At 38.3% G+C, this 257,270-nt stretch overlaps 5 protein-coding genes across 10 annotated transcripts; 4 read left to right on the top strand and 1 right to left on the bottom strand.

The window, feature by feature from the left end:
- Positions 1-12,620: 12,620 nt before the first annotated feature.
- SLAIN2 (SLAIN motif family member 2) lies at positions 12,621-46,958 on the top strand. 5 transcript variants are annotated; one of them, XM_036382102.1, is made up of 10 exons: positions 12,621-13,036; positions 22,427-22,575; positions 27,440-27,604; positions 29,004-29,165; positions 30,354-30,713; positions 32,067-32,117; positions 32,809-32,946; positions 37,862-37,939; positions 42,308-42,617; positions 44,320-46,958. In XM_036382102.1, exons 1-10 carry the CDS (start codon positions 12,678-12,680, stop codon positions 44,384-44,386), a joined length of 1,839 nt encoding a protein of 612 aa, XP_036237995.1. In that variant the 5' UTR covers positions 12,621-12,677; the 3' UTR covers positions 44,387-46,958. The 5 variants fall into 5 exon arrangements, with proteins under 5 accessions (XP_036237995.1, XP_036237996.1, XP_036237997.1 ...); XM_036382103.1 differs by lacking the exon at positions 32,067-32,117; XM_036382104.1 differs by lacking the exon at positions 37,862-37,939.
- A 15,820-nt stretch (positions 46,959-62,778) lies between these two features.
- On the top strand, positions 62,779-65,593 carry SLC10A4 (solute carrier family 10 member 4). Its single transcript, XM_036381469.1, has 3 exons — positions 62,779-63,330; positions 63,744-63,954; positions 64,622-65,593. Exons 1-3 carry the CDS (start codon positions 62,945-62,947, stop codon positions 65,135-65,137), a joined length of 1,113 nt encoding a protein of 370 aa, XP_036237362.1. The 5' UTR covers positions 62,779-62,944; the 3' UTR covers positions 65,138-65,593.
- Positions 65,594-65,813: 220 nt separating this feature from the next.
- ZAR1 (zygote arrest 1) lies at positions 65,814-67,437 on the top strand. The gene is made up of 5 exons (XM_054514685.1): positions 65,814-66,529; positions 66,629-66,731; positions 66,816-66,908; positions 66,983-67,057; positions 67,141-67,437. Exons 1-5 carry the CDS (start codon positions 65,814-65,816, stop codon positions 67,282-67,284), a joined length of 1,131 nt encoding a protein of 376 aa, XP_054370660.1. The 3' UTR covers positions 67,285-67,437.
- Positions 67,438-70,370: 2,933 nt separating this feature from the next.
- Positions 70,371-234,255, bottom strand: FRYL (FRY like transcription coactivator). 2 transcript variants are annotated; one of them, XM_054514559.1, is made up of 63 exons: positions 234,139-234,255; positions 220,437-220,637; positions 166,350-166,549; positions 159,322-159,375; positions 155,397-155,536; positions 154,895-154,991; positions 154,265-154,344; positions 153,690-153,770; positions 153,057-153,225; positions 152,122-152,214; positions 148,485-148,583; positions 146,987-147,088; positions 140,918-141,021; positions 140,186-140,294; positions 139,101-139,187; positions 138,295-138,466; positions 137,486-137,618; positions 137,124-137,231; positions 135,686-135,923; positions 134,889-135,074; positions 134,713-134,799; positions 133,688-133,956; positions 133,088-133,283; positions 132,022-132,146; positions 129,797-129,854; positions 128,334-128,425; positions 127,093-127,265; positions 126,490-126,650; positions 125,859-125,969; positions 124,798-124,952; positions 124,455-124,554; positions 123,185-123,353; positions 122,097-122,356; positions 120,763-120,903; positions 119,574-119,742; positions 118,193-118,277; positions 116,322-116,434; positions 113,811-113,961; positions 113,384-113,487; positions 112,636-112,821; positions 110,704-110,908; positions 109,707-109,828; positions 109,037-109,227; positions 108,257-108,351; positions 106,563-107,170; positions 105,878-105,975; positions 104,734-104,904; positions 103,665-103,805; positions 101,387-101,584; positions 100,017-100,178; positions 99,653-99,727; positions 98,347-98,523; positions 95,508-95,711; positions 94,486-94,656; positions 90,321-90,574; positions 87,998-88,205; positions 85,916-86,065; positions 83,515-83,613; positions 78,894-78,962; positions 75,590-75,607; positions 74,530-74,640; positions 72,992-73,188; positions 70,371-72,537 (listed from the first exon to the last, which is right to left on the bottom strand). In XM_054514559.1, exons 3-63 carry the CDS (start codon positions 166,467-166,469, stop codon positions 72,279-72,281), a joined length of 9,060 nt encoding a protein of 3,019 aa, XP_054370534.1. In that variant the 5' UTR covers positions 166,470-166,549; positions 220,437-220,637; positions 234,139-234,255; the 3' UTR covers positions 70,371-72,278. The 2 variants fall into 2 exon arrangements, with proteins under 2 accessions (XP_054370534.1, XP_054370535.1); XM_054514560.1 differs by lacking the exons at positions 146,987-147,088; positions 148,485-148,583; positions 152,122-152,214; ... (7 more) ...; positions 220,437-220,637; positions 234,139-234,255 and adding an exon at positions 143,630-143,691.
- Positions 234,256-239,072: 4,817 nt separating this feature from the next.
- Positions 239,073-255,962, top strand: OCIAD1 (OCIA domain containing 1). The gene is made up of 8 exons (XM_036382234.1): positions 239,073-239,163; positions 240,487-240,571; positions 244,006-244,059; positions 244,552-244,599; positions 247,487-247,616; positions 249,781-249,989; positions 251,344-251,493; positions 254,317-255,962. Exons 1-8 carry the CDS (start codon positions 239,107-239,109, stop codon positions 254,352-254,354), a joined length of 771 nt encoding a protein of 256 aa, XP_036238127.1. The 5' UTR covers positions 239,073-239,106; the 3' UTR covers positions 254,355-255,962.
- The last annotated feature ends 1,308 nt before the right edge of the window (positions 255,963-257,270 follow it).

The raw sequence follows: 257,270 nt of genomic DNA, 5'->3' as shown, positions 1-257,270 counted from the left end.
TTTAATGAACAAAAGGTAAAAGAAGCATGTATCAGGCTAAATTAGCCTTCAAAAATCCATAGACCTCTCTAAAGCTACCAGACCCATAAACTTGCAAAAGAGTTTGAGAAATTTCTTTAGTAAGTGGTGGGCCTGCTTGACCACAATGTTTGGTAAAATCATATAACCACACACATTTGTCAAACCTTTCTTTCCTCTTTCTCTGTGCTATGGTGTACTGCTGCAGTGCAACTTGCCACAAACAAAGGAGTTAGTTATTAAAAACAGGGCCCTGTTCAGCACAGTGCAGCCCGATTTGAGTGGTGGCTTGATGTGCTAACATGACAGGAAAGTAACGTGAATATATAACATGGAAGAGAACATAAAGAGTCTTCATTTAGTTGCACATTTTACCTGACATCCAGGGTCAGAACAGTAGTGCTAAGGAGTACATTGAAATTCTCTGCCAGTCCTGGTACAAAGAACAACTGTCTAAAAAGACAAGGATGTGGATTAGTATGCTGGGTTGTTCAGCTCTGGTGATTGTCAGCTTGTGCTCTCTGAGTCTCTAGATACTTCTCAGAGGACCCCTAGGAGGTAACCAAGAAGGACCACAGTAGGATTCACTCTCTAAGGATCTTTAGATCTGAAAACTACTGCCCTGCCAGCTAATGTGGTCAGTGTGGACTGTCTGAAGTATGCAGCTACCAGGAGCTGTGGGCAAAGACTGTCTAGGTGACACTGCAGGGCAGCCTCAGACACTGTGATAGCATCATATGTGGCTTAGCACATGCTGCTGCTAAGGAAACAGTAAGTCTGCTTGAAGAGGCAACTCTTAGATTTCAAAAGCAAGTTTAGCCTTTAGATACGGGTGGCAAAGAAAAATTTAACCAATTAATATGTGTGCTCAGTGAACAGAATCTGAGCTCAGCAAAACTGGGATTTCACATCTGACTTTAATGGAGTTACACCAAATTTACAGGGAAAATGCTGAAAGGAAATTTTGTGTCAAGATGTGATCTGTTGAACTGGAATATACTATGGAAAAGTAGGTGTCAATGCATAATTTTAACTGGTATATAAAGTATTATGTAAGACTGAGTAAGGTTAGAAAGCAAAGCAAAAATGCAAACAACTTTCCTCTCTCAAGAGAAAAGAATATTTTATCTCCATTTCTGAGAGGTTTGTATCACTGTATATATAAGCATGTTATACTGATTTAATTATAAGAAGCAGCTGAACCACATTGATTAGAAGCCTATCACACCAAATCCCCAAGAGAAGGTCAGATTCTGATTGTGATATTATTATAGCTGTGTTCCTTGTTAAATTATTCTGAATTCACATGTAGGTCAGACTATGGCTTTGCGTACGGAGCTTAGTGTATTTGGCATTCCCTAACAAACAAATTTACCATGCATCCAGTTGACAATAAAAGTTCACTTCAACAAATGGAATCAGTAGTATGGCAGCAGCCTTCAGTCCAAGCATTTTGCCACATGGCCTAATTTCTGCCCTTATCAGGCTGGCATTCCAGTAATGACAATTCAGAGTAAATCCACTGTGATAATCACATACATGCCCTTACTATTATTTTAGAGTGAATTTGACATTCTACACTCCCGCTAAAACCCATTTTCCAGCCTTCATTGACAGACACTACTAATGTTACAACTTTCAAAACAGTTGCAGCAAGTAACATTTGTTTTGTTATTAAAGAATTTGCAACTTCATGTTAGAAAGTTTTATTTAACTGATGATCACTTTTCAAGTTATATTTACTGATTAAATGAAGTAGGGACATAAAATGTAATTTTTTTTTCCTAATTCAACTCCTGTGAATGTGCATTGCTGTGAACAAAGCTGAATGAAGATGAATGTTGCATCCCTCGCAACATCATGTCTAAAGCTATGGTCTTGCTGAAAAAATTGCCTTCATTGTTCCTAAAAGCTCTTAATATTGAAGTATAGGAAGAGTTAGGGACCCTCAAGTGTCATAAAGAGGGAATTTCCACTTCATACTTCATTGCTGTTTCCTTGCAACCTCCTGAAGCTGCGGTCCAGCATTCTAGCAATTTTTCAAGTCCAACATGGGCTGCAAATATGGTGTTTAACAGGTGTATGTGCATGTATAAGCATAGAGATACACACGCGTGCGTGGTTGCACACACACTATTTGCTATACAGACAAGTTAAAACAACACAATATGGTTCATCACTTTGAAATATGGCAAAATGAACAGATCATAACCCTAGTCTTCCCAAATCAATACCCCTCTCTGCTTCATTGGACTTTGTCATAAATCCAACATTTTCAGAGAACTATTTAGCTGTCACTTATTTCTTTGGAAAAAAAAAATTAATTGTCAAGAGCACTAAAAGCTTTGTTTTTTTTCAATAATAATTATATTCCTTGGACAAACCTTAATGTTTTTCTCAAAATTTTCTTGCCAAAATGCTTATGAGAAAGGAAGAAGTCTTTAAGTCTCTTGCCTCATGTGTTTCTTTGTTCTAATAGCCAGGCCTGTCACTAGTAGGAGATGCCTGTGCCATGACTGCGAGTGGGCTGACACTTTGCTATCTACCCTCACATTTGGCTTGCAAACAATACCAGGAACTGAGCCCATAGAAAATATCTCACTCTCACCAGCCTGCCACATTGTTTGAGCTGGGAAATTGAGACAAACTGCTACATTCTGTTAAAAATAAGAGCCCTTTGAATTTTCCCTCTACTCTGAACTTTCCACTAAGGGTTGACTTCTGTCATTTTGGCACATCTTCTGAGGTCTGAAAATAGCATAGCTTTTATGTACTTTTTCTGTACTTAAAGAATTGTGCAGCAGTGGAACAGGTTCAGACCTGTTAACAGAGGAATTGCAAAATGTGTCTTATTGAACCAGACACCAGCATCCTACTGTGCCCTGATGTGCAGGTTTGGTTGTGATGGGGGCAAGATGCCTCAGCCCAAGACAGTTCCCTTCTCCTGGAGAAAGCCTAAATGTGGCTCATATTTAGCCCTAGAGCACCACTGACTTCAGCCACACTTAGGCTGAATCCATCCCATATATTCTTTTGATTTTGCATCCTCCATCAATCCCTCATGACGAGTGACTCAGCCTTTCCACCAAGGTACAAAGGCATTTAGAAGGTTACAGCTCATTCCAAAGATTGTTTCAAGATGAAAATGATAAGTTAAACTGCATGTGTACAAAGTACACTACTGCAAAGAGCCAGGATTTTTACAGAGAAGGATACAGAAGGTAACTTCTAATAAAATGCACATGTTCTGCTGTGCTTATTATTGTCAAGCCCTCAATAAACAGATTTTCTGTGATGGTAACTACATGTTCAGATATTATTTCTCCTTTTTAATTTTGGGAGAGAAATATAAATGTTTAAAAGTATTAAAAATTTTATATTCTACCTGGCAGCAAGGTAGAATATTTCTATTGCTATTTTACTTATCATATTCCAATACCTCAGCTTAGCATTTTGATTGAAGTTAAATACATATATATACACAGAGAAATACATCAGTGAACACTTGCAACATGGTATGTGTACTGACACTCATAATTATTACATGCATTAACAAAACCCAACACTAAATCTTGCATTTTTGCAACTTACTTGAATTACAAAGGCACCTAAGGGATCCTGATGCTACAAGCTTTTAATTCCCACTGATAATAGGAATAAATAGGGAGTATAAGATCAGGTTTTGGTTATAGTAAACCATCAATGCATGACTTATTAATCTATTGTTTGCACTGGGAATGTTCAGACTGTGTAGAACTGCAACTTGAATGTGGAGGAAGCTGGAAAACCTGCTCATGGGGCACTGTTCTTTGGCTTGCATAGTTCTTCCTCCCCAGTGTTTACCCTTGTTGCTGTCTAAAACCACATCTGGTTTCATCTGGTTGAGCCAAACAAGACACCTCCTGACCTATACTTAAGGTATCACCATTTCAAGGTTCTGTCACCTAAACTTCTCTGAGTGTATTTTAATGTTTCTTCACTGTGACATGTTCTGAGTAATCTCCATAAGGTCTCAGCTTAAACAGTTTCAAAACTATTTCGAGCCAGGCTTTTCTCTTCAGCAGCTGATAAACCTGTAGTTACTGAAGAAATTCCTCCTACTCTTTTAAGTACCTTGCCTTTGTTGCCTTAGACTTCTGTTAATTAAGACTTTGTTTTATGGCAGTTCAGTCCAGATATTTTATTTTGGTCACAAGTGTATTTCATTAATTAGTTCTTGTCTTTGGACATAACCATTAACAGAAATAATAAATGCACCAGTCCCTAATCCAGTTACATAAACCATCCCCTATAGCCAAGGCAGTTTCCTTGAAGTACAGTAATTGCTGTTGCTCTTTGGCTGGTTTCTTTCCTCTGATTTTCCTGCATCATCAAACTAACTTCCATGTAACACCATGTCAGTCACTTTACTGAATTCTATATGGATTTGCTTTATTGCAATTGTCTAAAAACATTGTGTATTTTAGCAAATAAAAATACAAGCTGATCCTTGGCAACTGTCTCCAATTTTTATCTGCTTTCATAGCTGTTTCTTTCACAAAAACATTGAGTCCTTACAGACAACTGAAATCATCACAATCTACTTTTGTGCAACACTTTTTTCCCTAAATATTGCTACTTCACTTTTTAGTATTTTAATCACATGGTATTGTTGTCTGTTTTCGTAAAAAACCTTACTGCTGGATTTATTATCTCTGCTACTGGGCCTCCTTGACAGGCAAGCTCTCTGTCCTTCATTTTCACCTCACACATAATTTCTTTCCACACCCATTCTCATGAACAACTTTGGGCTTAGCTCTGTGTACTTCAGCATTATCATTACTCATGCTGAGCCAAATAATCAGGTAGTTTGGGGTGGGACCTTAATTATCTTTAATTATAACCTCATCCATGATTTATATGGCATCCACTCCTTTTTTGTTGGTTATTTGGCCAAGGTACCTTTTACTATTTGCTTAAGCTTCTTTTGCAGCCTTTTCCTAAGCTTGACTTTTGACATTTTCACATGCCTTTTGTCTAGCAAGACACTTTTTCATTTTCTGTTCCTTGTAGACTCACTCATTACTTTATAAAGTTCAGGGTTTCCCAGTTAATTGTGAATGGAGCTATTTCCATATTTTTTTCCCTTTGGGATACATGCTGAAGATAATTTCTGGAGCACTTAGGCTTAAAGGAATTCTAGTTGCCTTCCACAGTTATCTGACTGAGCTATTCTGGCTTCAAATCAGCTGAGTAGCACAAATATTTTAAAATTAATATTTCAGCTAGTTATATTCTGCAGAGCTTGACTTATGCTTGAGTAGTTCTATTAGGTGCACTAGAGAAAAACAAAGCACTGAAAAAACAGAAGTTGGAGCAAAACTGCTCCAAAGATCTTAAAATATAAATGGGATAATTGTTGTTGTTATAGCACAAGAGTTCTATTGTCATTACATTGCAAGGGTTCCATATTACTAGCTTATTGTACCTCCTTGATGTTTCTTGTAGGCAGCTCCTCTAAGCACTGACTCTTCCTTGTCCTCACAGCAGCCAACTGACTCCAGTTCCTACCAATCCACTTTTTTATAACACTCTTCGCATTGGCTGCAGCTGTGGCCTGTTAACATCAGGCCTGCTCCTAATCTTTAGTAATTGGTTCAGCTGCAACTCTTTAGGGGATAAGATTACATTCTATACCACCTTCATTTACCCATACTGTATCCTCCTACAGATAATAACAGAAACAGAAGAAATACAAATACATTATACATGCAGGAGCATGGATAATGACACAGACCATTTTATCAGCCTAGTTTTTCTAATTTTTAGTAGTCTCTAAAATGTCTGTAAAATAAAGCAAAACTAGAGGAAAATGAATAAGATTTGTGATACTGTATACCTTAAAGGACGATCTTGCTGTTGCAGTCATTACTGAAAAAGAAAAAAATCCTAGTCTGCTTGGTGAATGTTGTGATAATATTAGAAGGGAAGCAAATAATTCAGTAGGGAAATAATGGAATACATTTGTCCTGATTTTTTTACATCAAATTGTTTATCAAGATCTACCTGCAGCTGGGCAGCTGAATCTCTGTATCAAGCCTACTGACTTATGGTGAGTGACCTGTCATATCAAGACCAGACTATTTTCCTTTGACTTTGCTGAGAGACACAATGAGACGGCCATTTGCCTGCAAGCCCTTCCAAGGGGTCTCCTGCTCCCCTTCCTGGACAGCCTGCTCTTGTATTCCAGTGTGATTTCTAAAGAATATTTTCCCAATTTGCTTCTCATTTACAAACCCTATAATATTCTTGCAGTGGGAAATATAATGATAGTTCTTCTCGTGGACTTCAGCAAAAAGGTATGCATTTAATTAGGCCCTGGAAAACATGCTTTGGGAAACAAATTAATTTTAATTTTCTTTTCGTTTCCCTGCAGAGCCTTTCCTTTCACTTGTCCTTGCTGATAGAGGGCACACTGACTAAGTGAGCTCCTCATCGAGGTTAGCTCATTTATTTGAGCAGCAGGGACCACAGAGGGAATGTTTTAGCCAGTCCTATGAATTATTTGTTATTTTATCCCTGCTGAGTAAAATCAGTCCTCATTTGATATATTAAAAAATTACCATACAAGAATCCAAAAGAAAAACATATGACACTGCATTAAATAATACTGGTCTTGAAGAAAAGAAGATCAGTAAGTGTTGGGACTGACTACACGGTAGGATTTCCTTCATGGCATCCTCCAAATACAGGGAACTCCTTCCACTGTGGAATGTGCAGGGTGTCCTCTCCAAGTGCCCCCAAAATGTGGGCAGGAAAATGTCAGTGCAGAGGCCAGGGCACACACACACACCTGTGCTACCTCCCCACTGCACAGGCATGGCAAGAGCTGTCCCACGAGAAACTCTCCACACGCATTTGTCCCCTCTCTGAGCCACCTCCTCAGGAGTGAGCCCTGGGCCACCAAAGCCATGACCGAGGTCTCTTGCCCTCAAGACCTCTGAACGAGGGTGGCAGGAGTCCTGGGGCACCAGCTTCTCCCTGGGAACGCTCCGGTTACAAGCTCAGACTCAGGCACAACGTGGTGTCACTAGATGGCGATGGATACCTTCGATACTGTGCAAAATAGCCAAAAGCTTTCTCAAAAGAGAACAGGGAAGAGGAAAAAAAAAAGAACAGAAGTTGCATTATACAGTGATATGCCACATCTCAAATAACATATTCTTGTTTTTTCTCCAGACTCAAGTACCAACGTAGTATCTCAGGCTTCTTTGGTAATTCTTTTGTTTGCATACAGTATTTTGGTTACTCATGGTCACACATTTTCCTTTCTTGATTGCCAATCTCAATTACTTTTGTCAGCATTAGCATACTGTCTTCAGACAGAGGCAGAGCCTTGTTAAATACAAGCCATCAATAAATCGAGCATAAACCTAATTTAATTGCAAAGTTTTGTCTATGCAATGTGAATACCCTCTCTCACCTATTCAATAACAAATCTTTTCTGTAAATCTGAGCAAAAAGACATTTAAAACATACTAGCTTTTCCAGTATGCAGCATTTCAAACTTTCAACACATTTGAAAGTTCCTGTTACTTTGCATTCTGAAGATTTGGTGCTTTATCATGCATTTTAAAGTTTCCAATTAGTTTGCATTCTGAAGATTTGGTGCTTTATCATGCTCAAAAAAAATGCAGAGGGAAAACTGTTTTTAAAAACTTCTTGAGTGCAATGAAGTCTTCTTCCTTCCAGCCTTGGCCTGGTAATAAAGCCATGTTGGGAGAGCAAATTTAGGAACTTTTTTTTGAATGATAGAACAGAAGATTGCTTCATACGGGTGGAGACATGTAAGGTTTCACTCACTGTTACCCAAGTGATTAAAATCACTGCACTCGCAACTGAACATCAATCATGAATCTTCTTGACAACAAAAAAATCCTTTCCCAATGTTCTGAGTCACCACAATGTCAATTCAATGTCCATGTCACCACAGCATTTTAAGTGTGTTGAACTCAGCAGTTTTTTAAAGAGCAACTAAGCTATTTCCAAGTGATTGATAAATATGAAATACTGGTAGCTAACGCCATGATAAAACTGAATTTGCTTCTCCTTTCCTTTCCTTTCCTTTCCTTTCCTTTCCTTTCCTTTCCTTTCCTTTCCTTTCCTTTCCTTTCCTTTCCTTTCCTTTCCTTTCCTTTCCTTTCCTTTCCTTTCCTTTCCTTTCCTTTCCTTTCCTTTCCTTTCCTTTCCTTTCCTTTCCTTTCCTTTCCTATCCTTTCCTTTCCTTTCCTTTCCTTTCCTTTCCTTTCCTTTCCTTTCCTTTCCTTTCCTTTCCTTTCCTTTCCTTTCCTTTCCTTTCCTTTCCTTTCCTTTCCTTTCCCTTTCCTTTCCTTTCCTTTCCTCTCTTCTTATCAAAATATATTGTAAGCCAGACTAAAAAATTCTAATCAATGCCTTAGAAAGTACCTTGTTCTGTCTGAATAATTTAAATTTGGCTAAGTTTAAGCTTGCTCAACTAAATTTTGTTAAGTGCCTTGTAACTTGGTAAGGAGACCAATGTACTGATCATGGGTCCATCATCCACAACACTGTCAGCAGAAAACACTTTTTAAAAATTATTTATAAAGACTTTTAAAGTGTATTTATGCACAGCTCACTGCCGTTTAAAGATTTCAGGGGATGGGTATGGGTACTGAAGATGTGTGCAGAGTGACTACATTTTTAAGTTTCCAAACCCCAATCTAAAGGGCTAAACATTGTTGGTGCTGTCTCACCACTGATGAGCCTGATGTACTCAGAGGTATCTCTTATAAATAACTTAAGTTACAATGTTGGTTCTTTTAGTAGAACTAGAGTAACAGTTCTGCCTTTAATTCTGAAAGGAACATATAATGACAGGAACATGCTTCACTCCACTCTGTATTCAATTTTTGCATGTGCCATATATTGTAATGATAAACAATACTTTATATTTTGTCAAAGGTTTAGCTAAACACTGCCTAACACAAACATGTGTGGGCCTGCTGAACACCTCCTTTGACAAGTCTGGCAGGCAACAACCCTTCTGCAGGAGAATAAACAAAGCTGCTTAAAAACCAGTCCAGTTTTCCAGACATCAAGTTAAATATTTACAACAAATGTTAACTTCCCACCATGCATCTGCCCGTCTTCATGTACTATTCTCCCTGAGGGATTGTCCTCCCAGGTGACAAATGAAATCAAGGTTTCAAAGTCAGATTCTAACAGTTTTGACAGATGTAAAGGCAAAGATTCAGCAAATCACCACTTTGAGAAACTAACCATAGGGCTGTCCATGCTAGAGAGCTCAAAGGTCAGCAAAACAAGGCTCCTGGTGGCCTTTTTCTAGGATCCACTTGTCAGAAGGATGTGTATTGAATTATTTGAGTGACATGAGAACCTTGTTCAGACTTCCTTTCCTTTGGAGAGACTGCTCCTCATTTTCTCTCATCTGGTGAGTTTAGAACCTGCCCCAAGTCAGACAAGAGAAGCATCCAAGCATGTCCTGAGATCTGGAAACAGTGCTGTGGAAAGGCCGCTTTTCTCCTCCCTCTCTGTGAAAAGGGAAAACACAGCGTGGGTGCAATCACAGCTGTTCACAAAAAACTCTGCAACAGATCTAATTTCACACAGAGAAGAATTTCTCTTGCTCTTGTGACACAGTGGAAAGGTTTCATTTTTGTAGCATTACTATCAATTAATACTATTTCTGTATATTCACCCAAGGGCCTCTGCTTGGGTGTGGTCTCACATCTGGCCAGAGCAAGCTTGGAATCTGAGGAACAAGAAGGTCGTGGAAGCTTATTATTGACCTGATATTTCATAGGAAGCTTATGGACCAAGCCCTGCTGCTCTTCAGTTCCCAGCACATGAGACGGGCACTCACAACACAGGAATGAATGAGAAAGCAGAATCATGGCTCTTGCTATTCAAAGCACAGACTATGGTGACTATTAAGCAGTGACTCCCTTTGTTCATTTCATTTATGCCCTTACTCTTTGTAAAAATAGCAGGTGACTCAGCAGTTCTAAAGCTTTTTTCTGAGACTTTTTTCTCACTTTCCTCCCTCTTTGTCCACACACACCTGCAGGGAGTGTATCTTGTGGGGAGAAAAAATTGCTTCAGCTGCTGGCAGCAAGTAATGGTGTCAGCAGGGGACAGAAAGTTGGAGTAGGAAATCTGGGGGACAGACAGACCATAAAATGAACTAGGGGGAGAGGAAGGGAGAAGGAAGAGGAAGCAGAGGAGAGGCAGGATGCAGGCAGTGTACTGACCACTAAAGAGCTCTCAGAGGTGCCCCATTAGCTATCAGAGCAGGCCCCTAAACATGACAGATTGACCAGGAACAGCTGCAGTTTTGGCAGCAGCTCCCAGGAGCCTGGGTCTCTCTGTGGTCCTGGTCCTCCGCTGCACTGCCTGTCTGCATCTCCTGGCAGAGCCCTTTGTCACAGCCCCACTTCACACTGCCACACTCCCAGTTCCAGCCACCAGTCCCATCCTGATCCCAGCAGTTGCACTATAGAAAGGATTAAAGTCCTCCTGTTGCTACCATAGAAGCATGATTAATTCAAGTGACAGGGTTTCTCATGCCACTGATGTTTGGCCTGAGGATAGTTATAGAAGAAGAAAGAAGTTCTATTGTGTGGTCCTGCTATAAATGCTCTAATTTGGAATAAAGTTCCCTGCATAGTTTAAGACCCACCAACTACTGAATCATCAGCAGTGTCACTCTAAGTATGGGGGTCATGGAAGATCCTTAATGTAAAAAACCTTTATATAATAGTTTTCTTGGCCTTTTGGTAGGACTGTAAATTCTGTTGATAAGTAACAGTTCTCACAGAATATATCTGGATTCCCTTAAGGCATTTGACTTTGTACCATATCATACAGACACAGAGAATGAGCTGGATTTACAAACTGGTTTACAGACCAGTCTCTAAGGAGTTATGATAGTCATTAACGTGGTGCCAGTGAGCAGAGTGCCAAAGGTCTCAGCTCATGGGCCAAAACTGTTTAGTAGTTCTATAGCTGTGAGAATTATACAAAATCTGTGGCAAAATCTGCTGCTGCTAAGAAGTTTGCTTCATTTGCAGATAATGAAGACATTACCATAGGAGTAATTAAATTGCTTTGTTGAAAGATACCAGCCCTGATGTATTTTAATGCAGTTAAACACTTAAGGTGATAATTGTTTTGGGAAAATAATGACATAAATTGCATGTATGGATCAAAGGCCTGGATTCTGGTGAGAAGCTAACAGTAACAATGCAAAACCACCCCAGAACAAACCCTCAAAAAATGCTGTACATACAGGGAACGTATTCTTTGAATATATAAGGGGAGAGTGTTGTGTAAGGCAAGGAAGTGACCCAGTCTTGTAAGGATGTGGTAAACTCATGCCTGGCAGTCTCAACACACCAGCAGTCCATGCACCATACCTAACACAACCAGATTGTGTAGCATTAAATGCCCTTAAACTTTGCAACTTCTCAGCACATCCCGCAGGTCTGAGCACCCCAGTCTTATTTTCCTTCTTCCCTTCCTGAGCCTGGTAAAAACTGCTCACAGCAGTGCCATCCCCTGCAGACTCCAGCCATCCTCTGGCCCACTTGCCGGTGTTCCTCCTCTCCCCTGCCAAACCAGGCTCCAAAATGAAGCTGGTGAGTAGATGGAACTTGGGAAGAGGAAAAAATTGTGAAGGGGTGGGACTAAGGACAGTGTCACTCAGTGGCTCAGGGAAGGGGGACACAGAGCATCCCCACAATGCCATCTGACAAAATTTGGAGACAATCAGTCACAAGATACAAAACATCCCAAGAAATAGGGCAGGGGGCAATGGGCAGAAAGCAATGCACAGAAAGTTCCACCTGAATATTAAAAACTTCTTGACTGGAACACATTGCCCAGTAAACACAATCCTGTGCCCTGAGCTCTAGGATAACTGCTTGAGCAGGGAGGTTGGACCAGATCAACGACTGTGGTCCCTTCCCACATTATCCATTCTGTGATTCTGTGACAAATCCCAAAGCCCCACTAATTCCTTAAACCTAAAGGTGTAAGTTTTGCTATGGAAGGCAAAATCACCACAACCTTTAAAAGAATATGCATCTATTTATACAAAATGTACACTCGAAGGTTGTTCAGTTCACACGTCCGTCACACACAATAGGCCCAACACTTTCACCTAGGCCTCGGACCATGGGCAGCCTTGTATTCTCCAGAGGTTTTGAACGGTTTTGGAAGGTATTCCGGGGCTTCCCATACAACTCCTGTCCGGGACCTGCGGTGCCCAAGACACGGGAGGCCAGGCCAGGCCAAGCCAGGCCGCTCCCTCAGGAGCGAGCCCACCGCACGAGCCCCTCGGACGGCCCCGAGCGGGGCTGAGTCACAGCCTCCCGCTGCCGGGGCCGGGGCCGCGAGCCGCCGCCACGCTCGGGCATGGCACGCGTTCCGTGCCGTTCCGTGCCGTTCCGTTCCGGCCCGCCCAGAGAGAAGGCGGCGCGAGGGCCGGCGGTTCCGGCGGCAGAGGCGGTGACATGGCGGCGGCGGATGTGCGTCCTGAGCCCCGCCCCGGCCCTGCCCCGGCACCGGCCGCCGGGCCGCGTAGACGGGGCGGCACGGCCGCCTCTCCCCGCGCAGCCGCCGCTCTGCCGGCGGCCGCCATGGAGGATGTGGGCTCGGGCGTGAACGCGGACGCGGAGGTGCGGAAGCTGCAGGAGCTGGTGAAGAAGCTAGAGAAGCAGAATGAACAGCTTCGCAGCCGCCACGGTGCTCTGCCCGCCGCCCCCGCCAGCCCCAAGCGCCTGCCGAGCGCCGGACCCTCCTCGCCGCCCTCCGCCGTCTCCCCGTCGCCCGACGGCCGCTGTCTCAGCCCCAGGGCCGTCGCCCGGCGCTCGCTCCCCGAGGAGCCCGGCGGTGGCGATGGGGGCAGCGGCGGCAATGGCCTCCTGGACGACGCGGCGGTGCTCAGGCCGGAGGAGCTGGAGCGGCTGGCCGGCTGCGATGAGGACGAGACCGGCTGGTGAGGAGGCGGCCGGGGTGGGGATGGGGCGGGGGCGGGTAGGTGAGGAGGCGGGCAAGGCTCCGCCGTGCCTGGGGGAAGGGGCAGTTTCCAGGCGTGTGCCTGATGTCGGAGGGGGTCTCGGGGCTTTGTGTGCGGAGGCAGCCTCGCCCTCTGGGCTGGGTGAAGGGCTTAGTGAGCTGGACTAGACGCCTGCCGGGGAAGGGTGTTCGCTTTCTGCAAACGGCGGTGAAGCTCCCTGGAGGCCGCGGCTCTGCCCTGCTCGCTGCTCGGCCGCGAGGGGAGCGTTACTTGGGGGTACTCGGACACCGAGCGGGCTCCGGTGCTGCCGCAGAATGAGCCATCAGTGTTTTCGGGAGTGCAGGCGGTGGAGAGGCATTGAGAAACTTGTGGGAAATTTCTGCGTATTAGAATTGGCCCACAGGTACTGTTAGGCTTCAGACATGCATCGGGCACCTTTAATGCCTCGTTTTCTTTCAGCTGTAAAGGCAGCAAATGTAGCACTTTTTCATCTCATAAACGTGTTGCCCTTAGGCGTTCTAATTTATTGCTAATGATGTAGGATCACGGTTTCCCTTAGGTGGTTCCTCGTTATAAATGGACTGCTTACCCTGCTGCTCCAGCAGAAACAACTGCAGGTGGCTGTGTGCCTTGTCATTATTAACACTTGATTGAGCTTCCACTGAGAATCAAGACTTGGCTCTCTCCAAACATGACACTGTCCCAGCTGTCGGTTTGAAGTTTCCTGTGACAGTTGTTGAGGGGCAGCCTCAGAGCTGCAGGAGAAATAGTGGGGAGGAGCACCGTGTCAGCAGCATGTCAACAGAGAAATGCAAGGGAAGCATGCACAGGGACAAAAAGTGTAAACTTTTGTTTAAACAGGTATGCAAACTGTCTTGCAACAGAACTGATTGTGGGTCCATCTACGAAGGTCTCTGGAAGCAAACATGCAGACAAATTTACAAAACAAACAAAAATGTCTTGCAGAGTTAGGAACGCCTTTAAAAATGCTGGAATGACTCCATGCATGAGCAATGTTTTAGTTGCTCAGGGAGGAGACAGCGTGTGCGCTTCCTTGGAGAAATCATTTGCCTGACATTCAGCCCGATCCACTGGAGAAGTATGAGAGCATAAGCTTATTCTCATCCAACACTAAATTAACACAAGGCATCATCTCTCAGAAGATGAGTCTGTGCAAGGCAGCTACTCTTATTTCTCACTGTATGCCTGGTAACCTACAAGGGCCTACAGCCCTTGATGGAAATAGAATCTGGTAAATTTGCCCTGCAAGTTTGGAGTGGCATGGCCGAATCTGTAAATGTCGTGAATTCTAGTGACAATAGATCTTACTGTTTTATACATTAATTCTAACTCGTGGGTAACATAATGAGTCTCTTAAGTGAAAGTGAATGTCGCGACAGAGTGTATGGTGACAGTGGTGGCATTAGTGCTGTGTTTTTGTTGACACAGTTCTGGGCACTCACGGGGCAGCCACATGGTTCACTGAGCACTGCCCTTGCTGGTGTCAGGTGTTTGGCTGCCAATTATTGTGGCACCGTCATGTTGCTGTGCAAGTTCTGGTGCTCAAAAGGCAGCAAAACTTATAGGCAGTCTTTTGCACATCTTGATTCCTTTACTAATATTTTGGCAACTATAATGCTAAAGTGTTTTAGCTACTAATTTTCAGTCTCAGGCATAGGACACTGAGTGAGACACAAATGCATGAAACAAAAGAAGCAATTGTAAAAATTTACGAATTGTCACACATATCACAAAATATGGATATGTGGTTGTTTAAAAAAAGTGTTTTCCTGCTGTTGTTTAATATGCAATTAATGATAAACATAGTTTGGCTAGAATGATGATTTTTTTTGTTCCAAAGTGCTTAATAAAAATGGAAATCAAGCTCTTGGAATTTCTAAACACCTTCTAATTCAACTGTTGAAACACTAAATAGTCCAACCCCTTTTATTTTCCTATGAAGGTAAGATGCCTTTGTATTTATGCATTTGATTAATGGAGGTTTTTGCTCTTAATGAAGTTTGACATTTTCAGAGGGCTAATGGAGTAATCTAAAAGAAACAAGCCTGTTTCTTTTAGGAGGGGTTGCTGTGAATAAGTGGATTTCCCTTAAACTGTTTCATAAAGATCCTCCTCCTAAGGCCTTGGCTATGGAAGGTCATTCATAAAATAATTGAATCAACTGTAAGGGTGAATGTATTCAATGAAATTTAAGTATCATATGAACTCTTTGAGGTTCAAATGGATTGGATCACTAATGCTTAACCCAAAGTCCTGTTTAAAGTATGGGATTATACACTGTCAAAATCAAATACTTCTTAGCAGCTGAGGACACCTCTTGTGGAAACAAACTAAATTTAAATCATCGTTTGTTCATAAAAAATTGATTCATCTTGCCTGTTTTGCTTGTCTACACATAGAAGTTAAGATTTGTCTTCACTTTTGATTTCAAAAGGACCTTGCTGTGGGCAGTAATAGGTGTTCAAGGGTGCTGGTTATCACTGTTCTTTTCTGTTTTGTGTAATACAGACATTTTCATACCCTATTATGAAATTGTATACAGTTTTGTCATGGCAGAATAAATGTTTTTCTTAATTGTTAAAATTGTTTTACATTTAATGCCTACGTGAGATTAGTGGCTGTGAATTTAAGACAGAACACCTGATACTGTGATTGAAATTGATACTAGAATGTGACATGTTTCTTTAAATCTACATTGTAGAGTTGATCAACTTATTTTTAGCTTTTAAAATGCATTTAGGTAAGTGCACCTTCTCCTTACTTTTTCACTTTACACTTCTCTGCTGTAACTATCAAATAAGCAAAGGAACTTTGACACTGCTGTTTTAATAGCAGCATTAGCTATTAAAACATCCATACAGTATTAGTGACTTTTGGGATTGTTTATATTTTTGCTTGATTGTTTTTCTTCTCTGTGGTTACTTAAATCCAGATTCACTTCATGTTTTAAACATTTTGCATCAGACAATCTTCAAATTATGTGGTACATTATTAAAAATATTTTAGTGCATTTAGATTGAGTTTCTTGTCTATATGCTTCTGAAAGTTGTTTAATGTGCTGAAACTTTCTTCCTGATAAGGTCTTGAAGGTTGCAGTTTGGCACATCTGTACTTGCACACTGTACTGAGCTCTACACAGACCCTTGGAGACTTTGCTTTAGGCCTGCTGATTATTTCCTCCAGTTATCAGCAACTTTCATAATCTACTCTATGGGTGTTCCTATTTAGCTGTTCTTGAACCAGATTGCATCAAATTTAATTTTTTTCAAGTTCAGTCTGAACAGGTCTTTTCTTACTAATTAATTGAAAAGACAATAGGGCGGAAGAGGTGACCAGAGTGGAGAAATCTTGAGAGAAGTGGTGTGCACCTCCTTGCCTGACTTGCTGGGTAAGGTTGGGTGTGGATGTGTTATCTGGATAACAATGTGCAGGTGGCTTGCCATGCTGCTTTTAAAAAGAGTTTATTGGGTCTTGAGTTTATTGCAGGATAAGTGCGCACGTGTGGGCAATTACTCTAGATGAGTTACTGTGCTGGGAACCCACTGTAACTTCCTTTGTGGTAACTTGTTGCACGGTCCCAAACTGAGCTCTCTGAAAAGCTTTGTTTTAAATGTGAGCAAAGCATGCTGTACTTTTCTTCAAAATTTACTTGCAGCATGTGCATAAGAGTATAGAGCTTGCTGTGTATCTATTTTGTACATGTAATTGCTCAGCAAACTTCAGAACAGTTGTTCTCTTTAAATGACAGTGCTATAAAAACTAGCACCCATGCTTTCATATCAGCATCAAGTCTCCTTGGTAGGGTTAAAATAGCTTACAGTTGACTGACCTCATTTACAAACAAAAGGCAGTTATTATGTATTTAAAATTAAATTATTGGTGGTTTTTTTTTTACTTACTGAATAGCTAAAAGTAATAGTTTCAGTGTTTTTTAAGAGCTCAGACTGGTTGTGTATCCTGACTAGTTAAAATGGAAGGCACATACTTGTACTATTATACTCACACTCGTTCAGCAGCTATTTCTAATTTGCACCTGTTGATAACAGTGCAAGTTTCCATTCTAGCCATCCATTAGCGGTAGTTGGCCAAGGGCCTGTGTGAGATACACGATTGTCGTCTGTAATGATTCTTCTGTCTCATATTGCTGGATGTCCCTTGAGCACCAGCATTGTTTTGGAATCCTGGTTTGCCATAGTGAGCTGGTAAAGTATACTTTGACTATTTTAGGCTAGAGCTCCACCTGAATGAAACCCCATTGCTGAAATTGCATTGCAGCATTTCCTGTTTAACTGTTAAATTTTATTGTATTAATGTGGTTTAGGCCCTTTGGAAGCAGGACAGATTCTGATCAATTTCTGTTCCATGGTGTAAGTAAAAGAGAAATTGCGGTTTTTCATTTTGTGACACATAAAAAGTCAATTTGATTTAAAGTTGTTGGGGTTTAACCAAATTCAGATAACATCTTCACAAACTAGGAAGATAATATGAAAAGAAGCATGTAGGAAAAGCAAGAGTTACAGAAGTCATCAGTGTTATAATGAAAAACAACTGGTAACATTAAATAATATTCAGTTTGATTATTGTCTTTGAGATATCCATATTTGTTGTGAAACAGATATTTGAGGACTGGAGGAAGAATCCTGAGAAAGAACTATTTCAATTTCTGACCATTTTTGTGATAATTACTGCTTTTAAACATGCTTGATATTTAGATATAATTAAATCTTTGATATGGGTTTCCTTTACTGTCCTAGTGATATTTCTGAAATTTACTACATAATCATGTCTTGTTTAGGCATGGTTCACATTTCTATTACTTGTAGTTGTTGATAGAGCTCTCAGGCATAGTCATTAAATGGAGTTTTATTTTGGAACACATTTATTAGGACACAGAACTTCTCAACTTTTTTCTCTTCAGTGTAAATATGAACAATGCTATGTTTAAGCACAGATGCACTAACAAATTTCTTATGAAAAGCTTCTCAAATAGCGGACAGTTGTACAATTTGTGTGATAGTTCTAGAGAAGGTACATGATGGTGGTTTTGATGGCCCATTTCCCATTTTACAAGATCCTTTTCTGACACAAACATGTTCTTCTAGATGAGGAAATGAATAGTGGCAGTAATTTCCAGCAACTAGCCAGGGCACAGCTAACTAGCTTTAATTGTTGGGCACAGAAAGGTAGTTGTGTTCCAAATTGCACTTTGCAACCTCTTGGATATTCTTAATTCTACTTAAAAATTTCATTATGTAACTGAGATGTACCACTGTAATGTGAAGGTTTAATGAGACTGTCAAAGGCTTTTTGTAGTATTCATATTCTGCAGTTTATATTCATAGACTGGAGTTTGCTGTAGTTTGTGCAATCTCTCGGAACTAGAAGTATTCTGTGAAGTAGAGCTGAAAACGAATAATTGCAGGCTAAGCAATGTGCATCTTAGTCAGCCACAGCTGTGGCACAGGAATTTTGTGGGGGAGAAGGAAAGGAGATCTGTGGGCCACATAAGTGCAGGGATGTCACTTAATTTTTTGATTTTTCTTTCAACCAGAGATGCTTTTCAGATCTCTACCTGTCCATTCAAAATCTGTCTTAAATTTTAATGTGCTTAAGCCACTTCAGATAGGATTTCCTAAAACTTTTAAATTGTCTTAAAATAGCTTAGATTGACACTGTTGTGTTCTAAATTATCTGTTTCCATGACTGTTCAGTATTATTGTCTCCTGATTTATATGTTTTCATTAGCTTTTCACTGTGAAGTTTCTTTCTTGTATTTTAGGGGCATTTCTTATTGATTTATCCTTGGATTTCAGTTTTTTCTCCTCATCATGTCTTCAGGTTTTTAATCTTGCTTTTGCACGCATCGTGTTTTGCGTGCTCCCATTTAATTTCCTTTATTGTAACTTCCAGTTTTTGCTTAAACCTAATGTAACTAAAATAAATGAGCTCTAACTTCAGATTCCTTCCACTTGCCATCTTCTTTCTAATTCAGATTTGTGACTTCATGTTCATCTGCATGTTTTTTCTCACTCTTATACTGAGCAGTGTAAGGATTTTGATACAAAAGGACGCTTCCTTTTTTTCCCAGTGAGAATGTTGGCTTCTTGTTTCATGCCTGTGACAACTAGCCTCTTGTATTTTAATGCACTGGGAGGTGTTCCTCAGGTGAGGTAATCTGTACACAGATATTCCACTCCTGCTGCAGTGGTGTGTCCTCTTTCTTCAAAGCCTTTTCTGACTCATCTGTGTCCCAGTGCAACATGCTGCATCTTGTTCCATTTGGCTGACATCATATTTGCTTGTAGTCACAGCAGTCTTCCTGCAAAAGCTCTGCCCTTTTCTGTGCTGCATCTTCCTGGAACTAATCAGTAGAGCCCCTGGCTGCTTTCAGCCTTGGGTTCGTGCTGCTCTGGTGTGGTTGACTTGTAAGAGCCAAAGGAAGGAAATATTAATGGCTGCAGCAGAGTCTTAGTGTCTGGTCTCCTTAGTGTTGTTTCAAAGTAGATCAAAGCTCCTGAGCTCCTCTTAATATACCATTTTGTTCTGCTTTACCTTATGTCACTGAGTTGTGGAGTCTTTACTCTGTTGAGGAGAGATTGGAGTATATATTTCTGGTGTGTTAACGTTTGTAGTATGGATGGCAACTGTAAGTTGTCAGCTTCCTCAATAATTTTTAACTTCCTGTTTTGAGAGAGTTGATTTACAGTGGGTAAAGATGTATGAAGTCATTCTGATAATCTTCTGTCTTGAAGTTGCTGTACTGCCAGTCAGTGCTGTTGTGTTGCTGTAGAATGCATTGACAGGTACAAATGGGATCTCTTCTGGAAGGTTCTTCAGCTAAAGAGGACCTATATTATTTGGATCAAACAGTTTGACCAGGAAGACCACTTAGCTGTGTGAAGTTACTTGTATGTGCTTGATGTATCCGTTCTTTTTCTGACGTTGGGCAAAGAGGAAGAAGTAATAGAGGCATCACTCTGATTCTTAGCCTTGCCCTTGGTCCTTTTGGTTTTTGTAAAATCCAAGTTAGGCAAAGCAAGTAGAATTAAGTCAGTCTCAAGACTTGAGATTGGCTGTTCTTTGTCAGGTGGAATATTAAGATCACTTCTTTATAGAGACTTGAGACTTGATAATTGCATGATGTGCAAGAAACTGCCCTGAAAGAGCTGTTTTGTCACTGCATCAGTGTACGTGTGTGTGTTGGAGTTGCATGCAATATGTATGTTGTCAAGTTCTGTCTTTCCTTGAAGTCCAAGTTATGAAACAAAGGTTGATAAAGGAGTCAGAAGAGGTGGGGGGAATATGCAATATATACTGGTTAGAAAGGGAGGTGGAAAAGAGGGAGGGAGCTGTGTGAGCCTGGATTGCTTCAGTTAATAAAGTACTTATGGAACAACTGGGAATTCCTGAAAAGAATGTGTTGAAGCTTAAAATATCAGGTAGAGTTTTGATTAGACCAGTCCTCAAAGAGGACATGCATTTTAATTTCTTGCCTTTTATACTGGCTGCTACTGTAAACTGAATGTGCATGGAACTTCTCAAACACAGCAAGGCATGCCAGCTATCCAGAGCACCAGGAGTGAGTCTGGCCTGTACTGGGCAAAAGCTGGCCTTGTTGCCTTTGACACTTCTTTGTATTGTATAAACATACCTTAGGACAGAAAGGAGTACAGGTAAGTATTAAAAAGACACTAAATTCAAAATGCTAAAGAGATAGTAAATGTTAAACATTACTTTTAATGGTATGGAGATGTCCTAAAAATTACAGAAAGTGGTGTAATTGTTTACACAACTGTGAAAATTGAGTGACTCTTGTGATCCTTTTCAAGGATCTTCAGGGCTATAAATACATGAAGAGCTTTTAGCTTTTCTTTTGGGCTGAGTGCCCAATTGCAGGCATTTCTACAAAAGCAGTTATGACAGACAGCATGATATTGGCCAAAGCATAAACCCCTTGAACTACAGTAAGTGGCAGTGACTTATTTGGATTGTTACAAACAGCTTCATTTTTATTTTAAAACCTGGCAGCTGATAAATATTTTCTTGCCTGGATCTGCAAGCATAGCTTGCTAATTTCAGTGTTAGAGGGTAGAGTGTTTTGGAGCTCACTCTTAAAGATCAGTGAGTGGTGGTTTTATAAACATAAGCTTTTGTAAGAAGTGAACTTAATGGTATTAATTACAAAACATCTCTAAAAGCTATTATAACACAAACAGTTCAAGTTCTAGAATTACAGAGGAGAGATGAGATAATCTTGTAGAGAGAAAGTTGTAGGAAATAACCTGTGTTGCTAATGTCATTGGCATAAAGAGAACAACTTTTGCTGTGTATTTTGTACAGAAACATGTCTGATTAGACTGTCAGATGTTCCTAAGTGACGCTGTGTGGCATACAATCATATTCACTTGGAATATGAAGTCTGTCATTACCCTAAAAGAAACACTTGTTTAGCTGATTCTACACATGCATAATCTCTAGTTAAGAGTTATGTCTTGCAATTCACTTTTGTCTTTTGCTGAACCACATTTCCAAGTTTGGTTCTAATTCAAAGTAAGGCCTAAAGTTCCCTGTTGTGAGTGTGTGATTGGTTATGACTTTTCCTTTGATCTGTTTCTTGAGGGAGGAGACGTTTTCAGCTATATTTCTAGAGTTTTTAAACTGGACTACTACTTTCTTCAGTCATGGAATGTTGATGTTAAAATAAGTGAGTGGAGATGCAGACAGACAAAGGTTTCAGTATATCTGGCAAAACAATACGATCTCGTTGTTTCTCTCCACTCTCCTGTGTGCATTATCTCTTTTTCCTTGTTGCTAGTGCTTGACTGTATACCTCCTTAGGACAGAGATAGTTTCTTTGTTCTGTGTTCAAAGAGAGTGAAAAGATCAGGTGCTAGGATAGAAATAATAAACAAAAATAAATTGTTTATTGTTCAAGGCTACTGAAACAGTAGTTGTGTTTTGTCTACTTTAGCACTGCTCCTTGGCTATTAAGATGCTTATTGCTTCCTTTGCTTCTGAAAACAAGAGTTTTCTATTGCATAGTGTTTTATTTCTTTCAGGTGAATCTGAAAAGATTAATCCTCATTTGTATGTTTATGTATATTATGGACAGTGAAATTGTCCATAATGTGTCTGAAATCCTTGGTAGCCATATGTTATCGCTGTTATACTCTATCCAAAATAGTTAATTTTAGGGTCAAATCTGTGCTTTCTTTATCTTTTGGGATTGTACTATAGTGCAGATAGAGTATAGAAACAGAAATAGCATACTCTGTGGTGTTCTGTTGCATGTCTGATCTTATGCTCAATTTTGTCTGTCCTTATAATTTTTTTTTCTCTCTTTTCCAGGTTATATACATCTCCAAAGAAGAAAAAAAATCCACTGCAAAAAAGTGTCAGTCCATTAGTTTGGTGCAGACAGGTATTGGATTACCCAAGTCCTGATGTTGAATGTGCTAAGAAGTCACTGATCCACAAGCTGGAGCAAACAATGTCAGGTGAGTTTGTGCACACTGAAACCACTGGGTTGTATGTATTTATTCTGAAACAGCATCAAAATTAGCTAATGGTTGTGAGATAAAACATCTATCAATTACTTGTGTCTAAAGCTTTCATTTTGGTTTATAAAGTAATTAATTCTACTCATTTTACTCATATGAATGAAATGAAAAAAGGCATTAGATCATGAGTCATGATTTCAGAGTTTTTTAATACCTGCATAGTTTGGTCTGATGTTTTCAGGAAAAGCCAGTGGTTTTAACTCAAAAAGTTTTCTCATCTTTTTTTTTTTTTTTAAATAGAAGCCTGTATTAAGATATCATAATTGTTAGGTGTTTGTCAGTATGTTAGCATGAAACTTGATTTTCTGCTAGATTATCTATTTTACTTCATCTAAAGAAATGGAGGCTTATGTTTTTGAATACTTTGGGAGATGATAATGATTTCTTCTCCTCACATCCCCAGTAACTTGAGATCTAGTTACAGTCAAATTTTAAAAAAATCCAGAGTTTGATTCTTCCTTAATACTAATTAGTTGCTTATATTCAAAACTGGAGAGTGTTTGACCCTGTGAGAATGAAAGTCTGCATTCTCCATCCTTCTATTACCAGACTTTTTTATGTCAAACCAGCAGCAAAATGCTGAAGGTCTGATTAGAATTCTCTGTCCACTGGTTTCTTGCTTTGTTTTGTTTCTTTGTTGGAACCTATTTTTTTAAATTATGCTGAGAAAACTTACTTTCTTGTTATTAATAGCTATTCTCCTCCTGTTGCCTCTTTTTGTAGTCTGCTGCTGCTACATGTTAAACTTTTATCTTCAGGAATTAGCAGAATAGTTGGACTTGAGCTAAGAGTGTATGAACACACAGTTCCAGGAGTGGTTCCAGCAGCCACCTCCTTTCCATGGTTATATGTAAACTTCGTGCTGAATTTATTTGGCTGTAACTTCTTTCCTGTCCTTGTATTGTTTTTTGGAGCAATTCAGTCTTTATTCGGGTTTGTACTAAAACTGTTCTTAATAAAATTTGAATCCATTCTTTATTCTTAGGAAAATCATGGGCATAGTGGTGGAAGTGTCTTCAGTACGAGTCACCCTAAATATTTCCCTATTTCTTGTGCTTTTTTATGCTGCCTGGACAATTGTCTATTAAAAATTTACCTCAACAGTTAACATGATATATGACTTAGATACAGGCAAAGACTGAGATTGTGAACAACAAAAAGCACTCACATCACAGGGATTTATGAAGATGATACAGGTTTGGGAATCTGAATACTACTGAGTATTTATGAATGGATAGCAGTTGATTGACATAATTCTGTTTGTGGTTTAACTTCTTTCAGAATTAAGTAGAAGTCTTCCGGAAATACCACTAATTCTGCTACCCACAGGGTATCTTTAAAAATTCACAGCTGAAGCAGAATGGCAGGAAACTTCTCTGTGAAATAGATAGATTTGAAAGTTTTAACATTCCAATGATGTGTTTTCTTTTTTTTGTTTTCCCCTAGATCTGTGAATCTGCCTCTGGCAGTGATACTTGTAAGAATAACACAATTTGTAGTAATAATTGGTGGAAATACTAATGGGGCACATGCTGCTTGGAGCAGATTGCATGTAAAAATGAATTTTCAACAAAACAGAAAATTATCTTTCAGAGCAACCAGCCTCCTTTAAGAATAAGGGTAGCAGGGAGTTCCACTGGAGAAGACAAGTAGCGTTTCTTGTAACTTTGTGTGTATTTCCTATTCTAAACTTCAGGAGTGTAGTGTAACTTGCATTTTGCATAGTACTTGTATCTCATGGACCCATCACTTAACCTGTTACTAGCTTCTCGTTCAGTTCATAGATTCTGGTTCCAGTCTCCATGGAAAAGGCTTTTCAACATCTGTAACTTTCTTCCCTGAATCTTTGCTGATTCTTCTTTTGCATTTACTCTTTTTACTTTGTTAGTTCCTGTTGGTAGGTCTTTCTAATCTTAATATCTTTTTCCTCTTTTTCAGTCTCAAATGCCCTCTTGTGTATCTTATTTTCTTCTTCCATCGTATTTTTCATTGCATGACAATCAAGGAGGGAAGAATAGCATGGAGCTCTCAGCTCCATGCTACTGCTAGCAGTTACTGATGCACAATGCCTTGTCAGCAGTCAGGTTTACCATTGCAGAGCAAGTCATGCTCAGTGTTGGAACTGTGTTCAGACTAGAGGGAACTTTAGATATATTCTGTACTCAATTTTTCCTATTTTCTATAGCAAAAGAGAAATTCATTACCATTTCAGCAGAAACATAACTAAAAGGAATTATATGCTGCATACTGTTTCTGTATTTTATAAAAGAAAATTTATGTTAAAATAAACTTGCTGATTATCAGCCCTCCCTTCTGGTGTTTTGAAAGCTAATGTGTAATCTTTTGTAAGCTAGTGTTTAATATTGGGATCATTTTAATTATAAAATGATTATCTGTCTTGCTAGTTTTGTCTGACACTCCTAATAAAGACCATATCTCTATTTGTAAAAATAGCAATGTCTTCCTGAGTCACAAAAATCCCTGTTGGAAAACCTTTAGGACTTCTGGTCCAGAAAATGGATTTGAATCCAGATTTTCTTTGTCTTGGAAAATCTACTGTGCTGATGAAGGTTCACATTAGCTACCTTGAGAACTACTGTGCGTATGAGTCTCACCACATACAGGAGCAAACTTTTTACATGTAGCACAGTCCTGCTAAGTTTCATCCAAAAAAAAAAAACCTGTGTATGATCAAATACTTTGTATCATTATGGATGTATACAAAGAGCCTGTTTTGAAGACTATACAGTAGTAGAATTGTTTTCTAATGTGTGGTTAATATTTTAAATTACTTGTCTGTGTAATAATTACAAAAGAAAGAACTGTTGTGCAGACTTACATCTTAGGGATTTTTAATGACTTTTTCGGCAAGAGATGAAAAGTAGATTTTTTTTTTTTTGGTATGAGAACAAAGATTCAATTGGAATAGATGCTTTGGGGTTCCTTTGTGAATGCTAGAAGTTGATATCAAAGGCCTCATCATAATCATCCAGATCAGAGTGAGTTGTAATTACTGGCTTTGTTTACTGAGCTTTGTAATCAAATGGAGGTTTTCCCTTCTGACACTCAAATAACTGAAAATACCTCATGAATACTTGCTAGAATTTAGTGGAGTCACAACTTGCTGAAATTAACACATATTGTTTAAGACTTGCAGTGAAAGCTGAAATATAAACCTTTCATCCTTCATCTCTGTCTTTTCATTCTGACTAAAACACTGGTAATATTAACTGGTTTAGAAAGGATCTTTACATGAGATGTGATTTTAGGAATTTGCTGCAAAGTCAGCTTTAATTTCTGCTGCTTTTGCCTCTGTATTCTGCCATTGGCTAGGTTGGATGTTATGTTTTTTTGGGGGCACTCTTAAAAACTGATTAAGTGATGCAATACAGTTAAAATCAGTTAAAATAATATATTTTTAAACTTAAATCTACTTTAGTAGGTCAGATAATAGTGCGGCCTCACCAGTGTTTGCACTGGACAACTGAGGATGTAGTGACCAAGAGCAAAGGGGAGAAACTGAAGCTTTGCTGGGCTTGGCTGCTGAAAGCAGCATTTCATGCAACTGTAGTCTGTTTTGGCATCTAATGTCAAATTAACAATGATTATTAGTGAGGAAATTTGGGTTCCTTTCCTTTTTTTTTTCCTGTCCACTGCTATCAGTAGCCTAATACTTACTGCACTCATCGAAGTCCCTTTTCACTAAGAGAAATGTCACACAATATTTTTTAATTGCTACTTTCAGCAACGGGGTGAGCTGCAACTAAATCTAATCTGGATTTACATAACATCAAGTTGGCTTTTCTAGCTTTTTCTTCTTAACATTTTGCAGTTTAATTTGTCCTTATATACATTTCTGCATTAATATACTTCCAGCAGTGAAGGAACTGATTTGTAGCAAAAGTGTCTAAATATCTTTTGGATCCCACTATCTCTGTAGCTGAAATTCCATTTTCTGTTACATTTAAAATGTAAACTTTTGAACAAAATAGTCAAGTAACTAAACAAATAATATACCCGACAACCAGCGGAATTTCAGTATCATACTGTTCACCACTGTTAATGTTCACCAGTGTTTAAAATTAATCTGAAAATTCTTCAACATTGAAACATTTAGAACAAATGGCAGAGGAAAGTACCAAATTTAGATCTTATATTGCATATGAGATTGAAGCCTATGGTCAAAAAATCCTAAGTTATTAGAACAGAAGTTTAACAGTAGGAGATAGTCAATTGATAGTCAATTAGTCTGGTACTTTCTGGTACCCGCAAATCTATACAGAAGCATTTGCCTTACTTAGTGGCTTTTGATTTTAGCATATGCTTAGGGAAGTTTTGTAGGTGATACTGCTTAGTTGTGTGATGCCAATCTTGGAGTTGCTGTTGAAGTATTGTGTGATTCAGACAGGTCTGAGAGTTCTGAGAACATGACTTCCTCGTGTGCTCTGCTTTTTATGTAGTTGTGTATGGGGTGTGTGTTAGTCGTAACTGAGCTACTACTGCCTTCCTGCTTCCCAGCACCTACACTGGACATCTCAAAGACATCAGCTGTAGTGATCTTAGATCTGACTTCTGAAAAGAAAACACTTGTCGCTATCTTGTCTTGACCTCTTCTGCCACTCCTTTCACATTATGGTTATACCTAGGGGTGAAGAAAGCAGTGGAAAAACTTTCTGGTGACTGAAGTTTTCTACTTGAATTGCATACTAATTAAATCACACTGAAGACACAATATAGTATTGTATTTGTTTTTCATTGATTCATTCAGTATAATTCATCACTTCTCCCCTCCTTCCTGCAGCTCTCAAGAGACAGAGTTTGTACAGCAGCCCTTTCAGTGCGGTCAGTTACGCGAGCTCCTACAGTCCAAATACCGGCAGCCCCTACAGCAGTGGCTTCAACTCTCCCTCCTCAACACCAGTGAAATCTGCTTTAGTGAAACAGCTCATACCTCCTGGTACCTCAGGTAGGGCACTGTGTGTCTGCTCTTTTCCTTTCTTCCTCCTCTTCCTTCACAAATATGCTCAGATAGACAACATTTGCATCTAACTAGAGTAAGAAAGACTCCAGAACTTTCCAGCATTTTGTAGGATGTGTGCATCACACAAGCTTTTGAGGAAGGGATTTTTGCGTACTCTCTGGCATGAGAAACATGTAAAATGTTTTCTTTGGGTGTCTGTGACCCAAAAATTACTGATATATGTGATTAGCAGTTAGACCAAAACACCTGAGATCATTCTGTAGAGTTCCAAGTGGCTTCTGGAACTGACCCTGTAATTGACAGGGGTGTAAGTTCCATAGCAGCTGTTCAAAGGTTAGTTGTGAAGTTTTTTCAACTATCCTCTTGTTTACTAATTGAAACAGTTGGTATGCAGTGTATCCAGCAATACCTCTGTGATGTGAACAATATAATATAAGGAAGAAGCATACATTCCAATTAAGCATTCCATGAGCCTTTGTAGCCATCAGTGTAAGCATTAACTTCTGGCAATGTTTTCTGCTTTTATTCTGCTCTGTAGACACTTTCTTTGCATGAAAAAAATTGGTGCCTGGAACGTATCTCTACTCTGAAGTCAGGCTGTTGTCTTATTGTATATAATTTAAGTTAGCTTACAGGAAAGATGAAAAAACGTTGCATTGACAATCCAGCTATCACTAGTTCACTGGACTTTTACAGAAGCCTGCACTGCATGAGAGCCATTACCCAGTTTTTATCTTGGTAGCTCTGCTCTGCATTGTGTGCTAAAATGACATGTCTGCCTGAGGGACAGAGATGTAACAGGCAATGGGAAGGCAGAAGGCAGTGAACAGGGAGACTTTCTCCTTGTTATACTTTCCATGTTACAGTTTAGCAAAGGTGTGTTTGTGAAACAGGTAGTATTTTCAGATAAAGTCTATTTTAAGCATTCTAAACTGAATCAATATTCATTGGATCAGCAAAAATGTTATTGTTAAGAAAGATCCAAACTGACATTTTACAAGGTATATACAGAGGTGAGAATGAAAGCAGAGATGGAACCAGGTATGCAGTTGCTTTTTTTGTAGAGCTGTGCAAACTTCATAGCAGTTGTAACATGCTATGATAGACCAAATTATTTGCCACTAGTCTGTTCTGAGATTATCGCAATGATTTTATAAATTTGCCCATTTTTAGAAGGTAATGGCTATGACCTGCTTTTGTAAGTTACATTTTCAGCCTAGGTTGGCAATAAAATAATCAAATGTGTCAAATGGTTTGTCAGATCAATGTCTCAGTAGCAATTTCTTCAGACTGGTGGTTTTTACTAGGAAAGAAATGCAGCTTGCCTTTTTTTTATTTTTTTTTTTAGTAACAGCAATTCCTGTTACTTATTTTCCTTCCATAGGTCATCTTAAAATTTCAGGAGATAGAAATCCTCCGCTAAGTCCACAGTCTTCTCTGGACAGTGAATTAAGTGCGTCGGAGATGGATGAAGACTCTATCGGGTCTAATTACAAGTTAAATGATGTTACAGATGTGCAAATTTTAGCACGAATGCAGGAAGAAAGTAAGTGGGGTTTTTTTCCTGAAACCAAATAGCGCTGTTGCCTTTTGGTTTTTTTTAATAACTGCAGTAGTAGTTGTTTAGTAAGCATGGAAAAGCAGTATAACTTCTACTATGGATGTACAAATGTAGTTTGCCCAAGAAAGCTGGTTAAGGACTTCAGCCTCCAGGCTAAACAAAGGAAGTTGCTGTGCAGAAGTTTTCTTTAGGAACAATGGACAAGACTTTTGTAAGGTACAGTATTTGCTAAAAGGATGATTGTTTGAATGGACTACTGCTTGCCACCATTCTTCTAAGGAGATTGGTGCCTTCCTGATGTAATCCAGTCTTGTTCACATCAATGCTTAAATCATAATTTAAATAATTGAAATATAAAGTCAATATGGCAAAGAATTATTAAGAAAAGTGCCTATATAGATGTCTGTCTTTAATTATAGCTTTAGTTGAGATTTTTGTCCCTCCGAATTTGCAGTGGTAATAATTTCAGATGTCTAACTAGGTGGTCTCCAGACTATTTTATTGTGTGTCCTTACCAGTGAAAAAAGCTAAAACCAAATGCCTAATATATGTACTTTTTAATAAACGATAGACGTGTATTACTCTAATGTATAACATACAGAAATATACACAAAAATACAATTTATAAAAGTATGAGATAAAGACAAGATAAATGCTGTTTTAAAAATATCAGTTGTTCAGAATTTTCTTGCTTTATGCCAGTGGATTGGTTTGTATATCCCCAGAGGTGTGGGCACCACACTTCAGAGATCACTGATCTAACACCTCCAGTTTCTCTAGTGTTGCTTTTATGGTTAGATTCACCGACACATTGCAAGAGACATTTCACTGTGTCTGCTGTAATTGTTGTAGGATGTTACTTGATACCAAAATTATGATGTAGCCTGCGTTGCTAGTTGCAGCCTGAGAGAGGATATGAACATGTACATACACAATACACCTATACTGGTGATTGCTTTACTAGGAAAAGGAATGAGCTCACCTGATTCAAGTCATTATTAGCTGGTCAATAACTTTTTGGTACTGATTGGAATTTATTTAATGCCTCCAATAAAAGGAGTTAAGGTGAGCCAAATCTGAGTTTGAGAACTGTGCAGATATCTGTGTGCAGAGTCTCTAGTTGGAACCATTTGTGGGCTGGAAGCAAGTAAACAATGCTCTTGTTGTTGCCAGGCCTGCGGCAAGAGTACGCAGCCACGGCATCTCGGCGTAGTTCTGGCTCCTCCTGCAATTCCACGCGGCGAGGCACGTTCAGCGACCAGGAGCTTGATGCACAGAGCTTAGAAGATGAGGAGGATGGCACACATCACACAGTGCACCCTGCTGTCAGCAGGTTCTCACCATCACCTCGCAGTTCTCCCTGGCCTTCACCAAAACAATCCCCAAGAAACTCGCCTCGCTCCCGATCACCTGCTCGAAGCATAGAGTACAGCAGAGTGTCACCGCAGCCCATGATCAGCCGCTTGCAGCAGCCTCGTCTTTCCCTTCAAGGCCATCCTACAGACTTGCAGACTAGTAATGTCAAAAGTGAAGGTAAAAAACTGTTTGAAGTTCATTACACGAGTAGTTGCGTAGTTTCTGTATAAAGGAGTTTTGTCAGTGTGCAGTCCTAAAATTATGTGCCTGTGTAACATTGTGGTTTGATCTCTGAATTGCTGAAGAAAACGCAGCGCAAGCAAAGCTTAAGTTCTGCTGGGGCACCCTTACAGTCAGATGAGTTGATAGGCTTATATTTATTTTAGATGTTATCCAGTCAATGAGTATAATTGAGTTTCATAGTGACCAAGGTCTATATTTGGCAGGCAAATGCACTAAAATGAAGCAGGGAAGCTCATTTACTAGTAGAGTTAGGCCTTGCAGATGACAGAACAAAATGCAGAGGAAAGTAACTGTGGTCAGATAAGAGTAACATGGCGATTTATGCACGCCTGTAGCCTGTGAGCCAGCTGAATGCTTTCTTCTGGTTGCACGGGACTCTGAAACTTTTCAATCATGAACATAGTCTTAAAAATATTAGTACTTAACTCATGCATTTGTTGGATATTTTAGATATCTCAAAGCTGTGAAAACTGCTGCGTAATAAATAAAGTTTGGAGTAAATTCAATAGAGTTATACTATATTGGCATAGAACAAAATAATACAATCCTGATACAACTTTTCTTCTTGAATGTACTTTTTCCTAGTAGCCATCTAGCAGAAACTCCTTCTACTGGGATGAAATTTTGCAAGCAGGTTCCCATTTCAACAAATGTATTTTTTATCCAGCAAGTAAGATTTTAAATTTAGAAAGAATGTACATTTAAATATTAAGAATTCCCCTTACTAGTAATAGTGGTTTGAGGAAATTTTAGGTATCTAGGAAAATGTGCAACACAAAAGCTAATCAATTATATTGTAACTTAATCGAGAATTCCTTTCCCATTAATTTCTTAAAATGAAAGTCTTAATATGTGCTAGATGAGCTGCAGTAAAAATATCCTATGAGAGGAATGGTACCAAAAGCTAGTATCCCACATACCAGAGGGATCAAAATAGAGTATGTGATCATGTGTTTCTGAAACACTTCGAAGGAGTTATCTTGCAGTGGTTTTTGTGCAGTTGAGTGTTGCTTGGATATTCAGAGTCGATACAGCAGCAGCCAAAAAAAGTTGTTCAGGCTTGCTCTTTTGTTTCGTTTTTCTTTTTAATATTATTTGTCTAGAATGATTGGAGGGACATTTGGTTGATATGGTTCAACAGTGTACCAAGTGCAGTACAAAGGAATGCAAACTGCTAAGTGAAGAAAGTACATTTTTTGGAATAATTCAGCCAATGAAGACTTAGTTTTGTTTTCACCTTTAGTGCTTGTGCATTGTAACCTACTTCTTCCCTGCATCCCTCTGCAGAATCAGGTTGGCCACTCATCCTGTCAAGGCCTCTTCAGTCTTCTGTCCAAAGTATGTCATCAACCCAGCTCTGCGTGGGTTGGAGATACACAGAATGTCATTAGACTTGAGAAGTACTTAATGACATCTTTTCATATTCTGTGAACAGTGGTACAAATATTAGAAGGCTCCTGACGTATCAGCATTAGCTGAGTAGATAAGTCAAGTCATATGTGAAAGATGAAGCATAACTGGACACTTTAATAATACTGTGTATGAAGAGGTCCTTACCAAGTGGGACTCTGTTATTTGTTGTATAATGGACTGATACGGGACAGGGCAGTCTCAAAAATTCACTCAAACATCTATGTTGTTTTTACTCTTCAGGCAAGCATTTTGTTACAAATAACCTTGTAGGTAAATAATTTGAAAACTGTGCAAAACTGCAAATTAGGTTTGTCTGTTCAGCTTTGATAATACTACCATAAAACCCAGAGAATCACAATCCAGATATGTTTCAATTTCAAAACACAATATGCTTGACTTTTTTCACCATAGGTGAGAAATAGACATTCTTACTCTTTAGATACATAAATATTTTGTATGTGATAGAAGAAGTAATGTAGCAAAATACACTTTTAAATTGTAGTTTTATATGGCTAACACTTTGTTTCACTTACATTTGGGGCTCAGCTACAGGTTCACAATCTGACCTTCGTCCAGCATCAGACTACATGTTGTATCTTTGTATTATTTCATACAGAAAAGCTAAGGCGTAGTCTTCCAAACTTGTCCAGGACATCCAACATCCAAGCAGAGTCTGTGAAAAACAGCAGAAGTGACTCAAATTTCCAAGTGCCAAATGGAGGAATACCTCGCATTCAACCTCAAGCCTCAGCCAGTAAGTACCTTCAGTAGTAGTTCAGTGTGAATTTCAGAGTTAAGTGATGGTATTGAGCTGTCTTTGCCCAGTCTCAGGGCAAAGCAGAACATTGCATGCCACACTAGAGATGCTAATCTTGATTTGTAATCAGACTTTGGTGAATCTGTTTTTATGGTTCGCAAAATAGTCGAAGTCTGGTTTCTTATTAAGGTGTCATTCATAGTTTCCCAGAAGTATATGTAGAAGTAATATGAAGAATTATAAGTACAGTATTTGGGCATGTCCAAAGCTTTTCTTTCTAGGCTAGATGATGTTTATTGCTTTTTTTAACTAGTGAAACATGACCTGAAAGTGTTAATTTCAGTTTAGCCCTTTAAGTTAACCCATGTCTGCAGTTTCTTTCTTTCTTTTTTTTTTTCCTGGGCATATGGATTATATATCCAGTTGGCAATTTTATTTACTTTAAGTGTTAGTTACTTCCTAAAAAAGGTTTGGATGAACCTGTGTCTCATAAAACATATTAGCCCATTGCTGGACTCCCATTGCTTTCCTAGTTTCTACAAAAGTTAACTGCTGATATGAAAATACTGCTATTATCAGAAATCTCTTGAAAATGGTGACCTTAAAGAAGCCAAAGCAAATGAAAATTAAATATTCAGTGTTTCTTTATATGTCAATATTGCCAGTTCCTGTTGTTTAAATGTTTCCTGACCATTTCTTTTAAAACAAGTTTCTGAATTTAATAACCTTGTGTGACATTTTCAAGGAAAGAACACATTATGAATATTTTTATGTGAAGAGCTTTGAACTGTAAAAATTCTGTGAAAAGGTTCATCAGTAATCTAAATATTTGGAAATGTAAAAATAATGTTTGTGAATTTAACTAGGGGTATTTTACCTATAGAACAGTGAAGCCATAGTGGCATACCTAGTTGGTTGTCTTAAAACTTTCAAAACAATGTGTTAAAGCTACCAAGTACAGTTAAATACAGCATAAGGAATAGAGACCAAGCCAAAGACTCCAAGGTTTCCATCTTTGTACCGACTCAGAGCAGATGTAAGGATTCTGTGGACAGTCAGTCCCAGGTGTGTGATACTGCAGTAGACAGAAGTTAGTGTGACTTTACCATTATTCATATAAGTTACTCCAGCATCCTTCCACCTTGGCCCTCTTCTTCCACCTTTGGCAGACACTCAGAAGGTGGGATTTCAAGCTAAAAGGACATTTGTGTAGTTCAAATGCACAACTGTTACCTGTTTGGCAGCCTTATCAAAGTATAAAGCACTCAGAGCAGTTGGGCAGCTGGTCTACAGCTGTGTTATTTCAGTGATAGGAAGAATTATCAAAATGAGCTTAAATAAATTTAATGAAAAAATATTTTTAGTAAAAATCTCTACCGATTTCATTTGGTGCTTTAGAAGTGAGTGAACTGGAAAGGGAAGAGCATAGAGAGCAACTTAGCTAGAAGGCTATTTCCAGAATTAAAAGTATATTCATGGTTAAACTTTCTGGAAAGATCAGACAACAAAAGACTCAGTATTCAATATTTAGTCAGTTACTTCATTGCAGGAACCAAAGTGGTCTGATTGTGTTTATATTTCATTTTTTCAACTTGTGGATGCATTAAGAATTACTTAGGTAAATTTGCTTTTCTTTCATAGACAATTTCCCCAAATGTGAACCACTCTAGACCAACTTACATTTAAATGTAAGTTAAATATCATTAATAAAGGCCAGATTTCTAGCTTTTACAGTTTCCCTGCTCTTACAGATGTTTGTCAGAGTCTTGCTATTGACAATCGTAAAACGGTTTGTGTGTGAAGTCGATGAGTAAGTATCTTTGTTTAGTCCGGATTAAAAAATTTTCTGCAAAACTGTACATTGTATAAAGATTTCCAGAATTGTGTCCTTTTATTGTATACTTTTTGTTTTATTAGTTTTATATTTTGTCACTTTGCACAAAGCACTGTTAAATTGCAGCAATTTTTGTTTTCCCTTGGCAATGATTTCTGGGTCTTGGGATTTGAAGCTTCCTCATACAGCTGCTAGTCTTGCATGAGCTTACCTTTGCGAGGATGCTGGCTTGCCACCCGAGGTCACTACTTTGCTCCTTGTCAAAGATTTGCGGTTCATAATTTACTTGCACATTTGCTGTGGCTGCAATACTGAACTTGCTATGGTTGCTGGCATTCAAAAAATGAGCTAGGAATCCAGTAAGTTTCTGAAATGACAATTCCTCTTACAGTTTTATAGCCAAATTGTATTTGCTTGCTTACAGAAGAGAGGGAAGACACATGTGATGTGTTTAGAGGTACAACTGTAAACATGAAAACATAGGCCTTTTAACTTTTAGCTGCAGTGTGGTGAACAATCCAAATTGGTTTTGAAGAGAGACTGAATTAAATAGCAATTTTAACAATTTGATTCTTCATTTACATCTGATTCTCCGTGCCATTCTGCAGAAAGTACTTTTTTTAAAATATGAAAGCTAGTAAATAGTTCACCTTAAAGCACTAGAAGATATGGTAATATGTGTGTTCCCCAAGGAATAGGTATTGTCTAAAGTGTTAGTGATGGGAAATCTTTGTGTTTGGGTCCTGTACCACATAGATTGTACAAAGCTCTAGAAATGGTAGGGTGACTTCCACATGGGAGCTACCTGCTTTTGAATTCTGTGTGATGTTTTTGTACTTAGTGGCACTATGAGCACATGGATGCTTTTAAAAAGAGCTAAATACAAAACTTTCTCAAGCTGTAGATTCAAACTATCAGTAAAGTGACTGGTCTGCTTGCCAAGATCCAACTGCTTGGCATGTTTAGAGTAAAAGGAGGAAGAGTAAGTTTTGAAGAGACCAAGTAGTCCAGTTAGTTGATCAGAAGTAAATGTAACTACATGAGTTCAGCACGCAGCAGCTGTGACAGGGAATGTCACAGCACACAGAGAGCACTTCTAGAGCAGCGAGTGGTGTGGATAAACATGCATTGGGCGCTTATCTCAAACTGCATGTTTGCTCAGCATTGCTCAGATTGTACTGCCTAAGCTCTGTTCAGTGTTTCAGTGCACAGAAATGTTTTGCTATTGAGTGTCTATTTCCTAGAGTCTCCATTGAGAAGGAAGGAATTTGATATATGCGTATTTAAAATCCTTTCCATATCATCCCATCTCTCTGACTTGCAAGAAGTGTGAATAATGATGGGGGAAGAAAGTGCCATGTGCAGTAACATATTGAAATCTGAGTGGATTAGGACAAAATAAATTCAAAATATGAAGAAAGAAGCTTTTCTTCATTTTCTGTGGTATAACAAAAACAGTGATTCTGTAGAAAATAATAAAGGGGAATACTTGAGGACTGAAGCAGTCTGCCTAGTGGTCTGCCTCAGTAAATTTCTAGGAATTGTTCTCATATTTAGAGACCATACTGTACTTAATTGGCTGTTCACATGTATGCTTTAAAAAAAGTTTCTAGGAAGACCATGTGCCAGTTGAGTAAGAATTACATATTGCCACAGGTTATTTTGCATTAGATTCTAGTTGGTAGAAGGAATAATGTTTTTATTAGTAGTAGGCACAGGCAGAATTTTACTGTTTATGAACAATCTAATTCCTTTTTGCTGTTTGTTGAACATGACAGTTTTAGTTAGTTATTAAGACTAAATTGAGTAGCCTGCCTAGTCATAATTTCAGCATGATGTTAAAACATATGATGAATTTTTTATAGTTCATAAAAAAACTGTGTATTTTGCACTGACTGAAGCATAGGAAAGGTGATAGTAATCATTATATGCTATCAAAATGATTAACTAATATTAGGATTCAAATTATTCCCCCCCACCTTCTTTATAGTGATATTCAGTAATTGGTGATGGGATATTATTCCTTACTCAGGGTCAGGATCTTTTTGCACAGCTGTTCCCCCATCTTTCTTCCTTCTCACTATGGAAATAAGCCTTGCTAGTGCAATCAGTTTTATGCTGCTATAAAACTTCATACACTGAGATAAGCAGAGATGTTTATTCATACATTATCATTTTATGAAGTCTCTGTGTAGTCAAAGCTTTATTTCATTGACTACTTTCCTCCTTCTCCCCCTTAAATGTGCTGTGATGGAAATAGGCTGAGTCAGTGCATTCCTTCTGGCAATAAGTAATTCTCTCCATGCCAAGATTCTGCAGCTCTCGGAATATTGGCTTCTCTCTTGGTAACTGGTAGGTAGTGAGGTCATTTCAAGGCAGCACCAGCCCTTGAGTGTTACTAGACAAAAGGCAGGATGAGGGAGAAAAGGAGCAATAAAAACCAATTTCCATCATGCTGGGTACATGCTGGCAGTTGATAAATCTTAGTGTTAAGTCTTCATTTTAAGCTTAAGTCCTCTTGTGTACCTTTTGAAGAGGAGAGAAAAAAGACATCTCTCAAGAAGGCTTAAGTCTCCATAACTGAAGAATACAAGTTGTTTATATGATGATCATATTAGACAAAGATTTATGCTTCTGTATAGTATTAGAATATTTTTTTGAAAACACTTCTAAAATTAAAAATTTAGTCTTGCTAGGTCAAATACAACAGTTTAATTTTCATCTGTATCTAATCTTGCTCTCATACTGCTGTAGCATGTTTGCTAGGTGGCTTGTTCTCCCTTTGGTGTTTTAATTTTTGTTTTGCATTTCTGGGCTTTTTGCCCTGCAAGAAGCTTTACTCTTACCAAATCTGCGCATTTTGCACTGCAAAATTTCTGACACACTCCTCTGCAACTCTTTGCCATTAAGAGCAAGCACCATTCACAAAACTCCATCACTTCCAGAGTCATAACAGCTTTTTGAGTGTTTTACTCACAGTTTCTTGATGCTTCACAAGTGGATACAATTCTGAAATTCCCAGTGAATTTAGTTTTCTTATCTTCTTAGACAAATATAACACTTCTTGTCTTTCAACAGCTCTGCAAAGGCAGAAAAATTTGCCTCGTGCTGCCTTCAAAACCAAACAGTTTCTTCAAACTCCATCTACAAAAGGAGGTAATTAACTTACAACCTCTTATCAAGCTCCAGCAAATCTCAGATAATGGTTCGCCTGCATTAAATCTCACATGTTCTAGATTAATAAACTTGCTCTTGCAATTACTGTAGAGATTAACCAAGTGGTCCTTGCTGTATGAAAGTTAACTTCTTGGTCTAAATATTGAAAATAAACTCTGTGTTATATAGGAGATTGAATTTTGAGATAAAAGTCCAAGGAACAGTGACATTCTAACATTAGTCAGGAAATAGGGATTAGAAAAGTGGACTCCTAAATACATATTCACTAGGGCTGCATTTGTATAGGAATTCTTTAAATGGCAAAATACAGTTTTTAAAACAGAAGTTGTAAAAATACTCATACAATCCTTTGTGCTAGGAACAAAAGCTAACAAATTTATCTTTGAGAAGATGAGTGTAGACTGTCAACTTATTTTGCATGTACTTATGCTTTCTCTTTTCCTCTCAAAACCAGAAGGTTAATCCCAACACAGATGAATTAAGGTTTGTTGACTCAAGGAATTAGAGACTCTTGTATATAATATTCCAGTTTGCTAATGGTTGAACTTGACTTTTTTTTTAATACAATGAAATATCGAGTCTCTAATACAATTAGACAGTTTTATCTGATTTTTAATCAGCTCTGGCAGCCTTGTATGTGACACTGCCTCAATTTCACAGTTAAGGTAAACAATGATTTTGGTTTTAAGCATAGTTGGTCTGTTGTCTATTACAATCAAGAAAATCTCAATTTAAAATTCATACTACACTTGAGACTAATTCATAAGCTTGTAGATGCTAGAATCCTTTGAGTGTTGTGAGAGTCACTGGTGCAGACACGAGGGGCTGACAGAATGTACGTGTTTCTCTTGGGGCTTCAACAATGCCAACTCCTTAGAGTCATCTTCATACCATGCAGAAAGTTTTAGCAGAGTATGAGGCCTGTGAAACAGATTCACATGTCTTAAGAGGAAGTCTTTTAACAGTTTTCATACTTTGTACCAGATAAAGTTCTCACAGTGTTCTGCATTGCTATTCCTCTGCAGAGCTTTCTTTGCTTTCTTTCCAGTTGGCCATGCCCTCCTCTGGCTGTCTGGAACACTTATTAGGTCAGTGGCCTGGTCTGAGCCTGTAGGAATGTACAGAAAATCAGCTTTTCTTTGAGTTTATATAATTTGTAAAAATTTATTAAACCTTAGAGAATGAGGAACAGAGCACATTGCGCTGCCAGTTATATATTCCAGTTTATAGCTGTTGTCATTCCTTACTGCAAATGAGGACCCTTTCAGTTACTTGCTTTGTCTTTTTCAGTTATTTGCTATTTTATAGTCCTTAATGTGTTGGTTTTCTTTCTTCTGATCTGAGATCCTCATGAGTATAGAAGTATTTAATAGTAATGAAGCAGAGAAATTAACAGCTGAGCAACAATTGATTTTACCTTCTTAAAATACTGTTCATTACATAGCTTGACACCTTTCACACACATGTTGGCTTTTTTTTACCACTTTGTGGTAACATCTCCCCAGCACCTTCTCTTCTCCAGGCTGAAGACCTCCACCTCTCTCCAGATAGAGGAGAGATACTCATCCATGCTCTGTACCTGCTCCAACAGGTCCACATCTTTCCTGTACTGAGATGACAGATCAGTTTATTGATTCCAATAGTTATACCTCATCTGTTCTTTCATATTGGGGTGATTCATCTCATCATAATGGTTGTGCTTTAACAACTGCATTAGAATTTAATCTGTTTTCAAGTTGGTGTGCAGCAGCTGGCCTTGGAGTGCAAGCCAAATAAGTTTGCAGCTTCACAGCACCCTACTTTGCCACATGGAGATCTCGTGCTCCCTGCCCACAATCCAGGACAGAGTCCAGAGAGGGTAGGACATCTAAATATCATAACTGCACCATGCCTTTTAATTTTTTTCTTTTTTTTCTTTTTCTTTTTTTTTTTTTGGCTGCCAGATGTTTTAATTGTAGCTGTTTCTAGTTTACTTTATAAGGAGAGACTGAGTTGTGTAAAGTTATTAAGCACTACACTTATATGTTTACACGTTTTTGTTGAACATGGATCAGCTAAATACTATACATGGTTACGCAGTTACCAAATAGTCTGTGAGGCAGTACCTCAGTCTTTGTGATCCTGTCTTACAGATAGACCAAACTGACTATAATGAATATCAAAAACTGCTCTGAGACCAAATTCTTTATCTGTAGAACAGAACTAGTAGGCAGTTTGCCAGACTGCATCATGTGGGCTGCTCTGGAAGACAATTCATTACATTATGCACAAGAATGAATATAGCTCTCAGCAATGTCTGCAATGCTGTGCTGACAGGAAATGTTTTATGAATTGACAGCTCAAGTTTGCAGCATGGTAAAATATGGCCAGCAGAAGGTTAAAGAGGATGGAGAAGACTAATTTACTGGATCCTTACTTCTTCTGGGAATGCTGGAAGCTTACTTCTGTTGCAACTTTTTGTTGCTTGTATTCTTTACCTAAAAACCTTTTCCCTGTTGTGCCTGTAAGAGGCCTGAAGCTGTATTCAGTTTTTATAGACTGGCATTGCTTTGCTGGTAGTTGCTAACATGGTGCTGTGTTTGTGTTCCAAGCATTATAATGAGGAGTTCAGTGATAAAAGCTCCCACTATTTACACTGTAGAGTCACTTGGAAATTCTGCAGATTTGATTGCATTGATGTTAACAGGCGATGTCACGTTTTAAAAACTTACATATAATCTATCTTAGTCCTAGGAGCACTCGGATGCTCTTCTTGTCCAGTCATTCCGTTGGTAATGCTTTCCTTAATCCATACTCTGGCTTCATGCCAGCTTTTATTTTAAGGTTTTTTACTTAATCTCCCTGCCACTTAGCAACTGTCATGTGGTTTTGACCTCTCTGTCACCTTTTCTTGTCAGCTTTTCCCATGAGCGGCTTCATGCTGTGTTTGATATTGCTGTCAGGGGAAAGGTCCCCTTGGGTAATCCAGAAAGAAATCAAATCCAATTCACATCTCTAATGAGGTACATATTAATCTTCCTAGACATTCCCTATAAGAAACAGCTTTAGAATACAATCTCAAAATTACCAGTTCTTCTGTACCCCATTTGGGATGCTGCATTCCTGCATTACCTGTCTCCTTTCTCACTCCTCGTGTTCTTACTGGATCTACCTTGAAAATTACAATAAAAGCTGTGTTAAGGACCAGCTTCTTTATGCACAACATCCGTCAAAAACGATGCAACTTTGGTCTCAGTATAAAACAATTCTTTAGTAGAGGAAAGTATAGTTAATGCAGATTTACTAGATGTAAACATGCTTTTGTTACGTGATTGATTTGATCATCCTGTGTTGACTCTTACTGACTCACCCTAATCATTTCGAAAAGCTGGTGAAATTTCATTCCATTACTAAGATGATGAGTTTATTTAAGTATTCTATTCAGTGATAAGTTATGCATAATTTGTAAATATTCCTCATACTTGTGAAGAATTATGCTTAAGGTTTGGCATTATCAAAGGACTGTTGAATATTCTGTCTTATTAACATATCCCAGAAAGGACTGATAACAAAACCTTGCATACTAACTCAGGTACAAAGTACTAGAAACAGGTATTAGTTATACTGATCATTTAGGTAATGTTTGTAAGAAGAGGAAGGCTATAAATTGTTAAGAGTTGTCTGGTTTAAGTTTCATTAAGCAGCACCTTAACCTCTTTGGTGTTGGGGGTTGGCTGATGTCATCCTTAATCCAAACTACAGCATTATACCAGTTACTAGGAAGAAAATTAACTCTATCCCAGCTGAAATCAGGACAGATAACCCCATCTTTTTTTTTTTCATCTGCCAGAAAATGTGGGATGTAACTATATCTTTAGATGAATTCTAACTCAGTGGTTAAACAGAACAGCATTAAAGAATCACCAAGATGCTCTGTGCTCAAAATTTCATCATTGAAGACTAAAATAGCCTTTGAATCTGTTTAAAGCCTGTGTCACACTAGAATACTGTTCTTCAACGTGTTCTTTCACAGACGGGAATTAAGTTCACATGTTTCTGAAGCAGTTACATTTCTTCTTAAGCCTTTTTCTCTATTTCTTTTGACTTAACTGATACAACAGTTATAGCCTGATTAGGATCACTTACAAATCCAAATAAATATTTGTAGTCAGCAAAGAGGGCATTAGAGTTATGATATCAAAAACACATGACAAAGAGGACATCTGAATTCCTGTTTCTCATTGCTGCTTGATTGGCTGTATTCCATTATACATTCCATATTGTTTGTACAATCACATAAAGTAATTTCCAGTTGTTCATTTCAGTAATATTGTAGCACAAGCTGAAAGTGACTTCTGTATTTTGCAGTACCTTCTTCAAGTAAATTCCGCTCGCCCGCGGCACCGTCTCCCTTGGCCCTGCGGCAGCCGGTGAAAGCATTCAGCACCCACGGGCCGGGCTTGGCTGCCTCTCCAGAAGCCGCTCAGCTGACGCACAGCAGTTCTTCACCAGGGCCCCTCGCAGCCCAGAGCTCAGGCTTGCCCAGTCCTGCCAGCAGTATTAACAGTACTACTCTTACCAGACCAGCAGGGATGAGGAGTGGCTTGCCCAGACCCAGTGCCCCTTCCACAGGGGGCATCCCAGTGCCTCGTAGCAAACTTGCACAGCCTGTTCGCAGGTGAGTCTCTGACAGGCAGTCTGAGGTTGAAGTTTTTAAAACTAATTTTGTTCACTGTGTATTTGTGCTGCTGCTTCTTGCAATTGTTATTTTGATCTTAAGGTTTTCAGAACAGAAATGGAGACCTCCATGTGAAGTATTTCCAAAACAGTTTTGAATCCAAACTGAGAGATAAAGGTTCTTTAATGAGAGAGTGAAAGTAAACGAGTGAAAGTGAAATCAGTAATGGAAGATACTGAACTAAGTAAACAAAATCTTAGTCTGGGCTGATAAGGCAGCAAGAATTTGTCTGCATGTGGTAAAAAGTTACCAAAATACAGCTGGCAAGAGAAAATTCACTTGTGTGAGTCACACATTCTGAAGTCAGAACTGCTTGCCTCCATAACTCAAGCAACAGTACCATGTTGAGAGTAGTTTCCCTCCTTGGGCAGCTGAAAACTTCCAGAAGGAAGATGCACTGAGACATCTATAGCATTTGCTAAACTTAAAATAAAAAGCACTGCAGTTAACCCCCAGGATGAAACAGAATTTTTAGCTTAAACATAACTGTGCTAACACCCAACTACAGACGTTGCTTGATGTGTCTTTTTGAAAACTACTGCAAGAGAGACCGAGTATTAACTGTAAATGTCAGTTTTCACTGAAGGTGTTAAGTAGAAGCTCACATAAGGAAGCAGTCATCCATGAGAAATAAGAATCTCTTTAAACAGAAGGGAAAAACAGTTAGTCTGTAGTACTGTAAAAAAGACAAAATGGTGGTAAATAGCACAGTGGAAAAGTTCTGCTCTGCAGTGAGTGCTAGGCAGGGGAATGACAAGTGACTGTCACAGCACTGACTTTTGTGGTTAAAGCCTGCACTGATCAGCAGTACAGAACTGTGTGTAATAAAAAGCAATTGTTTTGCTAGGAGTTTGCTAATAGTAGTGAAGTGTGGTTGTCCAAATCACAGCTTATAGAAAAGTGTTTCCCTTACTAAACTTTTTTAAAACTGACTTCATAAATTTTTTTTTAAAGTTTGCATGTATAGGGCAAAGGGAAATAGACCCAGCTTGCACCAGAGGAGGTTTAGATTGGGTATCAGGGGAGATCTCTTCACCAAAAGGGTTTTCAAACATTGGAACAGCTGGCCAGGGAAGTGGTGGAGTTGTCATCCCTGGAGATATGTAAAAGATGTGTAGATGTGGCATTTTGAGACATGGTCTTGTGGTGGCTTTGGCAGTGCTGAGTTAATGGTAGGACTTGATGATCTTACAGGTCATTTCCAGCCTAAACAATTCCATGGCTCTATAATGCAGACTCTGTACACAATGCAATAATCAAGTTTCTAGGAATGTCAGATTTTGATGTAAGCAAAATGCTATATTCTAAACAAGGATTTGCCTGTTTATATACATCACTGAAAAATCAGCCCATTTTAGGTGGAAGCAGATTAAGTTTGCATTTTCACAGAGTATAATAGCAATAAGTTTTCTGTCTGTTTATTTATTTAGCGTTTTTCCTGGCGTGGTAGTTGCGAAGATACAACACATGAAACCTAAAACGGAAAATACTCTCAAGATTATCTTAAGTAAACTGTATTGCAGAGAAGTAAATGAAGGAAGTGTATATTTCAGTTATTTATAAAAAGTTTAAATTCTTATGTATTGTAGATAGAGACTTGAACAGTTATATATGAAACTGAAAAAATCTCATTTCATTTTAGATCATTACCCACTCCCAAGACATATGGCAACGTGAAAGATGAGAGTTGGAAAGATGGCTGCTACTGATCTGCACAGCTTAATGCAGAGTTCCAGTGCTCATGGATACTTCCTCACCAGGCAAAAAGACAGCTTGATTAAACAAACTGTTCAGATATGACTCTTGGAATTTGTAAAAATTCCAAACCTCTCTGTCTCTAATTAGCACAAACTGGCAGAGATTATTATAAAGCAGCACTTTAATGACATCTAACATCAGATGTTTGGTGGTCATACAATCACTTCTACATTAAATTGCTATCAGTTCTGGGGGCTTTTTTATTGCTTGCTAAAAATGTTATCAATATGAGCATTTATGAGAGTGGCCAATGTCGGGGCAAAAATGAATGAATGCCAAAGAAATGCCCATCTTGAAAAACAGCAAGGATAACTATCAACACACATCATCCAAAACTTCATTTTCAACCTGCTTTAACTCAGCAAGAAAGATTGCTGAATATGTACTATTGAAACAAGGCTACATGAATCAGAGCGCATGTTCTGATTGCAGACTGCTACAGTGCTAGGGAAATGTTGCTTTTAACAATTGTATGAGATCCCACCTGGGGCTGGATCTGTCCTTCAGTAGTGCAGGAAGAATCAGCAGCTACTCTGGAGGATTGGGCAGGACAGGGAGTTGTAGCCATGACTTCTGTCACATTAAAAGGTTTGAATGTAGCAGACACACACAATGCAATAGTATAGATTGCATCTTTCCTATGTTGATTTATTGGCTTTACCTACTCCTACATTTGATTGCCAGAAGGGCTTAGTATCAGTTGTACAATCTTTCTAATTTTAAATTCCTGGCTCAGGAAAGATGGCCTTCATTATTGTAGCCACATTTTTAACACATGGCTTGCTATTTGGGGAAAAATTTTTTATAGCAGGTTTCCTTGCAGAAGAAAGAGCAAGTGATAATTTTGATTTATTCTAATACCATACCACTATACATGCAGCCTGCAGCAACTATAAATGCTGATAGTTAAGGAGAAGGAAACACAACTATGCACTTGTAACATACAAATTTTAAGGAAATGAGTTGACTCTGATGCCAAATGATATTCATTTAGGTGATGTTCCATGGTATGAGGGAGTTTTCTGTATCCTATTTTTTTACTTTCATCCATTTCTTAAATTGGTTTATTTTAAATTGTAAATATTTTTACAGAAGATATTGCCCATGTAAGTGTGTTTAAATATGTACTTTGCCTTACATATGTGTATCTTACATTACTGGTAACAGAGTATGAAACCTGCTATGTCTGTTTACAAGCTATTAAACTCCTCTGGTGGCTCTGACTTACTCTAATACATTTTGCTCAGAACAACTGATATATTTAGCATTGAACCATTGTTTTCTGTTTTGGAAGACATCATACAAAAATCTGTACCTGAAGTTGTATTGAGTGGGACTAGTTAAGCGGAAGGGATTTTGTTTGAAGGTTTTTCAATATTTTGGATGTACAGTTGATGAAGTAAGAGAATGTGAATCCTTTGTGCAATGATTGACAAACACTACAAGTCAGCTTGGACGGTAGGTAGCCTTCAACCCCATTAGTAACTGAGTTTGGGACTGCTGGTGTATTTTGCTCCCACCACTAAGAGGATAACTAATCCTGAAATTCTAGCACTTGAATTTTAGGCCAACATTAACATATTCCTGGATGAAAAGCCATTCAATACTACTTGACTTGGAAGAAACCAAATAGGAAGGAGTGGAGACTAACTTGCAACTTAAACTACTCAAGCAAGCTCTGGGTTGATGGGTGATTTCACACACCAGACCAAGATCTGTGCTAAGACTTCAAAGTCAAGGTGTCAAATATACTGTAATTGTCAGATTGCAGCAGAAACCACCTTTCACCAGTACAGAGCAGTGCATACCACTAATGCAGCCTTGAGTCACCTGCAGGTACAGGGAATGGATGTATCTCACAGCACTGTTCAGCAGAAAACAGGACTAGATCAAATGTGCATATTCTCAGTAAAGCCTGAATTTTAATATTTCAGCATTGTACAAATCAGTGCTGCAGTCTTCACTGAAGAAAGGGGAATTTAACTTGATGGATTTGATCAAACTTCACTTGACTTACAAATTTTGAAAGTCAGTTTAGGTGACAATATTGGGGGTTTTGCCATGGCTGCATCGAACTTGTGTACGTTTCCTTAAGTTAAGTAATTCATCGCTTGGGTAAATTCAGCTTGAGTTTTATAGGATTTTTTTCTCTGCTGTTCTCCCCGAAATACAGCAAATGACTTCCTGAGAAGACAGGCTGTCTGTCTGCTAGAAAGCCTTTGTGCATTACCAGTTCATTGATATCAGGAAATCATGGGGCTCTGTGTTTAGAGATTTACTGCAGAATTGTGGAAATATGGATTTGATAAAATAGTGCCTATGATTTACTTAACTTATGTTTGATATAGTAGTAAGGGTTTTATGAATGTGGATTACTTTTTGTGCCAACAGCTTGGAATTGATGTATGTGTGTAGGCAGAAGGATTTATTCTGCTCCCAAAGTAATTTAATTTTTTTTTTGTGTTTGAATGTTTTTGTAAGTGTTAAAAGTGTAAAAAAATATAAAATATTCTTACCACAAAATACTTACTGGATCATTATTTTTACAACAAAGTGTTTTCAAAATCTTTTAGAAATTTAGAGGATATTTTATGGGGTTTTTTTTTGTCTGGTTGGTTGGGTTGTTTTTCAGGAACTGTATTCTCTTTTTAGAGGTTACCAGTATTGGTTTCTGCCTACTGTAATTCATGAACTGAGTACAACACTGTATTTGGGTAAAATCTGTGATTTCACTGACAGACAGAGGTGGACTTGTGCCTCTGTTCCAGAAAGACCCTGCATAGTTCAGATTTACATGAAAAACTGTATTCTAAGTGTTCATCCAGAGAGATTTGTACAGGCAGTTTGAAGTATACAAGCCTTCCTTTCCATTTTCCAGGACTTCAGACCACCACATGAAAAAAAATTTAATTTTGAAAATTCTGGCATTTAGCAGAAAATTGACCCATGTAAAAGTGTACCTACTAAGCCCTCTTGGAACTGATAAGTCCACATTTTATCTACCTTCTACATGAATGCCTCCATCTTTGGCTCACCTACAAGCAAGAAGTTAGTTTTGAACTTCGTATTTTTCTGTAATCTGCATTTTATTATAAAGCAATGGATTCAATAGTAATGTGAATACCATCTTTGTCTTGGTATTAATAAGGGCAGGTTTAATTCTATATGGTAGCACTTAAATTTAACAGAATTTAAGCTATAAAACTTCTAACTAATCCTTTATCCCAGTATAGTCCCCTATTTTGTAATTAAGCCAGTAGGTTAAGATGTTTCCCCCTAGTTAACTGACGTATTTATGGAGAACTGGCTTCTGACCTGCTGCTTCTAAAAGGTATTGTCACTTTTAGTCTGCAGTCAAGTACCATTTGCCCCATTCCTTCAGGAAAGTAGAGCAGTGTCAAAATCTGGTAATTATTAGCCTTTTGCACTTCTCTTTTAGTAGGTTTCTGTAACAAACTCTTCTGTTTTAAACTGTTGTTTATAATTAGTATCATCACCATATTGCAAGACTGAGGATTAGAAATAGTATTTTTCTCAGTTCTCATTCTGAGGGAAGGTGTGACAGCTCCTTTGGGTCCTCTTACATTTCATGTGTGTTCCCCTCTGGCAGCCCAATTGCAGTGGTGAAGGAAAAAAAGTTATGAACATATAAGGAGGCAGAAGGCTGAAAATGCATATGCTGCTGGTCTTGAGATGGCTGCAGAATGCACAATTCAGTAATTTAGAACTTACCTTTTTTGTTTCTCAGAATTATTTGCATTAGAACAGTAGTATTGTCTGCAGTTCTCCCTCTTTTGATTGGTCTCCCTCTTTTGATTGGAACAGAACAAACTTTAGATTTAATGTTTATTTTTTAACTAAAACAGGCAACATGTGAGGTTGCTTTGATTTAAGAAACAAACCAGAAGGCCCACCTGCTCCTGACTGGCATTTATGCCATGTGCAGTCCGAGTCTGACACCTACAGGCAGCCTGTCTGTACTCACTGTACGCCTCAGGAAGGTGGGGCTGGCATTCGGCTGCTCTCGGGAGCACCCGTGATTTACACGCAACTGCCCCGTGAAGAAGGGGCTTTTGGCTCTAAGAGTTAAAGGAGCAAACTCCACCTGACTCACTCTCCACAAGATTTTTTTACAACTGTTTTCAGCTATGATACCACAGAGTTGTGTCATTGTCCTTTTTGCACTAAATGATAAATTCTGCTGGGACCACGTTAAGCACTTAGAAGGACACAAAATGCAACTCTAGTGATAAAGCTGATTTGTAGCTTTTCAACATTTATTTAAAGGATTTAAAGGAATAGGTAGCAAAAATTACTTTTTACCAGCAAAGTCATTTTTTAACTTGGTGCATCATCAACCTGTTACAATCTGAATTTTAAAAAACCTACTAGATTTGAAAACTGGAATGCCTGAGATCTCTATGCAATGTGGCACTCTCGGGACAAAAGTATACTGTATAAAGATACATCAGACTAAACAAAAGAAGATACATTGTAACCTGAGCTTCCGTCAGCAGCAGCATAAGCAGAGAATCACATGGTTGGAAAAGCCCTCTGAAATCATCGAATCCAACCAACCAAGTGCCGTGTCCAGTCTTTCCTTCAACACCTTCAGGGATGGTGACTCCACCACCTCCCTGGGCAGTGCATTCCAATGTCTAATCACCCTTTCTGTGTAGAAAATTCTATGTCCAAATGCAACCTCCCCTGGTGCAGCTGGGCCATGTCCTCTTGTCAATAACTGACTGAGAGAAGAGGCCAATCCCCACCTGACTACAACCTCCTCTCAGGCAGTTGTAGACAGGGATAAGGTCTCTCCTGAGCCTCCTTTTCTCCAGGCTAAACACCCCAGCTCCCTCAGCTGCTCCTTGTGCTAAAACTAGAACACAACAACTTGAACTTGTGCTCCAGACTCTTCACTAGCTTTGTTGCCCTGAAAGCAATAAGAATAATGTAAATCCATTTTCTTTTGAAAATTGCTTTAGTAACTTAATCAGTAAATACAGTAAATAATAGTTTTAATAACTAGCAACAGTAAAGTTTAAAAGCCAGTGGCATGTGATGCCTTCTCCCCCAGCATGTTCTCCCCTCCTTGCTGTTTTTAGTTTACCCCTGAAAGCTTGCTTCCCTTGGCACTACAGTATGGGAGACTCAAGTCAAAACACCTTTTGGGGTGAGTGGGATCTGCCTTACTGAGAAGGTGACCTTGTGGTTCCCAGTGCCACTCAGATGCTGGTTATCATGCACAATGCACAGAATACAGACTATATATTATTTTCCATTCTCTTTGCTATTATTTTCTTGGGACTTGGAAAATTGCAACCTTTCACAGCCCTGCTATGACAGGCTGATTAAAAACCTCACTAGTGCAAACAGCTTGGACTAATGTCAGACAAAGGACAGGCCCCCCACCCAGCACATGATCTCTGGAAGCCTCATACCAGCTACCTCCACTCTCTTCCAGTAGCAAGGTAGGATTTTTTTCATGGAAACTCTCTACATAGTAACAGGAAGGTGAATAAAGACATTTCTGTTCTGCATTGTTTCCCACCTCTGCCCTGCCCAAGAGAAAAAGGTCCTTATTAAATGTGGGAGTAGGTCATCAGTGACTTGACCTGGGACTGTGTGGCCTTGGCTGCTTAAAGCAACAAATGTGATCAGGAAATAGCTGGGGTGTGATGGAAGAGTGGTCAGGGTACAGGGCCAGCATGCTGGGCCTTCCCCAGTCTCCTGCTCTTCCCAGGCACCTGACTTGGGCACTGACACATCAGCTGCTGGGTTGGACAGGGGGCCCTGCTCTAACACCAGTATCACTGCACTGTAACCCCCAGCAGTCTCCTGCATTTCTCTTACAGCACTCTTCCTAAGCTGCTCCCTTTAGAGGTCATCAGCAAACAAAACTGCACAACCCATTCCAAAGCTTAGTTATGCCACTGATCCTTACCTGCCTTTCACTCAGCAGGGTTAACACTGCTGTGCAAATTGTACAGCTGCTGCTGGTCTGTGCTGCACATGAGTGCCAAAATGCTACCAGGAGAAAGTCATGCTGGACCAAGCTCTGGGCTACAACGAGTTTGGTTCCTGTTCAGAGCAGAGGGTAAGGCCAATGTGCTCCTGGCTTACTGAACCCAATACATGCCAAATTAAAAGCAGAGTAAGTGTTCTTGTTCAAAGCTGTTTGTCTTAATGATGGACAGGACAGAGTATTGTGCCACATTAATTGGATCTGTGTTACTCTCCTCCTTTAAAAATAAAAACTTCATTGAAGCACTTGCTACCATTTTGAGTCCCTTCTCAAAGAAAAAGAAAAGAGGGAGATCAGGCAAACCCTCTCCTTTTCATGCTCTGCCTCAGCTCCTGCCTTAGCCTTGTATTTCTGAGCTCCACAGTGATCCATTTACCCCTACATTAATTCACCCAACTACTGAGCCCAGGGCAGGCTTGTATTGTTTCTGTTCATCTGTTCCCCACCAGGCTAATGCAGACACAGAAAACCACTGTTAATGCCGCTTCAAGGGACCGGTCTTCAAAGGAGCCATGAAAACCTCGTCCTGATTCTCATCCCTTTAAAACCATGCCTGCACGTCAGAGACAGCAGTGTGATGCTACCACCATCACACAGCCTCAGGAAAGAGCCCGGAGCATCCCCCTCCATGCGGGGCCAGCCTTGCTGGCAGAACGTGCAGCTCCCGAGCCACAGGACGCCCCTGCCTGCACAGGCAGCACCTGCAGCAGGGTCACGGCACCGCCCGAAATTCCCCCGAGGGAGCGGCTGCGCTGCCATAGCAGCCATCGATAACACCCGGCACAGGCTGCTGCCTGGCCAGCACTGCTGAGTCAGTGCACACAGACCTCCTGAATGCCTGTGGACTCAAGGAAATAACTTGTTATGGTGCAAGAGTGGGCTATAGAATACCCTCACGCAGTTCCCTGCTCTGCTCATTTATTTCCTTGAGGCTCAGTCCATCATCACTGAATCGACTCCCAGGCTTCCTGACTCACGTGCTGGGAGCAAGGGGCAGGTGGCTGCTCTTTTGAGGAAGGGACAGCCAGTCAGTTCATATCTGGTCTGATACAGCAGGGTAAGTTAAGAACAGAAATTTGGTTGACCTCAGTTTATGAGCTCAAATGTCAGAGAGCAGATAATTCCTATTGTAAATGTCAGAGTCAAGGGATTTTTATTCTCCCTTTAAAAGAACATCAACAAAGATTTAGTGACTATTGATGCTGCCATTCACACAGGCTCAGCATGAATGGTGGGGCCCACATACACAAACATACTGGAGAAAAATTAAAGGGACTTGCTTAAAATCATGGAGCTGGTAAAGCACCCAAGCGCAGCTCAGTCTTCCTCAGCAATAAAGCAACTTTTGGCAACACAAGGCTCTGATAAAATCTGGCAAATTCAGGCTACCTTTACCAGAGCAGAACAGAGGGATTTGATATATGGTGGACTTCTCACCTTTGCAATTTATACCCACGTGAAAATTTACCCAGGGGACCGAAATACAATTCTCTGCAGGTCCCTGCATCCAGCCACCAGTGCCAGCTCTCCTGCCCAGAGGCCCACTGTCAGTGGAAGAAATGGAAAATATCATTAACTGTTGCAGCACATGCCGCCACACACGTCGCAGTTGAGATGGCCACGATACACAGAGCACATCATACAATGTCAGAAAGCTTCTACCCATACACAGCAACACCCAACCAAAGCAGAAGGCTTCAAGTGTCTGCCCATACAGAGTAACATCAACCCACATCAGAAGGCTGCAAGCATGTGCTCTTCTTATTCTTTAGCCCAACCTTTCATCCCCCTCATTGTTCACACATTGCACTGTGTGTCCTCTGTTCCCTTTGGTGGTTGGTCAGTAACCTCAGCACTCCATGGCTCATTGCTGCCAATGCTGCTCACCTGCTCCTCACAGCTGTACCCACTGGGGATGAGGCTCAGCCACAGCCCCACTCCCAAGTACCACAAACTCTGTTCCTACAATTTACAACGCCACTTCACAACTTACTGCTCAAGACTTGCTACAGTGTAGTAGGCTCTACTGATTTGTACCCTATTTCCCCACCTTCACAAAGGTACAACATCAGTTTAAGACTCCTTTCCCTGGCCCAAGTGCCTCAATGGCAGAACTGAAGTACAAAAATAGGTGTTTCTTGTTAAGGAGCTCCAACCATGTACCCTATTCAGGGCCTCAGCCCATCTCCCCTGCTCCTTGCTCAGGCCATTTCTCTGTGCTGCTCTCCACACTGAAGTCTCTCAGCTGTTTTCATTACCAGATTCTATCTCTGTGCTCTCACTTTCTGCATCCTTCTCATTATCAAGATAATTAAATAACATTAATTACCCAAACAAGTCACTTGAAATCTGCCTACCAATCTGCCTACCAGAAACCTTCTTTCAAAATTTGAAATGTCACCTACCATTGGTAGGTTACATTTATAACCCATTTAAGGATTTTTTTAGCCCTTCTATTTTCCTGTAATTTTTGCCTTTTATTACTCTATTAAGTATTGCAGGGTTTTCTTTTTGCTCTCTGCTTCCTACCCAGGACTCTTCAGACACTAGAGGATGATTTTGCCCTCACTGTGCTTTTTCATGCCAAGTTTGGTCTAGTTCAGCTTCAATTCAACACATTGTCCGGAGCTTTCACTGAATTGTCCATAAGGTCCTGAATGTAATTAACAGCTGCATTTATGCCAGGAAAGCCCTAGTCTGAGGGAGGATGAAGCAGGCCATAAAAAACACCTCTTGAGGAGTCTGAAACACCCCCATTAGACTTTTTACTCAGTGTCACTGGACTTAAACTTCCTTAAATTGTTTAGGATTTCAGAAATATTTTCCTACTGGTCTGGGTTTTTCCAGCTAAATGTGTGGTGACACAGCAACATCTCAAGACTGTGGAAAGCACAAAGACTTTCATTGAGACACTCAATACAGAGTTTGGGATTGCATGCATTGCACAAGACATACACCCCTCCTCTTCTTGCTGTGGCAGTTAGCACAGCACTCAAGTAGAGCCAACCTCCAGAGCAGCCCCTCTGAGCAACCCAAGTGCAGTGCTGAGCCACCAATTCCCACTGGCATGGCTGTGAAATCCCTGGAGGGATTGGGAGTCTGAGTTGCACCAGGACTGCTTCTGCTTTGGGGCAACAGCAGTGACTGCAAACTGATGCTGTTACTACTCTGCAACAGGGAGCAAGAGTCAGTCTCCTTTTCTGCAGAGCTCAGCTTCTCAGGGCTTCCAGATTTGGGCATCTGATCCAAGAAATCTCCTGGGAAAAGCTCAGCTGTGATATGCCTTTTTGCACAAGCAACAGTGAAATTTGCACTCATATATTAGTGCTTCCTATGCTGGCTGGCCAAGGGCTCTTACTGTTTGTTATCCCTCAAAATTAAATTTTTGGTTACTTAAGGTCTTTCTAAAATCTCCTTCTGAGTTCTCAGATAATATCTTTCATTATCTAATGAAGGCTAAGATCACTGCCAAAAATGTCTTGAATGTCAAAAGGCCTGGGATGCTAATGGTGAGTGCTAGCATGCTGCAGGGACAGGGAGCAGCCACGAGCTGTGAGACAGCCTCTCCACTTGAAGGGAAAATATGCTTGGACATCTTTCCTTTGCTACTGAATCAAAGGGTTTAATGAAGCCCTTACAATGAATTGATGCTTCCTGGAGGAGCCCAGCAGCCATCCTCCCTGTAGAGTCTCTCTGGGACCAGGACTCATGTGTCTGTAGGGACTGGAGGCGATTGCTCACTGCTTATGGCAGGTCCTAAGGAGGGTCTCAGCAATACCACTCAAACACTCCAAGAAGGTACAAGTGAAAATTGATTCTGTAGTTGTTTGGCAGTGGTAGAGAAACAGAATTGCTTTGTCCTTGAGGGATCACACTGTACATGCTGCCTCCTCAGGAGTATGGTACCTGCTGGAGCTTAGTGCACTTGTCACCAGTGTGCAGCTTTGCTGCTATTTCCAGCATGATCTCACGCAAATTAATCACTCCCATGTATAACTTCTCCCTCTGTACATAACCATGATAATGTAATGACCCTGCATCTTTGCACTTGATAATAAACTCTCTGGGGACAGGGAAGGTCCCTTCACTAGCTGGCTTTGCATTAGCACCTTGCATATGGGACCTGGATTTGTTTAGACTTCTTGGTGTTAGCTTGAAGCACCTCGTTTTGTAAGGATGAGTTTCTGGATTTCCATGGGAAGTGGTGACTCTGTCATCTCCTGCCCATCCCCAGCTTCTATCCTGCACAGGGCTCCCTTGCCTGGAGGGGTTTGGGCTGGGTTTGTTTGGGTGGAATTTCCCCCATGGGCCTGGGGTTACTGCACGGTACCACTCATAGCTGGGTGCAAACACTGAGCACTGACACCTTACAGATGTCTGTGGGCAGCTACTCCTTTGGTCCCAGTCAGCTTTGATTTCAGCAGCAAGAATCTCCTACTGAAACTTCCTCAGCATTTAGATTACCTATGTACATATGGGTAAAATATGTTTCAAATATTTTATTTAGAAATTATATGCTTTAAACAGTGTGTATGAAATAAATGTTATATGTTTATTTATATTATTTTAGTAATTTATATATTTTAATATCCTAAAATTAATTTAATAATATCGCTAATATTTTGCTTTCTTATAATGGACTGAGCAGAGGAAAGGAGCTCTTATGGTGGCCCTTTCGTGTATGTTTATTCCAATCTTTTGTCTTTCTTTAATTCTTTCACCCTGAAACAAGGGACTAACCACTTTTTATTCCTTCCGCTGACTATCCAATCCGAAAGAGCTCTGTCTGAGGCTCGTTCTCTGGCAGGCAGGATGCAAGATGCTGCCAGCTTAATAAAATTTGCAAGCAGTTCAGAACACAGACTTCATTTCTGGGCTGTGAACTGCACCTGATGTCTCCAGCTTGGGCAGACGCCTGCGATCCCGAAGGCGCTGCCGGCAGCTCCAGCTGCAGTTACGCCCCAGAGAGATGCGAGGTTCTATTGGTACCGGCAGTGACTGCGCTGGATAAAGGGCATTAAAGGGCACATTAAAGGGCACAAGGTACAGGCAGCCAGGTAAGCAGGGCCAGGAGGAGCCTGTACCACCCCAAAGCCAAGTCAGCAGCAGCAGCAGCTCGCGCTGCCGCAGAGATGCTCGCCTGACCTTTCCCAGGAGATCGCTGCTGCCTGCCTGGACCATCCGGCCTTCAGCACCACGGCTTTTATTGGCCCCAGCAGTATCTAATCCCAATCTCTCTTACAGCAGCTTAAACCCACTGTGTTTCTGAGGAGTTGTGAGCTTATAAAGAGAGATTAGTCTCAGCTACTGGTAGAATGGACAGCCCAGGCAGGAACAACACATTCCCCTAGCTTCATACCCAGCATTTCTCCTTAGGTACTGCAGAAAGGAAATAAAACAGCTTGTTGATCAAGACATTCATGCTTTCATCTCTCTGGAAAATCAACAAATATACAAAGCCCAGAGTACCTCTGCCTCAGCTGCAGTGACATACAGGCTCTACCGATACCATGGTTTATTCAAAAATGTTCTGCTTCATCACGGTTTTAAAAGTGCACATAACACTGTGTCAAGGCTATTTTCATAGGCTTAATATACAACATTAGCTAAGACAAGTATTAAGAGATGTCTATTACATTTGAGATTTATTTCTCTCCATTTCCCTGACATTTTTTTCTAGACAGCTCAGAGTTAATTTAGGTAATGGTGCACCTATTTTGAAGGGCTTCCTTATTTGCTGATCAGCATTACTGATACTCATTTTTAATATCCGGTAAAAATTTGGCAGCAGGACAAGAAGCATTTTTATTCTATGGTTATGCTAGCACAAAACAGCTTTAGTCCACATCCAGGCACCTTCAATGGCATCATACAAATGGCTGGTAACTGAGTGCAAAGATATTTTTTGTGTGCAACCTGAGATACAGAATATTGATGCTATTAATTCTTGCTATTCCCACGGGGCTCACCATTAACATTCCTTTTAATATGGGGAAAGCTTTGGCAGGTGAGTGATGGAATTTTTCTTTTGGGTGTCTTTCTTCAATTAAATGAATACTCTATGAAGCAACTGCTGCTATAGGTGGTATTAAATGTATTTATTTATACATTTTTGACAACTAAATTAATCTGTGGGACAATATCTTGGTGTCATTTACTCTGGTTTTTTATTTTTGCAAAACCCAAATTATAGGTTATATAGGCACAAAACCACATCTGTGTGATCTACTTCCACAGTACCTCTCTTGATTTATGCCTTTAACCCCAGGTTCAAACATAGAAAATTAAAAGGGGGCTGGGACTCTCAGCAGGTGATGGATGCCAAGTAAACCCAGCTGGACTCGGAGCTGCAACTGCACATCCATCCTGAAGCCCCAATACTTATCAGGCTGTGCACATCCCACTGTCACCGTGCTCTCTGGCCTTGATGTCCTCCACAGCCATCAGGGTCCCCCACACCATCAGGGAAGGTGCTGAGCAGGCTGTTGTGACGCTCTTGGGGAGGTCAATCAGAGCTCTGACATCCAAGACATGCCTGTTTCTAAAGTCCTATGAACACCTGCCTGTAAGAGCCTGTGCCTGCAGTGCAAAATACCACTGAATTTTAAATCTGAATCCAGTGCTTTCAGTCATCCTCATCTCACCTCCTTGTCCCTATCTGATGGGGCAGGATGATAATTTTGGCTCTTCTGGACCAACATATGCATTAGTCATCAGGTCATTTATTATGACTTTTCATTTTAATTCTGATAATACTCCAACTCCAGAAAAAGATCAAATGACAACAAAAGGGAATAGTGAATGAGGCAGAATCCTTTCTTATCTGAATCTGGGTAAAGGTACCTCACACAAAGGCATTTACATGCTTAAAGAAAAACTTGCTGCGAGTAATTGTTTTACAGTTGTAGGGATACAACTGCCTAAACAACTCACTGTCAGCAGTCAATTTACAAAATTATCCTTCAACGATTCCCTGATTTCATCTCTTTTCATGGACCAGACGACCTTTTCTAATGGGATGGCTGGCAAAAGGCCTCTTCATTTAGAAGGCAGATCACGCAGCCTTATACACTTAGCTGGAATTATGAAGTACAGGAACACTGCAACCTGAGGCATCATGCACTTACTTGTTGATTAATGTTTCAGACATCTTAAAAATAAATGTGAGGAAACACCAAGTGCAACAGGAGGATTTTAATAATTTCTGCCCTTTATTGCTAACCCAGAGCTTCAGTGAAAGGCTCTGTTCCCATATGGTCAGAGACTGAATGTATAGGGGGGACATAAAGGAGACTGCCCAGCCAGGTAACAAGGCTTATACTTGTTTCCCTTCCACACCACTTCAATTTAATAAAATCTCAGAGGCTCTAAGTTGCTTGGTAGAGGGCACTGCTCCCAAGGCAGGCATAAATACAGAGCAGGACTGGACTGAAACAGGCATCATTAGGAAGAAGAGCCCATGAGAAAAGGGGGATGGCACTCCCATGAACAGAAAAATTACAAAGACAGCAGAGAAGAGGAGAAGAAGACACAGCACAGCAGAAGAGGGTGCCTGGATGCCTTTGCCACCTCGGCCAGGAGAAGGCAAGGATGATTTGATGGGATCTCATCTCTGAGAGGAGACAACAGGGACGCAGCAATGACTGCTGCTGAAGAGGAGAGGAAGGGACATTTATCTAATTTTCTGCACCCTGAAATTCAGACCCTGGGACTGGTTGAGGATGCTGGCCATGGAATAAAAGATGCTGATTATTGTGGAGATTTACCAAGCAGGATTGAGCAGCAGCACCTTGCTAAGGACAGGACAGAGGAGACTTGAAGATAAACAAGCTCAGGATGAGATGTAACAGTGCTGCAATGGGGCCAGGTGCCATGTTGAACAGTAGCAGAAAAGCCTGGGAGGCAGGAAAGGCAGGTCTATCCTAGTGCTTCTGCACTACAGACATTTGCAATGAACTAGCAGGAAACCCACGACTCTTGTGTTTTCTCCACCTCCATGGTACAACTGCACTCTGCCTCTGTGTGACCCACAAGCAGCCTGGGGCAGGAGCAACATTGATCAAAGGGCACATCCTCACCAAAGCAGTTTCTGCCCGTGTCTGGCTGGGGAGGTTTCTTGGGAAAAACTTGATTGCACAGATCTCAGTGCTTCATCTTATTCCCAAAATGTATTTTCTCACCTGTTTAGTGACCAGACAACATAACAACAACATCCCAAACAACATAAAATTTTTAAAAAGGATAAAGTCACTTGTCTGCTAAGATCTGACAGTTTCTGGCTCCGTGAAGGTGGGCTATGGGTAGGAGTGACAAAAGGTGCCAAGTCCCCTGTGTGCTGCTACTCTTGAGAGACAGAGTGGGAGACAGGTCCTAGTTCAGCAAGGGAACAGGTGACACATCCTTCCCAGCACAAAAATAACCATGGAAGAACAAGCAAAAGCACCAATATCTCTGCACAATTAGGCTACAACTCCTAATTCTCCAAAGCCAAAAAAATCAGTGCTCTGGATTTACATTATAAATAAAGATCAAGCTTATGCATTTCATGGAGTTTACCACAAAATTACCTTTAACTGCATATAGAGGATCACACAATACACGACAAAGGAATATTTTAATTCAAGGCAACAGCAAAGACTTTTCTTTTTCCCATGGTAAATTATTAATTCCCTATTGAGTCTTTAATTTTATTTCTATCCATAGCCTAGCTGCATAGCAAGTAAGGTAGAAATGAAGGGATTGTACATCCCCTGGAAATCAGAAACTGCACCTGCTAGGTCTCACCTGAACATCACTTTCACAGCAGTATTTTGTCCCAGCATCTTTAGTAGTACACTGCCTTAAGGTGCTGACTGAAAGCTTTCCATCCTCCAGGACTATCCTTCAGAGGCCTCCCCTCTGCAAACACCCAGCACAGCTCCACAAATCAGCTGGCACGGACTGCAGAGAGGCAGAGCATGACTTACGGGAGGGTGACGCCACTTCCACAGACCCAGGCACAGCGCGCGGGAGCCAGGGCGGGAGGAGCTGAAATGGATATTGAGCTCAAATGGGAAGCGTGAGAAAAGCAGGGGTGACCACGCTTTGCTTTCTTACCCAGCCCCACTGGCCGCTTTTATGGAGTGCTCATAACAACAGCATGCGCACACCTGAAGCGCACGTTTGGGATTTAGGCTTTCAAGTTCAAGACCCTGATTTATCCTTAACTCACTTGGGATTTGAAAACCAACCCTTGTTGCTTGAGGCTCTAGAGCCTGCAGAGCGACAGGCACACACCAAACCTCCTCTTGCTGCCCCAAATTCAGCTCAGAGGACAGCACCCACAGTGACTTCCCTTGGGGGTCACCAAGAGGAAGCACAGATACAATGATTGCAATTTTGCAGCAGTCCTGAGCTATGCAAGATGCTTTTAATCTCTGTCAGGAGAAGCAACATTATACAGTATGCTGAAGCAGTCACTGAGTAAACAGCAAGGTTGCTTTGCTCATTCCTTACAGTACTATCAGAATTCCTTACAAATTTATCCTCTCTTTTTCACCTTTGATTCTAGTTAAATAAAGGGAAGGCACAAAAAGCCTGTTACAAAGGAGCAAACAAAATTCCTTAGTTTTGAGAGACTTCTCCCTCTCCAGACTGGCTTATAGCACAAGTGCTCTTCTGTGGAAATCAACCCTCTTCTAAGATTATTGTAAGGCAATATTTTAATATAAGTTACAAACTACAACAAGTTCGTATTTCAGCGGTCCTTTCTCTCCCTCTTCTTTGTTCTTGCTAACTCTTATCCTTTTACCCATTTTTCAACAGAAGGACTAACAAGGAATAATTGAAAATGATGTATGATCAGGTTTACTTGCCAAGTCTTTTTATACTCAAATATTCAATTTGCAGCTTCCAGTAATAGTAGTGTAGGCAGTATCCTTTCTCCTGCCCTCCCCAAAAGAAAGCAGAAAGGAATTATCCATGGGTGTAGATACATTGAGGTGTTCACTATGTGTGAGCTGGCTGCCTCTCAGCCAGATCCGGCAAAACTACTCAGCATCACTCCAGACTCCAGACTGTGCCTTCATTATGGCATATCAGAAAAGCCTGCAGCAAGTTAGAGACAAGAACCATGCTCAGCAGCAGGTACAACGTTTCTTTCATTCTAAATGCTCCATGTGAAAATATTCCGGGTGCCCACTTGGAGTGGAGGTACTTTGTGGATGGACAATTTACAAAACCAATTGGCTGGGTTGACACTTGGCTTTCCCTGAAGGCAGCTTCACTGCTCATGTTTAAACCAAGAGTTTAACTTAAATTTTAGCTGCTAAGTTATAACAAAAATCTCAAGAGGTCTTGTTTTGTTGCAATGCATTCATGACATTTTCCCACTATAGTTCAGTGTCCCTCGAAACTGAAGTTTATGCTGACTGGGTGGGCCCTGAAAGAGCTTGCATCTGCTTCCAGGGATACTGGACTCCTCCTGTAACTGCCTGCACCATAGGTGCCACATTATGATATAAAAATATCTTCCTGTGGCCAGCCCTGCTGCAGTGGGGAGTTTGGAGAGTGGCAGTCAGAGATAAAACAGGAGGGCTGGCCGTGCCCTTCCCACCTGCTCAATAAGGAGCCCCCTTGTGCTCACATAGTGGATCCATCCTGGGTCTGCCCACAGTGATCCCTGGTCAGCCACACCACAGGGAACACCCAGGCACTTCTTACAAACCAAGGAGGGTATGATAAGCAAATGACCTGCATGTTGCAAAGCCAATAATTGGCTACATGACAGATAGAATAAGATATAACAGGGGTAAGACTTTTATGAACCACAATAAATACACTGCAAGCACTCTTCTGTGTATGCAAACCAGAAAATTAAATCCAGAGGATGCTGTTGGCTCAAAAAGCCAACCAGATCCTGAGCTCCCCTCCTCTGGAGGCCAAAAATATGAATGAACTAAAGCAATCTGGATCCTATTTGGTTGTTCAGCTCTGATGACTCATCTTCCCTGAGCTCTCATCTGAGCTCTTCTTAGGCTAATGACAAGGAAACAAACACAGGCAGAACAGTATTGAACTTGGCATCATTTTGGCAAAGTTGCTTTTCCAGGATTTTGTCACCAGGTACTGCTTGCCCTTCTTGTAACACCTGTGCCCCAAGAAACAACCAAAGGTTTAATAAGCAAACCGTCCAGTTTTCTTTCAAGCCACCAATAATTTCTACTCGAGTCCCAGGACAACCTAAACTCTTACCCAAACTTGCTGTTTGATGGAGCTTAAGGCAAGCAGCCAGTCAGGGCAGCTCCCACAGGCTGTCTCCTTACATCCACTGTGCTCTCCTTCAGCTGTGACCCGAAATGTTCCATGCAGAAATAGAGCCACAGAGTGCAGAAGCCAAGGGGGAGGCCCTGGGTATGCTCTGTCCTGAATCAGCTACCCTCACCCAGCAGTGGCAATATGAAGTGGTGGCTGTGACCCCTCTAAACCCCGTGGGTGAAGGAGGGAAAGAGTTACATTCCTAAGCAGGCCAAGAGTGAGAATCACGATGTATCTCCTGCCCTGGGAAGCTGCCCTCCTCTCTCAGGAACTCCTGCCCTTGTGAGTCTATTTGGGCATTCTATACAGCACTTTACTCCTGAAGGAACAGAGTGACACACAATTATTAAATGAAAAGCAAATGTTGTAAGCACAATTTTATGACTGAAAGCAATTTAATCGCCCTTGAATGTGATTTTTTTGGGTGACAGACTATGAGTCTTACCCTGCTTTGAATATTTGTGTGCCTCTGAGCTTGCCTGCTTCCTTCACGTGTACTGACTACCCTTTAAAAGGTATCACCTCTCCTGACAAGTTTCTGGGTCCCCACCAGCAGAAAGTGGTGCCTTCTCGACTTCATGAAGGGGCTTTTCATCCTTCCTCACACATTCCAAAACCCTCATATCAATAGCAACTTGCCTGGAGGGGGAACGAGCTTGGGAATCTCTCGGCAGAGGGGTCTAGTGCTGCCCACCCCCATCGCGTGACATTGCGACGCTAATTGACCTTTTTGTAATGCCGACGCCAAAGTAAACCCTGTGATACCTCAGGTCCTCCGCTGGAAGGGTCGGGCCCTGCTGGCTCCAGAAGAGGCTGCCGGGGGTCGCACCGGGGAGGGGGATGCGGCCGCGAACCCGCCGCCGCCTGCGCTTCCCTCCGCCGGGCCCGGGCGGCGCTGGCGGTCGGCGATGACCGCCGTCGAGGCGGCAGCGAGACACCGCCCACGCCGGGGGTGGCCCCGCGTGGGTCCGGGGACGCGCGGGCGGCGCCCGCAGCAGACAGGCAGCCGGGGACCGCGGCCGCTGCGCATCGGCAGCGCCCGGAGCTCCCGGCGGAGCCGGGGAGGGATGCGGGCACCGCCGCCCGCCGGGGCGACACCTCCCCGCGTCCCGCACTGACGGCCGCCCCGCCGCCGGCACTCTCCTCGGGGCTCGGCGGGGAGCCGGCGGCTCCCGGGGCCGCGCAGCCCATGGCCAGCTCCGCGCAGCCCCCGGCGGCGGCGGGGGGCGGCGGCCCCGACGGCGGGTCCCTGGCGGGGGGCGGCGAGACCTTCGGCGACCGCTCCCTCAGCCAGGGCCTGAGCGTGCTGGTGGGGCTGGGGCTCTGCGTGACCATGCTGGGGCTGGGCTGCGCCGTGGAGCTGGGGCAACTGGGGCAGCAGCTCCGGCGGCCCGTGGGGCTGCTGCTGGCACTGCTAGGACAATTCGTGGCCATGCCGCTGCTGGCCTTCCTCCTCGCCCTCATCTTCGCCCTGGACGAGGTGGCGGCCGTGGCTGTACTGCTGTGCGGCTGCTGCCCCGGGGGCAACCTCTCCAACCTCATGTCCGTGCTCGTCGACGGGGATATGAATCTGAGGTAGGTGCCCCGCTGCCCCTCGCCCCCAGCCGGCCGGGGGCTGCGGCGGCCCCAGGAAGCGGGGAGGGCTCGCTGGGCATCTGCCGCCGGTGGAGTCGGGACGGAGGGGCGGGTGACCACCGCGCGCTGGGAATCGCCAGCACTGCTCTCCTGCCTCTCCCGTGGAGGATCTTACAAGAGCCCGACACACGCCTCCTGCCTCCTTCCCTAAAAAGCTTGCGTGCCCGCGCCCTGGCCGGAGCAGTTAACGGGGTGGAGGATGGAGAGGGGAGCGAGGGGAGCGAGCGGGCTCTTGCCGTGAGAAGTGCCCGGCCGGCTGCAGAAGCCGCTTCCAGCGGGGGTTGGAGCTTCCCAGGGTTGCCCCCCGGCCGGGCGCGCGGTGATGGAGCATTTCTTTGGTTCCCCCGGCGCAGCATTATCATGACGGCCTCCTCCACGCTGCTGGCCCTCTTCCTGATGCCACTCTGCCTCTGGATCTACAGCCGCCACTGGATCAACACGGCCGTGGTGCAGCTGCTGCCCCTGGGGGCGGTGAGCCTGACGCTGGGCAGCACCCTGCTGCCCATCGGCCTGGGGGTGCTCATCCGCTACCGGCACCCCCGCGCCGCCGACCTCCTGGTCAAGGTAGGCACGGCATCCGGAGGGGAGGAGGGCGGCCACGCCGCGGGGAAGGAGCGGGGCGACACCGGGAACCGGGAGCCGATGGCAGTGAGCATTGTGGTCTCTCCAAACCGGTGTTAGTGTCACACAAGCATATTCAACTACTTAGGTGAAATACAAAGACTTATAGTCTTGAAATAAAACGGTGGGACAGAGAAAGCGAGAGAAAGGGCGGGTTACCCCCTATCGCAGCACACAGGAGGCAGGGCAGCGTGGTGCTCTACCCCGGCAGGCATCCTGGACCCTGTAGCAGAGGCATTCCGTGACATCCTACTTTCTCCCCACTCTTGCTGCACCCAGGTCAGGCAAAACCAACCTGCAGGCACAGCCACACTTCCTTAAAATGTGCAACTAAATTACCTTAATTGAGAAAGGAAGAATGAGGCACAAGTCCCGACTCTTGTTTCCCAGCAAGTCATCCCAAAGCAAAATGATGGAGGATGACCTCAGCCCATTTCTTTCCTGGGATATGATCAAACACTACCAAAATCCCAGGCCAGGAGCAAACCTGGGAAGGGCAGTGCAACCACGTTTTGCCACTTAGATTCTTTAGCAAGCCTCTAACTGCTATGCTTATCCTTTCAAAATAATAGCCCTCATGTTGTTTATCAACGTCTCTATCTGTTGCCAGATTTCCCTGTGGTCCCTCTTGGTGACTCTGGTGGTCCTGTTCATCCTGACTGGGACCATGCTGGGCCCAGATCTGTTGGCACAGATTCCTGCGTCTGTCTACGCCATTGCAGTGCTGATGCCTCTGGCAGGGTATGCCCTGGGATACGGCTTAGCCACAGTCTTTAAAATGCCCCCACACTGCAGGAGAACAGTATCTTTGGAAACAGGGTGCCAAAACGTCCAGCTCTGCACCGCCATCCTAAAACTCACCTTCTCCCCGGAGCTCATAGGGAGCATGTACATGTTTCCGTTGCTTTATGCGCTTTTTCAGTCAGCAGAAGCGGGACTGTTTGTGCTGGCATACAAGATGTACGGAAAAGACAGCTACAAGCAAGATGCACTTGGTGAAGAGGAAGACACAGATATTTCCTACAAGAAGCTGAAGGAAGAGGAGGTAGCTGATACTTCATATGGCACAGTGACCACAGAGGAGCACAACTCCATTCAGATGGAGCCGACTCAGACGGCGCTTTAGGCAGGACAAAGAGGTAACTCCCAGAGACGCGAATGTGTGTTGTGCTTGCAACCAGGCTGGGGCTGTGCTCGCTGCTGTGCAAGTGGAGCTGCCCGGCCTCTATCGTTTCTCCAGCTACTCCCATTGTACAAGGTGATATGTGTTTATTACCATGACAGTTCTACTTCCTCAAAAGTAAACGTGAAAAAAAAAAAAAAAAAGAAAAAAAAAGGAAAAAGCATCACTGCGACACAAACCAGTAACTGTAAAACTTCATGCAAGGAGGCTGCTGCCTGGCTGAGTGCAGCAGGAATGGGTAGAAGGAAGAAACAGTGTTCTACAGAGTCAACATCAACTCAGTGTCAGTTCAGATGACAGGAAAAACCACGTAGCATGTGTATCTCTGTGCCTCCCACCTGCTGTAAAAGCATTGTTCTCATTGTTGTCACCACAAATACATGGCAAAGCCGAACCAAACCCGTGTTCTCTGCTGTTTACTCCCTCGGAGGCAATTAATAGCCGCTCTACCTGGTTCAGCTGGGGAGCTGTGAGGGGGGTGGGGGATGGCCCAAGGCCGCGCACCAGGTGGGGATGGTAAGGGGCCGCAAGGCCGGCGCCCGTCGGGGGCGCGGGAAGCCGGGCCCCGCCCCGGGGGTATTTAAGGCCATTGCCCGGAGGTTGCCCTGGGTCCGGTACGATGGCCGAGGAGGCGATGGCGAGCTATCTGTACACCACCTACCACCCCTACTCCTACCGCTACCCACCGCCCAAGGGCAAAGGAGGGGCGGCGGGCGGCTGGCGCCCGCGGGGCAGCAGCAGCACCTACTTCTCGGGCTACGGGGAGGCGGCCGCCGAGTACTTCGACAACTACCAGCGGGCGCAGCTGAAGGCCATCCTGTCCCAGGTCAACCCCAACCTGACGCCGCGGCTCCGCAAGGCCAATACCAAGGAGGTGGGTGTGCAGGTGAACCCGCGGCAGGACGCCTCGGTGCAGTGCTCGCTCGGGCCCCGCACGCTGCTGCGCCGCCGCCCCGGCCCCGCAGCGCCGCGGCCCCGTGAGGCGGAGCGAGAGCAGGAGCTGGGCAGCCCCGCCACCACCAACACCCGCGCCGTGCGCTTCCCCCGCACCATCGCCGTCTACTCGCCCGTGGCGTCCCGCAGACTCACCGCCTTCCTGGAGGAGTCGAGCCCAGAGCCGGAGCGGCGGCCGCAGCAACAGGACAAGGCGCCGGCCGTCGAGGAGGAGCCGGCAGCGCTGCGGGAGCAGCGGGCGGCGGAGGCGGCTGCCGTGAGGGCGAGCTGGGAGAAGCCCCCCGAGGCTGGCGCCGAGCCGCTGGAGCAGCGCTCGGCCGAGCCACTCGGGCAGCGCTCGGCCGCCCCCCCGGAGCCGGCGACGGAGGCAAGCCAGGAGGAGCCGTCACCTCAGGCAGAGCCTTCAGCCCAGGCAGGGGCGGCAGAGCCGGCAGAGCCTTCAGCCCAGGCAGGGGCGGTAGAGCCTTCAGCCCAGGCAGGGGCGGCAGAGGCGGCAGAGCCGGCAGCCCAGCCGGCAGAGCCGCCGGCCTCACCCCAGAAGGAGCAGCAGTCGTCGGCGGGCAAGACCCGCCTGCGTTTCCAGGTGAGTGTCGGCCGCGGGGGAGCAGAGCGGGGCCGGGCAGGCCCGGGAGGAGCCCGCACCGTCGAATAACATTGTCCCCGTCAGTTCCTGGAGCAGAAGTACGGGTACTACCACTGCAAGGCCTGCAACATCCGCTGGGAGAGCGCCTACGTCTGGTGCGTCCAGGGCACCAACAAGGTAGGGCCGGCTCGGATTGCCCCGGCGAGCGCTCCTCGCCGCCACCCTCCTGCTGACCCTGGCCTTCCCCACAGGTCTATTTCCGTCAGTTCTGCCGGACCTGCCAGAAGTCCTACAACCCGTACCGCGTGGAGGACATCACCTGCCAGGTAAGGGACCCCGCCCTGCCCTGAGCCCGGCCTCTCCCGGGCCCGGCTGCCCGCGCCGACCGCCGCCTTCTCCCCTCCCTCAGAGCTGCAAGCAGACGCGGTGCACCTGCCCCGTGAAGATGCGCCACGTGGATCCCAAGAGGCCCCACCGCCAGGACCTCTGTGGGAGATGCAAAGGGAAACGCCTCTCCTGCGATAGCACATTCAGTTTCAAATACATCATCTGAGTGGGATGGGGTTCTTTGTTTTTGTTTAGGGCTCTTCAAGAAAACTGCAAGTTGAGCAGATTTTTTTGTTGTTGTTGTTTTTGTTGGTATTGTTGAAGGTACTTGGTGAGATGTAGCTAGGAAAGCATGAAAATAAAAGCATTGCAAAGCATACTCCAATGATCAGGTGGGTTTGTGCCCAGCTCAGAGGGTGCATATTGTAAATTCTGTAACTTGCATGGGCAACAAGCCTAGAGGTGTATTGTAAATCAGTGATGGTCTTGGAAGCAACTGACTCAGGATTTTGTAGACTCTCAGGTGGAAAGGGTTTCTGTTACTGCTCCTGCTCTTGAACTAATCAAATGCTTGAAGCTAACATCAAATTGACATCTGCAGTAGGTAGTAGTCCATCCTTCATGATGAACAAAACACCAGTAGTACTCACTTGTTTTGTCACTCCTCTATTCAATGTATAAAGCATCCTGCACCTGTTTTTCATCACTAGAAAATGATTGAGAAATGCTGTGTAAGTACTGAATCATTCTACTGGTACTGGCCTGCATTTAGCTAAGTTGGTGGTTTTGTCTGTAGGTAAAAGTGAAAGCTTTTCAGGGATGGTTCTCACAAAATACTGAGGAATGGAGTCACTGATGTTATGGTAAGGTCTCTTGGTAAATGTATTGCTCATCTTACTTGCACAAGAGTTATGGAGAGAAGTGACACTTCAGAGGAGCAAGATGCAATAATACTGCATCTGCTTGGCTTCCTTTTCAACCTGCAGGTGAAGTGCAAGAGTGGTGCACTTGGTGGATTATACTTGAGGAGTTTGACCTAATTACAGTTTAGATGCCTGCCATCAGAAGGATTGACACTGCCACACTCCTCTGGGGTTGGGTTTGCAGCTAGGAATTGTACTTACTGTGTTTGGTAGTAATGGCAGAACCAGCACTGGTTACTTGCAGATGATGCTCTCTGTGGGCTGCTGGTGCTCTCAGTGGTGGTGCTGTCTATAGGAACACCATGCTTCAGCCAAGTGTTACAAGCTGGCTCTGTGACCAATGTACAGCCTCACCATCTGAGCAGGTTCACAAGCTAGCAAAACCTACACCATTGCCCCAGTCTACCTTTTAGCTATGAAGCTGGAAAAACTCAGATGAAAACCTACTTTTCTGAGAATGCTACCGGCACTGTTAATTTTTAAATTGGGCATAGAGTCACCAAGCCTTTTGCAGAACTCTCAAGATAACTTCTCTTTCAAAAGGGTGATTTTTTTTTTAATATTTGCTATAGCAAACCTTTCTTCATCTATACCCAGCTTACTTGAGAGACCATTCTGTTAAATGCTAAAGAGAAAATCAGTCTGAGCCCATGTGTAGAACAGCTTCGGTGCCAGTTTCTGTAAATGGCAGCGAGTGTTATTTCTATATGCTTCACTCATCTTGCTGTAAATTCCTGCCTTATTTCAATATGCCCCTTGAACCTGCTGCAGTAGGCTTAATGCCTCAGTGTCAATTTATTGTAAAGTAATTTTATTTATTCTTGCTGCATTCATTATTATAGCAGTGAGGCATTCTGGGAAGAAGTAGACCTACTCCCTCTGGAGCAGAGCATGGTTCTATTTCAGGCTTCTACCTGAAGTGTTTTTCCATGTATCACAGTGAAAGGAAATATCTATGTTTTTTTTCCTTTACCAGCTCACTCAGACTTTCACAGCAAATTCCATCCTTGCCCAATTCAATTTGAAAAGCTGCTCTGCAGCTGGGCAGTGTTCTGTTGTAGATGCACATGCCTTGTAGTCACCTGTAGTTACTGTGGTGAGCAGTGGTAAGCCTCCAGCTTGAGGAATGCACCTGGGGCCCTCTGCAGCCACCTGGCCCTACTGCCTCAGTTTGCAGTGGCAGCTGTGATCTGGGATTTCTTTATTTTTGAACATATTCCCCTCCAAGGATGTTCTTCAATGTTTTCCTCTTTGCCTTCCCCATTCTTGTGGCTGTAGTCTGTTCCTGATGCATGCATTGAGAAACTGACTGTGATGAGTCTGTGCACCTTGGTAATGAGTGAGAGAACTGAAACTCTGTGCCATGTCAGTGTGAAGTCATGGCAATGTCAGCAGCTGAATGCTTCCTATTTATATAACATGGCTTTGAGGATTACTTGCTGTGAATATGGTGACTCTTACATGATTATCAGCACTAGCCCGAAGTGAAATCTAGCACAACTTAAGGGCTGTCATCCCCACTAACTACAGTCAAAGCAGCACTTGGTTCTGCATGATAAGATGTAGAACAGGCTTAGCTGATGTGAACTGAGTAGCAGCAAGGAGGCCACCCCTGCTTTCATCAGCTACTGCAAGGCTCTGTGGCTTGGAGGAGTCCAGTGCAGTGGGCAGCCATATTAAACAAGCTTTCCTTAATCCTGTAGCATTCTTCAGTTCCAGAGTAGCTCTACATGTCATCCCTCTTACATAAATATGTTCCATGCTTTCACTGCTTGATGCCCAAGTACAATTCTGTACTCTCTAGCTGTTTTTCAGCTTTACTGCCATGCCATGTCCATGACAGCACACACTGATGGTGGGCACTGGTTCCTGGACTCAGCAGGAAGGAAAGCTACTCCTGACCTACTGTAATTATGCAAAGTGGAAGGGTGCCAGTTATTCAAAGCTATCCTGAACTTGCTCTGTACAGCTTTTTCACAGAAATTCTTTTGCAAGTGTTAGCTCAGTCAGTGCTGTATTTGCTGCATCTTACAGGAGCTGTCTCATGTTTTGCTTGTTTCTACACAGCTTTACCACAGCTTTGGATTCAGCACAGGCCTGGCACCATGTAATGCAGGGTGACAGCTCATGCAGTAGATAAGTAATTTTTGAAAAGCTGAATGAAATTTAAGCAATATCAAAAGACAGTCATCTAACATGATTCTGCTCAATAGTGCAGGTTCCACTAGCGATTATAAATGGAGGAAGATGTGTAACATAAGGAATTACATATATGAATTCAGGTTTGAGTTTCATGAGAAATCCAGTAACAGCTTCAGATGATGCCTAGAAAAATGCTGCTGCAATGACAGGACATAAAAGGGAAAAAATTATTTCAGGGCACCCAGGCCTCTGTTGTCAGTCTTTAATCTGTTTAGCTAAAGTATTTAAACTCTAGCTTGTAAAAATACACAAAATGAGAGATACAATGTCTTTTATTTTTACAAAAAAAGCTGGTAAAAGATGATGTAAATAAAAGTGTAATGCGCCCCTAAATAAAACTATCTCTCCCCTGTAAATACTTGTTAAATAATTAAGAACACCATCTACAGTACCACAAAACCATCAAAATAATTAAATTTTATCAGGGACAGGGAAAAAAAATACAGTGAATATGAATGTGCCTTGACCAGTTACAGAACTTGTTAGGATAACATAACTACTGTCAGCAGTCCAACAGCGTGCACAGTGCCTTCAATTAATGCATTTCAGCATAATTACATTTCTAGTGGGGCCTAATTCCCCCAAAAAGGCAGAGCTAAGAATTTCAATTCTACATTCTAAACTCTGGAATTAGAGCCCATTAAAAAAAATCACAGTGGGTAAGAGATGTATATAAAAATACTGGGTGTTCCTTTCAAATCACAGGAGTTGTGGGACTACATTCTTTTTTTCTGGGGTTTTTTTTTCTGTTTTTTTTTTTTTTTTTTTCGTACAAAATGCTATTGGTTTCAACAGAATCCAGTTTGTTTTATGCTACAGACTTGACACTGAACTATGAGTATATTGCCTGTTTGCATGTTTTGGTAGTTGGGTTTTTTTTGTCTTTTTTTTTTTTTTTTTTCCTGTAGTCCCAATTCCTTAGGCTTCAGTTGAGTCATGAAGATGCATATACATGCCTTCAAACTATTCAAACCCTGCAGGCTACTCAGACTGCAAGTACTGCATGTGACTACCAAGAGGGATTGCCCCCTTCGCCTCATAGCTTTATACACCTACTGTTTTAACAGTGCATTGCACAAATTTACATGAAAAATACTGGTTTTGCACTATACAGTTTCTAGAATATATACAGAATAAAATAAGTTAACTTCTAATGAGAATTGCTGATGGGCAGCATATATCTTTAATATACATTTTAAAGTCTCTGCAGGCAGCTACTTTTTGGTTAGTTGTTATCAGTATTTTAACATAAGCACTGGTCAGAGAACTGAGCAGCATTCCAATAAAGTTAACAGATATATTATTTCTTTTAGAAACACTGGGAAATCCCAGTTTAAAATATTATTAAATGTCCTAACATTTACACACTATGAGGATTAGATCTAATAAAATAAAATTTCTTCAAAAATAATCTTGCAGCTCTTTTAAGCATGCTCTGAGACCTTATTTAACAATCACCCATACCTTCAAAAAAACAACTGTCACATAGCCATACATTCTAACTCACACACGTTATTTCCTTATAACAGACAACAAAAGCAAATAAAACACTGAGCAGTCAATGGTTTTTGCAGTCTATATCATTCTACTCATGTTTTTGACTGCACATTCTTCATGACATTGCAAAGTGTCTCATTAGGTGTTAAGCTGATGGTTTTACTGCTGGAAAGCCAGGAAGCCTTGCAGGTCTTCAGCCAAAATAAACCAGCCTTGATTTTAGCCTCATCGCACCTGCGATATTGATCCAACCTCTAGAGGCTGTTTTTGCAAACATCCTTTATGGTTCTGTTACAACAGAAAATAATGCATATGTATGCGTTGTGTTTAAGCCCTTTTCCTTTCATGTAGTTTTTATACGTAAATTTAATAAAAAAATACTACTGCCACACAGGCTGCTGTGTAGAAAGAGCAGTCAAGTAGGATGTTCACTTCAATTTTCAGGGTTTTACTTGTGATGAAACAGTTTCTTGCTGTGATAAAAGTGTGTTGCTTGTCAGGATTGCTGGAGGTTTGTTGGTTTTTTTTTTTTTGTGAAAGGTGCTCAATAATAGTCTGAAGTATTTTCATGATCAGTTCTTTTCTAAATGACAGCTGTTCAGAATCCAGTGGTCACAGGATTTATTCGTGTTTTGATCTTCCCTAGAAGCTGACAGGATTGCACCATGCGGAGAGACTCTCGGATTTCTAGATTAAGTTCCATCAGCTTTGAGCTGGCCTCAGACATGTCTTGGTTGGAGCCTACTACTGCAAAGCTGCCAGTCTGGCCAAGGGTCTGATGACGGAAATAGATGTGCAGCAATGTTTGAACTGGGTCATCTTCAGAACTGCCAAAGATGTCATGGGGCCAAATAGATCTGTAAACACACAGTTTGGATTTAAACATTTAAAATAAAAAAAGTTTAAATGTTCTTTTAAAAGATATTTGAACAGAAGACAGGAAAATGCAAGGGAAAATAACATGCAATTTAGATTTAAAAATCAAAAGTTTAAATACTTTTAAGCAGATATTTGAACAAAAGACAGAAAAATGCTAGAGGAAAGTTTCTTCCACAGAGCCCTGGTAAATAACAGTATAATTTCTCAGATATAAATTCTAAATAAGTACTACTAAAATTGCTTTTCACTTTTCTTAAATTACTGAAAAGAAAACCCCAAAACTTGTAATGAAGCAACAGCGCTTGTCCTTTTCAACAAAGGCATCTGACAAGAACTGAAACTAAAAAAAAAGGAATAGTACTTATCCCTGTTTTTAATTTAAAAATGTCTATTAAGAAACTCAAGATCTGAAAGCAATCCTTAAAAACTTACCTGAAAGCCTTGACCTGTGCCACAGCTGACACAAAATCCTTGTTTCTCAGGGTTTCAATGAGGGAGTGAATAGCTGTTTCTGTGCTAGCTTGGGCAGCCTCTGCAATTTCAATTTCTTCAATACCACTGTCAGACACTGCCTCGGCCTCTTTCAGGCAGCTCTCCAAATGAGCAAGTTCTTCAGACATGTTTATTACCTTAAACAAGTATAATTTATCTCTTTTAGTTTAAATGTATTTCAAACCAAAATAATTTTCAGAAAATCAGGTTTTTATTTTTGTCCTCTGTGCAATAAAGAGAATTAGAAAAATATTTTCTGCAGATGCTTAAGTATACAGTTAATGGCCCAAGTCAATTATTTGGGCTTTCCGTGATGAAATTTCCCTCTTAGTTCTTTTAAAATTTATTTTTAAAAAATTAATTTCTTCTTATATTACTTAATAAGAAACTTAGAAGAATAAAACATTTCAGAAAGGTATTAATTACCTTTCAGAAAGGTATGAGAGCAATGGTGCCATTACAAGGACATCTTAAATTATGAAGGAAAAAATCTGGAAGATGGTAACCCAGCACAGTAACAGTAGTGCAGCCAGTGTATATAATAATGTGTTTGGCTTTAGCTGCAATGCATGAGTAAAACACAAGGCCATTTCTCAGAACATGCTTCTGCATCTGACTAACTTAGGCAAGAAGTGGGACTGATGTGATGCCAACCTTCCACAGTGTTCTTCAAACCCAAACTTATTTACAGCCTCTAGAAAAATCTGGAAATACAAGTGAGGAACATGCACAGTTTTTTTTTTCTGAAGCTACTCATAAACCAAACACTTTCAGTCAGGATTGTCATGTTCCTCCCTAGTATATCAAGCAAGACCAAGCCTACTTTTTTTTTCCTGCTACCCCTGTTTATTGCATTCCAGACCCAGGGGAGAACTTATAGAAGGCATTATTAATAGCATAATGCACACAACTCAATTAACATCACATATGTACCACATGTGCACAGCTGAAAAACACTTCTTACTTCTGAAGTTACTACAACTAAAAATCAGGCAGGTGCTTATGTACTACTAACTGTGCTTAGGATGGGGACTAAGGTTGCAGAGTAATTGAATGGTGGCTGAAATGACAGAGTTAAATGAATCAGTTGGTAGAAAGTGGTGGTGTTTGCTATAGGAAACACCAGGGCTATGGAAAACTCTTCTGAGCGGACTTGATGTGCCTTGATTGTAGCTTGATTAGGATACACCAGGAGTGTTACTGAAATCCTTAAAATCCTCATCACTGGACTCCCTACGTTCCTGTCTTTTTTTAAAGAGCTCTCAAGCTGTACAAAAATCAACACAGATAATTGAACATCTCAGAAAATTATTGTAAGCTCTACTTAAATATTTTATTAATTGGCTATAAAACAGCTGGAACACTCTTCCAGTTTCTAAAAGGATGTCCCACTGATGAAAATGTTATCAAAATGTGTTTTAAATTGTCTGCTTTTAAAATGTCAACAATTACTAGCTGAATGGCATGGTTTTCATTACCTCTGCTTCTTTTTTGATTGTTTTTACTTGACTGATGAGTTTGCAATAGGCTTGGAACAGAAGCAGCAACTGGAAATGCAACTTGTATAGCCTCCGACACAACTCCAGCTCCTACAAATGTAAACAACACTGTTACATTCAGGAAGTGCAAACCTCCTGCTATCCAGTGCAAGAGACAATAAATCACAACTTCTTCAGTAGAGTGTGCAAAATTAGAAGTAGTTAATTTGGCTACTAAAGAAAATGCCAAAATATTTAGAAGCTAACATACAGTAAGCTAATGAAAAGCAGGTGAAAGCTTCATTCAGTTCTAGATTAACAAGTAGCCTCTCACAAAAATTTGAAGTTCACTTTATAATAAGTTAGATTTCCAAGAAAGGGGGTGGAGTGGGATGTGAAGTGATTCAAAAAGCATTTTGAAATGTCTGGAACATTTCAAGATTTCATGACTTAAAACCAAGAGTTTCAATTGTTGATATTTTACTGTTTTAAATTCAAGATCTAATATCCAAAAGAAGCAGTTGTGGTCCATAAGTATAGGATCTTTCATAACCATTAATATTTATATTGTAAGCACAGTATATAACCTGGCCCTTAGCTTACACTGCCTGACAGAGTAGGAAGAGAATAATTCCATTCCTGGAGGCAAGAATAATGTTTTCTTTATAAAAGGTAGCTCTTATTCTGCTTTAGAAAATAACACATGATATATTCTTAAGGAAATGAAATCGCAGTTTTAATTTATGCACTGTCTTGCTTCCACTTTTATGCCTCTAAAACACTCGTCAGAAATGCAGACAGTGTTAATACTGCTTCACATACAGACATAAAAGCTAGTGCTAATGGAATAATCTTTATAACCATTCTACTAACTACAGGATCCTATTATCTACAAAGGACCAACAGTCTAATGGGTTAGATGATGCAAAACTGAAGCACACAGCATTTCTGTAATAGTCTAGGACAAGACATCATTATTTCACAAATGGACAAGACAGATGGAGACCAGTTTGGTGACTGGCATGGTTAAGTATTTGATAAATCAAGAACTGTCACTTACTGCTAGAATTTCCATTTGCTAAGCAAGAAGATGAGCAGGTCACAAAAATACAAAGAAAGAAAAAAGAGCAAGAATTAGTGTAGGAAATAATTTTAATTAGGGTAAAAGATGTCCCAGGTAAAATGGAGGAAGAAATACAAGTAACATGCTCCAAACATATCCTGAATGTAAAAAATTACCAGGCTGAATTTGATCTAAAATTACTTGCTGCTGCTATAACTAAAAATAAAAAGTACTGGCTTTGTTATCCCGCAGCATGAATAACACTCTTACAACCCTGTCTGGTCTTTATACATTGTGTAGTCTGAAAGGTGCACAAATTTAAGGTAATCAAAATCAAGGACACTTAGACCTGAACATCTGTACTAAGCTTCTTGTTCTGTATCACAATAGTTTAAGCAAAAAGAATGCGTTTTAAAATTGGAGATGCAAGGTTAATTTGGATTCTGAATCAGTTTAGAAATTCTTGGGTTTGCTAAACTCAATTCTAAACCCCTCTGAGAGATTTCTGTACTGTAATTGCACTTGGTTTTTACAAGCCATTTCAGAAAAAAATTTTGGGGAGGAGGGATAGGGAGAGAAGAGGTCAGAAAATGCATGTGTCAGATTAGGGATGTGAACTTCCCCACTCCTGTGCTTTGTAATGCACTGAGCGTACTGATGGCACTTAGGCATGTACAGTGGGTCATGGCAAACCGAATCACAGAATCACAGAATATCCTGAGCTGAAGAGACCCACAAGGATCACTGAAGTCCAGCTCCTGACCCTGCACAGGACAACCCCATTGGAATCATGGGGTTGTCATCATCATCATCATCATCAACCCTACACACCACATGCCTGAGAGCCAAAAAAAGGAAAGTCAGTGGATATCTGGCTCCCAAGAGACAGAAGCAGCTGAGCTTTACTAAGCACACATTTGTACACAGTGGTATGGTAAGTTATAAACTATGTGCTTCTCAGGTTATAAACACTGCATGATTTTGTTACACTCCATGTTTTTGTTCTGCACTCTGTGCTATTATATACTCAGCACAATTACCATATTTCTGATGCACAGAACACTGAAGACATAAAATCTTGAACTGCAGAAGTTAACATGACTTTGATTAATCACTTTAATGAAGCACAGAGAATCAGACTTTGAGAAATGGCAGGATTGACTATTTAATAATTTTAGTCATTAAGTTCCAGTGTTCTTAAAGCCAAGTCTCATTAATACTGTAAGCCATAATTAATCCCTTTTCCCCAAAACACACCTTGAAAGCTACCTTTTAAAAATTCAGGAGAGGTTTTCCTTTAAAAATGGCTTTGTACTGCTTCAGTGTCTTTCACATGCATGCTTACTTGAGAAATAATCTGATTTTTCTACCTGCCTGTCCTGTAGGAACAGTCAAGCCAGAGTCCAGATGCATTCTTTCAGGCTTAGATGTACTAATAGCAAGAACTGAATAATTAGATTTACTTGCAAGTCTGCTGGCAATGCACAAGCTGGAACAGAATTACTCTCACTATTCCTTAGCTGTATGGACCACAGTGCCAAAAATTAGTAAGAAAATCTTATTTGTGTTAGTGAATGAAAAATATCTGTTTTTCTGAGCAAGACAACACTTACACATTTTTAGCATTAACTGGTTGACTGCTCAGACTTAGCAGCCCCACACTCCATTTACAAGGACTTTTGAAGAATTACCAGCATGCCGCCCTTGCAGGGTGGATTAAAAATCAAAATCAAAACACGTCCCCACAAATAATAATCAGTGTGATTCAGAGGCCATCTTCAAACCCTACAGAAATGGGGAAGAATAGGCCAAACTGCCTTGCCAAGGAATCATGAATTTTCTCTGTACAAGCTATCTGAAAGCCTGCATGTTATTTGTCTTCCATTTCTTGGTTTCTCCAACTACACAGGAGGAACAGTAACATTTACCTTCACAGTCAGAATGGTTCTGTTCTAACAACTAAATGTTAGAACAATTTCTTGGTGTATGTAAACAAAATTACAAGTATGGAGTGAAATACATAAATTTTTAATTAATATATATACAGCATTTACTGTATTGTAATAGTAAATGTTATCCATTTCTAAAAATATACCAGTCAGTATGCAAAGATGTATATTTAGTGTAAAATATACTAAAGCATGTGTTCATAGACAAGATAAAAAGTCCTTGCAAATAGTAGCAAATTATTTTGCCAGTTTTGTATTACCTAAGCTTATTCACTTGATTATTTTTTTTAATGTGCAACTTCAATGCAGTATAAAAATTAACATATAGTATCACATTTTACTACTGTAAAAATGCAGGTACATTTTGTGATTGCATTAAAAAGCCCCAAACACATATGTGTATATATATGAAGAACAACAAAAGAAAACTCTATAAAAGAAGAAATAGTCCAAAGATACAGTAAACATTTCTGTTGGTGAAGACTACATCTTCAGCAGCAGAAACCTGACCAAGTGCATCAATGAATGGTTCAATTGAATAAAAGAAATAAAATTCCTCCTTTTTCAGCCTGGATTTGAGATTTTTGTCAAACTGTGATTGTGAAAAGGTTAAGTTCATCTGCTACCTGCAGTTTTTTCTTACATCTTTCACTGTCCTTACCACAGTACTTCAGATGGCAGACCTCTTGTACCTACTAATGTTGGGTTTTGGATTTGCTTTTTTTACTGTATCAATATTATGTAGCTATTCTATTAAAAAAAACCAAAACCTCAGTCCTAGTCCATTTTGGGAAAAGCTATCACTTATTATAGCAATTAGTAATATTAAACATGGATGAGTGCCATGCAAATATATACAAAATATTCATCTAATATTAATGGTTACTTAACCTATTGTTAGATGATATTTTGACAGAAGTGTTTAATGAGCTTTTTGCTATACTGCTACTTTACTCCCTGTTACTTCTCACTCAAATACTGGCTCTAGAAAGGTCTTACGTAGTTCTAAGTTTTTGAGTAGACAATATATCTGAGCATATAGCCAGAATTTTAATCTTTTTTCCTTCTAGAAACAGCAGGAGAAAAGCAGACTTGCGGGTACACAGATGGTATCTAGTCTGCTTATCTACTCAGCGTTATTAAATCTAGAACCTAAAACGGATTGCCAGCTTTTATTAAAAAGACCCATTTTTATTGCCACTTCATGAGACTCTGAGTTTCCAAAAGATAGGATGATAACTGAAATGAAAAGCTTTTTATACATTTTTAATATCTCTACAAATATTGAATTTTTTGTGCAACAAAGATGATTTTTAGTCTCATATCCTGAGACTCACAAATGACATACTTACCTGGGCATCTGTGTTAGTCCCATGAATACCATCATCAGTACCAAATGTCCTTTTGCAGTCTTCTAGCCACTGCAAAATAAATATAAACAAGATTGATCATCTTCTGACACAGCAAACTGAAGACTGTGCTAAAACTGTTTAAGACACTTTGTCTTGTACATTCTTGGATAACGTAAGAAATTGTGCTATGAAATTAATTGGTTACCAATGTTGTTTGCAGTGATGACATCCACTCTGATAGATCACTTTGTAACTTTTATTTCCTGTGGCCTTCATTACCCAAGATGGAGATAGTACACTTCAGCATAAATACTAACCCATCACTGAATTGATACCGTTACAGGAAAATGTATGAGAGGGTGGAAGCAGAAATATCCCTTTCTTTACTTTCTGCACAAGTTTTACACTAATGTGATTTATCAGCCTTAAAAATATAGAACCAATTCATATTAATTCTCATTCCCCTTAAGAGAATAATCCTGTTACATTTCTTGGGACTACTTAAGAAACAAAAGGAAATAGAGCTCTCCTGTGTAAGTGCAGGTTTACAGGATGGAATGAAAAAACCCAAATTCTCCAGTGGGAGTTTAGCATCACCTCCAGTTCATACAAGCCAAGGAGATAAAGTATTCTTGCATTACACAATGCAAACCTGCAGGTTCCACTCGGGGCTGCACTTAACTTCACTTCCTATATCAGACAATAAGTTTATTAATTTCACTGGGCAGTCTCTTTTTCTACCCTTAACCAGCCATGCAAATTTCTCAAAAAATAACCTCCATGTGTACTGGCATTCCCATGAATTTCTGTGTTACTATAAAGCATTTATAAAATAAAATGTGTTCTTTTTGGACAATACAACCTGATCACCCCATTGATAAATTTTTCTGTACAGTGCCAACAACTGCAACCATGGTTATTACTGAAATGGGAATGCATCTTGTTGAGATAAAGTGTATAATATAATCTGAAATGAAGAATAGCCTCTATACATCCAAGGAAGAATAATTTAGCATACTGCTTGTGTTTGGTATCTTGAGTCTCAGAGGGAATCTTGGTGACCTTTTTCTAACCTTTGTCTGATGCAAGAAAAAGAAAAATGTGATTTCCCATCCGCTCAATTTAATAAAGGTTACTTAGTGAATTAACTAGGCCAGTGTGCTCATCAAGAGGAGAAATGGAATTCTCTGAACATCACAGTGTCAGTTTCAATTAGTGACATGGATACCAACATCCACAGCAAATCTCATTTTTCTTTTTATCAGCCAGCCTCCATCAGGAACAATGGAATAGGTTTGCACTGCAACAAACAGCAGCAATTGGGAAGCTAGCATTTCTTTTCACACACCACCCTTTTAAGATCTTTTTTTAAATCTTAGAACCAGTCTGAATAAAGGGTGTGCCTAGAATGCTGTGTGTATAAACTTGCATTTTCCATTACATTTATCTGATTCAGTATCTTTGTCCCTAATACACACATGAAGTCTAAGCAGTTGTCTTGCAAGAAAATAGAACAATAGCTCCAAAAAGGTGACAAAATTAATTTGTTAAGAATTTTTACAGAATATATGTTCAGCATGAAAGATTTTTTTTCTTTAGGAACAGTGTGAAGAATAACCTTCTTTATGTGTTTGCTTTGTGTCAATTCATGTTTTCTCCATACATCTCCTACAAAGTGTGGATGAAAGCATAAGGCAGGGAAGTCTGGGGTTAGTCTTGGTCATAAGCACAGGTTGGTCTGCCAGATTACACCCTAAACAGACATGCTGAACAGCCTATACTATGGGTACCTTTCTGTCTTATCTTGCTGGATAGGGAAGTGTTTCAAGCAACTGCAGCCCAAGCCTTTTACTTTTTCAGTTTGATTCATGTGAATGCCAGCACTGAGAGTGACAAACATCGTCTTTTAGGATAAAGTTTAAACAACAGTTTTTCATTAAAGAAATTCACATACAGATTCTCCCAGTGGTTGATTCTAGAGGATACCAGATTAACATGCAAAAATCTGTTAATTTTTATTTACTTTATTATACAGTAACCCAACCATTTACTGGTCATTTTTCTGTGTGTTTCTATGAAAAAACCAAGGGTCTGCATAAAGTTGATTAAGGATTTTGCCTTAATACTTTCAAATTTAATAGGATACATAGCACAGCTGTGTGTAACAACAGAAATTCAGATTTTACTTGAGGAAGTCTTGTTCAATCTTTCCCTATACGCTGTTTAAGAGGACAGAGTAAGAAGACAGTAAAACATATATCTAAGATGTAGCTTAGAAGATTCTTAGTTTACATTTAATATAAAATACACCTTAGAAAAAAAAAAGGGCCAACAGCTAAAGGAATATTTCTAAAATGTTTTAGAAAAGTAAAGTATTTGAGTAGTCACTACTTCCAAATTAACATGCTCAACAACCACTTACATAATGCCCTAAATTGTCTAAATGATGTACTATCAAGAGTCAGAGATGACTGGTCAAAGCTGAAAGTTTCCTCCTTCTCAGTACTCCATTTTATTTATAAATGATTAAATAAAAATAAAACCCTGACAAAATGCTCTCAGTTGTTTCAGAACAATTCCTTTAACCCTGTGAACCTTCTTCCTGCTCCAGTCACTCACAGATCTGTGGCATAAGACAGGCTGACCATAGAAACATGTCACTGGACTTCCTTTTTTTTGACAGAAAAATTGGTTTTTTGACAGAAAAAACAATTCTTCACTATGATATAATGACAGAGGCCATCAAATTGATGTATTTGTATTTGTTTACCTAGTAAAATAAAATACAAAGAAGTTCCTAATATCCAGCATGGGTTTATATCAATATGAAATGTGGCAGTGCAAAATTAAATAACAATACCTTTAGTGAATTAGTTGCCATCTGAAAGGGATGTAATTTTAATTTGTTATATTTTGACAAATCAACAAAACAATACCATTGGTTATTGCTGTGATAAACTAGGCTAAATGGAGAGTTGATGTAAAATTCCTTCATGTTTGGATAGTCATCATTCTAATCACACCCACACACATCAGTCCCTTTTTACCCTGTCACAAATCTTTCTGTCTGACCGTGGGGCAAATCAGTTACACCCTCTGTGCCTCAGGGCTGCTCTCTAAAAGGAGGAATGAAATACATTATGCTCTCATAGCAGTGCTGATAGCATTCTGCACTGAAGACTGCCAGACAAGAAATATTACATTGAGTAAAATTATCTTAGTCATTAGATGAGCACTTGTTTCTGATTAAGCCTACATGGCAAAATGTAGCTCATTATATTCGATCAAATAAATTGTTATTACCACAGAGCAGGGCAAATAAATGCAGCAACTCCTTAACAGAAATGCTGGCCTGGATCCTGCCAAGAGTTTATCTTCATTAACAGTGCTGTGTGGCATACTTTAGCATTGGTTTCAAGGAAACCACATTTCTTGTGAGATCCTTTCCACAAAAAAGTGCATGTCTGGTCTATTCAACAGATGAGCTGTCAGCAATCTTTGAAAGGCAAAGGCCATAATTTCCTAATAAATTCAGCATGATCAAGAGACACAGAGCCACTTGTGCTGCAAAATATCTGCCAAAGCATCATGGCTTGAATTCTGGTTCTGTTTTGTATTACTCAAACTTGCCTATACTGCCATTGTCACAGCCTCAGAGGCTGCTGAGATCAGTAAAATTCAGCATGTTCAATCTTCCTAGGAATCATCATCTCTACAACAAAAACCCCATATATTCCCCCTTTCCCTCTATTTGCAAAACTCATTGTAGATCCATGTTTTCTTTTAGCTCTTGAAATACAAATCTTACCGGTGTCAGTTTTCTCAAGTTAGTATCTTACTTTCTGGAATTCACACATAGGTTCACAAAACCAAACATACAGACCCTTGCTACAGAAATTTTCTAAATTTCTTCTAAACTGCATTTCTTTGGAAAAAAGATATAACCACTAACATACACCTTGAAAACTAAACTGCATTATTCTAAGTAACACAGAAACATCATCCTCAATGAGATCCAGCTGTAAGATGAGCCCTAAATTTGTCTCTGTGTGACACAGCTGTAAAATCCTCATTGCTTGTCAGTGGAGATTCAGTCACCAAAAAAGTATACAGAATTATTCAAGTCAGTATCTCTATTATAATAAATGCATTGCTTTCTTGATTCCTTTTAATATATTGATCTGATCCTTGAATATTATGGGTGTTAATGCACTTGGCATTCCAGAAAGATAGTTATCTGTAAATGTCTTAATCTGGAGGTGAATCTCTAGTCTAATAAAATAAGTAGAACATAAATTTAAAAAACCCATTATTTGTTGATATTCATGTTAGAAATACTTGAATATTTTTAAATTAGGAATGGGCTTTTCCCACTGTCAGTGGATTTGTGCCGTGTTATAATTAAAAATCAATTTCAGAAATACATGCAACAAAAATGAATTACACTTAATAAAAAACCCCTCAGGTTCCAATTATAGTAGTAAGAAAAGGAAACAGGATTTTATTTCAGAAGTGTTTTCCCACAGTTTACCTTTAGATGCCTTTGATGGGAGATCAGGACCTGCAACATTTTTTGATGAGTAGGTTCTAATACTGTTGTCTTGAGATATAAGAGACTCACCTGTTCTGCTGCCTCTCTTTTGACATTATAGGTATCCAAGTGTTCTTGGAGCTCTAGAACACTGAATTTCAATGTTTCTAGCAGGCCACAAGACAATAGCTGGAAGATAAAAGCAATCAAACTCTGTAGTCATGTAACATCTGACTATAACCCATACAGTCTAATATCTAAATTACATTATACAGAATCCCACGTTCACATTTGGAAAAACAAATTAGAATTAGCTGGCCATGTCATTTGTGACAAGCAAGTGAATTAACATACATGCAGCTCTACCATTTAAATCAGTGAACAATAGTTTTAATTCCAAAATAAGAAGAGTAGTATCTAGTTAACATGTGAAAGAGAGATTTCAAAGCAATTTTTAGGTCTTTCATAATGAAGAATATTTGATACACACATACAACTAAATAAAATAAATAAAACAGCCTGTAGAAGGAAGGAAAGGATTGCTGCTGGATTGCTCCTGTAGCAACCTAAGGAGCATCCACTGAGGGTTACTTGCTCTTCTCAATATACAAAATATACTACCAGAATAGCTTCTGCAGTCTGTAAGAAACAGGGCTTGGTCAAAGCAGGAACCACTGGATATTTGAAGACTTTTCTGCTATTAATAACTGCCTCTTTTAATATGGTATCAGAATCTCTTTTTCCCTCAGGGACTGCTACCTCAGCTTTCTTCCACACCATTTCTCCCTGTAGTTTTATTTTCACTTAGGTTCTCTTATTAGTCCTTCTTCTGACACTTCCTGTAATAAACATCTCTAACATGATGCTTCCTCCCTCACACTGGTCAGTCCTTGCACACAATAACAGCTCTGTACTTTATCAGTGAGAATTAATCTGACAAACAGGTTCATTGAATTTTCATTATTTGGAGAGGAAATATTTATTTATACAGTATTTGTCAATGTAACAACACTGAGGTGTGTATGTCCATGTACACATGTAAGTATTTGTGTGCTATATTAATTTATATCCTTTTTATATTTGTGTTTATATAGATTTGGTTTTTTATTTTAAAATACACATGGTGTTTTAGTTAGGCTCTAGTGTAGCTTTTCTTAAGGCTTCTTATCTTAAAGAAATTTCCTTTTTTGTAAATTTCTAGTGCTTTTAAAGTGACATAAGTAAACCCAAAAAACATTACAGGTGGTTCCCTTGAAATGCACTATCTGTATCATGCTTTTTTCATTCTTATATTCTTAAGTGAGAGCTTAAGAAAGAGTTGCCCCTTAGTAGCAAGGGAAAAAAAGCAGGACAGTAGAAGTGTCTCACACAGGACATTAAGGCCAAAGATCCATCTGCCTCAGCCCTGCAGCTGACAATGTCTAATGGCAGTTGTTTAAAGAAGGGCAAACGTGGTGATCCACCTGCCCCAGAGTGCTTTCAAAGCCTCTGTCAATGTGTTGTTCTGCATATTTAAAGGATCTGTCCAGGGCTACTTCTTCCATGAATTTCTTTAGTGGCTTTTTGAAAACATGAACAGATACCATAAAAAGTGACAGCATTTCACAGTTTATGAATCACATGAAGGACCTTGGTTCTGTATGTTTTGTAAGTTACTGCTAGTTTAATTTGATCACCCTTAACATCAATTAAGACAAAAACAAAATATTTTCTATCACTTATCCATGATAAGACATTGATTGACAGATTTATCTTCTAAAGGGCTAAAAATCCTAGCCTACATACTCATATCTTATGTGTACTTATTTCATCATCCTTGTGTTGTGATCTTTCTTTAATTTTTTCCAGCACTACTACCTTTGCTCTGAGAGCAAGGGACCAAAACTGCCCCCAAAATTCAGGATGTAGGTATACTGGGAATATGTACATTAACTCAGTGATGTTTCCTGTTTTGCTTTCTCCTTTCTTGATAATTCTAGCATAGGGGTTTTTCTGCCTGCTGCTAAACACTGAGCTGACTTCTTGGATTAGTATCTATTATAATCAGGATTTCAACTTGCATGACAACAAATAATTCCAAGTCTTCTCATTGTATATTTGTAGGAAGAATGTTCTTCCCATGCATCACTGAATATATACATAAAACAAGATAACAGAAAAAGGCAAAGTAGCTGCTAGATAAATAATCTTCCTTTTTCTTACTTGTGCAGAGAACATAGAATAAATATGAACAAGCAGGGAAGGTAAAGAGTAGTAAGGGAATCAAAGTGATATCTACTATCAGTAAGTTTCCTACTGTTCACTGTTACAGCTGGAAGCTATTTTTTAAGAAAATGCATTTCTCACTGGTGGTTTCCAGTGTTTATGATACACAGTGGCCACTTAAGATTTTAATTCCCTTCTGATTTCAAAGAGTTTCTTTTTGCCACATATTAAAACATGAAAGGTTTAAGCAGACAGATATTCCAACATGCAGGTTTGAGATTCTTACCGTTTCTGCATCCACAAAGACTGTTGGACATTCTGAACATAACATCATCACTTCCAGAGAACTTTTAAACTTTGTTCCAATGCGCTGTAGACTTTCACCAAGAAAGCTAACTGAATCATTTGTAATAGATACAAACTTTCTTTGAATGGTCTAAAAGTCAAATCAGAAAAACATTTATCTTACATTGTGTTTTACTACTCTTCTGGCTTTTTAGGTAAGAATTTCAAAGCAAATTTCTATCCTGACAAGTTTCCATCACATTATGTTTTTTTCATTAAATGAAAAACTAATATGCAATTTTCTCTGAATAGTTATGTAAAATCAACTCTGGAAAATGCAATAAATCAATAAACCAGCCAGTATCTATAGAGACAAGTACTCCTTTCCTATCTAGACCTCTAGCCTTCGTATAGGTAGATGACTATTTGCCTTTACACAGTACAGATAGTTCAATTAATTTTCAAGTGTTTGTGTGCAGAAAATTACAGAGTTTTATGAGTCAGTATGCAACCTGCGTAGCATGATCTGTGTCCAAAACTGCCACCTGCAGGATTTCTACCTTCTTCAAAAATCTGTCCTGAGTTTATCATGTTTGATTATGCAGTGTCATCTTAGCCTAATGGAACACTGCAATTTGCTATGTACTATTTCATTAATCCTGGAAGTTACATGTAGAAAAAAACTATATAAAGATTATACAGACAGCTGCAAAGTTAAACACAGGAAGAAGGAGCCAAAAGGTAAAATGGAAAGGTCCAGTCAAACAAGGCCTCCCAAGTATCACTTGATCATGTTAACCCTCCTCTGTACCCAGTAACAACTCCTCAGGAACATTTTTTGCCCATGCTTGAACATTGGTTTGCTATTGTGCAGAGCAGCTGACTTTCCAGCTGTTAAGTTTCATCCTTCTTCCTCAGCTCCCTCGTTAATGAGCACGAGAGAATATGAGCTCTCATTTTACCACTTTCAGGAAATGAATGAATGTGTGGAAACCAACTGCAGCTAAGCTTTGTATAATACAGGCAAGCCAAATCCCTGATGTCTAGACGAAGCAAGAGACAAAAATCTACAACCTGTAACAGAAATTTCATGGCACTGTGGCCATGAAATTAGTTTACCATAAAATGGAAAATGGGTATAGATGTGAAAACAAATTATTCCATGGGAAAGGCAGAGCATAAATTCTTCACATCTAAGTTACTGCCCATACATGTGATAAAATGTGCTAGTGTGCATCTTTCACTGAGGAATTTATTATGATATTCCAAACAGCAAGCAAAATTAATATCAGAGATACAAGAAAGGCTGGGGCCATAAAACCTTGTCCTGAATATTACCTTAGCTCATTTGGTTCATTGCCTGTATGTAAAATGAATTAATTATACTTATTCTACCCCATAAGAATTTGGAAAGAAGCATTACTTTTAAAATGTAAAATTTCATCCCCTACATACAGGGAGAAGGAAGCCAGAAAAATTAAGCCATGGGTATTTTGTGTTGGATAGCAGATCTATGAGGTAAATATAGTTAAAAAGAGGCATTTGAAACATCCACCTCCAGTGGATCTCCTGGTGTTTCAATTACTTCTCTGCAGAAAGAAACCTTTTTCTCTCAAGACAGATGCAAGATAAATTCATTAATGTTTGTCATGCTGTGATCCCATAATAATGACTCCCACAAAAAAACCAAACGAACGAACCAAAAAAAAAAAAAAACAGGAGAAAGGCATTAATTCTGTAATCATCACAGAACCCAGGTAATGTTCAGAAAATAAAAGAAGGGACACAGCCTGGACTAAGAGCTTGCAAGAAACACTGAACTGATTTTTTTGAGCTTTTCTCAATTTTTGTTGATTTTCTGAGCAGGTTCACTCCTAAGCAACGAATACAGCAGATATCCTATGGAAAAATAGGGTATGACAGTGTAACATTACTTCAGCAGTGTTTTTCTGCTTTTAATTTGCTTTCTAAAGCTTCTTGCTACCATAATCTTGTGGCTTTTGCAGTTTCAAGGGGAAGAACAGTTTTAGAAGTAGGGGGAAAGGATTTCAGATGAGCAATCATACACGGAGAATTCACTGACCTGAAACAATCTTGAGAAGACATGAAATGTATAGACAGCACAAGATCCATCTGTGTCTGACAGCATCTGATTGACGTGGCAGCGCCAGGCTTGCTCTTCATCATCGTACGCCACTGGCTGGAAAGCTGCCAATATGGCAGAAAGAAAGGGGGAAGGAGGAGGGGAAGTCTGCACTTCTGGGAAACCATCCTGTTCTTCTTCATCTTGGCTACAAACAATAAATAACAGAAATTACCTCCTCAGCAAACGTTTTAGGAAGAAAACACCTTCATTTTGGCAAGAAAAAAAAGAATTGGATTCAGAATAGCATTTTGTAAAATAAATAACAGATCAACTAAGGTAACTACGAGACAAGAAAAGAGTAAACAATCAAAAACTTTTGCTACTGCAATATATTAAAAATTGCTTATACTCTCCAAAATTTACTACCACATGTCAGTTCTACACAGAACTAGAGACAAAGAGCTATCTGGAGGTTATATATAGGTATATACAGCACTATATATATGGACACCACTTAGAAAGAGGCATCTTTTTCTTGCCCCCAATAACTGAAGTAACATCCCATTCTTCAAATTTTTATTGATCTGAACAGATGGTCCACCAATATCTGCAACAACTTTTAGCCTTCCTTAAGGGAAGCACAAGAGCTCATTTAGCAATGTAATAGTGCTTTATAACTGTCTTAAGTAACAGAAGCAAATGGAGATAGATCGAAACACTCATTTTTATGGGCAATCAGTTTAACAGGCCTTTGTTCACAGAACAGTCTGCTGTCATACTTTCCATTAGGCACCAAACATCCAATAAAAATATCAAACTATAAATTAATCAATGCTACTACTTCCAATCATTAAAATAATGATTAAGCTAAAACATTCTGTATTACAAGGGATGATACATTTTGACATTTCTTCTTGTATAACTGTACGTAGGCAGCACAAATATGTGTAGGAGGATTCCAAATATACAGATAGTTTATTAAAATTATCTTTTAAATTACACAAAGTTTTTCTCTATGACAACTGCCTCGTCCACAACAGCACTAAGTACATCTTAAACAAGACTTAAACATGTCTTAAACAAGAAGTATGGGTGCTGGTTTTAAATACCTTCATTTTAGTAGCACAAAGCTCAAAAGCTAAGACAAATCCCTTATGATTATCATCTGTAAGTGAAGCTTCAAAAAATATTTTCAGATATTTCCTAACTAGTGTACCAATGCTATCACCTCTGTCACTCTTTAGACTAGAGCTATGGGGTTTTTCATTGGCTTGCTTAGTGTAAATAAAATAAAACCTCAAGGGATTGTTCAGTTGCAAATGAGGAACTAAACTGCTCTTAACTGGTACCAGCCTTGAATTCTCACAAGGCATATGCAGTAGGTCAAGTATGGGATCACAAGAAACAAGTTTCTGTCTCTCCTAGTAAAACCTTCTCAACCAACTTCTTTTGTGTCTCCTGTTGTCCTCTTTTCTGAAAAAAGCCTCCTTAAGAGATCTCTCTGGAAGAAGATGTCAAGTCTATGTTCCTATATATACCAAGTTTCTCTATTATTCAATCTAAACTTCTGAACAAATTTTAAATATGAACAAGCCTATGATCAATTTGGATTTTGTTTGTTTTGGTTTGTGGGTTTTATTTGTTTGTTTGGGATTTCTTGTTCCTTTTCCTTCCTTCTTAGACCATTACTTCCAGGGGACTTAAGAGTTTCACTTTAAATGTGATTCAACCAGCTAGGACTAACTTTAACTTTTCCTCTCAATAGTTATTTTGCTCTCCTTATTAAACGAAAAAAAAAAAAAAGGTTATTTTACTTTAAAATATCTTAGAAATATACAGGAGATTTATGAACCTTAATAATGAAAATAACCCTTGAGCAAATTCAAAGACAAACTGATCTGACTGCTACAGAAGCTTTGATTAAAAAAAACCAACTTTTTCTCCTGTTTTTTTCATGTCTTTGGGTACTGCTGTAAGTCAGAGCAGTTCAAGAGCTTTTCTCTGTTATACTGTTTACAGCTAATTTTTCACATTTCTGTCGTACTGATGGTGAAGAAAAGTGCTACTTTCTTTTATTCGAGAATTCTCATATTTTCCTGCACAACTGTTTTCCTTGTACCAGAAACAACTGCTGAAAAAAATATTGAGTTTAGGTGCTATAACAGGCAATACTGATCAACCATTATTTCAGATATGCAAACCATCGTTTTATATTTTTGTATTATGCGATTAATGGAAATCTCCATACCATAGAAAAGCCTGTTTGATAATGCACTGATAACATGTAATTTGTGTTACTTATAACCAGTATTAATCTTACCTAGACAAACCAGAGAAGTCAGCTTCTTCTTCTTCACATCTCTCATCTAGCTCTTTCAAAGCAAGAGTGACATCCTCTTCACAGACAGATTCAGAATAGCTTTCAGGAGCTGTTGCCTCTACCAGTTCTGGGGTCTCTTCCAGCTCCAGAGACTCGTGACAGACCAGACATTCTTGCTGCTCATGCAGTAGGTACGAGCCAGTGTCTTCACTAGCAGTGCTAATCTGTTCATCCCTCACTGCTGAACTGCCTTCCTGTGAATCACACATCCTTTCATTAGTGTTACTGTCAAGGCCTATGTATTCTTAGCAGTTTTTATTATGGTAATCTAACAGTTATAAAAGATTATTTACAAATATTTACTTTAACTATTCAGGTCTTTGGCTTGTACACACAGTTTTACTGGGGGAAAGACAGGCAGCCTATTTGTAATGTTTATAACTTCTGGTAAACATTAATATCCTAGAATGTGACTTATGTAGAGCAAATACAATTTCTCAAATACATTTAATTAAATCTGTTAGAGAATACTGATAGAAAAATATGCAAACAGCCTCAAACTTAGTGAGATCAAACAAACCCAAGACTTTCATGTTTTACTTTTCTAGGTAAGCATCAAATGATTGCCTCATGCTTGCCTTTGGAGTCTAGAGCAAGTACCAGAACACTTTTTCTCCTTTCCACCCTCCATTTTAATAAATTTCTAAAGCATAACTACTTAACAACAGTGTAATAGATAAACAGGGGAAAAGGGACATTCCACTGTTTCTATTATTTTGCCATTACTACTAATATGGGCATCTTTCAAGGGTTTTACCCTGAATCTCTAAATGCAGGCTTTCATTAACAGGCAATTACAGAGAGAGGATAATTAAACTCATGTAGGTAATATTGAAACAACCCTTTCTCCCTTCCTCCATTAGCATTATTATATTCATTAACATCACTATATTGAACAGACAAATTAAGATTCAGTTAATTTATGATGAATTAATTTGAAACCTTTATATTGGATTTCTCTGTGGAATAAAAATAACGCTTGCTATTTCCTAAAGACACAAATTACCACATATTTTCATTCTTTGTATGCTGGTCTTTCTCTACTGGCATATCCAAAACTGGTCAAGGAACCTTTGGACAGCCTCTAAGCATAAACATCATTTCATGGTTTTCAGCAGTTGAAACAGATCCTCTGATACATTAAATAACTGTATACATATTAGAAAGGAAAATTCAGCTTTAAACATAATTTTCTTTCACAGTGATCCTTACCAAATCTCACTTTGACTATGGTACTCCTCAATGTGACACTGCTGACATTTGACACAGCTAGTGACTTCATTTATGCCTCTTTTGTTAAAGTAAAATCTGGAATTTTTTTTCACAGAAGAGTCATTTTGTCCTACCGAGCAGCTGAGGCACATGGGAATGCAGGACACTTTTACAAAACCTCAACAAAATACTTTGGGTTGAACCAATGGTCCGTTTCTGTTACAGGTGCTAACATAGGATACAGAATTGCACTGATCATGACTGGTAAATATACACATGAGAGATGCACTTTTTGAAAATACACTTATTAATAATAAATTTACTGCCAAGTTTAAATCTTCAGAGTGCCATGACTCCTGATTTAATTTTCTGTGTGTCATTGGACATGACTCCCAGTATGAATATTCCTAAAGTATCTTAAAAAGCTGATTTATATAGTTATATGGTTACCAATGCCACAGAACCTTGGGAAAATTACTTCTACTAAACTACTCCCTCACAAATCTACAGTGCAAGCGAGTAAAATAGAGAATCATCTTAGTCAGAAACTTTCTTATGCATTAGCCTGTAAAACATATTTTTGAACAAAATTATTCTTCTCAGATGGACAGTAAATTCTTAACTGGAATGTGAAACCTCGTTTTTGCTTTTTCTGGGAATCAGCCAAATACATTTAAGTAAACAATTAATTTAAATACAGCGTCCCTATGAGACAAACAGGGAACTCAATTCATCTAACCAGCACACTCCTGTTTATGAATAATGGCTTCAATTTTTCCCATATTGTCTTAGATAACTTTGATATATACTTATTTATATTAAAAATTTTTGATAACTGACAGTTGGCATACAATGAAATGCTTGTGCTGAGAGAGCTTCATAATAAAGTACAGGAAGCACAGGAAAAAACAACTGCCCTATGCTACAAGTTGTACAGTATAAGTATTCAGAATAAAATCCCTTTTACTGGCTTCATAAATATTTCAAGATGAGTCAATCATGTGCATATTTTCAAGCTCATTCTGGTAAGAGGCATAAGGCCAGCTCACTTTTTGGGCAACAAAATCCAACCAGATATCTAAGTCTTGTAGTGCAATAACTGTGAGTGTTTGAATTTTGCTTGAAGAAACCTGTATAGTTGTCCAAATCTCATATTCTAACAAGCACAAAATAAACCTGGAATACATCATATCTAGTGAATGCATTTGTATGCACCTGCAGTAATTTTTTTTATACACAGCAATTCGTTCTGAATGCTGCCTAGTCATAGAATTATTTTACAGCCCAGTTTAAATGTTTTCCGTATTTTAAAATTACAATGGTGCTTTTTTGTGTGAATATTTTCACCTGAATTATAGCACTGTAGTGATTTTATAAAGGGAGCTGCAGAAGAACAATGAATTCTAAGGGCAGTCTCAGAAATAACTATGAAAATGTAAAAATTAGTTACAGCTGAGGATGTACCCCACATCAGCAAGGGAGAAGACAAAAGTTTTTTATGGTGAATTTAATTCTATAAAATTCCAGCTTATATATTGCTTCTTGCTTCTGAAATCTTAACATAAAGTATCTATTCTGTGTGCAAAAAGTTCACCCAGATGAGGTGTTCTTCCTCAAACAAAATTCTTTTGTATCACAAATGGACGTTGTAGATGAGCACAAGAAGTGACAACAGTTTGTTTGACCATCTAAGCTCAGGTGCTCTGCAACAGCTGAGACAATTTATCAACAGCAGTGTAATGAAACACTTTTTTTTAAAAAGCACATAGATAATCATAATGGGAAAATAGGAAAAAATGTGGGGGAAAGCATTTTATGAGCATCACAATATTACACCTATAAAAGGTGAGGATTTTATTACAGGAAATCAGCCATGCTCCCTTTATTAGACTCTTTTGTTACAGTTTTCTTCATTAAGTATTAGCTACATCTGTGGTCTGCCTCTTAGTAAGAGCAATTTTTCTGGTAGCAAACAGTTAAACTAGAGCCTTTAGAAACTTGAACTAGTCAGTAAATTGTTTGAACCAGGTTGGCTGAAGACTCATTCTTAACTGCCAACAGTGCACTCACTGGTTAGTCAAATAAACATAGGAATGGCTTAATTTTCTGGAATACTCAATAAAACTTCATGCATAGTAAAAGATAGGATTGGCTAACACTATGCAAATAAAAATAAGATTGCTAGGATCATAAATAATTTTAAATGAAGAGATAAGAAGTCCACCTAAACCAAGCCACTTAGAGAAAAATTGTAGCAGATGACAGTTTGTTTTAAATTAGGGATGTCTTTTTAAATTTTAAATTATTCAAACATTTGAAAACACAATAAACTGAAGTACTCACAGATTTGCAGACGGCCATTAGCTTGAAATCTGTCTCAGTCCACATGGGCCTTTCCAAAAAAGTATACCACTAGCATCTGTAGTCCTTACTAAAGGATTATTTAATGGAACCAACTGCTAACACAGCTGGCCTGAGGTTTTATTCCCATATAGCACCAATCACAACCCAAAGAAAGCAAAAAAAAAAAAAGGGGGGGGGGGACAGGGGAAGAAAAATAAAAATATTGGAAAGAAAATGTTGCTCAAGAAGAATTTCAACCATATCAAGTAAAAGCATTTTGAATATTAGCCTGTTTCATTCTGCACCATGAAATGATCGTGATCAGCCCTTCAAGAATATTTTTAACCTGTGGTGAGTTCCCTCAGTCCATCCAAGAAATCTCCATGCTGAGGAAACAATTTGTAAGAACATGCCAACAGGTTAGAAATATTAAAAGCAAATCAACTAATCAGTGTAACAGATGAAAATTCAGTTGAAAAGAAAGTCAAAGTTGCTACTAAAACTAGAAGGAGCTCAAATCAGCCATGCACCAGCCCATATTTCTCCCCACCTCAGGCAGCTGGTTGCTAGAGTTATCTAGAGAAGAAGCCTCCAAACTTGGGGTCTCAGTTCTGATTTGAAGCACCTCTTCTGTTCCCACACTGCTAGTGGAATCTTGAGACTGAAGTGATAAACCAGCATGATCTGACACTGTTTCATCTATGGCAGAATCACTGATTAACTAAGACAGAAAAGAAAGAAACAAAATTCTTCAAAGGAAACACAAATTTCAGGTAAAGAATACATTAGTTCTGAAATAGGTTGTTTCAGTATTGTTAGCTATTTGAATTTATTCACATATGATGGATTTCACAGCTTTACACTAGAACTATTACAAAGCATCACATGCATTTCTGCAACATTTCACTTTGAAAAGAAGTTTTTCCTTTAAGGAAAATTATTTTCTTTCTTGTTTTAGAAGTTCTTTTTGCTAGACTGAAACTCTTGAAAAGCAGAGCATTTTGTTGGGAGCACCATTAATACAAACTTTGCCTAAAGTCTGAAAAGCAACATACACATCAAGCTGCTCCCCCCATCAAGTCAACTTTTTCTTAATTTCATTTATGTAATGCAGAGAGACTTTTGAGTGGCCAGCATTCTTGATTTTCCTAAGTTATATGTACACAGGTTTCAAAATCCATAATTAATTTAGCAATTTCTGTGCTTAGACTTCCATATGACCACTTAATGCTCTTAATCTTTTTTAGCATTTGGAGTGGTTTTTTTGATCTAGAAATCCACAAAGATACACACTTTATATATAATAGATGCAATTTTGTGCTTATATTTAAAAAAAATGTAAGTGTAAAGACACTAAACAATTAAGAGCATTCTAAAATTATAAATTATGTACCATCAATGTCATAAAGTAACTTTTTTCCTTTATTGATGCTGTTGTGAAAAAGAAGCTTAGGCACATTAACTTAGTTCCTTACTATGTCACTTAGGCTGAAAGTGTGAGCCACACTTATCTATTAAATGTGCTAGGGAAAGCTTAAGTTCTCAGATTTCTTCCACAGAAAAATAACGTACCATCTGTGAACGAGACAGTATCTGACTTGCAGTCAGTGCTGCTTCTTCTTCTGAAGACTCATCAGTATCCTCCTGGTTGGTCAAGTTCAAGCTGGGTGTGCTACCAGAGTACTGGCACTCCTGAAGGGACGGTGTGTCTCCTTTGTCAATGCTGTCAAGAGAGCGCCTGCGAACGCCCCAGTTGAAGTTGTCCATGCTTTCACCCTGGAATAGAAAAGTGAGCACACATCTGGTATGTACGAGTTTCAACATAATTAAGTTAATACACAAATGAGACAGAGAAAATATGAGTACTGAATGCATCATGAACAGAGTTTCAATCAGCCCTTTAGTTTTATTAAAATTTTAAGTACCTTGGTAAATGCTTGTAAATAAAATATATGGCAAAGGAAGTCGAAATATTTTGAATATCTTCTTGGAAAGCAACTCAATATGTAATCTAGAACTACATCAGTATTGATTTTATAATCTGACTAGAAAGTACAAACACATCACAGACAACAACAGATGAACAAGCCAGGGCACCAGGCTGCAACTTACCTGCAGCTCCTGGTTAGCAAAAAGGAAAACACATATAATTAGAAAGAACGAGGACAAACATTTAAAGATACTCTAGAGCCAGGGAAAATGTTTTATTACATAGGATTTGCCAACAGTAAAAGACTGATTCAAGCTCTGGAAAAAAGCTTAATCAAAAAGCTAGTATTTAAAATAATGTCTCTTTCTAATGAGATTAAAAAAAAAACCAACAAACTGACGACAAAACACTAAAATCAGCATGCTTATGATACATTTTCTCTAGCATAACATGTAAAGCAACTGTTCCAACAAACATTGATGAAGTTCTTTAACTAACACACATGAATCTATACTGACCACATCCAACTGACAAAACACTATCAACAATAATTATATACAGGGTGTAGAAAAGATGATGTTGTCCCTAACTGTTTTACCAGCTACTTAGTGTCAGTTTTATGAAGTGCACCCTGAATACCAATACCCTGGATCTATGCTTGTGCATTTTCAAGCTGAGATATTTGGGTTTCAAATATCCATCATACTAAGTGGCATCCATATCTTAAAAACACTGTTATTTTAATTCACAAGTACAATAATGATATTTGATTTTTTCAAGCACTTAATCAACCTTTAACAATTCAGCTAAGCGATACGGAAAACCTGGTGAAGTTCACTTCACCCGTCTACAGTTACTGTAACACCACATCTAGCCCCAAACACGGCTCCAAAACTGCCTTAACAGTATCTTTTGTGGTGACTTAAGAAATCACCATGACTCATTAAACATGCAAACTAAACATTTTGCAATTCCTTTCTCTCTTGGTGATTTCTTTTCCTCAAAAGAGGATGAAAAGTTATTGCAAAGCAAAATATTTCAAGTACAACAAAGTACTACTACTGTGGGCTGAAGCATTTAAGTTTAATCTGGATATTACTCAGATGTTAATGTAAAAGCCCCAGTTCATACTGCTGGCATTTAATTATTAGCAATAGAGAACATGCTATATTTTTGGTGAAAAAATAAGCCACAGCTCTTATACCAAGTGCACGATTTATATAACACCCTAAATCTGTACTATCTTATTAGTGGTCTTTTTTTTTTCATCTAGTACAGCACGACATGCTGCATTCAGGCAAGTAATGAAGAAGAAACTGTCTTTTCTTAATTATGACCTGCCATTAAAATAGCACAGAAAGTGAAGTTAAAGGTTAACTTCATTTGGTGAAGTATTCAACTTCTGCTATCCTATCTGTCAAGTCCTGTCTAGTGTTAAAATAATGTTTTAATACTACTGAGACTCAATTCTGAACTTGTATTCAATAAAGGAAATGGTGTCTGAATAGTGTGTGGTACATCTATGCAATAGACCATAATGAGCCTGTACTTTTCCTAGAAGGTGCAAATTCTGGCTGAAGTTAAGCAATACAGGAAGCAGGAGGAAAGCAACATAAAACTAAAGAATTAGGGGGAAACCTTGTAAAGAGGTCTAGATAAATCAAGAGAAAAACAATCAGTGTTTAGATAGGTAGATATTAGTAGCTTGTGGACTCATGACCAGCAAGGATATCCATTACTATTTCAATAGTTTGCATAGACTGTAACAAAACCACTGTGAGAAACTATAGAACATTCTACTTTTTCCTTCCCAGTCCTTTTATAGTCATACTTTTAAGCTTCAGCAAATTCTGGTCTGAAGCATTTTATTGATCTGAAACAAGTAACAGTTGTTAACAGAATCTTCACTATTTCTCAATACTTAATTTTGTTTTACCTTCCCTCTCTCTTTTTGACAGGAGAAGTAGAGGAAATACAAGAACTGCAATATACCAGATACAATGTAAAAGTCAAAGCAAGCAATTATAGAGAGCAAGTCAATCATATATAATGAGATAGTGTATCATACAGGTTGTTACTTTGAAAACCTTTCATCAAGTTCTCAAAATCCAGAAATGTATCAGAAACAATAATTATGCCATTTTCTTAACACACTGTTCCATAATTAAGTTTTCTCCTGCATGGCACCCAGGTGCTCATGCTGACATTGGCTTACACTGTCATATCACTTCACTTTCAGGTAAAGTCACTTAAATCCCTCCAAAAAAACCTCAACTCCTTCCTCCAAAACCAGCCAACAATTTGCAACAACTTAACTCTGCAAAGTTTTTGGCCCAGGTTTCTCTAAGCTCCATCATGTCATAAATTTTTCTGAATTGGATTAGCTAGTAGGGCTGCCAATTCCTTGGAATTGCACCAACACAACCTTATTTTTAAAATGCTCTCAAATGGAAATACACAGAAGAAACCCCAAGGTCTCACCTCCGCATCTTCCAATTCAACATCTAAAAAGTCAAAGTCTTTAAAAACTCCAAATTGTTGTTCACTGGTATTGTCTTCTACAGCCACTTCCTCCTCTTGAATCACTTCTTCTGTTGCTGAAATTAGACTAGTTTGTTGATCTCCAACTTCCAAGTCTTCGTTAGAAGAAAACACAACCTGCAGATATAGGTAAAAAAAGAAGTAAGAACTTCCAATTTCTGTAACTCCAAAAGTCAGCTATCCTGCTTCCTGCCATTTAGTGGAATTAGTGGCAGGCAGCGTGTCTATCCCTGTACTGGTAACACTTTGCTTCAAGACTAGCTGGATTTTAAACTACATCTTGAAATTAGTGGTATTGTTCTCTCCTTAATGTAACTAAGAGTTACAAAGATATAAATAGAGAGAAAAACATATCACCCAAACTTCATTTTCATAACCACAATATCAGTCAAATTTAAGAACAAAAGAATCCATCATAATAACTAGCCACATGACACAGACCGTACCTACAAACTTCACCTACGAACTTCTGTGGAAGGACTGTACACCTTTAAAAGGGATCCAATACTGAGCTACTGTGGCCTTCACAAATGACAATATTCTGTTTTTATTTCCATACACTGGTTTTTAATATGTCCAGTTCCAGCTTTCAGACATCTATTTTTATTTATTTTAGCTTCTTCCACTCGATTCAAGATCCTTCTCCCACCAATATTTTCCTCAGGTAAGAACTGTTATGCCACAATAAAAAACTATGTTCCAGATGATAACCAAGGTAGGCTATCCACTTTGTTTTAAAAGCTGTCAAAGTCATCACCACCATCAAGCATAGTATGCCAGTGGGTTCTTTATAAAGAAGTAAAACCATCAACCTATTTTTACTCAACAGTTAAGACTACTGTTCCTATAAATAACCATGTTTCAAGGTATATGACCCACTGGTTATTTTCAATGGATTCTATGATATTTTCAATACAGCATCAACACCCTTGCAGTCCTCAGCTACTGCTACCCCTTTGCTCAAGAGCATCTGTAAAGGACTAGGTAGAGAGGTAGTCAGAACAGGGGAGATCCAGTTCAATTCTCTTTTCTAGCCAAGACAACCATGCCCACGGGAGTCCTTGAGGACTAATAGTAATCCATTACTTCTGATTCTTCTTTTTAATCTTTCCATTGGATTTGTGAACTGCTGAGCCAAAACTAGCTTGTCTAAATCCACTGTTCATAACTTCACCAACAACTAAAAATGCAATAGCATTCTGCTAGTTGAGTTCAAAAACCAAAACAAACCACCACCACCACTTACCGAAGGATTCTTGGGAAGACCAGAATCTGGACCACACAGAGAAAGCACATTCATTAACTTCTCCCTAGTCCTTCTCTGAAAAATATACCAAAGAAAATCACATAGCACAGCAGCTCTTCGAGGTCCAGGTAAAAACAGAAAACATTTGCATATTCAACTAGTCATATTGCATATTGACATCCTCTAAAAACAATCTTAAATTTTTTTACTTTTCACCAGTATCAGCTTTTAGTTTATGCTGTATTAATCTACTGTTTTGCTATGACATAATACAGACTTCAATTAACACTTCAATGCATTTTTTTTAATACATTCACAAACACTATCTCAAATATATGTATAAAGTGTTTGAGGCACAATATACCTGAGATGGCTGTGGTCTCTTCCAGCTGACAGGAACCAGTGCATTTGAATTGGAGCCTGACGAAGTTGAAGAAGTGCTCCGGGTCACAGCAATGACTTTTGGCTTCCCATTTCTACCAGCTGCACTGTGTTGATCACCATATTTATTCCCAATAATTGGTGTCTAGCAAAGACAACAAACAATTTATTAGAATTCAAATCTATATTAATAAAGACCACATATTTGACTTAAGAATCTAGCATTATATGAATTGTAGGAGGGTTGGGCTGTTTGTAAGCATTCTGTAAAACCCATGTCAAATCCAATGAGCCTTGGTTCACTGGGAAATACAAAGCTGAATACGTGTACCCTATGCAGCAAGGGCCATTCTGCCCACTTGTGTGGTATTTAATTATGTACATTTTATGCGACAATCCAATTATATTTTTAAACACACTTTAAAACTAAATGTGTTCTAAGTTTAAAAGATGCAAAGCTTCTCTGTAGAATCATTCCCTGACATGAACAAATTGTTTTCACAGACCATCAACTTCACAAACACACACACACTTCTGAAAAAACAATTATCAAATTCAACTCTTTTGACAACAAATGCTAACCCAATGAACTCTGTGGGAATTTATCTTACCTCTCAATTATCCACATACCCTGAAACTTCAGTAGTGAATGTACTTGCCAATTTATGTAACATTCCTAAGACATCTATATCTCCTATCATTATCTAGGGTTAGTTTCAACCAAGGGCTCTTACTCCTGATCACCTCTAAAGTTTCTACAATTTTCATGTCTCTACATTACACTGCAGTCACTTGGCCATGCTCCCCTTTTCAGATGTAGAATGAGTATCATTGGTGGTAGGGGTGATATTTTTAACCACAGGAGGTTTTTCTCCAATTGTATCCCTCTTACACTGAATTTCCTAAATTTTGTATCCTATGCCCTCCTCTAAATTTCCTCCCCCTTCCCTAAATTCATGCCAAAACTGCAGTACAGGGATTTAATCCTCCCAGCCCTTGAATGCACAGCCCTTCATTTGTTGAAAGCCTGGTGTGTTCAGCTGCAAGCAGCAGCCAGCTGCATTGTCTGCTCTCTGACACAGATGAGATATCCTTGAGAATAATCTTACTGACTTTCAATAATTCACTCTCCAGATATTCAAAAGGGGGAAAAGGCAAACAAACATCATAAAAGAATTTGAAATTTATCTTCTGGTATCACTCTCATTTACAAGTACATAAAACTTCAATCTCTGCCATTCTTAAAAACTGTATTTATTCAAAAACATATAAATGTAGAAGGCTAACAAAAAATAACACCTGAGTTTGTAACAGCAAGTCATAAGTGCATTGTCATCTAAATATAATAATTACCTCTGATATATCAAAATGAAAATCTAAGGTCTTCCCAGGTAGCTCCTTGGAGACATTATTAAAAATTTTCGTGAAAGAGATTTCTGGAGAGCCGATATCACCTCCATAAGACTTTGGAATATCATTAGGCACAACAAGGCTTGCTGATCGAGACACCACCAGTTTCAAAATATTAAGGGCTTCCTTCCAATATGGACTCTGAACAGAACATACACAAATCAAACAATAATCCTTTCAACCAGGACAGCAATTTTTATGTACAGTAGCATTTTCTAAGAATCCCCAACCCAAAGCCTCTGATCTACTACCCATGGCTGAAGGGGCTAGCACAGGTGGGAAACTTCAGACCCTGAAGTGCCAGGAAAGCAGTGGCCATCCCATGGAGCATGGTTAGGTCCAGCCAAGCAGGCTCAGTAGCTCCAGCTCACTGGGCTAGCCACAACTAGACCTCAGTCCATGTCCCTCCATCCCTGCAGTTACACCATGTTTTTTTACCATTGTCTGAAACTGCCCTTTGTGACCCAGGAGACAGAAACTGAGAGTATTGAACTATCACTTAACTACAGTAACTGACAGTCCTCAAATTAACAATTCCACCTCTGGTCATCTTCAATTATTTCACAGTCATGGAGAGAGTAAATGCAATTTGAAACAAGCAAACCTATTCCTTGAAATACATGAGGAAATACAAAAGATTTTATTTAAGAAGTGAAAACATTTACAAAGCTTTTAGTATCAAACCAATGGAGTGCTTAAAAAATGCTATAGAAAACGTGTGAAAATATAAGAGGCAGAACCAGAGTTAAGTGGACTTAAAAAAATGATTAAGACAATGTAAATAATTCAGTGGTTTCAATTACACACACTGTGAAAAGAATCAGAAGAAGAGACAAAATAAAAGCAGCTTTGTGCAAGGATTAAGATTTACACTCCCAGAAATGCAAGGATTCTGCCTGAAACTTAAATCTTCCAATTTTTGAAATCAGCATGATGTCTGCTTTTTTTTTTTAATTAGGAGGCCATATTTCTCAAAATATTACTTTATTGCATTAAAATAAGTAAACACCCCTTTCAATTCTCTAAGTAGTATATGCTTTATGCTTCTTTGCAGATAATGAGAGTCTTCAATAATCTCCTCCATTTGTATGTATCATAAGCATAAAAAAGCTGTCTCAAACTGGAACTGTCCTTTAGCAACTTAGATTTATTTACAGCCATTGTCATTGCAGAGGACTGAAAAGACCCAAAGCTTAGTAGAAAATTGAAGCAAGACATGATAATTTATGATTTTCTTTTGTCATTTACAGTAACACATTTTATTTTATCAAAAATATGTTAAGACTTCTCTGGAATGTTTTTTCGCTAGCACCATCTTTTGATAGCTTACATCTAAGATCACATTCCATGGTACTGTGGGCTTGCTTCAGAGCAAGCTTGCTCAGAGAGGGGTTAGAGGTGAAGCAAGAAGCCACCAGGCCATAGAAACTATAGCTAATGCTAATCATTTCATTTTGCCTAATGCACTCTGACAGGAGCACAATATCTAAAGTACATATCCATCAATAACAAAACGTCCAGGGAACATGACTTTCCTGGTAATTATGATTAAACCATTTGAATGAAATACATTCGCCAATAATGGAATTGAGAGAAAAAAGAAGAGAATGCTGTGCACTGAAATGGTTTTATGCTCCAGGCATTTTTATAAAATCTTTCAGTAAGATGCTAGACTTTCTTCTGTGTAATAGATTTTCAGTAAATTTGTGTTTCAAGTACAAAGGCTTAAATTACCTTGGGCAAAACACTGTGGTTCATCTTTTGGGGACTTTCTTTAATAAAAAATGTACTCAATTTTGTTAAGGTGCACCTAAAGTTCCTCACGGATACATTACTGAGAGTGATTTAAATATTCATTTAACCATAAAATTTTCTTTTTAAAACATATACACATTAAAAAAACATTTGTCCAGCTTAGCAGTAAACATTTCCTTGTGTTTGAATAGCTGAAGGATCATCATCTCTAACTACATATGACAAGTTGCTTACATCTGTACATAGATGCACATTCACCCAGATAACGTGTGCCACCAGATCCAAACCACATTGGACAAATACAAAAGCATTTGGTGATTAAGTACATAGGAAAAAACCCCTATGGAAACTGACCACAAGCATCTTATTTATATCTGAAATAAATGACCCCCAAAATTCAAGTGTAATTTTGATACCATTTTGATAAAGAGCAAACAAGACTTTTACAGTTCTTCAGAGTACCTACCTGAACATATTTACCAATAACTTTTATGATTTCCAAATTAAACTGCTTCACTGGAGCTGTGGATAGGTCAATATGACTCAGAAGACTGTAAATGATCTGCAGCAAGGACTGTTGCATACTGGATAAACCTTTCTCTAACAGCTAAAAGAGGGTTTTTAAAATACAAAATTTAATTAGGGCCTTTAATGGTAGCAAAAAGTGAAAGCAAACATTAAAATACAGCTAACTTCTACACACATTTATTTTTCCCTTCAAGAAACTTAAATGTACCACTTCCTGTTTTTCAAACTTTTTGCTTTAGCACTAAAAAACAGTAATACAACAGCACAATGGTTTTTGTACTAATTCATTTTTTCCCTGAATTTTGACATATTTTTAGCACAGATTGAAAGTACCTAATAGTAAAACACTTTTCACTAAATAAAAGTTCATAGTAATTCAAAGCCTTAAAACTGTATGAAAAACAATTACAGCAACACCTTAAGGAAGGTTGGTAAATGCAGTTTTACAAACAAAAATATATATATAAAGTCATTTGTAAGAATGAACAAATCTTTTAAAATGCCTCCATCAGTTTGAAGTGATACACTTCAACGACAAGCTTTTCATACAAAGTACTTAACAGCTTTCCTGTATGAATGGCCAGCAGAATAATATACTGATTTCTATAATTTAAATTATCTTTTTCTACATTATGCACTACTTACAAATGAACTTTGCAATTAATTTTTAAAGTTGTGTTAAAGACATGTGTACCTGACTAAAGAAGGTCTCTTAAAATTTTATTTTGCTAAAGCCAGGACAGTGTATATTCATGTAGTATAGAATATAAACTTTTAATACCAAACACCATTCTCATAAAAGGAGATCTGTCATTAGAGGGATTCTAATTTCAAGGTACTTATAAATTACTGCACTCCAAAATGGCACCTTTTCTACATCATAGAACATTTTAGTAATACTTTCCTGTTAGAGAAGATATGCTGTATTCCCCCTGATATTCAGAATCATGAGAAAATAGTAATTGGCAATGAATTGTCAACATGAGATACTTCCAGTAAAAACTTACCTCTGCAAGATAAGTTATGAGGTTAAATGTGGCATCTGAGAAAGAGTCATGCAAATATCTACACACTACATTAATCCAGTTAGAACAGTCTCTGGAATAACTGTGTGTACTGTATAAACTCATCATATGAGCCAGATTGGCAAGAGTTGGTGACTTCTCCTCTGCACAAACCTGAAGAGCAAAATCATATTTAATTATATTAGAAAATATTTTTTTTAAAATCCAAGCATTCCTGAGTCATTTTGCACTTGTCCCAAATTTCACTCCAAGATTTAATTTCTAAGATTTCACTTCAGTTATTTTCTAGTAAGTGAAATCAAACCAATCACACAAGCCTCACCTACAGTTTCTGTTGAATTTTGGTACTGTGGCGTCCATGTTCCAAGTTTATTTATTTATCATACACTTGGTATGATCAACCAATATCCCTCACTCAGGTAATACAAGTATTTAAGGGCAGCAGTGATTTGTGCACTTGCATCAGGCACATACTCTTTGAGTCAGCCTGTGCACAGCCTCAGTGGTTTAGTGGTTCACGTGTCACAGTCTGAGCAGAGGTGTATGCCTGCATCTCCTGTGCCACACAGCTCTTTCCTATTCCCCTTTCCACATTCTTCCTTAGAAGAAAGACTCTGTCAGGCCAGTGCAACACCATCCTGGCTAACAGCTGCTGTGCACCATGTACTGCTTTAATAGCCACTACAGTTCAGAAATATTTCAAGGTGTATTTTACTGTGTACAAGTAAAAGAACATACAACCTTTTCTTCTCTACCAGTAAGAAGCACTTTCTTCTTGTAAGAAAATTAGGAAGCATGCTTAAAATGTGATTAGGTTGACATTCAAAATTACTATTAGAAAAATCAGACAAGTAAGAAAAAGTAATTGATATCATTGCTAAGAAAATTTGTTCTTGAAATCTAAATTTTACACAATAAACTAAAGAAACAAACAAACTCGGGGGTTGATACAAGGTCCAGGTATATAAATTTGACTGGATCACATCTTTAAAATATGGCCTCATAGTTATGTGTATATTACTATTAGAATCACACAGAAGTATTACAAAAGGGTCCCCAAAAAATAGAGAAACAGTGCTGGTATATATATCCTCCTGGATACTTCTCCAAGCATCATGTTACATACCTTTGCTATCCTGTCAGCTGTTTCTTTACAAAACTGAGTTGGGTTATCAAAATGTTGTATCAGATGAGGAAGTAGGCATAAGATGTTTAGGGGAAATCCTAAACACATACATAAACAGAGTTATAGGAGTCCTTAAGGTTTTTAATGACTTAATTTAACGTGAAGCTAGCCAGTATTTAAAGTTCCAACAGCATGACACATACTTTCACACAGATATACAAATTATATATACACATACATTTATCTAAGTATGCATGTATGAACAATGTATATAGATATGTCTGTGTTAGGTATAAAAATGCATGATGAAAATAAAATCATCACTGGACCAATTAACCAAAACTACCGTGAAACTGGATAGTTTTAGGCACTATGTCACATTGTTTCTAAAAATGTGTAAGTAGGGCTATTTGAGCTAGTTTGCACAAGATAATGAAAAAAAAAATACACAGCTCTTAAAACTCACTTGCAAACAACAGTCAATACATAAAGTTTACATGCAATCTTGCTCATGAGATAATCATAGTCTGTAATGTATTCCCATTATGTAGCAGTGTAATACAGACAACTGCAGAAAGCATTTTACAGGAGCGTTTCTTTAAGGCAAAAGCACAATTACTACTGATTTTGACTCTACTTAATTCAATGAGAAAATAGATTTCTATCACATATTTACTAAAGGTACCTGCTAACTGAGAAGGATCCACCAAAGCATGCCGGGAAATTGTGATGAGTTTACTGAGGAGATGAACTGTCATTTCTTGTGTAGAGGCTGAAGTAAAGCCTTTCAGGAAAAGCTGCTGAAGGCCTGGAAAGTTATTCCATTTCAGTTTATTCTGCACCTCTTCTATCTTTTCCCGACTCTCTGATTTATCCAGAGGCATGTGAATAAGAAGCTTGTTGAGCAGCTTGAGAGCCAGCAGGTATTCATACTCATAATCTGACTCCAGCAACGAAGCTGCAATCCAAAATATGGTGGCCATCAAGTTGACAGGGTCAGTAGTGGGCTGCACATCATAGATCCCTCCCTCTCTCAGGGAGGAAAGGCTTCTAGTCCTTGCCAAACTTCCACCGTGATTTATCCTTCCATCCATTATATCCAGTGTGTTGCTCCGTCGCCGGTCACCTCTCCGCTCACTGATTAAATTCAGTCTCAAGGAATTACTCCTTGTATTGCTGTAGTATCCCAAACAACTGCCACTATTCATGGGACTTGTGCTTAGATTTATCTGTCCAGTGCTTTTCCTATTAGCTGCATACTTGTTTCCCATTACAGAATCATGGTATGAGGTTCTAAAATAAAATCAGTTTACATATTGTTACATGCCAAATATTTTAATAACAAAGAATTTTAATAACAAAGAAAAGAGGAAGGAGGGAAGGAGGAAAGAGAGAGAGAGAGACAGAGAGAGACAGAGAGAGAGAGAGAGAGAAAGAAAGAAAGAAAGAAAAGCTACACAAATCACATACACATGCAGTATACCCTGTTTCATCATCCTAAGAGTATTATAATGCATGTAAACACAGGATTTCTGTATCTATTATTAAAATATCCTTATGGCATAAAGACAACACTGCAGTACCCTGTTATCTTTTCTACCAAATCTTTTTGTTACAATCCCAGAATACCATAAAATTACAGTAAAATTGGAAAAATTAGCCCATAGCATGTAAAAGATTATGTGTAAATGATGACCTAGCATCCCAACTTATTTAAAGCTGTGATAAAAGTAGGGAAATTAATGAATTAATACAATTATTACCATGCATTTGTCTGAGGTATCTAACCTAGGAAACCCAATACCTTCCTATTCTGATATAGAGAAATTGAATGTATTCCTAGAAATCTCAGCATTTTCAAAATCTTTGCAAGGGAATCAAACAAATACAGATGTCTGTACATTTAGGGATTTTTTTTCAGTTTGATAAAAAGTCATCAAGGTAACTACTCAAACAGTAATGAGACACACAAATGACTCAGACTGTTCAGTTACACTTTTTATATATGGACAACAAACTTGAGGCCTAAGACAGACCAACATTTGCAGAGCATTTAAATTCAAGAAGGTTAAGAAGAACTGACAATATTTCAGAACTGAGCCATAAGAAACTCCTTGAACTCCATTTTTACAAAATTAAATTGAACCCAAGAGGGTAAATCAGAAAGGCAATAAGATATCCTTTACAAGAAATCTAGATTCTTACAAGTTTTGCTTGAGGCAGAATGATAAAAACATACCAGAGCAAGCAATTTTGCAATATGGATACAATTATTCTGCAAAGATGACAAGAAATTATTTAATTACATTTATAATACAGATTTTTAATAATTCAAATGTAAAAAATGCATAATAAAGATTGACTAATAAAAGAACTTACTGAGAAAGGGCAGAAAGCAGATCATAATGCTTCATCGTTTCAGCCAATGTATCAATAGCAGATTCTAAAGTCAAAAGCAGCTCTATGACGAAACCCTGGGGAAAGCCACAGGCCATTATAAATTATGCAATATGCACAAGGAAGATCACAGAAAATCTACTAAGTAGTAATATAAAAATATAAAATCAGTAGCAGTAAACTAAATTATTTCATGCTTCAATTAGAACACAATCCTCACGAGACAGCTCAATTCAGCAGTATAGCTTCCAGACAAGGAAAAATTTCAATTTATTTATAAGCATTTACTGAATTAATTCTAGCTTGCACTTTTTTAAGGATGGATTGAAGGATGAAGTCATTCAGACTTATTCTGCAATATTAAAATATTAGATACACTCTTAAGATGTACAATGACACTAAGCTGAATAATTGTTAACACCTTATCAAATAAAGTTCTTAACAAAAGAAAACAAAAATAAATAATTTCTTATATGGCTGATCTCAGTATTCTCTAAAAATGAAGGAGGTGGTGTCTACAGTAAACAGATGTATCAAACTCTCTGAAAGAGCCTCTTGCTGTAGAAGAGAATGTGAACAACTTTTCCTCAGTTAATTAGGTGAAATTCAGGAAGTGTCATGATTAAAACTGTTTCATATTTGAAACACTTAAAAATAAAAAACAACTGAATGAAACAATGCTTTTAAATTTTGCTAATCATGCATGCACATCATTTAGACAGACTTAGTTTTCTAATAAAGTGGAAGCAAAATTTCAAATACCTGAGCTTCTTCTCCTGCATCTCCAACAGTTTCTACTAGTCTGGAGAGAACATCAGAAAGTGTAGATGGAGTGAGAGGCTGCTTCAGAGCCCTGAAAATCTGAAAGGACCTCCCAGCATAATGGCGAGAGGAGCACGAAAGAGCAGTTTGCAAAGCAACTTCACTGAGACGATGTTCCAATTGATATCCTCCTATGAAGGGAAATAAATAGTCAATTAACGCTTTATAAAAAACCAAATCCACTTGAATTTACTGAAGAGTAAATTGCCACAGTCATTCCCAAATTTAAAATATTCTCACATCCTCTACATTTTTCTCAACAAGTACTAGTCTCAAAAATCTTCACAGGAATATAAACATGTCTTCCAAATACTTAATACTAGAGAGACTTGTAGATAATAAAACATCTATGATTAGAATATTAACTGTTCACAATAAATTAATAAGATGTTTTATCTCATTCCTAAAATAAATATTTAAATATATATTTAAATCTGTCATAACAGAAACATGAAGTGAAGTGAGCAATACACAAGAAAACTATTATTTAGAAGCAGTAATTTCCTAGAGTGATTTTATAGATAATCTATGCATTTACATGCGTTAAAAAGTATTTATTTAGTTCACAGTCTTGCATATTTGATCATGCAAGGTCTGTTTGCTAACATACCTGAGCTAGACTGTTTAAATATAGATACCACATGCTTTAAAAACACAGTTAACTGTTCAGCACTCTTTATATTAGGGTTCTTGGCTGAAACATCTTCATGATTCCAAAGTGGGCCTCTTTTTCTAAAAAATACAAAAATAGAGTAAACAGACTATAAAATGCAGCCTTTGTCCTTACTATTATTTAAATGAAATTTAAACCTTAAGGTTAATTGCAAAAGAATCTACTATGCACCACATAAAAGAAACCACCTAGAAGTGCAGGCATGAATTGGAAGGAATTTTGACAACTGACCAATATTACACATATACAAGAAGTTAAGACAAAGTGAAAAGCAGTGTATGAGTTCCAACTGGAATAACTGGGTAAGAAAATGGAAGAGATGTTATAGTATATAACATATATAATAGATGGAAGGTATAGTTATAGTATAATAAATAGTTCTCTAAGAAAGAACCAGTACAACTACCACCATTATGCACTTCCTAACTTCCTTTCTTCCCAATTCATTTCCATCGATATGCCACACAATTATAAATTTAGGCTGAGGTAAAGCAAAAGTATCAAAGTATGGAGAAACAGGTAGGAATTCAGATTAACACCATCTTGAAAGCTTAATAAAACTGTCATACAAACTGTACAAATGTGGATGATTTTCCCAATGTCCTGTGCAACAAATTCGTCATTTTTGAATAGTCAGCTCTCTACTGCTAGGTAATCCCTAAACTGCACACAAATCTCTCTAATCATCTCAATGTATTCCTGCCCTAATTCAGAATAAAACATGGCAAAATACTTTTAAACAGACAGGACTTGAAAGGATGGTCAAAATTCTCTGAAAGTGTTGGAAAGTTAGAGTTTTTCATATGTGTATCACATAAAAACATTTACTTGTGATAAAACAGAGACAGAATTAAAAACCATGATGCTAAATGGTGAGAGGTTTGCCATTTTTCCAGAAAATATGTCTTGACAAAAACAAAAATTGAAATCTTACCTTGAGGTAATAAATTCTATAAGAGTTTTCACTTTTTCATCCTGCTCTACTGAAATGTCAACCTCATTGAGGATTGTGGTGTGCAGTTGAGAAATGGCAGCACTTGTATTTCCTAAACTGATGCTAGAAGAGGTAGAACTTGAACTAAGTCCTGAGTCTGTCATTGGGGAGGGCTGGTAATCAGGTATAAAATCATGAACACCTGCTGAAATTGAAACAAGATGATTATGCACTTTTAAGTTGACAGTTAATATTAAATATATCAAAAGAAAAAATAGCCCTCTAAAAAGATCAATAACTTAGTAAATGTAATGAGAATACTTAAAAGAGAATAAATCAATGGATGCAATAATTTCAAAGAAATCAACAAATCTCATATATCCAAATTCTTCACATGACTTATCTGAACTTTAATTGGGAACTGCTAGATCTCTTTTTAAAACCCCTCTATTATCCTTGATTTTGTATTAATTGTATCAGAGCTCATCAGCTTCTGAGGCATCTCAACTTAATTTTAAAAATTATACAGAATATTTCTTACTAATGAGCAGGCTTTTTTTGGTAAAACCCAGTCCCACTGTAACTGTCAGTACTTGAAATCAGTGAACACTGAGTATTATCTAGTGAATGGACTCTGAGCAGAGCCCCTGTGGCTGCACAAAGTTTCTCTGAAGTTAGCTTAATCTTGTGGCCAGAAGATTTTTCTCTTCCATATAAAGAATCACGTGACAATAAAATACAACTGCAGTGACTGCTCACATTGCCCTTCCATCCATCTATGAAGGGCTGAAGGAAAGTAAACTACCAAGGAAAACTGGCCAGGCCTTTGACTGTAGCACTTGTATTTAAAGAAGTGTAAGACTCACTAACCCACCACAGATTTTCACTATAGAACCACAGAGTTTGGACTGGGGTATTTGAGCTTAGCCACCTCAAATAAAATTTGTCCAACCTTGTGCTAGGTGTGCATATCTGTAAACACCTTATCCTAATCTCTAGCTGGAAATGTTTGATGCTGACCTTATTCTAGTTTCTATCAAACTATTTTTTTATTGTGTCCTGTTTATTTAGATAGTTTTATCCAAGCCCTTAAAGATTAGGAAGGGAATGGTGGTTTTTATATGCCACTGTGTAAATGCACCATTAAAGTTCTGCTAAACAGATTCCTGTAAAATAATCCTTCCACTATACACAGTGGAATTTAATTCCTCATTGCTACAAAAAACCGAATTCACAAATCAGACAACTACTTTTGCAAAGTAATAAAGCCATTGCTGATGTGAACAAAAGAGAACAAACAACTGTATGGCAATATGCTGCCACCTACTGAAATAATATGAAATACTAAATTTAAAAAAACCACAAAGAAGTACTTTAATAGAAACTACAATACAGTCTCACCATCAAAATATTCCCTTCACAAAGAGATACATAGAAATATAAAGTACACGTACAATTACAATATTGTAAAGTTAAAGGGAATATTAAAAAGTCGTATCTCAAAAAATATTCTGATAGCCAATAAAGAATGCAATCACAGCTGACAAAACTTGGACATTTTAACTTGCTATAAACAAGTAAGAGATGTATCTTCTTGGTTTTTATTTTCAAAGGCATCATGAAAACAGCTGTATTAAAGTTCCAAAACACAGATCTCCCTCTTTGATTTCCACTACTATTCCTCATACAACTGTGCTCCCAACTCTGATGACTGAGCACAAAGTGCCAATGAGAACTCTATTCATTTTGACTTCATTAATTAAAATTTCATTGGATTAAAATCCAAAGAAATAAATTGTAATGCCAAGGCCTCAGGAAAATATTTGCAAGAAATGTGCAAGAAAAACAACAGAAATCTTATTAATGCCTGTAATAAACAGGTAACTTCCCATGTCATTTTAACAAGCAACATGTAATAAATCAAAAGCATACCTGTGAAAGTGTAATCTAAATGGGTAGTTTGTTTGACAGTAAGCACCCTGGACTCGTTGAACTCTCTGTTTCTGAGTAGGACAGAAGCAACAGACTGGACATTACTGCCAGAGCCCATCACTATCAGTAGATGCAAAAGTAGTCGCTTACAATGCTCATAGACTTCAGGGTGACCGTGGTCAAAACCTAACACAAAAGGAAAACAGCGAGGCTTTATGATATTCAAAGGGCACATTGAATTACATTATTTAAAAAACAGCAGTACTCAAATTGGTTTTCTATACTTTATCAAGTAACAGATATAGAATTCTCTAAACAATATTTTTTCAGTGTTTCAATATAGAAACAGCAGCATATATTTTAACAAACAGTATGTTGATCAGACAAAAATATATCTGATAATCCCATGCAAGTACATGGGATAAAGTACAAAGTAATTTTAAGTAAGAACTTCATTTGCGTTCTGTATGAAAATTATTAAATTCAGAAACAGAAAGGAAAACATTGCCTTTTACTGTGTCTTCTACAAGAGGTAAAAGTGACTCCTAAACAAAGTGCCTTAAAACAACTCCAAAAAATCTGCATTATACTAATTAAGCTGAAAGACATTTAATTGAATTTTTTAAAAATACTGTAAATAGTATCAAATTAATGGCATTTCAATACAATGGCAAAAATTAATTTAAATATCAAGAACAGCTGAGAATTGCTCAAGTTTCTATAAGTATTTCTGTAAGAAGTTAGTTACCTATAAAAATTGCATGAAGCAAAAGATGCAAGTATCCTCCCCATTCCACCTTTACACTGTGGTCAACTATCAAATCAGTCAAAAGAATCACTGCTATATTGCATCTAAAACAAAAAAATAGTATGTTAGAAGAATGTAACAGGAACTTCACAAAGAGCTACAAAGAGCTTCATATACTTCTAACTTGTATTCTTCAGTCTATAAACATTCACAAAGCTGTGTTATAGGGCAAAAGATGAAGGCTAATAATAAAAATAGAAAAATTTTAATCCTCCAGATTAAAAGCTTGAGTAATCTTAAATTGCTGTACACACAGAAAACAAATGTATTATTAACTGCCCTTTAATCTGCTATCTTCAAATGACTGTATTTGTGCAACACAAATGAAAACATAAAGAACTGCCACTGGCATTGCCAAAACACCTACCTGTGAAGTGACATGCCTGGAGGAGAAGTTTCAGGCAAGTAATCCACCAGTGGTGACCAGCAACCTCCAGAAGGTGGGAAAGGGAGAGGCTCTCCTTGATTGTGCTCCATCACCTTCAACCGCCAGTTGGAATAGAGAGGCATTGAATCACCTAACACAACAGAAAATTAAACCAAAAATATATTTACAATGCATATTTCTGTATGTTACAGCCTTCTAAGAAATATTTTTAAATTCTTGAAAAGTTGAGATCTAGGAGAGGGGAAGGGGAGCCAGCTGTAAACAGTAGTTGGACACAGTGTTTTGAAAGAAGTATTATTTCTTTTAGTATAAGGATGATTCTACAGAAGTTGCACACATAACAGAGTAAGGTGTTTTTGAATAGGTTCATAAAACTTATGATAAAAGGCAAAGTGATCTGATGTAATTTCCTTGAATTTCAAACCTCATGCCAGATAGGAAGTTAATTAAGGCTCAGCCCTAAGATTTAACTGAACTCATCTTGAAGAGTGTTTCATTATAGGCTAAGGAAGTATTCATCAAGAGCACATCTTTATAGGCCCAACAGCAAAACCCCACCAGTGCTATCTGCCAGATAATGCTGGCCTGATCCATGGGTAACTTGGAAGTTGCCACTTTTACAACAGCATAGCCTAATCCCACTGGTTGATAATCTCTCACTGCTCAGAAAATCAGTAAATTTGTCAAGAAAGCACAGAAAGACATTTAGGTTTTTTTATTTAGCAAGCTTCAAAAGTGCAAGAAAAACTTCACCTGTTTGGTATGAGCGTATACTGTATTAACACACCCAAAATGCTTTACTGGTTTAAAAGTTGTTTTGGACTTCAGAACTGTCAGTCAAGACTAGAAACAAGAAAATTGCTTCAACAGTTCTATGTTTCAGTGATTCTACCAGCTCTGTTTGGAAGTATAGCTGCAGAAGTTTCAGATGTTCACACATGAATCAGCTCATTATCACCTTCTTCACTGGAAATAACAAACTCCTTACTGATGGAATATGGGATATATCATCAAGATACTCAGTGTTGCTATCACAAACAGCAAACAAATCCAAAAGTGACTGTAACTGTGATTCTGGATAATGCCTATCCATGCAGTAATAAACATTCTGGGTGACCAGAAACCATTAACCTGTTACTGACCCAAAGTTTAGAAGATTCTGCATTAGTATGTCCAGCCCTTACAACAATCTCTGTAGAGGACATTAGGTTTCACCTCCTTAGCAGAGGCACTAAGAATATTCATGTTCATATATGAATACGAACATATATACAAATTCACTCTAATCTTCACATTGTGCAAATAATCAGTCACTGAAGAGTGCATCAGAAGATCCTAATGGACTCTTGTTGCTTCAATACAGCATGGACAGGATAGGTTCCATACTGACATCTAAAGCTCAAAATGCAGAAGTTCACCTCCTGTTGTTCAGTCATACAAGAAAATTAAGGAAAAGGCAGTGTTGCACTGTGTGCTGTAACATACCCAAAGTACTTACCTGGTAGTAAAATCAACAGTCAATAAAAAATTGAGTGAAACCTAAGTCTGTGGGACCACTTCCATGACTGAAATATATCTGATTATCCCATGCAGGGTGAAGTATAAAGTCATTGAAATTACTAACAACCTGTTAGCTGAAACAAAAGTTTCAGTGAAACAACTCTTCTGACCAAGCACACAGAACCCACTAATGTAACACATCATTTACTGTCTGACCACTGTCCTCATTTTTGCCTGATTACATGACCTTTTTTGCTTTCTGTAGCACTGCCATGGCGATTTGTATCTTAGGCATTGGTGCAAAAGTAGCCACAGTTAATAAGCCTCTGTTAAGGAAATCTTTGCAAATGCATAATGGAGTTTCAGAAGAAATTTTTACCTCTTTCCATACCTCTGCATCTCAGTGGAAAAAAAAACAACAAAATAGATCACAAAAAATAACTCAAGACACGTTTTCAGAACAATCTTGGAAATTAGATGTACATAAAGAGAACTTTTTTCCCTGCTATATTTTCCTTTGCTATGGATTAAAAAAAGTTTAGTATCCTTTTTTTTTGAATAAGTCAAGGAATGCTATCATTTAAAAGAACAATTACTTGCAATTTTCTTTTTTTAAAAAACTTCTTTTCCATCACCTTTTTTTAAATCTCATCTTCATGCTGCTCATCTCTGTTTCTTGTGCCTAACTGTCGAAGGAAATAGAGTAAAACCATTTCATTCAGGAAGATGTTCACAACTCACTCAAGAGGATAACAGAAAGAACAAAGCATATTATCTTCCTTGAATATTTTATTGCAGTTGAATGTATGCTAGACTTCCAAAGTAGTAATAAGATGGAGGAAGATAAAAAAACCCTTGATATTTAATAAGTTTATGCAAAAAACATTGATAATGCTCATTTCTTTATGTTCCACAACCTTCAGCAGAAATATTGACTTGTGAAAATTCTGTGTGCTATTCATAGAAATATTTTAAAATAAAGAATATTACTTTTTTCCTCTTCATATGATCCTCCAGAGCTGCTGCTGTAGCGAGATTCCAGTCTGTGGTGCTGGCGGTTTAAGTTGCTGTTCAACCCGCTGTAGATGTCTAGGTGTGCGTAACTGTAGGTGCAAATAAAGCAGAATTAGTAACTGACGTTCTGTAACAAACACTAATCAGGGTCTCTCAGGAAAACTGTATTTCTGCAAAACTCCTTTAGAAAAAACAATTCATCTTACAAGGATAATCAACATGATGCCAAAGCACCTCAGCCATGTAAGACATACCTTCTCAAGCAACACCAGATAAGGGGATTCAAAAAGATTATCCACTATAAATTGTATTTCTGTTCCATCATTTTCACTAACATTTAAGCACATTAAAATAACTGTTACCATTTTACATAAGTTCTTCTCAGTCTAGAACAAAATAAGGAAATCCATACGTGATCTGTCAAAGACATATGCATGTATACACACACGGTGTCCAAGATCCTACCTTGCTAATCTGATAAAACTATAAAGAAATCAGATAAATTAGAGTGCTAAAGCACCATTTCCAAACTGTTTCTATATTTCTCTCCTTTTGGCAAGTCCAAGATGTACAGGGTACATCTTATCAAGAAGCATATACTCTGGGCAGGTTTAAGACAACCCTACAGTATATGCTAAAACTCACAGAGACTTTCAAAACTGCCTTCATTACTTTACAAGTTTCTTCAGCTTGAGCCCCCATAGCAGCCAAGTCCTTGTCTGTGCCTTGCTCAGCTGAATTCTGAATGACACCTTGCATTCCAGGTTTCTGTGATTTACTATCATACAGCTCACCCCATTTCAATTTAAGTATTGGGGTTGCCTCTACCAATATATTTACTATTCTAATTATATTGATATAATTATCCTAGAGAAGGAAAGAAAGTGTGCAACTAGGAAGTTATATCAGAACTGTAATTATTAAAGCTCTCAAACAAGCTGTCAGAAACTCATTTGTGAACTTATGACATCGTTCCTACTTGACAGTAATGGCAGACGTGCACACTTTGCTCGTGCTAATCACAGAGTCTCCACTCCCTCTTCACTTGAAGGTTAGCTATCCATATTAACACAAAATGACAGCATGCCCACACTCAGTTACTGCTGAGCTCCAAGTACACAGCCTAAGTCTGTATCAACTGTTTGCTTTCCACCAGCCTCACAGTGTCTGCCAAATTTCTCCAAAAGATTATGTTTAAATAGCTCAAAAATTAGGGAGGGAGAAATCTGTTTTAAAGTTAGCTGTAAAGTATCTTGACACAGATACCAGGCATCCAAATACCCTAGTTAGGGAAAATAAACTAGCAACACATAGGCAGTGTTCATTTCCAGTGAGGTAATAAATCTGCAAGTCATAAAATCACATAATTACTTGGATTGGAAGGGACCTTAAAGATCATTTGGTTCCAACCCTCTGCCAAGGCAGGAACAACTTCCACTAGACCAGGTTGCTCAGAGCTCTATCCAGCTTGGCCTTGAACATTTCCAGAGATGGGGCATCCACTTTTCTGGGCAATATGTTCCAGTGTCTCACCAACCCCACCTCACAGTACAATTGCCCTCATGTGAACATACACAGTCCAGTGTTAACAGTAGTTACTTCAGGCATCACCAACAATATAACTGCAAGCAATACAATGCCTGACCTGGACTGGAGTTCAAATTACAGTTGAGGCTGCTAGTGTTAATCCCAAATAGTATTCCAGTTCTGTTGACATGCATGCCATTACATGGAATGTAATCCCTGCAATGAAGACATAGCTGGAGCTGCTGAGATGGGAGTATTTCAAGTACCTAGAAGGAATTTCCTGTGATTCAACTAGAACTGCTCTTTGAGGAGATACTTACTTCTCTTCAATACTGTCTTTCATGTGTTTACTGTCAGGATTGCCATCTGCGGGAGCCACCATTGTATTGCTACTAGAAGTGGTACCTGTGAATTATGGACAAGGAAAAAGGTTGGTCAATAAAATGGAAAAGTAGTCTTAAGCACTACAAGATCACCCTTATTTACTGGTCCTTGCCCAGAGCCCTAATCAGGTTTATTCTACAGCAACTGGCACAAATACAAACTGAGCCATACTTTCACGTGCAATAAAGGATTGTGAGCTGCTACCATAATTTCATTAACCAGAAAAAAAAAAAATTATCTATTCCAGGAATCTCTAACTCTTCAATGTAAATTAAGTAGAAAGTTTTTTAAGCAGTTTCTAGAGACCTATTTCCTTTTTTGCTGTATTATACATCTCGCAGTAATCTGCAAAATGTAGTTGGACTTTGTTATCCAGTTAATTCAAACCACAAACTCATTAAGGATTAAAACCTAATAGCCTGTGGTGCAGCTTTTAACAATTCTCTTTAGAAATTTGCAAGCATCACATTGAACCGACAGCCCCATCTGGAAGCAATTTTGTACCCTTCCAGCTTTTGCTATTCTGAATTACATTAAGTGCAAGAGCCCCAGATTGTTTTTCACATTTTTTAAACACTTCCAAGAACAAGTGCCAATGCATCCACCTTGTGATCAAGATAACACCATGTGATAGGTCCAGGCTGCTTCATAGTATTGACAAATTTTCAGCACAAAAGTTAAGGCCTTGCTTAGATTCCCTCCCCACATCTGTGTCTTTTGCAGCTCAATTTGACAGATGGAAACTGTACCAAAACAAGACTGCTTTTCCCCACATTTCTCAGCATGTTCTTGGATTGAAGTATGAGGTAGACACTTTTGATATGTTCAGCACTTTGGGGGGTTTTTGATGATTGGTCTATTGTTAATAATTTCTAGATAAATTTTCCTAAGTAAGTGAACTTAAATCTTGAAACAAGTCCTGTGGATGCAGTTTGTGTCTGTAACAGAACTTCAAATGCAATAACTTAGATGGATTTAAAATTATATACATTTTCCCCACGGTTTTACTGACTAAACATCAAAGTTATATAATGAAGGTAAACAGTGCAAGGTCTCTGAACACAGATGAAGTCTGATGCACACATTAAGACAAACCTGTCCCTTGTGAACCTATCAGATGTTCTTCAGTAAGAACTCTGGGTACACCAAAATCTGCAGATACTGTAAAACAAACTTTTAACCTGTTTTTTAGATACAGAACCTTGCACTCCTACAGAATATTTACAAATGCAGTCCAGTGGCATAACTAATTGACAGCAGCATGTTTATAATTATCAATAGTAAGAGTTTAAATGAGTGAAGTCAGTAAATGTTTACCTGAAGTGACAGAAGGGATTTTGTAACTGGATGTAATGCGGTAATATGGTGGATTATCCATATGGGTGACTCCTGAACTGACAGGATCCGTAAGCTGAAGTTCACTCACCAGCTCTTCTAGTAGTTGCATTGTTTTGTCTCTACCCAAATAAACAATTACTTTCTTTACCTGCAATAAAAAACACATATATATAAATATTTATTTATTTATATGAAAATATTTGAATACCACAACTTGTTAGAATCAGTATCTACCTGCACTGCAAGCAACGATACATGAAACTTACTTCAGTTCTAAAAGCAACCAAAGTTGCTTTCCTAGCTGTCAACAGCAGGAAGCATGGGGAATATATCACAATAGTAAGAAAGTAAATTTTCTGTGTTCCAGTCTTCTGACAATCAAGTTTGAAAGTATGCTTCTGAAAATCATTTAAGCAAAAGATACTCTTACAAAGGTTTTAGCAGCACCTGAGACCAACACTGGAATGAATGTATTCTGATATAATTTCTTTTGATATTTCACAGTTCTGTTCCATGCTATTTCTTTTCCTGCATATTATCATATTTTTCTTCATGCTATCCTGCAGTGCTCTCACATACATTTTCACATAAAATAAAATTGTTTTGAGGGTGCTTGGGATGGTTTGTGGGGTTTTTTTGTATAATATTGGTCATGAAAGAATGATGCTCTGCAGGGTGTAACTGGTGCTTTATTTTCCTGTATTATCTGTCTGCTTTTCAGGAATATACTAAATTATAGCATGAGAAAAAAATTGTTCAGTGTGTACTCTTAATAAAATTAATCCAAGTTTACCTATCAAACTCTGAAGATTACTTTGTATGACAAAAGAACATGCTAAGACACATGTGGAATTTTAGTAACTTTTTTACATTTTTATTATTTAATCACTTAATAATATCTATGGTCTTCATATAGTCCTACAATCATTTAATTAATGACAAATTAATTAATTTAATTGATTCTGTAATTTTGACATAGATGTCCAAAGTAATGCAAACAAAAGAACTGAATTTGATTTGTTCATAGTATTAGTGGTCGTAAAATACAGGGTGGAGATTTTGATACTATCAATCCAACCTTACATTTTTATTTGGTGATCTTTGCTGCCAGACATACTAATTTTTAAAATATCAATAAGCACCAATGAGAGATCTGTCACATACTCACATAAGGCAAAAGGCTGGGTTCACTGTTCACTCCACAAATACTGATCAAGAAGTGCAAAATTATTTTCAGATTCTTTGGCCAGCTGTCTGCCAAAGTAGTCCAGACATTTTCTATCTCTGACCAAGCCACTTCATCACCATACTAGAAAACAAAATAAATGTATGTCCTGAAAACTTCATCAGAAAACACTGTACTCAGAAATTATCTGCACTGATCAAGTGAAACAGGCTCTAGAAAAAAGAGACATAAATCTTGTAGGAAACTGTTGCCTTTTTAATGTTCCAGAATGATGCTTTCACGTGTTTTTTTAAAAACCCTTTCCTGGAAATAGCTTTTTCTTCTATAGATATAATTGTATAAAAATATATCTAAAGATATGTGTACATATTTTATATCCCATTGATATATAATACATTAGACTGAGGAAGCTGGGCCTTTCTAGTCTAGAGAAGACTGAGAGGGGAGGGTCTCATTAATATATATATATAAGTATCTCAAAGGCCAAGAGGATGGTGCCAGACTCCTTTGGGTAGTGCCCAGCGACAGGATGAGGAGCAATGGGCATACACTAACACACAAGAAGTTCCATCTCAACATGAAGAAGAATTTCTTTCCATAGAGGGTGGAGAGCCCTGCAACAGGCTGCTGAGGGAGGTCACGAAGCCTCCTTCTCTGGAGACCAAAAACCCACCTAGACAAGTTCCTGTGTAACATGCTCAGGGTGACCCTCCTTTGGCAGGAGGGTTGGTCCTGATGATCTCCTGAGGTCCCTTTCAACTCTAACAATTCTGTGCAATTTAACAGAGACCCAGTCTCCCAGTTGCTGAAAATACTGAATAAAACTCCATGGACCACACACTGACAAGAGCTTTTAATTGATAGTTCAAAACATGATCTCTCATCACTAAGATTCTTATTGACAGGAGCATTGCACGTGAGCAATACTTCTCTGTTGGAAGTAGCTATGATAGGAAGAAGGAGAGTCAATCAGGTAGCAAGAGAGGTTCCAAAACTCCACTTTGATATCATAGGTACACAGGCAGTTAGGTATTCTCTATCCAGCTAGACATCTATATTGCAAAACATAAGTTATATACTGTCACTATACATAACAATTATATATAACAATTATTATGTCATTTATGTTATATATTACATATTTCTTGGAATACCTCAAAACTGTAGGGTATAGTTTGGGTATACAAAGCACCCCCACAAATATAAACAGTACCTCTTGAAAGCTTGGTGACATAGTATCTCTGAACAGTATTTTCCTGCATCCTAAACAGAACAATCCACTGAAAGAAGATAAGCACGTAAGTAATTAATTTTACCTTTGCAGTCATGTACATCAGATTGTTCAGAACCATAGCTGTAGCCTGTGGTGACCCCCAGCCTTCTCCTCGTAGCCATCGTCTGCTGTTCACCATCATTTCCCTGTCCTTCAGAGAATCTTCTTCATCTTCATCTTGCCGACGAATGGTTGGCAAAGGTTTCAAGTCCACCAACTCAATATTGTTCATCCATGGCAGCAGATAATGCAGCATCACCTGTCTCCCAGCTGGGTGAGCTGTTTGGATTCTCTGACTCACTTCTGCCATTCAAAAATTAGGTACGTACACGAATTCCAAATCAATAATGAGAACTGGCTTGGTGATAACAACAATCATGAACCCAGCACATCATACTGATATAATGTCATGCTGAAACAGATGCATTTTTTTTGTTTAGCTGACTAGTGCCATTTCATAATGATAGAGTCTACAGTCTTCAGCAGAGCTAACTGAAGACACTGCTGACAAACAGTATGATGTAGAAATCACATTAGTATGCATATATATATATATATATATATATATATATATATATATATACACACACATATATATGCATGTATATGTGTGTGTGTACATATATTCCTGGAATTGAAGGAGGGAACTGAAAAACCTATGGCATGAAAATGTACCAAGTTTGGCAAAAAAACACTTAAAATTTTTTCTTCCTTATATTAGTCCTAGTAGGTTTTTTTTTAATTTATGTAATAGGTTATTATTCTACAATTGTTTAAAAATGCTGCAGAATAATATATTTAAGCAATCTACAATAAATAACACACTAAAGGGAACAATGAAAGAATGTTTTTTTTTTTAATTGCAAATTATTTCTATAATGTGATTTTCCATGGTTATTAGAAAGTCAGTAAAATATTTTGATTCATGTTTTTTCACCTTGAATATATTTCAAAACACAAGTGAACAAAAACTGTCACTTGGTAGGCTTTTTTGTCTCTATTCAGTTTGATGATGTTGGTGTCCTGATTTTAGTGAATTACATATAAATCAGTTATTGAAAAATAAGAATGACACATTTTGTACAATGCTTTTGACTTGATGAAGTTTTTTGTTTTGTTTTAAAATCATACCTGAGAAGATAGCAAGTGTCAGCTCAGGATAAGTCCTTGCTAATTCTTCTGACAGTTGATAATAGGACATAGAATACAAATGTGGTAAAGGAGAAGGCTGTCCCAAAACCCCATCCATCCGCTGAACTTCCAGTTTGTGAGCATAACGGAACATCTTTGGTTCCAAAATCTAAAACAGTAATGTTCAGAATTTGAAGCTAAGTATAGAGCTACTGTAGAAATTTTTATACAAAAATCACTTTTTAAGTTAATGCATCTATTCTCAGTTCATGTTTCTTATCTATGCAGATCTCCATACACCTACAGCATTTGCTGACACGGTGGTAAATTAATAGAAGACAAGCTAAGATACATTCTACGTGATGAGTTTCCAGCAATAAAGTTCCAAAACTTGCTTTCACAAAATACCATCTTAAATACAAATTTATCTATAAAGAAATGCAAAATACTATTTAACATTTGCATTTCCAAACAACACCAATTTTTGCTCATCTATGAGACATGGACAGGAACAACACAATCTCTGATGTGGTAGAGATGCAGCAGGAGGCTGAAGCATTCTGATACTTTAAAAATCAATTTCGGTTGATTTTGACAAGTAGTGTCCATGTGAGAAGAGAGATGGGGATGATATATCAATAAGGGTGTGACTTCAGCGGGGACTTCACTGTTGAATTCAGCTGACCAAAAAACCTTAAAAAACATCTCCAAGACTTAAGGTCTGAGCTACTATCAGCACATATTTTTAAACACTAATGTGACCTTAAGTTTACCCCTAAATGACCTCAGAAAGGAATATACAAAAGTAAATTAAATGGGTAACAAGATCTTCACTGTCATCTCTCCACATGGACAGATGAAAAAATGTTTGGTAATAGTGCAAAAATCAGAAAACTGACAGCTACCCCAGCAGACAGAGAAGGCTTGGGAAGGAATGTGCTTCTCTCTGAGGTGCCTTTGGACAAAGGGAGCTATGTATCACTCAGTTTCAGGGCCAAATCAAGAGAGTCCTGATTTAGGTTGTTTCCTGAAAAAGCAGGTACTATGAAAATACAGGTCTTGAGTGCATGGAAACAGGCAGACTTTCAGGAAAGTCTATATGTGCCAGGTAAGGATCTGGTTTAACTATGTACTAAAATAGAGAAGAAAAAAAACAACATCGTTTTTCAATTTCCTTACTGAAGACAACTAAATAAAACCAGATTTTTTTTTTAATATATAGGACAATTATTATTTTAAAAGAAAAAAAAATCAGAATTAGCTTACAAACCTGCAATAGTTGCATAGCAACTTCATAGATAGCCCTAGTAGAATCAGCTGCTTTAAACAGTATGAGATTCAGGAGGGTCACTGTATCACACTGGTAATCCCTATGAAAGAATGGCAAGTATGAAAAAAATAAAATTACATTTGGTTTTCTAAGATTTGATTTTATTTAAGTTTAATTTACAAGGAACATGATAGGTAACAGAATAATATTTTGAGAAGTTTCTCTAGGAACTCAGACACACAAACAGGGATGATCTGTTACCTCTATGGAAGCAAAACCCACAGTTCTACATAAAAGCACACTGAAAATGGAATTTTTAAAGCTTTGAAAAATGCTATAGCACCTGTTTTGGAACACGTTGGCTATGGCTTTAAAGCAGCCAGCTGCTACCCGCTTGGAACCTGTGTAACACCGGTCAACGGCCCAGTACATGAGGTTACTCTGGTCAGGATTGAGTTCCAAGAGCAGCATCACTGCCTCACAGCCCAGCTGGTGAACCTAGAGAACAATAAATATATTATGTAAAAATGTAGAAAAAAAGACTAACTTACAAAATGGCATAAAATAGGAAAACAACTATTTAAGAAAGCTGAAACCTTTGGGAACATGAAATCTTTTTCATCCAAAACCAATGACACCATAGACTAAAGTAGCAGCAGATAATTCTATCACACTGTTACTGTTCAACTTGTACACAGTCATAAATTACTGACACAAATAACTAGAGCTCTATTGACTTTTTTTCCCCCTTCAGTTCCACGGCTAGCTTGAGCTTTTTTCTGTCTCACACCGAAACACTGCCCTGAAAGCACTAGATACAAAGAAGCATTTAAAGACAAGCAAGAATTCCAGTGGGATACAAGGGATACATCTGCATGGAGACTTGCATCTTTCCTGGACTCAAAGTAGCCCACAGGTGCTGTATTTTTATGTAGTCCAAGCGTTATAGGGCAATGAGGTCCTACCTTTAAAGCTTACCTTGCTGTTCATATGAAAAGCTTGATCTTACTAACTCCAAAGGACCCCAAGGAACTCTACAGTCTCACAAGAGTTCATGTTCAAAATCTCATATCTTTTAAATTTTGGAGCACCTGACTTATTACTACAACTTAAGTGGTTGTAGTAATAAGTCAGGTGCTGGTCAGTTAAGTTGGTCACTTTATAAACAATATACAGTGCTTCACCCCTTGTCCTTTCCTCTTCAATTCTGTTTCTCTTGGTGTCTGATTAGGGACCACCTTCCTCAACAGGGTGAATACATGTGAAGGACAGTGCAAAACCCTGTGCTACTAAAACAGCTTTGAGCTTAAGTAGAGCACTTAGGCAAATCTGTCTGCAAACTCACTAAAACATGTGTTTGAGGCACTGATAGTTGCAAAGTGATGTTGACATTGCTTGTATTACCTTTTTATCTTGTGAATCCAAAATATTATCCAGCCATTTGTATAAATAGCCATCAGATGAAAGCCCAACATTGTCTGCAACAGGGCCACAACACAGTACAGCAGACATAGCCTTTGGAAAGCAATGAAAAACACATTTTAATAACTCAGATACAGGAACTGCTCTTACTCAGTCCACTAAAGTATCAGATAACTAAATACTAACCTGTTAAGAGAGAAAGACCAAGGGCAATAAAAAATGTTTAACATTTTATTCAAGAAATTATGAATCATATTTTCCTCAACTTTCAAATACAAGGAAGGGTCAATACTAAAATGCTGACATATTGAAGAGTTAATACACCATTAACCAGTTTCATTGCTAATTTACATTTAGATGAAAGCCTTTAACTTAAGCAAATGAGAACTAAAGTGAGGAAGTGAACATTCAGTAGTGATTATAAGAAATTTCAATAGCAAGTGCAATAGTCACAGTATGGGAAAAGCTGAACTGACATAAATACACATGTAAACAGAAGGAATAAAAAGGTGCTAAAACATGGATGTGAAAACCACATCTAAAAGCCCAAATGCTAAATTTGCATCATGTTGACATAACAATCTATTTCCAAAATTCAGAAGTGTTAAAATACCTTTAATGCACAGTATTGGTGTCTGTTTATTCGCATGTTTCTATCACTGTATCTGTCCAGGGGAGTAAACATGATACTAAAAGGGCCTGCCCAGTGACTGAACAGCATAAATAGACTGTGGCGTAGACTCTGCTGTGGAAAGACACTTCTTCTCTGGTGAACTGTAAGAAATACACACAGTTATACACACTCCTCCTGTAATTCTTTAAGATAAAGCATGTAATGCAAACAGACCCAAACTATGAATATAAAAGGAAAAATCCCTGTAAAGATCCACTATTATTTTAACACCATAATGCCTGGATGTAGATTGACTATTGTCCTGTTTAATGCCAGTAGTGTACAAGAATAAGTTATTTATTAGTACACAGAACTCAAATACATAAACAATCAACAGGACTTTGCCAAACAGTACCAAAATCTCTTAAAACTAATACTGCTAAAGTTATACTCAAAAATGATGTCACTAATTATTTAAATAAAAGTATTCTGAAAGTTCAGATAAGAAGTGTCTTTTGGTTTAGTTTCTGTTTGGTTGGTTTGTTTTTTTTAAATATACTGCATATTAAATAATCAGTAATCAGAAGTTACATTTTTACATACCTGGAACATTTTGGATGATATTTGCCACTAAGGCACTAAAATGGCATCGGATATCTTTCAATGTATCAGAATCCTTTTCATTTTCTGCTTCTAGGAGTTGTCTTGTTAGATCAACATACTCAAGTAAAGTGTTGTTGAGGGAATGTGTTTCATTATCAAGGCCACCACTTGCACTGAACAAATAAAGTAAATTTAGAAAATAAAAGAGCACAGTAATTACATATAACATTTGAATAACATCATTATGTTTTTTTATCTTTAAAAAACCCTACACCCTCATCACTGCAAATACTTAATTCAAAGTAATTTCTTCATCCAGCTTCTACTTCAGCAATACAGTAAAAAACTCCAGTGAAAGCAAACTAAGAATCAAACCTAATTATCTGAAGTCACTTATCCTTCCACAAAACTAGCTTTTTTACTGGGGACAAGTGTTTACTAAAATCTTCAAACATGAAGTCTCTTCCCCCTCCCCTTGTGAGAACTTTAAAAGATAAGGGAAAGAATGGTTTTAATAGTTGGATTCTATAATATCAGCATGCTGATAGACATTTCAGCAATGCTTCTGAGGCAATTTTCTGAAATACACTTGAAGGTTGAGAATTTCACGCATATATTGTTACGGCTGACAAATACATATCTAAGTATCATTGTCAAATTGTGGGGGGAAGGAGTCAACCATCTCCTAGACTACTTGCTCTTACACAATTCCACATGCATAGGAAAAAATGTCCTAGGGACTTTTGTAAAACATATGCCAAAACTTCTTTCAAAGTGTCCCTACACAAGCAGGGTAAAGTGAGGAAAAAAAACCAACTGAGTTAACATTCTCCATCCTTCAGAAGTCCAACATTAATGAGCAGCAGCCTTCTCTGCATAGGATGTGCTGACTAGCACCAGCACTCCAAGTAAGGCAGAAGTTCCTGAATTATCACAGAACAGTTACAATTTGCACAAGTGATGCAATGTTTGAGCACACACAAACAAAAGGGACCATGATGTACTGCCTGTTCAAAGTATGGGGAACAGTAACATCTTAAATAAAACATAGAACACAGTGACAAAGAACATGGGAGCGAGAGGGATTAGAAAACCAGCAAAATTCTGAGTTTTATAACCCCATGTCTATTTATTTAGTGATATACTGAAACTCACTGATGAATTTTGCATGCTTGTTTTACTGAGTCATAGTCAGTGACAACTCACGAACACCAAGAATTTCTCATGTGTGCTGCCCCTACCTGTGACTAATGACACCAGCATCTGCCAACAGTTCAAATATTCGCACTAGTTGTACTCGTAAAATATCTCGACGCCTGCGCCGTTTCATGTTCTGTCCATCAGAGGAAACAAAAAATTACATGAAGCAGAGGTAAAACTAAGTGGAAAACCAGAGTAGAATATAAAAGCGTTATTATGTCTCTACTACAGCTGGCATCTGTTATCAGAGGTGCCCATCTTTTAAGATAAGTTACCAAAATTGCTAATAAGTTTAATAAACCAGACAGCGAACAAACGTTTTCCCTGTTGCAGCTCTGAGATATACCAGGTTTGCTACTACATGTATTATCCAGCCTCCTGTCATTAAGTGCAATATATAAAACAATGAAGTGCAACAGGCAGTCTCCCCACGTATTTTGAGGGAGGTGACTCTGCCTCTCTGTTCCAATCTTGTGACACCCCTCCTGAAGTACTGCCTTCTGGAGGCCACAAGCACATGGGCATACTGGAGTGAGTCCAGAGGAGGGCTGCAAAAATGATCAGAGGGCTGGAGCCTCTCTCTTGTTAACAGAAGCTGTGAGAGCCAGGGCTGTTCAGCCTGGAGAAGAGAAGGGTCCAGGGAGACCTCATTGTGACCTTTCAGTGCTTAAAAGGGGCTTAAGAATGATGGGGACAAACATTTTAGCAGGGCCTGTTGTGATACAATAAGGGGCAAAGGTTTTAAACTAAAAGTGGGTAGATTTAGACTAGATATAAAAGAGACACTTTTTATTATGAGGGTGTGAACCTCTGGAACATGTTGCCCAGAGAGATGAAAGATGCCCCATCAGTAGAAACATTCAAGGTCAGGTTGATGGTGCTCTGAGAAACATGATGTAGCTGAAGATTTTCCTGCTCATTTCAAGGTGGGTGGACTAGGTGACCTTTAAAGATCCTTTACAACCCGAAATATTCTGTGATTCTGTGATTTGTATGCAAGCCTGACACAACACATAACAGTACAGTAACATTTGAAACAGAAGTGCTACTCCTTTTCATCATTTTCATTAGAGCAGTCATCTGAGTTTACAACCTTTTCCACTAAAAACCACCACCACCACCAAACCCCAACAAAGTTAGTGGACATTTAAACTCAATTCTATGTCATAGCTACCACTAACTGTGGGAATGTAACTGATGATATAACAAAGTAACAATTGTGTAAAACTATGATTAGTCTAAAGAAATTAACAGAATGTGGAAGAGGTTACTGTATTTTTTCATCATTTGAAATAAAATCTCTGATACAGGAATAACAGAGATCTCAAACATGAAGCTCTTCTAAGGCAAACACTTCACAATCATTTAAAAAAGCAATATTTCACTTTTTTATCTGTTATACTGACTGTTTTTAAATGCAAAAATTAAAGAAAATAACTAACACTTCCTCTTTGTGAAAAGACAGTTAAAATTGTACTGAGCATAATGGAAATTATTTAATTACCTCTGGCCTTCTTTCAAGTGCTTCCTTAATTATAGGATGTAATTCTTCTATTAGTTCCCTGAATTAAAATAATTAAAAGGATAAAAACAAACATAAAATTAACATCTCAACTGAAAGATGTTTCTCAAGAACTAGTATTACAACAAAAGTTAAAACACCCTCAGGTTTTCCTTCTTTATCTGTAGCTTTTAAAAGCAAAGTTTCCTAGAAAGATATTTTCCTAATTTAAAGGAGATTATTAAATTAACATCCAAACAATTATCCCTAAATTTGCATTCTCCAAGTATTATGGCTTATTTCTATCACAGATAATTTTAATTTATTTTCATATTAAGAGTTTAACAAAGTCATATGGTGCAGATGGATATCATTACAGGGAAAAAAGGATGCTGGCAGCTTATCATACAATGCCCTTTCAGCTATTATGATGCATTTAGTTGTTAATACTGTTTCTTTAAGTCCAGTAACAATACACTGACAGTAGTTAGACCAGTCTCTTTGAAAAGTGAAACAGGTTTTGACAGTGTGCTTACATCCCCCATTTGTTCTGAAGCACCACAGTTTTTATCACTACTCGATTCCTGCTGCCAAACTAAGATTCTCATGACTTCAAAAAGGAGGCAGGGAAAGGAGATCAGTAGTACAGAAGTATGCACATAACATACTACGGTAAAAATATATTTGGTTTACTTATATTCGTTATCATAGTAACTACTGCCTCCAGATTTGCTGGAGTGGACACATTCTTCTACTTCCTATGGTGCCCCAACTGAGATCTATCAAAAGCATAAACCACTTCAAGTTTTCGTGGTAAATGACTGACTCCTCTGATACCTCATGCAAAGTTCCTCCTTCAGAGAATGGGCCCAGGTGATCAGAACGCTGCACAAATGTTTGTGGTGTGCTCATTTACAAGAAAGTTAAGCATGGTTAGATATTGCTATGTATTTTCTTTCAAACACAGAAAATAACTTGGAAGAAATTTTCTGTGCTAAAATATAGTAAAGGGTAGGCTTACAATGAAGATCAAGAGATACCTAGAAGAATTTATATGATCAGTTACACAAAGCAAAAATATTATTCTAATAAATGTATGTGGATTGCATGTACATAGTCTAAAATAGAAAAAGTTCCTGAGCAAACATAACAAGTGGGGAGGAACAGTGCCTAAAACTACAAAAGCTAAACACCAAAACAGTGCAGAGCAGCAATGGTGAGGGGTAGGCTACAGCTAGCATCTGGTGTGAGTACATGCACTAGACAGAGAAAAAAGCTGGTCATAGAAAAAAACCACATTCTGAAATTATAAAACTGATGAGGAATCAGATCTTTTTCTTTTTAACATGCTGGATGAGTTGTTTCTAATTCAGAAATCAAGGATTTCTGGTAAAATTATCTCTGAAAGCATTTTCTAGACTTTATAGCTGTTAAGCAGCTCTTCAGGATCACGGCACAAAGTCTTGCTTTACTCCTGGCAGCAAATAAAGTCAGATATCATACAAAATTATAAGATTATCAAGGGATATAAACCAGAATACGACAACTGAGAACCTGGCATTAATATCAATATTGACTTTTTATCTGAGATAATATGGGACACAAGTGACTGGAGGGAAGTATCATCTTATTCAAAACCAACAGTACAGCAATTCCTGTTCCTTCTGCAGAAGCAGAGTTGGTTGCTGCGCATGGTACAACTTTATAATTCTCATAATAACTCTCATAATCTCAACTTTATAAATCATAATTTCTCTCTGCAGCAGAGATTGGCTGCTGTCAGAGAACATCTGATGGCCTTCCCAGCAGGTTTTCTTGCCCTCAGATGTTCTCTCTCTTCATTCATCCTCATAAAGAGCAATTGACAATACCAATAAGGAGAGTTTATCAACTACTACAAACTTGGTTGTAATTAACATTTCAAATGTTATTAGTTCACATAATCTGTTCTTTCAGATAAGGGCAGCTTTAAATACCAATAAGCTATTTATTCTTTCTACTAACTTCTTTTTCTTTATGCAGGCATGACCTCCACATAAAATTCTTACACTCTCTAACCATCTCTATCATGCCTCTAAATGCTAGAAAAAACAATGAGAATCAGTTATCAAAGCTTTTTAAAAATTCTTAAAAGGAAAAAAGAAAAAAAAAAAAAAAAAGGAAAGAAAGAATGAGCTCCAATTCCCCAGCTTTATAACCAATAGAAACAGATGAAACACAACAGTTACCTAAAAGCTCCTGGGTTGGTCCTGCCAAGTCCCAGGACAAGAGATTCTGTAATTTCCATGCTCTCAGAGCGCATCATTGGAACTATGTGCTTAAACAGGGAGGAAGGGGATGGAATGCCAATAATCTAAGAAGAAAACCAGAACAAAACACAATGAAGTAGCTACCACAAGGTGGTGACATCTGCTGTAATTTCACAGTCTATTCACACTGGACCAGTGACTCAAAATGATAAAAGTGAAATTTATCTTTGACATGGAAAAGATTTCCTGAAATAGTAAAATAGTATTAACTATTTCTTGGATCACTGAATTTTCCTAGTCAGATGACAATGAATTGCACAATATGATATACAGATGCTTTGCACATTAATGTATCTGCCCTCCTTGGGGAAGAAGTAGATTTCTGGTGTCCAACTCCTTAGACTCCTGAGTCGTTCTCAAAGAGAATAAAGCTTTCAGTAGAACTGGGGAAAGTATCTTGGTAACAAACAAGTGGAACAGGCTGCTTCTGTCAAAAAATCAGCTGCATAGTCCATGAATTATCTTTATGTCTACTGTATCTTCTACGGGAAGCCAAAAATGAGATGAACAAAAAGAAGCAAAAGAAGAGGGAAAAAACCCCATAATCTGCAGATAATATGAAGACAAAGACATTGTATTTTCCCAATCTGTGATTGGGAAAATACAACAAGATACATCATGCCTGAATAGGTCCCTGTTTCAGTTATTGAAGTGAGAGTCTATTTGCTCAGAACTACAGAAGTCTAATGACAGTAAAACCACCCCTTTAACAGCAAACAAAACATTTCCTTATTACTGCTACATAAGATTTTGAGATTTGGTAAATGTCTTCATTATGCAACTGGATTTGCTTTAAAAACATACCACAGATTGGGAAAAGCAAACTAAAACAATATTCTAATCAAATGAAAAACCAAGGTATCCTAAAATTATTTTCAGACAAATTATACCAGTTTCTAATCACGATAGAACATAATACACCCTCTGGTGTTTCTATCTTCAATAAGATGTAGACTTATTTACAGAAAGTATTAGAAGAACCTACTCTTGAATCAATGCTATAACCACTGTCTGGGGTAGACGCCAGCGTCTCAGGAGGGGAACATCTCACAGAGCCTGTGGAAGTGGAGGAGTTTGAAGAAGATGCTGCACTGCAGCAAAGAATCAGGTAGTTTCTCCAGAGCCCAATATAGGAGTCACTGCTTGTAGTAGTATTTACTTTCTTTGCGTTGATAGGGCTGCTATTAAAAAAGAAAGAGAAGAGCTCAGTAGAGTACATTAAGCTTACTGCATTTTACTTTGGTTTTCTACTGAATTTATTTTTCAGTTATGCATATGCCATGACTTCCCAAATTGTTAACATAGTAAACTTTAAATAAGTTATTCAGAGCAGACTTGTACATCAATAATACATGCTTTTATATTTAAATCTGCTGGACTACAATATGGCCAAAGGCATTAATTAATGTTAGCTCCATATTTTATACAGATAAATCTGCTTTAATTTTTTGTGATATAAAGCTGAATTAAATCCACGGACAATATCAAGAATTTATGTTACCTCAATGAAACAATAATGACACTGCAATGATGATAAATCTTAAAGTAATATAATATAATGTATTTACTATAGAAATAAACTTACTTGATATCCACTTGTGGAGACAGCAGTTGAAGTCTTGTATAAGCAAATGTCCAAGCATAGCTTACAGCTGTTGGGCAGTGTTTTGGAAGATTTTCCTGCTTCATGAAACTTGAGAGGCTTATAATCCATGGATCTTGGCCTTGAGTCACATGTGCAAATATCCAAATATGTGAGGGACTGACCACGTCAAGGTGGTGGCTGATTGGGGAGGAATTCCAGTCAGCCAGAGTTTGTAAATCTATTGAACTGGGACAGTACAGTAAAGTAGTCTGCATGCATAGAAAAGACAATGAGGAAATATTTAATACCCATGTATTTTAAGCAACAATATCTTTTGCTATATATCTAATAAAGTATCAGTATCAAAAGCACACCCGTAACAGAAAAAAAGTAATTTATGGGGCTTTTTACAGAAGATCTTAATGTGAACAGCTATAGAAACATGTTGTTTGTGAACAAACTGGTATTAGGAAATAGCAAATCCTAGAAAAACACCCTTTCATGCATAAAGATTTAATTCTTCCAAAAGATTTGTACTCTAAAAGCCTTACTACTGAATTCCAATTTGTTTCCTAATCCTAAAATCAGAAGTTTCCTTGATACTTAGGAGTTTACCATAAATACCCAAGTATGGAATTCAGCTGTTATTCACTGACAGTTATTAGAGCATTCATCATGGATAAAGGGCACATTGACTGCTATGACACTGTAGTACTGCAGAAAAAAGCAGTGCCTTTTGCTTTTAAGAAATTGCAGTCGGTGAACAAGATGAGAAAAAACCGCTAAAGACACAGCTCTCAGTGTTTATATGGTGGTGATAACAACACACTATCGGTCAGAAAGTTTACAGTGGTGTAGTCAACCTCACAACATTCCTCAGATTTTTGCCTTTTTGTGGTGATAAATTGCTATTAAAATCAGCATGAGCATAATGACGCTATCATTTGAAATACATACTATTTATTTGGGATAGCTTTACAGAATTACTTCATCTTACAAGCAACTTTACATAAAAACGGTCCTACCTGGTCAGCCCCTGTGAGATGTATGAAACTCTCCAGGATAGTAGCACTTAGTCTGTCCATTACATCTATAGCCAACTCATCATCACTCTACAAAACACAAAGCATACCAGGCTCAAAGAATGTCAAAATAAAAGCAGTTTCACCAGGCAGCCTAAGAATGGGTCATCAACTGTTACCTTTGAAATTTCTAGAAGTGTGAACAAGGCCCTTATTTCTCTGAGAACGCTGACAGCTAATCTCCTGGTGGCAGGCCTTGTGCTGCAAAGGATGACCAAAGCAAAGCCTTCCACCACATGGAATACACTGGAATAAAGGGTCCTCTCCAGGGGAAGGGTATGGGCAGCCCCATTGGACACACCACGCTAAGAAAAACAACACAGAAGTTAAGTAAATAAAGAAAAAAATAAACACAGCTAAGATACAGTTCCATTATTAGCAATGGCTGATTTAATAATAAAATATTCAGATTTTTAGGTACTGGTCAAATTTGCATTATGAGAATGACATAATATTAGTCACTTCATTTTTTATCACCTCTCTGAATTTGGTCCAAACAAATACCATAAGAACATCTTTATTTCACTTTCTCACAAGATGATGCAATGAGAGCAAAATTTCAAAAACCTCAAGCAATACTCTTTGTAAACAATTATGATATTAAATTATTTGGACCCTTTCTACTGGCAAGTAAAAAATGGTGGGCTTAATTCTACTGTGTAATAACTCCTACACATTCCCTATAATGTAAGCAAAATGTGGTCATGAATTAGTGTTCACGTAATACTTAATAATTTGGGACTAATTTTATTTTGATAAAAAATGTTAATTTAAAATGAGAGATCTAGAAGTCTTCAAGTGCTGTAAGAAATTTAGCTGAATATTTATTACTTAACAAAACCAGTAAAGCCCACTACTAAGTTTGTATGTAGATTCCAAGTATGTTTTAACATCAAAGGACCTTATATAGATATACCTGAGCATCTTGGGTTTTATTGTGCATTTGGGCTGCTTGTTTCCACTGATTTATGAGCTGCACTAACATTTTCACTGCATTGTCAAGAAGCGTTGGGTGGATGTCAGTCACTTCACGCACAATAAAATAAACAAATCCTGAAAGAACATCTTCCCGCCAATCTGGAAAATCAAGCATTAATGCTTGGAGTGTATTGAAAGCCAATGCACGAAGTTCTTCATCCATATGAATTGTCAGCCTGTTTAGAAAAAACATTGGTATCATCACCCTAAAAAAGCATACTCTTAACCAGCCTTTGTAATTTAAAGTTCAGTGTTTACTCTTCCTTCTTTACTGTATAATGTAGAACAGTTCCACAGAGATTCATTTTCTGCACTGAATAAAACTGAAACTGGCTAGTAACAGAAGACACTTCTACTACAGCAAAATAATGTGAGGTTTCACAAAACTAATACAAATAAACAGCGTTCAAGAAAGACTATCAAGTGTTTAACAAAGGTGGATCTTTGCAGGTGTCTGAGCTCAGCAGACCAGCACCCTGTGATGTATAGGCTATTTTCTTCAAATTAAAACTGAAAACAACATGTTCGTTTTGCAGCTAAAGGACACTTACTTTGGATATGAGAAAAAATTCACAAAACAATCCTTTGCACATATACTTAAAAATCTGTCTAAGCCTGCTATGGTAGAAGACACCTCTTCCAGTATTATAATATTACTTAATAATTTCATGTCTTTAATACTATTTTAAACATTGAAGAAAGAGTGTTAGAAAAATCTTATTCTCTTAAGTTATTACTAACTTTTTATATTTGTAGTTCAACCCATTATATGAAAATGGATTTATAATTTCCAACTATAAGTTGTCCTGTATTTCTGTGCCAGACTATTCTTACATTTAAAATTTTAAAAAATCTTCTCAACTATTTATCAGTACTGTCAAGGTATATTCAATTTAAACTGAGATAAGAGATGGAAGAATATGGGTTGTGTTGGATCACAGAAAAATGGAAAAACAAAGCAGGATTAGTAGAGAAAAATACTGAAGTTTCCCCCAGGTGCCTGTCTCAAATTTTGGCAATGTCAAACAAGAATGACTTTATGAAAATTTATAGTATTCGCAACAGAAGAAAAAAAGAGAGGAAAAAAAGTATAGCAGTAACAAAAAGATAAAACAAGTTCAAAACAACAAAGCAACAGCAATGAATTCCTAGTTCTCAGAATACTCTCTCTAAAAATAAATGCAAGGTCTGCAGGATAAATTTGCCTCCTGCTACTATGGCCAGTAAAAGCTGACCAACTGCAGAAGGCTGGCAGGAGCAGCAAGGACAGAGCCTGCATGCAGCGACTCATGCTGCAGAGTGAGGACACTGACAATCGTGCACACGCAGCATTTGAAAAAGAACATCCACTAAGAGCACAATCCCGTTTCTCTTACCTTGCAAGCAATTCAATGAGGTCAGTCCTACTCATGCCATCTGGAATCAGTCTTGGAATAGCAGCAATGCAAGTTCTGAACAAATCTATCTTAGGTTTTCTCTCACCCCTACAAAAGCAGTTTATAATCAATAAAGAGACCAGAAAATTGATTTCAGTACACTAGAAATGTATTTTCCATTTCATGCCACAACTATGGAGGTAACAAACATTTTTATCAATAATTAATGAAACTAACATTCACTTAATAGTCCAGTAAAAACCCCACAACCGTAACACTTTAATGATGGCATCTGCAACATAAGAGAATAAAAATAATGTGATGCTACTGTGACAGTGAAAATGCTGCAATTCAGTACATACGTAATCATGTCTTCTGGTTCTTTATTGGACATCTGCACACTAGTCATGCACATGGGCCTTCCAACTTCTTTGTCCAAATGCCTAAGAATGCTATCCAGTGCTTTTCTGACTTGAGGATAGTATATGGACATTCCTGAAAAATCAAAGAGTTCTATCACCTTCTTTCATATTTTTATTAAAATATCTGCCACTTATTCAGGTTAGGACAAGTTTCTTATTGCACAGATGACATGAAATATATACTTTAACTGTCAAAACAAATGCATGTATTTATGAAATACATATCTATAAATATAAGATGTTATACAAAAGTAGAAGTTTCCTGCAGGAAAAACAAAGCAATGAAGTAACCATTAGCTGCTTCTTATTTTCTCAATTCCAAGCTTTTTAGTTCCAGTTTAAATTTGACATGTTGAAACAGTCCTTTGAGATGACTACCTCATTCATAGAAGATCAACAAGGTACAGGGATCAAGATTGTCTTACTCCACTCAGCTGTGAGACATTTGGGACATTTTAGAGTGACATCAAGAACAAAAAAATTTGTCATGCTATTTACCACACTCACTGCACTCAGGCTTCTTTGTACTTATTTTGCAATAAGTGCAAAACACTTTAAGAAAAGACATGGGTTTAGTCTGAGACACCAGGGGGTCAATAATGTCTAGCAGCCCTCTCTAAGAATCAAAGTAATTCTTGCTAACAATTAAAATAAATACATAAATAAAGTTACACTAATGTACTGATGAGAATAATTGGGAATATACACATACATATTGAAATGCCAACTTACAAAAGAATACAACATACCTATAACTTTTGCTTCCTCATCTGTCAGTGTTTTATTAAGAAAAATTTTCTTCACACGAAGAGTATTTCCTGATGGAAGAACAACTCCTGTTGTTGGCATCGGTGGTTCACCATCTTTTTGCTGCAAGCTATCTGCTATGACAAGGAAGACTCTAAGGCCAATATTCATCCTCTTCAAGAACAAAAATGGGAGAAAAAAAGGGAAGAGAAAACAGAAAAAATTACAATATTGAAGTAACAAAGAGACAAAATACAAATTGCATTTTTCCTCTCTTTTAAACAGACAGCAGGACAGAACTTATTTAAATGTTACATATTAGGGTAATGAAAGTAACAGGAATAGAGCTTAAGTTTTCTGTGCCACCCCACACTGTGATTCAAGTGAACTTACTTGGCCCAGGCTAAGATACAGAATATTTTATAGTACTGAGCACTCAAGGACTTGATTTGAACCTCTAGAGCAACACACTGAAGACAGACATTGCTAAACATCCCATCTGTTAGACTGGGTCTTGAAGAGCTAGGTGTGACTTTCCTGAAAAAATGCTTTACAGTTACACTGTACCAAAAAACCCATATTTTCTGAAATTGTTCTTGAAATCAGTCTTAACTGTAGAACTGCTTGCTCACCTAAAATCAAACAGCAACAGTGCACAACAACAATTATTTCTTTAGTGTTAGCAGAACACTAATTCAGATAATCATTAATATGCTTTTATCGTGGTGCAAACAAAGTTAACCACTTCCCCCCCAAAAATCCCTCAATGCCTTGTTCTCATGGCATGCAAGTAATGAGCTTTTATTACCTCTGGATTAATAGTGAAGGTTTTAGGTGATTTTCCAACACTAAGAAGATCAAATATTATTTCTTTCATTGCAAAATCCAAACGTTCCTACAAAGAAAAATAGATTTGTATGATCATCTCTTTTCCATTAATACGCCTAATTTCTTGACTTTGCACAGCTACTGGGTATCATGTCTTAAAAGTTATTAAAAAAGTTTATAAAATATTAATTTTTTCCTCCTTATTCTTACGACTTTTTTTTTTAAATCTAGTACAACTCAACACAGCTCATCCCCTGATATGGTTGAACCCTTTCTCCTGAAAAAATTCCCAACAATTCATCATCAGATCAAACACATTTCTACAAATAAGATGAGCTGTTATAGAAAAAAGAAACTGGGATAAAGAGAAGCCCTAAGGTAGAAAAAAATACTACAATATAAATACAAAAAAATATAAACAGTTATGAGTTGTGAATCCTGCCTCATCCTTGTATGACCAAAAGCAAATAGTTTTGGAAGCTGAAGCACAGACAAGCTATTTCTAAGACAGGAAAAGATGTCTCTAATCTATAAAGTTAAAGATTAACGAGAGCTCATCTTGTGAGATTGCATCTTGCATTTTGATATTAGGACAAGAAAAGCACCTAAAATAATATAAATCAAATTGTAATGCTGAGTATATACTACTGCATTCATTGCATACTATTTCTGTCTATTGAGGTCAGTCTCCAGGCTAAACATAAATAGGTATTACTGTTCTAATTCTTTGTCCCTTATAAAAATACCATAATGGATTATGTAATTCTATTACAAACACAGAAAAAAAAATATATATATACACACACTGCCCCCAACAGTGCAATACAAATGTAAATACTAATCATCATAATGTTTGTACATACCAGTTTGTGATGTTTAAAAAAAAAGTTTTGCCACCACTAGAAAGAGAATGAATTCTTTCGTTTGTTAGACATATTTGGAGAAATTCTACTCAAGATGAGACCACTAATTCAGTACAAACATTTCAAAAACAAACCTTAAACTTACATTTCTTCCAAATAATGTTGATCCTACTATTCTAGCTCTACCTAGATGTATTCTTACCTGAGCAATGAACTGAATAATCTTCACAAATATATTCAGAGGTGTGTCTCGTGGGACCACGCTGCGCGACCCTTTTGGGAAAAGTGCTGATACAATGCTCATGAGACGGCTACAAGAGTTTAGAAACAAAAAGAAATAAAAAGATCTTTTAAAAATAGATACTTATAACAGCACTGATGTTACAGTTCAAATCTGGAAGTGTGTGTGTGTGGACCTACTATGAAATAATATGGAAGCCTATACAGGTAGGACCACGTACAGAAAGCCCAACACCAGCTGTCACAGGCAATAGGATCACGGGTTCCAATATGAACTGAAAAATATCCTGTTTTAAACCAGTTACTAACAGTCAGGAGGAGGGGCAAAGTCTGAATGACTATTCCAAATTCTCATTATACACAATTATAAATAAAACCTTTTATTTCCAGTCCATACTTAGTGATGGACACTTCATACCCAATTTGTTCTGTCATCATTAGTGCCTTTTGACTTTAATAAATTTCCTGCTCATCTCTCTGCCTTCTTCTATCCCTGCAAAGACAATTCTAGACTCTGTTAATTCTTTCCATCAAAGTACTCAAGGGCTTTTGGTTTTCTCTATTAAGAGAAAATATTTATTGCTTACTTGACTAAACCATCCCTGAGCTGGCTTCAAGCTCTCTTCTGATATCACTAGGTTGGAATAAAATCTCCATCATCAGTAGTTTAAAATACTTTGTATAATGAACTTACCTTTGAGTTACAGTGTTGCTTTCACATTTAATTCTAATAACATAAACCCACAATAACCTATACAAAGATTCCAGTGCAACTCGGGACATTTTGGGATCTTTATTCTGTAAAATAAATTTAGAAATACAGTTATTGTTGCCTGTGAGACACTGACAAAATTCTATTATAATGTTTATTTACTTTTGAAAATAATTTTTTTAAACAATGAAAGCAGATGGGTTTAATACTGACTACAAGTTTTTGATATTTTAAAAAAAAAAACAAGCCTGTATTGCATATTTCCTAACCTTAAATTTATTTAACTAGTAACTCCAGCTCATTTTACACATCTCTAACTCTGAGGGCAGAGCAGTAACTAAAAAGCAGATATTCCTCTTGAGATGAACACACCAAGAGTATATTGCTTTCAAGAACTTTTCTCAGAAAGCCATTGGTAACAAATACCTACTTCATAGCAAACCAATTTTTAGTTTGTCTAAAACATTGGAGTAGCTGCTTTGGATCAGGCACAAGGTCTCATTCCATCACTCAGCCTGTGACAGCAGACAATAGCAGGTGCAGAAGAAAAGAATGCAAAACAGGGAAGGCACACAAAGATGCATCTCTGGGTGTGGCTTCAGACAATGCAGACACTTCCTGCAGGCTGTATTAGTGTTTGTCCACTTTCAATTAACTTTTATTGTAACAATTATGCTACTGTTTCTTGAATTAATATAAAATCTAGCAGCACAATTCAGTTTAAATAATGTACTGAACACAAAATGATTTTTGTCTTCAAGCTGCTACTGAGTTTAGCTTTGCTCCTCCAAGCTCTTAAACTGTGTAAAACAGTAGCTAACATTCTTTGTACCAGCTCTAGAAACCTCCTTTCCAAATAGGGATTCTTGGAGTACTTACAATCTAGAAGTGTCCAGCAAGATTCCTGGACCTGGCCATAAGTATAAATTTCTGAATATAATAAATGATTCCGAGTTGTCAACTTTTTGGGCATTATCCCAATTCAAACTAATAAATCCAAACAAAACTAAATAAAAAAGCAAAAACAGAACCCCAAAACCACACCTTCCCCATCTCCAGTGAAGTCCCTCTGTTTCAAGACATATCTATATGATGAACATAATTAATTTCATATTTGTGCCACAAGCCAGTGAGTCAGAATTGCAGATGCCTTTGTCCTTCCAGGACAAATGGAGTGCAAATTCACAAAGGATGTAAGTGGAACTGAAAAAAACATACTGTTCAAAAAGAGATGGTCTCGCTCATGGTTCTCCCTCCCACAACCTCAATGCTCCCTGTACATTAATTCTAGCAGTAAGAAAGTCCAACTGGCACCCAAAAGCTGATCAAAATAACCTCATGTCCATGTCTGTGTAAAAGATTATATACACAAAGGAGAGTAATTTTGGTGGCTTTAACACAGGTGGGTCCAAACTACTGGTTTGGGCACTAAAAGCCTATCACAGAATCACAGAGGCAGAAGTGGTATTTCAAAGTAGGACAGACAAGTAACACACAAGATTGACTACCAGAATATTAGAGGGAATAACTTAACCCAGTTTACATCACTGATAACGCTGTTCTACCTTCCCTTCACACAGCAATGTGTGCTACCACCACCTCTGAATTAGCACCTATAGCTAGGCAGTGGTTAAATTTAGGGAAATGATCTGGACAAAATCCCTGTTTACTATGCACACTGATAAATGTCTCACTCTTCAGTTAATTTACCTGCAGTGCTACTGTGAGGAGGAAGGAAATGTAACTGTACCAGAGGGTAAGAGTGGGATAGGTTTGATTCTAATCAGCTTAAACAGCAAAAACCCCACAATATTATTACTCATTGTATTTAATTTACAGGCCAAGAATTACTGATTGTCAGAGCAGAAGGGGAATTCATTGGTATAAATGTTATCAAAGTCTATCTGAAGTGCATCTGGAAATGAGTAATACTTCAATTTTCTAATTTCTGATATTCTACAGGGGAGCTTAATTTACAGGTCCAGAAGTAAACAAAAAAATTATTGTTGGCTTTCAATCATCTAATAAAAAAATGGTAGAGGTAGCAGATAGTTTAATAATGTGTAAACAATGTTCCATCTGTTAGCAGGTGTATCATCCAATAGAGCTACTTCTGAGTAGTTATGACAAAGTTTGCTTGCTATAAAGGAAAAAAAGGAGCATATATAGAGGCATTAACCTTTTAAAAAGAGTTAGGAAATAAATTTTGCAGTACTTTTATTATTTTAAGCATTGAAAACTTTCATTATCACTTCCTACAATGAAGAGCTAAAAAATATTCTAGCACAAAATTGCTTTTGGGGTCTGAATTACAACACTGCATGTACACCTGGAGTTTAGATGTCAGTATTTATTTTCTCTTAGACACTAGAGCAACTAGAATAAGGAATAGATGGCTATGTAATTCAACATCTGGCAGAATTTTAGTCTTTTTAGATGATATCTGTCACATTTTAAAGTATGCTATATGTTTGGGGTTTTTTAAACATAGTTTTGTTTAAAATTCTAGAACTTTTAAACATAAATTATGGTATCAGCAGACTATGAAAAAAGTTGTCAGGAACAGTATCTGTTACAAAACCAAAAATGTAAGAGCAAATTAAAACACATTAAAATGAGTCAATGAAACAAATCTCAATGATGGCAAGAAACAAAATAGCATTTTTTCCATGTTAGTCAAATGTAGTCACTTACTGAAGAAAGTACTTTTTAATACTGATGTTAAACTTTTCTTCTGTTCTGAACTAAAACAATTTCTACTTTTTAAAACCTGCAAAACCAACAGTGTAAAAGTCTTTCAAGTTAGTGCACTGCAAGTTGTTACAGTAAATCAGTTTCACATTTTTTTACTGTGAAAATGTTTTCCGTTTGCTCACATGCAAGACACTTTTTGAAATGAAGTAACAGAAAAACCCATACATCTGAATAGGTAGTTACTTCCAGAGGAAACATGCACTGGTGTTCAGGGAAACCAGCTGTGATATTAATAATCAATCTCACAAAGCCACACTTTCACCCCCAAGGAAAAACTGGTATTAGACAATTTTCTGATCTTTCTCCTTTACTCCCTGGCAAGAGAAAAACATCTTTAAAACATTAGCTATTCTTAGTCCTATTGCTTCTAACAGTACTAACAGCAATTTTACAAAGAAAGGAAAGCACAAAATACAACAAATAACATAAAAAACCAAAACAAAAGTATTTACATGAGACAAAGCAACATTTCACTGAGTTACAACAACGTATTAACTCACCTGCAGTGTTTCTATTTGTTTTCTGATACTGTTGTTAGATGGCATCTAAATAAAGCAATGTGAGACAGCAAAACATAACAAACATGAGAATGGAAGGCACATGCATGTTAGATGAAAAAAAGCTCAAAACCAACAGATAGCTGTCTAGCAAGGACTCTATTCAGTAGAAATAAAGGGTTTGCTATAGCGGCAGAAAATGTCCTTCAATTTTCAAGGCTTTGTGGTAACAGACTCTATAGGTCAAGTGTGAGAAAAAAAAATACTCTTTTTCCAGCCAACAGTGGTGCAGAATGACAGACACTGTTCTCTCCCATTTCTCCAGCTTTTTAAAATGTTCCTTCCTCCCACCAGAATAGGTAGTAAAGATACCACAACTCAGATTCATCCAAGAATGTATCAAATTTCTGACAAACTTGCTAGAATTAGTCTGTGTAAATACTAGTCAAAAAAAAGTAAGCAAAGTGTTTTACAATACTGACCTAGCTTTACTGTCTGCTGAACAAACTCAGAATTTTGCCTACACTACAATGTGTAAAAAAATGCCTGCTGGGTTCAGTGCTGAAACAGCAGCCCAACCGATTTGTGGGACAAAGCTAACTATATATATACCAGAAAAAAACCAACCCTTTCGTACACTCCTGGTCTAAACTGACTCTTACAGCTCACTGATGAGCTAATTGCACTGGTCCAGACCCTAGGTTTCCTCCTTTCAGCAAGGCTAGGATGTTCTCCCCACACTCTAAGCCTGCTTTGAAGATAACTAAAGGCAATTTGCACTGAAACCCAGCACAAAGAGTTTACAAAGACCATAAATATTGCCAGGTTTAGGATTCAGAGCACTCTCAGGAGCATTATCAAATTTAATAGAGCACCTGCATCAGGTACTGTGTGTGGGACCACTGCAAAGGTGTGAGCTTTCACAGCACGGCAAATGGGAAATGGCTCATTTCAGCCACCAACGTGCAACGTGGTGCTCATGGCTAAGGAGAGTTTGTACTGGGCACTCACCAGGGAATAATGAGAGCACCGTGAATCCATAACCTACATTACCTCTTGGTGACTTCTAGCATGCCTGTACTCTTCATGGAATATCCCTGTGACAGACTCCAAGTGTTATCATTATTTCAATTCCTAATTTGTTAATTTCAACAAATACAGCAGGGGTAAATGAATCCTATTAGTGCTCTAAGCATCTCCTAGTAACTTTCAAAATTACTTTATTAATAACAAGGATACTAGAGGCAATAGATTTGGAATTTCTTATTTCATTTTACATATTTAAATAACTCCAAATAAAATAATTTTCGTCATTAGAAAATCAGGAAATATAATGAGGGGAAATCCGAAAGACTAAACTGCTGTGAAATTCAGATTTGTAAATTAATGAGATTACTTATTACAGAGTGCATGCATTTAATTAGCTTCAGAAACAAAGGAACACATTAATTCATAAGACACATCAGGATAGTGGGGGTTTATTTTTCAAGATTAAGCTCAATGAAGTTTCTGAACAAGGCAGGCACCCAAAAAACTTGATCGTATTTGGTGTGCCAAATTAAACCAAGCCATAAAATACCCTAAAGGACTCACTGATGGCATAGCATCATAACACGGCAAATTCTGAATTGCAGAAATTCGTAAGAGGAATTTCTGCTGAATAGAGCCTTACAGTAAATGTGTTAAGCTGTTAGTGGTTAACAAATCTAAGTAAAATATAAAATGCATGCTCAGCAAACACCAGTTAAACTCACTGGCATTTATAGTTTTAATACATCCATTACCAGCGATGGACATTATGCCAGAAAAAAGCAACTCCTAGATTGTAAGGAGTTTTTTTTAAAGCTTTAAAAACAAAAAGCACAAGCAGCTTCCATAAGCAAAATAAACCACAAAACAAAAATCAAGGCAAATATTGCAAAAGAACTGCAATAATGTTAGATGAAAAATATACAGAACCCAACAAGCAACAGAAAGGTGTGAAAGATGCTGTAAGAACAAATGACCCAAAACAATCAAAGCAGCTAAACCATTTTCCTTTCGACTTCATGCCGGTTTATGTATTTTACAAATAAGCTCTGTAACTGTCCCTCATAGCTAACCAGAATCAGTGTTGTGAAGAAGGATCAAAGAATTTATTAACATTATCAAAATCAATACATTAGGCAAAATCATGAATTATGTTAATCATAATCAAGGAAAGAACACGTACAATAACTACAATAAAGTGACTGATTTGTAAATATCTTGATGTCTTTATCAACCAATTGATGGTTACAATGATACCAACAGAAGGCACAAGTTAAAGGGACACTGTAATTGGTTTTTTAAAATTTGTATCACAGGCTGTAGATTTAACATCTTTTCCAGTCTCACAGTTCATTTTCTATTCCTTCAATAAGTGAACACAAGATAGGAAGTTTGCACTTCCTATACATTCTACTTAGAGCAGATAAGTCACTTATTTTCTCACATATAATTTACACATAAAGAAATATGGTTTGTATTTCCTCTGGCATTAATAGCCCTTGTTAGCAGATACTTCTGCAGATTTTACTCAATAAAAATTATAATCCCCAAGGGGACCACACTTATTTCCAACATGATATAGCATCACAAAAACTTACTACTACATTTAATACAGAGACTCGAAACATTTAATTTCTTTTTAGAAAGTATTTCAGTGTCCATTTAAACAGCCAAATATTATTCATTGTTTATTTGGCACAAGAATGCTGAAAACATATTGTAATAAATGCTAGTGATTTGCAACAGTTCCTTAATTAGAAAGGATTCTTACCTTCAGATGTGACAAACAGTTCTGCAGGAAAACGTGCCAGTTATTTAAAAAAAACTGTTTCTGACTGACACACAAGAGGCAGGTGATCAATGGATACAAAGCCTATGAGTAGGGGGAAAAAGACTTGATCAAATTGCTCTTTGCAGACCTCCCAAGTGTTGTACATTGAGAATGAGACACAGTTGGCTGCTGCCTCTCACTCTCACAGTTTTGGCACTGCATGGCCCCTCTCCCCTGCCCTGGGACACTTGTGCACAGTGCCCTGGGTAACTCCTGAGCGCTGCAAGAGCTCAGGGGGTCACACTGGGGCAGTGGGACCAAGGTGAAGCTCATTTCCCAGCAAGGCATGATGTCAAACAAGGACTGAAAGAAGTCTGATCCTTCGTACAATGTTCAGGCTTTCCCTGCAACCACAAGACTCAATTCATGTAGCTCTACATGCTGGGCAGGTGAACTGCCTCCAAGAATATTCAGGAAAAATACCAACCTCAGTAAAAACTCAGACTTTAATTTGTCAGAAATGCTACTTCTACTCGAGATCTACTTTTAGTGAGGAATGAACCACAATATACTTTATTTTAAATCTGTGCATATGCCAAGTATGATTTAGCTTTGCTTTAGTAAGGTAAGATTTAAGTACCACATCCTTTTAACACATAATGGTGATTAGTACCAAATCTGCCTGCAGCTTTTCTTGTTATGAAGCAAAACTAAAGGATGAGTAGGTAAACAGTACTCTCGATACAACGTTTCTAACTTCATAAAAAATGACATTTTTAGTACTAATATCAACCACTTTATGTTACTCTTACATAAGGAGTTTAATAATACAATGATATATGCTTTATATGTGCAGAATACTAGAAAGAAAAGCTCGTCCATAACATGAAAGTGAGACTAAAACATTTTAAATTCAGTTGCATTTACTTAATGTGCCAACTGAAATGCAAAAATTAGCTCTACATTTTCAGCAAAGTGAAGTGAATCAACTTGAAACACGGCTGCCATAGTCATCAAAAATAACCAAATACTGCAAAAATAAGAGATAATTGAAAAAATTATAAATTTTTTAACCAGGTGTGTGATGAGAGGAGAGAACCAGGCAAAGCAGGGCTATTAAGAGGCTGCTATTTTACTGAAAAAGTCTTGTCTGACATTTGCATCTTTTAATTAACCCTAATTTAAATATATTCAGACTCCCTGAATGCAAGTTTTTTACTTAAAAGACATTAGGTTAAATAACTCTGCTAAAACCCACTAAAATAATCAAAAACAAGCACTGATTTCAAGACAATCTCACATGTGAGATAAGAGCACATATCTGCACAAAGAAACAAAGCAAAATTAGAACAAATGCACACACACTGTGGGAATTTAATTATACTGAGATGTTAAGATTTAAATTAATATGGCTTGATAAGCTTTTCCTCATATAATGTACTAGCTTAAGAGCCTAAGATGAGCAAAACGGAGAAGTTGAAATATTTCTTTAAAATACCAGCGAGTGCTTCTTCCTTGAACTCAATTCAAAGGTAGTCTGATAAAGCATCTCCACAAAATTTTTCAAACATGGCACATTCACTTCATTTTTAACAGCCTATTAAAAAAAAAAGCACAAATGATTTGGCGTAAAAATTTGCAAAGAAGGCAATTTAAATACACATTAAGATGTCTATGAATTCAAAACCTCTCAAAAGTTAAATTTCACATTAGTAAGGTATTTCAGTGTATTTATCTGAAATATAAACAGAAGCATAAGAAATCATGCCATACACTACAACCATATGGTTAAAATTAACAAATAAAGCACACAAACAAAAAAACTCCACCCCAACAGAACAGCCCACTAAAATAAACTGGTTTAGGAATGTGGTCTCTATTCCATACTCAAAGAAGAAAATGCATTTGATACCAACTAACAAATAAAAACGACACTGATGATCTTCATATGCATATTTATTAAAAAATTAGTATATTTAACTTTTACAGCTCCCCTCTTAACTGCTCCTGTTTTCTTCTTTGTTTTAATACTGAAAGCTAGAAAGTTAAGAAATAATCCACAGGATTACCAGTCAACCAATCATGCAAGTTGTCTTTGCTCAGCTTTCAGAATTAATGAAACACACATGGAGCCCTACAGCCTTCTGACCCACTCTGTTCTAGCACACAGAATAGGTTTCCTTCCACAACCCAGGCAGCTGCCACCTTCTTTACTGAAACCTCTGCAAGCCTCTTAGGCTTCTCTCTGGATCCTCAGGATGATCTATTTAAACACTATTCTCAACCTACTGTTTTAAGCTGTTTCTGCTTATTTATCAAATTGAGGGGTGGGGTGTTGGAGACTGAAATGGCTTTTTTGGAAGAGGTCCTCTGTACATATAATTTCCTTACAACATAAGATAATTTTTGTTATCTTTTTTATTTACAGTTATTAATATTACATAAACATTATATCTACTAACACTACATAAAGAAAAATCATGTCCATCTTGCTAAGAACACTCTAAAAGCTTCATGATGTAGAAGCACAAAAATAGCATGTATCTCTGTAATGTGTACAGATCCACAAAGAAAGGAGAAAGTTGTTATGATTTAAATCACTTCCCATGTACCCAATTATTTATCTTTTGCTATCTTAGGCCATAGGTTGATTAGTACTCTGCTAGCTCCACATGAGAAATCAGTCAGTTGCTGTCACCACAGCACTGTTGCTTTGGGATATAATCTTAGGCTTTCAGAGCAGCCCTAACTTCCCTGCTATAAAATATGCTGTGATTCATCATACCTGCAGGGTCCAAATCAGGTCAGGTTTCTTAAAATGCCTGAATGACTAAGCAAGGGAATAACAGTAAAGAAGTCTCAATGCTGAAACCCAACAGCTTCCTCATTTGAGCGATTTTCTGTATCCAAGATACAGAAAAATCTACATTCAATTCCTTCAGCTGCATGAAAAATATTCAAACTTGCATCTCACATCTTCCCAGAGAATGACTAACCTGCTCAACCGCACCTCAGCCTGGGAGTGAGCTCCTCGTTTCTATTTAAGAAGCTCCATGTGTATGAAATGATTACAGACCCAGTGAGTCAGAAGGACAGATCAAGCCTGCCTCCCCAAGTGTCTGAAGCGCTGATTCAGGCTGGATCACAGCACCACAAGTGCTTTGCACAGCCCCGTTCCTGTCTCTGCCCTTGCCAGAGGATAGTCCCACCTCCCAAAGGCTGCTTCTTCCTCATTATTTCTAGGGCAGTTTTCACCACGTTTATGATTCTGCAAACTAATATTTGCATTTACCTAAATGCTAAATAGTTTCACTCGGCACTCCCACTCCAGCTGCCAAGCAACTATGGAATTCAAAATGACAAAATGTGTTGAAGAAGAATAGAAGAAAGAAATTCTTCTATTCTCCTCTAGAAGAGTATAAGCATGCCTGGGTAAGATCAAAACTTCTTCCCATACTAGAAGCACCTCTTTCTAATTATGTCTTATGAAAAAAGATTGTTTCCTTTGTAATTTAAAAATAATTAAAAAAACCCAAGCCCCCCACAAATACCAAACCTGACCAACAAACAAATAGCAGCCAAACAAAAAAACTCAAACAAACCCACAACCCCCCCAAAACCAACAAAACCAAACAAACATCCATAAAAACAAACAAACAAAACCCACAAAAACAAAAACAACCTCCCACCTCAAAAAAACAAGACTGAGACCACGGAAAGGAAAGAAGAATTTTCCCAGGGCAAGGTAAACCATTTAAAAGAGGATGAAGAACCCAGAGAGTTACTTTCCTTTCTTTTCCTATGATCTTGCTCAGATGGGACGCCCACCCAGTGTGCTACTCTTTGTAGATCCTATTCTACAAAACAAGATCTACATGTCCCAATTTTCCATTTATAGCAAGATATGTCCCTATAATCTATGTGGCAACACAAAGCCACAACTGGCCACTTTTTGGGACTGCATGCCAAACATGGGCCTGCATCTGCTAATACAACTAGCATTTTACACAACAATCCCAGAAAGTATCAATCTCCTATGAAGAAATTAACTGAGCTTGTCAATGGTCAACTTGAATTATACTCAGGTGCCATAATTTCTTCTTGACCTGCTGAACAAGCTTCACAAAACCAAGCAAAGCAGCCTGGGAAGAAAGAGAGCCTGTCTTGACTAAAAGATTGCACAAGCAGCATTCCAGGCACAGTACATCCAACACTGGGATGATAATGAGTTTTTTTTTCCTTGTTCATGGCTGCTGTGTGAAATTTCTACTTTTAGATTTAAAGCACACACAGGAGATGACTTACTGCTCTTCCCCTTGAAGGATTAAATCTAGTGGACATTCACCTCTACAAATGATTTTTATTTAATTAGCCAAGACCTACATTCTTCCTTCCTGCATAAGAGTTCACACTCTCCTTATCAAACTGTAAAAATGTTACACAGCTTACTACAGAAAGAACTCAAAAGATTTCAGCTAATAAAGAAAAGTCAGCCAGACCCTTGAGCAAACAAATATTAAACCAAGGAAATTTCAAATTTTTAAAGCACGTATAAAATTACACAATGCTCTGGTAATAAAGGTGTCTAGAAAACAGACAATTTTTTAAATTTCTGAGAAAACTTTGGAAACGAGCCAATACACAAATCAACCTATTTCCCTTTAAGACAGTGAAGGTAATCTATGTAACAGTCACTGAATGGTTTGTGTTGGACAGGACCTTAAAGATAATCTAGCTCTAACTCCCCACTCTGCTGTGGGCAGGGACACCTTTCACTAGGCCAGGTTGCTCAGAGCCCCATCCAACCTGGCACTGAACACTTCCAGAAATGGGGCATCCACAACTTCTCTGGGGAACCTGTTCCAGTGCCTCACCATGGTCCCAGTAAAGAATTACTTCCTAAAAGCTAATCTGAACCTACCCTACTTCAGGCAATAGCCCTTCTCCCTTGCTCTATCACTACCTGCCCTTGTAAAAAGTCCCTCTTCAGCCTCCTTGTAAGCCCTCCTGAGGCACTAGATGTCCTTCTGAATCTATAAAAATGCAGTATTTTGAGGATTAATTGAAGAATTTTAATAATGAGAGCCCAATTGAAAGTGGAAGGAACAGTGCGGCGGGGGGATTCAAATACTTACAGCAGCCACAGGTATGAGAATTTCCACAAACAAACCAGCAAGTGCATGTTTTATGTCCTTATCTTTTACTTCCAGGAAGTACTGAGCACACTCCTTAGTAAGAAAACATTAGAAAAATATTTAGAAAAAGGAATACAAACATAACTATAAAAACCACTAGCAGTCTAACATTAGTTGCCTGTTTTAATTTTAAACATGTAACATGTTTGAGTTACTTTTATATTCCTTAGCAGTATCAACTTCACAAAACATAAGAAACTTTAAAACCTGTTTGCCCAGCAATACACCTCAATGAATTGAAAGGAGAACATTTGTAATACCAGATAGCTATTTACTTTTTACTCAGAATATAAAGAGTACTCAGAATACAAAAGAATATAAATACACACATTTTCCTTCAGATCATTTTGAAGCTTAAAAAACTTTAATGCTTATATCTATTAAAATTATTGGGAAATTGTATTTTATTTTTTAATACTGATTTTCATTTTGAAAGGACTTTGACGCAAAGAAAATTAAATATAATTAAATATTCCATACACAATAAATAATCCATAGTGAAGTGTTTTTAAAGAAAAGTAAGTCTTGACATCTCATCTGTTAAAAAATTATATACAAAATAATTCTTTTTCTTTAATACACTGCTTTTATAAAGACAAAATTATTTGATTGCTATCCATTTTCATTCAGTCTTAAATTCATATATTACAGGTTTGCCACACTACTAAGGCAATTGTGAAAGGCTTCTCCTGATGAAAGGTATTCACAAACTAGAGAAACAATTTACATCTCTGAAAAATTAGGAACTGAACAGAAAAGGATGAAGGATGGCACACAAGTAGAGGGAGTGACTGATCACAGCAAGTGTCATCGTAGCTTTATGACTTAAACATTTAAAATTATGCTCATTTTAGTTTTCTGTAGCATTTGTTTACCTGCATGAACTGAAATGATGCTTCAAAATCCTCCACAGGATACATCTTCACTCGAAAAAACTTCATTCCCATAATCAAACTGATGATACTCTGTACTACGTGAGGACTCTGTTCTTTTTGCCGCAGTTCCTTTAATTCAGTGACAAACTTCTTCCTAACAGCTTGAAACCTGAACAAGGGATACAGATAGCAATTATTTGCGTTCTTAGTTACTTTTGTATGAGGTCTATAATTTTGAACCAATTTCTTTAGTCTGTAACAATATCAGCAGCTGCTGTATGAGAAATGCAAGGGAGATGAACCCTGGTACTTCCAATCCAGGCATTTAAGAGTGCCTATGATGATCAGTACATGAGAATATACCAGTTAAGTAAACAAGAGTTGACTGGCACAGGGCCTCCTTTCCCTGCCCCTAACAAGCTGACTGCAAAGCAATGCTACTAAAGATTATTTCTTGATTTGTTCAATTTTTTTGTGCTGGAACATCAGACAGACACAGCACACTACACCTGACTACATTTAACACTTACAGGGTTATCTACTGGGGGACATGAATAGATTCTGCTATAGCAAATAGTCTTTAAGTCTACATTGGTCTGTTCCTAAACACAAAGAGTCAGAGACTGAACTTACTTTGATTGAGCAAGAACCCCTGTCACTTCTGCATATAAGTCTGCAATAATATGAACATTCCCAGTGTTGGTTCCTGAATACCTAAAGAGAAAAAAAAAAAAAAACAATAAAGGGAAAAAACCTCATTAAATACAACTCTGCTCTTCTAAACCCCAAGCAAGTTTTCAATTACAAACAAAACATTTGTCCCCTAGCAGGCAAATTATTACCATAAAAACAATTAAATTCAAACACGAAATGCATGGGTGACATTTAAAGTAATGTAGTTTCATTTCTTATTTCAAAAGAAACATATTCTGGATAGAAATTTTACTGTATTTATCCAAACTCAGACTTTTCTTATTGCATCTGAGGATGCAAATCATTCTGTATATTCGAAGCAAAATAAACTCAGTGTTACATTGAACACAGCCATGTTCTTTCAAGATATGTTTTCAATTTAAAGACATTGACTTGTGTTTATTCACACTGGTATTATCACCAACATGTTACATGTGAGGCAAAAGAGAGCAATCACAACAAAGAAACATAGGCTGGTAATACAAAATATTTTAAAGTACACAATTGAAACTTACCCTTCCTTATGTTTAAAGTGCTTAAAAGCCAAGTTTAGAACTTCATGTACTAAAGGATCTGGCACTGGATGAACAGGTATCTGAAAGGCACATATCACTTACATGTACGTAACACCTATACATAAATGCATGTATGAAGCAAATAAACAGTGCTGTGAGATGCTCTGGAGAAATCTCTCCCACCAGTGTCCAAGGACACATCCTTTCCTGGCATATATCAAGCTAATTCTGCACTATATAACTTTTACACAATCTGTATTGGCATTCTTAGGCAAATAATGATAATTCTAAAGTAAATTTTAACCTCATTATCCAACAATTTCAACCTGTATTTCAAGAACATTTAAACCGACAAAGGGTACTGAGCATAAATTAAATGTTATTTTTTACAGTTCTGCTTTTTGCAGTACATCAGCAGCTTTCCAAGACACATGAACCGAGATAATGCAGGCATGTAAAGAAAAGGCAGGAGAGGCCAAAGGCCTTATGTAACTGAGAGTATAATTACAGCCTTGCACACACTCACCACAGATATGTTCTAGTCTTTAAAATAAAAATTTAAAGGAGATTATCAAAACGAACATTACAAGCAAAATATTAAAATTAATTTGCCAAAGCCAAAGATCTTACCTGTTTTAGAACCTCTATTAAAACTAAACAAAAAATGAAATCTACAGCTAAGTCCCTCCTTTCAAGTAGATAATCTCTTTCACGTTGTTGGTCATCCCTAAAATAAGAAATCAAGAACACAGCTATCAGACACAAGACTGAACACAAATATTGCAGGGACAATTACTGCATTGTTTTTCATGTAATCACTGTTGCAGATGTATATAAAATGGAAAGATGGACCTGCCAATAATCAAAAAAAAAAAGGGGGGGGACAAACTAGCTTAGAATTACCAGTATCCAGCTTCCATCTGTATATCCACACCAAAACCATTAAGTCACTTCATGTATATCATCTACACAAGTTAAATACGCTACCTTAAAGAAGTCTGTGTTTTTTCTACACAAATTTAGGTAAGGACAAATCCAAATACAACATACTTGTCACAGAAGTACAAAGCACACATTTTCTTATGAGAAAGCACACAAAAATCAAACAGACTTCTGCAAGGAAAATTCTTACCCCTTTGATTTTGTGCTTGACCGAGGTCTATACTCATAAGATTCATCCTCTGTTCCATTTTGGCGCCTGTACCAGTCAAACAAGGTGCGTAGTAAGGAGGGGAGACAGTGCTCTGCTACTGAGCTCATAGAGCTTATCAACTGGAAGAGTAAGAAAAATACTTTAGCCTCATATAGCTATGAAAATCCTGGAGTTAAATAATTCTTTCAAATTGTTTTTTGATGTTAAAAACCATATATCACATAACTTCACAAAGTGGCAAGTTAATATTCATTTTCACCTAGGACAGTTACTGTAAATATAACATACTGAGTGTAATATTATAATAAATTTAAGTAAAGTGTTCCAAAGCTCAGAGGGATCACAAAATGACAAATTTATAGACATGTAACGTGTATAAAATCATTGAGAAAACAGCAGCGGTATTAGGACGTCCCTGAATGTTGCCATATGTATGTTTGAAGTATAGAAACCTTCACAAATTACAAGAGCCAGCCCTCCTAAACTGAAGAAGTTTAAAACTTTAAAAAATTTGGTTCTTTGGCTATTATATAAACAAAAAAAAGAGCCTTTTAGATATTCTACATTGCCTTTAATACATTTGACTGGTCTGGGTCTTGGGCTATATTTACTTTTAGTATAACTCCCGCATCTTCTGCTTTCTTTCAGAAAATCTGTATGAGTAGTAAACTCATTTGTGCAACAGATAGGGCAACAGGAACCATTACAGAAGGAAGACTTTAAGATGATATTAAACTTAAATTATCTAGGCTTCCTTTAACTAAAAACTTTTTGGAAAGGAGAAGAATGACTGAAGACAGCAAAATGCCATTATAAACTTGCTTCCAGGAGGCAACAGGGAGCAAGCCCTTTCCCTAAACACAGGCTGGAATGGGAGAGTTACCATGTTGCTCACTCATGCCATGTATTACCTACCTCTTGGATCTTTCAAATAAGGTTTTGATAGAAGCCATGCTCATGCTATAACTTACCTATTATTCACCATTCCAGACAACAATATAATATTACACTTTTACGTGTTCTGATAAAACATTAATGAAGTTATTTCTTTTTCCTCATTTGAAGCATCTTGGGTTTTTAGGTTTGTCAAAAGGATGGGGACAAGTTAACCACAGGAAAACCTCAGAAGGACCTCTTTTAATCTTCTGAATACATTACTTAGATTGTTAATTAGTCAGCTACTCAAGGCACAAGAATTAAATAGTGCTCTGAACTGATGGGTTTATTAGCAGAAGAAAAAGAAGCAAGTTGAATTTTAAGCTTTACTATACCTTTTCTTTAGGTTTTCCTGCAAGTTTACAGAGTTTATCAATACTAATACTATTCATAAATGTTCATAAAAGTAGTTAGGCAATTTACATTGGCTTCTGGAGAAACAAGCATGTATCACACACATTCAAAAATGTCACTGCTAAAATGCTGGCATAATAAAGTATTTTCCTCTTGGAAAAGAAAAAGTTTTACATAATAATTATTTCCTGCCTAGTTTTGAATTATTTGTATTCTAATGAAAAGGAAGATGACATCTTTGCTAATATTGCATAGCATCTAAGCAGAACATCAGCTATTTTTCATTTAAAATAACTACTATACTGCCTGGATACTAAATTCAAAATCATCTTATAATAAAAAAAATTTCTTATATAAAAGATCTATTTCTCATACAAGAAAACTCTTTTGTTGTAGCATTATATTATGCCTAGGTTGAAAGCAGCAATCCAGACAAAGGGCTCCTGTAATACCCAGGAGGACAGGGCTGCAATAGATATGACGTATACTTCAGTTCCTCAGAATGAAACAGCAAATCCTGCTCAAGTCTTAAAGGCTGTAACATATTGCTAATTGCTTCACATAACATATCCAACAGCACAGTGAGAGGTAATAAGAGAGAAGCAAAATGATAGTAAGATGCTAGAGCCCAAATTCCGGCTTTGGCCAAAATCCTGATCCTGAAAACATTGCTCAAGTTGTGCCTAATCATGAACAACCCTGAACCTCATATACATCTGCTTTCAGTCACTGAGAAGGTCAACACAGGCTTCTGTGTGATCATAAAATTTTGGTGTCTTAGGACAAGAGTAGGAAATTGCCAAGTATGTTTCCTACAACAAACAAAAAAAGAAAAACACTTGCTATTTCAGTTTCAAGCTGTACAAGCAAAAATATTTTAAGAAACGCAATATATGCTCTATAAAAAAACTCCTGTCTGGAGCTTCCTGATGTGCTAGGAATGGTAAAGGGAAAGCTCTGGTGGTAAAATTTTTAACAGTTCATGAGTGTATCAACATACAAATTTCCTTTTCCAAAATTTCTCCTCTTTTAGCCGAATTTATATTATTGTTCCAATTAAGATATCAAATGACAAAGAGAAGATTTCTGCTGTTTGGAAATTAAAAGCTATTGATTTTTCAAACTTGTTTTAATAGCAGCCCTCTTGGTCTGGTTATGTTTTTAAAAAAAATGACTTATAATCCCCTTAAATGCTATTTTACTTTTTCATTAGGGGGACGGGCAACACTACATGCCTTCCTCCTCCATCCCTTTTCTCATCACTTACTGAGATGAGAAAACAAGTCTTAATTAAATAGCACCTTAGTCCCAGGGCCCTCCTGTGTTCCAAGCATGTTCTCTTTATTCACAAAGTACAGCACTTACAGACTCAGACCCCATTATCAGTACAGGTAAAGCCACTTTTTAGACCCAGATTCCTGGCTCCATAAAGACCTCTGGGTGAACAAGGTTGGCCCAGCAACAGCTCTAGCTTCTCTGCTGGATGCTGTGGCTGTGACCTCTGGATCCTCCTCATTCCCACACTTTACCAATCACTTTTTTAATCTGGAATCTTCTGCACTGCTGGAGAACTGTTCTTAATTAGGGTTTTATACAGCAAGCAACGAACAGAGAGACACAATCTTAATTCCTTTTGCCAAACAAGGTGCAAAATTCCCTAACAAAGTTCATCATCCCAGCCATTCCAGTCTCTCTAAAGCAGTTATTCAGTTGCATTAAAGTTCAGATCTTGACTTCAAAGTAGATTACAAATAACAAAAGAAAAAAATAAGAACTCACACATATATATATACAAACAATCAAAACTTTTTTTTTTAAAACTGTATTTTCAGGAAAACCAGTTCCTTTCTATATTATCTAATTTTAAAAGTTACATGTTTTATTTTTTATTTCTCTTCACTCAGCCTGTTTTTAGAACCTCTCTTAGACAGAACACTAAGCTTCATATAGTAGATGCTATTCAGGAACAGTCAAGAACAGGAACAGGCAATTAATGGGGCTTCCTCTGAACGCTGCCTCTCCACTGCAAGGAAGTGGTTATGGGACACAAACATGCCTACACTATTGAAGAATTAGAAATACAGACAATAAATATGAATAAATTGAGCAGAGATTCTTTCCAGACACAGTTCACTGAGAGTAAGTGAAATGGAATTGCCTAGCAATCAATCTATATTTTCAGCAAAGGACAAAGTAACAGTTTAGAAACATTTTGAATCTACCCTATACCTTCTGCCATAGAATCAAAAAGCACTCAGTAAAAGCCATGTTACTGAAATAAAAGTCACACTATTTGTTTATAAAAACAAAACCCCGGACACTCAAACAATAAGTGATGCGGAAATAAACTAAGACTTTTTGTCCCCTTGTGTGCTTCAGCATCTTTCTTCCACCAGTTTTCACTGCCACCTTCAAATAATTATCTATTCTAATAGTTTATTACTATCATATTCTACAATGGAAAATAAAGTCTAACTAACATTCAGAGTCTAAATCTTCTGACACAGATTCAGATGTGAATGTTTTAAGTTATTACAACAGTGGAATCACTATTCTGCAAAAGTAAAGCACACCTTAATCCAATGAAAATTGCCTTCAATTATATGTCACCTACCTGATCAAACTGAAGATCTTCACCTCTTTGAAGAGATCTGGACAAGAGCTTTTCCTGTACAAAAAAATAAAAAGAAACATACATTTCACAATGTCATTGAGTATTATCAAAGATAGATTCCTTTTTTCCAGTTATATTACAGAACAAAGAAAAACTTTTAATATAAATATTTGCATTGGTTTTTTAGATACAAATATTTCTGGAGATGTGATGTATAGTCCCAAAAATTAATTCAGTAGCTAAACAATAATAACATTAAAGACTGACAAACAGAAGATGTCCGAGGCCAAACAGAGACCAGCTGGTGGTGGGTGTCAAGTGTAACTTGGAGGGAAAGCCATTACTATCTCAATTAGCAAGTTTATTCATGTTCATATATGGCAATTATTCTAAGTTACAATAATGACTTTTAAAATGTCTTCACAAAGGCAGAGACAAGTGTTCAATGCATTTCCAATCTGCTCTTCCTCTGAACTGCAGTGAAACACAGTAGAAGACCTACTCCAGTAAAAGAAGAATGTGAATAATCACTTGTTTTAACTTGAAGTAACTGTAAGGAACAAAAAAAAAGCAATATTACTAAAATTTTACTTATTACAATATTTATTGCTACCAGTAGCATATAACATACTGCTCTGTTAAAAGCAAAATTAAATTATACTCCTGACAATTTAGTGAGGATTAAAGCATTGTGGAAATAAAACATTTATAAACTCTAATAGTAAACAGTAATTCTTACTAGTCACTCTGTAGAGTATGAAATGATACACTTACAAGAAATACAAGTTTTATGCTCAGGTACCCTGGAAAGTAAAAAAAAAAAGGTGGAAGAAAAGAATAAAGAAATAAAAAGAAGAAGAAGAAGAAAGAGAAGAAAAAAGGAAAAGAACACTGAGTCCTGTGAACTGGCTGTGAGGGTCACTGATTTACAGCAACCCAAGCGCCACAGTAACAGCTTTAAGAGCACACTGCAAAGCTGTAACGTATCTGCTGAGCATTTCCTCTTATTTAAAAAAATTTTAAACTATCCTTCACTTGATAATATAAATGAGTCCAAAATGTTATCTTTCACAAGGAAAGTAAAAATGTACCTAAAGAGTTAATAGCTCACATTAGACTGCAGTAAGCAAACAAGGAAGTTTTATGGAGCAGGCTAAGTCAAGTAGTTTACTTGCCTGGTCTGGCATGTAAAAGGAGGTGTGAGCAATACTGATAGCCAGTTCTGTTCTCAACAGGTTGTAACTCAGCACAAAGTAACTGCTCAGTAGTTTAGTATGAGACAACACCCATGCTGTTAGGCTGTTGACAAAAACTGAGAAAGTCAACATTGCTTGGTGATTAACACTTGCAAGGCTGCAAGAGACAGCCTGTATGTTCAACAGATAAAAATTCATTTTGCATGTCCCAAATCCAAGGTTTGAACAGGCAACTTATTTTCTCTTGTCCTAATTGTAAACTTGAAAATACGGCACCGTTTCTGGCATTTTCTCCTTGAAGTGCAGCTGTATTTGACAATTTGTTAAAAAGAATGCAATATCTGGCAACTACTACAGCCTCTGAAAACTTGGATTCAACACTGCCCAGGCAAAAAGCACTTGCCTACTCTGAAAGTATAATTTGAAATTATAAAAATGTCAATGCACAAGTCATTTTCACTTTCCATAATCCAAAGAAATCCACTTAATTATCTAGGAAAATACTACCATTTATGTTCACTTCCAGTATGCCCAAATTAAAAAATATTTTAAGAAGGGGGTTTCTAGGTAAATGCATTGGTTATTCTGAAAAAGCTCTATTTTTTAATCAACTTGTAATATATGGTAGGGATAATTCATGCTATATAGATAGATATATATGTGTGTATGAAATATTGTGAAGGTCCAAAGTTATGCCTTTGACCACTCTGGCTGGGAGCAGAGTTCTATTCTCATTGTAACCAGTTCCCGGACAGCGTTAAGATAATATCAGGTCTGTTACTGTATGAATGGGACAGTCCCGGACCATCATCGATGACTTCCCCTGGCATCTGCACCTGGGAGACAGCATCTAGACCTTCCTGGACCATGATTAATGGAATGTCTCAAGGAACTCACAAGACCTGCACCTGGGCATGATTACATGTGCGGTACTCAGGAACTGGTATCACTCTACTACATGTGAATAGAGCTTCTGCCTGGATACTCAGACATTCGTCTGAGTCTATAGATTCATTCGTCTTTGTCTGTTCCTGCTCATGTATGGACCCCGCTCTGCATGTGAAGAGACACAAAGAGACGTGTGGTCACCTCTGCCTCAGGCAGAATAAACTGTATGCAAGCTGGCCGCTGGAAGCCCTCGGGTGAGCTCCTGGGGAAATGCTGTCACTTTGTCAGTGGACCCTGGCTCACCCAGCGCCTGCACCCGGGGCTGACGCTGTTCAGGCTGTGGTGGTTCTTTTTTCGAAATTCTATTTTTTGTTATCAATCCAATAAATCTTTGTTAAATTTTTCATAAATTTGGCTACCGATTTGATCATTTATAACAAACTGATGTAATAGTTAATGTTCTTTCACTGTCTATTTAAAAGCAAAGGGGGAAAGGTTTCACCTTCTTGAGTCTTTCAAATTCATGTAATTTTACATGTTAAATCTGTTCAAAACACTGTTATGAGAATTGATATTTTGAAGTATATACTAAAAGCTCCAGAGAGCACTTGCAAAGCCAAATTTTCTTTTAGCTAGCAAGCCTCCTCCTTTTTTTTTTACACAGAAATGCCTGCTACAGATGAATTCTTGTTATCTGTATTATGCTTTCAGATAAACTGCACAGTAATTGCTAGCTTATCTATAAAGCAGAAGTACAAGAAATGTTCCACTCTATACAAACATTGTATCATTGCTAAGTAAGTTACATGAGAAAAACTATTTCCTTATAAGATGGAAAAGTGTAAGAAGATGGGAAGAAGTCTTCCTGGAAGAAGATGGGAAAAGTCAGGTTCCTTAAGTGTCCTTAGGATACAACGTCCTAACAAACCATGTTTCCACCATAATACTACAAAACTGTTATACAGGTGAAGAAACCCTGGGTTCACTATACCCATTGCATGTGCCTAAACCCAAAAATTGCTAAAAAAAAGAATGACAAATCAAAGAGAAGTGAAACATTCTGTAAGTCTTTACACAAATTTGAAATCCATGTCAATAGAGAGAAAGCTAGTTCTGAAAGTTTAGCTTCCCTCCCATAACCCATACTAATTTAGATACTTCTGTACATCAAATGTTTAAGATTTTAAGATCAGAAAGAATTAAGACCTTACAAGTTCATAACCAACTCTATTATGTTTCCTCAGCACTAAGGATCTTAACTCTTAAAAGGTAAATACACTGTAGAGGTAATGTAACACTAACCAAACCTGACATAACCAAATAATACTCTTGAACCCAACCACAGGTTTATCAAGGCCTTTGAATTATTTGGCTTTTAAATCTATTTTCTTTTAATGTCTTCTTCTACCTCTGCTTTGTCATGGCTCCAGTCATCTCACATGATTTAAAAAAATCTATTCAACAGCATAAAGTAAATGTCTGGAAACTCTAACTGAATAATTTAAGATTTATTTTCCTGCCTTCCTGAAGTTCAGAGAGAGATGAAAATAATAGGTCTCCATTTATCTTTTACAAGTGAAATGAAAAAAAACCAAAACACTATTGCATTAAGCAAAGAGCAGTTTGCATTCATTGTGTAAAGGAGAAATGTCAACATATGGCAGGCAGCAGGGATCAGGATGTGCATGTGCTGGGCAAACAACTGCACCCATGGAAAAAGGTACCACCCATTGGCCCCTCTCCAGCATTCCCTGGCACCATCCTCTGGTGGCCAGCACACCTCAGCAGGGTGGCTCAGAGTGCTTCTGCCTGAGCTCCAAGCTGCAGGGAAGAAACCAGACAAGGGATGCTGCCCTGCCTCCTGCAGCCCCAGGGCTGGGCAGTGCATCCCCGCCCCAGGGGCAAGCACAGTACTGTGCTAAATTTTACTTCAGACAAACTTTTGAAAGCATGTAAGCAAGACTTGCACAAGTGCACAGTGCTAGTCTGAGCCACGTGTAGTATTTCCACAGCAGAATAAAATCACTTGTGATGGTAACAGGAATAAATACTCTTGCTAGTTGTGACTTCAGCGTGAGACACCTACAATTTAGTAGGTGGCACCAAGTTAAACTCTCTGCTTAAATTCTAACCATCCATACTTATATGCAGCTTGACAAAATGCAAAATAATTGAGTTTATCACTAATCTTCTTAACTGGTATGGTTTATGTCACATTTGGGGAATGCTGGTCATTCCCCAGTGTCATCCTTCTAAGCTGAAGAGTACTTTTTAAGCTACAAGAGTACTCTTGGGCTCTTTTTTTTCCTTTAAAACTATATACTGCTCCAAAAGATTTAGCATAGCTGGTTAAAAAAATAGTGATTTTATTTCATTTATTCACTAAAAGGATGATCTTCCCTCCTGTCATTACACTTGCTGCTTTCATTTAATCATTTACTTTAACAATTTGCTGATAAGCTCTGTCTGTAACTTTGAAAAAGCTGAGGTATTACAATTTTGCAAGCAGAGAACTCTTAATCAAATTAGTAAGAAGAAGTAAGGTAAAAATCACAGCCAGAGAAACCATTCAGTTAATTTTTGAAATCACAAGTCAGTTACCTTTAAATGTAATCCATACATTTAGCAAAAATGGTACTACCTCTCACCCACAGATGCTGTCTTGATCTGCAGTGAGTGACCTTTTTTTTAATTTATATTTTAATTAATTTTTGCTCCCCTACTGTCATTTCCAAGTTTTAAAAACTGTCTAGCTCCTAATCTTTATTAGTCTGGCTTTAAATTCTCTCAAACAGCTTCACCCAACAGCCTAGCTTCATTAAAGATTTATGTAACTCTATATATATTCTTCATATTTTGTTTGCAGCCAAGTCATTCCACAAAATCAAATCACACTAAAATAATAAAGGGCTTTCCACTCTTCCATTAAAGCCTTTTATCCAATCACAATCAGTGTTTTTCTGGTGCTCTTCCAGCCTTTTTATCTTTCTTTTTAAATTTCATACACTAGAACTGAATGTTCAGTACTTACAAAAATTCTACATACAGAAATAAAGCTGCTTCAATACCTCAGTATTTCCTTTCAGTTGGACACTTAAGGATTCCCTCTACCTCTTTATGTTATACAGGCTCAGGTTGTTTCACTTTTCCACAGCCTTTGGCACCTCTCTTAATTTGCTCATTTTCTATACAGTCCTTCTCACCCACCAATATAAAATAAGGAAAGCTGGCTATACATGTAAATTACGTTTGTTTCCATTAAAATTCATTTTGTTTAAAGGAATTCAGCTTAGCAAATGAAGCTAGACAAAACTGTTTAAAACCTTTATAGACGACTACTTAAGTAATATTTGTAATTTCTTACTTTATTCTAAAGAATTTTATACACACTTGTATACACACAAAATACTGACTTCAGGTTCTTATCAGTAAAAAATCTTGACTAAGGTAGACTTCATGCAATCACCATAAAACCTCACCAGGCAACAGAGCTGGGAATCACTCTTCTGTGAAAAGTGAATTATTTAATTAGTTTCATGGGGTTTCTAATTTTTAATCTGGTGAGATGTTTCAATTTTGTATGATTAACAGATTTAAAAACATTTGTTTAATTAACAGTCAACAGCATGGCAAGGAGACACAACCTGGGATTGATGACAGAGGATTTATTTTATCTGGTCTAGGGACAAGTTTTGCAGCAAAAGTGAGCTCCAGGGCTATTATATTTGCCTTGCTTCCATTATTCTGGTTATATTTGACTCTAAACTAGCTGTGTCTGCAGGAAAAGCCCTCTTCAGCTCATCTCAGTTCCAGGCAGTCTGTCCCTCTGGCCAAGCACTACCCTCCCTGTCTGTTTAGCTGATGGATGGAAATGGGGCTGGAGGAGCAGCACTTGGCACATAGATGGACAGTGGAGCTACCAGCCTTTCCTCCCACAGCATCACTGCCACTACAGCTCTCCTCTCATTTTCAGCCAGGTGGAGGCTTGTGTGCCCCGTTTTCTACGAAGTTTTTGTGCTTACTTATAAACCCCTCCTGAATACATTATTTTTTTGGATGAAAAAAACAAATAAACAAGTTATATTTAAGTTGTAAACTTGCTTGGTGCACACTGACATATATATAAAGAACAGGTATAAAGAAAAGTTTCATTTTCCTCAGCCTTTTATCTACTAATGGTTGTAGCTGAAGATGATTCCATAATCCACAAAACAGTTTCAGCCCTGCTTTTGTGCCCTTTTGGACTGCTTCCTAGGAAACCTTTTTCCTGAAGTTTCAAAACTGGGGCTCACATAGGCACTTTCTGCACATGAGCACTTTGGCAAGCAGCAGCTGCCAACAGAAGCCTTCTGTGAGCTGGCCTTCTGCTAGCCACAGCATCTCACCTGCCCAGTGAATTTCCACTTTTGTTTGTTTTCTTTTCAGAAATTTCCAAATTAAAAGAAAACCATTTATTTCAAGACCATAAAGTCTAGATCAACAATGGAATTTTACCTTTTTGCTTAATCTGCAATATAAGCAGGCTACTATATTATTCCAGGTGTTATTATCATTACTTCAGAAAACAAACCAAATGTATCTTTTCTTGAAAGTATATTGCCTAAGTATTATTTAAAAAAACACTGGCAGGAAACACACTTCACAGTATTAATGAAAGAACATTTTTTTTTGTTCCTATTTCCTTTTGTAACTTCACAGACCTTTGGGATACACTAAAGAGTTTTGTTTCCAGGAACTACTAGGTAACAGTTTTGACACAAGTCAATAAAACAAATCACGGAGCAACCCTGTTTGCAGAAGTTTATTTATTCCTGAAGTAATCTCTCTGAAAAGTCAACAATATCTGGGAGTGCTTTTTTCACTAACCATACATAAGATAAATCAACCTATTCCAGAAAAAAACAAGACAGTTTTGAGAGATACTATGAAAAAAAAAGGACTCACCAAAGGTTCAGCCATTACAAGTTCAATTTTCTTTTCAGCTTGAACAGCAAATTCAGCAAAGAGGCTTTTGATGACATACTCGCCCGGTTTCACATCTGGGTCAATAGTAATGTTAGACATGATGATGCCTCTCTTTTCCCAGGTGGAAACAACACTTGGAGAAACTCTACGTTTATTTACTCTGCTGGGTGGTGCGGAGGCTAAAGGTAAAAAACAAGAAAAACACAGAGCTATAAAGCAGAGCTTCTAAACATCGTGCCACGATATTTTCCCATTCATCACACATATATTTTCACACAGTACATTCTCTAAAACAGAAGGAAACAATTCTAACATACAACAAGAATTTGTTTTAGTTAGGTTGGAGTTTCTACCCTTATGTTGCACAAGGGTTTACAATGCAGGTCAGTTGTGTTGTCAATAAAATGCTCTACATGATTAACATATAGTAGCTTCAGTTCAAGTATGACTAAAAATCAGAAGGTTGAATGGAAAGGGTTATCCCCTATATTATGAGAAGCATTGCTTGATTCCATTTTATGGATCACCCATTAAGTTCATGTTTCTATTTTGTGTCCAAATACCTTCAAGAGAAATTCTTCTTTGGCACTTTTTGTCAATAAGCTGATTTTCCTAACAAGAAAGCAAACCCTTTTTAGACATTTCACGCTAACTGATCTTCTAGTCCCATGTTAAAAACGGTTCCTTGTAAGAAATATTTATTAATCAATAAAAATAACATTGTATATATCAGTCTCATTTTCTAAGAATTATTTTGGTTTTATACTGAAATTGTCATATACAAACTTCATATATAGTTATCCACCTTTAATTTTTTTTCTCCTCAGGCATTCCAAAACATCCATTTATTGTGAAAGCAATGTGAACTGCAGTACTGAAAATCATGTTTCAGAACTCACACACAGAGGTTTAATACACAAAACAATCAGGATAGTAAATTACAATTCTTGTCTTGCACGCTATATATGAAAATAACTGCTGACACCTCTTAATGATGACCCAGATGTACAAAGGGAGGTACACATATTTCCCTAGTGTATTCCATGACTGCAGATGTTATTTTTCAATTGCTATTAGGAATTTATATTAACAATTCCTATCTATTTATATTAAGATTTTATTTTCCTAAGACAGTCATGCAGGGAGCCTAGCTCCCATCTGTTTCATTCTGCTACATTTCGTGATGTGTTTAGGTAAGCGTTTTTAAGGCTTTCTGCAGGTAAAGTGTGAGGTGACACATTTGGTTTATTTTGCTCAACCTGAAAATTTTTTTACATGAAGTAATTTTTAGTTTTCACATGTTCAAACCCTGTAAGCTAAATATTATCCACAACTTTTTATCAAATGTTTTTTTCAACTCATTTATGAAAAAACATGAGACCAAACATGGAGACCAAACATTGGTACATCACATCTTCTCAAGAGAAGTCTTGGCCATTTATTATATCTTCTATCAATTCAGAAAGTTACATTTTACATAATATAAAACAGACTCCTGCAACTTCCATTGAAATTTATCATTTATCAAAGGCATTACTGAAGTGAGAAACTCTGCAGGAGTGAAAACTGAATGCCCCCAACTACCTCAGCTTCTAATCCAGAAGGAAGGGTACCTTGCATAAGATTGGGAGTACTACACATTACTTGTTTTTAATCCCTATGCTATTGTACAAACTTGCTGTTTAGCTGGAGTAATGCATCTTTTTTCCTGTTGCATAAAACAGGAAATAAACATAAATAACAGAATCCTTTCTTTGAGGCTGGAAAGACTTGCACAAGGTCACAAAACTGAGTGCCTGGGAACCAGGGGCAACACCAGAACAACAGGCACACACTGTATATGTCATAAAAAATTTCTAAACATCCTCTAACACTTCAATCCAGCACTTTGATCTCAGTAGCAGAGGCCCTAAAAGACAGAGAAGAGCATGTCCCACACAGCCAGGGACAATGGGACATCACAGACACTGCCATGATCTAGATCCCTACAGTAGAAGCTCACTACATACAAGTACGTAAGAGCATTAAGAAACAGAACAAAGTGCAGGCTGCAAAAGGAAGATTACAACCCAAAACTCTCTCATCCCACATCTGATGATTGGCTCATCCTTCAGCACAGAAACATAAACATTACAGGAACTTAAAAAAAAACAATTCATGTCTTTACAATGCCTGTGTTCTCCAGCATCCACACTCTTGCCATCCTGAAGCATCAATGTTTCCAAAGGCAGCCCAGAAAATGAGAGAGATGAAAATGTGTCAAGAACAAGAGTACAGAGGTTTGAGACGAGGTGAAAGAAGGAATAAAGACATCCTTCATGGCCATAGCAGGTAACAAACAGAAATACCAAGCATGGGATAGGCAAAACAGAAGAATGCTGTAATATGCAATTTTGAACAACTTTCCTTTCATTTCCATCAGATAAACAAAATAGAAATTTGAGTAGCTAAGGACCCACAACAGATACCACATATTTCTAATATATGCAGTTGCTTTTATCCTAAATATGAGAGTTTCTAAGAAAGATAAAGCTTTGTTCTAAATACAGACAAGTTGGACTGTCTTATTTTAAAAGACATATTAACACTAACAGGCTGGAAAAAATGAGAGTGTTTAAATGTCCTTTTGAATATCAAAACTTCTTTGCTAAATTGTGTCTTGTCAGAAGAAATTCAGCAAAGCAGCAGCTCAGCTCATTCCAGACTTACCTACTGGATATGCCACAGCTGTTGCATGATCTGGACTGAAGTGAACATGCCAGAGCTCTGGTCCAGTTCCCACTCCTGAAGAGTGAGGAGCTGGTAGTCAACCAGCTCTTTTTGCTCTCTGGGGAAACAAAGAGCACTGTGCTCCTTAACCCCACACTATATTTAGATGTAGACAACTCTTAATAGTGTGATTACATAATACATTTCTGTCTTCAGAATTTAGAAGATCACATTCAAAAAGCCCCTGTCACTTAAGAATCAGGAAACATTGGGAGCTGATCATCTTTTAAGTGCTATCTTTACTTTGTGTTAGCAATTCAATCCTCAGTAAAAGGGATCACCTTAGTGTGTTAACTTTCAAAGCTGTAAGACAGCTTCCCTCACTAAGGATGAAACTCCAAGGCTCTCTACACTCATCTAAACACAGGTAAATTCCCTCCTCAGGCTCAAACAAAAGCTTAGGAAATGGATAAACTGGGCAAAAATCTTATGCTGGCAAGAAAAAAAGAAGTAACTGGACTATAATCAGACTGGGTCTTGTGAGTGCTGCAGACATTTCAGTACAAGGCAGAGGTCATGACCATGCAGCCAAGGAAATGTGGTGCCAGGATAGCCTTACATCCCCCAGAACTAGCAAGGACCCCACTCCCTGGCTATAGTTTCACAGAGCCCCTCTTGGACAGCACATAGAGTGCACACACAGGGCTGCTGTGACTGCAGCACTGTCCAGGGATGCAATCCCTTCCAGCCAGCAGAGTCAGTGCAGGAACAGGGCTTGCCTTGCCTTCTTACTCTTTCAGCAGCAAAGCAGAGTCACGGCTATCCCTACAACCATTCATGTTACTAATCTCTGTGCTCACATGCACAAACTCTCCAGGTGGCAATGAACTTACCCCCCTGATTTTTTTCCCACAAAAAATAGGGAAAATTGTCATACTGAAGCAATTATAAACACTGCCATGACAGTATTACAAATACCTTAGTTTTGCTAAAATGTAAGAGTATGTAAAAGGAAGAAAAAATTATTAGTAATCCATGAACTTGCTGAGGACTCTAGTTCACAACACCACTAGTGGTTGACATTAGCATCAAGACTCTTGTCTTGCATATGACAATGTTCATGGTTTCATCTGCTTTGTAAAACCAGTAATTTATTTAAATACACACAGAAAAACATGTACGAGGGAAAATGGAGAGGGAGCTTGAGTATTTAATTAGTAAATATACAAGAGTTTGTTAAAGAAAAGTCAAAATCTATTATTAGATTTCTTACCTAGGTCAAACAACATTATTATCTGGTATAATTACATTCAGTGGGATGCATTTCCTCATGACTTTGCAATCAATAAAATTGTAGGAAGGATCTATATGAATTTAAGTATGCTTAATGGAAAAAAAAGTCATTGCAGGACAGAATCAAATATTGTTTTCTGCTATTCTTTGCCATCAAAGCAAAGTCATTCTTTACTCTTAGCTGCCAGAGAAAATGTAAGTCTCAAACATCGTTTGGAAGCTTCAAAACATGAAGCATTCTACAGAACTTCATATGAGATCTGGAACCAGAAACCATACAGCTTGCAACAGCTCAAAACTAAAAAACTACTTTCACAAACCACTTGAAAACAGTGAACATTATTCACTTGAAACAATATCCTGTTTGTTTGCTCTGATGGGAGCTACTGCTACGTGGGAAATCTGGGAGCAATGCAGTAAGGAAATCTTTGTTAAACAGTATTGTTTGGTTGCTAGGGCCACACCGAATTGTTTGGATAGTTGCAAGGAACAGTAAAACAATACAAAGGGTAATTAGACAGACAACACACTCCTAGGTCAAAAGGCAACACGCCCTGATGTATGCTAAGTGAAAAACAAAGTTGTTTCATGTTAAACACAAGTGTCTAGAACTAGGAAAGGTTATTTAATACCCAATTTGACAGTAAAGAATGCTACTATTTTATCATCCTGTTTCTCTCTGCATAGCCCAAATGCATCAAGTATTTGAGGATATAAAGTAACATCCTATTTACCAATGAGACTATTCAGGGTTCAAACATACAAAGCAGGTACTGAAAGGTAATGAACATCAGCCAGTGACAGCTGATGAGTCCATTTTACTTCATGGCTAATAAAAATGATGATTTTTAGCTTTCAGACTTTTTTTGGGTACTACTTTACACTTAGCCAAGTGTTGGCACTTTATATGTGCTTTTCCCCCGAGTTTTTCATGGTTACTGCTTTAACTGAAAGTTGGGTTCAGTTGCTGCTGTGTCTCGGGAAGTTGGAAATGGCTGGACTGAAGCAAAACTTCCATCAGGTATCTCCCCTCTTTCCACATACCTGAAAACAAATCTGGAATTACTTTTATAGCATTTTAAAATAAGGTACTCAACTATAAAATAAACATGCTCAACACAATCTTGAGGAGCCTCCGCAGTTTTCATCAAGCAGATTATATTCTTAGTTGCTATTTTTATAATTAATTGCTAAAGTAGTACATAATTTTACATAGCTCACATTTAGCAATTAAGCTTTTTACTGTTATTTTTGAAGCACATGTACTTTCAGAAGTACTTTATATTTCCTGCGACACTTGTTGCAGAATAGGGTTTGCATGTCCAACTGACAATACAAAAGTCTCCAAAGACTAAAAATATTACGTGTGGTTACTTAAAGGAATTTTAATTAAACTCCTTGCCTTCTACTCTGATAACATCTAGAACATTTTATCCTGCCTCCAGAAATGATATTAATATACATGGAAACTTGTCTGTAGTGATTGTGACAATGTTTCATAACAAACAATCTTTAGTTATTTTACCAAAAGAATATTTTTTTCCTAAAAAGGATGTCAATGCTCAAAAGAGATGGCAATCTATCCAGAATCATGCCAAAAAATTATGAATAGAGCCCCAATGTTAAACCTAGGTTTCCCATGTCGTTGATAAGAACCCTGTTTTTCAGAGCAACTTCCTCACTAAATTTATCATTACTTTACAATTCTGAAAGCCCTGTTGATCATCAGGTTTTTACCGTTTCCAAAGTCTGCTTGCTCCTAACCAGTGGAAAAGAAAGTCTTATGACTTGAATGAAAGGAACCTGAACAGCTTTATGAATACAACGAAACTCAACAAACACTGCTCTAGTAACAGGCGCACATTCGAGATCTTAGCCTCCAACCTATAAGCAAATACAAAGAAAGAGCCACTCTTCACTCAAATCTCTTGGATTTGCTTTCCCAGTAGCAATAGGAGGCTGTGGTTTACCTGGGTTGCTGAAGCATGTGGTGGCACGGCAGACAACCAGGTCTACTTCACTGGTTTTTGTTCCAACTATGCAGCACTACTGATAGTGCATGAAGCCTGTCTGACAGCTGGATTTATCCCTGCCTCACTTGCTCCAGCTGTACTGAATCCCTGCTGATGTCATGCACACCCAGTACTGTGGCACACGTGGCTGGCTCCTTGGCTCAGCAGCATCACACAAGTGCTGAATTCAGCAGTCCTGCAGAATTAGTGGACACTTCTGCATTATACTGCATTTATCCAGATTTTCTCATTTATTTCACTATCACTTCTTTGCCAGCAAGGTGGTACTAATCTTAAACTGTGCTACTAGATACAATAAAAGAGAAAAAAAAATGCAAACTCATAAAATATGTACTCATTTTGAGCACATCTGTTTTTATACAAATGCCATTCTGATTTTCTTGGTTATGTAAATTATTCTCAATAATATGTTTGGACCGATCAAGAAATTGAGTTTCTGCCAGATACCCTTTTTTGAGACATTCTTACAAGGCCCTTAAAAAACTCCATACCTAATACCAATATTAATTTTGATACTGGTATGAAACACTCAATGCCAAGGGAGAGGCAAAGCAGCCTCCTGACACCAAAGCAATGTCACTTTACAAGATAACCTAAATAATGCGAACAAAATTCACAGTCTTTGACAGTGAAATTAAGCATCTATTATGGGCAACTGACCACATATTTTCCTAGAGTGTGGTATCTAGACATTCCTTTGCTGTATATAATACATATGAACTGACTGGTAACACCACAAATACAAACACAGCAGTAGAAACTGAAATCAATTTGAATACATGAGAATATACAGGATCAAGAAAACAAACCAGCACTTCTTCCCCTATTTCTCATACCTTAGTCTGGATACATAGTTCTTGAAGCACAAACTTCCTATTATTTTCAATAAAGACTAGACAACTAATTCATCCAGCAACACCCGCTATGGAATTATCTCTTCCTTTTCTGTGTTGGCAGTATACAGTGAATTTTCTTTGGAAGATGTTTAACAAAAAATTTTGGCTTCATGCACATGTCCAACTACACCACAGGCAAAGAAGAAATATTCTCTCATTAACAGGTCACATGGACTAAGCCCAGAGTGCAAATTCTTACCTCACCTCTCTCAATTCTTTACTGGTTTTAAATGACTTGTGGAAATAATCAAGTAACCAGCAATTGTAGCTGGTACTTGTGTCATGCATTTATGATATCACACATGATGACAAGATGAATGGATTACCTACCTGTGAAATAGAAAGAGGCTTACAAGTGGCTTTGTTCAGTGGTACGGTTCATGTAAAGTTTGTAAAGCCAAGTCCAACCTTTCAGTGAGAGGAAGTTTTATGTGTATTGATAACTTCCCCTCCACATCTAAATCGGAACTCACATTTTACTTCTGCAGCAGAAACACTTCCCTATTAAAAACTTCTCTAAGGAGTCTCAGATATGTTTAATTTCAGCCAAACTCTGGGACAAAGAACATAAATGAATGCTGCATCAATAAACAGAAGATAAATTAATTTCAACAAGTAGTTGATTAACCATATGGCTGTAACATGAAGTATAGCCTGAGAGAGAATACACAAGGTATTTCTGAGTTTTTTATGGGAACTGGTGCTATGACAGCTGAGCTTTCATTTGGACTAAAAACATCCCCACAGAACAAAATCTTCACAGAAATCTTTGAAGTTTTATTCTAAAGATTATTTTTTTACTTCCAGCAAATATGAACACGTTTTCTTTAGGGAAAGTTGACTCAACTGGGAGAGCAGCTGTAAATTTGTCTAGTTACAGGTACTCACATGAAACTTGTTTTCTGCTCTCAAAGACTCTGCAAACACAGGCCGGAATGGTAATAGAAACATTACTTCTTGCCAACACAAAGACACAGCAGAAATTCTAAGGCATAGAACCTTGTCTGGCAATATCTGGTTTTCTAGGTATCTGGGCCAGATTGCAATCCCTTAGAAGTCTTGCTGCTACAAATGATCCTCAGATTTCGAGCTTTGCCTTACAACTAAGTAATTCAGTCCTTCCAGAGATTCAGTAGACTTCTTCTCCACTGCTGTTAATACCTCTGTCACTTTCATTCTTAAAATGTGATTTTTAGATTTTCATTTGGCATAAATTTCTAGAAATGCAACCAAACAGTCTCCCACAAGAGAAGAAGCAAAAGGGAAGTAATATTCCATCAAACTTGAAAGTGACATTTTTAATTATTAGAAAAAACCCAACTGTAACTAACCACAAATATTTCAGTTAAGAAGAAAATTTCTCCAGCATCTTTTCCACACATATAACCATTGTCTGGGATATATGAAGTAAATTCCCCATGTGACAACCATAAAAAAGTCCTTGAAAGGTCTTTTTCCTTTCTAAACTCCCCATCACCATAATCCTCTGGAGACTTTTTGCTGTATTCTCCACCACACTGTTCTTCTACCCCTTTTTTGTACTAATATCCAGATGTTCTTTGAGGAAGCATTATGAAGAGAACAAGACATTCTTCTTGTCTAGCTGCTTTAACAGCTGAGCAAACTCTAACCAGCAAATACTCCAATTTATGTATGGGACCTCATCTCTTATAGTCCCTTCCCTACTTTGAAAAGTCAAAAATAAAATAGGTATATGATTTCTTTCCTGAAACTTTAGAACAGATAAAAAGACAAAATGGATTTGAGATAAAATCAGGGAAATTATTTTTAAATATTTATTTTTCGTAAACTCAGACACATGAGAAGAGAGAACCAGGGCTTTGAATTTCTCCAAGTAAATCCTACTGGCTTTGCAATTATGGAATGTGGCAGTCGTCCACACCTTTATGCATAGGTGAGAAGTGGCAGCTCCACTGAACATTCTTTCTAACCCTCTATCCTCATAGTGTATGAGGAGCACCTGCTTCTCACAGAACTGTGGCTGAACAGGACAAACAACAGCCACATACACAATGCAAAATCACCTAAATCAGATGGATGAGTATTTTTTATTTACTGGAGTAGAATGCACAAAAACTTTTATTAAGAAATTTAACGGTTGAAAAAGAGATCAGATCTGACATTCAGGATAGTGTGAGGATACCCAGGGCAGTAGTCAGAAATAGACTGTTAGTTGTTACTGGGCTCCCTCTGTCCACTGAGAATGTTGGATTTAACAGCATTAAAGGCTTCTAGAAGCTCCAAAGATAATGCTGAAGATCATCTGATCTCTAGTGCTGTGTAATTCTAATGTAGTGTCAAACAGCAGGACAGACTGTGCCATCTATGGCAGAAGTAACTACCATGGCAAACAAGAAATTTAAAATGAAATACTATTTTTTTAAATAACTAAGATTAATATAAGATTAATTTACATACATTTTAAAAAATCCTCAACAACACAACAGCTAGGAATACATGGGAAATACTGGCTGAAATTTCTAGACACATATGCAAGAAGTACAACTCATTTTGTGACTCATTTTACAGAGCCTTGTATGGAAGACCATGCATGTAGATTATTATCAGACAGGAAAAAAAGAAAAATTAAAAAATAATTTTGATAGCACAAGATGCCAAAAGAGCAAACCATACACAGTGGAAAACAATGTGATAGAACACAAAAACTAGAGGGGGAAGAGGAAATCAGTTTGAACTCAATTGTCTCAAGTCCTGCCCAGTCACTCTTGATTACGGCATGCCATCAGGATATCCTGGCCATTAAAGTGTCAGATCATTAAAAATATAGTTTATGTAATTCCTTTTCTAGAACAACAGCCAGAATAGAAAAGCTCTTCAAATAAAGTACTTTAATTAAAAATAATATTTTTGAATTTCACAGCAATCCTTATTTAGAAAGAAGTGAGAAAGCTGTCAGAAAGCTGGTCTCATGCAAGATCAGCTTCAAAGAATGTAAAGGATAAGTCTCATCTGTCTGTAATCTAAACATAATCCATCACATTTGGAAGCAGGATAATGGCAGGAATGCAAAGATTCAGGGCTGTAAATCAAATTCCCAACAGTAGTTTTCAGAAATACTCCTAGTGTCCTGACATTTAATACAACTGCCTTCAATGCAATTTTAAGCTGCACATATAATAAAGCAAGCTAGACTTTAATGCAGTAATTTCTGCTCGAAAACAGTTCTGTAATCAAGTTGCAAACTTCTCAGAGAACCAATACCACCCCAAGCACACATCTGGTACCTTCAGTCTCCTTTCCCAGTAGACCTTGTGAAGACCAAACATGACCTTAACTGTCAAACTACTTTGCACAGCACAAGCGAAGAATGTATGTACCCACCCTGCTATCTCAGCTTCCTTCAAAACACTGAACTTTAACAAATGAACATATATAACTATCAACACTCACTCAATTACAAATTCTGTGTTCCCTCAAAAGAATACCCACATAAGTATTAAAAAATCCCTAATCTTGTTTCTTTACTTCCTATCCTCATTAGCATTAGGCTTCTACAGCATTGCAAGTCATACTTTCATTAACGATGCAAACACAGAAGCAATTTATTCCAGTATGATTAACTTGCCAAAAAAAAAAAAACCTTACAGTACTAATTTTAAAGGGCAGTATCTGATGCTTATTTTTTATTTAACTTGATTTCTGCAACCGGGACAAAGACATCAACTTCCCACTGAATATGGAGAGCAAAGACAAAATTGCTTAATATTGGCTTGTTCTGTTAGTTCTTCTGATCCATCTGGAAAATGTTAACCGAGTCCCCACTAAGTCTGAGCCAGTACTATTCCCTGCTTTTCATGGGGGCTTATAAGTTCAGGGTCACCAGCATGCCAGTCAGTTACCATGCTTTTATATGGTTTGTGCATTCATGCAATGGCTGAGAGGCCATAACTCATTAGTATTATTTCTCCTTCAGTTCAGTCTCCTGGAGTTTTTTATTATTTAGAAGAAGTTTCCAAGGGGGATACAGATTCCTACAGAGCAAATTTAAGCTTGCTGAGGGCAGTTTGGTTTCTCATCATTCCCTCTCCTTCCCATTTGAGAGCCAGATACTGATGGTCAACTTTCAAGCAACAGGGAAGGGCACACTGGTAAATCTGCAAGCACTCATGACCTTTCTGACTGGCACAGAAAGTGTGCCCTGCACAGTCCATGGGGTGAGGGAAGTGAGGCAGAGAACAGAACTTACTGCTCTCTCTTACTCCTAAGAGAGAAACCCATTTTTGCCATCAAATTGAAGGCTGCACTAGGCAGGAAACACACTGATGCTCTGAATCCTGTGTTAAGCTGAGCTAGCAAAGGCAATAAAATTAAATCAATGCTTGGCTAAATTATGTTAAATTAAAAAGCAGAAGAGAAGCAAAGGCAGCAGTGAAAGATAAACTAGTCAGGCCTGTGGAGTGAAAGAGTAGGAAGAGAAGGAAAGAGAATTTTATTCACAAGTGTTTATTCCAGATTTCCTTACACACTGATCTGTAAGTTAAGAAAACACACATTTCCACAGCAATGATGAGAGTGAACCTGCTCTGAATAAAGAATTCACTACCATGGTATGCTAACTACATGAAGAGAAAGAAAAACACGAACTAAATCTAAAGTTTTAAGAATTGGCATTTAAAATCTAAAACTAAGGCAAGGATATAGCAGCAAAGGAATACACATAAATACAGGCTGCACAAACACTCTTAACAATTGTCACTGCAAACGTGATGATGTTTTATTTCCTTTCAATGTATTAAAAGATTGGTATACACCACACACAAAAAGTGCATTCTGTAACAAAGTCAAAGTGACCACAGGTATGCCTTTGTTAACTACCAAACAGAAACTTAAATACCTTATCTCATCTTTCCTAATCCACAGTTCTCTGGAAAAACAAAACTTCACATCCTCAGTTTGCAGACTTAAGAATATAAAAAACCCTATTGGTCCACTGTATTTGAAGAAAAAACAATGTCAAAATACTCAACAAATTTATGCTTAATTTTATTTCCAAATAAGATTGTGTCAGAAGCCAGCAGCTTTTGCAAAGAGGTCTCTTGCAGAGCACAGCCAAGGTAGTTTGTTTAACCTTCTCTCACTTCGCTGCCTGCTAATTCTTTCCTAGTGAGAAGAGGGCAATTCCAGCTCCCAGTTCAAAGAGGAAAAAACTTTTCCTCATTATCCTCATTATGCTCATTATCCTCAATTATCCTCATTAGTGTCAAATTGATACCTTTCCTGAGTAAATGCAAGAAAGTAATGAATGCTGGCAGTTTTGCTCTAAAAGATTACTTAAGAAAAGGACTGTGGAATGTCAGTTATAAGGTAACCAAGAACTTCAAATAATGTATCATTAAAAACAAACAAACAAAAAACCCCAAAACCAATACATTAGCCCAGACTGGGTCATCTTAGAGAGCACCTTCACTTCTTTGTAAATAACTGTCTAGTGATGTACTCAGAAATATTGTAATAGTATTACTGATACCAAGGTATGCTTTGAAAATTGAAGTGTTAGGTATATATACACAAGGATTAAAAAAGCAAAGGAGAAAATAAGTAAACAAATACAATCCAGCACTGGAATATGCTCAAGCATACACAAATGAGGGACAAAAAGTATCTCATGCATTAAATATCAATTTCAGAAAAGCACAACTGTTCCACGCTCCGATTCTGTCAGTTTTGCCTAGTAATCCTTCATATGAACATATGAGCTGAAAAGGAAAATATACTAGACTAACTCAATCTGCCAAGTTTAACACAAACATGTCATAGGAAGAAAAACAGAAAAAGTGAAGCCAACATTTTCAAAAGCATATTCTTCGTAATTTTGCTGAGGAATAAAAAAACAAACCCCTTTTTCTTTTCACATCCAGGTAATTACCTATATTTAACTGTAAAAAAAACCTGAAAATTTCCCTGAATGAAATTTTCTGCCCTGCACTCAGGGCAGAGCTCTCCTGAAAAATTAGCTCTCCTGAAAATTCAACTCCAATGAGTTTCAGTTCCCAGTAGATATTCCCAAAGAGTAATCAGCACATAGGAGAGACTGAGTATTTTTCAACTACAACAAAAATTTCCTTGTGAAGGCATAAACACAATCTTATAATGCTGTTGTAAGTTCTGTTTTTAAATAGGTGTAGTAAATTGTCTGTGCCTTTCCTGTTTATCAAATGTGCTCTTCTGAGTCAAGACCATTCCTCAAATTCTACAGAAAAACAGCAGTGTCAGCTGCTTTATTTATTGATAGTCTGGGACAACTATTTTCTTGGGAAAAAAGTTCTATGAATATGGAAATTAACAAATATATAGAAAACTTAGGATTGTTCACTAGGACACTTATCCAAATTTGCTTTGCATGTGTGGGCTAATGTGGGTATTGTTTTTTGGGGTTTCTCAGTGCTTTTTAAGTCTTTAACAGCAAACGGTAGTGCTGAGTTCACATGAGACCCTAGTTAGCTTTTTTTTTTTTTAAGAAAAAGCATGAGACACTTCTATTTCTAATCAGTCTTTCTGACTAAATTTATCTATGCTTACTGCAAATAAAAGTAAACTAAATTAGGAAGAATCCCAAGTTGTGCAATTCCTTAGGGAAGCAGATGACAGCCTTCAGGGCTTTAAGTCCTCAGATGAAGCACAAGGGCATAGCACAAACCTGGCAAAAAATCCCACCCAGCAAGCACACAGCCAGCACTCACCCTAGACTTCTATATGGAGACAATACTCAGTGCCATGCTATTCTTAGCCACCATAAACACACCCAGGTTTCAGAGTTACCAGCTTCTTTGTCAGTTTCATGGGAGGAGACTAGTCACATCTGAAGTAAAAATAGGTTGTCATATGCTTGTCCATGGAACTCCAAAATACATGGCTAAATTGGTCATTTAAAAGATTTGAGCTGCGTGTACTGGTATCACAAGGAAAAAAAAAAACTTTTTTCTCCTAACTCCCTCAACTTTCTTTTTATTTTTTATCTGATTCTAATTTACTTCAAAAAATAGTTTGCTCTCTCTGCAATAGGAACCTTTATCTGGTTTCAATACATTCATTTAAACTCTAAAAAGCATTGCAGAGAACTGTACCTGAGAGGCTGGGGCTGATATGAATGGGAAGTTCTGGCTGTGGAGGCACCAGGGAACTGGTGCTTTCAGCATGGCCTGCATGAACAACATCTGGCTGAGCGGATACAGAGATCCCCCTGCACCCACCTCACCCACCTGCAGTTTCACAACACATCCAGAGCTGGAGACAAAGAATCATGTAATGACTCACAGAAGTGCGACAGGATGGGCACACTAAACAGCGACAACTTCAAAAACACTGCTCCAAAATCTGATGCCAACTGAAAAGGAGCCCAGGACACATGGAGAATGATACACCTGACATTCCTGGCTGCCACACCATGACCATAGATTACAGATGTAATAGCTCGACACAAGCGCTGTGGTGGCTTTTTGCTGGACGTTGAGCACCCCCCCCGTCCTAGTGCCTGGCTGCTTGGTGGTCCTCTTGGACTCATACACTTTGCTCCCCTCAGTTCATTTTAAATAATATCTGCTTTCCCTCTTACAAGATATCACATTTACATCTGCTACACAGTTTATACAATGTTGCAACAGCATTTCCTACACTGTGCTGTAGTAAAAAATAAATAGTGGGTTTTGTATTTGCGTAGGAAGACACGGAAAATATCCCCAGTCTATCAGAAAAGAAACAGATACACTGGCCTACAAGCTGATGGACAGGGATAAAAACATGTTTATACATCAATCCATATTTCAAAGAGAGCAGTCTGTTAAGGAGATGAGACAACTGTGTCATAGCTACATTCAGATCTGCAAGTCATTCAAACACTACTGTTTTGGGGCTTGAAAAGGAACTAAGTATCTAACTGCATGTGCTGACACCAACTACGGCTGGCCAATAATGACAGCAGTACTTGCATGGTATTTAGATGACTACACTGTTCACGACAAATAGAAAAATGAGGAATATACAGGAAAAATTATATGAAACGATTACATTTCTGCTTTAAAAATTCTTTAATGTTCATCCCTCTTTAGGAAGAGAGGGTGAAATTTCCTAGCAGAGGATATCACAAAACAAATAATGGTCTGATAATCTGTAGGGCTGCTTACTACTGCTACATGATAAAGAAAAATAAAAATTAGGTCATTTAAGTTTCCAACCAGAATTACTACAGAGAGGTAGACAATGCTGCCATCTCCTAAGCTGCAATATATAAATATATTGGCAGCATTATTTTTAAAATGGAGCAATACTTTCTTCATTCTTGCTCAGGTATACTATTAACAGAACTGATATTATACATTGCCCAGTTATTCCCACTTAACCCTGGAAATCTCAGACTCTCTGATCAAGGTTTTGGAGCTCAAGCTTCCTCACTATATTGAGGTTACACAGGCAAATTCTATATCTATTCTAATAAAACATGACCTCAATAATCAGTCTCCAGTAATAAAACACAGATGAGATGGAACAACTGGCCAGCTTCTGGGGGGAACAGAAGAAGAGGTGCAGTTTGGGCATGGTGGGGGCTTAGGGCCTCAAAGCAGGGAGCGCTCCAGCCCTGACACCTGGAAGGAGACCAAAGGCAAACCATGAAACGATAACAAGCTCTGGCCTCTGCCCAGCTACACTCTTGGCCAGTGACCTGGAAACGCCAGTTTCACATCCAGAGCTCATCGCTCATCTTTTTCTTTCGGGATGTGGGATTTAAGTCTGCATGCTCACATATTAACACCACCATAAACCACCGAGATGTTTTAATCATGTCAGGATGGCACAGCTGCACCTCATGGGTCTCTGTCACCTCTCTCAGTCCCAAATAGCTAAAACTGATACTCACAACTGCCTTCTGGCAGTCAGTCCTGGTAACCTCAGTCTTAAAACTGCAAACAATTCTCAAGGACTTAACATGTTTTTCTCAGCATCATTAGGTAGATGGTCTCAGCAGAAGTAAGCATGCAAGAAAGACATACAAAAGCTCGAGAAAAAACTAGAAATGTGCAAGAATATATGTTAAAAAAACAGTATCTAAATTAAAGTTAACCGAGGATACAGTACTGCCTCACTTCAGGTTTTCAGAGTGAGAAGTGCAGTGCGTACTATTTTTTTTTTAAAGACTTGAATCTACAGCAAGACACCATTTTGGCACACCAAGATTGACTTTTAGTGATGCTGAACTTCAGCTTCAATATGCTTCAAAATGTTTTTGTGCTCAGTGGTAGCATAAATTCACATCCTTTACTACATTTTAGATAGCGAAATCTTACAGGTTTACTTCAAATAATATAGAACCAATGCCAAGGACCTCCCAGGCTCTGTCCTGCCACCTCTCCCCTGTTTGATTAAACACATTATGTTCTTGTTTTTCCTTGTCTTCTCCAAGATGAGCACTCCAGTTTTCCAGTTACAGCAATGTCTTTAGGGATAATGTGGGCATAAAAGATAGGCATGAACTATAAATTAAAAATAAATACATAAGTAAAAATTACTCAAATTAACCTTTGAACAATACTACACTGATAGATACTAGGAAAACTTCTAACAGTGAAATCACTTTCCTTTTGGCCACCTTTTGCCATATTTGGGAAACTTGGGGTTTGCCCATAGTTTTCTTAAGATAGTTCTTTCAGAATTAGTGATACACTTCTAATTTTTCCCACAGAAGAAAAATTCTAACTTGAAGTACTCTTTCAGGGTTTTTTAAATCATTATTTAATAAGAAAAAAAGTGAGACAAAAAGACTGCAAAACTTTTGCAATCTATGCACTTCTGCTAGGTTATTTCTAGGTTTTGGGTACTCTCTTTCCTTTTTTCCTACCCAGTTACTTTCTGAAGAGAGAGAGATTAAAAGATGAAAATACCCCTACATGCAGAACAATGTAGGATTCCACCTTAATATCCCCAGCTTAGTCTATCATGGGTTTCTGGACACAGAGTTCAAACAGCTACCAAAAAAACCTTTGAACTTCTCAGTCAAACCTCAGAACACCTGGCTTTGCTTCTTTCTTTCTTCACTTTGCTGTCATAAAAACGAAGTGCCAGTTGCCAGCCTCTCTTTCAGGACAAGATCTCACTTGTAGCTGAAAGAACAGTAAAAATCTGGTGATATTTGGCCCAGCTGCTATGTCCTGCTGACAGCCAGCACAAAGCAAGATGTTGGAGAGAGAAAGGAGGCAGGTTTCCACTGGGATGTCAGACACACGATTCTCTAAGACCAACATGGGCTTCACTAAGAGCTGCTGAGCTGTTACTGATCGCTGACCCTGGCACCCTCACAGACATCACTTTCCTAACCTGAAGATCTTCAGTTCTAGTTCAGCAGCATGAATAAAGGCAGCAAACGGGGATGATGAATAAAAAAAGCAAAAGGAAGAAAATGAACAACCCCCAGAGCTACTTACACTGCTTTGGTAGCATTCACTGTGAATCTAACAGTTCTTTCAAATATCCAATAATTAGCTAGTATTGATTTGCAAGGGCTTAAGGCATTCATACATCTTTCTAGACCACTATTCTTGTCTGTACCAGTTATCTGCAAAGAAAACTTCAAAAAATATAGTTGAAAATATCCCCAAATCACATGCCAGCTGTGCCTGATAGGCAGAAGCACAGGAGTTATTTATACCTCCCATGCTTTCCTAAGATCTCTTTATAAAATAAATTGCTTCTAGAACTTAAATGAATTCTTGAGCAAGAAACCTATAAATATTAATGTTCTAAATTAAAAATGTTATTTTTGAAGATTGAAATGGTTGTTTTTTTAAACTCTTAGCAGTCTGTTTCTGAGTCTACGTATATCTGATAAAAAGTACTCCTTCCTTTGGATTTTCAGATTCTTGATTCTTAGAAGAATGAGAAAAGGCAAAGAATGAAGAAAATGTTTCATACGCCTGTTGTGTTCTACTACTACTTTGCAAGCATTTTATATATATATATATATATATATATATATATATATATATATATATACACACACACATATTCATTAGAAGAATTTGTTCTGATAGGAGTAAAATATGTCCTACACATCATTCTTTTCTTGTTTTAATAACTATACCTACTTAGGGCATCAAGTTTAAATTCTGATGAAAATAATTAAAGACTCATAAACCATGTAATTCTGTAACTGCATTGAAACACTGACCACATCTAGCTTTTTGACCATCGCTGTATTTTAAGTACTTCTATATCAGTGTATAAGAGACTCCTGGATTTGTCAAATAAGAGTTATTAAAGTAAACTCAATGATAAAAAGTTTATTTCTTTCTGTAACCTAATTTTCCAATAACTAATATTCTAATATTAAAAGCAGTTCAAGCAATTCTATGCCTCAATATTTTATTTTCTTCTGTTATTGTAGCTTGGTAGCCTATTATGCACATCAAGTTTCATTAAACTCCCCTGAAATCTCTCACAAAATATACTTTCCACCAGACCTACCAATATAAACCTTTGCTTGTGACGTTCACACAGGCAACTGGGAATGTTAAGAGTTCAAAAACTTAATTCTTATTTACAGTAGCATGGCCCAGTTTCCTTTAGGTTCCCAGTGTCCTTTCTGATTTAGAATGGCCTTTTCCTCTTTAAACAGACCCTTTATTTTGCACTGTACCTAACAGAATTGAACAGCCCCCTTTAACCAGCATCATTACTCTTTGTATAGGAATGAGGGAGAACATTTACTTCTACAGAGTGGGAAACTTCTAACTACATGTACACAGGATATAATGCAGCAAAAAAAGTTGGCAACCACCTTTCCAAATAAATAAATGTCGTTGTGTCAGTTATCTCCTAAATGCTATTAAACCCCTAATGTCTAAACCTTTCCCCTTCAAATACAAAAGCACCAGAGCTAGAGTGTAAAAAAAAAAACCAGTCAGCAGAAATGGGGTATTTGATATGGCTTGTTGCAATTGGTTTATCTGGAGCTTTCCTGAAGTCCATGCAGAGCAGGCAGTTTATTCCAGCAACAGTAGCTGACAGAGTGATTTGCATTTGGTGCACTTTCTCCTTTCAACAGCATTCTCTTCTGCAATTTGAATCATTACAGAATCTAGTTATGGGTTTAGCAGAAAGTCTATCACTTTCATAGAAAGAATTTCACAAAGGGAAGCTCATTCTAGCATATCTATGTCTGATGAAGACAAATAATGCATATCTCAACATATAATGTACTTCCTACAACACAAGCATTTTATTAAAAAATCAATACAAAGAACTTCACACAAAACAATCCTCAAAAAAATTTTGTTTTAAATAACAGTTCCATACTTTCCATCTTTATGTGCAGAGAAGTCCAAAGTAGGGCACAAAACATCATATAACCTTAGCTAATTACAACTGGTAAAAATCTGGATACATGTACTTCCCTAATGAGCATCCAGACCCTAATGCCCAACTTACATGGAAGGTGTTACAATACAGACTGCTGACATCAAATAGATAAGGCAGGCAAAAAGTATACAAGTAGGTATGAATGCTCAGCAATAATGGAAGCTAGACCAACCCCAAAATACCCAACCCACTCCCCATCTTCAGTCACACAGAAGAAAAATGAGCAAATATAAAAAGGCTTCTATGCAAAAGACAGGAGAGCAAGACTCAAGGATCAAGCTGAGCTGAGATATCCATACATGCCCGCCAAGAGAGACAGGCAGCCTCTCACTGCCAGGCAGCTGATCCTGAACATTCCGTTACAGGCACCTCCTTCCCTTGAGATCATTCACACGTGTATGCTGGGTATTCTTTAGCTTCAGGGTGGTACTTGGCTTTGACTAGTTTGGATGTTATACTTACAGCCTTGTTATCCTCTTCAAGCCTACATCCACTGATAGACCTTGTTGTTCCAAACATACCAAGAAACAAAGACAGAAGGAGGAAAAAAAGTCCCACCCAATGTTCTCTTTACATAGCAAATTTTACTACACAGAATGTTACCAGCACCTCTGTTAATGAATATGCCAACACACCATGTATCTTGGAAATGCAATGACTCATTATGTGCCTCGAGATGTACTGCACAAGAGACCATCAGCAAAGGCCACAGAAGTTCATAAACAGAGCCAAATATGGAGGCCACACTCCACAATACATTAATACATTGATACATTCACACTGTATTGGGTAATTAACTACTGACAGAAACTTGTTTTTCCCATGACAACTTAAAGATTTTGGAAAGGTCATCATATGTCCCTTCTACAGGAAAAAAATTGCTTCTCAAGTAGTACAGGGACCTGTAACTACATTTATTAACACAAATTAGATGTAGATGCTTTTTTCAAAAAAGCAGAATTTAGTAGCTTTTCCAAAACTCAATACATTTGGATTCATATTTCATTTTAAAAATTCACTTTGCAACATGTCAAAACAGTTTTGGAAGATATAAAGAAAAATTGTTACATTCTCTAGAAAGTGCCTATCATGTTTCAGCATACGAGGCAACACTACTAACTGATGTGATCCTTTGAAGTCAAGGTTACAATAAAGAAAAAGTTTCCAACAAAAAAAAGACTGAGCATATTATTGTTTGGGATGCTGAAGTTAACACCCTACTTATTATTGTACTTATTTAATAACTATAATTGTTTTAGAAGGCACCAAAAATAGTATCGCATGAAAATAGGACTTCTCTACATGGTGACGTAATACTGGTTTATCCACTGGAATATAAAATATGCTCTATGAACATTCTCTAAAGCACGGCTATGCCACTAATAACTCTTAGCCCAAAGGACAGTCTGAAAGAGAAGCAATCATGTAACATCTCAGATTAATTTTTTTCCTCAAGTTTCATTTTTCTTTGCTCTTTAACAGTTAATGGGGAAACAAGATGAAATTTATCATACAATAATGACTTCCAGTATGTTAAAAACTGGTGCTTTTATTACTTTTAAGTATAAACCACTAGCAAATAGCTACAGAAGCAGCAAATCTGTGGTTTTATTAAAAAGCCACACACACCTCCATGTATACTCTACCTCACCCATCTTCTCCTAAAGAACAAGACCATCAAGAAAACATTTCTTTTCCCAGAACTCTTCCTATGGTCCTCTTTCATATACATTCCTATAATGACATTGTAATGTGACCTTTCTTATTTAAATTACAGCTTCGCTGCTATCTTCAAACAAAAAAATCACAGGATAAAAATGAATCCACTACATCTACTTTATTAAATACTGTATTAGGAGAGCAGAACCTCTCTTGAGAGTGAAGAGTTCATTTTTGGTTGGTAAAGGAGGAAGAAATCTTCAGTCAAAGTAATCCTATGAGATGATAAGTGAATCTTAAAAAGCAAGCTCCAAGTTCTTTTTTTCATCCACAGAAAGAATGATTCAAAAGTATCTGCCAGGCAGCTCCCCAGTTTTCATGTGCTCATCAGCACCTGGCAGCCATAGCTCCAATAATTTGGAGCTTTTAAAGCTGCTCCATTTCTTTCTGATTTTATAACAATTTCCAAACCAACTGCTGTCCAGGCAGATACAGCTTGCTTTCCTGGCAGGACTTTGTTCCCAGGCTCATGAGTCTCAGTAACTTTGAAAATCCCTGTCACAAACCTTTATCAAAAAGAAGCCAAGGGCAACAACCTCAATGTAGCTTTGGCAGGGGCATTATCAAAGGGCAGCCTTCTCTTAACCAGCATAAGTTCTTGAGATATATGCATGACTTCTGAACCAAGCTGAGCAAGGTGGAATGGAAAATCTCACAAAGCACCTCCAAAATTGATTCATCCAGAAGAAGATAGGGACGAATTCAAGGACAGAGAAGCACCCACATGACAGGTGTACCCTTCTGTTTAGTCCCTTCTGTTTACCAGATAGATACAGCACAACTGCAGCACAGCAACAGAAAGCTGTGTGATAGCTTTAGGAAAGACAATACATCCTATTTAAAAAAAAAAAAAATCCAGAAATAATTCTTTATTTCCAAACAGGACATGACTACTAATACAGTATATATTGGAAACACAAAAAAGCTTTTAATAAAGCAATAATGGATTGTACTTGTGCTTACTGGAAAGTCATTGTTCCTGTCCAGACTGTAAGCCCCAGAAATACATGCCTAGCTTTCATTAAAACTTGTGTCATATCTTACAGTAAGGTATTTATTACTTAATGCTTTTCACTGTAAGCAGCACTACATTTTGATTTTGAACCCACATATTGCACTACTAAAAGCAATTCTCATGGCATCCAGACCTCCTTAACCTTAAATGAAGGTTTTAATGGACAAAATATAAGAGCTTTCTTACACCAAGCAACATAAACAACAATCAAAATTAGTATTTTTCCTACAATTTAGGAACTCAGAAGAACCACTAGACAGACCACATATTGAAACTGCAATGGGCTAAACAACAGAATCCAAGAGCACTGAGATACATCATCACAACTAGGATTCCTTAAATACTAAGGAGCCAAGCAGCCCTGAGGACAAGCAAGTATAAAGCTCCCAGTTACATTCACAACTTCAGTAAGGAATCAATTCTTAAGCAAGAACAGCCTCGCTTCACTGCTGGATTAAAAGAACATTCCTGACTCCATTTAAAAAGAAGTAATGCCTAAAATTGTTGGCACAGAGATAGCATTCTGAAACTAGGCCGTATGAATGTCACTTCATTGTTGTTACTGAAAGAAAAAAGATCAACTACAATAAAACCTTAGCCAGCACTGCAACATTATGCCAGCTAAGCAAGCCCTTAACCAGACTCATGGAGCTTTACTGCCTTTCTGTTACACACTTAAACACTCTCTGCAGATGCTTACTTTTATGCACATGGAAATGCATGCAAGCACACCCACTCCTTTTCTGACATCCTTCAGCATGTAAAAATTTAAAGTTATGATAAAAACCATAAAAAGTAGCATGTGCACCTAAAAATTTTATGAAAACATAGCAAAAACTTTTCTGAAGTAATTTCTTAGCATATGGATATTTCCTGAATTTCCAAGCTCATCCTCAACGTAAATATTGTGTAATTCCTTGCTCTGCACATAGTGCATCTCTTGAATAGAAAATGTTTTAGGAACAAAGCAAATGGCTTGCCCACTTCAGCTCAGCTCACTAAGGTATGCATGTGAATCACAGTCCTTGGAGCCAGCACAGGCTGCACAGAGGGCTCTGCTCCCAGCCAGGCTACACAGCGCCATCAGAATGCGACTCCCAAACGCTCACGGAGCAGACGTGCAGCTATGCTGGAATCACAACCATTCCCACAAATGGAGTGACAATGCTGGGAAAAGTGAAATAAACCCCAGCTATCTCACCAGCACACAGAGAAAATTGGTTTGTTGGTAGATGATCCAAGTGCCACTTCCTGATGAAGGAGTCAGGAAGATCTTACTCCATTGTGCTTACATAACAGAGGGCATAAAGGAGAAAACATAGCATCATATATAACCGCTTCTCGGACAACCTTTTTATTATTATTACTCTCTATCTTATTATTATTACTCTGTCTTGTCACAGCTGACAATTATCTAGTCTGGAAGCTGCGATTTATCTCCTTAACTATACAATGATATATCTAGTTGCAGACTAAATTTATTGTTACTGATTGTAACCTACGATTTCCTTTAGTTTGGAAACAATAAGGATTTTTAATCATTTTCATAAGGTATTTTCAACTTCTACTATAAAACACTGGAAAAATCCTTCTGGTTATCTCTATTGCAGCAAGCATGTTAATAACTACCAAGTACAATTACAAGGTATAATTTGGAACAGATACTGTTAATCTGCAAGACACAAATTAAACAAACCAAAAAGCAAAACCTATAAGGAAAACCTGTTCTGAAACATGAATTGCTTTAACTTGTAAGACAATAGTCTAGAAGTTATCAGTCTAAAACAAATTACAGCAGTTAAGACAAAAAGCAAATCAGGTCTGAATGAGCTATTAGGACAAAATAAGCATCTGCATATCTCCTAGCACTGATTAATACAGTGTATAATAAATAACTTGCTATTAATTCCTTCAAACAAGACAGGTGAATATATACTACTGTATTGGGGTAAAAATCCTAATGGAGCTATTTTGATGAAGTGTATGGTAAGTAGAAACTGCATCCCAGTATATATCAAGCAGCAATTAATGAAACATAAAGCTGAGATGCTGGTTACTTCCAGATCTTAACTTTTTTCGTTTTCAGATATACAAGAAACTTCAGACGTAGGAAATGCTCAGCTGACGTCCAATTACATCATCTTTGTCACCTCCTGGCATCCTGTCATGAAGTTGCTGTGCTTACGTTAGCAAAGCCTTCTTCGACACGGTGCGAGGCAGCTCCGGGCCCAGACTCTGCATTGAAGCGTGTGTGAAGGGGTGACGTGAGGACAGATGGCTTGTCTGAACCAAGAGCAGCATCTTTGCTTCGCTGCTTCACTTCAGACAAGGAATCCTCCGAGAAACTCTCGTTTCAGGACATTTAGAAGATCAAAGTGGGCAGTTTTTGTGGGCATAATAATAGGTTTCGGGCACAAAAACAATGCCCCCCTGTAAAATACACTGTCCAAGGGTGACTGATTTGCTTCAAAGGAGCATTTGGAGCTTGACAGAACTAAGACATCATCAGCATCTGGTAACTCCGCAGAGATGAGCATCTACTGTCACTTCTCTTGGACAGCAAAGGGTGCAAAGAACTTTATCAGACTGAAATAACTGCACTCTGAGAAAATAAAATAATAAACAAATATATACATACAAAATCTTTCATGAGAACTACGAAGCAGATAGCTCTTGGACTGGCTATGCCAAGTTGCACCAGCACACAGGACCACTAAAAGCCTGTTTTTTAAAGGGCAATTTCACACGGCAACACGCAAAAAAAAAAAAAAAAAGGGAAAAAGAAAAATAGGGGGAAAAAAATCCCAAAAAAAGAAAATTTAAAAGGGATAAGATATCTGCTACACTGCTGTGATTCCGGGTGCAGCGACATACTTACTGCTACTGCCGCTCCAGGATTTCAGCAGAGACTTAATGCTGATCTCGAAGAAGAGGGAGTCCTGCAGGCTGAGCATGGTGCGGGCAGGGCGGAGCGGGGCGCCGGCCGCGCCGCCGCCTCCGCCAGCACCCGCGGGAGGGACGCGCCGGTGCCGCCGTGACGCAGGGCCCGGGGGGCGGCGGGCGGGGGGCGGCTCCTGCCGGCACCGAGCCCTCCTCGCCCGCCGGGCCCCGCCCCGGGGCCGCTCCGCCTCCGGGGTGCACCCACGCTCCGCCCGGGGGATGCTCCCAGCGACACGGGCACAGCGACCGAGCTCCCCAGCCCTTGGCAGCCGAAGCAAGCGACTCCTTGCAACTACAACCACAAGGGGCTATAAAAAGCTCTTTGTGCTTTTCCGAGTTTTAAATAAACTTCCAACCGATCAGTTAAAATCGTGATGAATTAAACAAACCGCCCAGCGTTGCTCTGCGCAGTGCCAAAAGCCAATCAAGCCGTCTACGCTAAAAGATCATCAAAATCAAAGGAGGGGTGGCGGTACAGTGGATGGGAAATCACAAATGTGAAAAACAATCGCAGTGGAGGGCAGGAAGGCCGTAAGTATTCCCACGGTGGATGCCTGCAAAAGAGCTACAGCCAGTGGCAGTTCTGGATGTCCCATCCCCAGAAGAGTTCAAGGCCAGGCTGGATGAAGCTCTGAGCAACCTGGCGTAGTGCTGCTATTGCAGGAGGCTGCAACTAGACTAGCTTTAAGGCCCCCTCCAACCCAAATCCTTCTATGATTCAAACTCTCTGGAGTTTGGTTGGTGGTGGTTGTTTTCCTTAATGTCTTTTAAAGGACTTGAGCTGGGGTTTGTTTGGTTTGGGGTTTTTTTTCTTAGCGTCTTCTAAAGGACTTGACACAATTTTGGTATTTCTGATGGTTTACTCTGCAGTAATCATCTAGTATCATCTCAAATGCTACAATGGAAAGTCTCTTAGAAGTTACAGTTCTGGGTTCCTAGGGATGCAATCCAACACTGATTAACTAAATCTGTTTTAAGGTGATATTTTTAAAAATCCACAGTTTTAAAACTGCTGCCCATACTGTACTAGGAGTAAACAAGCCATGAGGAGGAAATAATTCTAATTTGTCTGAGGACACAGGTATTATCTGAAGTTGTAGAAAAGATTTAAGATCAGTGTACATCAAATACTTTTAAGGTTTTGTTTGTTTGGGGCTTTTTTAATTTATATACCTCACCCCACCTAGACAAAAGAATTATCACAAACCAAGAGGTAACATAAACCAGTTGATGTAAAACTAAGTGGTTCTAAGTGACAGGTCTAACACAGCAGTAGAAGGTACTGGAGAAAGAGTGGGACAAGCCTGTCACTGCACTAGGCTGGTTCAAGCAACAGCTGCTGTCATTTAGGAGATGAACAGTTTTATTAAGTGAGAGACCAGTAATCTCATTCAGTTTTCATAGATTAAAAATAATCCAAATTTCCCCATGCAAAAAATATTTTTCTGTAATTAGATACTAAATTGCCACCTATATCAAAACAGTACTTTTGTTCTTCCCGAACAGGTTACAGCGGAACATATATCCACAGGGTAACTCTTTGGGACTTCACATCCAACTTTCTCTCATAAGCCTGTTTCAGGTAGTACTGCCCATGTAGTAGGTAGTATTATATCATATTCCTTTTCATCACTCCTTTTATGAATACATTCAAAGTTACACTTCAATCATTCCTTTTTCCTCTTACTAAACAAGACATGACAGAGGTTGTATTTTGTTATGAGTAGAATATAAAGGTCAGATTTTGGAGCCGGCTGATGAATTTCACCACTAATTTGAAAGACTGTATTAATTATGGTTGGTCTCTGACTGCCTTTAACACTGGGCTACAGAGACTTCTTCAAAGGAATCCTTGTTAACAGTGTGCATTCCAAAATCATGAGCCAACTCTCTCAGCACCTCAAAAATAATGACTTTTAAAAATACACTTTGGCTTCTTTGTAGTTTCTCTTTCCACCCCCCCTCAGCTTTTATTCTTTAAGTTATGAGTGCCAAAAACTTATTAAAAACAATCATCCCAGAAATTCCAAGAGATACACTAAAACAACCCTACAAAAATACTAGTCTCCATGTTCCACCTTCTGGATTCCTGTTAAGAGACTTTCAACAGAGAAGTTGTCAGTATTTCTATAAGTAGCATTTCAAAATTAAATTATTATCAGGAAATCTTTTTCAAAATTTGCATTTATTTATGACATTGAGGTGTTTGACCAGGCAAGTTACTCGGCCTTTCACCACAGCATCTGAGATTTTGTAGCAGTGTTATTTATTCATAATATCAACTAATGATCACAACAGATTGGGTTTCCTCAAGGATACTAGCAATTGTAATTTTAAATTATTAACAGAAAAAATATTAGCCCATTAACAACTCATAAGAAATGAGAATTGTATGTACCAAGAGTATAAGCTTCTCTTTCTAAAGATTTGAGTAGATGCATTGAAAACTAGGAATATATATTAGGAACCAAAATATTTTGAAAATAAAGATGTTCTTTTAATACTACATGAATATGTATGCTCTCATACATACATGAACAGACATAGCAACTTTCATTAAATGGACATCACTAATTTATTAGACTTAAAAATGGCTTTCACCAAGTATTTTCACAGTCCTCCCTTCCCCCAAGAAAGGCAGAACCAAATTATCAGTACAATCCATTTCACAAGTGGAGTAATGGGTCTGTCAGTATCTTAGACCTATCATACAACATCAGCATCATAAGAGTTATCTCATTGTACAACTGTGCACAAGCCCTCCAACAATTCTTCCTCACAACTCAATTTAACTGCTTTATAACCAAAGGTGTGTAAATAACAATTGACTGCCATACCAGACTTCTTGGGTTTTGGTTTTCCTTTGAAATGAGTTAATGAAACAACCTACCAAATATTAGAATAAACAGAAGATTTCAGTATAAACCACAAAGTTTAAAATGTAACCTTTTATTTTTAATCAAAACAAGAATAGTAAAAGCAGGAAAGAAAAACTATGGATTACAAGCTTCTGAATCTTGGACAAGCACAGACAAGGCTGTCTTTGAGAAGAGCCCAACAAAACTCATAAGGCAGAGTTAAAAGATATCAACATCATGTATTTCTAGAACAGTGTTAGAAAAATGTAATTTACAACAAGGATTTTTTTTCCAGTTCCTCATTCTCAGAGAGGAAAATGAAAGAGTCTTCTGGAAAGTACACTGTGTCTAAAACTGAGAGCAACAAGTATGACCACTAAAAATACCTATCAGTTTGAGTACTTATAAAAAGTCTTCTGTAAGATTAATATTTTACTATTTTAGATAAACTGGAAAATAAAGCACTTGCATTTAAATATAAGCAAATAGCTTTCATCTGGAGCTGGTTCAAGTAAGAAAAAAAAATCCAAAAAAGAAAATATGAAATTGAGGATCTGTGCATACTTTTATAAATGGGCTGAACATTACGCAATTCCAAAAAATACACAGTTTATATACTGATCCCAGTATACCTTTTGATTCTGGATCAATTTCACTTCTAAAGGGAGCAGACTACTCTAAAGTCTATTTTTGAGACTTTCTCAAGAGCCAAGGTGAGGTATGCATGAATAAGCACACTGGTATCAGTAAGCTCTTTAAAGAACATGACAAGAATTGGATTGTAGGTGCAGTAAAGCAGAAGTGCTCAATCTGCAGACACAAGCTGTTTGTACTCTACTAAAATGATTCATCCAAATGCCCAGTCCACACCATGCTTTCTGCTCTGATGGAAAACTCTTAGTAAAGAGGATGGCCAGAAGCAAATTGCTCAAGCTGCTTCAGTGACTTAAGTCAGCAGACTCCAGGCTGGAAATAGACTGATACATTACAAGATTCACGCACTGTAAGCCCAGCTGCTCCAGGAAGCACTGGACTGGCCATTTGTGGTACCATTCATCCACAGCACGCTTGACCTGTACAAACAAAGCCCATTCAGCACTTCCACACATACCTTTGAGATGGAATTTTCAATCCAGGTACAGTAAGCCCAGTCACAGGACAGGCAAGATTTGCCTTGAGTGTTTTAATAGCTAGAGGACCCAAGTAATTTAAGAGATCAGAAACTTTAGCACTGTAGATAGTACAGATTACAGAACTTTTCTTTCTTTGTAGCATTTATAATATTTTTATATTAATAAAAATATTTCTGAAAGGATCATTATCCTTTTGTTTTGTTTGTTTGGGGCTTACACAGAAATATGTATGCAAAGGCTATTTGCACAGCTTTACTTTAATTCAAGAACATCATGCCATTTTCTTGGAGATACACATTGCTGGCAACTACTCTGAACAACGTACAAGAAGTGCCATATGCATAATACTGCTGCTGCAGTACCTGCCAGAGATCTAGCCTGTGGAAAACTGTGACATGCAAGACCAACAAAAATTATTCATACAATGCTGGTTTTGCTTCACCTCTACAGGCTGCAAAGGTAAGAGGGGTTTCATGACTGAAGACGTTGTATTTATTATCTTAAAAGAGCAATATTTAACTTTTAAAACTTTACTTATAAAGTGTTATTTATTTGCCATTTAAAAGCAATTAATTTGTGTTTCACAGGAAGCATTACAGATTTTTAGCTTCATTTCCTTTCCACCCCCTTCTTCATTTGAAGTGTTGTTCCCCAGTTCTACAATAGCTTCATTTCTCTAGGACTCTAGACAACACTCTACCTCCCTCCCTCAAACCCCCAGTGCAGCTCTTGCTTTTTTCTAGTGGCATGGCCAAGATAACAGAATATGATTTTTCTACTTATCTCTCTGCAAAATAATTTAGATTATTTTGAACAAAGCATTCTGGCATTAACACTCAATTAAAAACCAAAGCTAAAGGCATTCTTTTCAGTTACAAAAAACATGCAGCTATCCTTGCTTCTGTAAGTTCCTTTACCGTTTTCAACCCTACTACATTTATCTTCAGGATGATAAAGACCGGCAGAAAATACATTCAGAACTACAAATAATATTCCCCACTGAAAGTAAATGATGATGTTTCCAGCTAGTTCTGGAAGTACACTGAAGATACACATGCACACCCTCCTCACAGAGCACAGTCTCTGAGTAGGATCAAAGAGGATATAGTTAATATTTAACTTTTCATTAAGTTAACAATATCTAGGTTGAATAGTAAGTCTGCTGTAAATGGAAAAAAAAATAAAGGGAAAGAATCCCCCACAACCTTCAAGAGTAATCAAATAATGAAAATTCAAATAATTTTAAGGTAGATAACAACAGCCTTATGAATTTTGTAAGAGTTTATAGTAAACAGATACCCAGCCCTTCCTGAAAATCTAGCTTTCCAGATCAGCAAACATTGTAAGACTACAAGGAAACAAATCAGAAATCAAAAGGTGAAACATTTCAAAACCCACAATAGGCCGTTCTGAGATGATATTTAACCAATCACCTGCCAAGACAAAATGAGACAGGTAAAGTGATACCCAAGCCTAAAGTTGCTACCACATCTCATAAGTCTGACAAATCCAAGTTTCTCAATTGCCACAAGCAGCCCTGTAATTAAAATTCTGAGAAACACAGTGATTTATTCCCTTCTCAGATGCTAAATTTCAATCTTCAATGACTGCAAATAAAACTTAGAGGTATAAAGCCCAATTAGGATTGTTCAATGTCAGACAACCTGAAATAACTGCTTAAGGTCTGATCTGTCCAATTCTGTACTGTGCCAGCCTCCTCACGGTGCCTCAGCACAAACATACCCATGCACTGGGAACCAGCACTCACTTTTCACCAACTTTTTTAATGGAACCTGGAAACAGTTACGGAGCTACACAGAAAATCCCTGCTTAGTTGCTGGGCGTTTAAATGGATAGAGTAAGGAAAGGCTTAACTCTGTTACCCTACAAGGCCTCAAGACAACTGCTACAAATCAGTTATGTTTCTATTTTTGTTGTTCCTCCCAAGCTGCTGGATGTCTCTGCCACTTTTATTCCATCCCTATAGAGAGCATCGGGGGAAAAAAGAACACTGAGAGCTTATGATTCATCTGGGAAAACTTTAAAGAAGAAAAAGTTAAAGAAAAAAGCTACCTATAGGGATAAACTCAGCCCAGAAGCTGCAATCTATTAAGCCTCATGAGCGCAATAGTACTTGGGCAGAAAATATTCTTGGCTGCAGATTACCACTAAACTCACAGAGCAGCTGAAGATCCTTGTGTGTGTGCTTACCCTGTGCTGGGAGGTGAACTCCTGCCCTCCTCCCTCTGCCATAAGCAAAGCTGAGTGTTTGCTCCTGAGCCACTGTCACTGCAGTCCACTTCTGCTCATACATTAAACACTAGAGAACCTTGCATATGCAGACGCACGTCTCATTCAGCCACCTCTGCCACAGGGCACTTAACAGTAGGCAGAGGATGGGCAATGGCACAGTGACAAGAGGGAACTGCTGCAGGTGTCTCTGTAAAACCTCCTCACAATCACAGCCTACCAACTTACTCCACCACAGCTTCAATCCCTATGTAGGCAGCTCTGCACACATAGTATAAGGACTTGGACAGCTGTACTTTAGAGTCAGGAAAAGGAAAGCAAGAAGGGGCAAGGCATGGACAGCCAATTTTCTCTTGAGGTTTCAATTCCTAAACCTGCCTTTCCTGATGTTTGTTACACAGGGCAGGAGCATATGGAGCTCCACCACCCAATATCAGAAATAAATGGAGTCATTACATTAACATGGCATTCTTCACAGTTGAACTTAACAGGCATATTTCTTTACTCCAAAGCCAGAAAATATTTATAGCGCCTTTCTTTAGTGCTTTAGTTACCAGGATTTAAACAAGTGTTTTTAATGCTGAATTTTGAAGCTCTCCAATCTCTGTGAAACACATATTTCTTGCAGGAACCTGAAGCATAAGTTAAAAAGAGAGATGCTTTTAAGATTTAGAAAGGTAATTAAAAGGTAAAACATACATTGTTTTGCAAATCAGAAATAAAATAATTCGTATGAGTGTCTTTTCTGAACCTTTATCTTGAGCAAGCATGCTGTTACACTAAAGAAAAGCAAGAAAAGAAACACAAAAATCAGAAAGGGGGAGAACCAGAACTAGTAACAAACCCAAGGGCAGCTAAATGCAACAGTTAGATACTAAACACCTAACACACACTAAAACTTTACAAGGCCATGTTTGTCTGGTACTGTGCAAATATTTCATGACACAGAGTTCCTTAAAGTGCCATAGCTGGTGGACTAGAAGCCAGTCTCTGCCAGCAGCTGCACACAGGGCAGCAGCTGCCAAGCCCAGCACTCCACCCGAACCATGGCAGGCAGCTCTGCATGCACACACCTGCATCGGGCACAGCATATCTAACCAGAGCCATGGTGTCACCCCACTGCAAGCCCTACTAATTACTGAAAAATGAACAGCTGAAATCAGGTGGTAAAAACGTGTTCACATAATATGGACAACGTGCTTTAGTTTCTTCTGTTCATTCAACTGGCTCTCCCTATTTGTCAGTCATATTATCTATTGATAGAGCATTTGCATGCTGTTCATTTTTCCCAGTAACTGATATGAACATGTTAATTATCCAAACATACAATGTACCTATAAACATCTATAACTTCCTCAATACCTGGGCAAATTAACCTACTCTGCTCCGCACAGCACCTTCCATGGAAATAGAATTTATGGAGACCCCAATCAACAAAGAAAAAAACAGTTTTAAACTAACTCTAATAAACTGAAAACAACATACTAGATAAATACAATATTTTTATACACGTTTTGAGTTTCTTTTATATGTATTACTGGTTTTCCTGTTTTAACTTAGAAAATACTTTGAAATTTAAAACATCCTTCCTTCAGCAAGTCATCCTCTCAAAGAGTAACTGAGACAAAGCTCACACCAGTGCATTTTTAAAGATGCCAAGTGACACCAGACAGTTTTGAGTTAGTCTCTAATATGACCATGCAACAGCATCCTGATGTTAAGAGTATCTGAAGCTTTTATTGCCATACTGGTCTTGTTAATGAGCACTGACAGTATCCCAAGCAATCAGGGTCCACAACATGCCTGTCACTACAGACCTTTTTGGACTAATCAGCTAAAGAACTATTATTATTTATGTAGTATCACCCTACAAAGGCATATTGCACAGCTCATTAAGTGAGGATACACCAAGTCCAGAACATCCAGAGCACGTCATGAAAAACTGCTGCAGACAGAAACAATCTCTTTAAGAAGGTTCCACTGGTAAAGTGACATGGCTTTCTGGAAGTTTTACTTGTCTCTTCAAAGCAGTAGTGCATTTGGATTTCTCATAACAAATTCTTTCTCTTATAAATAAATACAAGCTTCAAAAATGTACAAGCATGAGTCAAGAACCCTCCTGTCTGGGAGGGTGGATCCTTGCTTGAAGGGACCTTTTAGAACTTGGCTGGAGAACAAGAGGATATGTGTCGAGTGAAACAACCAACGTCACTAACACTGCTTCCCAAATCACAGCTACTCTTCAGTAGCATTTACTACCTGAGAGAACATACTCTTACTTGAAGAGCAACTAAAGGCTATTCAGTGTTAAGTTAGAGAGGTGAAAAATGACCTTTACTGAAAGTGGAAAGGCTTTCCAAAGTAGCCCTTGATAAATGGGATGTAGTTGAAGTAGTAGTCTTTTTTTCCCCCAGTTTGGAGCCACACAATAAAGGAACACATATAAAATTAGAACTCACAGGGTAAGAACCATCCTGTTACCGAAAAGCTTAGAACAAAAGCAACTAGAAACATAGAGGTTTACAAACAAAGACATAAAACAGTTAACAAATGCAGCCAACAGAAACTACCAACAGTCATCAAAAATATAAATTATTGAAAAATATCATATCTGACTCTTCCACTTAAAATTCACATTTTCATTAGAAACAGAAAAACCACGCCTAAAGGAGATTAAGACTAGTCTGATCACCTATAAACTAACACTTTTCCATTTGAAACGCAGACCTCTTTTTCAAGTGATAATTGAAAAACTGTTTCACAATGTTCTAACTCTAACCTTTCTGTAACTTTAATCTGAATTGCTGGTATCACAAGAGTGGCATCTTCACATGAAGTTGCTGAATTAATCCTACTAGTAAATACTATACTGACCTTTCAAATACATTCTTGAACATTAGGAGGATATTAGTTGGGATTTTTTTAGCCCATAGATCAATTTTAATGTTTTAAAGGATAACAGTTTTTTACTTCAAAGAAAACAGCTCCTTAAAAATAAGCTGATACTTTTATTTTACATGCTATCCAGCCTTTTATATACACTACCTTGGGATCACTAACAGACATTATTGATAGCAGATTAAGTTTTAAAATCTGTTTTATGTGCAAGATATATAAAAGTAAAATTTGAAACAGGAACAACATGCTAAATTACTCTGTCTCTCTCAAAATGTCACTTCCAAGGCCTGTGGCCACCTTAGACACAAAAAATTTAAAATAATATTCTTGTTGTTCTATTACCAGTATATTATAGATAGAACGGTTTTACAGTAGCAGATATTTTTGCAACAAGTTTCTCCACATCTTGTTCACTTCAGCAGCTTTTGTAGAATCAGCTTTCGTAGAATCTTCTGAAAACTTGGTTTTCTATCTTAAGTTTTTTCACATCCCCCACATGTATCATGTCTCTCCCCCTCTCCTTCAACTTAAAAGCTTTATTTTGTCCCTCTCACAACTACCTTAAAAATAATGGTAGATTGGCAAGGTCAAGAGATGTTTGCTTAATTTACAATCCTCCCACTAAATTTTATCTGCATTATTTCAAAGAATTAATCTGAAGATAACATTTCAATGAATATTTGCAGCTAAGTATTGTCCAATTTCCCCTTTTTTTTCCCTTAATAAACAGTGTGTGCAGAAATTTTGTCACATTATCTATTAATAATTAATACACTGGAGATTTTATTCTTACGTTTCACCTTACAATCTGCAGGACTAAGTCAAAAGAACAGAAAAACAAAGTCCAAACCACAGGTTTACTGTCATTCACTTCCTAGATTTGCTGTTGGTCATTTGTCACAGCATTCCAGTTTGCTGCCTATCCACTGGTATTGAAAGGGAAGGGGGGGTTTCCTCTGGTTTACCAAGTAGAATAGTCTCACCAAAGATAGATGTACAACGGAAATACCAAAAATGAATATGCAAGACAACTACACAGGTGGAAGGGTACAATCTCCTGTTCACAACACTGAGCCAGTACATTGATTCAGCTGTCACATGAAAGCTCATACTAACACTATGTCTGAGAAAACCTTTAAAGTGCTTGAAGTCCAGAAGATGCATAAATGTGATACAAAGATAATCTATAAAGTGACCAATAGCAATCAATTTATAAGCTCTTCACCACGTGTTAGACGAAAACAAGTGAATTACCTCCTCGCTATATACATATACTGCACACATTTATATAAATATACCCCACTCAAGTAGCTGTTAAGTATGAAGAAATACTTCTAGATCCACCTTTGATTCGTACTGATACACACCTTGTATGAAGCAGTGAATTACAATTACTTCACCACTTTACTAAAATATATTCATTGTAAATTTCTGCACACATACTCTTCAGAAGAAACCCTGAGAAAAAGTACAGCAGAAGTATATTAGGTATACAGTCAAGTATGCAATTTTAAAATATCAGATCTTCAATAAAATAAAGATTATATTTGAGATGTGTCTGAAAACTAAACACAACTACAACTGATTTTCTGTATTAATGGTAAAATAAAGAAGTCAGAAGTGTACCCCCTTTGCACTTGGGCTTACTTTTAAAAAGATTTGCTGGACATTATTTCAGTTCTTTATTGACTCCATCTTAAGCTAATGCCTTACTTAAGAAACATTTACCCAGTGGTCATTTTATCTGCTTATAAGCAGTAATAATAAAATCTATCATGCCTGCACTTAAAATAAAACTCTGGAGGGATGCTTGTTTTTCCATTTATCTAAAATATTTAAGAGTTCATTTTCCACAAATCAATTAAAACAGAGGATATCCAAAAAGGTGACTGCTACTTTTGGTGATGGTAGGACATCTAATGCTGTCTCATTACTGATCCAAAAGGCCCTTTCAGCAAGTTGATTCCCCTTGCCGATTCATTTCAAAAGTGCCCCTAATACATTGGAACATTTTCCACTGGCTTTGTGAAATTAATCAGCTCAGGGAAAAGCCACACCAGAACTCAGGAGAAGATGGGGAAGGCTGCACAGCTGTGAGTGAGATTGCCCTTTTCATTGACGGCAAACTGTTAGATCAGCCTGATCCGCTTGTAAAACTGCACTCAAAAATCGAACCAAAATCTCCTTTTCCTCCCTTCTGTTGCAAAGGGCTTCAAAGCACAGATTCCAAAGGCCCTTAGGAAAGGTTCACTTATTATTTCTTATGGAAAATATACGCAGAACAATTTCCTGGGGCATTACTCAAACAAAATAATGTTATCTGCAGTGATAAGGAAACAAGGAGAGAGGCTAAAGGCTTTTATGCAAGTAGTATTCTGGATCCCAAACAGTATTATGGAGCAGTCTTTAAACATGAGCCAGCAGAGATTGTGGGGGGCAGCCATGGCACTGAGCTGCACACCAACCTCTCCAGTCTTTTCTAACCAAAACTCTGTACTTGGGTACAGAAACTGACTTTTATTTCATGTATAAACACCAAGTCCCAGGTGTACAGGGCTGATTAGAGATGCAATGGGAGCTGAATATGCCCTGCAAAGCTGCTGATATTACAGGTTACACAGTGCTCACAGGTACTGTATGTGTATCCAGCCCCTGCTGCTAACCCCTGAGGCAGCCACAGCTCTGTTACTTTACCATCAAAGACCACATTCCTGTTGGAATGTATTTTTACTCTCCTAGCAGAAGCACTTGAAGTGAAGTAGGTTTTCCATACACAGAAATAACATGGGGGCTGTGAGCAGTGAGAATACTCACATCACTGAAAAAATCAACATCTCATCTACAATTCTTGCAGATTTGACTTTAAGACAGTTCCACAGTATTAGCTACCCTGCCTTGTATCACAGCAAAAGCACAGAGCTGCAACAGGAGGGCACATTTCACACACCGCAGGTACAGCTGCCATTTGCCAGGTCACTCAGGGCAGTCATGGCATTCCCCTTCTTTAACACCACAATCTGAAACTTCCATGCTCAACTTTGCATGTTTCATATGGATTGTAGATTTTTTTGAAACAAATTTTCCCAACTGAGAACATGTAGCCTTAAACACTACAGCAAATTTTTAAAAGCTGCCTGTTACTTTACTAACCTCTATTAAGCACTGTCATATATGCATATTTGTATATGCATCCAGTCATATACAAACACTTCAACAATTCAGTTGTGGTTTTCTTCTACAATTGTGCTAATCTTACACATCTAAAAAGACACTTCTGAAAAGACTTCTAAAATACACTTGAAACCATTCTGATGGAAACTACATATTTTACAAGATGTATCACAGAGCATATATTTGTAAGGTCCTATTTTCAGCTTTAAAACAAAGTATAAACTGAGTAAATATTTTGACAGCTGATATGATAAATATTTATTAACCAACAAAAACAAAAAATTTCACCACCCAAATTTTTCACAAAAAGTTTAGGTCAGCTAGATGCAAACCCAACTAGCTTGTATTATAAAAATAATATTTTAGGATTTCAATGCCAGGAATAGGTTTTTTTTGCTTGGTCTGTCTATTGGAGAACTTCTAAAATATGGTTATACTTAAAAATAATTGTCAGGCTCAGAATTTCACCTAAATTCTCACCAAAACAAAAGAAAAAAAAACTTAAACAGCAGCAATAAGGAACAGAAAGTAAAATGAAAAAAATAATAAACACCATTCACTCTCAAATTCAAACACAGTAATACAATAAACCACCTTGGCTTTAAAAAACTATTGAGCTCCTCAAATTCTATGGTGCATTAACACCACACCTGCCAACAACAAGCAAGTAAATGTTTACAATATTTTTTCAAATAATTCTATTGTTTTATTACCTGTTTGGTCAGCACCTGCCTTCTGCAGCATACCCAACTGGTAAACACAGTAGTTCTTTTGCTCTATTCCAGCAGAGCAGCTCATTCCATTACCAAGATACAGAAATAGAAATAAGCAGATAATTTAAAGAGGATTCAGCTACTATCTGCTATTGTAAAAGCATGATCCCAGAACAGACTCTAAGTCTTCATTTCGTAAATGATGACATCACGCTATTAAACAATATTAGTCAGGCACTGCTGGTTTCCACAAAATCACTCCTAATAGCCACCATTTGGCCCATATTTAAGGATCGAGAGAGGTAAATTCATCTTTAATAGTCAGAGTAGTTTATTCTATGTTTATTATCCTCATTTGCTCAAACTATCAACAAAACACTGAAGAAAGATGAATGTATCTGTTTTCTCTACCAACTTAATCAGCCTACAGCATTTTCTTTTAACTTGACACAAAGATAATTCTATTTCTTCTGATGTTATAACATGTGGAAAAAATATTAATTAAATTAAGAGTTATAGAGAAATTAGAATGTAGCATAAAAGCAGGATTGGTGAGATATACCTATGGAGATATTAAATTCACAGTGATATCCAACTATAAACTCCAGGGCTGTTGTACAGCACTCCAAGTTAAATGAGACTAAAAAACCTTTGCCATCAGACACATGCGCTTCTGATCAGATTTCAAGTACATAGGCAGCCATAACACTTTATTCTGTAGGCAGCCTTCAATAACCCACAGCATTAGAACATCAACTTCTTGTAATTTGCTGTGCACAGAAACAACTTGTTCAAAACATCAGAACTGTCCCTGCTTTCCTCATCTGCCTATTTTACTCAACCTGATGCACTGAAAAAAGTGGTTCATGTAACAATCAGAAAGGCTAAGAGACGTCTTTTCAAGGAAATCGTTTTCTCCCACCACAAGCCTAATTCCCTAAGGCTGTAAGTTCATTACCCAGTAAGACAGATGAATGTCTCATCTCCCACCACTGCAGGTAGACAGGAAAAAAATTGCAGGTAAGGAAAAAAATTTTAAAAGCCATACTAATTCTTGAAAATATCCAACCACACAGTGAAGGGCAAAAACTACATCTGACAGCCAGCAGAATCCAAGACTATAAAGGCTCAAGACTGCACTATTTTAGCTGAAGGCAAAAAGAAAAAAAAAGTAAAACTGAATTTTCCATTACCACCCAGCTGTACTATCTGAAAAAGGAGCATGAACTAATTCTACTTTTTATTAGCACAGTACACTAATATTTAGCCACTAACACATAGTAAAAATTTTTTTAAAAGCAATCATATAAGCAACCTTACCCATGTTCTTGAGGTTAAAAATTCTCTATACAATATCCATATTCTTACTTTACTTATTTACATAATATGTTTACTAAAAATGTGCAATCTTCAAAACACTAAAAGAGTGAAACATATACTGTTTTGAGACAAAAAGCCACTCAAAAGGAAAGCCTTTGAAAACTTAGGGGATCAAAAGACAGGGAGAGAAAAGATGACACAAAACTCGCATCTTGCACTACAGTTACAGATCTCTGTGTAGCACACTTCTGTCTAGACAACTTAGTGCCTAATTTTACATACATTACAGTTTAAAAACATATTCTTATCCCAGAAAGAGGAGGGGGAAAAAGCTACAACAGGCATGCAAAGACAAGAAGTCCTGAAATTAAAAATCCTGAAAAATTGCTTCCACATAAGTCACTAACAAATGATAACGCATCAGTGATAAAATAGTTCCAAAGCTCAAGACACCATAGTCATAGGAGCTCTGATAAAAAGGCCTTTTATAATCAAATTTGTCAATTTAACAAAATAATCACGATCTGAAGGAAGAGCTTAGCAATCAGTTTCCACCAGGTTGATGATGTGGATACATACAGTAATCAGGATGTAAAACATGTGTCTCCTCATCTTCATCTATTGTCTGTCCTAATGAAAACAGCCTGACCCGTCTCATCTTCAGCAGCCTTGGAGAGCTCTCACGGGCTGGACTCCCAACATCCAGAACATCTCCAGAAGCAGCAGTGGGAACAATTTTTTTCAGGAATTCCATTTTTACATGCCCTCTGTGTTCTCAGCAGTTATGCTCCACTTCACAGAGCGTGGCTCCCACATCCAACTTCCTTGAGCACAGAGGTGGACTTCTTCTGGTGATGTCAGTTTAAACCTGGGTGGTGCCAACAGCAGCGTCAGCTGCCAGCCAGCTGCTCCAGGGCAGATTCTAAAGACATTTCACTGTGGGGACTGATAAGAAAACCAAACACCACCAAGCCTATACATTAACCAACGCATGCTACATTCTGCACGCCAAGGAGACACTACTCAGCACTGCAAAAGTTTTAAACCCTAAGAACATTTGCAACACATTTGCAAACTCGCATCTGACAGAGTTCAATAGCTCTTCATTTTCATGAAGTGCATAGAGAGCATTCTTCTGTATTCGAAAGATAACACTTATCATTCAGAAAGTCTAGGCACTTTGTTTTTAAAGCTGGTGTATAACATCACCATTCACACTCTCACATAGTTTTAGCCACTAACTACAAAAATACTAACTTTTATTATATTTATGTGCTGTTTTGCAGGGACTCTGGTGCTATTTTTACCACTTAAAATATTTGCACCACCTTCCAGAAAACTACAAGTACAGAAATAACCTGTCTCTTGTCCAAACATCCACTTTATCCCTAGGGCTACTTCTCCATACATGCCTGGTTTAGCTGAATTTTTGGGTTTTATTTTGGGAAGTTTGAATGTTGTTTTATATTTAGCTTAAAGAAGCCAGAAAGATGACTTGCATTTGGAGAAGAAAGTTGAAGGACAAAACAAATAAATTATCATAGAAGAAGAATGTTCCTTAAGGCTTTCTACAATTGGGAATACGTATAATTGTTTGATTTACAGTATTCTTTTATTTACTACACAGTATTCTTTTATTTTACACACTACACTTTTATTTACTACTCCACTTAGAGTGGAGATAGACAGACACTGTACTAGGCAATATTCCTACCTCATTTACTACTGAAGACTGTACACACTGCTCAGAGGAAATACACTAAATACTCACTCCAAACACCTCAGTGGCAGCCTGCATGATTCTGTTATTTTTATGAAGGCAGCACAGTGTCCAAAACATTGCTGAATGCATGCAACACAACTATCCAAACTACACATGAGCATAGCACACTTCTATACTTTCCTCAAAAGAAGGTATTTAATCCGAAATTCACTTCTGTTTAGCTCTTAAAAAGAAAACAAAAGTTTATGAAAGGTATGCAGCATAACATGTTTCAGGTCTCAGAGTTTCAGTTACATGCTGACAAGGGGCTGCTCAACTGGATTAAGTTGTCAGTCTTACTCAACTGCCACGTATGTTGTGCAGAATGCCACAACTTGAAAAAGTTGGTACAAGTTCATTAAAGTGGCCACCTAAGATATTTTTTCAAGTTCTATATAGACTGAAAATGTCTTTTCTATTTAATTCTGCATTAAATCCCCAGGTAACCAGGTGAGTCCAAATTCCCCTTGTAAATGAATATAAACATCTACACAATTTTTTCCTTATAAGTGAATACAAAATTCTGACCTTATCATAAGAGACGTATTGCAAGAATACCACTTCCTGCAGGGAGATCAAGCAGAAAAGTCTCCCTAAAATGATTTCATTCACAGTGTTTTATCCACAATACAAAAAGAAAATACAGACAAAGGGATTTACGCATTTTCAGAACAATAGTAAAGATATCACAAAGACAATTTGTGATTACAAGAGATCATGAGTCATTACAAGCTCAAGCCATCATTTATTCATAATAGTATTCTTTTCTACAGAATTCCTTTTTTTGCCCTTGAAATCTTGCCACAAAGCTACTTGGCAGTTCCTTGCATTTGGGAGCAAGAGAGCAATTCAGATACTTCCGTGACACTGAGAATGCTTCCAACTATCCACCTGCCAAACTGGAGTTTGCAGATGGGGCAACCAGATACTTCACTTTGTACCTATCTATCTGGGCAACCAGATACTTCACTTTGTACCCTCTGAAAGGCTCAGACTAGGAATCAAAGTGCTGTTAACCATGGTAGGGAGATTTTATTATGTGTGTGGACTCAGGGTGGAGTCAACATGTAAAGTTCAAGTACCTAGTGCACCACTTAACATTAAGTGCACAAGGTGTGACATTTTACACAACATGTGGCATATGTAAGTTAATCATGAATTTAAAAAACAATTAGGTGTTGAAGCTGTATTTTTTGCAAAATAAGAAAAAAATAGCCTTGCAAGTAATAGGACACATAAAATACAAGCAATAAAAACCACCCTCCAGACACATGATCATACTTCAAGATTAAACCTGATAAACTAATAAAGCTTATACAAAACAGATATACTAAAAAGCTTTTGACTGATTTTTCCTTCAGGGTGGCTTTTGACTCTTAAGAACATCAAGAAGTTTTCTACAGAAGACAGCTGGGGATACACACATGCATATTTCTACATGTATACGGATGGCTGGAGGTTAACTCCAGGATTTCCATGCTTCACTACATTGTATGAAAACAGTATTTTATAAAAAATGAAGGCAAGATACAAGGTTTATGTTTTTGCCTTGGTATATCATTTCACATATACTCCTTACTCACATTTGCTCTTACCATCTCCTTAAACAGTACAATTGTGGGTTCCATACAACCTAAGCAAGTTTTACAGATTATCTGTCAGTGTAAAACATACCAGAAGTCTTACAATTGTTATACCTAAATTCATGTTTAAACAAAACCAAAAGGCAACGATAAGCCTTATTCAATAAATTTTAACAGAATAAGAATAATAAGAATTTTTAATTCTTATTCTGGAACCTCTAAACAAAAAGAGTTTTAAAAATAGAAGACCTGCTTTTAAAAATGTTACATTCATTACAGCAAGTTCTTTGATGTGTTTTCACATGTATTCCACTTCGGTTATACTCAAAGCATGACTAATTTTGCACTGAAGTGCCTGCTGAAGTATTCAGGCTTCCCCTGCCACAGTCCTTGATGTTTGTATCACTAGCTGGCAAGATAACATTTGAGCTCTGCACCTCTCACCAACAGGAGTCCACATTAGCAGAAGGGATTGCAAACAGATCGTGAAACATGCAGAAGTATAATACTGGGAGACCCAGTGAGTGAATGATCACTGGGTCTTCTCAGAGCACTGTCTCCTTGGATTAGACCTTTCAGAACATAAATAGCCAAGCTGTTTGGCAGGGGTGCATAGAAAGCCATGTACATGGGAATTCCACTGAAGCAGGTGAACCTGATGATGGAGGAACATCCCAAGAATGAGAAATACTGAAAAAACAAAACACAGTCAACGAAAGAAAGATCCATGTGAGAAAAAACTACTTGGAAGTGACTTGAATTCACATGGGCAGAGAATTCCTATAATTAGCAATAATAATAGTAAAAGACAACTATAAATCAGACAAGATACTGGGAAGTACAATTTTGGAAGGCTGCCTAGAGGGTCTATAGCCTACCACAACACGTCATTTGACAGGTCCAAGCATCATTTGACATTCCGAGCAAGCATGCATTGCAAACCTACAGCTTTGCAACACAAAATGTTTGTAGAACTACCCCACTGTGCCAGAGAAACGCCAGCCCAGCCCTACCTGCTGTGGGAGAGGGGGCAGAGGTTTCTTTTATATTGACAGCGTAAGGCGGCAAGAAGGCGCTGGAGGGCGGGGGGAAGCGCGGTGCCCCGGTCCCAGCGGGATCTCCCCGGGAGCCCCGCGCCCCCCGCTCCCGGCGGGCTTTGCCCGCAGCGCCCCCGCGCGGCCCTCGGCCGGACCCTGCTCCGCCCGGCCCGACTGCCGGCCCGGCGCGGCCCTCACAGCGGGCTGGTTTTAACTTCTCAGGGCCGCGCAGACCGCCCTGGCACAGGAAACAGAACTGCGCCCGATTTCACGGGCCCCGCAGAGTGCAACAAGTTCAGGAGAGCTTGCTTAGCACGGTGGGAACGTGTGTTCCAAAATACAGCCGTGTTAAGGAAACTCCCTGTCTGCCCATCTGGGAGCCGCTCTGCCAGCCACCTTGCCAGCCCCTGAGCTGGGATTAAGGCCCCTTCACAGCTGCACGCCCCACACTCACAGTCAGACGAGGTTTCCCTGTAGGCTCTATCCCAGGGTTCCCACAGCAGAGTTTCAGACGTCCAGATCCTTAAAATAATTTAAGGTAATGCAATAATTAAATCACAAAATAACAGCTGGAGCTGGTGCCCCAGAGGAGGGACCCCGAGCAAAGGAACCCCTGGGCGTTTGTACCCTCACAGTGCAGGCACAGGGATGCCTGGGGTCCCCCAGCTGAGTCCTCGGCCACCTGTCTCTGAGGGCCCGGTGCCCTGGCTGGCACCACATCCCCTTCGCTGTGCACAGGGTCACCAACTCACATTCTCATGCCTCAGGCTCCTGGCTCCGCAGAGCTCAGCCTGGAGCTGTACACTGAGCCACGTGTGAGGAATATATTCCTCAACAGCCATGCTGGCAATATGGCCATCAGTACAACCACGCTGGCAAAGGACACAGCTGGAGGCATTCCTGTGCCAGCATAGTGGAAGTTCACACTGCAAACCTTGGTGGTTTAAAGGTCTTTTCCAACCTAAACGATTCTATGATCTCCCCTTTAGCTAAACACTGCTATGGGGTGGGCACATCTATTGGCACACAGACCCTGTGCTTTCTCCCAGCTTTTCAGCCACAGGACAACGTTAACCAGACAGAACAACATGTTTGGGATACAGAGTAGATGGGGTTGACTGGTGAGGCGATTAAGCAAAGGGTTTCTTGCAAAATCAGTCTCATGGAGGATGAGATGGTAAGGTTGTTACATCCAATGCCATCACATCAAAAGCCATTTTAATTCTAGTTACAACGTCTGATATATTTCTTCTCCAATCAACTACTTCCACAAAGCTCGCTAGCATCTTCATAAACCAATCATTAATTGTTTTACATGATTCTGTCACAATGCATCTCTTTTTAGCCAATCATGTAACTCTACAGAAACTTACAGCTGTATCTTCTACTTTTTACCAACTCTGTAACAAGTTCCATTACGAGACTTGAAAATTTTCTACTATCTTGGTTAGCATATTTATTTGCTTACGTGAGGCATATTTCTACTTGCTTAAAACATATTTCTGCCTAAACTACAAATCTTTATTCTTACGTTGTGTCTGTTTCACTTTTCTGTTCTAAACCTTCAAGCCTCCTCCAAGGTCTAGGTCAAACATTGTATCAATCTCTATCTCTGAGCTTGTATGCTCGAGGCTTCGGGAGCTCTCTGTGCCTGTATTTCCCACAATGACACAGCCAAAAAAAAAAAAAAAACCCAAGAAAAAACCACCAACATTCCCCTGCAAAAAAAAAACCAACACCCCACCAAAACAAGAACCTACAAAGCAAAAACTATTCTTCCTGCTGGGACACTGGTACTGGAGGCATCACCAAAGGAGTTTTAACAGTAAAGACCCAGCAGCATAAGAAAGGGTGCAAGTTCTGCCTTTTGAAAGAGTGAGCAGGCCAAGTGATGCAAAATGATTTCTATCTGTTTGCAGCTCTTCAGGAAACATTAATATTCCTTGAGATTAAGGGTATTAACTATGCATCCCATACTGAACATAGCATATAAAACATATTAAACATAGCATTAGTGCACACCAACTAAACATGACTGTTTTCACCAACCTCCTCATTTCAACCTGACATCACTGTTTGCTTCCACTGTCATGTGGAAGCAAATCTGCTAAAAAAAATAAATATTTAGGAGAAAAACCCAAGTACAGGAAGTGTCTTCTTGATGCTTAGAAGAAAAGACAAATTTGTAAGACTATTTGCAATAGTTTGTCATATCCCAATGGAAAAAATCTACTCTTAAAAAAAAAAAGTTATGATGCAAGATACACAACTGAAAGCAGAATAAAACAGCAGAGCTGTAAATCCAGCAGCCTACAGGTATAAAGAAATCCAGCCTACAGGTATAAATTAACAGACCTACATTAAACTCACGAGAGGTAGTGGGCACTGGACATCCATGTTTTATACCAGCTAGGCAAATAGTAGGACACTCATAATTTCACACAAAAGCCTGCATGGGGTAGGGAAGACAAACCCTGTTTCTTCCTCTGTATATGCTGCATTTTTTTAAAATGGCAAGCCTTTTTGCTTCAGAACTACAACTGTCACACGGTTTTGAACAAAGAACATAGCCTAGAGAAACACACTCACAGGCAGAAAACAGTGTATCTGTCATGTAGGGGTGTTGTCTCATCTTTTGGCAGTTTGCACTAACCACTTGTAAGGACCTAATATATTTAAAGGAATCAACTTGCCATGTCTATTTCAAACTTTAAAAATACATTTAAGAGGCCATGCTTCATATAAGTTACACTTAACTTTACAATTAATTCCTAAGCTACTTAGTATTAATGGTTTCCTTGGTTCTGTTCAACTAATGTTATTTCACAGAAAAAACCCAACCAGGGACAAATCAATGTACAATTTTGCAATGCACTCTGTATCAGTGCAAACTTGTGTAGCTATTATTTTGCATATAAAATACTTATAAATTAAGCCATTTAACCTTTCTATAGTTTTGGTTTACTGCTTTTTTAATGTAAAAATGTAAATAGTTTCAGTTATCACTTAGACACACCTAGCTATTTTCTGAGAAATGAAAGAAACAAACAACAGCCAGTTTCTTGTAAAGTTTCACTTTTCTTTCAGTCACTTAGGCTGTATTTATTTGCTTTAAATGGGGCTGGAGATCCTTTTGGAGCAAGTTGTGGGGCTTTTTTCTTTGGAAGGTTGCAAATTTCCGGGAATGATTTGAGGGGGAGGTTTCAGAGTTTAGCTTTGATTGTCTAGCATGAGAATGAAAAAAAAAATACAAACATCTGTCAAAATATATCCATCAGCAGTTGAACATAAAACTGTTATGTTCACTGACTGAATACTGTATTAGTCTGTTGAACAGAAAAACCCCCAAATTCTTACCGTTTATGTATTAAATAACTGTTCTTATCTTGAGGTCACATGCAAGAATACAATGCCTTCCTGAACTCATTAGGAGTTCCTGAGAAGAGCAAGGTATTGTCTACCCCACAGCTCCTACAATCCTCAGTCAGGCTTCCTGTTGCTAACCTCTTGCTTGTTCCAAGTACTGATATATTGCACAAGATCTTCCAAATTATGCAGCATAACCTGAACCATACCCATTTCCATGCAAGTAGAAACAGCAAGAGAAGACATCATTACACAATCCCATAACAAAAGAAGTGGCCAGACCTTTTTTCTTATAAAATAATCAAAGTGAATGATGACAATCTTGATGTTGATATCTCTATATAAAGGACATTAAAATAAGAAACATTTTAAAACCAAAGGTTCACTGCCAGAACAACAACGGTAATATTGCTGTAAAATTGGACCTCTAAGGAATTGAAACCTGAAAACTTTTACCAAACGTTTTTTAAATGCTCTACAGAAAAACAAGAGTTGCCAATTGTTAATACATAGAGCGGCCAGAAGACACAGTAAGTAATAACCAGAGACCAAGCACATGTGTATTTCCAGAATTACTCAAGAACAGTGAGTCAACATGTATTTCTTAAACAAATATTTGGGCTATTTAGTTGATTTTCACAGCATTGTCACAGTCTCTGTAAAGAGTTTCTCTAGCACTACATAAAAGTACACATCTGTAGAAGAATTTCCTCATGTTTGAACGGCCAACTTTTAAAATCATGTTGAAAGCATAAAAGTCAAACGGCATGGGAATCTATATTCCACTGTTCAAAATAACCATCATTCCAATCCCAAAACTGCATACAGCAGACTTATCTTGCTTCCCTTACCAAGCCTAACCTAATTGTAGTTCATTGCTTAAAATTTCATACAAGGCACACATTGACCTCGGGGAACTACCATTTTTTCATTGTGATTTTTCTCAATAGCTTCTATTACTTGAAAAAATAAAACAAACATGCTTAGTGAGTTCATAGGATAAGCTCCGTTTACAATAGCAATGAAAAAGCTCTCAATGCCTACATTAAATACAGGTTCTGTCTTGGTTTACGCCCATCCCATCTATTTTAGCTCTTCTCTTGCAAAATTAACTGGGTTCTTGAAACATGGCCACAGAAAGTTTAATCTACATGGCAAAATAGAAAGTAGAAACTCATATTCAACCTACTTGGAAGAAAACACAACCTACCTGGGTGGCTGCATTCACCTGTCCATTCATGTGAACTGACATGCTCAAGTCTCTACTAATTTAGACTCTGTTATACAGACCATAACTCTGAAACTCTATATACATTGTATGAATATAACATATGTATCAGAAGAAGTACTTTATAGGTTTCCTTTTGGTGTTGTCTCAGCAAATGGACTGGACTGTGAATGGAAACATCTGGATTCCTGTCTTAAGGAGGAGGAAAAAAAATCAATAGCAAGAACCAAAACACCAGATACTGCAGAGAATACTCCCAGTAGAATTCCACATGGGCCTATGGGCACCACAGTATTGTAGCTTTAAATACATAAACATTTACAAAACATCATTCACGGTGAACGTAAAACCAGAAAAGAGGCAGAGAATTTGCACGTTTACAATTTATATAAAGGAAAGAGAATAGATATCGTTTAGGTTTGGTGAGGTTTTGGTTTCAGGGCTTTGAGCACAGGAGAGGAAATTCTAACTTTCAGTGTTAGATGAAATCTAATTTCCTGTTTGGAAAAATACAACATACTTAGATGAAACAGAGGTCCAACTAAGGTACTAAAATAAAGTTCAAAAATGTTTCTAGGAAAAAGGGGAGAAAAAAAACCTAAGTTTGAAACCAAACAATTTTTGATGATTAGTAAATAACTAAACACAGTCGCTAAATGCACTGCTAGAATAACTAATTCTCAGTATATCAAAGTCACTAAGTAAACAAACACACAAGGATGAAGGAACTAAACAAAAAAATTGTTGAGCCATCCAAACAACTTAAAGAAAACAACTTAAGCACAACATGCAGGTTTGTTTGCTAATATAGCCATATTATCAGAGTAAAGCTTATATAATTGAAGAGCAGTAAACAAGATCACCAAAAAATAAAATAAAAAACCCAGAAGCAATACACAGCACACTGACTTTGCAACTTCAGAAGGACAGTTAACAGACTCGGCTTAAAAGACAGTAATCAAGGCAAAGTTACTGTTCCTACACACCAGCTCTGCTGCTCAGGCATTCTGACAGTCACCTGGGGGCAACAGCAAAGCTCAAAAGGCACTTCCATGTATGAGTAGTTCTACCAAGTACCACACCTTAAGGTGGATCTATGGAACAGACATACTAAGAGTGGTGGCATACTTTTTACTCATATATATCATCAGATTAAAAGGATTATTCTAATTTCTTATGCCAGAAGAAACACATACAAGATTACATGTACTGTAAAAGATTTATGGAAGTATCCTTATTATGGAGGAGAATTGCTGTATAACCTATCTAAAGGAGAGGTTAAGCCTATTCCTGTTAGAAGCAGGAAGGAAAAAAAATCACTTGCCTTTGAAGAGGAAAGAGAGGAAACTAAAACTTAAGGACCTGGTTGAACATGATCACCAAGGAAGGGAAGAATTCCTTTATTTAAAGAAGTGATGCTCCAGTCATCTGATGAGAACAGAAAGACTAAAGAACACCTGAGTGCTTTCTTCACTTGTGACTTTTAATAATAAAAGACAGTAATTATAATAGTGAAACACAGGAGGATTCTTTGCTAAAATTTTTCACAAACTGGAATTACTTCCTCTTAAAGGAAATGCTAAAGAGGTGTGACAATTGTCATTCATTTTGTCCATGCTAGGATTACCTTTCATCACTCACTCAGAAGAGCCAATGAAATGTGGTTACAATTAAGAATAGGAGCTAAGTACACCTGAAAGGGAGAAGGCTCCTTTCCTCACACAACCCTGTTATTCCTTCTTTAACTCTGCTGTATGTCTTAGACTGAATCTTTATATTCTTTACAGCGTGCCTCAAATCGAAGAACAGTTCTGCATCAGAAGTGAGGCTTGCTGCACTTCATTATGGTTTTCTGAGCCACAGCATTACTGAGGAGGAACTAACCATAGTAGAAACAAGAGCTTAATGACCAGTGGTGCACTGTACATGGAAATTGCCCTGGGCCAAGTGAGGCAAGATGTATAAAGCCCTGATGAGCAGGGGCACAAGGGAGGGCAACTCAAGAGTTTATACAGGAAAGCTCTGCAGCTACCTAGGAGGTATCAGAAGTAGCTACATCACTTGTGCTTTACCCAAATCTCTGGAAAAAAAAATCATTTTTCTTATCTTTGACATACCTGTTTTGTTTAAATACATACAGTGTTTTCATTAGCTGCTAACCAAGGAATAAGCATTTTCCAGTTCCTTAAAGATTTCTGGTTTCCATTCCATTATATATCATAGATTTAAACTGCAATATGGAGTCTTTACTGTAACTTGTACAGTTACCCTACACCTTAAGGTAGAAGTTATTGTTACTTTTAAATTAAGCACCTCTCCAAGTGAATTGCTTTCAAGCAAACAGTTGCTGGCTGCAAACGGAGAACAGCAGCATCTCCACAACCAATATATAACAGCTGCCTGACCAAAAAAAGCATTAAAAATGAGGGTTGAAGATATATATGGATACAAATAGCTGTATATATGTGTGTATATATACATATTAAAAAGGGCTGTAATAGTGCAATTTTTAAGCAAGAGCAAAATTACCTAGCATACAGAGTTCTTCTCCACAATATTTCTGCTGATGCATAATGAGACTGCCAAAAAAAAAATCCACCACAGATCTAGCCCCTTTGAAGGCAAAATGTATTTCATTTTAGGTGTTAAAAGACACCTAAAGGTAGTGCCTTGTATATTATGCTCAATACAAAAGCAGATTATATTTTTTTAAATGTGGTCAAAAGAAAAAAAAAAAATCAATCACACTAAAATTTATTGTTTATTATAAAGATAAATTGCTGTTCTTTATGCCAGAAAATAAGTTAAAAAAACCCCAAACTTTACAAAATGTTGAAAACAAAAATTTATGAATGTTGAATGCTGCCTAAAAAGGAAACCCAAACAAACAAAAACAAAGCACAAAGTCCACAGAATCCTAGGGAAAGTACATCCTAAGTAAGGTTGAACTTTTTTTTCCCCTCTAGTCTGACAGACACTTTCCCATTTCACAGATTAAGCAGCTCTTCTGTGTTCCTATTAGATTTCCATCTTCTGGGGTTTGTTTGGTAGATGTGCCTCAGATGTTCCACATTATTTGAACAACGCAAGGCATCAAGTGTGAGGCATTCTACAAGCCATTTGTCACTACAATTAGGTATGGTCTTCAGCTCTTCGGCAAAAACATGCCTCTCTAGTCAGGCATCAGAGTGAGAACAAATGTCCAAATGAAGCTGGAGGCAAGGGGGAAAGCCCACAAAAAGCCTTCTTAAAAGTCACTGAGGCCCACTGAGCTATATCTTAATAGAAACTTTGTGATGAAAAAAGAACTTAAATTTCCTATTTACTTTTTCAATATCCATTTTAGAATTTATATTGACCAAACTAAAGAAACTGCGAGCAGAGTATCAAGTGAGTAGTAAGTACTCCTTTAATCCTAAATGATTATTTAAGGAGAAGAAAAAATAAAAGGAAGAATAAGAAATATTTGTTTTTAAATAAAATGCATTAAAAAAGCACTACACTTTTTCTCCTCATGATGATCCTCTATTAATTATACTGGAAAAGAAATTTACCAAACTTATTTCTTACACTTGCAAAAATGTTTGTGAAGTATTAACAGGCACGTTTCTTATTTTGAATATGTTCAGGAATTGCTTTTACAGAAATAGGTTTCTCAGCATCACTGGTGCTCCAGACAATTTTGCAGAAAAGCCATGTGAGCTTTTCAAGACCTGACTGGACAAAGCCCTGAGCAACAAGGTGGATCAGGAAACTGACAACAGGCAAATTAGCAACACCGAAGAAGAATGGCAACTGGGACATATTTCCATCTGTATCATTTTTCCCTATCACCCATATTTTTAAAGGAATGCACTTGCATAAAACTTTCTCTGCATTCTCCAACAGGAAAATAGATCCTGAAAGACCATTTCTCCAAAGTGAAAAACAAAAAGAAGCCCAAACACCCCAAACATTTATTGCCTGTACAAAACACAGTAGGCTTTTATTACAGAAGACAATAGATAGAAAAGCTGTGGACCCAGTACTAAGAATATTTGTTTTAAACCTGATTTGTTAAAAACCTGATTGTTTTTTAAACATCTCACAGTACGTATAAAAAGCACAATAATTACTGAGAAGTATTCCAAAAACTAGATCAGTACTGGACAGCCTTGTTCCCAATAAAGAAAAACTACACAATTCAAACTTGAACATTTGAAGTTTGTAATTGGAGTACGTTTTCTATATAACATATAGAAATGTAGAAACATACATAAAATTAGGTAAAACTAAAGTTGTCCCAAGCAGGATAAGCATGGACAGAAGAAAAACTTACAGTAAAAAATTATAGTAATGTTCTCAAACCCTCTGTCTCCATTGTTCTGCTTCATTTAAAAGATTGATTTGGAGTTCCCACTCTAATGTTCAAAGATGTACTTGCCATCCTTGAGCAATAGCAAGATATGGTGTATAAGGTAAACTCCTGCAGCAACAAATTTATTACACTTTGAGAGAAAGAATACCTCAGTACAAAAATAATTATGGTATAAAATTCTAACAAAGGACAGTTAAGGAGGTCAGCATGTTACATCACTGGAAATTAAAAAAGTAACAGAAGCAAACATGGGTACATGATATACTGGAGATGTTTCAAAGGCAGATCTTATCATGCACCCAAATTCTAATTTTTTGTATACTTCTGCACAGAATATATAGAACAATAAAAAATAAAGGAAAGTGAGAGCTATGAGTAAATATTATATAACATATATATTCTAATTATTAATGGCAGTTAGTAATAAAACAAAATATCCTATTAGATTCTACAAAATACTATAGAATATATAAATAATAAAATTTTCTTGAATACAGAAGTCCACATAGTAAATGGCATATCAACAACAGCACTTCAATATTTTCGTCCTATCACACCAATGTACCCTCTCAAAGGCCCCAAGAAAGCATGGTCTATCAGTTTTACCACTTGACTATAGAAAAGCAGTGTGTTATATTATTTTTAAAGGACAGTTTAGATGTTGGTTGGATCTATCCATGCTCATTTCAGCTCAGAAGTGCTTTAGGGACAATAGTTGCCCTGTACTTGGCATCAATGCCTATCTATTTCCTACTGGAAAATCCTAAGGTAAAATCCTTACATGCAAAGCAGCAAAGAAACGAGCATCTGTACGTGGCACTGACTTAGGAATGAGAACTCTGACTAAGGAACTAGAGGTCCCTTCCAGCCCAAGGCGTTCCACGATTCCATGACTGCCCCTGCCAATGAGCTGCAGTACCGGCCGCACCCACCAGGGGGCAGCGCGCGGGCGCCGCCCGCACACCCACACCGGGAGGGCCCCGCTCCCACCAACTCCCACCCGCACGGAGCACCGACGATCGAGAAAGAAAACTTGAGAGACCTGTTGAACATACAGAAATTACACAAAAGAAATACCAATTCAAGACAATTCGAGAATTACTAAATGCACAGAAACCACATCTGGCTTCGGAAGTCCCCACACAGATGACAGGGAGGCTATTTGCCTTGTTCCTGACCTCTTCCTCAGACATTCACTTTTGGCCATGATCAGTCACTACACTGTATTAAAACAAATGTTCTCGTTGGACTTAACACAGTACAGACAGACTTCTAGTCAGACAACTGATATCTGAACTAGCAGCTCAAGGTGTGTTCACAGTACAACACAGACAAGCAAAACAGAAAGAGATAGATGAAAATCTATTTATGACACTACTACCGTGAGAAAGACCTTACCACTTAGAAGCCATTGTTAACCACTGACGAGAGCTATCACAGTTAGGTTGGATCCATCAAGACATTTTCCCCACGAGTCCAACGTTGTGCTTCGAGATGTAAGAGTAGACAAAGATGTAAACAGCTTTGAGTCGGCTGGTATGTAGCCAAAAATTGGAGAAAGATCTCCAAACACAGTACAGACAAATGAAATACAGAACTCTGAAAAAGAAATGAGAAGAAAAATCAAACCTTAGACATTTAACAGAGATGCCAACAATTTCCCAATGCTTTAGAATTCTAAATTTATCATTTAAGAGTCAAAAACTAGAAAAATCTATTTGTTACATTTGTCTTCAAAATTGCTCTTCTGCTCAGAAGCTAATTATTTTTAATGATTTTTTCCCCATGAAAGAGAAAAATTAAAACTGACACCAAAATAACATCTGGTTTCCCACACTCAGCATATTCCGCATGCATCCATTCCTTATGAAAGGTTTCAATTGCACTTTAGTTACAATCATATTTTTATTAATCATATCTAACAATTCTAAAATGCAAGTGATTCTGAATCAATTTTTTCATATTAGTCCTTTTAATAATTTCTTTTCTGATTTTTGGGGTTTTTTTTTTCATCTGCTCAGTTAGCAGGAGGATGTGGTCAGAAAAAGAAACAAAATACTTCAGAGCTGGGTCTTCCTAACAAAGCCTTGAGAACTTCTGCAGATTCCTTCACAATAGAAGTTTGTATGCAGCTGACATACTTGCCACAACTTGCCTAGGCAGCAGTTTCTTTTTGTTCTTCTATAGTGCCAAACGACAGTAAAAGAAAGCACTTTAGTATTTTTAAATTTACCCTGAAGGCAGATCAAGCACTTTCAACTGCTTTTAACAACTCAAGTCTCATCATGCAGCAGCAGTCCACCACTCCGGAACATCTAGTTTATATGGGGAAGGTTTTTTTTCTTCTTTTTAAAATTCGTAGCTTGAAAAATTCTGGGAATTTTAAAATTCCATAGCTTGAAAATTTACCAGAAAAAAACTGTAAAGAACCCTGTACATCCAACACGATTTTCAGTGCTCTGATGCAGCCCAAATGTAGTAGTTTCCTTTAAGTATGTGTGAACTATTCAATCATCATCAATTCTTTTATGTACAATTTGTTCCACTTCTTAATTAGTGTTTCCAAAAATACAAAAGAGAGACCCATATAAGTGCAATCTAAGAGTAAAAAGCCACATCCTGAAGATTTTAACATGTAAGAGAGCTTAAAAGTGGGACTGCAAGACAAGCAAGAAAATTAGATAAACTTTTGCAAATAGGAGGCAACCTGAGGTTTATATATAAATTGGGAAAGCATTACATAAACCCTTGGAAAAGGAAGTCAAGTATTTCAAAGACTTGACTAGGTACAAAGGGAAGCATTTGAAGACAGACAAAATTCTGACTGTGAATTTTACCTGTTAAATTTTGCAACACTTTAATAAAAATGTCAACTGTTTTCCATAGTCTGCGCATTTGACAGTGCAGTGCATCAAATACACATCACTTTTTCCTCTTCAGACACTTAGGATAAGTTAGAATGTATTTCTGCTGTGCAGAAAACAATCACCTTTCATCCTACCTACATCAATAAACTGAAAAATTTCCTTTTTTGCTCCTCTTTTTTTTTATTAAAGGTAAGCAATAATTTTTTTCAGTTCATGACAACCCTTCCATTTGCCCTAGTTTGAAAGAGAGTGGGTCAGGTGTCCTTTAACTCCTCCCCTAATACAATCAGCAATTGAACACAATCAAACCCATGCATTATTACCCTCCCCAAAATTGACAGAATACCCAGACAGAAACCACCCTGGCATATGCTGACATTTTAGCTCACCACCTCAAGCAAAACATACATTCACAGGTACATAATCCATTCTCATTAGAGGCTTCCCTGCTTGCTGCCTTCAGAGCAAACACATAGAAATACATACAAATCTTCCTTCTTTACCACACCAGATTCAATCTCCCCCTCCCACCACACCACCACCCAACAGCCCAGCTGCTTAAGGAAGGAAATAAAGTTAAGCTGAAAACTGACTCGACTGTGCAAGCTTTAGGAAGGCACTGTCAGTTCAGATAGCTGACTGTTTGGAAAGAGGCCAGAGGCTGGGAAGCCCATAAAAACCCATGCAATGTACCCAAGTTTTTTTGTGCACACTGAGCAATAATGAATTTCATATTGTAGCTGCTGCCCTGAACTTCAAGAACAACTACAGCCAGATTTGAATACAACCTGAGGTATTCTACAGAATCAATCTGATCAGATTAACTCAGACTACAGGAAAAATAAAGTATCAGTAAAGGTAACAAAAAGGTCAAAAGTCTCCAACAGATGCCAGGGAAGCTTACAGTAGCTACAGCATATTGCTGGTTCATTTGGCTTCATTTCCTAATGGCAGCTGACAAGTTAAACTATAACTATATTTATCAGATTTGAAGTCAAAGGTATCACACAGGTGTAGTTTCAGTGTTTGGGGTTCACCCCTATGGAAGATTTATGAAAAGTTAAGAAGCAGAACATGAAAAAAAGAAACATAACAAAGTTGAAAATACAGGAGGTTTGCTATCATAAGGTTCAAAAAATAGTACAAAGAAAACTGATGCTACCTCCAAGTTTTCATATCTAAAAGAATTCAGAACTCCTCTAACAACCTGAATTGGAAAACACAAATAAAAATTCTGCCAACTTCAAATCTGATCAAGTAACAGCACATGTAACTTCTAATTATATGAACTCTATTTTTGGAAGGAAAGGTGTTCACAGAGCATTATTTTCAAGCTGTTGTATTATATTCACAGAGTAGCAGCTATAATGCTGGCTACTGTGCAAGACAGAACTCAGCTTTAACTTCTGAGCAGCAATTAATATGCTCCAATTCAGCACATGCTGCTAAGCATAGGAGAGGGGGTAGAGCAGATCACTTCCAAAAACTTCAAGGATGGGGATTAATACTAATGTTGCTGGAAACCCAAGTATCAGCAACCTCATTTAAGAAGATACACACAACACACTATATTAGAGCCTTCTTCACAATTACTGGCCCAAAAAATTTATTAAGATGATACTTCAAAAGACAAAAAGAGATAGTAATAGTTTTAGCCCATCTGCTAGAAGTGGTGTTTCCACACTACAAACCCTAACCAGGCTTCAATACACTGTTGGCTTTTACACAGGTAGAATAAAGGCAGAAAGGAACTGTATCCGTTTTCATGGCATCATTTGAAAAATTACAACAACAAGCTTGAAGTTTAGGGGCAAACATTTACACAATGGCACTATGGTACCCCGAACCTGTGACTTACCCCTAACTTCAGCTTTTTCTAGAACTAAGTAACCTATAACCTATTGTCACAAGCACTCCTGAGATAACACACCACCCCTGGTGAGCTCTGGTCCTCTTGTCAGCTAACACCACCCCTCCTACAGGAGGTATGAAAACAAGAAAACAACATTGTTAACTATAAATGTTAACTATAGTTAACAATGTTAACTATAAACTAGATTTATTATACAACATAGTGACTTTATACAAGACTTCCCTGTTACAGACCAATTACTCATTTTTTCCAACTACAGCATGGGAAAATGATACCAGAAGCCTGGAAGATTTCCAGTGGCTGACCAGTTCCCTTGTTCTCCCAACCTTTCCCTCAGCAAAAGCATGCACTACTAGACTATACTGAGCTTATGGCTTTCTGTCCTCCCAAGTAAGCAATACTGGTGACTGACATCAGAAATAGCAAAAAGAGGAGCTGGAGAGCACCTGAATACTACAGAAGCCACTTTTAAACTAATTACTTCATAAAACTGGATGTCATAAGAATAAAAAGGGAGAATGAAGTTTCCCAGGCTCCTTTTATTCAAATCTACTCCATTTCCTTACTGATGCTCAGCACACTGTGTATCAACAGAAGATTTTAGTAACAGCTTCGTTCTTCTGTTTCCTGTAAAAGTTTTAAGTATATTAACAGCGTATAACAATAATCAACACCACAAACTAAAAATGGTACTTGATGAACTGAGTGTTAGTAAATGCTGTCAAGAACACAGTAGTCATGCAATATTCTCCCAATTTCACCGACGATCTCCTTACTGAAAAAAAAGCTTTTTTCCACTCCACAATCCACACAACCAGTGAGGCTGGGTGGCTGCTGAACAATTAACTGAGGATCAATTAATCAGTTGAGTGAGGAACCACAAAAGTCGTAAACAGGAGAGACACAGGGTCACTAATGCAAAAACCAAGCCTTCAGGGGCTTGGGCAGGGAGAACTTCATTGAATACAAATATTGCAACTGGAAGATGTATAGATCATTGGTACGAAATTAATGTAGGTTCAGCTTTTACATAACTGATATGGAAATGAGATAACACTCATAAGACATATTGAGATCACCTAAAAGGATTCGTGGGACAAGAAAAAACTGCCTATCTCAGTCATAACAAATCTTTGGAATATAGCCAACCACCTGAGAACTACACGTGTTTTACGGTTCAACACTTTCTTCTTCCAAGAATTACAAATAGCTCTCCATTTACAAACGGATAAAGTTCAATTGAAATGCTCCTGTTTGTAGTGAAGAAGGATTTGCAAGATAAATTTGAGGGCTTGGTACTAAATGTGTAATAATTTGACCATGATAACTGAAACTTAAAATGGGTTATTTGAATTCTCTTTTCCTTAGTTAGCATGAAAAGGGACTAAGTAAGTGAATCCCAAATCTCCACTGGGCCAGGGCCACAAGCGCTGCCTGTTCTTTGACTCTTTAGCATAACTTTTTCTCTTTTGGAGTCTCATTTCAAAGTATTAGGAGTATGCCAAAACTCAGACCATGTTTTTACCACAGCAGAATAGATATTTCCATCTAGGCCTAAGACCTTTTCACTTTCTCAGATTATTCTCTTTAGAAAAACTGCCTTTACTAGTGCCACAAGACAAGCAACCCACTGCCTTCAGATGCAGTTACACCTTTCCAAGCTGTATGCCCTCTGATTGCTCCTTTACCCCTGCTATTTTCTGATTGTTGATTTAGAGGAGTGTTTCCTCAGCTGTAGTACAGAACCAAATATTTTGGGTCCCCCAAAAAGTGACCTTAACTATCTTCTATTACACCATTAATTTGGACTAGCAATCTGAGAGAAAGTATTTCTCAGCTGCTTTGCAAGAAACTGCAGCAGAGAAATACTTTCTCTGCAAGTGTTCAATCTGCAAGTGATCTGCAGAGGACCAAGAAATTACAGTTATTTCCTCTTAGCACGAGAGGTTGTAAGCAATTCAGATGTCAGACTAACTTAAAGAAATGTTGCTTCCACCAGGAGAACAGCTAAAACTAAGTTTGTATAGTATTTCCAAGAGAAGAAATGGGTAAGACCCCAGCTTGCCTAATCTTATGTCCCCTAGAATTTATCATCATCTGTGCCTTCTTATTTTATGTGTGCTTGGAAGGGAAAACAGCAGACTCTCACCAAGAGCAACAACCATCATGCTCTCCTCAGATGCACTGCTGCCCTCAACAGTAAAGCACAACAGTGCGTCTGGAGTGTTTGCATTCATCTGAACACCACTGCTCACCATCATCTCTATTAACAAAGTTTCAGCCACAGGAAAAGTGAGAACTTCAATGAGTGTGCAGTGTAGGCCAGAAGCTTAAAACTCTGACCTCCGCACCACCACTAAAGCAACAACTGAGAAATGCAAAAAAATGCTAAATGGCTTTAGAAACCAAACTCCTTTTTTCCCTTTTTACAAAATAAATTGCAAGCACAGCTAAACTAAAAATGAGCCTGAAACGAAATAAATTAGATCCAAAGAACAGGACCTTACATCACACCTTCAAACTGCTTTTGGCAATTTCCTATTTTTGAAAGTATCTCAAACCAAAGACAACAATCCCTTTTTATTCAATTGGTTTTTGGAGCTCACCATCTAGCAGGGTTCAAGCACTTGAAATTAAGGAATGATAAAAAAATTAACATCTTATGTAGAACATTTCTTCCCTTAACAGACTATTAAGGCTCAAAATACATTCTCTTTTTTTAAGTTCCGAAAACTATAAAACACTGACCACTTCTATTACGGTATATAAGAAAATGTGGCAATTTTTGTTAGTTATGACATAGCATTAGGAGGAACCAACATGAACTTTATGTACATTCAGTACCAAGGTCTATATGAATTAAATAAATAAATAACAACTCCCCACTGCTCCACCCACACCAAAAAAAACCTCACCACTTTATTCCTTCGAACAAAGCAGGCAGCTGCCTTCCCCACTTCCTCCCCTCAAAGCATCCTCAACAGAGCTTAAACTAAGGTCCTATATATAAAACTATATATAGAACCAGTAGCTCTTCCAATATGCTGACCAGACAACAATGAAGTAGAACATCAATAATGTATAATACAGCAAGTATAACATCAGTTAGCAGATTCCTTAGCTACTCAAGCCACTGCAGAAAAACATTCCAATTGATATATCCCAACCTAGTGCAATTATCTCTGGCCTCTGGAAATAGAATACAAATACTGCATGAAAAGCAGTTGTGCTAACTGCTTTTGAACTGCAATGACCAGAATGGGGACTTTGTTGTACCTGCAGACCATTCAACCTATTCTTTTTTCTTAAACTGTAGAGTTCATAGAGTCTATATTTACACAGGGTGAGATATGAACTTGCTTTTTTACTTTAAAAAAATGCTTAAATGAGGCCAGTCTGCATTCTCCAGCATAACAATAACAAACATTAAAGTAGCTGAATTATCCTTCTTGTTTCTAGGCACAAAACGTTAAGAAAGCCCTAATGATTTCTCTCTCTCTACATTCTAGTCTTCCCATAATAATCACATCATAGTTTTCAAACAGCCACCTGCAAAATTCAGAATGTCTTGTGTCCCTAACATATGTCAGTACTTAAACTTGGAATATTTGTATCATTGAGCTACAGTCACAAAGATTTTATGCCCTTAAACTACCTAAGTTTTATGTAAGAGTTTTATATACTAGATATGGTTTGATGGGAACATGCAACAAAAGATACTTTCAAATTAGGAAGACTAGGACATACTTGAAAATGGAACTATTTATTCTTAATTTAAAAAGGCAAGACAAGAGAACAACAACTCACACTATTCTGCATAACACAGAATGCCATATGATGCAATACCTTCTTTAGATATTCTCCCAGGAGATACAAGGTTGGGTTTCCAACTGGATCAAATCAGTTGCACACAATTTATCTCAGCACCACAAAAATACAAGTACAATCTGTGCCTGATGGTTTGTTTACAGATTTTGAATTAGACTATAATATCATGGCCTGCTCATGACTTATAGGAAAAGAAGTGTTCATAAACGCTTTGAAATAAGGTTCATTTTTCTCCTACTACAGCAAAGGCCCAAAATTATACTGAAGTGTTAAAGGAATGTGTAGGTAAAATCTCTCTGTTTCCTGCACCAAAAGCTTGTTCTATTTCTTTTGCACTTCTGTTTACCCAGCTTGCTGTTCCCACACTTACTATCCACCACTCTCACCCTCCCCAGCTATTCACCTATCAATTCTGCAGGTAGGTGCCTGTAAATACATATAAATATACACACAAACACATGTATCAACTCCATCTGAAAAGACAGCTCTGGTCCCCAGTTTTATATGCAACACCTACCACCAAAGTAATTTCAAACAGGGTGGCAGTGGTAGGCTCACAGCTGAAGAAACAGAGGGAATGGGGCAAGATCTCCATGATTTCTGTGTCAAGAAACAGAGTACCAGGTTTGCCATATCCTAGTGAAGATGTCAGGGAGACCTACATATGTTGTTACTCCTGCAAAGAATAAGAGCACTCATTTGCAACTCCTTTCTCTTTATGGGCTGATGTGGGGTATCCAGGAGCCCCCTGAGTCACACCAACACCTGTCATGGGACCAGTGACTACTCATCACCCTGTCCCAGAGAAGAACCAGGCCAGTCAGCAGTCACAGTGCACAGGGCAGTAGTTCTTCAGCTTTTTGGATGCCATTGGTTTTGGATGATGTCTACAGAGGTAGAAAGCTTAGTATTTTTGCTTATAGCAATTTTTTAACATAATCAGCATTACTGGCAGATTAGATTAGTTCAATTAAAAATCATGAAAATTCTGTCAACGTCAATATGTCCAGCTGCCACGAGCACAACCCCAGCAGGTCTTTCTGATTTAGCACAAGAGCAGAAGTGGTGTTGATAAGGACTATTCTCATGAAAGACAGATAAAAATTACTAGGAACACTTCAGCTATTTCCCATGCTAATGCCTTTAAAGAGAATCAGCCTTTGTCCAGGTCTACTCTTAGTTCCAAGTCCTCTTTAGGACATGGCATTTACAAAGAAGATGCTTCTTTATTTTGCAAAACTGGACAACACCAACGGAGAAAGTCACTCTTCGCAATAACAACTTCAAATGCAAATTCCTGAGGTCTCATTTTATCAGACCATTCCCAAGCCTCATGTTATAGATATTCCTTCACTTTTAAAAAAATTTAATCTCTTAATAGTCTCCCACATTGAATTAGTAGAGCCTTATCTTCAGGATCAAGTACAACAAAACTATCTCTATTTGTAGTTTTTATGCCCTCTCCAGCTCTTATTTTATAAACATATCCAACATTATATTCAGTTACTCTAAACAAACAAACTTAACTGCATAGGGCTGGTAAAACCTACACAATTATTGTCCTTGAGACTACTACAAAAAGCCAGCAGTAAAAGTTCAACAGCAGGAAGTCTGTGAGAGGCTAAGCAAATGGGATTGCATATGGCAAGGCAGATCTTGCCATAACCCAAGGATCTTTTTAGCACACACCATTTTATTTTGTCCTCCTCTCCCTTGCTTACTAACACACAGCTGGGGCATCTTTGAGCTCCTTGAACACTCTCTGCACAAGTATGACTAACACCATGCCCACTGGGGCCCAAACTTTAGTAGCCCCAAGGACTGTTGGCAAAAATGATACTCACTAAAGCTGCATTTAACCTACAGATTCTCTTCCTCCCTTAATGTAACATACTTGAGCAGTAATATTTTTTTTTAATAAGCTGCAGTTTATGAAGACAGAGAGAAAGCTTGAGAGGACTATGGAAAGAAAACAGGATCCTTAAGGTTTACCAGCAAGACACACACAGAGTATTCAAGTCCCATTGGAACTTTCCCTGGAACACTTTATAGAAGTCTGGCCAATGCATGTTAAAAAGACTAATTAATACATCAAGAAGGCAATTACAGCATTTTAGTATGATAAAGTGAACATGAAATCTCACCTGAACAAGAGAGAGTCTGGTTTATCTGGTTTAGCAAAATTATGCTATTGCTCTCTAGAAACACTCAAGATAAGGGAAAACAAACATTAAAAAGAAAAAAATTGCCACCCAAGATGAAAAATAACGTTGGCAACTGCCATTGACAAACTGCTTTAACATACAATTGCAAATATTCCCCAAGTATCAGTTACTTGGTTTTGAAGCAGCCTTCCAATAGTTAACTGACAAAACACACAAAGCTTGTTTTATTATCATGACCATCTTATGTAACATGTAACTTTACTTGAAAAAAATCTAAGAAGAGAGGGGAGAAAAAGGTTCAAGCCAGGAGTCTTCTCCCATTTTTTGGAATACAGGGAATAAGAAGAAAATAGGTCACCACACTAATTCCAAAGGGACCACCTGCACCACTCAAGTGGCATGTCAATAGTCCCAAGCCTACTGCTAGACACTCTTGTCTGTAGCTATTTCAGGCTAGGCCAGCCCCAGCTCTTGAAAAGTAAAGCTCTCTTACACCTGTATGGGCCAGCAGCCAAAGCAGCAGCTGGAATGATGGAAGAAAGGTCCTTCTGTAATGAGGTCTGTGCAAATTCCATACAGCTCAGCTTTGACTATTGTCACTAACCACAAAAAACAATTCATGCTGCTTCTGGTGACAAGGACAAGAATACCCACGTAAAGAACAAACCAATAAAACCCCAAAGCTTACAGCAATGGCATGAGGACACCAGGTCCTTGCACCAGATCAAATACACAGACATTTCAGAGAACCTCAAACTCAAAGAGGTTTGGTTTTGTTTTTAATACTTGTTCCTCTTCTATTTTTGCATGCAAACATAAATCATTAGGAAAAACTAGGGATAAATACAAAAATCCCTCAAAACTGAAGCCATGTCCAGAGCAAACACTGTTGTTCAACTAGCTCAAGGGGATTTTTTTTTTCCTTTTCGATATCTTCCAGTGATGGTATTGGACACTTGCTGTTTGAGACTGTATTCAGTCATTCTTCCTGGGAGGTGCTCATGTCAGAGGGAATTAGGATTATAATAGATTTGGGGGAGGGGAAGGAAGGAAAGGGAGGACAACAGAAATCTTAGAAGAGAAGAGCTATATGGCAGTACACAGATACTCAGACAATTAACTGTCGAGAACTGAGGATAAGCAAGCTAAATAGCAGAAAGAACTTCTCTTTAGTTGAATATAGGAAGGCAGAAGCAGCCCTAGCTGAGTCAGTCTGGCTAGCATCTATTACTGGAGTTCATCAGGATTTAGAGCAAGACCAGACAAGAATAATGCTGAATTCTGAAACCTTCTAACATTGCAACACTTTTCCAGCCCACTGTGATTCCTGGGAGGATTATTACAGATACAAGAGTTGTAAAGGCTGAAAGTTGTTTGGGTGCGAGCACGCAGAAGCTGCAGAAAGCAGCAAACCACAGCCAGGCCGTGTGCTAGGCCAGCTGCCCCCTCACTGAGGAAAAGCTACATCACATTTTCTACTGGTAAGGCAGGCCAGTAACCACAGGTACAGGGTCACAAACCCTGAAATATTATCCTCATTTTTCTCACAGTAACTCACACAGCCCACACGTGCATGTAGCTCCTTCCTCTGACATTACGTGCACAATATCTATAGTTTCTTTCAAACTAAGGCTTAAATGTAGGCAAAATTGCTAAAAACTCACAGCACTCTAGGCTAGAAGGAGCACATTATGCACCCATGCTCTGTATTATGCAAGTCCACTGAAGCGAAAAGTTTGCCTTCACATGTCTTAAGGAGCTCAGACAAAAAATCTGAACTTGTCCTTTGGTCCTTTATGCAATAACGAAGCAGTCTTCACCTGGCAAGACAATGAAAACAAAACCCCCTTAAATACAAGGCTAGATATAAAATAGGCAACTCCTGCCTGATGCAGAACACATCGTTTTCCAAGTTGTTTTCCTTGATGCATAGCCACTGAAGGGAATTATAATCTTCTTAAGTTCTTAGAAAAAGCAAATACAGACAGCATGATCTCAACTGTATTAGCAAAAACTTTCAGCATACCAATTAATTTTATCACCCCCAATTAGAAAGACAAGTATTCACAGTGAAATAAACATACGAGGACCACTCTTGAGCTAGGAGGATGACTCTGCAAAGCATTAATACAGTAACATGAAAAATGAACAGTTCTACTTTTTGCCTTAGCCTCTACAACCAAAAACTTCCCTTCTTAAAAGTATTATGCTATTACATGAAAACCAGCTATCACCATGCTTTGGTTCACTTAGGCCAGTCAAACAGAAATAGAATTAGTTGAATTTTCCAACTTTACCTTAACTAACCTCACAGAAGAATTAAACAACTTTTCTTTTGAAATGAAGCTCAGCAACAATGTTCTACAACATCCCAAAGCAACATACCACCACTCTGCTCCAAGGAAACCACTTCCAGAGAAGTCAGCACAGACTTTACCCAAATCAGTTTTGGAATATAAATAAGGAGTCATTCACAGCAGCAATTTGCGCAGGGAAGTTGGTTGCCTACGGGAAACAACCACCATCAAGTACCACTAAGGACCTCTACAAACCACAGATAAAGGAAGCTTTTGATACTGAAAATGTTGTTCTCATCTTTAAATACGTGCCTTACTAAACCTGCAACACAATTTTCACAGGGTGGTTTGTTTCCTTCCTGAGATAGTGTCACAAGATAAGAATCAGCGCGGTTGTACAGCACTTGGTGTGAGATCTTCCACAAAGATTCTGAAGTATTTAGCACATATCCTCAGCACGACAGGAGTAACACAGAAGCAAAGCGACTGAAACAGCCTACTGAGGAAATGACATGGTGAGGAAATACTTCTTAAGAAACTACAGTTAATTTCACTCTTTGCCCAACCCTCAAGCAGCAAATTACCTTTCTCATAGAACTCTATATACTCCATGAAGTCTTCAGCACAGAGATACACAGTGCACAAAGGAGTAAAGAATTCATTTTCTGGTTTAGTATATTTCTTGCCTAATGTGCATTTGAGATTTGTAATTTTGAAGGAAGTCCAGGTTACACTCTTGCTGCCTTGTCTCCAAATTGCCTTACTATTTATTCCTTAAGATCATATTAGCAAATTGCTTTTGCAACTCCCTCAGTATAAGTGGCCACCAAAATATTTGAGGTTTGCTGGGTTTTCAGGGATATTTTTTTTTTACGTTTTCCTTCTGATCCTTAGCATGTTTTAGCTAGAGCTACCCTGATCGTCAGGCAGTGATTTCTGGTCAAGACACAAACTGAACTGCCCGCTGAGTAACAAAAATTATCACATTACCAAAATACTAGAAACAGACACATGAAAGTGAAGAGGGGAAAACTAATTAAGCCCCTACAATACTTACAGCTATACAAGCACGCCGATCTGAGGCTGTAAAAACAGTGGAAGCCAAACTTGGTCCCAAAAGCACCTCAGAGCGACTCCATCAGCGAGGCGCTGCACACTGAGCGCACACACGTCTCCTAGTTTGCCGCTCAAGTCTCCCAAGTTTCCCCCGAAGGCGGGGGAGCGGGCCAGCTGCGCCGAGGGCGGCACGGGCGGCCGGGGGCGTCGCTGCTCGCCCGCGCCGCCCTCCGCACCAGGAGCCGGGACGCGCGTTTCTCCGCCGGAGCCCCCGGGCACCCCCAGGCGGGGCGGGGCCGGGAACAAAGCCCGGCTCCGTGCCACCCTCCCCGTTCCGTCCCGCCATTCCCGGCCGGCCTGGCCCGCTCCCAGCCCCGCCATCCCCTGCGGCGGTGGCTGCCCGGCGGCTGCGCGGCCCCGCTGTCCCGGGGGGCGGCCAGAGCCGGCCGGACGGGTGCGGGCGCGGGGCGGGAGCAGCCCGGCGGCGGCCGCCCCTTTACGCTCGGCCCGCGGGGCCGTGCGAGCGCCGCTCCTAGCCCGGAGGCTCCGGGGGCCGCCGGCTGAGGAGCTGGGCACGCACGGGTGGGGCCGCGGCCGGGGAGGAAGGGGCGGAAGGAGACAGAGCGCGGGCCGCGGAGGGGATCGGGGCAGGCTCCGTCTCCCCGGGGCGGGAGGTCCAGAGCTCAGGTGGGGGCGGCCGGGCGCACGCAGCACCGCCGACCCCTGCTCCGCCTCCGCCCTACTCATGCCCCCGCGGCGACGGCGGGCAGGGCCGCCCGGCCACACGCTGTCCTCCCTCCCGTCCCTCCCCTCCCCGCCCCACCGTAAACAAAGCGGCGAGGACTGGGGCCGGGCCAGCACCAGGGGCCGCACAGCACAACCCGCGGGCTCCGCTCCCGTCGGGGCAAGGCGCCTCCTCCTCCCTCCGATCAGCCACGACCGGATCCCGGCTGCGCCGCCGCCTCACCTCTCCCGCCGGTGGAAGGTGCCGTAGCCCCGGGCGCCGCTGCCTACCTCAGCGCGGCTGCGGTCCCCCCCCACACTTCAGAGCGACCCCGGTGGGATCCAGCGAGCGACGCGCACTACCGGCATCCCCCGCCGGCTTTATCCCGACGCCGCCTCTCCCCTCCGGCACCTCGACGTCCCGGCGCGGCGCTCCCGCCCCCCCCGCCGCCCCATTGGCACGCGCGGCCCCGCCCGGCCCCGGCGCTCACTGGGGCAGGCGCGCAGCACTCACAAGGCCCCGCCCCCGCGCTCCCTGCCCGTTGGCTCCCGAGCGCTCGGCCCGCCCCCCAGGAACCGCCCTCCACACTTCAGCCAATCGCGAGGCGGCGAGGGCGAGCCGGGCCCCGATTGGCGGTGGCCCCCCTTCCCGTAGCTGTGATAGGCCGGGGCGGCGGCCGGGCCCGCCCCCGGAGCGCTCCGGGCGCTGCTCCCCTCGGGCCGTTCGGGCAGCGCTCCGGGCCCCGGCGGCTCCGTGCAGCCCCGCAGAGGGCCCGGCCAGCAGGGCGGCCCCGGTCCCGGGATGTCTCCGAGCCCCCGGAGAGAGCAGGACCGATCGCTGCCGTTAAGAAGCCTGGTATCATCAAGGTAGCCGGGAATCAAACGGCTCTCTGGGCAGGCAGCAGCATCGCTGGGAAACATCAAGGAAGCGTCCTGGCTGCTGAGGCGATGAAGTCCCGCAGAGGTCCCGCAGAGGTCCCGCCGCGCCGTGCCGTCAGGGTGCTCCTTTCGCCCGTAGGAAGCAGTCGGAAAACCCGCCCTTCCCCCCAGCGAATAAGGGCAAATATTTGTGTCGCGGCCAGCTGCACAAATGCTGAAATACCGCCTTTTTTTTTGCCAGGAATTACTCGCGTTGTTCTACCAACGCGAGCCGCCGGGCTTCCCCCGCAGAAGCAGCCTGGCTCCCGGGAAGCTGGCGGGGCAGGGCAGGGCAGGGCACGCTGCCGCCACCCCTGCACGGCATATAAAGCACTGGGACTGCTCCGGCCATTGTTATTCGCTTTGATTTCATGGACTTCCCGCAGGAGCCAAGCTGCAAGGTTTATCGCAATGCACTGGTAGCGAGGCGGGGTAATAAGATAATTCACAACATCATCCTCAGAAAACGGAGCCGCTACTGGGTCTAGCCGGGATTTCACTAATACAACAGGAGTGGTGGTTGGAAGTAACAATGTATTTCTAAACAATGCAAAGATCTGGGAGCCAACGTTAACAGAAACAGTACCAACATTTTAACTGGTTAAAAAGTAACTATATTTTTTGTTGAAGTACCTCAAAGCTTCCACGCTTTAAAGAAAAACGGAGTGAGGGGAAAGAAAGAAAAATAAATACATGTAAAGTGTGATAAAATAACACAAGATTTGCAAAGCAGTATTAGAAAAAATCCTGTAGTTAACATTTTCCCACTGTTAAACATAAGCCTGTCATGCAAGTACTGTATTATAATAAGCATTTCTAAGAAAACCAGAACTGAGTGAAAAGTACAAAGAACAAATGCACCAGCACAACAGTTGTAAAAAATTCTATTAGAAGTTCAAAGTTCTGTACCACACTTTGTACAATTATAGTTTATTTGCAGTAAAAGCCTCTCCATGTTCAACTATTTCTGTCCATGTGCTGCATACCCTTAAGACAGATGATGTACATCAACTTGCAGAAGCCAGTCGGAAAAGAAAGCAGGAGAGGAAAAAAATAAAGCTATCCTGCTAGCTGAGGTTAACTCTTCCCCGTAGCTTTAAGAATTTTGTGGAGTACTTTTTATTGTATTTTAACAATTGTACCAAACAGTCCAAACATGGGTGATAGAGCACCTAACATGACAAACCGTATTCATTGCTGCTGGTGTTGTGCATCATTTCAGACAATTGATTGAAGCAATGTCACTTTCAGACCCAAATGCTCCTTACCTGCCAGCTTTACAAAATAGCTCTAAGGATTAGTTAACATGTAAAGTAATTTTCAAAATACATTACATTACCAGTTAATATTAATAGCAGTCATTATCTATGTGGGTAAAGTCCTTACTAATTGAGGCTTTGACTATCAGCTCCTCAAAGACACCCACTCTTGGTTCTTGCTGATGTGCCATAATGCTTCAGGCAAATAACTGATTCTTTGTTTGCCACCAGTTGTAGTAGTTACAACAATGCTCTTTTTTCTTGGTATGAGGCACTGTTATTTCCTCATTAGGGAGAGATTTTTCCAAATACATTCCTGTTAACTCTTGGCAGTCACCAGAACCTCTCAGCTGTTGCATTTTACTATATTGTCCAGAGCACCAAGCAAAAAAAAAAAAAAAAAAAAATCACCATTGTCCTTTGTACTTGAGTACCTACACTTCTAGTACTTGCTTTGGAGACTTTCCTTACCAGATCAGCGTTTGCTACAACTCTTTCATATATCTAATAGTTTTAGTTATGTCTTATACAGTATTGTAAAACTTATTTGTTAGGCCACCTGTGTTTTGCAGTGGAGTTGTATAAAACCTGTCACTGACTGTTAACAAGGGGATGAAAAAAAAATTCATCAGAAACATAAACTTTTAAACCACTTGATAGACTGCACAGAGGTCACCCCAATCATTCTTTGAGCTCCACCTTCAAGGGTTCTGAATATTCACCACTTTGCTTTGCAAAGTACTGCAATTAGAAACCATGTGACTTTCACACCTTCCAACTTGTTAACCTAAGTAATAAGTTCATATCAAGAGAATCTTATCATTTGAAAGTTTTCATTTTTCTTTCGAGGCATCTCCTTCACAAGAAATAAGTTCCAATTTCTAAAGGTTAACTATCAAGGTTTTTTGTTAGAGTATTTTGAAACTCAAATATATTCTTCATTCTTACATGATATTAAGTCATAAAAGATAAAAAGTTTAGAGATGTAGATACATGAGTTGTAATACTTGTAAAAATAATTTTGACTCCTGAAGTGGTCCAAAAATATATAACTTAATGCTATTACAAATAATCTATTATTTTTGTATTTAAAACAACACAGAACAGCAATTATAAAACAGCTGAAGTGTCAAACCACCATTGTGCCTGTTGTTAAAACAAACAGTTCAAGATCCCTGAGAGTTTTTCTCTTAAGAACTACTCTAGTGCATAGATTTATAAACAAAAATCAGCATATTGCATAATGGCATCTGTTAAAGCAGAAAGTAGAGAAAATAGTATTCAAGAAAAGGCTTACATATCTAGCCTTAAGCCTTGCAAGAGAACAATATTTTATGTTTATCAGAAGGACTTGGTGATGCAATCATCAATTGTAAACTGAAGTTCTCATAGTTGTATAAAAGATAGCATGATTATAAAGGAAGTTGTAAAAAAAAGACCAGAGGGTCAGAAAGGGTGTCCTTGTTAACATTTCTTTCAATGAATGAACTCCAAAAACCGGTCTTGAGTACAGAGAATGAAGTGCCAAGGATGTAGATATGCTTTACCATCGATGCTACATATGGCCCCACAACTGAAGCTGTAAGCCAACAAATGGATGCATGTAGCCTGGTGAAACTTTTAAGTATCTCACGAGCAGGCTGTACTAGGAAAGATTTTTTAGTGGGTGGTAAACTCACCGGTTTGCTGGATTATTTGAATTTTTTTCCCCATTAGAGAATAAGAAACATGACGACAGTGAAGTGAGAAAACTGAAAGGATAACTATTAATTTTACAATAGAGAAGCAAAACAGCAGCTCAGAGTCATTATTTTCTACAATGAAGGAGACTGCCATTTCCTCCCCACTGAAGCTCCTTATTTAGAGGAAGTGCAATTCATAAGCATGTCCTACCCCACAAAAATTAAACATTTAAAAACCCACTGTATTCTTTGCATAGAAAGATAAGTGGAAAAAAGCATGAAATAAGTTGTTTTAATAAATGAGCTATTCGTCCCATAAACAAAACTGTCTTGAGCTGATGAGGCAAAAATCTTTTGCCTTCCAACTAATAATGTGCATCATGGATGGTCATATATTGGAGAATGTTTCATTAGCAAGGGCCCAGGTGACAAGCAGAAATAAAGATTGCCTGATTACACCAATTACTTCCAATCGCATGTAAATGAGAAATGTATTTATTGTATGATGAGAGGTATGAATAAAAGAACCCCACTATACATAGTTTCTGGTTCTATCCACCTATTTTGTTTCAAGAATCCAACCTCCTCTATAGTTTTCATTAGTCCATTTGCCCTAGGCCCTTCCCATGGTTCACATTCTCTACCAAATTCAGACCTCCAATCTCAAGGACCTTCCTTCTCCTATCTTCAGGCATGGACCCTTTTTTGTACAGCCATCAGAAAGCAGCAATTTAAGCCAAACTCCGGGGCAAAGAGACAATGGCTTGCTCTACGAAAGGCTTAAATGGAGTGGTACATTCCATATGCAAGTACGGGCATATCAGCATAGAGTGAGTTCAAGCCATAGTACTGCTTGTTTACAAGAAAATGCCAAGGCACACATCGCACTATCAACACCATACATTTTTCCCTCAACTTCTCCTTATTTCTCAAAAACTGCAAGCACCTGCTAAAGCTGCCATTTCCACGGCATCGGCTAGAATCAAGCACACAACTTCCTAGTCTCCCACTCCAAGACAATACTAACCACCAAACTAATTCCACTTCCGAGCTCAAGAGCTGCCTAGCAGACCCTTGCTTGGTCCTGATTCAGAAAAAAACCCTTTTTTTAGGCAACAGAGATCCTTTCCTTTTAGGAAATTCTGGCCACGCATCCTTAGCAGGCGGTTAGCAAGCCTGTGGGTACCGTACCTACAGCTGGAGCTAGGCAGGGGCAGATAGAAGCCTTTCGCTTCTCGCTGTGAGGGGCCCGGCCCGTGCCCAACGCGGGCAGCGCCGCCGAGCCAAACCCGCCGAGCCAACCCGCCCGGCCGCGGCCCGCCCGCCTTCAGTCACTGCCGCCTGCGCGCACGCGCACCGCGACCTGCGTGCGCCGCGCGCAGTTCCGGGTCACGGCGGCCATGGAGGCCGGGCAGGGACCCGGCCCCGGGCACGGCCCCGGCGGCGACACGGCCGAGGTAACTGCGCTGGCTCGGCGGCGCTGTCGTGGGGAAACCTGGCGGGGCTGGGGGCGGCGAGGCGGAGGGCAGGGAAAGGGGATTCCTGTCAGCCGCTCGGCCGTCCCTGCCTTTCCACACTGGGCCGGTGCCCTTGAGGCCTCTCGGGGGCCGGGCGGGGGGTCCTGGCAGAGGGTAAGGAGGTGTTCGTGTCTGACCGTGAGCCGCCGAGGTGCTCGGGTACCAGTGGCATCCTGGCCTCATTCAGGAATAGCGTGGCCTGCAGGACCAGGGAAGTCACCGTCCCCCTCTACTCGGCACTGGTGAGGCCAGACCTCAAGTATTGCGTTCAGATTTGGGCCACTCAGCTCAGGAAGGGCACTGAAGTGCTGGAGCCTGTCCAGGGAAGGGCAACGGAGCTCGTGAGGGGTCTGGAGTACAAGTCTTAGGAGCAGTGGCTGTGGGAGCTGGGGTTGTTTATCCTGGAGAAAAGGAGGCTCAGGGCAACCTTATCACTGTCTGTCTACAACTGGCTGAAAGGACGTTGTAACCAGGTGGGGATCGACCTCTTCTCCCAGGCAAGCAGCGACAGGACAAGAGAACTGCACCAGGGGAGATTTAGATTAGACATTAGATGGAATTTCTTCACAGGAAGGGTCATTAGATATTGGAAATGACTGCTCAGGAGGTTCTGGAGTCACCGTCCCTAGTGGTGTTTAAGGAAACACTGGACATGGTACTTAGTGTGGTGGTGTTCAGTCCTAGATGACCTCAGAAGTCATTACCAACCCACTTGATTCCGTGATTCTCTGTTCCCCTGTGGCCTTCCCACAGCTGTGCTTCTCCTGGCGGGCGGTGTCCAGCAGTTTGCCCAGTGTCACAGCTCTCAGGCGGGACAGGGTCAGCACCCCCGCACGAACCTCGCACACGCTGGGGAAAGAGCTGGTCAGCTCTCGCTGAATTACATCCCTGTGAACCAACAACACGCCATGTGTGGTATTTGAAACCCTGAGAAATACTTCAAAAAGGCGCTGTCAGATGTCAGCTATTTGGAAGGCTGGTTGGAGGGACCAAAGCAGGCTTTTCTAAAGTAAAAGGACTGAGCTAAGTTGGGATCTGACTATGCACAAAGTATTTCCTGCTCTCTCATGTAATTTTTAGAAGCACTGGATTTTTTAAAATTATATATTTTATGTGACATTTATGGACAAAAGGCACTGGTTTCTTAACTGGGTGAAAGTATAGAAACTACAAGGTGTGAGAGTTAGACATTAAGTTTTTTGATCGAAAAATGCCTCCAAACTGTTTTGTTCATTCTTTTCTAATTTATTTCACTAATGAAAGAGGGAAGTACCGAAGCCTTATGTTCCAACGGAGGAAGAAAGAAGACTCCTCAAGGAATGTGCTGAAGAGAGTTTTCGGTATAGAGGTAAGCTCAGTTTGCTGGTAAACTTGGTTGCTTTCCTTCCACCCTTAGCTTTTGCTGTTGCCTGAGGCATTACAGAGGGCCTGGGTCAATATAGCACAATAGAGCATTAACGAGCTTCATGTGTACTAGAACTGTGTCCCAGCAAATGCTGATCCATGTAGTATTTACTAAGAGTTTGCAGCAGTTGTGTAAAAGGTGCAACATAATTTCTAAGTAGCATGCCTTATGACATGGTATCTTCATGTTTTAAGTTTATGTGGTTATTAAAAGTCTGAAAATAGATTTAATTACTGAGTCTCGTTTATATTACTGGATTTTTTGTGTTATTTCTGCATTTTTATTTTCAATTTTTATTGTTGTCTTTAACATGCAAGAATAAAATAGTTTATCTTATAACCATTAGTTTTCATCTTTATAGAGACTTGTGAAGAGAACAATATATAAGTAGTCACTCTGTTCAGCTTTTAGAGAAAATTGCTGTGTCTGTGCATGGTTTCTGTAACCCTAAGGTTCAAGGCATGCTTGATTTTTGTACCCTGGTCTTAAGGTTTGAACAAGCCTTCTGATGTGATTGCTACCTGCTGTTTTATCACACACTAGTAGGTTACTGATGCTGATAGGTGGCTTGGCAAAAACCAGGACAGATAAAGGATTTAGCGGCTGATTTGCCAATTTTAGCACACTGGGGTTCTAATTTCTCATGGAAGCCAGTACTTTCAGGGACAGCTCCTAAGGCATTGTGATTTTGAATCAATGATTCAGAGTTCTGTTTTGTCTTTCTCGATGGGTTTGGCATTCTCCTCATCTGCTTTTACACAAATACTTGGAAGTCTTCAGCATATTTGCTGAAGAAAATACAGAAAATGTACATTTTCTGTATAATTTTATAAGTGAAGGAGGCAGGTCCATTAGTGGATGGTTGTGTTTTATTGATAATTTCTCTTTTGGAAGACAAAGAGGAGAGAGAGTTGTTTGTTCCTGAGCTGTTCTGCTGCTTGGCAATGTAGCTCATTGCCCTCTGCATCTTTATATAGTCACTGAAGAAACAACATGTAGGTATTACTTGAAAGCCCTACGTTAGTTTCTTGAGTCATTTCTCTTCAGGGAGCTACAGCAGTAACAGATTTTTTTTTTTTTCAGGGGTTGTGTACTGTGCTGTTATCTGGCTGGGAGAGCCTAAAGTCCATTGCTGTTTTCTAGGTCTCCTTTGTTTCCCTGTTGTGCATACACATACCAGACTGTTGTATTCTCTGTATTAAATACATATTGCTTGAAGTCCCCTTTGCAAGCGGGTGCTTGTGTGACTGCCCTGAAATCCTCAATTTGTATTGTGTCAGCTTTTGTTTTTTCACTGAGGTTACCATAAATTTGTGTGTTTTCAGTTTGTTTATTCAGATTTCAAGCTGTAGCAAATTTTACTCATTCTTACAAACTGTCTTTTGTCATAGTTTCTCTTGACAGCTTCTGCCACTAGTCATTTCACAATTCAGTTTAACATGTGATTTACTGGAGTTACTAGTTTGTAATCACATTATTGTATAAATTCTTACACTCTTAAAAATTCTAACTAAAATCACGTTAACAAAATCAAATCATACTGATAAAACTTTTTTCCCATCAAATAATTTTGACTTGGGTGCATTATATTACCATCCTTATGTGCTGTTGATATATCAGCCTTCCATTATTTTCCCTAGATTTATTTTGTTCCTGAAGTAGAAAAAGTACTCTTTGCCCATTAGATGGTTTCTGATTTATTGAGTTTGTTTTGTTGGGGTTTTTTTTTCCCTACAGTTGAATAATTCATGTTGATTTTTAGGTATGAATCCAATTTTCATCTAGCCTTTTTTTTTTTTTTTAATTTTTAGTTACTATTTCAGGTCACTTATATGCTCAGATACTAGTATAGCCTGGTTTTGATATCTAAAATGTTTCTGTTAGGTCTATAAATAATTTCAAACTTCTAAGGATTGGACTGAAATCTTCTGTAATAATTTTTGAACGTATTTTTCTTTACACACCCTCTCTCCCCTTGTTTTGTTGGGGGGGTGTTGTTTGCTTTTGTTGTTGTTGTTGGCTTTGTTTGCTTTTGTTTTTCTTTTATAATTTAGTTTCAAATCTGTGCTATCATTTTATATCTCAGAAAATCTAGAACAGTAAGTTTTTGAAAATCTAGGTCAGGAATCTCTAAAAGCATCAGATTTTTAACATCTAATAGGTTGGGAGGTTTTATTCTTTATTTTGAAGTTTTGCTGTAATCCTGCTTTGAACTAAGGAGGCAATATTTCTTCTTAAGAGTGACATCCAGTTGCATTTACCCAGAGATAGATGCTGCTTGGACTCCTTACCTAGTTTAGACCTGTCAGAATTTTTGAGGGAATTAGATGTTAATTTGCAAAGTATTCTTTAATACTTTGCTCTCCATAAATACAATTTGTCTTCAACTATGCGCTTAATTAGCAAATTGTGTGCATCAAAATGCTTCAACAATCTAGTGCTTGCAAACATTTCTCTCCTAGAAGTCATTGAGCCTTTTTGTAACATCTACATTTTCAGACTTGCATGAAATTAAATTTCTTTATGACATATCTAAATCTTTGATGTAAATAAGTTTAGCCTTCTGTTGTGTTTGTTACTTCATTGTCCCTGTATCTTGTGCAGTGGTGGTGCTCTTTATGAATAGCTGCACAATAATCTTCCTGATAAAGTAATTATCATTGCTTGAAAGAAGCATTCATTCTGGGTTTTGCGATCTCCAAATACTTCTTGCCACATAAAGTTTTTCAATATAATAAGGCTGGTTGTGGTAGGCAGTGATGGTCTTCCAGAATGTTCTTTTCTCTGCATTTCTGACCCTAACCCCAGGTTGTATAGTTTGATTTGTAAGCTACAGGAAAAGCTGCCCTGTTTTTTAATTTGCTGGTGAATCAAACATTGCCTAATTTTAATCAATCTATTTATAGCTCTGTAGGAGTCAAACTTTTTCCAAAATTATTATGTTAAAACATCAAGAGTTTAGATTATCAACAGTTTTTAGAAGCACTGGCCTGTATATAACTTCCTCCTGTTGTGCAGAACTGTGTATGCCTCTCTAGCTTAAAGTTCTGCACCTTGATGCTGTAGCAGTTGTAGCTAGACCTGGAGTCTTGTCTGGAGAGCTCTATTCCATCCAACAGTGGCTTTTGTATTTTAGGAAACATGAAGTATAATGCAGGCAGGATGACTCATTAACTCATACAGCATAATTTGCAGTAGGTCTTAAGAACTGGAATTGACAATATTTGATAATTTATATACAGTTTGTTAATTAGATATATCTCCTTACACAAATGAGCTTTGGAAGGCATAGCAACTCTCATTTTATTGCATATTTGTTAAATGTGATTGAAAATATTGAAAATTGTATTTTAAGCAGCTTTTTTTCTTCTTCACAGCTTTCCCTTTGGCTGCAGTGAGCATGCTTGGTACTAGTTTCTTAATTAGAAAAGGTAAAGTATAAAAATACTTCAGTTTCATTTCAGTTTGCTCAGTTGAAATATCTTTCTGCTGTTAAGAAAGTTATTATGATAATATAATGCCCAATCTACTTGCAAATAAAAGATGCAGCTCAGACTCTGCAGCAACTCTGATTTGCAGTTCCTCAACATAAAGAAGGAGCTGAACTTAAAATCAAGTTCATATGTGTTTTATGTTGTGTGAGAAGTGCAATATCTCACTGCTTATGAAACAATATGTTCTTAGTGTGTTAATAACCCTGTAGTTAAATATGATTAAAGAGATAGTTCCTAGATTTTTTAATTATATGGGGAATTCAGATATTAGGGGTTTTTTTTTAATTTTCTTTAATGTGAAGTGTAAAGGAGTAACTTGCTTCTACAAACGTAACTACAGTTGAGTTTTTTCAAGTTAATTCTTGATACCTGATTACACATATCTTACATATCATATATCTTAATATCTGATTTCATCCTCATTTTCAGGTGTTCTAAGAGATACCTCAAGATTTGGCTCTTTTATTAAAGTTGCATGTAAGTAAAAGCTACATATAAATTCAGCTTGTATTTGTGCTGTATGTTCTGGACTCTGCTGTGCAGATGTAATTCCCCTGGGGCTGGCTGGCTAATTTACTGTGACTCAAGTTGGCAGGGACCCATAAGGACCAGAGTCCGAGCTCCCTGCTCCTGACAGAAGAACCTCAAACTGCACCATGTGACTGAGAGTGTTTTCCAGATGCTCCTCGAACCCTAACAGGCTTGGTGCTGTGTCTGCTTCCCTGAGGAGCCTGCTCCAGTGCCTGACAACCCTCTCAGTGAAAAACCTTTTCCTAATGCCCAGTGTGACCACTGGTTTTAAACTAAAAGGAGAGATTTAGATTAGATGTTAGAAAGAAATCCTTTACTGAGGGTGGTGAGGCACTGGAGAGGTTGCCCAGAGTAGTTGTGGATGCTTCATTCTTGGAAGTGTTCAAGGGCAGGTTGGATGAGGCCCTGAACGATCAGGTTTAGTGGGGGGCATCCCTGCTCATGCCACAGGGGAACTAGATGATCTTTAAGGTCCCTTTGCAACCCAAGCCATTTTATGATTCAGTGATTTATTCACTGTCTGAATTTGTACTGCACATTTTGCACAACTCTTGTTTATAAGGTTTGTATAAAATTGCTTGATAAATGTAACATAATCATTTAAGATAAAAATATTGTAAATAGATACTGTGCAACCTTGCTTTAAATTACATTGCCAGAACACACCCACCCCTCCCTTCCGAATTTGAAGGTCTTTATTCATGGATCTCACGTATCCCATTCAGGCTAGTTTAATTACTTTTTTTTTTCCTGGACATTATGTATATACAATTGTAGGAAAAAAGCAATTTCATGTGAATGATTTTTGGATGAAGTATAAGCAAAAATAAATTATTAACTTAATAAATTAGCCTTTTCAATGTAATACAGGACAGTAAAACAGGAAGTTGCCATCTTGCCAATCTGGCAGATACAGCCAGTTTACTTCAGTGGGAAGAGGGTAAACCCTATGAATTGTGGTCAAGGAAGTGTTGTTTAAGCAGATAAATGAATGTGAGACTAGGGCTCCAGTTGTTTATGCTAAATTCTGGTTACTTTCTTTGAACACCAAACAATGGTACAACACAAACATTTTTAATAAATAATACAACAGCTATTTCCCCAATCACTTCTACACATACGGGCCACATTCTTCTTATTTAATACAACTAATTTATTGAAATCAGGGGGAAAAATAAGGTGCAGCTGGGCTGGCCAGGATGTTCTGCCTGTAGGAATTACTGTACTTTTGTCAGTAGTTTTCTAGGTACTCTCAGCAATTTACTGAAACATCTAGTTAGCCATGGCTGATTCACTACATTGACAGCATCCCCTTCAACACAGCAAAGAGCTCTTGGTGCTCTCTGACTTGACAAAGCAGGGGAAGATTCCAATGCCTCTGTGTCCTTCATGTTAGTCTGCAGTGGGACCTGGCCATATCTAATCAGCTTCTCTAAGATCTTGTCACAGTGAATGTAGAAGCAAAGAACAACATCTAATTTACTGTGCTAACTTGAAAAATGTGGATCATCTGGCTCTTAGCTCTGTAATAAAATAAATCAAATACTTTGGCCAATAATTACTTTGAGTGAAACATCTTCCAGAGAGATACTTCCCCTTTTCTTTACTAGAAGGCCTCAAGAAACTTTCTCTCTGTAATTTATGCAAAGGCTAATCAGCTTTTCTGTTAAGTTTTATTTTGCTAAATATTTAGTTTGAATTCTTCTTAGGCTTGTAATTTTTCTCTTTGCACATATTTATTGTATATGAGGTGTTTGGGTTTTTGTAACCCACTAAACAGTGCAACCCTTACATTCCTTATTTGTAAACATCACTCATAGTTGTGGCTGTTCTTCTCTATTCCCTTGGAAAAGGACTTTTATCCTTCTTTTGAAAATAAGACATTAGAACAGGAATCAAAATTTCAGTATCAGTACAGCAGGCTAGGGTAAGATCCCCTTTATATTGGTTCCCAGGCAATGTAGTCTACAGCTGAGAATTGCAGAGGATTAACGTTACTGATAATTAACTCTTTCCTGGCTTAAAGATAATCAAGACTCTTAATCTTTATATTTAGAAAATACTCATTGCACATGAAAGGAGGGACTAGTCTTTTTCTCCTACAAAGTCGACAAGAAAACTGTTAAATCCCACAGAATCCTTCATACACCATTGACCCACTCATAAAACTTGAAGGAGCCAGTTGATGGAAATCATAAGTTTTAGGCCCAGAAAGAGCTATCTTGGCAATTTATTCTTAGGTCCTTTGCAGCAGGTGGAAGTAGCTCATGCACTAAATTGAAACCATTTGCTTAGTCATTACAAGGGTTCAGCTAATTCAGTTGTTTGCCCCCTGGCAGTCAAATAACAGAATCCTTTACAGAAAATAAGCCTACTGCTAAGTTGATTTAGACCTCTCTTCATACTGGTAAAGCTTTTTCAGGATCCAACTGTTCTGTTGGATTAAATTAGCAGAATGTACTGCCTGTATTTATTTCTGATTGGTTTATCATCTTTGATAGTTAATTGTGATTTCTGGTTCTTGGGAAAAAACAATGCAATTTAATTTTTTTTGCCACATTTCATTCACCAAGTACTAGCTGAAATCATCTGATGCTCACACCATGTCTAAATCATTGCTTTATGTCTCTGTTCAGCTGTTGCATTTGGTTTTGTACCCTTTGTCTGCAGAAGAAGCAGAGATGATTACTGCATGTTTTTGGTTTAGATATAAACTGGTTTTCTTTCTTTTATTCAAGATACTACATTATTTATTTGAAATTATTATTTTAAAACAATGTTGGATATTACAGTGCAGCATATAAACCCATCTTTTTTTTTTCTTTTTAAAAAGTTGCTGGAATGTGTGGATACCTGGCTGGAAAGATATCCTACTTGCCAATCTGTAGCGAGAAATTTAAGAAACTGAAGGATTCCCCAATAGGAGATGTTCTGCGACAAGCTCAGAGACATAGTTCACCTAAGTAAGAGTTTAAGTATCTTTTAAATTTAAAACATATTCTGAATAGGGTATTTTAAACACTAACAGATCAATACTACTTTTGCAGCTTTCCAACACCTTCAGAGCTGCACCTTCCCTCATTCCCCATTACCTCAAATCTACCACTTTCAGAAATCTGTATTTGTATCAGTTGGCAAGCTATAAAATACATATTTTGAGCTCTTTACATACAACTGATCACTTTGAGTAGTAGAAAAATAAACAGTTTACTTAACAAACTGTATTCCTTGTAAAATTGAGAGTGTTTCCCATGGAATTTGCTTAGAGAAGTGTGACAGCATAAGTTGTCTCCTTAGTTTAAAAGTAAACTAAATTAACTGCAATAAAATAGTGTTACATTCTGGAATTTTTCCCATAGTTTAATTTGATTGAAGTAGGAAAAGGGTGGAAATGATTTCAGTGTTTATCAAAGGAAAGAGCTTAGTAAACAATATCAGTGCAGGAAGAAACATGGTGGTCAAACTTACTGCTGTTTGTTTAAATCCTTTACATCTGTAACACCATTATGCTGTACATATGAGAAACTCATCAGGTTCTTAAAACTATTTCCTGTTTTCTTCCAGAATGTTTTCTACTTCAACTGGTATTTAATTGCAAGCTGCTTTCAGAATATGTCACTTAAACCCTTGATTCAAAACTGGGAGGGTAGTGTTTGGATAGTGAGTAGTAGTCCTCCTGTGTATGTGCCGAGATTTGTTAAATGTTTATAAAGGATTTGCTTAAATTCTTAAATACACTATAAATTCAGATTTATGACAGTTTTTATTTTGTCTGCAAGATTTACCTTTATTCTGAAATGTTTATGGTTTTATGACATCACACAATTTCAGGCATTACCACTGCATACACTTACTGTATGGAATCAGCTGAACTGGAGTTGGACTTGTCCTTTCACCCCCCTCCAGTTGCTAATATGAAATTGTCATGCTTATTAATTGTGTTTACATGAGAACTTGTTTAAGTACCATCATCTGCCACACTACTAAATTCCTTCTACTGTTAATGGCCCATTTGTATCTGTAAAGTTTTATTTCCTAAGTGATAAATTCGTTTTCCTTGGTTGAATAAATAATTTAAATTCATTTCAATTGCATTATTATCCATACATGCTAACCCTTTTAACCCTTGCAACAGAAATCATTACATTTTCCTGAGCATTGTATGTCTACTAATTAATGTATTTTGGTAATTTGATTTACCAAAATACAATATGAGTTTAAAACTTGTAGGGAGCTAAAAGATTAGGTAGTTTTTTAAAGCTGTGTTTGCATGTATTTTAAAAGCATAATTGAGGCAATAAAGTGGCTTTGTTCTGTATGTTTATTATGAGAATTAAATAAAGACTAATTGCCAGTGTTTATCATAGGAAGCTAAAAGTACAGCTGAGCAGAAATTAAAAGTAAAAAATTAATAAATACTCTAGAGATGTTCTAGTGGCATTCTAGTGGTGGCATTCCTGATAGAGGGACATGTTGTGTAGTGGTTTGCAAGGCCATTCTAAGAATATAGTGAACACTTTAAAATATCTGGCACCAATTTCCAGAATATTTTTTATATGATATTATCTTTCTCTCTCAAGAGAAAATTCATTAATATTTTTGCAGAATTCAGCAACTTGATTAATTTTCATCATTTAATTTTCTTAGGATAGCTGTTTGTTCTTCTTCTGTTCTTCAGTCCTGATCAATTACAGCACCTTCTAATGATGAAGGGTTTTAAATATCAAATTCTTCCTAAAAGGCTTTTAAAATTCACTGTAGTTTACACTACCACTAGTTACGTGGGCACACTGTGTACTGTTTGTGTCTGATGTGGGGTGTTTTTGTCTGAAGATTCCTTGACAAAAAGGATTGTAACTTCAGTTATTGTAAAGTTCAATATGTTTTGTCTCTTTTCTCTCCTGTTCTGGAGGTATGAGCTAAGATTCTGTGGGGAAAGAAAGAGAGAAATTTTTGCAGTGTAAAGAAAACACCCAAAACATCCCAAAAATTTTTTAAGATGATGATTCAGTTGGAAACTAAACTATTGAAAATGAAAGAACATTTTCTTGAATTGCAAGTATTGTTATAGTTCCATTTTTAACTTCAGTATTTTTGTATTTAATATTTAGTTCTATTCTTTTTCAGTCGTTCCAGTCGTAAATCTGAATTTTCAGACATACCTTCTCAGTCATTTACTGAGTCATCTTCTCCAAGTGCTGGATTCCCACCTTCTTCCAGCTATTCAGATGATTACAGCTCAACAGATAGAGCCCTCTCAAGTTATGAGCCCATTCCATTCAGTGCTTCTCTGAATGAATCTTCACCTACAGGAATTACTGACTACTCTGTTCAAGGTGAGTCTTAGTACTTAGAGACTTTCTTTTAGATACTGCTCTTACTAAACTAGGTATTCTCACCCTATGCAAATACACATGGCAGAATATAGTGGTTTTGAGTGAAAGAGCTGTGGAAGAATTATAATTGTTTTTACATAGAAGATGAATATAAATTTTATTTTGTGTTCTAACTGTAAACCAGATTCAGGGTTTTCTAGCTGAAAATTGCTTTAATTGCAAATAAAGATCCTGAATTAACTTACAAAGTGCAATCTGTTGTGGAACTAAACTTGCAAAAAACTCAGCCTGACTGAAAGTTCTCTTTGACTGAAGGAAAGGGGAATATGCCATCCCTTCACTGTACTGAATAAACCACAGCCTTCCCACTGCCTGCTGGCCCTTCCAAGGTGATTGTTGCAGTTCCACCATCTGTGGGGCTGTCACTTGATAGTGCTGTAACTCCGTGACATTAAACTTCTAAAAATTTTTCTCAATGTGAAAAAAACATTTTTGTCTCCTGGGAACTGAATGGATATTCTGTTCTATCCACTAGCAGTCTGGTTTTCTCACAGAGAACTAAAATGGTTTTCAAGTATGATGCAGCTGTTTCCCTCCTTCCAGTATGAACTGTCCTCACCTATTGCAGGGAAAACACAGGATTCTGAATTCAGGTATCTCTGGTACACAAAGGAGGAAGATCATGTCAAATGCAGGGTTTTGTACTTTGAATTAGTTTGGATTTTTTCAACTTACTTATGAAAAATGTTTTATTTCACTAAAAAAGCCCTATCATACAACTTGGTTATAATATATGAAAATATAAGATATAAATGTGTCAAGAAAATTGTTATTGCATTTCATCACAAATATCAATAGTTAGTAAAACCTTTATTATATAACAAAGATTCTGCAATATAAATACAGATAAAAGGATCAAATGTTTATCAGGCATCATATGATGCATATTGTCCTAATTCTTTGAAAGCAAAATTTAAAGCCTTAATGCAAACCCTTGAGCTTCACTTAGATTTCTCTTCTGAAATCATATATATTTCAAATGTGCAATAAATGTAAATTTTAGATAAAGTGACCAGAGCTATTTTATCCATCAACTACCACATGGTTGTTAGAATTTCTTATAGTAAAATGAAGAAAAATAATTAACAGCCAGTGTTTCAAAGAAGTTTGGTAAAATTAAAAGGATAAAAGGAATGGATTACGTGAAGACCATACACATTCACTGTTGTATTTAGAATTGCAGCTGTCATGCTCCTATTAATTTGGGATTGAGCAACAATTAACTGGTATTCTAGAAGCTAAATTTTGGTGTGTTATGTCATAGTTAGTATTTTTCTGTTTGTTTTGTGTCCAGAACCTGCTCCAGTTCCAGAAGAAAGTCGTAAAAAAAAAGGCATCACATACGAGGAGTTGAGGAATAAACACAGACAGACATACGAGGTAATGCAACCACCAAAGGCAGAAACTCCCAGCAAGTTTTCCCAGGAAAAAACAGCTAAGGAAGGTAATACACTGATTTACACAAATACTTGTGAAATCCAGATATTTGCCATCATGTTAAAAATGGCTGCAAGCATAAAGCTTAATTCTGCATACTTTTTAAGCAATGTATATTTAGTGTATCTTCAGGTATCTAATATATGATAGATACAGTTTGTAGTTTCCTGTTTCAGATTAATTATTTTTTTGAAAATTTTGGTCATCCCATAGAAAATTGTAATTCATTTTCTCCAGCCATATTGCTTGGTACCAGACTGAAAAGCTCATAAGTTTTGCTTCATTGAGTATATTGAGCAACCTCTTTCAATAAAGAATTCTCTGAGTTCAGAGCTATACCAAAGAGCTATGGGAGGGGGGCTTGTGTTTTAGATAGCATTGTTCTCTCAAAATAGAGCACATGGCTCATGGTTTGAAGGAGAGGGTATTTATTTTTATGAATAGTTTCATGTGGAATTAGGGAATTTCTATAGAGGCATTGTTTGTAGAGGTTCATTTTCTACATTAAAACCCAGAGGAAGGAAACGGTATTTGGCAGCAATATTGAGACTTGTTTTCACAGTGAAAAAGAAAACTCTGCAGAGCAAAATAAGAATGCAATGTCCTGAAGAGCAAGACACCATTCAGACAACTTTTTGACTCAATCAATTTTTTGAAAAGGAGACACATAAGCAATTAATATTCAATTGCTTGCTCTAGAACTTTTTTAATTTAATGTGGCATCTGTAAAAACAATTGTAGCTAAGGAGGAAAAGTTTTACTATTGAACACACTGATGGACTAGTCAGTCACCTGGAATTGTTTGGGTTTGTGTGCACTGCCCAGTCTAGTCAGCCATGTTGCAACAAGACTTCTAGGAACAGCTGTTGTCTCCTGTTAGGCATAATGGGTGGTAATAAGTATAGAAGAGTGTATTGAAGCAAAATGTTCTGAAGCAGTAACACTAAGCTCTGGAACAGAGTGTCAGTCTCTTTGATGCTTGTGAATTACTTTCTGCAGATCATCTATCTTTGGACAGATCTGCAGTCTTGAAAGAAAAATTATAAGCCATTTTTGTATAATGATTTTTAACTGTTATTTCAAGGATAAAAGGCTTTTTCTTATCATGTGACTGTGCCAAATCAGACATGAAAAAATGATTGAAGCTGTGGTTTCAGATTGCTTTTAAATTCTATTGGCTGACACTTCATGGATTTACACAATGTTTCTTTCTCAAGATACTTCTCCACAAGTAGAAAACCTAGAAGTGGCACTTGTGAGCCATAGAAAGAAATGTTAAGCAGCATTCTGAAAACCTTGCCATATTCCATGGCAGATGTGGCTGTGAAATGAGAATGTGTATTTCTTACTTTATTTTTAGTTACTTGAGGTATGTAAAAGACCTCTATAAAATGTTGATCAAATATTGCATTCTTTCTATTATATTTTTGGGTTCTGTGTTTGAAGGCTGTACTTAGGCTTTGAGAATAAAACTGACCAGTGTGAGAGATTTGTAAATAGAGACTTTTTAAAGTGTCTCTTCACTTTTTTAGAGAAAAAGAGAAAGGAGGGCATACAACAATTCAGGAATGGTTTGCACATGCAAGTACATTTAAATCTGCAGTTCAGGGATTACACTGATGTTGTGGACTAAGATCTGATTTAGCTTCTTGTGTCAAACTGGACATGTTACTTACTGTGTGTTTGTTCATACGTTCTGAGTCACTGCCCCTTGGTTCATTCTCTTATCTCTGAGTCCCTTGCAAATAGAACCTTCCTTGCAAGGGCAGAAGGGAAACCAAAGCAGCTTTAAGCAGTCCCTAACTTCCATCTGCCAGTGCCTTCTCCCTTCCCTGCAGTGGCACAAATACGTGCATCTGCATAGTGATCGAGACTGGCCCATTTTCCAGGGAATGAGTGCAGCCTGTTCAGCTGCCGTGGGTAATAGAAATGGAAATCAAATCCTACTTGGAGAGAGCTTCTCATTGTGTCTCACTGCAATATCAGTCACTCCAAAGAGATTTGTCAGGGCATTATGCTCAGTTTGCTGGTAGCTCACAGAGACAAGGACCAGGTGTTTTGCTCCATTCCGCTTGTTCTGCTGCATAGTTAGTAATAAACAGTCAGCTTAATTATTAACTTGCAAGTGAATTTATAAAGGGGTGCCCAACTACTGTCAGCATTCCTACAGGATCAAATGGAGCCATTCTTAACCTTTTCAGTGATGGCAGTCAATTACAGAGGACTTTGCAGCTCACTCTCAAGAGAGCCCATTTTCACTTTCTGGTCGTTGTTCAGTTACAGTGGCACACTTCTGAGCAAAGCCGTTAGACCACGACCCTGGGTTTTTTCCTCTCTGACTCAATCCTATGCTAAAGGAAGCTACCAAATAATAATGGCTGAGTAGTTTCCTAGTCGGGATTACTGATTTCTGTTTGTTTGTCTTTGAATGTGTTTTTAACTATCCCAAATACATCCAACTGTGCATGTAACCAGATTATGTGGCCTCATTATTTATTGTAACATTCCTTGCCTGTTTCCTCCAATTGTCTTTGTTTCATTCACGTGTTACATTTGTTTTAAAGTAATTACAAATTCTGTAGAGCAGGAATTAGCACAGTAGGCCTCCTGACTGAATATTAATTCATTAAGGTAAAGTGATTAGCAAACTCTTCTCCCCATTTATTCAAAAGTGGCTTTAATTATGTGTCTGTTGTGCTGTGACTGACTCTCCCCATGCACCACTTGAGATGACAGTGCATTTCATTATACTTTTTGGCATTGTATATGATAAACTTCGGCAGTTAAACTATCACATGACTACTTTTGTTTTTTCTTTTGTTTTCTTTAGTTAAAGTAAATAAATATGGAGATACCTGGGATGAGTAAGAGTCAAATGAAGAACTGAAGAAAATTACCTCCTGTCAGCTAACTTGAACTTCATCTAGATTAGTCATGAGTATCAGCACCTTTGGTGTGCTCTGCCAGACACAACTATTAATAAATGAGGAGAAAATCCTGACTTCTCAGAAAATTTAAAAATTATATTTATGCTGAATTTTTTTTAATTTTGCATAAATGAAAAACAAGGCTACTGTGAGGTGTCATGACTGTAAACCATTTGTGCTGTTGTTTAAGAATGAGAAAGGTAACTGGTAATATGAACAAAAAGCATAAAGTAAAAATACATGTAAATAAATGCAATCCCATGTATTGAGAAGGGAACAGTATCAGAATCTTCTCAAATTTTCAAGACTTGCATTAAAAGTTACCTGTAGAACTCAACCTCTCACCTTGTTTTGTCTGAAAGTGATATGCTGGGAACTTGAAATTGTCCTTATACTTGGTTTGTAATGTCAGGAATACTACTAAACTGTTGAGGGGGAAAGGCTGAGCCAGACACTGAAGTAACCATAACTTTTTCAAAAGTGTTTCATGGTGCCAACTCTGTTTTTAGGCTGATACTCTGCTTGCCCACAACAGGTTTCTACAGACAGTCATTTCTGAAGAAAATAATTGAACGAAACTGCACGTATTGAAAATAGCTACATTTAAGTGCAGAAGGCTAAACATGACAAACTTTGGTAAAACCTTGAATGATATATTGACTGTTAATGTTAGGCTCTGTATATTTGACCTTATTTCTTGATTTTTCCAAGTCATGACAAAACCACAATGTTTATGGAGAAGAGATCCCAATCAATGGAATATTTTATCACCTGTAAGACAAGAGCTACATTGGCAAAACTGAAGAGTTTTTCCTGGTATTTGCATCACCTGCTCTGTCTCTGAACATGTTGCCTTCACTTAGGGATTTTCATCTTCTCACCTGTGTAGTTTCATCTCCCAGCATTGTGTTTATTTGGGGGTTTGGGCTATAAGGGAGCAAGAACCACGATGAAGTTGATAGCATAAAAGCATTCCCAAAATCTGTGTTGGAGCTGAAAAACAACATGCCTACCAAGCTGAAAATTCTCAAAGATCTTATTGATTTAGTGGACTTGCAGCAAATGGCACAAATGAGGAGGAAGAAGTGGGAAGAGAAGGATGCTTAAAGAGCTAAATACTACTTAAAATAAACCAGGAAGATTGCTCTCAGAAAAGCTCATCTTCTAAAAAAATGAATGCACTAATTGGATAATCTTTTAGTTGTATCAGAAATTTACCTTGTAGAGGGTTTCTCATGGCTGTTAGGAGTGAACTCTGAAAATACACAGTCTGCCAGAATTGTGTTGCTGTGGTTTTCAGTGTGCTAATCCAAAGCTGATCAGCTTTATCATGAAAATATTCACGGTTTCTTAGTTGTCAGTTATGCAAGCAATAGGAGGCAGACTACTGAGATGATAATAATAGAGCAGATTCCTGTGATGGTGTCTTCCTGCAAAGTGTCTTGCCTCACATTCATATTTTTGGGTGGACAAGCACAGTGTTTTATATAAATTGTATCAGAATTTTTCTTCCTTTCTTAAAGGAGAAAATAAAAGGCATGTCAATTAATGTTGTTCTGTATTGATAGCATTTTTAAATTGAATATAAAGCTTTTATTCTATTGCATCTAGTAACTCTCAGAGGACATACTTTCTTTTGTACTTGAACAAGTTTGGTTTGTTGTCAACCAACTCTAAATTCTTCTGATTTCACACCCTTAGTACACATTAAATACAGGAGAGTTCCCAATCATAGCTGTTAATTTAGTAGGGTATTGGGAACTGGTATTTCATCAAAGTTGGGTCACATTGAGTTTGCTGTGACAATGTGTATGTTGAGCCCCTGATTCGCTAAACAGCCATGGGAATTCAATCTTTCTTCCCTTTTCCTGCATATCTTCCATTAGTACCTCCTTGTTTCATAGTGGGTATTTACACTCATGGTTTCATAGCAGCTACCCAGTCACCCATCAGTAGCTTGCTTATACTGTAGCGCCATGACTTTTGGGAATTTTTAGCTGAAACCAAGTGTCTTGGAGCTGACAGCAGGGTTACTGTTGCTGGGAGCAATGTTACTAGATGTATAGAACAATGGTGTTAAAAAATACTTGAAGTTTTTCTATGGTCCATCATACCTGTATATTTGTCAATAATTGAGAATTAACTCAATGTTTATTGTACAGTTAAGTAAATTTTCTTTCTTCCTCAAATTAAAAATAACATTGAAAAAGTAACTTTTTATACCTTAAATCAAACACAAGGAAAGGAGTCTGAATGCTTCACAAAGAACATTCCTAAAAAAACCCTCTAAAATAATTGTTTTCACAGTTTCTTCAAACTTAAAAATAAGCAGGCCAGTTTAAAGGAGCTGGTAGCATTATCCCCAAATTTATTATTACTAATGTACATAAACAGAGAGAAGAGGGTTGCAAAAATGTGCCTCAGCTCTTTTATAGCTGGTAAAGCTACCAAAAATCCTAGTCCTGAGTGTTTCTTTGTTTCCCCAAATTAGTAGGCATGTTTAGAGTCCCAAGTAGGTACTAGTCTGACCTTTGCAGGGCTTTTTCCCTACTGACTTTGTTTGGAACACAGCTACATGGAAGAGAAAGGTGTAACTGAAAATTGATTTGATTTGATTTAATTTGATTAATGAAAGCTGAGCAGATTTGTGGAAGCCTGGGGAAATTATTAATATTCCAGATTGAACCCGTAATTTTTTGCCTCCTTGAGCTTCAAGAAGAAATCCTCACTTGTCCATTATTTGCTGGAAGCTGAAAGACCTATTTGTTCTCCTCATGGGGGACTCTTGTTTGTGGCCCTGAGTGAGGACCTTGCCCAGCTGCAGGAGGCATGTCCAGCTCAGTTCCTTGGCCCTACA

Source organism: Molothrus ater, chromosome 4, assembly GCF_012460135.2.
Source record: "Molothrus ater isolate BHLD 08-10-18 breed brown headed cowbird chromosome 4, BPBGC_Mater_1.1, whole genome shotgun sequence".
Lineage (NCBI taxonomy): Eukaryota > Metazoa > Chordata > Aves > Passeriformes > Icteridae > Molothrus > Molothrus ater.
The sequence above is the reverse complement of the archived record's forward strand: the minus strand, read 5'-3'. Positions and strand labels throughout refer to the sequence as shown.

Coding starts and splice junctions, on each gene's coding strand:
- SLAIN2 (XM_036382102.1), top strand. CDS start 12,678: ATGGAGGATGTGGGCTCGGGCGTGAACGCGGACGCGGAGGTGCGGAAG. Junction 13,037..22,426: donor GATGAGGACGAGACCGGCTG/GTGAGGAGGCGG, acceptor TCTCTTTTCCAG/GTTATATACATCTCCAAAGA. Junction 22,576..27,439: donor GCTGGAGCAAACAATGTCAG/GTGAGTTTGTGC, acceptor TCCTTCCTGCAG/CTCTCAAGAGACAGAGTTTG.
- SLC10A4 (XM_036381469.1), top strand. CDS start 62,945: ATGGCCAGCTCCGCGCAGCCCCCGGCGGCGGCGGGGGGCGGCGGCCCC. Junction 63,331..63,743: donor GACGGGGATATGAATCTGAG/GTAGGTGCCCCG, acceptor CCCCCGGCGCAG/CATTATCATGACGGCCTCCT. Junction 63,955..64,621: donor CCGCCGACCTCCTGGTCAAG/GTAGGCACGGCA, acceptor ATCTGTTGCCAG/ATTTCCCTGTGGTCCCTCTT.
- ZAR1 (XM_054514685.1), top strand. CDS start 65,814: ATGGCCGAGGAGGCGATGGCGAGCTATCTGTACACCACCTACCACCCC. Junction 66,732..66,815: donor AGACCCGCCTGCGTTTCCAG/GTGAGTGTCGGC, acceptor TGTCCCCGTCAG/TTCCTGGAGCAGAAGTACGG. Junction 66,909..66,982: donor GCGTCCAGGGCACCAACAAG/GTAGGGCCGGCT, acceptor CCTTCCCCACAG/GTCTATTTCCGTCAGTTCTG.
- FRYL (XM_054514559.1), bottom strand. CDS start 166,469: ATGTCTAACATTACTATTGACCCAGATGTGAAACCGGGCGAGTATGTC. Junction 159,376..166,349: donor TTGTAATGGCTGAACCTTTG/GTGAGTCCTTTT, acceptor TTTTTTGTACAG/GAAAAGCTCTTGTCCAGATC. Junction 118,278..119,573: donor AATCCCTTCTGTCACTTCAG/GTAAACATTTAC, acceptor CATAATTCACAG/GTACCACTTCTAGTAGCAAT.
- OCIAD1 (XM_036382234.1), top strand. CDS start 239,107: ATGGAGGCCGGGCAGGGACCCGGCCCCGGGCACGGCCCCGGCGGCGAC. Junction 244,060..244,551: donor TAGTTTCTTAATTAGAAAAG/GTAAAGTATAAA, acceptor CCTCATTTTCAG/GTGTTCTAAGAGATACCTCA. Junction 249,990..251,343: donor TACTGACTACTCTGTTCAAG/GTGAGTCTTAGT, acceptor TTTTGTGTCCAG/AACCTGCTCCAGTTCCAGAA.